This window comes from Pectinophora gossypiella, chromosome Z (genome assembly GCF_024362695.1).
Source record: "Pectinophora gossypiella chromosome Z, ilPecGoss1.1, whole genome shotgun sequence".
NCBI lineage: Eukaryota > Metazoa > Arthropoda > Insecta > Lepidoptera > Gelechiidae > Pectinophora > Pectinophora gossypiella.
Window position 1 is genome coordinate 27526376 of NC_065433.1, and position 215486 is coordinate 27741861.

General features: G+C 39.2%; 4 protein-coding genes across 16 annotated transcripts; 2 read left to right on the top strand and 2 right to left on the bottom strand.

The window, feature by feature from the left end:
- Positions 1-1833: 1833 nt before the first annotated feature.
- Positions 1834-57796, bottom strand: LOC126380297 (ubiquitin carboxyl-terminal hydrolase 8). Of its 7 annotated transcripts, none has more exons than XM_050029614.1 (22): positions 57518-57796; positions 57220-57450; positions 53568-53683; positions 52314-52476; positions 51615-51771; positions 50795-50936; positions 49982-50094; positions 48961-49080; positions 41292-41417; positions 40602-40716; positions 39836-40020; positions 36263-36361; positions 32327-32443; positions 31373-31396; positions 30121-30141; positions 15842-15972; positions 12897-12981; positions 11813-11938; positions 10554-10748; positions 7618-7767; positions 7060-7235; positions 1834-4795 (listed from the first exon to the last, which is right to left on the bottom strand). In XM_050029614.1, exons 1-22 carry the CDS (start codon positions 57616-57618, stop codon positions 4693-4695), a joined length of 2796 nt encoding a protein of 931 aa, XP_049885571.1. In that variant the 5' UTR covers positions 57619-57796; the 3' UTR covers positions 1834-4692. The 7 variants fall into 7 exon arrangements, with proteins under 7 accessions (XP_049885571.1, XP_049885570.1, XP_049885569.1 ...); XM_050029613.1 differs by having other exon boundaries at positions 12897-12996; XM_050029612.1 differs by having other exon boundaries at positions 12897-12999.
- Positions 57797-58823: 1027 nt separating this feature from the next.
- On the top strand, positions 58824-184132 carry LOC126380351 (synapse-associated protein of 47 kDa). Of its 6 annotated transcripts, none has more exons than XM_050029725.1 (10): positions 58824-59215; positions 67017-67220; positions 68681-68760; positions 70283-70342; positions 73192-73313; positions 173791-173931; positions 175259-175398; positions 177700-177812; positions 178502-178612; positions 179596-182329. In XM_050029725.1, the coding sequence occupies exons 1-10, from the start codon at positions 59085-59087 to the stop codon at positions 179598-179600; spliced, it is 1107 nt and encodes a 368-aa protein (XP_049885682.1). In that variant the 5' UTR covers positions 58824-59084; the 3' UTR covers positions 179601-182329. The 6 variants fall into 6 exon arrangements, with proteins under 6 accessions (XP_049885682.1, XP_049885683.1, XP_049885677.1 ...); XM_050029720.1 differs by lacking the exon at positions 179596-182329 and adding an exon at positions 182409-184132 and having other exon boundaries at positions 58825-59215; XM_050029721.1 differs by lacking the exon at positions 179596-182329 and adding an exon at positions 182409-184132 and having other exon boundaries at positions 58826-59215; positions 67017-67211.
- A 5707-nt stretch (positions 184133-189839) lies between these two features.
- On the top strand, positions 189840-196434 carry LOC126379769 (pancreatic lipase-related protein 2-like). Its single transcript, XM_050028587.1, has 9 exons — positions 189840-189882; positions 191039-191125; positions 192147-192198; positions 192609-192713; positions 193490-193631; positions 194254-194402; positions 194506-194720; positions 195240-195393; positions 196248-196434. Exons 1-9 carry the CDS (start codon positions 189840-189842, stop codon positions 196318-196320), a joined length of 1020 nt encoding a protein of 339 aa, XP_049884544.1. The 3' UTR covers positions 196321-196434.
- A 43-nt stretch (positions 196435-196477) lies between these two features.
- Positions 196478-208544, bottom strand: LOC126380335 (organic cation transporter protein-like). 2 transcript variants are annotated; one of them, XM_050029686.1, is made up of 6 exons: positions 208366-208544; positions 201148-201701; positions 199902-200078; positions 199210-199440; positions 198574-198814; positions 196478-197430 (listed from the first exon to the last, which is right to left on the bottom strand). In XM_050029686.1, exons 2-6 carry the CDS (start codon positions 201552-201554, stop codon positions 196975-196977), a joined length of 1512 nt encoding a protein of 503 aa, XP_049885643.1. In that variant the 5' UTR covers positions 201555-201701; positions 208366-208544; the 3' UTR covers positions 196478-196974. The 2 variants fall into 2 exon arrangements, with proteins under 2 accessions (XP_049885643.1, XP_049885644.1); XM_050029687.1 differs by lacking the exon at positions 208366-208544 and adding an exon at positions 202333-202393.
- Between the last annotated feature and the right edge of the window lie 6942 nt (positions 208545-215486).

Genomic DNA, 215486 nt, shown 5'->3' on the forward strand with positions numbered 1-215486 from the left:
GAAATCTAAAGACCCGGTCACATCTATCAGTCCGGTCCGATATGAATAACTCGCCCAAATGGGCTATATTTTTTCCGGTGGCGCGGATATTGACTCTACATTCAATCCGTGCCCTAGAATGGTAGATCTGAAGCGGTCAAAGAACTATTTGTATGGTAGCTTATGATATTCGTTATCTCTTAAGACTTTCACGGATTCGGGTGGAGTCCAGTGCGAAATCGCCCTTACACTTTATTGAAAGTACATACATAAACTGGGGGGCTAATAACGCCTCTTTTGATGAATCATAATCATGTTTAGCCCCCCTGATCCCCACGATCCCTTCTAAATCAATTCTTGGACCTAAATTTTATTCGTCATCTCATCAAAAGATTGCTAGGTTCGTCATAATCATTTAGTGTTATTGACACTATACTTTTTACAACTGTTATCGAGGTAGGCAGAGGTACGCATGACTTTAGAAGACTCGTCACACTTGGTATCGAAGTTCCGGGACCCGGATTGATGGTGTATTTTTTAAATTAAGTATTTATTTAAAAAAAAACTAAATAGAGTACAATAACTACAGTGTTTACAATAATTATTCCAATAATACTTATTGACTGAAGGCTTAGAGTAGCATGGTGAAAGCAGTAGTCATACGCATATCCCCTCTTGAAAGTGTTTGCACATTAGTTTGTGTTCTAGCAAACTGTTTCTATCCTACGACTCACCTTGTCACTGAGCGGTGCTGCCTACCGGTTCGTCCATACATACCACTTTCTTACAAAATGAAGACTAATGATAAACTAGATTTAAATTATCCACGTAGTCTACAGATTAATCAAACTAATTAACAAGCCACAATAATTCTATGCGAAATCTGCGACAGTAGAGCCGTGGTCGTGGAACTGTCGTGACATTTATTATTTATTAAAACACACACACGGACATGAATTATATTTTAAACCTAGTTTATGTTTAAGTCTTCTTTTGTAATGAGCCGGTTTGTTATCGAGAGAGAGAAAGGAGTCCACACATACAGCCATGTTTCTCGTACATATAACCATTGCATTTATAAATGATATAAATACGAAGTTTTGTATCAAGAAATAATCATACGGCTACTCCCCTCGTGTCCGGAGCTCGGTGTTGCTCCATGACTAAAGGGCTCTTCCTCCTGTCAAATTGGTGTTATGGGATAATTCCCAAACATCAATATTTCCAATTCCCATGCCACAAGCACCTAAATTCCGTTGTCCGTGACATATATAATGTTCAGGCCTCGCTGAACCTCGTGTCGTTTGCGCGGCAACCGCGCGGCACGAATTATATCGAGGGCTTCGACCAATAACCGTAAAACGTCTATCTACGTAGATAGCATTCGCTGCGTTCATTCGTTGAAGCTTTCGATATAATTGGCGCCGCGCGGCGCGGTTCTCGTGCAGACCCGGCAGCAGGCGACACAATTATAACTTGGAGAACTTTGGTAGACGATCGAGATTTGTCAAAAGTAAATTTATTTAGAAAACTTAATCAAAATTCGTTGAAAAATGAAATAGCCGATCCAAATCAGACCAGAAAGAAGTGTCAATAGGAACGCGTGACGACGCGTCACAAGTTAACAAAAGCTATATACAAATGTAGTTTAGCTAGTGGAACGAAGCATTCCCCACCACTGGCTAATTATGAATATTCTGTTTTAATCAGAGATATCAGCTGCATCTTAACGAGAGTAGATTGATGAAAAGAAAAAAAGCACAGTCAAATATGTCACAGTCACGCAAGACACAGTTAAGCATAGTCAAGTTATTGCAACAAAGTAATAAAGCATAAATAAAAAGACAAACAAAATAATAGTGACTCGTATTAACAAAGAATTTAATAAATTTTTATCTTACGATTAGATTTACACACAATATAAAATACAATGTGCTTACGATCTTATAGGTCATAACTACACGTTACAAGTTTCATAACCAACCTTGCGTCAAGGTATTTTTCTTGCTTGTGGGAGTATAAATAACTGCGTATTTATCAATTGAGTGGTGTAGCTGCCTCTGGTATCAAAGTATCATCCATGTCGTTGCAATCAAATGGCACTATCAAGGGGGAGGCCTTTGCCCAGCAATGGGACACTTTAGGCTAGAGAAAAAAGCGAATAAATAAAATAAAACTAGGATTTAGGTGGAGGCTTATGAAACTTATACATGTAGCGACTATCTTATATCACGCTGACCGCCACTGAGGGTCGCCCTAACGAACAAGTCTAGTAATTGCAGCAATTAATTATGTTAGTTATAACTGAGTGTTTTATGTTACCACGCGCGCGTATTCGGTGATTCAAAAGTGAGCCAATTGTCACCATTTTTAGCTAACAATATCCACTGCTGTCATTATCAAACGCTAACCACTAGGGACACAACATATCGATAATATAATACACCACTGTAGCATCAGTGTATGCATTACTGTATCGATCCATGAACCAGTAGTGTCTAGAGGTCGTAGGAATCGCCATCGTGCTCACCCACCAACGGCCGCCAGCGTGATACTCCCCAGTAAGCAGTATTACATCTGTTTTTCCGCCACTTTCAACATTAACTTCTAACACCGCTTCATAACTATTGCAAATCTTTTAATCGTACACGGTTAAACATAGAAATTCTCTACAACATACATTTACGAGGATACAAGTGAATAAGTATATAAAGTACATTCAAAGCTCTAAACAGCTAACATATGACATCGAATGCAGCGTGGCACGGGAGTATGGAGCGCCCGCCTCCAGTTGCGATACGTTTTGTACAAACGACGTGTGACTCGCAGAGTAGACACGAAACTAACGCGGTGTTAGAATTTAAAACTTAACAAAGTAAACCGACTACATAGTGACACAACTACACAGACAGTAAGTGGGTTGTACAACAGAGATTGGAACTGCACAAAGCAAATTCAAAGAGAACTATTTGAAACCCTTAATTAAGTTCTATTGATAGGTACTAAACTTTTTTAATATTTTGTAAATTAATTAATCACAACGAATAAACCTGCCACCGGGCACGTGGGGGCGCGAGCGGGCGGGCCACGCGGCGTGGCGTCCCTCGAGGCGGACATAATGCTACTGCACAATGTAGTGGGACGCCGGTGGACTTAGTCGTACGTCGCTGGGAGACGTACAAGTGGCTTTTATTATCATTTACGAGTGTAAACAAACGCATCTCAGTACTCAGTCCAGACGTGCGGCAGTACACCGCCGCGCTCGCGACCCCACGACCCCTGTTATGTACACAGCAATTCCTTCATCACGTGCTCTATGCGAGCAACCCCACACAGGGGAAGATTCCAACTAAACCAAATATATTTTCAACATGTATATATATAAATATATTTTATAAATTATTTCTATCCCAAAGACGCAAATATTCTTTACAAGTTGGATCTCTAATCTGTGTCGTGTGGTCCGTCAGGTAAAGCATATTGTCGTCCGCCCGCCGGTCCGCGCGACCCGAGACCTACGGGACTCTCGGCGTCCACCGTCCACGTACTACCCTCCCGTCGCGCAAGGCGCTACAGTCCTCCAAACATACACGACAACCCCTCTCGTAGGTCAACTGGACATCATAGGTAAATATATGTTTCGTCATATCAGGTATTTTCTATTCTAGGCAGTCGTCTCTGCACCACATTGCGTATAAAGTAAGAAACACAATTTCGTTGCACAAAATCACTCACGTTGTTGTAACGTCCAATTACGACCAAACCATCTGCGACATGCGAATAGAATCGGCGACATAGACCGCGACACATACCGCGCCAGTTCTGCCCTTAGTTCACTCCGAGATTATATTCTTATTTTACATAAATAATTCGAATCTAAGTTACAAATTTAGGAATGTTCCTTTATAAGTTACGATCTCGTAATTAACAAAGCAGTTTGTACATTTAATGAATTATGTGAATAACAATGAAGTTTTATTATCTCCAGATTATTTCTATTGTGCCATAAAAATATATATTATATTGAATATTGAGTACTATCCAAAGTAATATTTTCCAGAATAATTTACTTGATTTCTATTGTAACAGGGTCTACATTTATTTTAATACCATGTTGTTTCTAATAAAATTATCTTAAGTTTAATATTATATGTATCGTGATGTATACAATACTAGAATGGTCCGTGTGTATGATTTCTTACGGTAATCTCTAGCCTAGACGAAATTATGACGAATAATTTAAGCGTCCGTTACACTACATAGATATCATGTACGTACGGGTGAATTTATAAAAGTGCCTCGACATGTGATTTTGTTGGCGCACTATTTTGCAAATAAGAGTCTCATAAACAAATACGACTCGGCTAGTAAAAAAGTATTAAAATTCACTCCGATTGCATAGACAATCCGATTGGAAAAACTAATAGGGCAACACCGTGGCTGTCACTTTAGCGTTCTAAAACTTGCGCCACGGAAATGACGTGTACGGGCACGTTCATAAATCCATGCGTACGAGACCCGCACTGTCAAGAACTAACGTCGGATGCGGTAGATGAAGACCTTCAAGGCCTTGAGTATGTATTTTATGAGAGGGATGCGCGTGAAGCATTTGGGGGAGGGGGACTTGCGGGTGGCGCGCCGTCGGAACAAGTGTGGGGGCAAGTGGGCCTCAATGTGGGTGAGGCAGGGATGATACGGCGGCGGGTGCGGCGATCACGCCGTCCGGCACGTCGAGTAGAACAGGATGTAAGCGGCGCTGGACTTCACGTCGCCCGACGAGATCTCAGTCACCGCGTGGTCGTCGAAGTGGTACCACCTGCAATGGATACACACACACATTAGTACTGCAACCAGTAATAGGTAATAATAACAAAGTTTATTTAAAAGGTTTTGTTAATTTTCACGAGATTTCTTGAATGTTGAATGTACGCATGTATGGGAAAAATCTTCACAACATTTAAATACAACAAACATTTGTACTGCAACTAACGATGAATAATTTATGTATTTAATTTATTTATATCAGGTAACAAAGGCTCATAGACATAATAATTATAAAATTTTATTTGGACACAACTTCGCCACACTGTCACACTTAAATGCAAAACACACACACTTGCACTCCAAATAATAATAAATAATACGCCACATGTATATATTTTCACAAAATAAAAACTGAAATCGCTGATGTAAGACGTAATCTTCGCAGGCGCGCAGGTTACAATGTTATTATATTATACATACATACACACGCATGTAATTTGTAATGGGGTGGGCAGAGGGACCAGTAGTCAGAAGACATATTGCAGCCACTTTAGATCCGAACTCCTGACATTGATATGATGAACCGTAGCACGTTAAATAAAAAACAATTCTCGTCGGTGTTTAGATTAGCAGCTGAACACTTTAAGTCTGCTATATAAAGTGTCCTACACAACAGGACGGGGTGCCCCACCGGTGGCGCACGAGCTACTCGCTCATGCGGCGATGTGTATCACCAGTGGGGCACGGGCTACTCGCTCATGTGGCGGGGTGTATCACCAGTGGGGCACGGGTTACTCGCTCATGTGGCGGGGTGTATCACCAGTGGGGCACGGGTTACTCGCTCATGTGGCGGGGTGTATCACCAGTGGGGCACGGGTTACTCGCTCATATAACGGGGTGTACCACACTACATTTTTAATGTACTAACGAACTCGCACCGCCAGGAGTGCGCCACACTGTTGGTGTCACAGTTAAAGTAAAAAAAAGTACATTTTCAAAGTATCGTTCTAGAGCTAAATATAATTTTAACAAGTAAACGAATAAAAACCTTGTCACCAGGGTTGCTGAGGTGAGTAATCCACTCCACATCACAATCCACACCATAGAATGTATATTGAACTATTCGCACACGCAAGTTTCGCATCAGCGTTTCACTACAATGAGGATAAAAACTAGAAGCTCAAATGTAGTCGGCAGCACGGTTGAGTGTTCTTAAATTTTAACAGTTCTTCATACTCTCCAGTTAAAATACGAGATAAATTGCTATAAAATGTGGAGCAACATGGAGTGTATCCCGTCTGAAGGATGAGTTACGAAAAGAAAAGCAGCTAGTTGGAAAAAGGCAGTTTTGATTGAAAATAAGGTATTCTAAGTTTTATTTTATATTGCAGAATAATATAACAACTATGATTTTGCAGTTAAACACTGCGCAATTGTGTGATAATATAACCAAAACAATAAGTTTGTTTATTTATTTATTTATGTTTATTCGGGATAACAACAGCTCTAAATGTTTTACAATGTTACTAACTAAACCACTCAAATAGTAAGGGGAACTGTCAAAATTTAAGAACACTCAGCAATAGCGACACCAGTTTTTATCGTCATTATAAAAGTATCCTTCACTTGCTGCGCACAGGCGGTTATTTGAATAATATTTTATATCTCTACATTTAACTTTCAATAACATCTAACTTATTCGCATAGCAATTTTATATTTAATATAATAAAAAATGCGCATAAACTTAACGATACAATCTCAATTATTTCCATAACATATTCGCAACACATCAATTCAAATAAAAACAATCGCTTTAGGCCATAACAACGCTAGTGTTCGATCTTTCTTAGTATGTGTATTATACCGCTGTTGCAATATACATAACTAAAACATATTAAACAACTCATATCCGTCCCACAGGGCGCACGCAGCCTTGGAAGATATCACGTGGCGTGACCGCTTCATTCATGCTATGAGATCGCGAGCAGAGTCCATCCAAAATAAACCTTGGTAATACCAATGAATGAATGAGTATTTATTCGCATAAACAATGCAAAAATTTGAGTTCGCAACACTAAAATGACATAGATTAGTAAAAAGTAAGTTTAACAATGAAAATCGTCAAAGAATATCACAGTCACATTACCATCAAACGTCACTGATACACAAATATCAAATAACAATATCATAATATTCCGTCTACCACAGCCTCTATCTTCAATAAATAAATTGAATATGCTGGTAAGCAGCACTATACCTTTATTTATTATCAACACTATTTCGTGCGTCACATCCTCCCCACCAGTAATACTCACTTGCCATAGACGCTACTCTTGCAGTAGGCGGTGTAGTGTCCGCTCTGCATGGTGCCGTAGTGGTTGGAGACGGCGTACAGGTTGTAGGGTGCCGCCTGCGAGAACAGAGTGAACGGCCGCATGTCCAGGTCCGTCAGCGGGAAGTCGATGTATGTCTGCTTCTTCATCAGCGTCTCCTACACACACAGAGACAGGTTATTGTTTTTCTTTTTTTGTAAATGTGACTTATTCTAAGTTTGGCTGAGATGGCATTAACTACGACCGCTGATGTCTCTCACTAGGGACAAAAAAATAAGACAACGGGCCTGAGGGTGCCCAGTTAGGCGTGAACCTCGGATCAGGGCGTCGGCTGAGAGGGTTTGTATATAAAATAATTAATCGACTCTAGCGCTTATCGCTATCGGGACGATATTTCCGAGCTTCCTGTTAAACCAACGTGATAAATGGTGAGATATAACAGCGCAAGTCAAGTGACGGGCTTCAAACTGGGCCACGGTGACTACTAATTAATTAATAAGGTACAAATATAAATGGTAGATTTCGTTTAACGATCCAAACCTTGTCAAGGAAGAACCGCTTGAAGTGTATGACCAGCACGGGCGGCAAGCGCGATATATCCAGCTTCTTGACCGCGTCACGCTTCTCCTTGCAGGACGGGCAGTTCCAGCCCGGGATCGTCTCGCCGTTCAGGTACAGCTTCAGGCAGTCCTACGAAGGGCGGGGCAGGAAATAAAAAAACCATCTTGAGAATGTCGTTACCACCTAGATTGGACGACTGGGCTCATCAAAGCCCAAACTCGAGGATTTTACTAGTAGACACGATCAAAATATAATTAATACCCTGACTACTGAGACTTCGGTTGTGTGGTGCTCGGCGGCCAAGGATTTTATTCGCGTGTTGGGGAGGCGCTTGAAGGACCGCGGTAGTGACCCCCGCACCAGCTCGTTCCTGGTTCAACAGGTTTTCTTAGCAATAGTGCGCGGTAACGCGGCCAGTATAATGGGCACCTTTGAACCAGGTACGAGAGGGGGCGGTATTTTAGACTGACCTGCAGTGTTTGTGTAATAATTAAAAATGTATCGTAATTTTAATTCATAAGTGACAAATTGTATTTAAATGCTATAAATAAAAAAATAGTTCATAATTAATATCCTAGGCATAGAATAAAGAATAATACTGCATATTGAACGGTAACTCTCTGCCCAGCACCAATTTGTATCGCATATCGGGCGCCGAACTAGATTTACCTGATCCCCTTCGAGTCTACATCGTCGTAAGTCGCTAAAGAGTAAGGGAGAGAGCGTGAGTTCTTGATCTTTGAGAGTCATAAGAGTTTAATCGTTTCTCCCGAATATTGCTTTTCAATAAATCACCTTAATACGCGCGGACTGTCTGTCATGTTCGCACTTGCTCCGAGTTGTCCCCTAGGTTAAAATAAAGTTAATACCTAAAATCGTTTTCAAAATCAAAACATTTATATAACAGTGTACGTAATTTTGACTACCTAAGAGTATATTTTATCCCGATATCTACTCGAGACGTGATAGATGCAATTTTACATTATGTGCAATATCCTCTTATACCTAAGAGGAGTTCGTCTACAACATCATACAAACATAACTCCCGTCTCGGTAGTCTCCAATAACTTATATTATTAAAAATACTGATATTTACAAAGGTAGTATTGCTATTTTGTGCGACGCGGGTGTGCTGCCGTCAAAGGATTTTTCGAGATGCCAGTACCCCGCTAGTCACGAGTTGAATGTAACTAGGGATCGACGATGTTACGTTGGAAGTTGTATAATATGTGCGTCGCGCTGTAAAACTTCGCTAGCGCGTTCTAGGCTGTGTTGTATGATAAACGCCATCTGTGTTATATGGGCGGAATTAACTGGTCAACTAATTGGGTCCGCCACACTAAAATATAAATGGGTCTGTGTATACATTTGGTGGTTGTTATTATGACTCATATAATAAGCCTTAAACTTTTTGTTGACCTTCTAGTCAATTAGTATTGATAAAATGCACCTTTCTTATGGAGAAGAAATATTCAATTCCCTCGTTTTACAAAACATTGTAAACAAATTATCTCTGCAAGTATCCCGCTGGGACTGAACTACTCTGCCGCTGCGATTCTCGGATGAGTAAACAAGTATTGAAAGGACCTAAGTATAATTGCAATCTAGACTTCCGACGACAGATCTAGGGAATCTAGGGCAGATGTGTAATATTGTTTATTAGTTATCAGCGTGTCGATTCAATAACGAGGGATTTTCATGAGAATGGAACAAAGGATCCCAATAAGCGTACTACCTGCTGTAATTGGAAATTATTATACTACCTATTCACAATATATACTTTATTTATTTTTGCTATCACGTGTAACTTGCAATAATGTAACATAAGTTCATGACTATATCAGAATTCGGGTCTGACTACCCAATGTATGAACATGGCCAATTAAGATTAAAGCACGACCCAGAGGGGGTTGAGGTCGGCGCCCGATAACCATTGGTGCGGGCGGAGATTTACCGTTCCATAAGTGGTATTATTCTCTATTCTATCCTCTAACGACTTGTCCTAAGTTTATGTTTTTGTGCAATAAAGAATTATTCAAGTACACTATACCTCTAAAATTTTAAGCTCGTAAGTTTTGTAACTAACTTGATTAATAGTTACTTTTATAATAGTTCTTGAGACATCGTTTAACAACGAATAGGTTCCTAATCTGGTAGACACAAACTATTTTATCATGATATTTCTAAAACTACACCCAATTCACTCAATGTCGAGGCAGCGAGAGAAGTATGTCAGGTTCGACACAAATTGAATGCCATCAGGTGAGATTGTAGACAAACGCGTATCCATTTGTTTTAAAAGCAATGAATGTACAGTTCAGTACAATTAGTGATTACATTTCAATTAACCGGTCCGGGTTTCCCGATGGGGACATTGTCGAAATCTTTTGTTTGGTAAGGACATTGCAGTCTTGAATCACCTGATTGTCCGAAAAGTAAGATGATTCCGTGCTTCGGAAGGCACGCTAAGCCGTTGGACCCGGGCTACTAGCCCAAAATGCTTCACTAACCCGCAGTGGAGCAGCGTGGTGGAGTATACCCCCTCCGGTTGATTGAGGTGAGGCCCGTGCCCAGCAGTGGGACGTGTATAGGCTGTGTATGTATGTATGTTTTTTCAATAAAGTTGACATTTTACAATAGCCTCAATGCGCGGTAAAAATAAGATCTGTCAAAGTACTTCAGCTAGTGTTGTGACGTTCATTAGTGATGTAGCAGTGGAGATTGGGTCGATCGATTTTTCTGGCCACGTCTTTCCCTCAGCGTTACAGATTCCGATATGGTAGTAGTTTTACAGCTAGTTACATAATATGTAATTTAATTTTTGCCGTTCAAAAAACGCTAACTTTGTAAGCCAATTATGAAAAATAAATATTTTTGAATTTTGAATCGATTCTTTTTTATCTAATAGTACTTACGGTGAGCGAGCACCGCGACGCGTTGGCGGGCAGCTCGAGCGACAGGTTGGAGAAGGAGTCGTACGTGACGGAGGTCTTGGCGCAGACGGTGCAGCGCACGGTCGACTTGATCTGCCCGTAGAACAGCCGCGAGATGAGCGACTCCTGGCCCTTGGTGAACTCGTACCACGCCTTGTCCGACGCCGACCACGTATCCTGACAATACAATACAATTGGGTAGTTTCCTAGGTCAAAGACAAATTGTGAAATTCTGATTGCTGATAGGTTGTTTAAGTTTATAAACCTTTTGCCAGTTCTTTCTTCTTTATATTTTTTTTATAATTATAGCCAATGATTTTATACTTTATGCCTAGCTTTGTATCGTTAGTTTTGCTACTGTTCTCATCAAGTTCTACAATCCGTTTTATTCGTGGTATCCTGTGATTGGCGAACAAACATTGTACTTACTGTAATTATTCTTTGTTATTTAATAAGCTGTTGGATATCCTAAATAAATAAATAAATTACAAAATAAAGACAGATCTAAAGGTGACAAAACACGTTTTCTTTTTCTATTTAACTTATTTATCAATTTTAACAAAAAAGAATGCGAAGAACAATAATTGCGAGATCTTGTAATTTTTTCTAAGATGCCACAGGTTGCTTTTTCATACAAATTCCAAAGAAATGTCGTGTTTTGATGTTTAGTAAAAGTAACTGATTTGACAAGTTGGATTACAATACAATAAAATACAATTACGTTGTACACAATACAAGAACCTAACTTTGTCACGAAAGGTTAATTCCGTCTGAGGAAAAAGTCGTTTGTTTTTAATTTTTGATCATCTTCGGATTTATTCAATTTCTTTTTGTCGTTGAAGTATGGGTACTTAGTTCATCGAAGTATGTAACATTGACTACCCTAATTGGGATATAGACGTTCTTTGATCATCTTATCTCTCTCTCTTTATTTAAGAGCTGCGCTCTTGTCGGTGGAGTAATCGCCTTTTTTATTTTCATTACTCCATAGATAGGGCGAGTAGAACGATGGTTGTCTCAATCGGTGGTGTTTTAGCTAGAGCCCTACCAGCCCCCCATTGAGCCCTGCCATTATCTTATAGTAGCTTCTATTTCTACATTCAGCCATCTACCCTTTACGAAATAAGGTCATTATTTCTCCAAAGCACATTCTTCTAATTAAAATAAATTAAGGCGAGGGATGTTGCAACAACATTAATTGGAAATCATACATTTGTAGAAATAATTAAGTTTTTTTATACCTTTGGCGGTGGCTTGACGGTGATCTGCAGGTCGAGGTGGAGCCAGTCCATGAGGATGGTGAGGAACTCGTGCGAGTCCTGCTGCTCGAAGCCTCGGAAAGCACGTTGGTGCTTGCCCAGCTCCGCCTGTGTACATACAAGGTTAATCAGGGATATACAGTCTTTATACGTCCCACTGCTGGGCACAGGTCTCCCCTTAATCAACCGGACGGGATATGGAGCATACTTCACCACGCAGCTTCACTGCGGGTTGATGGAGGTATTTTATACGGCTAATAGCCGGGACTAACGGCTTAACATGCCGTCCGGAGCGCGGTACATCTTACTTTTTCGGACAATCAGATGATTCAAGTCTGCAATGTCCTTACAAACAAAGGACAGTCTAACAAAATGATTTCGACAGTGTCCCCATCGGGAACAGGGACCTCCAGGTCGATAAACAATCTACAATATTTATACACAAGACTGATTATTTTGTTCAAGTAACATTAGAAGAATATCGGGTAATCAAGTGTTGTGTGTTGGAGCAGATAGTGACGTCACATCGCATCCTCTCGTAACAATGAACCGGCGCGGCGTGGGCGGCGGCTGGCTACGGACGGAATATTACCTTGATACCATTATATGGATTTGATTTTATTAATAGATTGGGTAAAAACAAGTACGTTGATTTGGTACTTTTACCCGTAGTGAACATGTTCAGGTTCTTATCGCGAGCATGTCGTACAAACCGACAGAAGGATTCTGTTCTTTCTTATATGATAGACTGAAGCTTTGCATGTCAACTATTTAGTGTTAACAACTAGGGTAAGAGCGAGACATCCCCAACTTAAGCATTAACCTTGCTTCCTGGGGTTGCCTCATAACTTTATGCTGCTTAAAAACAAGAAATAAATATTTTTTTATTTATAGACTTTTATAGGTCCCTTGTCACTATAAGATTCATCATATCCATCTTAGGACTTCGTATCATCAGTGGCTGCAGGTTATCTTTGACTATTTATGGCTCTGCCCACCCAATTAGGGATAACGAGCGGGACTATGTATATAATATACGTAGATGTAATGTAGAAAGTATATTTACCCGGAAGTCCTTAGGTGAGATGTGGCGGTACTGGCCGGACCACAGCGCGCGCATGACGGCTGCAAACTCCTCCGCCACCATCCCCCTGGTGCAATTGTTCCTTCAATAATATATAATATAACGACAGACAGGAAGTTACATAAACCATATAGCAAAACAGGCCTTCGGCGGCCCGGAGGGAATCTGCGTCACTTGTATAGTTAAGAGCAATATCATGTACCTACTTTAGAACCCTGTCGCACTATCATATTCGACATTTAATGAGACTTACTTACGGTTTCATTTGTCAAAAAAGTTAATGTGACATGGTTTTAAAGTGTATACATATTAGTACGCGTGACCGTACCAGTCGACAGAAGCATTTATCGATAAATTCGAAAAATGAGTTTAAAATAATATGATAATAGTTTTATTTTTAAGCAAATGATATTAACTACTTAGCCGGACAAATGGGGAGCGCTGAGGGTTCTCACCCGGTACGAAAATTTAAGACAACAGGCCCAGTTGGGCGCGAACCTCTGCTCAAGGCGTCGACTGAGAGGATTGTATTTGAAAGAATTAATCAAACCTAATAGTGTCACTTTGTGATTGTATCATTTGTCGATAGAAGATTTTATCGAGAAATTCGAAAAACGGTCTAACAAAAGGAACTAATTATAACTTTAAAAATTATAATTTATGGAGTAAAAAAGATGGTTGGCGCAGCTCTTAAATAATGACAGAATTATACTTAAAAAAAATGGGTATCTTTTTTACATGATTATATGCACGAGAGCCATGGCTGTGATGTAGTAACCATTATCTTTGACATTTCCATCGTTAACTATCTACAAACACTATCGTTCGGTGACAAGAGAAGTCGCTAGGATATAAAATACATTTGGATTGCACAAAAATGTGCACCACTTTGGCAGAGGGGAACGCCTGCGCATAACTACTGCCTCAGGCCTGTTGTCTTAAACGTTGTACCGGGTGAGAGCTTTCAGCGCTCCCCATTTGTCCGGCCAAGTAGTTAATGCCATCTGCGGCAAATCTACAATAAGTCACGTCAAAAAAAAAACATGACTACTCCTGTCACCGTGTTGCTCTAAAACAGATGGCAGTTTTTACGTTACAGGAAACACATCTATATTTCTTAAAGAGACTACACAACAAAAAACACCCATCATCATCATCATGAGACATGCGCGGAATGTAGGTTTGCTGTACCGTGAACAGCAAAAAAATGATTAGCTGAAAGTAAGTAGTACTTCTTCTATCGTATGGGCGATATCTGGCACGATGGTTTTTTAAGGTGATTTACGAATTATGTAACTTTTTTTGGCGTGACTTATTGTAGGTTTGCTGCAAATGGCATTAACTATTTGGACGGATGGGGAGCGCTGAGAGCTCTCACCCGGCACAAAATTTAACACTACAGGCCTTATGGGTGCATTTATCTGTATTCTTCTTCTATCGTGTGGGTTGGAGGTGGAGTACCAACCTCAGCAACCCTGGTGTCAGGTTTACTATTGAGCCGCCGAAGGCCCCTGACTTGGCTCACGTAACAACTACGTACTTACATCAGTAAATAGTAACCAGGACCAACGGATTAATGTGTCTTCCGAAGACCGGATGATCTTACTTTCGGACAGTCGGGTGATTAGCCTGTAACGTCGTAACCAAACAACCGGGATTCGAACCCCGAACATCCGGATCGCGAATCCTCAACCACTGGGCCACGGAGGCCGTTACAGCAACAAGTTCTTAAAAGACTTATGTTCTTAAAAGATTTGTCATGAATACTATATTTCTTGTGTACTAGATCAGATTCAGACTACTAATATAAATCAGAGCAAAACTATTTGTATTTTGTTGATTTTTTGTATACTTACTTTACATATTTTTCAGGAAAACTGAGAGTAAGTAAAAGAAAATTGTATATTTTCTTTAAAATAATCAAGAAAGTAGATTCTACAAAGTTCGGTACCGAAGTAATCGACTCCGGAATCAGTACAACCTCTGCATTTATGGATGCACAAATTGGAATTAAAATAATTCAATCAAAAATTATGCATTTATACAATAAAATTATCATTAGAACGAACTTTTGATAAGTTTTTATTCATTTAATTAAATTTACGGCACCAAACGTTTTAGAATCAAGGTCCTAACACAGGAATGGATATTTTGTTTTATTTCTATCGTGAGCTGTATGTAACAAATGTGTATACTGGTGAAACGCAAATGTTAGGTAATAATTAAGGCCATACGTATCATCTTTAAACTGTATTAAAAAAATAAAAGGCTTTAAATGTAGGTCGACCAGTCCCGTCACCGCGCCATATTACAGACTCAGATTTAAAATAGGAATTCCAAATATTATTCCGCGGTTCTCCAAGGTTGAACTGGTCAAGGTGAAGTACCCCAGAGCGGTTAGCCAGTGTTGTTAAAATAGAAATAAAACATCCAACGCTTAGCTTATGTTTACAGCTTTAGGCCGGTTGCACTTTGGATGCGTTTTCCAATTTGAATTGGACTCTTGCGTAGGTATACGTACAAACACGTAGGCACAATTTCAACCTTCCAAGTACTATGGGACTGCGCAAACTGGACACGAGTTAATTGTGATCACCACTCTTACTACTCTTACGACTAGCCTCATTAAAATGATAATACTTTTTGGCTATGCCCTCGGGGTAACAGTAACGAGTTACTTGTGGCAAATGTGACTTATACCGAGTGAGGTCGAGTCCAAAATGACAATAATACTATTATGAACTTCTCTCTTTAGTTTTTATTTCATTTTGTCTTGTACCGTCGTACTATATGAACTTCTCTCTTTAGTTTTTAGTTCATTTTGTCGATGACCAACCTCAGCAACCCTTGGCCGGTGATTTTGTGTAATCATTTTTCGTGTTTGGATGTGTGTTTATTTTTGTCGTGTCGTCGTTTAATGGTGTTACCTGTTAACATGGTCGCGGTACTGTCCGTTGCAGAAGTACGCGACGAGGATGCTGGTGTTGTTGAGGCACTGCACGATGCTGTTCATGTAGCAGGTGTTGCCCAGGTTCTTCAAGCCGGTGCGTCCGCAACCCTGCCGCGGCACAAGGCAGTGTGAAGCCCATCATTTCCTCTTACGCATAATCTATATTTACCAAATTAAGACAAACCTATCTTTGATCTATGTGACTCCTAATATTTCTATTTCCCTATTTGCACGAGCCATAATAAGCATAAGAGGATATAATGGACTATGAATTAATAAATAAGTATTATCTGAGCGATTCGGTTGTTTGTTTTTACTTCCGAATTCATCCTTACAATTACAATAATACTCCATTATACTTTGTTTAAGGCCAGGGCGCCATCGATGCGGACATGTGCTAAGCGAAGACGATGTGTTTTAAATAACCAACAGAAACCCGGTGGTGTAATGGTTATCATGCTCGTCCCGGCTGAATTTTCTTTTTAATTTTCTCTATCTGAGTTTCCCTAAGCACGAGTGATTGCTATATAAACAAAATCCTTCACCCAACAGAACTTCGACACGTGAGGTACGCAACACACATCACGGTGTGAATAACGAAATTGTATTGGTTATTTAAGTACATAGCTTAGCACATTTCCGTCCTGGTGGAGTCCGGGCTTTACGCGTGCGTTTCCACTGAAGCGATGCGCAGTGCGGAATATATGGAAACTCATACTACAGCTTTGGTATTCGAAGCGAAATCGGAGCGCATGAGGCGTTAGAATTTAGCTTTGCATTGGCATAACTGCGTTCACTCGATCGGAAAATGCATGCCGTACGGGCCGTTCGACAGAATCCCGCGCAAGCTTTAAAGTATTTACCCTCACACATCTCCAGCTGAATTCCGTGTCGAAATATTTCCCAACATCGCAATAAACGGGTCTCGTTGACGTCATCCTAAGGCTTTGGACAAGTTGTATTTCATTTACAATATAATCTTCGACGTTAATGTATCCTAAAAATATGAATTTTCCATTCTGTGTAACCTATTTACATGTTAAGAATATGTTTGAAGTCACTACGCATTAGAATTAAATGACTGAACCTGTGGCGCCAAGACAAGTGGGGTGGTTACCCTCTTGTTGTAAATTGTCTATATACAAAATAGGTACCTGTGTTACTTGGGACTTGTCAATTTATTACAGAAGCAATCTGTAAGCTATCGCATTAACATACAGGACTTGCCTCTCAATATTTGTATTGTTACATTTATCTTTTCCGAATGTAGCCGACAATACGTTGAATTTATACATTTTATTAATACGTCTACAAGGTTATTGAAAACACGATTATACCTATTGAAAATTTTAAAATGTTTGTGTCAATAAATACATTTTATTATTAGTGAATTTTTAATGGTGCTCGGTTGTAAATACGATTTTTGCTTTGCGAATTTGCTTTTTGTATCGTCACAAAATAAAGAAAAATCCTTTCAGCTGTGAACAGCTTTTACACGGTGCATTGAAAAACCTAAAATAAAACAAATATATCGTTTCATAGGGAATATTTTTCGTTGCGTGGGTAGCGGACATCAAGTGAACAAAGACTTCTCTTCCCATTGTCCATTTACGAAGGCAAAATCATTTTTTTAAAAGATCAAAGCCCGGACTCTATTTCGTAGAATACACTATATTTTTAAATCGCATTGTCGGTCATTGACACTATAAATGTAGTAAAGTTCGAACATGTTTATTTTTTTATTATAAACATTTTTAAACGGATCGTGGCAATTTATTTTAGTTTGAACTCCTTAAAAAGCCAGAAAATCTTTATATCGAAAAAAAAAACGCGTAGGTATTAAAGCCCTCCCCTCCCCATCGATTCTCGATAGCATCTTCATCGTCGAGTGCACTTACCCGTCGGAAGAGCCAGACGATCTGATGCTGAGACAGCTTGAGTCGGACCTTGACCTTGAGGGCCATGTTGGCAGCCCCCAGCGGGATACATCGCTGCTCGTACAGCACAATCTTGCCGCCGGCACGTGCGCCCGCGCACCTACTTCCTTTCCCCTTACCGCCCTTCCCCACCGACTCCTTATTCCCCCTCCTACCCTTGCCACTCTGACTATTCCACTCACTCACTTTACACACCAGTTTCAGGCAGGCGCCTCCACAGTCCTCGATATTATTCATAAAAAAATCGTTTTAAGCCGGTTAAACGTTAAATATTTTTCACAGTATAATAGTCACTTTTTAGAGGTCAACTTTGTATTTAGAAAGAGGGAATACTAATATGACCATCACTATCAAGTAAAACACGAAGACAGTAGAGATCACCACGGCTAGGCGCAGCGGCATTTGTGGCGTGTACGACGAAACGCAGCTAGCTCGTTACGCGTTTGGGTATTATAAGGTGTATATATAAAGAAGTCGTGTGTGTCTGTTGGCGTGCTGGCGTGACCATCGTAGTGGCACAACTGAGCTGAGGTTCACGTGTTCAGAGCAGGGGTGGTTCCAGGGGCGGGGACGCTACTGACACCACGTCGCCACCCACACACTGGACGCGGCGGTACAGTTTTCTGAACATCCATTATTTACTGATGGTAAAAGCTTTGGCTATTTAAAGCCTGTTTCACAGATACGTGGCAAGAAGTGGCCAGGAAAAACATTCCATAGACAATATACGAAACAAATTAAAAAACTGGTGATGGTAGTAGCCAAGGAGAGAATGAAATGTGTGGGACGAATCTTCTTCTGAGAAAAATGTATAATATGGCAATAAAATTTCTATTCTTATTCTATCGTGTGGGTTGTGAGGTGGATGATCGAACTCATCAACCCTGGTGTCGGGTCTTCCGAAACAAGGCTTTTCTTACTTTCGGGGGATTGGCTTGCAATCTCCTACACACTAGGGATCACAAAGTAAATGAATATTTTTATTATTTTTTGTGATATACCCCACCTCGGGATTCGAATCCAGTGTGAGATGAGTGAAAAGTTCCTAACAACACTTCAAGTTGTAAAACGCACAAAACAGGTAAATGAGTTCTAACAAATGAACTATGTTAACCAGACGTAACGGGTGGGTGATAAACTGCGCAACTCTCCTGAACCGTGGTCACCCTACACTAAGTGGATTTCTGCCTTGAATCCGATTGCCGTGTCAAAACTAACGATACACTTTGATCTGTATTATAAACAATACCTTATGTTGTAGGCAATATAATAAACATTATCAATCATTTACAAATGGCAACAAGTGAAATATGAATATAGATACTGGGTGTTAGTGACATCGTAACGAATACTGAGGGGGTTGATTCAGACCATGATTCTGAGTTAAAATCAAGTGGAATTTTCCGTCGCAAAATTCATGATTTTTTTTTAGTTTTTTTAAATTATTTTCAATTCTATACTTTTGCGATGGAAAATTCCACTTGATATTAACTCAGAATCATGGCCTGAACCACCCCTCAAAGTTTTCGTTACGATGTCACTAACACCCTGTATAGTACGTGACAGACAAACATCGTAGTGTCATTGGGTTCTAAACCACTGAATTCGACTTTCTGGGTTTGAATTCGTATTTTCCCTCTGTTAATTACGATTAAAGAATAGCCGGCGAGGAGTGGGTGTACCTGTATACTATGCATCTCTGCCTACCCGTTCAGGGATACAGGTGATGTAGTCACAATCCGATAAACATGGCAAGCCATGTATCGTATTCAGCGTTGCCAGATTTTTTTTTTGCCAAGTCGGGATTTTGGAACTTTTTGAGTGAAAAATGCGGGATTTTTTTGTCGAAAGCGGGACATAGTAAAAAAACGTATATAATAAAAAAAAATTGAATATATTTATCTTTTAATTTGAGTTCCAATTTGAGTGACAATAGATAGCAAAAATATCCATAGAAAATGTATTTTAATAAAAATATTATATTTTTAATCAGATTTACCCTATCGTTAAATAGTTGAGTCTTTTTCGTCTTCTGAATAAAAAAAAAACAGAAATCAAAATCAAAATTTCCAGTCCACCCTTGTCTGTGCCATCCGCCCGCGCTTTCTCAGTACGTTGCACGCACGGTCGAGTTATTCCCGAAAAGCGGGACTGAGCCTGTCGCGCGCGGGACATTAAATTTTGATTTAAAATTCGGGGCGTCCCTCCAAAATCGGGACGTCTGGCAACGCTGATCGACTATGCAGGGTGTTAGTGACATCGTAAAGAATACTGATGTGGTGCTTTAGATCATGATTCTGAGTTAATATCAAGTGGAATTTTCCGTCCGTTCCGTTACGATGTCACGAATACCCTGTATTATACTGTATATCGATGCATCAGCAGGTATCATAATTTGCCGCCCGACATACTATTCGCACCTACTTTGACAGATATTTGTATGCTGATAAAATGCTACACGAAACTATCTGAGAGGCGTTTGTTATAAACATCTTTCTCAATTCTCAATAAGAGTTCTTTAAATATTCTAAATTTGAAATACTTTTATAAAATATTTTAATTAGCGCCGCGTTGTTTTCTTTGTAGACGCGTTTAAAAGGCAATTTTCAAGAAAATAAGATGAATTTACTTTTTCATAGTGATGCAAAAGGGCTGGAATGGAAAATGCACTGGACTACACAGGTAATTTAAAGTTAAACGCAAAGCTTGTCATATTACTGCGGAGGTTATCCTAAGACGCAGTTAATTTAAAAAAGAAGATCCAGGGTAGGAGGTAATTCCTTGGAAGACGTTTGAAATTCTGCTTGGTACGTTTAATAAGAAACCACTACTCTAATGATGTCAGCAATGCTTAGTTAAGATGGCAGGCGTTCGGCGATGTTTGGCGACAGTTGATCGCATTAGGGCACGGGCCACGGCGCGCCACGTGACAGCACGGATTTCGGCGCGCCACACACCGCGCCACGTGTTACTGATACAACCCTACGTCTGTTTCCAACGTCACTGAACTTAGACGGAATTATCTTCTACTTAAAAGGTTATTGCAAAACCTTTGTTTCATAAATCTGAATTCGTTTATTTTCAATTTACTCGTAGGATCGTCAGAAAACACTCTCTTGAAAGTCAAGACACTATTTAAGTTCTATCTACCATTCTATTATTTTATTAGCCTCACAAATCAGGTAAAGTGCATGTTAATTGTGGAGTGTGTTGAGAACCCAAAACAGGTGGGCTTAGTGTAGTCAAATTGAAACCAAATAACTTGCTCGTATGTATACTATATCGCTCCCTAGTGAAATACACTGCAGGATATTTTTTCTATTTAGTTTCATTTCGAACATATACGAACGCATACAGCGAGCTAAGCTCCACAGACTACCAAACGACCACAGTTGACTACATACTGTGGTCCTACAAACTATATGGAAAATTCCGTCAGCTTTGCGACCGACAGGAGCGCCGGTTCAAACCCAAGTTTAACTTAAGTACAGTTGGCTCGACCGTTATACCACCACCTATTACGTTGGTCTAACAGAAAGCTCGGTGAAGTGTAGGGGTTCTCTATTTTTACGCATAAATTTTTATGTAATAATTTACCATGGCATAACGTTACTTGTCCTATTATTAGTTACGCATAGTATTAATTTGTCATAACTTTTTAAGCATAATTTTGAAACTCATAATTACTATAAGCATAATAATTAATGACAATAATTATATATAAGCATAATTATTATAAGCATAATTATTATAAGCATAAAAACTATACTCCGAATAAGAAAAGTTTTGGCACAACTTTGAACATTTCCGAAACTTACTTTTTCCTTGGCTGCATTTGGTTCATGATTGTGACTTTTTATATTTTTTGACTCTATTTCATGCTATTGGTCATCATTCAGCATACTTTTCGTGTGTAAGATAAACTTGCTGGCGGCTTGCTGCCGCCGGACCCTAACCTACTGTTATGCCTTGTAAAAATTATGACAAAACACTATTGTTCTAAAAAAAGATTTATGGATACCTATTTATATGCGAATCAAATTTATACCAAGAAATATTAGTCCAAAAATAAGTTATACCTAACAAACCAGTATTCTTAGATGTTATTATGGGAAAGTACTATTTTGCTGAAAAACGTTATGCGAAAAGGATTATGATAATTAAAATTATGACAAAACCATTTATGCATTTTAAGAGAATCCCAAGTGTAGGTACTTAGTTCATCTTGCGATGGATAAGGTCATGAGCTTATGTACGTAAGCTAAACTTAGCTATTGGTATACAACCGGCATAATTGGCGTCCACCCGTCAGACATGATAAACATATCACGATGCACGGCCGATGCACACAGCCGCCAGTTACCCCTGATTCAATATTCGAGGGAAATACAAGCGCAGGGCGGGTTGCACGGCTCCGTTGTCGTCGTTGTATATGAGTTAGGAAGACATGAATCGATTTTCCTTTTTATGGAAGCACAGTGATAATGTGTTTGTATGAGAGGTTTGAAATGTATTAAATAAATGTCTATCTCTCACAGCGCTGCTGCGTGGGTTAGGCTGTCGCACATCGTGACAAATGGCGCGGTTTTCGACTTAGAGACAGCCAATGCTGTCCACGTAGATAAACGTTGTAGGTAGTTTGGAAAAAAAACATTATTTTTTTTACAATAGAGCACTGCTACTGTACTCAAGTAGTTCAGAGAATGAGCTTACACTAAACTTTTTCACAAAGCTCCTGACTTATTTATAAGCCAATTAGTAAACTTCAATGTTATTAGTCAGTCTTGTTGCAAAATAATATCTATTTTATAATGCCTGAACGGTACGGACAGAAAAAATATAATGAAATGTTTATATTAGAATAGTGTTATGGAAATTATTATAAAATGAATTATGAAAATTATTCAAGGTAAAATTTATTATCCGCAGCTCGTCTGTAATTCTAATTTCGAAAAATAAAACTTGTTTATTTAGGTACATCCCTTATTACTTAACTAGGTACACATCTAGCTTGCTTAGACTAATGTTACCTATAGCAATTCTTTTCCTGACGTTTGTGGTAGCTTGTAATTGACACTTAATTATGAATAAGATTTATTATTTTGTAAATAAGGCAATAAGCTCCCTATTAAAATAACAGAAAAATAGACTGAAAGCCTCGGTGAGGCGTGGGTACTAAGGCTAGACTAGCTTTTCCACCCGAGATGTGCTATGCTACGATGCTATGGATGCGTTTGATATCCACCAATTATATTCAAATTCAAATTCAAAAATATCTTTATTCAGTAGGTAACATAGTTACACTTTGAATCGTCAATTTTACATAACGAACGTCTCATCCGCCTAAAACTACTGCAGCTTCTCACAACCTGTATTCATTGGTGCACATAGCATAGCACTGGTGGAAACGGATCCAAGATATGGAAGGATGCATTTTATGGATGTGTGCTATGGATGCGTGCTATGAGCCATCGTGTATGTGCAGAGCACAGTACATACAGTATGCCCGCGTTTTTCTCTAAAAGGAGACATCGTGGAAGCAAAAATGCGCAACTTTCTCGCACAGCTACTTAGCGTACCTAGATTTCACATCTTCGCAGCATAGCTGCATAGCACACCTCTGGTGGAAAAGAACCATACATCTAACTACCCCAATTGAGAATACAGTCCTGGGCTTATGTTTGAGCGGTGTTCAAACAAACTGCGTGCTGCATAACTCGCATTGAGAGGAATCTTCATTCCTTTGTTATTTTCCATGAAAGTTTTCCAGCACAGACAAGAAGGTAGGAATTCAAGTATTTTTCAATTCAAAGTTGGATAAACATGTTGTGCAACTTTTTTTTGTTTTAGGTACTTACGTTAAGAAATGTAAGAACACAAGTGTATAGAAATTCTGACAACAAAAGAGTTCTTTCTTAATGTACGTCGTATTGACATATTGACACCTGATACATTACAATACAGCTCAGTATTGAAGGGGTCCTGACCCAAGACTATGTCTGGACGCGTCTGTGACTCTTCAGCCATAACATAATACATTTTAACAGGCAGATTTTGCGATTGTTGGTTAGATCAAATATAGAATCTTGATTGCCAATAAATGTTATCGCATAACTGTTGGAAACAAAACACGAGTTTAATTAAATCTGAATTTGGAACTTTAACATTTATCTGATAATGCTTACAAAACAACTTACGAGGTGTTACGATTTTTTAGATGAGAAATGTATTTGTTTTTTCATTTACTTGTTTTCTCCGAGTATGCGTACAACCTTTATTAATATGTATTGTAGTATGGGACATACCTAATAGTCTACCATTTATGGTCAGTCTCTCTAGCGCGAGCAAACGAACGCGTCTCAATGTTTGGATTCATTCCATTATTTGTGTGGGGTTTTATTATAATTACCAGCGCTCCCTACAGTATTGTTTAGTCTTTATCTAACCTGACATTATTTTTCGACGGTCCCATTTTTTTTTTATAATTTGATTTAGTTTTAACTTAATTTAATTTTACTATTTTGTTTTATTATTTTTGGAAATTTAATTGTATTTTAATAATGTAAATATGGGTTACAAGCCCGAAATAAATTGATTTTATTATTTTATTTATTTATTTATTTGAAAAAGGGTTTTTTATTAGTAAATGAATGAGATATAATGTTTACAATGTAGGTGAGGTTGGTAGGGCACGTTGTTGATTGGAAGGGATTAGTGCGTGCATTAGTGGGGATTCCGGGCCTTGAGGGCGCGCGCGTCACCGCGGCCGGCGCACTCGGTGACTCAACCACTCAACCAACGCATACGGAACTAATCATAGACCGCTCCGTGCAATATGCGCTCATTATGACTCTAGAAAATTCCATTTTGTCTAAGATATCCTGTTGCTTTACTTTTGGAATGAGGTATCGCTTTAAAGGCCCGGAGTTTGAATTCAATGTAATTCACACAATTTTCCCGAATTCCCGAGTCTCACTCAGGATGAGGGCCTATTAAAGGGAGTTAATTATCGATGTCCATGGCTTACGCAGTGACGATTTTTCATTAATTGGGATTTGGAATCTCTTGCAAACCGCCTCCGTGGTACAGTGTCATAGAATATGGAATAATACTACGTATAGAACTGCAACTCTCCCCACCAGCGGCTGAGCTAGATCTACCTCACCCCGCTCGAACATACTATGCGAAGGCTGCGCGCGGACCGTTCTTTTAAATTTTTATCAGTTTAGTTTACATGTTCGAATTTTGCAATTGGACGCCGACGTTCTTTCGTCTAATTGGAATATTTGATCTCACCGTGATTGCCCGCGCCGGCGCGCCTGCGTGGCGCCTATAAATATTAATTTTCTATGGTGATTGTTCATCAAAACAATAATCATTTGCAATAAAATTCAACCTAGGCTAAGTATTTAACGTAAAAATAATATGAATGCATTTAATTAGTTCAGTGAATTTTTAGGTCAAATGTAAAGCCTATTTATTTATATTGTGAACTGTGATTGAGAACCTTCATTGTTCAACATTTTTTTTCGTGAGTAGTATTACCTATTTAAGTAATGACGGTTAAATTAAATATAGTAACTAGTAGTCCTCAGACGTCACACACACAGAAGCGCGTGTACGATAACGTCAATGTGTAGTGTCTGTGTAAAACAAGGTTGTTTGTATGAAGTGTCCGGGGTGTGGTAGTGTTTAGAACGTGTATCGAATCGCCGTCGACGGTACTTTTCACGCAGCTAGTGCATCGTAATCAGATTTGTCCGCGCTCGCTACCCGTGAACACATCAACTGACCTGCGCTAACCATATCAATACTGTCAATGCATTAATACCATTATACTCCACTTACCTACCATTACACCACTGATTTCGTATTGGAATCGTATCTGAATCCATATTTGGATCATAATGCTGACTCGCCGGCTATTACATGGAGCTAAAACATACCTTGTTTTAGGTTTACGCGGTTATTATCATAATTAACATACATACATACATAAACTCACGCCTATTTCCCACCGGGGTAAGCAGAGACTATAGAATTCCATTTGCTTCGATCCTGACACACTTCTCTTGCCTCCTCCACACTCATCAATCGCTTCATACACGCACGCCGGTTCAGAGTAGATCGTATGGAACCTTTTCTAAGGACATCTCCAATTTGATCATCGTAAGTCCTTCTCGGTCTTCCTCTGCCAGCCTTACCATCAACTTTCGCTTTATATACCGCTTTTGCAATTCTATTATCCTTCATCCGCTCAACGTGTCCAAATTAAAACACATAATAACGGGTTCTTACCGCGTTTAAATCAGGGATATGAGACTCCCGATATTTCGACACTGTTGCAAGTGCCATGATCACGGGATGACTGATGAGATTGGAGTGCAGTAGGTAGATTTTAAATAGCCAGCATTTAAAAAGGTATTTGTTGGTGTATTATGCACCTGAATTATAGACCAATGTAACGTTTGTTTTGTGGGATAACAGATAATAGTAAGCGAAGGTTTTGTAGGTTTTTTTGACGTGACTTATTGTAGATTTGCCGCAAATGGCATTAACTACTTGGCCGGACAGGGGAGCGCTGAAGGCTCTCACCCGGTACAACGTTTAAGACAACAGGCCTGAGGGTGCCCAGTTGGGGGAGAACCTTGGCTCAGGGCTTCCTCTGAGAGGAAGAATATTTGATAAAAGATAATAGTAGGCACACCCCTGACACAACATACAAAAATTCATTCTTTTCGCGCTGCTACTAACCAACTAATTTAAAAAGTAAGTAAACAGAAAAGGCGGGAACGGAAGTGAGAATCACGCGGTGAACAAAATAACGCGGTGAATGAAGAACGGGATTTGACTTGTTCCCCGACTTCTCTATGATGTTGGTTGTAGAAAGAGTTACGATGAAAATGAATAAACAGTCGACTAAAGTAAGATACGTTGAGAATATTAAGACAATGGAGTTTCTCATAACGTGCCTTCCGAAGCACGGATCATTTTACTTTTTGGACAATCAGGTCACCCTGTAATGTCCTAACCAAACTAGGGATCACAAAGTGATTTTTGTGATATGCCCCCGCCGGGATTCGAACCCGGGACATCCGGATCGTGAACCCAACGCTCAACCACTGGACCACGGAAGCCATTTTCTCATATAAGATGAGGTTTTTTACCTACGTAAGTATTTACATAAATAGTCATCTACGATACCTACTCAATTATATTTATATGTCTTATTTACTACCGTGCTTAATATGAGGAAAACAATGAACCCACTTATATGTCAAAAAAAGTTTAAGTTTAGCAGTCGCAATTGATTGGCTCCTAAACTTAATTCTTAGAATAAATAAAACTTTGAATCTTAGAGTGTCTTAGACAGTGTAAAGAATTGTTTCGTAACCGTTATGGAGTCTCCTGAGTTTTTATTAATTCAAACATAGTTACTTGTTACGTGCATCTTCAAACGTACAGAATACACTACCTTTCCACCCACAACTTTGACCGCGTAGACTTCGGTTAGTGCGCGCGCCACGTTTTTTCCATTCCATTTTCATTTCCTTAGAGGGATATATCCGGGATAAAGTTATCCTACTTTTTCAAACTATCTCCATACCAAGTTTAATCTAAATCAATTCAGCGGTATAATGGAGCCTCTTGCCATTAACCGGGAAGAAATCTAGATAACCACGTGATATTAACTATTTATAATTTAAATATCCCGCTCCGGCTCGTTCCTGGTCCAAGGGCTGGCCATTGCCATTCAGCGCGGTAATGCGGCTAGTGTTGTGGGCACCTTTGCTCCGGGAACAGTGAGGGGCGGGTTATTTAATGACTATACATTGTTTTAAGTTTACGCGGTTATTATCATAATTAAAACACATAACAACGGGTTCTTACCGCGTTTAAATGGGGATATAAGACTCCCGCGTGATGAGGCGGTAAGAACCCGTTCTTATGTGTTTTAATTATTTAATGACTAGTTTCTATGTTACGTACTGTTTAATCATTATTAAATTTAAATATGAATTGAAATTCATAAATTCGAATTCAGTGGTTTAGAGTCCGAGCCGAGATTCGAACCGGTGACACGACGACGTAAGTCACGTGCTCTCCGAACAGGACTGTGACGGATTTTATTAAACAGTTAAAACTACTTGTCGCGCCCACCCTTTGATCGCTCTACGTCCCCAAGAAAGGCGGACTCCGCTGATCATAGAATCAATGCCCATAGGGTCGGCCCTCTCTTGCCCTGTGATCGGTGGTGACCAGAACCTTTGACATGATGTCGTTACTCATTACCGTTGAACTTGTCCAAAGCCATATGGAAGCGACATTTGAAACTCCCGTGAGGGGGTACGTTTGCTTAAGCTACTTAATAACGCCGATTTTTGTAGACATAAACTTAATTTAATCAAATTTAATTTTTATGTTATTTTAATTTAATTTACATTGTATTTTGAACTATGAAATTCATATATTTTATTTGGGTTTGTCAGTTCTTAAACTCGTTCTGTCCCTTAAAGGGACAGTACTATTTTACAGAGCTGTCAAACTTAAAGTTTTTGTCCAGTAGAATCGGCGCGTGTGTTCACAATAGGAAACGCAGTCGGCACCTAGTTACAAAGACAACATCGTATGCAGTTAAAATCATAATAATTGACAAAAGGACAATCCCAGATATTATGGTGTTTCGCCCCAGAAGAAAAGTGATGGTCATACTTCCTGAGTTGTAAAGATATCGTTGTTTATTATTACTTTAGGAGGAGAAAGAAGAGTTAGTGTTATCTCGACTAATTTGTAAATGACGAACTCAGGTAGCCCATAATTATCAATCTCACTTTTTTTCATCTATTACGTAAGAATTTATTTACAACAATAACTAGGTCTACTTTTTAGAGAATCAAATTCATAGTACAAGTGCTAATTACAATCAAGATTTTTTCACTTGCTAACAATTACAAATGGCAAGCAAAAGACGAGAAGGTTGCGTATAATGTAACGCGTGCACCAACAGGGGGGGGTATTGAATTTTTAATTTGGATGGTAATTTGTATGTGACGGACACATGGTAGTAAACGAATAAAAAATACTTATCAAGAGAATGTGGTTTTTAATCCTAAAAAAATTGCGAATGTTCATATTTTCAGTTTTATTTTAGTACAGTGTGTTACTTTATTACTCGACGTATAGAAGGCTTTTTATACGATTATGGTAACGGGTACCTACTCAATTGTCTATACCGATTATAAAGAATATTCGTCGCGAGCGATGTGTCAGCTAAATTTAATCTACGTTCGCTTATTATTTATTCGTAGTATGTTCAGGATCAGTTGACGTTACGCCGTAGCAACGTGCTCTGCGCGTAGCAGCGTAGCAACTATAACCGTTACAAACATAAATGCGTAATTTTGCAATTGGGATAACATTGGTGCTAATTCCTGTAAATACCATCTAATTTTATTTTAAGTTATATCTGTCCTTTTCTTATCCGCCGAAAAGGAAAGGGACGGGTAATCGACAAGCATAAAATTTATGGAACACACGTCAATTTTAAGCACAAATCTAAACCAACCGTCTAAAAATTTTACGTCAGTCAATAACCCGACACATTAATTTACTCATTCTTCCTAAAATTAAGAGCTGTGAATCATCCGTCCCTTTCCTTTTCGACGGATACGAAAATGACGGATATAACCTAAAATAAAATTAGGCGGTGTCTGCAGGAATCGGGGCCATTGGCCAGTTATATACGAGTAAAGTCTTCAGCAGGTGTGAATTTGCCACTTAAGTTATTTGACGTGATTTAAAATGTAGATTTGCTTCGGACAGCATTCACTATAAGCCGGACAAGTGAATCATAATTAAAAATACATGACATATCAAAGACCATAAAAACACTTGTTGATTGCAAGTATTGGTTTAAATGTGATGTCGTGTTCGCTTGACCACATTCTCACCTGATCTTCAGTAGAGATGTGGGTAAAGGTTGTTATTACTTGTGAAAACGAAATGTATTTGTAATTTTATTCATTGCCGAATTGTCACTAACATCAAATGCAAAAATAGGAGAGGGAAGTGCAACTAATTTACAAGTGCCAACATTGTAAAACCGGACTATTGTAGGGCCAATTTTTGCATTATTTTGAAATATAAACATAGCATGTTCTTTATTTTTATGTAAATAGATATGTAACAGTTAATATAAAAGTGCTTAATTCACCTTACAATAACCAGTTTAATATTTAAACCATATTGTGTATCTAGTGCGTATTAACATGGTGTCCGAAGATCAGTAAGCTACATCTATCGTTCAAGCGGTACGTACCTGCGCCCGCGGTTGGTAATCCTGCGCAAAAGCAACAACAAATAACATTGACATCAATCACACATTTAATTTATTTAAATATAACAATTTGTTTTTTTTTTTCTAATTAAATTGAATTGTTTTTTGTTGTTGTTGTAATTTCGGTATTCTTTTTTTTTTTAAGTTTCGTAGTAGTCGAGCCAAAGAAGCGTGTCACCCTTTATTTCGCAGGGACAAGTCAGATTTTGTTCTTGTTTTTTGGAAGTGCTCTTTATATAATATCAACAACTATAAAACAATTGTGGGGCACATGGGGTTAAACAATAATATTATCGTATATTTAAAAATAATTAAAAATCTATAAAAAAAAAACAAGTAAAATGCGAGTCCGACTCGTGCAGTGAGGGTTCCGAAGCTTTGATTTTACCGTTGAAAAAGTACTGTCACCCAATTAGGTCGCGATTACTTTACCAACGCCAAATAAATTAAAGGTATCCGATTTTTTTTCTTTACTAGTGCTGTAAGACCTTCCGTCTTGCCAAAGCCGTTCACGTAAAGAATCATAAAAATCTTTGGATACCGTATAATATTGAAAAAAAATAATAAGTATATTTTTTCCTTTTTAAGGAAATATTTATGTGGCCCATTCAAAATGTTTCGGATTTTAAAAATATAATAAATAATGTTGTTCCTGCGAAATAAGAAATTAGGCCGGTTTAGTGCTTCATTAGCTCGACTGCAGGCATATTTTATTTATATTATTTTACGAAGAAGTCCAAACAAAATCATCATTCAAATAAGAATGTAGGATATGTAAAATTAAACTGCTTAGTTTAGATGTTTAATGTAGCTTAACTTTAGATACTGGACGCTTTTAAAAATGCGATTACCGTAGTTACTTTATTTTGTAATACTCATTGAGAAATTCACTAATAATAAATGTAATTTTTATTATAATTATTAAAAACAATGTGAAATTTCAACGGCACTTTGTTGTTTGAGAATCTATTTACACCTGGGCGTTTTTATGAACAAAGAACTTCAAATATTTTATCTTAACAGCAACGTCGATTGGACTAATGATCGCTGGATACTCTGTATTGTTAGTGAATAAATAAATAGAAATATCTATGTAATAAATAACAAAATAAATGAAATAAAATAGGGTAATTACAGACTTTCGTACATTTAAGGGAAAAACAAAATCTGGCATTGTCTTTTGGATTAAAATTTTGCTTTAAATTATTATTAGAATAGAAAAAAAGGCACTTACGGGTCCGACTGCGTTCCTAGCATCCTGTAAATGATAACATGTAATACCCGTTTAATTTAGAAAAAGAATCACTATACACAATAATGGCCGTATCGTATTTTAAACAGATTATTGCAATGTTTTTTGTTTTTATAGCATTCATCAGTGCTCAAGGAAACTCACAAAGAGAAATTGAATCGAAAAAAATCTGACTCGGACAGCACTTGAACTCGCAGCTGCGGGTCAGATTTTTTTCGATTAAATTTTCTCTTTGTGAGATTATTGCAATTTTGAAATACGTCATTATATTTTCATCTCTCCAGTACAAAAAGGGTGCTTTTCGTTTACATTGAGAAAAAACGCATTTTATTCTGTTCAGAGACAAAAGAGGGCTTTTTTAATTTTGTACTCGAATTTTCCCGTGGGAGAAAGCAATGGAACATGGCCGTACAGCTTGACCTACAGTGTTAACTCGGCGCTTCACAAGCGACGACGGTTTTAACGAACCGTGAGGTCTAGCATTTTTTTTTTATATGACATTTGTTGAAAATTAATGTCATGAATTGCCTTTTTAGAAAGTAATATTTAAAGTAAACACTACTAAATATTAATTATAAACATTAAATACTTAAAAAAATATAATGTTTGGTATTCGTAAAAATATTACTCATAAAATAAAAACATAACTTTCCTCTCTTGTTGAACAAATAACTACTTTAATTGCATAAATAATATTCCATTTATCTGATATTTTTGTCTTTATTTTGTTTTAATTAGTGTAGGTAAGGTCTGACCAGGAATATAAACGTTGTGGTGAGATTTTAGTCTTTGTAACAGGTGTTGTATTCTTAAGTTAGTTAATATATATACAATTAACAAAATCAAAATGAAATCTAAAGGAACTACTGTTATTTTTTTTTATATATATATATATTTGATCGAGCTAAGCAGAGATAGATCTAAGATTGTACTTACCACGTCCTCCCAGAAAGGCTCGAAGTCCCTGGCACGCTGGTCGCTGGAGGGCGCCAGCTTTGTGGGCTTGGTGCTGCGGTCGAAGCTCGGGACCAGTACCTCTTCGTCCGAGCACGGCTGCAACACATATACACTCTCGCATTGCTTCTCACACATATATCTATAGATAGCTTGTTAGTATAGCCCAAATGGTGGTTAACTGGCAATACCTTCAGAAGTGCAATCAAACTAAAAAATAACTTTTAAAATGCGTGAAAGTTATAAATAAATAAAAAAATAGGAGTGTAAGACAGGTCTACGTGGTGATAAAAAGAGAAGCGGCGTACCCACGACCGCCGCCTGGTGATTATTCTAGGCGGTCAGGATGGAGGTCGGAACGTGAGTTTGACAGGTGTAGAGTAGCGAGTGATGAGCACTTTTACGGCGTTGGCGTAAAGGACTTTGAAGCGATGCCTCGGCCCGCCCCGCGGGTCGCTGGCGGGCCCCGCGGCCGGCACGCTCCTCAACTGCTCCTTCTTACGCTTCGACTTCTTCGATAACTTTCTCACCGGAGGACGATTAATTTTCTTCAAATCCAACGTAGTTGGCCTTTGCGGACTCTTTGCGTGCGATGTTACGCCCTCGTCCCATTTAGGAGCATGATAAAGCTTGATGTTTTTATGGGTCTCCAAACCCATGTCTGCCGTGCGAATAATCAAAACTTCGACATCCTTAACCGGTGTATTGGTAGAGGCTACGCGCCAGCGGCTCTTACGGCTGAACGACGACGAAGTGGATGCCTCGGGAGATAGCCAGACTGCGACTGTTTCTATAGGTTTCTCCCTTACGAGCACTACCTTTGATCCACCTTTCAACTTTGCGGGGTTGAACTTAGATATGTTTCTTAATGATCTCTCTCTCTTTATTTAAGAGCTGCGCTCTTGTCGGTGGAGTAATCGCCATTACTCCATAGATAGGGCGTGTAGAACGGTGGTTGCCCTAATCGCCTTCCGTTCGGCAGTACACCGACCAATTTCGCAACGGTGATGTTCGTCTTAATGATCATGGATCATTAAATATTGTAACAGATCGATCTGGAAGAATGTCTTCAGACTCCTTAATGAGTAAGATATGATTTCTTTTAGATTTTGCTGACGTTGAGACCTTGGATGTCCTTCGGAAGGCCCCTGTAGAATTAGATCGTTTCCTAACCGGAACGTATGTCGACATGGCGTCAAAAGTCAGTGAGGTCAAAGGTGAGCCGTGACCAATGTCAATGTGCATTTATAATGGGGGCTCTCGTTCTACGGCCGCGAATGCACTGAACTTGAGGCAGTAGGCGTGCGCCCTTGGCCGCTGACACCGAGGTGTAAGGGACCACGAAAGCACGTCCCACCTTCTGCATGGGCAGCCACCGTCATCTGTTGAATGCTCCGTCCGACCAATCATAACACGCCCAATACCGGCACTTACCTTTAATCCTTTCAATTAGATACCGTCACCTAATAATACCTTACAACGTCGCTTTAGCCCATCAAAGTTGACATATTAAAATCGGATTTATGCGATCTGGAATTTAGTAATAACAAGCCGGATATGATAGTTTGAATTGCACGATTCTAGTACAAAGGAACCCTTAATGGATTTTAATAGAGAATTATTGATTTTATACATTCGCCAGCAGCTGCTGTTTGTGCTACGTACTAAAGGACGATCTAAAATGTGAGTGAATATTTGTATTTATTTTGGTGACTGTCTTGGATAAAAGTATTGGTGTGATTGTAGGCCTGAAGTGGTGCAGTGAAGCTGACACCTTACATGGTAGGCGAGTGCTGGTCAAGTCACTTGCGCCGACGTCCAAATGTAGTTTAGTACTCAAGCTTTATTCATACTTAATTATGACATATCTCATCATCAAAAGCCAACAGAATACCAAGATCATGGCTCACACCGAGTCTTGTGCTAAGCGAAGTCTGTCTTTTCAGGAAGTCCTGGTGGACTTATGGCTAAAAATATCGACATATTTTTATTATGTTTTATGTGTTTTAATTCGACTTGTTTGTAACGTCTTTTACTAACCAAAATTATTTTTATCAAAATTAAAAAAACTGAAAAAAAAATGAATTGGCAAAATGAAGCTACTGTTGTTGCACTTAGAAGTTGCGCGGCCGCTTTCTTCGAAGTGTCACGATTTTTTGCAAAAATTTAAATTCATTTACTTGAAGTAATCAATTATTATAAACTCTTGTCGAAAGTCAATTTTATCTAATTTCAAAAGGGAGAAATATTTAATATATTTTTTGGAATTTTATGCCTTGGTTGCACGACCTTTAAGATAGAAGTTACGTGGTGATGTGTCGTTTTGTGGAAATGTTGTAAAAACTTAGTAAGGGCACTGTTCTTTCGTGTACTATGATCCTATCTGCATAAAGGCTAGGTACCTAATAAAGCTTTTTTAAATAACGCACAGTTTCCGGGAACGGCACACCACTGGTCGTGAAGCGTTGGTGAATTAGTGTTGGTCTAAAGATGAATAGTGTCATGGAATCATGCTTACTAATGAGGGCAATACTATACATAAAAAAAACCTAAAATCGTCGCGATTATGTATAATATCAATAATTTATAAAATCCATTATGGTTGCTTTCAAAGCGTTAATAATTAAATTATATGACAATGGATATTATTTTGATTTGTTTTTAATTAATATGTTTACGTAGAGTATTGTCTTTTACAAAAAAAAAATAGAGGCAGGCCAAGGATACATTGGCGGCAAGAAACGCAAGGTGTAATTAACAACCCTTAATGGCGGTAACTAAATATTTCATAGTAAGAATATAGAGGTTGTTCCGTAAATAATGGATCAAACGGACATGGAAGACAGCTCACCTAATTATTTAAAACTAAAATTATCTAAAATTGGTGAGTTCCTTATTTCAATAGTCCTTTCGTTACATCTAGTCTTTATCGTTACAAAGGTGTTTGTAAGTGTTATTTATTATACCATTTTAGAAACCCAGATATTTTTCCTAGATAGCTTGAAAAAGACAACGAACATAAAAAAAAATATACATTAGAGCTGGTGTTTAAACAAATTAAAACTTTAACATCAAAACATTTACTGTATTGAATACGCTCACTATTTCAGAAGAATTATCAAGAAACCGACCGATGCGAAAACGAACTAGAAAAAACATAAAAAATAAAAAAAATATATGTCAACTGTAAGGATTTTTTAAATTCAAATTAAATCAGTTACGTGAGATATCTTCCACTTCCGTTGATCCATTATTTACGGGATATTATCAGATTGTAACGCTTCAATAGAAAAAAAAAACTAGCAACATTAAAAAGCTAGTTTTTTTCAGATATTACATTCATTAGCCATTTGGGCAAAGGACTGTAACTGTTAAATGTGAAAGCGTATGAGTCACGTATGTAGGTATGTATTTATGTACTAATGCGATCCATGATAATTTCGTTCGCGCCATTTTATACGAAATAAATAAATATAATTAATTTATATTTGCCCACTGTGCAACGTGAAGCTTCGTGGCTAGTAAAATTTTCAGCGTCACGATTTTAGATAATAGTTTCAAAATTAAATGCTTTATCATTTGCGTTTGCACCTCAAAAATATCGCTGGTTATCGAATATATTTCTTTTAGAATTAAGCTGAACCGTTTGAGTGTCTTGTGTGTAATCTATAAGAGGGATTGCAGGTTTCCTCACGTTTTTTTCCTTCACCGTTGAGGACGTGATAATAATTTATTATCTAAACGATTCCAAGCTGCGACCTCACAGTGAGGCTCAAGCGTCCTTCCAAAGACTGTGAAAATAAGATCCATTGTCATATAACGCTCCAACTACATCTATGACCGAGCTATGTTCTATAGTTAGTAGGTGCTGATGGCTGGCAGGCGGTGGCTGCTGCAATGAATGTGTCTTTGTCTTACCAAGCCGCTGTTGGCGAGGTTGGGCGACGACTGCGACCGGTTGAGCCCCGACGTCGGGCTGTCAGCCGGCGAACACATGTAAGTGTCGCCATCCTCGTCCTGTGCAATGCCATAGCTTTAACCCTATACGCAGCGAGCGAAATAAACATAGAGGTCGTACTGAATTGTCTATAATAACACCCATTAAACTACGAACTACTGGGGACTACAGGGACTCCCCGCGCATCATTCAAACGTCGCATTTATAATTATAATGACAAGGTTGATTTCAGCATGTGGAGTGTACTCAAAAGGTCTAAATCCCATTGTTTAAAACTATTGTAAAGTATATTACGCAGTTGCATATAGATATATCATGTTCAGAGGGCCAGATGGGCGCGATGATTTATACTAAGGGCTTCCTCTATGTTTTTTTCGCTCGCTGCTATAGTTGAATAGTCCCTATGGGTGAATCCCTCGCCGCCTCCGCTCTCCCGCCGGGTCGCCGATGCATCGTCTTATCATCGCCCACCATGTTACTAACTACTAATAAACATCAAACTACCAAACATAATGACAGGAGGCCAACTAAATAAAATGATTATGTCGCACGGTCCCAAGGACGCAGTGGATGCGTTCTCGTACGAATTCGACTCGTGCGTATAAGTACTAATCTATGAAGCCAACACGCGCGCAGCGCTCTCCCACAGTACTGGGAAGATTGGGGTTGTTGCGTGTTCGTACGTGTACGCACTAATCTTCGTATGAAAACGCACCAGTCCTGGCCTAACAGACTCCACCTATAGTCTGCCCACCACTGGATTTTGTTGCCAATATATTGAGGGTATTGAGTTAATTTACTTCAGCATTCGGATATCTTAAAACTTAACTGCTTTCTTTTATTACACAATTGTATTTATTACTAGGAGATAAACATGTTATTGGTGCTAATTCCTGTAAATACCATCTAATTTTATTTTAAGTTATATCTGTCCTTTTCTTATCCGCCGAAAAGGAAAGGGACGGGTAATCGACAAGCATAAAATTTATGGAACACACGTCAATTTTAAGCACAAATCTAAACGAACCGTCTAAAAATTTTACGTCAGTCAATAACCCGACACATTAATTTACTCATTCTTCCTAAAATTAAGAGCTGTGAATCATCCGTCCCTTTCCTTTTCGACGGATACGAAAATGACGGATATAACCTAAAATAAAATTAGGCGGTGTCTGCAGGAATCGGGGCCATTGTATGATAAATGTGTTTTTGAAGACTAATTTACAACTGCTCTCAGAACAGACTTTCTAATATCTGAGAAACTGTCTTCTATGTATTTCAAATAGTTTTAGTTATCTATGTTTCATATCGAAAATCAAACAAATTTTGTCTGTCAATAAACCGAGACGGTTTCCAAATGTAATCGATTAGGCTATAAAACGTCATTATTTTGAACGGCCTCCGTGGTCAAGTGGTTGAGCGTTGGGCTCACGATCCTGCGGCCCCGGGTTCCAATCCCGGTGGGGTCATTTCACAAAAATCACTTTGTGACCCCAGGTTTGGTTAGAACATAGCAGGCTGATCACGCGATTGTCCGAAAGTAAGATGATCCGTGATTCGGGAGGCACGTTAAGCCGTTGGTTCCGGTTACCACTTATTGATTTAAGTACGTAGCCGTTACGTGAGATCATGTCAGGGGCCTTTGGCAGCTCAATAGTAACCCTGACACCAGAGTAGATGAGGTTGGTCATTCACCTCACAACCCACACGGCAGAAGAAGAACATCATTATTTCTGCAGGTATTCTTTATATATTTGTAAAATGACATCAGTCGACCCAAGGACTGCTTTTAATTCTGACATGCACCATATGGCAATTTAATGTTGCATTTTAAAATTATCATTTTACCTTTAAACTATTCGTAAAGTAGCTCCAACGCCGTGTAGCTTAAGGGATAAATAATAACCAAGAACGGTCCAGTTATATCGAATATGACTTTTGACAAGTGATAATTATATCTTCTCCACTCACACGGAATAATAATTATCTTCAGCTGACAATGTCACATCGATGAAACAATAGTTTGTATACTTGAGAACTCGCTAAGTGCTATTTGCCTTCTAAAGGTTGACAATGTCGTGTATTGTTTCTTGGAAATTGCGAAATACGTTATTCAAATTCAAAAATATCTTTATTCAGTAGGTAACATAGTTACACTTTGAATCGTAAATTTTTACATAACGAACGTCTCATCCGCCTAAAACTACTGCAGCTTCTCACAACTTGTAGTTATGTTGATAAACATCAAACAAAATATTTTATCGTGTGGGTTGTGAGGTAGATTACCAACCTCATTAACCCTGGTGTCAGGGTTCATAAAATAAAATGGATTCAAAAAACGACGGATTTTATTAAATCTGTGGATTTGTTCATTGCAAGGCATAGTAAATATAATGCGCAAATGACGTTCCGAAGCGGCGGTAGACCAGACTCTAGTAATTTGCCACCGCTTCAAGTTTCTAACATAAACATATTATTATACTACATTGCGTGTTGTTAGTTTACACTATACAACGTATTAATTATGCAAAAGAACCGCTTTATACAAATCGTTTTTGAATTTCGTCTTCTGTTCCCTCTAGATACGACTTTTCTTAATGTTATACTTCAAGGATGTTGTCGATATGAAGTTCCGGTTTCGGATACGGATATTAAAATATGTCGGATTATCCGTTACTTTCAGATAGTTTAAGGAATCATAAAAGTAAAATACACGTAGGTAAATAATTTGACTTATGACTCATCATCATCTCTCTAACGTTATCCCGTTCTTCACAGGGTCCGCTTACTTTATATAAGAGTCAAGTCATCCCACAACGACTGAGTAGTTACGAAGCAATAAAAACCTATCGTAACGTGTCTCATTTAGATTCCGCCTCTATGCGAAATTATCCGAAACTTTTATATCGGTTTCTGATAGGCGATAGTTTCGGTGACGGAGCTCCATAAAATCCCTGTTATACTTGATGGCAACAAATAAATAAATAGATAGCCTCCTTTTACACAAGAAAGACATCGCATCGTGAGGAACATGGCGCGAAATTCTTAAACATTGGCTGTGTAGCTTTGTATAGTAGGCGATGGAAAGGGAAGTACCTTGGTCAAAACGAAAATAAAAGAATATCCCATCTTAACATCCGTAATTGTTTTAAGACTATCTTGAATCATGGTAAAAGAAAACCAGGAGTTAATTTTGGACTAAAATAATATATCTAGTGTTTTGCTCCTTTGATAGTTTCATCATTTTATTAATCCAATATAATCTGATGCTTGATATTGCTGTCATACATACATCTCATCTTATCAGATCACTTATATTTCTCATTGGGATAGAAATCCCATTTGCTACGATCCTGTCACATAACTTTTCCACTTTCGCTTCCGGGATATCTAAAGGTACAATAAATCAAGTCAAAAAAGCATTCTTTTGGCCTGGCCTTTCCTTAAAACATCTTTTTAGTACGATATATTTACAGGTTGATACCTGTACGCCTGGTTTTCTCCTACCAACGCTGTAACAGAGTTATAATTACCTTATCAAGATCTGGCTTCTTCTTCTCGCGCGCCTCAGCGAGCTTGCGCTTACGCTCGGCTTCCAACAGCTCGCGTCGGCGGTCCAACTGGTCGCGCTGTTCCGTTACGGCGGCGATGCGCGCGCTCTTGGCAGCAAGCTCCCGCGCCGCTGCCGTTTGTTCAGCGAGGACGCGCTGGCGCTCACCTGTCGACGCAACGTACAATTAACGCAAAGGTCAATTTACGAAAAACCAGGCAAGTGCGAATGGGAATTGCGCACCACTACGTAAACAACAGTAGGTACACAAATTTCATATAGTAACCATTTTTTAGTTTTTTTTTTTTGGGATTTGTTGTTATAGCGGCAATAGAAATACATAACCTGTGAAAATGTCAACTATCTGAGTATCACGGTTCATGAGATACAGCCTGGTGACAGACGGACGGACGGACGGACAGCGGAGTCTTCGTAATAGGGTCCCGTTTTTACGGAACCCTAAAAGTGACATTATATAATGTAACATAACATAAGCAGATGTCCATATCCGAATTGGGGTAGACAAGGACATCGATCGCAAGGTGAACTAAGTGCCCACACCTGATTGAGCTTTCTGTTAAACCAACGTGGTAGGTGGTGAGCCGTATCGCCGTCTATAAAATAGGCGTTTTTAGACCAACGTCATATAATGTGGTGCTGGTGGGTAGTATCGTCGTTTAAATGGTCGAGCCAGCTGTTTTAATGGGCGAGTACGCAAATATATACATGTACAAGAAATGTGGTTTTACCGTCGTCGGGTCCCTTGTGCTCGCTGGCGAGGGTCTCTGCCAGCCGGCCGGCCTCCTCACGGTCTCTGCGCTGGTACTCCTCCAGCTGCCCGCGAAGCTGAAGGTTCTCTTGTTCCTGTACACAGAGAGCTTAATATGTAGCGGATCAGACCTAAACACGTGCCACGCAAAACTTTTCGATTAAATAACAATAAAACTGCCTATTTCTCAAGTCGCTACTGTTGATTGTTACATTCTGTTTATTTTTATCTCTTTATTGCATTAATCGATTAAATATATTTTTAGGTATACTTTAAGTACAACGAGGATATGTTTTCCCCTGACAGATAGGAAAAGACGAAACTTAGGAAACAGCTTTTTAATCAATATTGCCTTTTTACGACTGATTGCTGCTTGTGTTTTTCGTAGTTTATCATTGTATCTTAATCATATCGTTGGCAACATTGTCCGGCCCGCCACACCCATTTGTCTGCGCCGGTCCTAAGCAGTACAGTCATGAGCAATATAATGTATCCACTTTAGGACTCTGTCGCACTAACATATTTGACATTTAGTGAGACTTACAGTTCAATTTGTCAAAAAAGTTAATGTGACATGGTACCAAAGTGTATACATATTAATGCTCGTGGCCGTACGTGCCTCGCAGCTCATTCCACGTTGTTCGGAGATGTTGAATCAAATGAGTCTCACCATATCGAACTGCTTGTTCTCGAGCTGCATCAGCCGCGAAATGATCTCCTGCTCTCGAAGCTTGTACATGGCTCGCAGCTCGTCGCGTTCCTCCGTCTCCCGCTGGCCGCGGATCCGCTCCCAGTCCTGGGCACAAAAAGAACATATTACTCAATCACATAATATATATACTACCTGCTACTTCATTCGCGTGAAACCCTATATTATAATTATAGAAGTGTCATACAAACTTTTCCACCCCTTAGGGGTTGAATTTCGCAATCCGAACTTTTGCGACTCCCAGCACTTGTAGTCTCTAAGATTCCATTTGAGTTAAAATGCTAGCTATCTTCTTTACTCTTGGGCTAACTATCTTTATTAGAATTAATTTGTGAAATAATGTTATTTGGCTGTCATTATATAATTTTAACAAAAAATTGTTTGTTTTCAATTTAGGATCACCAGAAATACATCTTGAAGGTGAAGATTCTATTTCATTTGTATCCTAGAATAATAAAACCCAGCACAAGTTCAGGAAGTGTTATGGCCGAGGAGAACAAATGGCGCAAAAACTTCCTCAACAGAAGCTAGACTACAATGATCAAAAAACAATCTCATTTTCCTTTGTATTGTTACAAAGCTCACGACTATCCTAAGTGGCCCCGGTTCCTGCAGGCACCTCCTAATTTTATTTTAAGTTATACCCGTCATTTTATTATCCGCCAAAAATGAAAGGGACGGATGATTGACAGCTCTTAATTTTAGGAAGAATGAGTAACCCGGGCGAATCAAAAAGGTATCTCGCTGGTATGCAAACCGTTTGACATGTGCTGTCAACTTACTTCTGTCGGGTTATTAGTCAATGAAAAATTTTTAGACGGTTGTTTTAGATTTCTTCTTAAAATTGACCTGTGTTCCATAAATTTTATGCTTGTCGATTACCCGTCCCTTTCCTTTTCGGCGGATAAGAAAATGACAGGTTTAACTTAAAATAAAATTAGATGGTGTTTACAGGAATTAGCACCATTGTCCACATAAAAGTCCACACCTCACCAAGCTTTATATTAGACCAACGTGATAGGCGGTGAGTCGTATCGTCATATATAATGATCGAGCCAACTGTGTTAGTGAAAACTGCATTGCAAATAAAACAAAGTTGAACAGATATCTACTCTGGGTTGGACAGGATATACTTGTTCTGAGCTGCCGATACTGGACATACTCCACCAACAAGAGATGCACGTCTTCAAGTATTCCGCAAGTCTGACAATCCAAGAATTTACTTTTTCGAAAATCTACGATGTACGATGTCGTGGTACGATTCAAAGGCTACCTTTATTAAGCTGCCTTCGGGATGCTGACACTTTTCAATTTCGTAAAAGCAGTATTGTAACGTTATACTCGAAATCGAATTATAAATGTCACAGGCGAATTAACCTCTAATCTGCCGAGATAGCAGACATAATACAGGTGTTAGTGACAACGTAACGAAAACTTTGAGAGATGATTCTAAACATGATTCTGAGTTGATAGTAAGTATTGAATTGAAAATAATTTAAAAAAAAACACTCAACATTTTCATGAATTTTCCGATAGGAAATTCCACTTGATATCAACTCAGAATCATGATTACAATCTCACTAACACCCCACATTGTGTCTAGTCGAGATCCACGTTCCGGCATACAAGAAGTTTATGCTCTTACTCGCTTAGATATGTTGTGTTAATAAAACAAATAAGCTTATTGACAACTGAATCCAAACCAATAAACGCGGTTAAAAAGAAAAATGAGTTTGATTTCTGATTCTCTTAGACAGGCTTCTATTTCTAGATTGGCATTTTAAAATTTATTTTAGACCAAGTCAAATACAATTTATATTATATTTTTACAGATTATCTAAACATGTCTATGTTATTTGTATGAATGTGTACCGTCAGAAAATAGTCAAACACCGAACTTGTTGCTACATCGTAACACATATCGTAGCATATTCTCGGTAGCAACGCTACGGTGCGTATGACGTAGCAGCTACGGCAATGTTCACTCGTTACGGGAGTACTAAGAAGTGGCTACGATGTAGAAAATCACTATTACAGGCTACTATATACTTAGTACCACACCCCGGGTACTTCATACAAAACACCTCATTTTCCACAGACACTACACATTGACGTAGTGCAATTAACTAACGGCCTCAGCGCTCCATGGATGAGCGGTGGGGTCACGATCCGGAGGTTTAGAATCCCGGTGGGGACATACCACAAAAATGACATTTGTAATTCCTAGTTTTGTCAGGACATTGTGGGCTGATCACCTGATTGTCTGAATACAAAATTATTTGAGCGTCGGAGACCACGTTGAGCAGTCTGTCCCGGTTACTATTTACTTAAGTATGTAGTCGTTACGTGAGCCATGTAAGGAGCCTTAGACGGCCCAATAGTGACCCTGAGATCGGTCATTGACCTGACAACCAAGAAGAAGTGCAATTACTCCCGGGAAATGTATTAAAGGTGGATTGTCTTTGCGATCGAGCTCCAGGAACGGTTGTATTAATTGCAAAGTCACTCTTCCTGAAAGTACGCGGAAAAAAGACACTATTGTCACGTGAGATTCTTGGAATTGGATAATTGGAATCGTATACTTGAAATCCGGTATAGCTTTATTCGGAAAACGCATAACTTTTATCGCAGTGTCACGGGTTCGAACCCCGATGCGGATTCTAATCTTTAAGTTTGAATTCATGTTTGGATCATAGATAATTAATATCACGTGGTTTTTAGGATTTGTGCCCGGTTAATGGCAATAGGCTATTAGAATTACAATAGGCAATACCCTATTACATAACCTACCCTTTGGGGATATTTGAATGGAATTTGTATGAAAATACAAAAGCATTTCGTCGTCAACAAACATGGTCAAACAGGGAACTATTCGTTATGTATTTTTTTTTTGTTTTTATTGTATAATAAGTAAAATTAAATCGAAAAAATCCTGTCTCGGACGGGACTTGAACCCGCAGCTCTTGTCAAGCCGGGCGGACGATTGTTTTTTTTTAATGTAATTCGTAATAAAAAAATCGTGAATAAGTGAACTGTTTAAGTGTGTGTATGTGTGTGTGTCTGTTTAGTATTTAAGTGTTTTTTTTGTATTACTAACCATTGGGCCGAGTTGCCATGATAAACATATTAATTATTATTTGTATGTCGTTTCCATATCTCGGGCCTACGGAGTCCCAGACTTTTGGAAGGCGTGCGTGGGGCCGAAGCCATTAATTTATTATTATTATTTCAATATTAAAATGTTGTGGTTCATCTTTAGCGCACACATCTACTCAAAGATCGAAACACATGCCTGCCATAGGATCTGCAAGGTTTATTTATTTTATGAGTTTTTCGCATTAAAATTCCGGCGTACAAAAATTTATAACATAATTATTTAATATTCAAAAACCCACACCCATTTCCCGCTGGAGTCAGTAGAGACTGGATTTCCACTTATCTACTCGTAGCTTCTTTGAGTTCAGAGTCGATCGTATTATATATATATACCCTTTCTAAGGACATCTCCAATTTGATTCATCGTAATTACTTAAATACGTATCATAACATAGCATACCGGTACTGGGATTTGAACCGGCGCTCCCCGATTGAGAATCAAGTCGGTGTACCACAGGACTACTGCTATAAAAAATACGTATCACATATCGTAGGTTCGTAAAAGTGTCTTATTTCACTAATTTGCCAAGTAATTATTTATTATCTGAGTAGGGAGAGGAAAGTCGGCGTAACCCGGGTGCCACCTGTTGCTGGACGCCGGGCTAGACAAAACAACAAGGTAGACGGACATTACCCCCTCTTTACGTCGCGCAGTCAAGTCAAAAGCTTCCTTTTGTTTCTACATAAATAGCTTAAAAACAGCCTTCGAAAATATCAACAAGTTACGTACCTGGGTGTAACTCATTTTGAAGCACTTCACTTCAATTCAAATCCGTAAAGTTAGAGCATTTTTAACTATTCAAAACACTAAGATGAATTACGCCTTCGAAAGTTTTTTTGAATGGGCTGAATATTAATATGTTGATGTTCAGACTACGAGAGAACGCTGCAGGCTCTACGCGAGCTCCGCGTCGGGACGCCTTGTGATCACAGACTGAGCGGGGATGAATGCGATTCCCTCTTTTATAGACACCTGCACGCGCAGCCTTCAGGACCTATCCTACATCTATAGCAACACTATCCACCGGACGCACCAATTACCGACAATTTTGCAAACTCGAGAACTGTATCGATCTGTATTGGTCGACGGGAAGCTTCTCAGAAAAACCTTTATAACTAACCTTTAGCCACGCTACGAGTACGCAGCCCCGTCTCCACTACTAATTACCATTTTGCGATCTTGAATATGAAAACATTTTGCCTTTTGACGTTTTGCATTTTTAAATTAAGTTTCTACTGATGTTGTCAATAATTAAAAAGTGAAAATGCGGGAGGTATTGGATTTTTATACAGTTTTTCATTAAGCTTTAACTTTTTCTTCCCGCTTATTTGTATGACAGAAATGGCGTACTTTCTGCCTCGTAGGTGTAGTATAAAGTACGATTACAAATCGGTCCCTTTCTTGCCTTTGTGAACAATACACTATTATTTAGGATATCCGATTTCGATTCCAGTTAAGTACCTCCATAACATTCGTGGTTCTTATTTAAAGCGAACAAGATAGTCATGTTTCGTTCCCGACTGAAGATTGCTGAGAACCGGGAATTGACCGATTCTCCAGCGGTAACATGGTATGAGCTTTGGAAAGGGTTAGCACACACTCCTTAAGGGGCTCAAGCAAAACATTCAGAATTCATGACGTAAAGTGTAACTGAAGAAGGTTGCATACAGAAATTCATCATAGAACGATCGGGTCAAATATAAATTATGAACTGCTAATGTTGAAATAGACGCCAGTCTAAGATGATCACAAATCAATTTAATTTATTACCATACAAATTCACTATTTCGCCACTAGGTACATACAACTCGCGCGAAACGAGAGGCGACACCTCAAAAATTCAGTGGGTTTATTTTTTTAATATCCTTCATCTTTCATCGTATTTCCGAATACAAACTAATGCTAATTTATATGCACATCAATAATTAGATTTATCGTGTACCAGAATTTGAATTCAGTATTAAGTAATTTATTGCTGTTTTGTTTTGATGCCCACGTGAATAACGTAATGCAAATACAATCGTTAAAGTTGAAATACATAATACCTTATGGACCAAAGATCAAAATTTTAAAGCAACTAGCAATCGATTAATATGTTGTTGGACCTAAGTTTACAACGCCCGAGCTCGAGTGACCTTAAGAACGAACGAAACGCTTAATTATTACGGTCTATCTATAAGTAGGCAAAGCAAGTATGCACCCCCGCCTATCAACCGTTCGGGCCTCGATGGTCATAAGTAACTTAACCCTTCGTAACCTATATCTGGTGTCGGGGTGCCACGAAGTTCCGTGCTCGCTTCCGTGCTACTTACATTATCCCGTTGTTCACAGGGTCTGCTTACCTAACCTGAAGATTTGACAGGTTCGGTTTTTTTACAGAAGCGACTGCCTGTCTGACCTTCGAACCCGCGAAGGGAAAACCAGCCCAATACAGGTTAGGTCACATACTTTCGAAAATGCATTTCTCGGGTATGTGGGTTTCCTCACGATGTTTTCTGTCACTGCTGAGCACGTGATAATATGATCCAAACATGAATTCGAAAACAAACTCGACAATCAGTGATTTCGGCCTGTGCTGGATTCGAATCTGCAACCTCAAAGTGAGAGATAAGCGTCCTACCAACTGGGCTATCACGGGTCAAATTAGCGATGATTGCCGAGAACGCATTTGTACGTTAACAAAAAATCACATAAGGTATTAATTTATTAATCCGGACATACACGATACATATCACACGTCCATCGAAACGTCAGTATATACAAACCCTTTTACGTTGGAAGGTTCCAATATTTTAGCAATAACGACGTTAGGTCGTTCCAATATTAAAAGCCACGACGAGCTGGTGGAATCGCGGTTGGATCGTTGGCGCCGGACGAGAATAACCGACTTAACCCGTTGATCAATTCAATTTTAATACTTAAATAAGAGGACTAGCCAATGGGTTAAAATCAATCAATAGGTTAGTTTCCAACTAGTCAAATGAATGAAAAAGCACACTGTGACGTCATAGAAAAACGTGATAAAATGTCGGACTTATTATTGCGTTTTTCTTGATTAAAATTCATAAATAAGTTACTTAGAAAAAATAATGTTTTTCATTAGTTTTAAATCTGTCTTTATTTAGTAATCAGAATTGCATAATTTATCTTGAATTTAGTACACGACCCAATTCAAAAATAACTTTATTCAGTGGGTAACATTGTTAAACTTTGAATCGTCAATGTTTACATCTGTCTCGCTCGCGCTTACGCGTTAGGCACACGGTAAAAAAAGATTTTTATATGGAGTGTCCAGGCTGTGCCTACGTATGCGATCTTTAGACCAGGCACCCACATAAAGCGACACCTGACGTCAGGTAAAGACCCTCGTTAAGGCTTTTCAAGTGCAACAAAAATGCACATTGCATTCAACTGCACTCTATCGATGCACTGTCGGCAACAAGTAATCAGGAATGGTTGCAGTAGACCTAGACTAGTCTTAGTACGTCAACTTAACATCAGGTGGCGCTTGTTAGCTCTGTAACTCGCTGTATGGGTTCCGAAGATTGTTGTAAAGAAATAAAGAGACTCTGTCCAAAGCGCGCCCTAGATGGCGCTACTAGTTTACGAGTACACAAATGGCCACGATTGTCGCGGATATTTTTACATAACAGAATGGGACTTTTCAAAAAAACGCTCCCGTGGTATTCACTATAAGGCGATGATATCCCAATTGGGGTAGTCAGAGGTACATCCATTATAAGATGAACTAAGCAACCACGCCTCACTGAGCTTCCTGTTAGAGCTTTGTGTTGTGTTTGTGTTGGATATTTTTCTAGCCAAAAACAAACTTAAAAACGGCATGTTAACTCGTTTTTTTGTCAGTCTCTCTATTTTGTTCCGTGCTTCGGAGGGCACGTGAAGCAGTCAGTATAAGTACATATAGTCGTTGCATGAGTCATGTCAGGGGCATTTGGTGGCTTAATAGTAACCCTATCACCAGGGTCGATGTGGTCGGTTATTCACCTCACAACCCACAGGAGAGAAAAGTGTCTTTGTGGTTGCTTGCTGGTTATACATATCAATTTTATGATGACTTGTGTTTCCATCAACTTCGCAGTGAGAAAAAACGACGGGGTGTTATAAGTTTGACGTGTCTGTGTAAATGTGTATGTGTCTGCCTGTGGCATCGTAGCTCCCAAACGGATGATCCGATTTTAATGCGGCTTTTTTGTTTGAAAGGTATATCAGTCGAGAGTGTTCTTAGCTATGTTTGGTGGATATCTGTTCAGGTCTTCATGGTCATCAGGTCGTTTGTTAAGTGTGATAAGAATGTTACACGCTCAGTTTGCTTGCAAGCATATGTGGGATAAGTTATTTTTTGTTTTTTATAGGGTTTAGCATTTTTAACCTTTTGCCATAATAATTGAGTACTTATTGGTCGGGGGTTATTTAAATTTTTAATTTAATGTTATTTGCGAGTTGATGACTAACCTGTTCGGCTTCAATGCGCTGCATCTCGAGTGTGAGCGAGGTGTCGGCGATGCGCTCTTGCTTGTCCAGTATCTGCTGCATGCTGCGCGACCGCTCCTCGTATACCTGCACCGCTGCCGCCTGTAGGGAGTGACGACGGTCGTTACAAATGACATATTCCTTCCATGGAATAACTAACAATTGTACTATTGGGGGTTTCTCGCCATACATAGAGCGCCGGCGTGCATTCTTACTGTTAGGTTTGGGGTGTAAGATTCCTAATGGCTGTGAGGGCTGGTTATCTGAGGCTAAGGCTGAGATGAAAACGTCCAGAGAATTGCAAAACTTACTGAATTTAATTAAAATTCGTACAAAAAGTATGTTCACATTACAGTGGTTAAATGGAGAGCAAGAACGGAAGTGAAGAGACAAAAATGTTGTCTCAGTAAGGAAAATATAAATTTAATGTTGGGGTTACCAACACTTACTTTCAAAGTGTTCATAACACTTACTTTCAAAGTGTTCATAATGATACGACACACCGCCACTAGATGACACCAATCTCTATTCACTGTGTTAGTGGAGATGATTTAGCTCATGATTCTGAGACAATATCAAGTGGGATGTTTTTTTAATTATTTTCAATTCCATACTTATACGATGGAAAATTCCCTTGATATTAATTACGTACAGGTACCCGGGGAACGTATGAGTGTTAGTGACACCGTAACGAAAACTAAGAAGGATGATTTACACCTGATACTCAGTTAATACCAAGTGGAATTTTCCGTCAATCTTTCTGCTCTCTGTTTATCAAAGGCACCTCTGCGTCCAAGACGTTCAATCTATGACTGACCAAAAGAAAGGGAGAGAGATTTCTGCTTTGTAGCGGTTTGCCCCGTTATAATACCTCATTTTTAAATCCAATTCAATACAAATTTATTTTTATTTTATTTTCTTTGGGTTTAGCCTTATTTACAAAATGGATATATACACAAACAAATGCCAATGAAAAAGCTACCATACGTGAAAAAATCTGTACCTTGCTAGAACGATCGACGACAGGCTCTCCGGGCTTGGAAGCGCGTTGCGGCGGCGCGGCCTGCGCGGGCGCCGACGACGTCACGTCCGACCAGTTAGGGTAGTCTATGTCTCCTGTTGGTGAACCACGTAAAAACATTGTAATTATATATTTATGTTATAATATCTATGTTAATTCGGCAACACAAGTGTCCACAAATATCCTTTCCAAGATGATGAACGATGTTTGTATTGTATCCCACTACTAGCCAAACCACAGGAGAAATCTAGGGATGGATGCTTAGGCCAGAAAGGGATGGAAAACAGAGGCTTTTCCACCCCTCTCCTCCTATTTAAGTGACGTTGTAGCTAAGGTGTTACACGCTAAACTAGTAAATATCTATTCACTCAAAGTTTGAGGAAGAGAATAAGCAGGGAGAAAGCAGAGGGGTGAGGTACTATGAAGTCGGCCCAGCACTGATCGCCACACATGCAAATCATGGAAAGCCAGCCCAATACAGGTTAGGTCACATACGAAACGCATTTCTCGGGAATGTGTGTTTCTTCGCGATGTTTTCCTTCATCGCTGAGAACTAGATAATTATTTATGATCCAAACATGAATTCGAAAATCATTGGTTTAGGCCCGTGCTAGGCGAACCTTCGGCCACACAGTGAGAGTAAAGCGTTCTTCCAACTGGCCTAACACGGCTCTTGGCAAGATGTAATGTGCTTACTAAAATGTAGGAAAAGCATCACGATGCCTGAACTTGCCGTCTGTGCTGTAAGCGTTAAAAGGTGTCAGTCAGAGAGAGACAGGGATTATGTTGTATTACCAAGCATGTCTTCCATCATGTCAGCCTGGCTGGGTGGCACGACCTGCGGGTTGGTGGTGAACGAGGGGTATTTGAGCAGCCAGTCTTCATAGCCGCCCCATAAGGCCAGCGGCGGCCGTGAGTAGTGCACTTTCACGTCCCACTGTAAAACAGAAACAATGTCCCGTCTTTAGAAAATTTAGAAATAATCACACAGCAAAGCATCAAACTCGTATCCCCAAAGGGGTAGACAGAGGTGAATAGTATAGTATAGTGTTAGTCACATCGTACCGAAAACTTTGAAGGATGATTCAGACCATGATTCTGAGTTGATATCAAGCGGAATTTTCCGTCGCAAAAGTATAGAACTGAAAATAATTAAAAGATACACAAAATTTTCATGAATTCTCCGACGGGAAAATCCACTTAATATCAACTCAGAGTCATGGTCTGAATCATCCCCCTCAGTATTCGTTACGATGTCACTAACAACCTGTATACAAGAGATATACACTCAATCCTCGCCAGCTATGTGGAAACCACGTGATATTAATTATGTTTGTGGTTGTGGATATAAGTGGAATACAGAAGTTTACAGCCCGTGCTGGGATACCGAACTCCTAACACTGCGACGTAAATCACGCGTTTGCCGAACAGGCTTATTAAGGATTCTATAACCATAATGCTAATAAATGTCTAATATCACGAATGAAAATGTAGACAACTTTAAATATCTAGGCAGAATAATAACGAATGACTCAAGATGTACTGAGACTTTAAAACCTGAAAAGCAATGGCAAAGCAAGCGTTTAGGAATGAAAACATCATTGAGCTGTTTTACCTTCAACAGTATGGTCTTGAGCAGGTAGAGGGTCTTCCCGGGGATGACAGTGGTGCTGTTCCAGTCCAGCATCACGATCAGCTCCATGGCGGCGCGCTCGGCCCACACCGGCCGCGACGTCGGGGGTAGCGACTGTTCTAGAACGTGCGCTGATTGCCTGGGGGACGACGAGTGTTTTGTTATATATATTATTAAAATTAACAATAATACTACATGTACAGGGGACACACTCCGCCCCGCACCGATCCGAGCTACCCCACCCCACCCCCGATATTTAGTACCGCTTCAGTTACCAAATCATACGTAACAAATTCGTTTGGGATGCATATCAATTGGAAGGGAGTAGGTTCCCTCAGCAGTTATATATAGCGGGGTTTCGGGGTGTTCTTATGATCAGACGAGTGTAACAATAAGAATCAACTGTATTCGCTTCGCGATAAATGAACAAATCCTTTAGCTATATACACAGGGTGTTAGTGACACGGATAATTCAGACTGTGATTCTGAGTTAATATCAAATGTAATTTTCCGTAGCAAACTCTTGAAAATGTTAGTGTTTTTATTATATTATTTTCAGTTCCATGCTTTTGCGACGGAAAATTATACTTGATATTATCTTGGATTTAGTATTCGGTACGGTGTCACTAAAAGCCTGTATATGTAACTACAGAGGTAAACATAATGTTGTTACGTGCTCACCCAGGCGACATGGACTCCTCAGGCACGCTGATGCAGGCGGGGTAGTTGATGTGCGACTCCACGTAGTCTTTACCGGGCCGGCAGTCCAGGATCATCACCTTCAACTTGCCCGCTTTCAGCACGGGGTAGAGCTGCTCGCATTTTATTGTGACCTCGTCCAAGCCTGCAGACACATAGAGCAATCACAGTCAATTTCTACTAGTTTCTAGTGAGTTATGAGGTCGATAACCGACTGTACCAACTATAGTAGAATTACTATCGCGCCAAAGACCTCTGATATGGCTGTAAGGACTAAATAAATAAGAAACTAGAAACAGTATCACAAAGTATTTTTGTTTAACTTGTCCGAATTCTGCACCTCCAGGGGCCTGTTTAATAAAACTTACAATTGTAAATTACAACGACAATTTAATGTTCATTACGTAGCAAATATGAAACTGCAAAATATTCGTGATCACACACTCCGCAATGTACATCAAATTGTCATTGTAATTTACAATTGTAAGTTTTATAAAACAGGCCCCAGATCATGAGCCCAACGCTTAAACCACTAGACCACGGAAGCCGAAACCATCGAGCTCAATGCTCGTTTTATTATGCATGATCCTTTTCTAATCTCAAATCTAAATAAATGTTTGTCAAATCACTGCAACGATCACTGCGCTCAGATTGGCCGAACTCAAGGTCAAACGAATAGAGAATGCATTAGTCATAAAAAAACTGATAAGTTTCTGACTGGGCGGATTTACTCTATACGCAACCAATATTTAGTATTCTTTATGTGCTTACTATGATTATACTTACATAGATGAAACCCATGTTATATACCTATTTCATTCAATGTCAAACAGTTGTAAGAAAATTTAAGGGAGTTTGATTCTGGCAACAAATTATTTTACAGTTCACTCTGCGTTTTTGTAAAATCACTGTTTACAAGAAAATTAAAGTTGACTTTTATTTTTATTTTTAATATAAGTTGGTTACGGAACACATTTCAAAACCTTTTAGGCACAACACAATAGAAATTTAAACCAGAATCATACGAAAGAGAGAACAGTGGATCTTACCACCTTACGCACCAATACCCTGTGCGTGCAAAACACTTCAGTCTATTTAAGACGTTAAGGAGTAAAGGAGCGCGCGCGGATTGTGTCTCGTTTGCACGCATGGTGTAAGGCGACACATGGAGATTTTCTTATGATGGGAGGATTGTCCAGGAATAGGACATAGGCAATATAGACTGCATTTTTTTACCTGGGAGTAGCGCGGCGGTGGGCGAAGGTTCCACAACTGCCACGGGCTCCGGGGCCCTCTCTACTATCTTCTTCTCGTCACTCTTGTCAGTCCTCTTGGTTTGTATCGTGGCATACCTGTAGCGCGATGGAGACATCATTCATAATACATGACCAATAAATTAACATTTCGCACTGGGATACTGACGCCAGCGCAGGATCTGTTTGTAAATGTATTCATATATTTCATAATAAACATACGATCCATAACTCTTGACTCGGATAGCCTCGAAATAATAGGGATGCGATTAAATACATAAATCCACGACTATATTCCGATTGGGGTAGTCAGAAGTACATCCATTGCAAGATGAATAGAGTACCCACACCCCACTGAGCTTTCTGATGTAATATTTATTTGAATGAAAGCTATTTTCTACTTTGTACGAAACACTGATTGATTGAACTTATTTCTGGTAAACTAGAAATAGCTGCCAACATATATTATTCATTCATGCTTCAAATAGCTACAAAAAGAAGGGCTGGCATCAAATTAAAAATAAATGACAATGGGGGAAACCTATGCTACATACATAATAACATTTAAAAAGTGCTACAAAGTAGTTATCTATTGAATATTCCTTAAAAAATCCTTTTTATAGGTTGTAGTGACAAATAGGGTGCGCTGAGGGCTCTCAGCCATTAAAAAAATTAAGAAAATAACCCTGCTGGTGCCCAGTTGAGCGCGAACCTAGGGTCAGAGCGTAGACTGAGAGGATTATAAGCACTGAAACAGGAAAAAGTCGACCACACCGGCAGGGTCATCAGGATCGCATATTACGTCCTTTGACCTTTAGGGGCCTGTTCATATTTAATGAAAAATGCGTCGAGCGTATCATCCGTCGCACTAACGTATCATCGATTGAGTGGGAACGGTCGAGTGATTTTCTATACATTTATCTGCTTTCGCGTTATGCGACTGATGATACATCCGTCAGAAATGAACAAACCCTTAAAGGGAGCAACAGCAGAGGAACAATATCAAATCAAATACACTTCATTGGACAACACTTAACATTAACAATAATATCCGGAAGATATATCATTTTAATGGCCCCGATTCCTGCAGACATCTCTTAATTTTACTTTAAGTTATACCTGTCATTTTCTTATCCGCCGAAAAGGAAAGGGACGGATGATTGACAGCTCTTAATTTTAGGAAGAATGAGTAAATAAATGAATAACCCGGGCGAATCTTTAGACGGTTGTTTTAGATTTGTGCTTAAAATTGACGTGTGTTCCATAAATTTTATGCTTGTCGATTACCCGTCCCTTTCCTTTTCGGCGGATAAGAAAGTGACAGATATAACTTAAAATAAAATTAGATGGTGTTTACAGGAATTAGCACCAATGTCATTTTTATAGATGTTCCTGTAGAAATATAAAGTACCATAGAACATGTTCAGAAACTTATCAACTTTCGTCCGTCCATCCATCATCTGTTTTTCCAACTCGTTATAATCTGGGAGTCTTCAAGGCTAGATTGAATAGGCATTTGCTAGGTAAGCGTGATCCACCCTAGACCACATCGTCATTTACCATCAGGTGGGATTATGGTCAAATGTCGTCAAAATAGGCTATTTTAAATAAAAAAAATACCCTAAACGTTTTGTAACAGGCAACCAATCGATTATGTTTTCTTCTACCACCATCCTACCAATAATATGTGGAATGAATTGGCAACCCATCTTCTTCTATCTATCTTGGTTGTGATGTGAATTACCAACCTCATCAACCTTGGTGTCAGGGTTATTATTGAGCCGCCAAAAGCCCCTGACATGGCTCGAACTACTTACTTACATCAGCAAGTAGTAACCTGGACCAACGGCTTAACGTGCCTTCCGAAGCACGGATTACTTTTTGGACAATTAGGTGATCAGCCTGTAATGTCCTAACCAAACAAAGTATCACAAAGTGAGTTTTGTGATATGTGCCCACCGGGATTCGAACCCGGGACCTCCGGATCGTGAGCCCAATGCTTAACCACTGGACCACGGAACACGGAGCGGTCGCGTCACAATAAGATAAATATACTTTACTGAGCGCAACGGTCACAAGATAGAAATAAGGACAACAAATACAACCGGCGGCCTTATTGCATAAGCAACAACTTCTTCCAGGCAAATTTGGGTACAGGAAAATTTTGTAACAAACACAATTGTACCTATATTAATCTTGGAACCTCAAGTGTGACTACATCTACTAATTTCAAGCGATTCTGTCTGCCCTGACGAGGCATGGCTTATGACTGTATTTATACATAACCATTAAAAAATAAAAGTCGCAAATGCAATTATTATGTTTTCAATTCACGCATTGAAATTGCGAGGGAATTTTTATGGAAAAACCCCAGAATGATCCATCATATGCATGGCTATATTTCAGAATGGGTGAGGAGTTAGTATTACTCAGAAGGTGGCAACGTCTTAAATCAGCAGTGAGACACATGCTTAGAAAAAAATAATTAAAGCTGTCAGACTAAAATAAGATAAAATTTTGTCTGCCGGAATCAGTACCGATTACCTCTTCTTACATAGCATGATTAGAATGAGAGCAGGACAGATATTATAGAACTTCCCCTACCACAAAAGAGACGAGACATACTATGGTATGAAAGAGTCCTGTCATAAAGTGTCACTCTAATCACGGTATGTTAAAAGGACATAACTTTGATATACAGCATAAAAGTAGCATTTGCTTATGTGTGAATTAAAAGTAAGGAACACATTTGAAATTATGAATTGACAGTTGCAGGAATTTGGTATGTACAAGTTCAATATTTTACAACCTTATCAAAAATTATTGTGAATAATAATATATTTAAATAAAAAAGAAAATTGACATGAAATACGGAATGTGAAAATTGCTGAATCCATAATCTTCTTCTATACCAGTGTCATCAACCATGGTGTCAGGGTTATTATTGAGCTGCCAAAGGCCCCTGACATGGCTCATGAAACGATTACTCACTTACATCAGTAAGCAGTAACCGGGACGAACATCTTAACGTGAATCTCTAATCAACTGATTGAATAAACGACTTGGACCAATTGCAAGTAAACACAAAAATGTAGATTCTGTCATTTGTACAATTAAATTTCATCTCTCTTGAATTCTTATTAGGGTGGGCAAGCCACAAGTTATCATAACGTAAATAGCAATTCCTATACTAATATAATTAATTGTTAAATAAATAATTTCAGAAAGTAGTTAAAGGTGATTAATGATGATATTTAAGTACAATATTTAAAGTTTGTTAATGATTCATATCATTTCATTCGCAAACACACATACAAATAAATTCACTGTGGCAAAAATTTTATGTAGCAATGGATGAAAATTGTTTGGGTTAACTTGTGCCATTAGCAAAATGAGACTCACTCTTTTTTTGATGATTGAAATAAATAGGCACCATAAGAAAATAATACAAATAAAGTAAGAAAAACTAGGAAATCAACAATCTACCTATTTTCTAAATAAATAATGATTTATTCTCAATGTAAGAGAATAAGATAATACCAATTGATTATTATTGCACCAATTACATGTACTACACCCAGATCACAAGCATAGCCACTACATACTCTTCAAAACAAATCAAACCAGCACTGTACCTGTCGATGAGACTCTTCTTCAGCTTCTCAGCTGCATCTATTGCTTTGTTGGGGTTCTTCGGGCCGAGCATGCTGTTGAAATAGGCCTTGTCCTTCTGATAGTCCTTCTCCTTACTTAGAAAGGCCACCACTCGCAGGTACTTCATGTAGTATACGTAGGCATACTCCTCGTCACCCTTCTCGTAGAAATCCTCCGCCTTCTCGAACAGTTTCAACGCACACTTGCATAACCTGCCGTATAAATAACCGTTAAATATGCAGTAATCACTACAGTACCTCGATATTATAGTTTACTTACACTGTAGTCCTCTTCGTCTTCAGGTCGGGGACGTTGTACATCTTATCCAAGTCCTCTATGCACTTTCCCAGATGCAGATGCAATCGCCTGGCTTCCGTCATTTTTGGGTCTTCAATTTCCGTACTTAGCTGGTATTATAATACTACAACCACAAAACACTACATCTGATGCGAAGATCGCAGGGATGATGCAGGCTAACAAGTAAACGTCGTGAAAGAAAACAAAATTATTTATGAACAACTATCTACTCGAAAACGTCATTTTTCTTTCATTGAAAAGACGCCATAGATACACAAACAAGGAAAATACGTCTAAACTGTCAACTACAATAATTATGACAATGTAAACGTGTATGACAACGAAACGCAACCGCAAAAAAAAAAGAAGTAAGGTTTTTTTGATTTAACGTAGTTCAGTGTACGTACCTACCTCCTAAAAAAAATATAAAACGTAAAATAGCATGCAATTCGAGTTCACGTTACCTAAAAGTGCATTATATCTTTTATGCGTCGTTAACCCATACATCCCAACATTGTGCATGTCCTCATGCATTATCTTTTACTCTAAACAAATAACCAAACTTATCGACTCGAAAAAATACGTTTGACTCAGCATCAATCCCTCTCGGTATTAGGTGTTATTTAAACAGATGTATTAATATTCTGTTGTCCAGGGAATGATAATAATTGTTGCTATAAGTACGCCATAATGATGATGAAAATACTGCATCAATAATGCAATTCAAATTCAAATGGTTGAATTTAATACTGTAAAAATAAAATAAATAAATCATTGAACGAATCCTTTGACTTCATGTCTACCCACATCAAAGACCAAATATTTGTATCCACATTTTCACGCGACTTTGAAACAAAGTGACGAAAAATCAGACTGTAAACATTTTTGAAAGGTAACTTACAACATAAACATTACTTTACTTTTATGCAGTTACCCAGCTGTAACAAAATGTGCCCGTAGGGAAAATTCAATTTGGTAAATATAGGTAGCTCAAGATATCGAAAATGGAAGTCTTACCGTGAAAGAAGAGAGAAAGACGAAAGGCCTCAGCTTTGCAGTGTAAAAAATAAACACGATTCGTCTACCCGTAATAAATTATAAATCTCAATTATGACACACAAAAATAAGGCAGAATATAGTTGTTGTACGATACGAGTGGCATGACGTTTACTTGAAACAACGAAACGCTTATGAAGTAACGTAGTTCAATTGCTAATAGGATTATAGCTTATTACATCTCGTTCTGTCATACCAGAATATATCTTTACATCTCTTTTACTCTACCAAGCTGTTCCATCCTGTCTGACAACTATCGGTCGCAAATTAACAACAGCGCAAATAGAACGGCGCATGTTTTCATTCATGCGCAGTGAATTTTCCCAATTTTCGCTGGTCGATCGTGGTATTCCACTTACTTAGTTTTCAGCTGATCACGCATTCTAGCGCCGCGTGTCAGTCTCGCGCCTCGTGTCATGAGAGTAACACTTGCGGCGTAGTGTAATCTCGTCTGAAGTGTTTCCGTAGTTTGACTTAGCTAGTGCCAGACAAAATGTTTTCGGGACTTACTAATCAAGTTAGTTCGTGGATGGGGGCTGCTAAAGGCGAGCCGCAGGACGAGGAAGTGCCGACCCCGACGAAAGACGCGACCGGAGAGTCTGCCGCCGAGGGCGAGAAACAAAGGTATCCATGTCTTTGTTTACATATTTTATACTAATAATTTCTCTTTTTTATTTTTCAGGCCGAGGACGAGTAATTGAGAATTTTGTTTGTTAGTTCTTTATTTGAATTTGGAAGCTTTTGCGAAGTTTTTGTTAACTTTTCTGAGGTGGTAGAAGGTTTTACATGGATATGGTAGGATTGGAGGAGCGAGCTGGAGGCGGCAGGTATACCGCGAGGCTGTTCTGGGGCTGCTGTTGCATAAGCTAAAAGACCTAGGTGATATTGATCCATTGGTTGTGAAAAATTATGTAGGTCAAGCAGCAGTGAGTGCTCAATGCCATTCAGCTTTTATGAGCTTGTGGTGCCTTAAGTAACAATGCTGTTACTTCTATTTCTATGGTTGAATGAATTTTTAGCAAGGCAGAAGTATTTGTGTGATTTTGTATGGTGTCTGAGAGAATGTATGAAACAGTTCTTGATACCAAACTGAGTTCTTGACAAATTTTGAAGTGATTGCATCATCTAATTTAGTCAACTAAGCAAATTTTTCAATAATATGATTGTAAAAAATTGGCCATTCCAAAAAAGACAAAATGTAAAGATATCTTATATATTAAAAATAAATACTTTTTCCAAACTTTTTCTGAAATTCAGAAATCCTACTTGTAATGTTTGTCATTGTGTATATTGCCATGCGTGCGAATTGTTTTATTTTACAAACCATCATCGCATTGCGAATTTTTTATCAATAATTGTGGTGGTGTTGCATAACACCTTGTACTATCTGGCATGTTCTGTTTGTAGCTTGTGCAGTACAATTATTTTTATCATATTATCATCTGCGCTAGTATTGTTTCTCCCATTTTAATTTATTTTTAATAAAATCATCAATAAAAACATGTTACCATTAGTTTTCCTGGTCATTTATCACAAACACCATGCAGTCCGGTCCCTAAGCCTATCCTATTTCCGTTCTTATGTTGTGCAGGTAGTGAGAAGACCATACTCACCAACCCCAGTCCCAGGGGAATCCTTTTGAAATCCTGTATGCAGTCTTAACAGATTAGAGATCACATAATATGTATATCATAAATCAGATTGTATGTATCTTGTATCTATTAATAAAATATACTTATATACCGTGCCCGTAATGTCTATGGTAGTGTTACAACTATTCGTTTTTAGATATGATATATATATCACATGGTAACAGGTGATAATCCCATCAGTGATTTAAATGCTCCATCAGGTTGGAAAATATACAAAGATGTATATTAAAAGTATCAGAACTAGATAAGTCCCATAACTCACATATAAGTTCCTGTTCAAAATACATATTATGACATTCTGACATTTATATGACTGTTCTTAATATTAACCCAAAAATAATTGACAAACAGTTGTACCAGGTCAGTCCCGTAGTGTATGAGTAATTTTTCACAAAATTACCACTATTCGCAAAACGCCTCTTGCATTGTCGTAGTACATTGGCTTGACAATGCCGTAAGCGTGGCCAATTATTGGTCAGCAAAAATTTTGTTTCGATCGTCATCGAGTCGCAAAGAAGAAGATTGTCTTATTTACGCAATTGTCAGTTGCAAAAGCCCTAAACTCGATCACATTCGATACCTGTGTAACTTTTTACGTGTTAATTATAATTAACCCATCAGCAAAAAAAAAAAACAATTTGTGAATTTTAAACTAAAATTATTTTATTCCCTTTACCAGCTTCGTAAAATATCCTTTTAGTAAAATTTGTTAATTTTATAATTTCTCGCAAAATACGATCTCGAAAACGCAAACCGCCTCTATTGCAAATTTTCTTCTCGAAATATCACCAATTGTCTTTTTTGGCGACGATCTCTTCTTAAAAGTTTTAATGCCCAAAAACCGTTTTTGATCATTACTTTATTAACCAACACTGACAAAAAATCTGATCAGCGAATTAAAACAAAGTTAACTAACACTATTATCTTACTGGCTTAACTGTTCGCCAGCTCACTCGCGTAATATTTTCGCAAAATGACAACCGTTCGCATAACTTCATGTCTTTTTTTTGTAAAATGTCTTCTTCGTCCCATTTATTTTTCAAATGGACAATCCGTTTCGTAAAATATCCTTTTTTGTATATCACTTTCCCAAAATAAAAAAAAACAGATAAAATACTCTGATTTGCGATTAGGGGAGTCGACGAGGTCGAAGATAAATTATAAAATGCTAATCTAGAAATAGAAGCACATCTAAAAAGACGAAAAACAATCCAAATAACGTAAAAAAATCCATGACGTCGCAGTGAAGTACTTTTTCTTGCAAATTGTCGTCTTTCCACGCAAAGTCCTTTTCGTAAAATACTATAAATGGCGATTGGATTTCAAATTATTATTATTGATTCAAAAATCTCTCGAAAAAGAATCATATCGATGGAATATTATCATATCGTAACCTTTGGAAGTTGACTTGCCGGTCTTGGAGAGGGGTTCGTTAACCCGTGCAAAATGTTTTCGCAGGTTGCCCAAGGTGTGCTTGTCATACTTGATTAGCCTTTTTCCTGAAACCTTTTTGTGTAAAGAGAGATTTTAGACTTCGTAGTTCACGAAAGCAGTTCACTGAAAGTCCAATACGCTCAGTAGGTAATTGAATTTGAAAAATGTTGAGAAATGTTTTACAGCGAAAACATAAAAAATACAATCTTGATATTTTTTTGCACTGTACCTACCTGATCAAGATTATTTAATCAATTCTATTTGGTGATGATAATTATAATAATAATTATTTTATTTTAAATTAAATTATATAAAGTTAGTGATTATTTAGAAGATATGAATGCATGGGATTAACTGTCTGAGAACTGATACTAGGCAGCTAAATTACTCAATTGTATACCAATATTTTATGTTTTTTTTTTTTTTTAAAGAACGTCTAGGGCCCTGTGCCGAGGTTTTTCTTGCAGCTTCTTTTCCCCGGCTATACAGGTTGTGAGAAGCTGCAGTAGTTTTAGGCGGATGAGACGTTCGTTATGTAAAATTGACGATTCAAAGTGTAACTATGTTACCTATTGAATAAAGAAATTTTTGAATTTGAATTTGAATTAAAATTTGAGAATTTTAATTATCTAACATAATATTGTTCAGTTCTTTAATCCGTCGTCTAACGGATCGCAGATCTGAACCAAACAAAAGGTTCATCATCATAAACAGCCTATATCCGTCCCACTGCTGGGCACCCCTCAACCGGAGGGGGCGGAGACAAAAGATCAAATCTATTAAAAAATCAAAAATATCTTTGTTCAGTACCTTCATCATCATCATCATCACCCCATTAACGTCCCCACTGCTGGGGCACGGGTCTTCCCTATGAATGGATAGCGAGATCGGGCCTTAAACCATCACGCGGGCCCAGTGCGCATTGATGGTTATTAACGACTGCTAATGCAGCCGGGACCAACGGCTTAACGTGACTTCCGAAGGACGGACGAGCTCGAGATGAAAACTTTTTTTTTTGGTCACCCATCCTATGACCGGCCTTTGCGAAAGTTGCTTAACTTCAACAATCGCAGACCGAGCGCGTTTACCGCTGCGCCACCGAGCTCCTTAGTTCAGTATATAACGAACGCCTCATCCGACTAAAACTATTTCAGCTTCTCATAACCTGTGTAACCAGGGAGAAGAAGCTGCCTTATAACAGTTAATCCCATGCATTCATATCTTCTTAATAATCACTAACTTTATAATAACATTTTTACAAAGTTTGTTTTTAATTACTGTCTTAAAGGTAAATTCTGAACGTCAAAAGGAATCTTACTGCAAAAAGATATACCTTGCCCCTTAAAATATTTATTGATCTTATGCAGTCGACTGACATGTAAAGCAAGTTTATTCTTATTCCGGGTATTAACAATGTGCCGTGTCACTATAGTTTCTAGTTTCTCGAAGAGGTACTACTATATTAGAGTACTTAGTTCGATCTGTAGAGACGAAAAATTAAAAACTCAGAATATCTAAAAAATGCTGGGCTGTGTTTAGTCTTCAGAAATAAACAAGAATTAGGTGTTTTTTTATTAATGCTGTATAATTGGGTACAATTCACCGAAAAAATTTGCTCCGGTCGCTAGATAAGGATCTGCTTTTTCCGCAATTTCGCGGATATTATACTTCCGTTTTCTCTCGATCCCAGTTCCGTTTCCGCCTCCCTTGTAAATATTTCCAATTCCTGCATTTATACATACTTGTATATAAGATCTCTTCATATATTTTATAGTAGGCAGAGACTACGGAATTATAGTTTCTACGACCCTGACACATTATTTTAGCTTTTAAACTCATCAAAATATTAGCCGTTGGTCCCGGTTACTACTTACTGATGTAAGTACGTAGTCGTCACTTGAGTCACGTCACTCAATAATAACCTTGACATCAGGATTGATAAGGTTGGGCTTTAAACATTTTCTTCTAGTTCATAAATCCGCTTCATATATCTCCAATCCCTACATTTATATTGCATATTTTTAGTTGCGTTGATTGACTGATTGACCAGCGCGGAGATGCCGTAAGAAGCTGTGCGAGGTGCAATAACATAATTATTATACATCAATGGGTGCAAGTAAGATAGATTGAAATGCATCTGGCACGTCAAAATGTATCTAAAAGTTATTTAAATTAGTTTTATTAAAGAAAATCAGAATGGTTTATGCTTGCAGTTTGTATGATCTAATATGTAATATAATATGTAATAAGTGATCTAATTATTATTAAATATAAAAAAAAAACATTATTAAATTATATCAGAACAGAAAATAAAGACGTAATTCAAATGACGTCGTATTTATTAAATAAAAACACATCCTATCAGTCTTCTAATCCTATTATTCCCCGTTGTTATTAGTTTTTTGTGTGCGAAATTAGGTAAATATTTTTCATTTATTTTTTTTGGGATGTAAGGGTCGAGCCTCGAACAACAGATCTTCTGTCCTTGCAATCTTTTGCAGCCTCTGCAGCTTGCTCCCATGACTAAAATAAGAAATACCGTTGGTACATACATACATACATAAACTCACGCCTATTTCCCACCGGGGTAAGCAGTGACTATAGAATTCCATTTGCTTCGATCCTGACACACTTCTCTTGCTTCCTCCACCAATACCGTTGGTGGTATAAATTAATATCGAAAGATATTTGGCATGTTCTGGAAACTTTGTAGCACTATGTCGGGTTGTGCGCTCAAAGTAATGGCATAGTTTACCAGCTCTTGTAAGTTGTAAGCGAAGCGACGAACCTTCAGCGTGAACGATCGAGAGTTTCGCGTTAAATATACGGGAACTTTGCGATTTTCCATCGATGGTACTGCCTATTGATTACTTTAGCGATGAGATAGTTTATTCTGTGGTATCAACTGTGGGTACTACCTGCCCTTACTGTGCGTGGGAGTTCACTGTAAAGATAGACTACATAAGCCATCTTCGGGCGCATCAGCGTCGTGCCAACTAGGAGTCGAAGTGGTCGCCATGGCCGAAATCGGCCGGAGAGATCATCATCATCACTACCTATAGATTGTCTTAGTGATCAGACACTATACACCTCTGCCTACCCTTTCGGGGAGACCGACGTCGTTCTGCATCATATTATCCTATGTGATGAGTTAGTTTATCCTGGGGTTCATCATCATCATCACTAATTTGAGCGAAGCTTTTGTTGGTGTAGCATTCTCCATGCTACTTTCTTAGTGAAAAATAGGGCAATGGTTTCCCTCTTGCCTTCCGCCCCGCAGTACTCTGTCTGACGCAAGTGGAATGGCACCCAGACCAGAGTAGTCTATTTCTAAGCCGTACTAGGACTCCTGTCCTCCGCCTCTGAACAGTACTGACAGTTACTTCTGCCCTCTGTCAGGTTCTACGTTACAGTCCCTCCTGCTTTGCTGTACCGATGGCTCCCATCTCCGCCGCTGCAACCGTTGATGTCTTCACCCATATTCTTGGGCAAGGGTTCTACATTTTACCCCGTAGGTCTGGGTCCCTATCCGAACTCGGCCACCATTTCACTCCGGCCTACCGAAGTGAGAGGCGCCCACCCCCGCCGCACAGGAATTGCTCCAGTACGTAGTAGAGGTCAGAGAAGATCCCCCTGGGACCGGATTAATGGGCTTGTATTCATTCCAAAGACATTCTGGGGTTAGTTTTTGTATAACTTACTTCATTGCTTTAAATATTAATCAGACAACACCTTGCAACCAACATTTTGTATTGTATTGAAGTCCTAAGATGGGTATAATGGTTGGCTGTCACCAGAAGAAATTCTTCTTTTCTTCGGAAATTTCCAGAAACCACATAACATCAAAATTTATCTATGATCTACTAATTAATTCAAAACAGTCGAAGTATTTATTTACCTATAATAACACAATACAAAACATAAAGCAAAATAAAACATAAATTATTGGCAAAATGGGTTTTAAGCTCAGCATAAACTTGAATATCTATGTATGTACTTCAAAATCCGAGCTGGCATTTATAAGTCTCGCATTCTTCAAACAGGGATATGACGGATTTTAATAAAAAATAAAAAAAACTAATAAGTGTTATGTCGCTTATTTGCTAAAACAAATACCAATTAATAATAAAAAATAAAAAACTTTATTTAGGTAAAACCTACGACACATATATGCATTTACAAAATTAAAACATTAAAAAAACATAAAGGTATATATATGGGTGCCGCAGCTCACCAAAAAAGGCCAGGGTTCAGTGAAAATTTATCCAGAGGGCAACATTGATTTTTAACCCACGCCGATTAGCAAGTTATTTACTTGTGGCTCAACGTCCGGTTGCAAAAATTGACTAACAATGTGAACCAATGTGTTGAACAGTGTCCAACCCTGCATATCGTCATATACATATATACATTTCAATACATTTTTATAGTTTTTGAGATTATTACTTGTTCTATGGTATAGTTCGGAAGTTATCGAGCATGATGATTGTAAGAAGATTTCCCTAAAGCGATTTAGTGATCTGGCGAGGTTATGAGATCTTCCAAGTGATATCGTGCAGGTATTCAAAGTGGAATAGACCGTTCCTTCTTTGACTTTTAACAATTAAATACTTTTTGTAGTTATTCTGAACCGTTTCATTATTTAATACTACAGTATGTTTAACCACTTAATACACAATACTGTGGTATGGAGTAGGCGTTCCTAAAATTCAGATATTTCACAAGAACAATCAGCATCGTACTGAATTACCTAAGCGCCGTGTTACTGTGCGTGATGTAATGCATTGAGAATGTTTAATCACATGCGCCGGCGATGCTTTTCTATCTCAATTACAAACATTTATTGAGAATTGTCTCAAGTACTTATATCTAAATTTTCGCCCCATTGCCTACGGGTTCTAAAAGGCCAGACAAAGAAAATTCGACAAATAAGAAAGCTATAAAGAAAAAGCAATATTAAATTGAGCACGCGCGGTGGTAATCGATTTCGTGATAGGTGCGCCTGCGCTTACCAGTCACGTGTTCATTGTTTACATCGAACTGCGCCGAACGTCTATGAAAATCAGTATTCGCTTGGAGAAGTACAAGTGTAGACATAAACAAGCAAGCCAGACAGATACCGTGACCGATGCAGTTCCAGTCGACAGTGTATACTTATGAGTAATGTGTATTGTTATAGCACCTGTGCCTGCGCAACCACTTTTCCACTACAATATATCTCGCATAGATGACTAGATTTTGATAATTGTTATAAGTTCTGCGGGACTAAGGAGTATTTTTTTTTAACTTGAGCGAGGATTGTGATTCGCAGTCTTTAAAGCCGTCTTGTTTGCCCGCAGCCCGTCGAAGGGAGGCAGCAAACTGGACCTGATCACCAACGTCAAGTCGCAGATGACCGGCTGGCTGGGCTCGGGCATCCCCATTCCGGGGCTGAGGAAAAACGAGGCCCCCCCTGCCGAGGCCGAGGCCGCGCCCGCCGAGCCCGACGCCGCCGAGCCCAAAGCCGAGCCTAAGGACGATGATGATAACTCTAGGTATAATAGGTACGAGGGGTTGGCGGAAGCAATGAGTTTACGCAGTTTTTTTCCTATTTACTTTATCAATCTTTTTCGCTTACCAGTTGGTGTGTTGTCTCTGATGTTCTTGTACAGCAATGCTAATTGGAAACGACGCACCAATATTTTTATCGGCATCCAAGCGAAGCGGAAGAATATGATAATAATAAGTTTATCATTCTCACTACGCTTTTCAGGTGGCAAAAAGTATGGCACTAAGACGTTGTATGTACAGAGTGTAGTACGCTTAATGATATCACATTGTTTTCTTCAGCTTACAGCACAACACGCGTTATATCTTTCATCCATTCTTTGGCACTAAGTACTCTGGTTTATTCTAAGATAACACACTTTACGGTGCCCTTGTTTGGCATATTTATCTAAAATGTTCACTGTGTAAATTCCATTTAGCTTTAAATCACGTAATTAGAGAGGGGGTATTTCAGTATATTCAGTCGAAGTAGCGGTGGCGAGCGCGATTGATTGGAGGTGTAAATAGTTGGGGAGCATTCAGCGGCGTGACTTCATTCCACACACCACTGACCGCAACCTTTAGTTTCTAGTTTCACTGCGCACACGCCAGTTTTGTGAACTCATTTATTCTGCTCAAAACCCCATTTTTTATTTCTCATTTGAGCATTTTTTAGACTGTTTTTTCTCTTATCACTCTATATTTCAGTACTGTCACAATCTTTTGATATTGTTTGTATGTTTAACTGTCGGACAGTGGGAATTGGAAAGGCTTTGATAAAGGATCGTTAATGTCAACTTGTAGGTTTTTAAGCATTGTTTTAAATGTACAACATTGACAACTTTACAATTCCCACAAGTCGTTCGTAACACTGGCGTTGATGTATGTATCCTGTATATTTTCAGATTGGGCAGGACTGAAGTATTCGTTTTAGATAAGATTTTATAGCGCAGTTAATTAAGTTTTATTTCCACTGTTGGTGTAAGTTATCGATAACTATAATTGCCTCTAGACACGTTCATTCAGCTTGAATGATGACATTTTTAACTTTATTTAGAGTTGGCATCTTGTAACATGCCAACATGTATATTCATAAAGATTTTGATTAAGTAATTAAATATTTTTGTTATCATCTTTTCAAATAATAAGCTTAATTTGTAAAACTTTTTGATGGTCAAGAGAGTACATAAATATCTTGATCTTAAAAATATCTAGGCAAAACGTAATTTTGTACGAGTCAATGGTGCCTATTCGGGCGGACACAAACTTAACAGCTCTAAACTTGACAGCTCTTAAACTAGTGCTGTCCTTCATTTACAATAAGTGCAAGAAAGGGATAGAGCTAGTCTTAGTTCTGTCAAATTAAGTTAAAATTAAACTGATGGTGCCCGACTCGGCACCTATGTGTAAATTCCGTCGAAGCATCATTTCATCAATATTGTGTGTGATAACTAACCGGGTTGTGATGTTGACACAGCGCCACCGGCGGGGCTGACAGCAGACCAGCTTCCACTGGCGGCACCCCCACCGAGGAGCAGCCGGCAGGCGTCGGCAATGGTAAGTCACCAGCTTACGTAGAGCTTGAAAATAAGTTAGATAATTTTAGTCTATGGTAACAGAGAATTCATAAGAGATCAGGCAACGGTAAATGACTAGGTTATTAAGATCTTGCCTTCAATGAAAATAAGCTAGGGAGAGGAACCATAGATAAACTATTGATAGTTTGTAGTTGCACAGTGTCAAAGCTCATCTCGCTTAAAGCATAAACAGATTTGTACATAATAAGTAAATACAAATTGTTGTATGTCAAATTAGTGCACCTAGCACCTAGCGGATCTAATTGTGATTCAACAGTTCATCAAGCCATTCAGGGTCCCAAACATTTTCATCAAAAACAGTCGAGCAATTTTCAAGATGTTCGTGCCAATTGAGGCGGTCAAAAACTAATATTAGTTTGACAGCTCTTTAACTAGTGCCGTCCTATACTTAGAATACGTGCAAAAAAAATAGAGCTAGTTTTACATAAACAGCCTATATACGTCCCACTGCTGGGCACAGGCCTCCCCTCAATCAACCGGAGGGGGTATGGAGCATACTCCACCATGCTGCTCCGAGCGGGTTGGTGGAGGTGTTTTTACGACTAATAGCCGGGACCAACGGCTTAACGTGCCCTCCGAAGCACGGAATCATCTTACTTTTTCGGACAATCAGGTGATTCAAGTTTAAAAAGTCGTTACCAAACAAAGGTCAGTCTCACAAAGTGATTTCGACAATGTCCCTATCGGGAATCGAACCCGGACCTCCAGATCGTGAGCCTAACGCTCTAATCACTAGACCTCGGAGTCTGTTAGAGCTAGTTTTACTCCTGTCAAATTAAGTTCTTGGGGATTAAAATGGCCACATCGAAGCAATTCATCTAAGAAAGCAATATTGCTATTTGACATTCGTTAGCATTACGCACCTACTTTTGTATGAACAAATGTCAAATAGCAATATTGCTTTCTTAGATGAATTGCTTCGATGTGGCCATTTTAACCCCTCTTGTCTCCGGAATCGGCACCAGTGTCAAATTAATGGCCGCAGATGTTTATTATTATTAAAATATAAAAAATAAGCACGAAGCTGTCAATTCTCAAAAGTGTTTTCTCTGTAATCATAGACTAGAAGATTTTTATTGCATTGAATTTCTAGACATGATACATAGTTTCGCTAGTATCTAGAATAGTTAGCTCACCTAGATGTGCTAGGGGCGAGATTTTTGGGAAAGTATCAAGGATGTTTAACATAATATATAACTCTTAAACTTAAAAACCGTTAAATTCTTATCTGTTAGGCCGTAAACTATATTGATCTTAATTATTTAGACAAGCTTTTATGTTCTCGCGATTTAATAAGCTTTAAATTATTGTTTTACAATTTTCCAATAAACTATGCTTTGTTTATCGTATTCCCCTTGATCAGCCTAGTGTAATTTTTTTTTTACTTAACTTTTTGTTCTAGTACTTTATTTTATACAAATAGTTTTGTTATAATTTTGTAGGCTAGCAATTTTTATTTTGTTTTGTTTTCCAAATTCCAGGTGACCAGAACAAAAAATATTTCTCAGTTGACGTTATAGAAGTACCTGACATGCAAGAGCGTTAGTATTTGTTGCGTTTTTTTTTATTTTTGCTTGTTTCTTGTCGCTTTGTTTCTAATCTGTTTTTAAGCTGCGCGTCCACTGAGTGGTTGCGGAGCTGCTAATGAGTTGTCATAGCAACGTCCGTCGCGGATTTCTAAATCTATTCGACAGGATCAATGAAATCAAAAAACCCGGACATTCCGTTCGCTCCGATTCCGCTCAAGTGGACATACAGCTTTAGATATTGTATATCCCATTCTTTGTCTTTTGTACTTGTTAAAACATCGTTGTTGTAAATACATCGCGATAAAATACCTCTGTAAAATACGAGGGGGAGAGTATAACTGTAAACATTGCGAGATAACGATAAAGGTAACACATATACATACATACTGTACAATTAAGCTTTAAAATACGTGAATGGTTGAACCATAACCAAGTGTGAAAGCACAATTCAAAGTAATAATAGAGATATTCAACCCTTACCAACCACACAGGGTGTATTACGAAACCAAGTGTCTGGTGTTTGTATGTGTTCATATTCGACATTTCCATGTTATGAGTGAGAAACACGCCAGCGACGGCAAACGTTTACCGCCTTATGACAAAGCAAAGAATAAAGATATTACCAGGTCTAAAATATTGTCCGCGCCACGATAGAAGTTCCTTAAGTATTTTATGGTGGTGACTATCGACGCTAAAATGTCGACCGTTCTTAATCTGGAATACTGTTTATTATTCAAAATTAGAATTTTCTTTCTCTTGTGTCCGATTCTACGCTGGCTTTAGGGTGTCGTAAAAAACGGAATTATGTCTATTCTAATAACTTGAACTATTAATGGACGATGGCACAGGACTCTCCGTACAAAAATCTCATTCTTACCTTGTGCCTCCTAACGCGTAAGCGCAAGCGAGACACAGTCTGCGCGCGGTTCCCCTTACTCCTTACATTTAAACTAAAGTAAGACCCCGAGGGGGTGAGGTAAATATATCTCGGCGCTCGATACGAATTGTCGCGGGGCGGAGTTACTGTTCTGTACGCAGTATTATTCTTTATTATATGGTGATAGGCTGATCACCTGTCAACATTCGCTTCACGATACTCATCTTAGGATCTAAGTGACAGACTGTTTTCTGTTGCGCTGCCCACTCTATTAGGGATTACGGGCGTCAAGTTATGTACGTTTTTTTCTGAAATGGAAGAGATTTTGTCAAGAACAATTTATAATATCTTGTGCGAATTTTCTATGCGCGGTTACGACTAAACTATGTGTTACGAGCAACAAAATCGTGTCGAAACTTTCAATGCGGTGACGTAATAATGTAAAATAGGTAACGTAAATGTACGTGTGTTTCCAACTACACCACCGAGTTCTCATCACCAATCGATATAATTGATAGGAGTCATTTTTTTTTATTTATTGAGTACAACTACATCATATATATAAAACATTCACAAGTAATACAATTACTAAAATTAAGACTTATACGTATATATGACAATTACAGTGTACATAGCATCTACAAATTAGTAATAAAATTAACACAGCAGTCTCTACTTATTTAAATATGAATAAAATGTGAAAGTAAAGTAGAATAAAAAAATATGAACTTATGAATTTACTTATTACTTACTAGATAGTTTAGAATTTGGACTTAAGTATTTCAGGACATTTCTCACAAATCTTGAATGAGTGTCATGGAACACATCAAGGTTTTCAACGCGACCATTGGCGAAATTGAATTGGTTTAAAATTCTAGTCATCGGTGATTGCAAACCCAAGTTTGTTTTAGACGGAGGGATGTAAAAAATGTTTTTAATTTTATATCGAGGATATTTATAGGGAATTTTGAGTGAAACTCAGTTAAGTAGGTGATCGCAGTGAATATGTCCATTGATTAGCTTGTGTAGGAATTTCATGTCCAGTAGAAATCTTCTGTTAGCCAGAGTAAGCATGTCAAACTTATCGAGACGCTGTCCATAACTTATCGAGAGTCATGGGTTTGAATTCCGAACAGAGAGGTTCGAAATACAGCTCATTGTGAGATTCATTGAGATCATTGCCTTGTACTGAAAACCATATTCTGATGTTATATTCTCCAACAAAAGCTCTATTTTTTTCAATTAATTTCACTCCGGGCCAAAATTGAGACTACAAAATTTTTACCTGGATTAAAACTAGCTTGTCTATTGCGAGGTTTGTTAGCAATAATCACATCCGAAAAGGGTGAAGGTGACTAATAATAATAAAAGAATGAGATTGTAAGAAAATAGTTACGAATGCGAACATATTTAAATTGGTTGCGAAGTTTGAAGGTCGCACGATTTTGTGGCTCGTGCAGTATTTACGATGCGCGCCTTAACGTGTGTTCAAAGTTTACGAGGGCAACATTTGCACCTTACGAGAAGTAAAAAGGAGTTGATAATGAGGATATCCATAGAAAAGTTTTATGAAGGGCGTTAAATTGCTTTGTGACGCTTGCTAAAAGTTAAGGAAAGCTGAGAGACAAGTAGGATTGCTTTAGAAAAGGCCTATGTTTTTTATTCGCTCCTAGTCCAGGAGTCTAACCCCTTTGGTTTTTAAAACTAGCTTCCCGCATATGTTTATGTCCGCATGCACTTCGTTTTTCGCGGTGAGGACACTCAAGTCCGTGACAGGAGTGTACCCTATGTCCATCCGTGGGTTTCGATCCTTGTGATAATTTTCATCCAATCCGGCCGAGCGCTTTAGGCGTGAAAAGGTACCAGAAAGGCAGAGTTACTTTTGTACCATTTGCGATTATTGTCATAAACGTATGGATAAGGAAGTGTTTTTTTATAACACTATAACGGTAAGAAAGGTAGTGACGCTAACCCTCTTGTGCAGTGACCACCAAGGCGGTGGCAGGCGCCAAGTCGCTGGGCAACTTCCTGTACTCGGCGGTGAACAAGGCTGGCGCCAAGGTCAGCGAGGCTTCTGCCAAGATCAAGAAGACCGTCGAGGAAAACGTGAGTACCGTTTTGCTGTCCTGCTTTCTAGCGTTTATTTGCTTGACGGGCGGGCCCTGGCCTCACATGTTACGGGTAGTTGAACTCATCATCTCCCTAGCGATATCTCGTTTTGACAGAGTTCACTTACGGTGTAATCTAAATGTTTCGATTTATTAGGTATGTAGTTGTTTATTTGCAATTTAAATATTACAGTTTGTAATGAAGCATTCCTATCTTACGAACTGATAGATGAACTCACATTTTTTAGCTCATGATTATGATGTGATAGAATTCTATTAAAAAGTACCTAGTACAAGTTTTAACGGAAATAAGCATTTTTAAAAGATTTCTTTGTGCAGAGCACTAAGCTATCATTTGTTAGTGCACATATCACTTGGTATATGTGTCTCATCCGCTCCTGGTAAATTCATGGCGGACATCGTAAAATATTCGCGAGCTGGATTGTGTTTCGCCGAACAAATAGTGAGTTATTGTCAGGGCTCACCTGCTTCCGTCGTTCTGGAATGTTCCTTTGTTTGTCCACAGTGATGTTACAAGTCGAACGTTTCGCTCTAGGTGAACAGATCCGAAGAGATGAATTTGAAATTAAATTGAAAAATAACTGCTGTGCGTTTATTTTTCTATAACCAATTGACTCTAGGATTCGAGAGTTTTAATCCAAATAATACATTCATAAAAGACTAGTTTTGCATTGTATTTCTCGTTGTTCATGTATTATAAACGGCATCTACTCGATTATCTGTTCTACTTGAGTAATACTATCGACTTTTAATACACAAAACCATAGGCACAAAGGAGAGTCTGCGTCCTCACACCACCGTCTACGAGCAACAGCTGCACCAGATAAGTTTTTATTTTGTATATCTATGTGTTGTGAATTAATTTCAGGATTACCTGCGGGCGGAAATTTTACACTTGCAGGAGATTATGGTACATTTTAGTGTGACGTTCATGCGTTTTTTAAGCAGAAGCTTTTTAAGATATTTCATGACACTTCTTATGAAAAAAATCGTAACATCTCAATGTAGTACGAGTATTATGAACCTGACCACCCTGCGAGCCACCTAAGTAACAACCTGCCTCACTACACGTGTCGGCGACCCAGTCAATTACCCTGATATATTCTCACACTTTTTTACTTTCAAAATGTCTGGATACTTTAACCGTCCAAGTTAATGTGAGCGGGAAAGCGCTCATAAATATCAATTTAGCAGTGACGTCACACGGTAATGCCTTGGTCTAGTTAGAAACCAGGCCACACCTAGATCAACTGGTGTACCCTAGTTGGTCTGCATGGATTTATTAGTATTAAACGCGAAGATATGTTCGTGCGGACGTCATACACGGTTAAGCAAGTTATACAAAGCAGCTTAAACGCATGATAGTAGGCTTTATTGGATTGCCATACAGTTTGCAGGAGAGATCTATCATCGTTATTGTATCAAGAGCAAGTGCAGTAAACTCAAAGTGCAATTGGAGCGAGTAACGTTTTAAATTGAAAGTAAATCAATCGTTTGAACACCATTAAAGATAGGCGGGCGCGGGTGGCCTGCTCGTTAGACACCATTAAACACACACCATTTTCGTTACCTACATTTTAAAACTTGACAATGGTGTTATTAAATGATAGTAATGAAATTGACATTCAAAAAACACTTTGTAATAAAGGTATAAGGTTGGTGACTACTTAGAAGACAGGAATGCTTGGGAATCCATCTAGAAACCAGTATTAGGCAGCCAAATTATTGAAAATGTATTATAGCATTTTCTAAAAACTTCTAAAAAGTGTAACTATGCTAGCAACTGAATAAAGATATTTTGTGTTTGAGATTTGGCGAGGTCTGGTTATGACGATAAGACAATTAAGCACGTTCAATTAAGGTTTGTAGTAGCATAAATACCTAATAATGAGGGGAGTTATTTCTACCCTGTAGTTTGTACAGCTTAATATCACCCTGTTGGGCGGTAATGCCAGAAACCCATACGTTCATTAGCCAAAACACTTTCCCGGGTTGTGGCCGTTGGATTTTATTACAAGGCCTTAGGTTGCGGGTGGGTAAGTGCCACAAAATATTTGATGTGGTCGGAGGCTTGGCTGGTGCTCTCAAAGTATCAACGTAATCACCCTAGTTGTTGGACAAATTACAAGGGAACCAGTCGCGTGCTCTCTGAACAGGGAATGGCCGAAGTTAGGAGTATTATGTAACAGGATGCCTCGGTATCTGCTTTGCGGTATGCTGTTAGATAAATTAGACGTTATTGTAAAGATTGCCTAAGACTTTACGTATTATTATTTGTCTTCTATCTAATAATAAGAAATCAATTGTCTTTTGTCTTGTACCTTCTATCGTTCTTATATATATATATATATACCACACCCCCCATACATCATTTTCACCCCCCGACACTCCTTCTGGGAGAACAACTATGTCAGTCAGTCAATAGGTACATGGGTTTGCATATATATAATTATTGAATATATATATATATATCAATAATTTGTCTCGATAATACTTGAGAGGTTTAGAAATGTGTTGTCTGGACTATTCCAGGCAAGGTTTAAACGGTGAGAAAATATGACAAAGGGTGATACAAAGGTCACCGGGTCATCTAGTCTAAAATAAATTTCTTAACTACTAAATGGGTCAAGATAGTTGGCTATTATCTGCCACCATAACTTTATTCTGACTGATTTTATAAAGGTAATGGCCCCGATTCCTGCAAACACCGCCTAATTTTATTTTAAGTTATATCCGTCATTTTCATATCCGTCGAAAAGGAAAGGGACGGATGATTCACAGCTCTTAATTTTAGGAAGAATGAGTAAATGAATGTGTCGGGTTATTGACTGATGTAAAATTTTTAGACGGTTGGTTTAGATTTGTGCTTAAAATTGACGTGTGTTCCATAAATTTTATGCTTGTCAATTACCCGTCCCTTTCCTTTTCGGCGGATAAGAAAATGACAGATATAACTTAAAATAAAATTAGATGGTATTTACAGGAATTAGCACCAATGTCATATAAGAGGCCAAATTCAACTTTAAGACTAAAGTGATATAAAGTTGTGAACCAATCATGAAATGTGGTTCTAACGGGCTACGAATAAGCAATATTTCAAATATCCACTAACATAAAAACTTGCGCGTTATCGCGCACTCAAATAAGTAATCTCACCTTTATTACGTCGCAATAACGTTTTTAGTATCCATTAGAATATCACGCTGAGACGCTTCTGAGGACCGTTAGATAATAAAGCACTTAACCCTCTCAGATTCTAGCTTTGAGCTTACCAAATATCGATCAGCAATTAAGATTGCGTCCTTTGATTTCTTTGTTCAAAGTAATTATCAACCATTTTGGAACTTGTCTAAGGTGCCAGGTTCGAGAGTTTAATTTAATCAGCCTAAACTCGTGAAGTGTAGAAGCACAATTTTATTTCTAACTTTATTCTTGAAAATACGTATTTCATGTTTTCTTGAAAATATTTCTGTACTAGAAACTTTCCAACATTGATCCGAAATACATTCTAAAGTTTCATTCAACGTGTTACTGTGGCTTCCGGAATATGTCACGTGAGAACCAGTTACGTAACCCATATATATGGTTATTTCTCAGCTGGTGCATTGAAGAGTTGTTAGAATTTCTCGTCCTTGTACAACAGACGCGAGAAGTTTTCACTTTATAACCTGCCAGAGATGGTATGGCAGACGGAGTTTGGAATTTTATTGTAAGAATCTTTCCTACGATACCCAACTTGATAAAAAGTCGGTTTTTTTTAACTATTCACATAGTCCTGCATATTTCATGTTTTCTGAATTCACGAACACAATTATGTGAAAGTCCGGAATACTTTCCGACATCAAAATTCGCTGTTAGGGATAAGCAGTATACTTTGATTATGCCAGTTAAGAAACGCCCTGGCGGAGGGACAAACAATATCGCGATAAAACTGCTCGGCCGCTATCTGACGCCGCGGTCTTATCTCACTTTGGGGTAGTATTCCCTCGGTGATTCCTCGTATAAGTAATCTCAGTGATCGGATTAGCGAGGAGATGTTTGTATTGATTGTCTATTGACTTGTGTGATTTATTATTTGTGGAAAATAAAATCAGAAGACTTCCAGCATAGCTGCACCCACTCTTGATAGGAAGTCCTGAGATGGAAATCCCGTATGACGACAGATGATCACGTCATCCATAACCAATAAGTTTTAAATGTTGGGAAGTTGAGCAGCTGGACGCATTTTATTTTGGTAATTCGTTCTCGGTCCACCATAGAATAAAAAAATCTTTGACGCAAAAGATATTAAACTGTCATAATACACAGTACCTACTGGTTTGGAATATTCCGGAGTTTAGTAGTGGGACGGGACGGCCTGTGTCTCGTCCCGTCGTCCCGTCCTAGGATTTATGGGCAAAGTTGCTGTCTCCGATCTGATGTTTATTGCAGGATCTCGCGACTGGAAATGTAAATTGCTAATTTTGTTGTTTTATTGTGTCACTCCTCACGACTTTGTGAAATAGCTTTTAGGACCAGTGTACCTTTTGTACTGAAGGTTTGCCTTTGTCATAATTTAGTGGCCGCGCTAAAATACCTACGTTACTATGAAATGTCACTGTTGAAAGGACTTATTTTTGGTTAGTTGTGGTGTTAACCGTTGCTATACGAAACATCTACATATATAAAATTATTTGTATTCAGCTCGTCAGCTGGTACTTTTTCAAACGCAGATCACACTTCACATTTTCTGAACGAGATTCCTTCGAACTTTGCGAATTTGTTTGCCGAGTTTTGTATAGTAAGTCGTGATTTCCATTCACAACGTAAGAAACTTTGCGGCGCTATTTGAGTGCTAGTTCCCGAGGTTCAGTATTGTGTTGTGTCTGCCGGAGTTAGTCTGTGGCGACTAGTGATATTTATAGTCGACACCGCGGTGTCATCTATGGTACTTTAACTAAAAGCTGCCTCGAAGAAGCGCTACGAAAATGCTACGTTAAATTGGTGGCATAGTACCGCGCTACGTGTGCTACGTCTGAGAAAGTACAGACGCTACGGTCGCTGCGGTGCTCTCTTTGTTGGATGTCATCTGCGTAGAAACTTAACAATCCGTACGAATTAAATATACATCGCGTCAAGGGGGTTGCATAACAGAGATGTGTCCAGTTTGTTTGCAGGAGTTATACATGTAAGAAGACTTCACCTGGGCACTATTTTTATCCTACTTTTATTATCGATGTTATGTGTGATTTACAATTTATTTGTAAAGTACTCATACCTACCTGACCCTCTTATGCGAACAGTGGTCGTGCCTATAGTTAAGAACAGAACAGGAGACTTGAGTTCGTCGATTAACTATCGGCCTATCTCCCTAGGAACTGTCGTGGGCAAGGTGTTTGAGAGGCTGCTACGGCCCGAATTGCTACGAAACCTGGATATTGAGGATGCACAGTTTGGCTTCAGGCCTGGTGTGTCAACAGATTCGGCGATTGTCAGTTTAAAGTACGCAATGGACTATTACGTTAATCGTGATACGCCAGTTTATGCCTGCTTTCTGGACCTCAGCAGCGCGTTTGACCTGGTGAATTATGAAATTCTTTGGACCAAACTGCGCGGCTTTGGGGTACCTGAATCAATCGTTCGACTGTTGGCATACTGGTACGGAGGACAGACGAACTATGTGAGATGGGGCGACACGACTTCCAACGCATACAGGTTGGAATGCGGTGTGCGTCAAGGTGGGTTAACCTCTCCGGACTTATTCAACGCGTATGTGAACGGGCTGATCGGTGAACTGAGGAGCACTGGTGTCGGTTGCCATATTGACGGTGTTTGTTTTAATAACCTCAGTTACGCGGATGACATGGTGCTCCTCAGTCCATCGATTGGTGGACTCAGAAAACTTTTGTCTGTCTGTGAGAGTTATGCTAGCTCTCACGGATTAAAGTACAATGTGGCAAAAACGGAGATGCTCGTTTTCAGGAGTGGAAAAGTTCCGGAGAGTATACCCCAAGTGTTTTTGAACGGATCGGCAATTCGGCTTGTGCAGCAGTTCAAATATCTTGGTCACATCGTTACTGGAGACCGCAAGGATGATCTCGATATGGAGCGGGAAAGACGGGCATTGTCGGTTCGGTGTAACATGCTTGCGCGCCGATTCGCAAAATGTAGTAGTGAAGTGAAGGGCACACTCTTTAGGGCCTTTTGTCAGTGCTTCTACACCTGCCAATTATGGTATAGACACAAGAGGGCGTCCTTTAGCACCATAAGAGTGCAGTATAATGACGCATATCGCATTCTTATGAAGCTTCCTCGCTTTTGTAGCGCGTCCAGCATGTTTGCCGAGGCGAGAATGCCCGACTTTTTTGCTATTGTTAGGGCACGTATATCTTCATTTTGGGACAGATTGCGTTGCTCTGATAATAGCATGCTTAAAGTTGTTAGCCGAGACTTGACTAGCCCGATGATACGGTACTGGATCAAAGTACATCGGGAATCAAATAAAAAATGATCGCACCACATTTATTTTGTGTTAGTTTATTTTTTTGTGTTATAGACGGTAGGTACTATTGTACCTTTAAGTAATTCGTATTATACAATTATATTTATAATGTAATCATTGGGTTTTTACCTTTAATAAAAACATTTTTATTATTTTTTTATTATTATTATTATTATTAGAGAAATTGAGATCTTAAAAGTAAAAACCGCATCAAGCTGATCTTGAGAACCACTATCATCAGATCAGCTTGAAAGTACAAATGATGATCATCCACTAGTCGATGCTATGGTCTTCCACGGAGCGAACGTGTGGCGCGATGTCCGTGGTTATGTCACGCTGCGTTACGTCAGCGCTGCATTACGGCGCGCCCCAGTTCCGGCTGGCAGCGAGCCAGGTTACTTCTGCGCCGTCGGCCGCAGGGCTACACGCCGGACCACTGACTACGCCTGAAGACCTAGCCGAAACGATTTCTCTTTCGTTAACACTACGCTGAGACCCAGTCTCCCCCAAGGCGGAGACGTGCTGAACTGTGTATTAAGTAACCATTAGAATTCTATTGGTTATTTATAGACTGCTCATAATAGCTCAGCACAAGTGGGACTCGTTTTCTAAAAAGAAAAGGTCCGCAGAATACCAGCGTCGTGGCTCACGTTAAGACTTTTGCTGAGTAAGGTCCTTTTATTCAAGTCACCCTGCACCACGATATGTTTCAAGCATCCTCTTTTATCACAAATTAGGTGTACTGTAGTGTCTTATATTCTGCGCGGTGCCTTGCAGCAGTTGCAGCACCTGAACTGGGTCATCGCAGAACAATTCAATTTAGTTCCACATCACTCAACATGTCCCGAATATGAAGTGAACTAGAATTTTCATTTAACAATTGTTTTTGGCGTTTATTTCTTTATTGGCTGCGGGCATCTCGTGATTGGTTAGTTAGCTTTGACAAGAGTATTTTTTCGTTTTTATTTTCTTTCAACAGCAGAAGTTTTTATGCTCAGGCTTTTCTGCAAAATTTACCTTGAAAATCTTTTTCGTAAGTCTATTTTTAAACAATTTGGAACGAGATGTTGATATTAAACTATGTTTGGTTATACGAGATACTCGGACGCCCTAGAATTGAAATTTGGTCCTCGTAGGTGTCAAAATGAGGTTTAATCCCTCGTTACAGCCGCACGGTTCTCGAAGCTTCTAGCAATTTCCAGAATAATCGTGTTCAAACAACCGTCGGGCGAAATTTTCGATTCCCTATCGGCGCATTGGAGCGTTATTATTCCTCAAGTGGGTACGAATGGGCCTAATATTTCATCCCGGGTACTTGCGACCCACATTGGTGTCGCAGTGACCCAATTCGCCCTTCCCTGACCTTCGTACCGCTCTCATTTGAGTTATTGGAACTTGTTGGCTCGCAACAAACACTTGTTGTTTTTTTTTTACTGTTCCATGCTGCACGTACATACATGATATGCACGGAAGCATATTTGATTGACCCCCGCAGGCGTACGGCCATTAGCTGTCAAAGGAGAAGTCCTAAAATGGGTATGATGATGAAACATTTGGGTGATGGGTTACCATCCCTTCGACCATAGCTTGCTCGTCTTATTGATGAGGACACTAATGTCTCAGTCGATTTCGACAACATAATTGCGATGATGAATAGCTGAAAGCATTGTGTTCCTTTGCTCCTAGTCCAGGGGGCTTAAAAAGGCCGCATCAAAGCAATTCATCTAATAGCAATATTGCAATTTGACATTTGCGCAGTAACTGGGCAAATTGTATTTCTTTTTAGGTGAATTGCACAATGTAGACTTTTTAGACCCCTTGCAAAGTGAAGATACTGAAAAGTGTTGGATTCTTTATTTATGAACTGGTACCAGTTCTCATCCCCGCGTGACCTACAAATAGCCAACATTGTTTCGGCAATAAACTTGACTTTATAGTTCAGCGTGTTGTCGACTGATATGGTGATTATATAAGGTTATGTGATCCCCCTCTCTAGCGGTTCTTCTACGAATTTACTTGGTTATAATGAAGGAAGTGCCTAAGACCCGTGGTAGCCTAGTTGGTAGAACGCTTGCCTCTAACTTTGAGGTCGCAGGTTCGAATCCAGCACATGCCTAAACCAATGAATTTGTTTTCGAATTCACATTTGGATCATAAATGATTATCACGTGTTCATCGGTGAAGGAAAACATGGTAAGGAAACCCATATTCCCGAGAAATGCTTTTCCGGAGGTATGTGACCTAACCTGCATTGGGCTGGTTTTCCCTTCGCAGGTTTGAAGGTTAGACAGGCAGTCGTTTCTGTAAAAAACTGGACCTGGCTAATCTTCAGGTTAGGTAAGCGGACCCTGTGAAAAACGGTGCTTATAATTTCTTTTGCGATTCATTATTGTTGGTTATATATTCTAAAGGAAACAGAAAAAGAAAACGTTTTTTGTCACCTTTCGATCTGTCTTTATTTAGTAATCAGAATTTCATAATGTATCTTTGACCTAGGAAACTACCCGATTGTATGTGATGGTTAGGTTGATTTAGTAACTGTCGAGGGACTTAGGTACGTATGTTGTAAATGGCGGCGGTTGCGGCCGCCGCGGTTGCTGCGGTTGCTGCGCCCTAACTACAGCACCGTTTGATGACGTCACTCGCCACACACGTATCCCATTCAACTAATTACAATTCCTATTGTGCTAAACGAGTATTGTGTTGCCACTTTACAGCGAAACAGCATAATAGGCAAATTAGTTTATAAGCATTGTGTTTGGCGGGGTAATCGGATTGTACTGCGCGGTCAATTGCGGGCGACGTGTTATGCTAATAGTTTTGCTACACCTACAAAATTATGTCAATAGGTGATTGTTATGCTGGACAAAGGAATGTACGGACCAGACGCTTCATTGAATTCTCTGAAAATTGCCAACTGGAAAGTTGCACGAAGGACTCGGATGATTATGTGACACGTGGATTTCATAATCTTTCACACACATAATCCATCCACACATACTTGGGTCATCTCTATATCCATCCACATTCATACTCATCCCTTTCCTCGTAAATGCTTTTCAACCCTCCTCATTACATGCCTGTACCAAGCTAACTTGTCCATAACCAGACAATAGTTTTAATTAAAACATTTGATAGCCCACCATACACGAGACCTAAAGTAATTTCAGTATGTTAGACAAATTCTCTTTGATCTAGCTTAGTCGTTGACCTTGTCACGAGATTAGCAGCACAAAGCCGGGGCGAGTGCGAAGTCCCTTTGTGGTGTAGACGTGTCCGTCTGCTCAGCCCGATAAGCCGTGTGTGGCGTGGTGTCAGTTCCACGTTGGACGGACTGATTGGTTTCCTCTGTCACACCATTCCATTGTCTTAGAGTACCTGTTGCTATTGTTGTACTGTCTATTCTATTCTAATATATTAAGGACGGTTTCTGTGATAGTCAGTTTTAAAGATTGCTAAGGGCAAAACAATATGTCCCGGGAAATGAATAATAAGATCATTTTCATTATTTACCTTGTTCTAACACCTACTTATAACACGCCATAACCCATTGAAAGTCGAGTTAGTGTGCGGTTTTTGTGAGTTTATGTCCAATGAAAGAAAAGCTGTTTTCACTGACATGCACATATTCTTGTTAGTAATCTCTACAGCCGGGTCTGCATGACAACCGCGCCGTGCGCGGCGCGAATTATATTGAGCGCTTCGACCAATAGCCGTTTGACGTCCATCTACGTAGATAGCATTCTTATAATTGGCGCGGATGTCATGCAGACCCAGCAGGTGTAGCTAGAAGGAACCTTGTTGACTCATATCTAAGCAATGAACATATTGTCACGGGTTTGAATCCCGGGTTGGGCTCTGAAGTACTAAATTCGACTTCATGAGTTTGAACTAATGTTTGGATCAAAGAAAATCGCTATCACGTGGTTTCAGGAATTGCGTCCGTCAGGCGTCAGGCTTGGTGTTATGTTGACTTATTATGATAGAAGCAGTTAAACTGACAAGACGTTTTTAATGGATATTTTTGTAACATTTATCATTGCCGGGTTTAGTTTTGCTTTTTGTTTCGTAAAAATCTATTGTTTGTTTTTGCTATTTCTGAAGCTGTACTCGGTAGTAACCTACCTACCTATTTAAATATTCCTTGATAGTTTTTACGTTGATCTTTAATAGGTATTATCTTTCTTCATACCATCGTACACCTTCCACTTCGCCGCTGTTATCAGCATCATCAGCTCATTGTCATTCATTGTTTATAGTGTCTACTGTAACAAAATGTTTTAAAATACTGCTTCGATTTTCAAAAATATTTATAAAATTTATAACAAAACAGCTTCGTTGTGTCGATCTAATGGCATGTGAAGTCGACTTTTCGGCGCTGCTTTCTCAAGTAACTTTATCATTTTCTCCTCCGTTAATAAGGTAACGGTAACCTTTAACCTTAGCCTCCTCTCACGTTTTCTCCGTACGTGTGGCTATCTATAACGTCTTTTATTTGATACACGGACCGCTCCGCTCCCTCCTGTCGTTTGATGTAAGTTATACAGTGGTATTTAGCTACACTGGATAAAAGTAGAAACGCGGCGGGGATTAGGTGTCAACTCGGACAAAAAATGAAGTCAGTTATGCCTAATTAATCTATTTTTAGAAGATGGTGTCTTTACGGCTAACAAATAACTTATCCATAATCATGACGGGAGTTTATGTAAGTGTACAATTTATCTATTACCGAGTTTACACTTGTAGCTTTAGCAGTTTAGTATTTGATAACGTCGCTCTGCTCGCGTCCCCTGCCCCCTCCCGTAGAGCTCCCGGCCACGTAGTCGTGTTATGATCCACCTAGTCTCACGTGTGAATGCTCGATGAAATATTCAGCGGGGGCGCGGGCCAACAGACACATTAACTTCTATTGATTTAACACTACGCTTTATTACCTGTTGTGTTGGACCGGTTTCGCGGACAATCAGGTAGATTCACTAAATTACTGTACGTTTAAAACTAACAAAAGTCATTTTCTGTTTTCAATTTACTTTGTTTACCTAATTTTAATTACAAACGTAATGAGTACGGTATTTTACCACTACGTTCTGTGACGTTACGGAGTTTTCATACAAGTTTCATAGTAATTACTTGTTGCGACAGTTAGTAAAAAGTAAATGATTTGACTAAATGGACACTGCCCAATTAGTAGCGTCAATAATGCAAGTTGTATGGTTTTTGTTGGACTGGGAGCGAACAGAAAGCAGAACGCGATCAGCTGATTGCTTTCCCGAGCATGTCATCATGAACCGACAGAGGGGTTATGTATGTTATTTTCTAACGTGGCGATGGGTTGATCACCGGTCACCATACGGTTCATCAAATCCACCATAGAACTTCGTGTCAGAAGTGGCTGTAGCTTGTTATGGTTTTGCCCACTACTGGACATTACCGGCGATAGTTTATGTATGCATGCTGTTTATACTCTGGGAGGAGTAAGCCAGTTGAAACTAGAGGGAGTTGACCCTCTTGATACTTTGCACCGATCGGCGGGAATTGAGCGATGGAGTGTCGGTACTTGATGCTTCATCGCTCGTCACTCTTACGAGTCTCAGAGTCTTAAATCTTTTACGGAGTTTTGAAATAATATTAGTCTGGAATGGGGGAGATATAAGGATCTCTGACCAGCATCTGTATTCTTGTGTTTAGAGTGCTCGGGTTGCGATCTGCAGGTCCCTCCGATAAAACATCCCTGATCAAGAAACATAGTCTAAGTGAGAGTCCTTTTTTATTTGATACTATTGTCTATCTATTTCAACAGCTTTCGTTAACATCGAACGAAACATTACGTTAAATTTCGTCAATCATTGGTAGTATTTGGTAGCTTGGTAATTGCTGGCTGACCACAAATATGTGCGGCCCGTGTCGAGGCACGGGGTACGTTCGAAATTCAAACTCAAATTCAAAAATATATTTGTCACAGAGATATATTTTTGTCGCACGTCTCATCCGCCTACTACAGCAGCTTCTCACAACCTGTACAGCCGAGGAAAAGTAGCTGCAAGCAAAACCTCGGCACAGGGTCCTACATGTTCTTAAAAAATGCCTCTGCATGTAGTGTTGCCAGGTCTGATGTATAGAATAGAAATCATTTATTTTAGATATAAGTAGGTATTGGTACACAGTAGGAGTGAACATAGTAATTAAACCTTATTTCTAAAAAGGGACGTCAGCTCAGCAATATGTTGTGATACTCCGACATTGAGGGAGAGACACATTTTTTCAGCTGTGTAATTATTAAAGATTTTTTCGCTAACGGATTACTTTCGCTCCAGCGTGATAGACTGTTGAAGAGCAATGGGGTCAGTAATATCTATCTTTAAACGAACATCAAGAATGACTGGGGTTGTGTTGTGACTCTGCTCACGTCGATAGGGCTACAGTCGTCACTATATGTTTGTTGTAGTATGTAGAGCGTGTTAAGGCGCGAAATACGTTCGGTATGGCTCTATGGCTCTCTAGAATTGAATAGACCCGCGACCTTGCCCCCGATGCGCAGGTGGGTAGTGTTGGCACCTCCCATGTGGCAAAAAGCGGGACAGACGGGTAACGTGATAGGTGGACTGTATGTCGATTAATGTCGATTATAAACGATAATCGATATAATTACCGTACTGCAACACTACCGTCTTCAATGGTTAAGCCAATTGTATTAGTAAAAGTTGCACATTACACAAAACTTTGAATTACTTACTAATTTTTAAGATTAGACAATATGAAATCTCTCACCTCTGCCTACGGTACCTCTGTATGAATATGATACAGCAAATGTTGCCCACGTAGCCACGTTTTTTTTGACGTGACTTATTGTAGATTTGCCGCAGATGGCATTAACCACTTGGCCGAACAAATGGGGAGCGCTGAGGGTACCGGGTGAGAACCCGGTACGAAATTTAAGACAACAGGTCTGAAGGTGCCCAGTTGGGAACGTAGCCACGGCGCGGGACGAGTCAAATGAGAAGAAGTTGAAAAATACTGATTCCATTCCGGCTCTCATGTTCTCAAGACCGCTAAAAATATGTCCCGTTTAAACCGGGACACATATTTTTAGGGCTCAACACTAGGTGAGAATGGCATTAAGAGCAATCGTAGAGCAGCCCACAGATCAGAGGGGCGCTCATTCTGGGGCCGACTTCACTTGCCCCGACTTCTACTAGCAGTGCAAAGGTCCGTCGCATTTAATTTATTCTTGACGAAAGCTGCACACAGCACGGGTCCTTAAATATTAGCAAGCAATGACAAAGGCTTTGTCGCAGACGGTTCTATTTTCGAAAACCGCAATGTATTTATAGAACTGTCTGGGGCGCTGTTGCATTCAATCAATGGCACACAGGACTAGCTTTAATAGACAGGTATTACCCGGAATAGGCAGAATAGGGGAATGATTGCGGTTAAATCCGGTCCGCCGTCGGGGTATTGTACGCACTAATCCGATTATACCTATAGTATTTGGTTTCTGGATTGAATTTAGACGCGTAAATGTGGAAATGGCTTTTCATTGGATCGGATTTTGTTAATCAATACCTATATATTTTAAGAGTAAACGTAGGCCCCATAACGCTAATTGCAAATTCTTTTGCTAAAACAATACTAATTCTTTTGTAGGTAAGTCTTCAGAAAGTTTCCATGTTTAGACCAAATGTAGGAAGCTTAAAACTGCATAGATAAAATCAACCCCTGAAACAAGAGACAAATAGATCAGATTTAGGTAGCCTAATTTGCTGCTTATTGGAAATGGTACTGCAATCCAATTGCGGGGTTTGATTCACGGCGAGGCTTTTACGTCTGGTATAACGTGGTCAGGCCAAATGAACGACTTTCAATATTGAAACGTTTGTGTTTGGAACGTTCGTTTGTCATTCAATCTGCCTGCCAAAAAGGTGCATTCAAAAAAATTTTCACTTGCTGGTAAGGCGTTTCAATATGGACATACATACATAAACTCACACCTATTTTCCGCCGGGATAAGCAGAGACTATATAATTCCATTTGTTTCGATCCTGACACACTTGACTTTTCAATATGGACAATTTATGATTAAATGTCACAAACTGAATAGCGCAAAGATTGCTGAGTGTTACTTGTTTGATGTGACTTGTTGTAGATTTGCTGCATATAGCATTAACTACCTGGCTAGATAAAGGATTGGGCGCAGAGGGCTCTCACCCGGTTCAAAATTTAAGACAACAGGCCTGAGGGTGCCCAGTCTCGGCTCGCGGCGTCGGCTGAGATGATTATATTTGAATGAATTAATCGACTGTAGTGGGCCCATAGCGATAAGCGCTGAATGAGGAAAATTGTCGATTGGTGACAGTGACCGTGAGAAGGGGAAGCTAATTCGATGTTGGGACGAATAAACAGGAATTGCTTCGAGTGACTCGTTTAAGATTAATAAATCGTAGCAACTCTTGAAGAAGATCTCGTTACTACATTCAAGTATGGACGCCAACTTGAGTTGGCAACTTGTGTTGTAAACATACACAAGTAAGCTCACGACTATATCCTATATAGTTAGGGTAATCAGAGGTACAACCATCGCAAGACGAACTAAGTACCCACATCTCACCGAGATTTATGTTAGTCCGACGTGATAGGTAATAAAAAAATAAAAGTTTAAAAATAGGTAGTGCGCCGTATCGCCGTCTTTATGGTCAAGCCAGTATGTTAGTGAAAACTGCACTTAAGATAAATTCATAGTTCATTAGTGCAAGAACGACCTCCGTGGTCCAGTGGTTGAGCGTTGGACTCACGATCCGGAGGTCCTGGGTTCGATTCCGGGTGGGGACATATCACAAAAATCACTTTGTGGTCCCTAGTTGGTTAGGACATTACAGGCTGATCACCTGATTGTCCGAAAGTAAGACCATCCGTGCATCAGAAGGTACGTTAAGCCGTGGGTGGTCCCGGTTACTTCTCACTGAAGCAAGTACGTAGTCGTTACAATGAGTCATGTCAGGGGCCTTTGGCGGCTCAATACGTGGTGTGACGGCCCTGATACCAGGGTTGATGAGGTTGGTAATCCACCTCACAACCCACGCGATAGAAGAAGCCCGTCACTCGTATTAACCGGTTAGAAATTTTGTTGTTTGCACATAATTTTGAACCTAGTATTAGGCGCGTGCGGCGAGTGTGGTCAGTGGAACTTCAGACACTATTACATTACTCGCGCTCCCTCGTTAGCTAACATGCAAAATTTCCCTTTGTAGTCTCCACCGGGTTGAAACATTTGCATCATAATCCAAACTCGAATGTAGTGCGCATTACGTAAAGTTCAAAGTTACGATACAACTTTTTCGATTACATTGCTCTGTTAATGCAAGTGATGGCGCACGAGTGTGTGATATCTGCTAACTGGAATTGAAATAAATTAAAATGAAGCTTTGCGATGACAAGCTATCAGCGAATCGTCATTTAAGTAATGAGTTTGGGAATATTGACTCTCGTGTTCTTACTTAGAGTGTGTATTTAGGTTTCTGGGTTGCTTTTAGACCCGTTAACAAAGCGGTCAAACAAATTGAAGGCCGTTTATCAGTTGATTGTTACTCACATAGGTATGTCAAGATAAGCCTAAGTATCAATTTGTACGCGCTTTTATAATCTATAGATTCCAAGATAGTAAACAATGGAATTTTGATGTTAAAAGGAATTTGGGTCTAAAGACTATATAGCTCATATAAATAAGCAAAAAGGAAAAAAAAATTAAACGTTTTTTCATTAGTAGCTTAAAAGAAAATTAAAGGCTTGTAAAAGTATTAAAATACATCATCAGTTTGCGTTTCATTAGTCGAGGCCCTTGTTCCGCGGTTCCGGTAACCTCGAATTAATTACATAAAGTTTTTTCATTGCCATCCGATGGGGGGTTGGACTCCACCACGGCTGTGTTAAGTTTCTAACTAAATGTATTTTTCTTCTTCTTATCGTGTGGGTTGTGAGGTCGAATACCAACCTCATCAACCCTGGTGTCAGAGTTATTATTGACCCACCATAGGCCCCTGACATGGCTCATGTAACGACTACATACTTACATCAGTAAGTAGTAACCGGGACCAACGGCTTAACGTGCCTTCCGAAGCACGGATCATCTTACTTTCGAACAATGTATTTTTATAATATCAGACAGACTAAGACTAAAAAGCAATATTGCAATAAATACAAGTAAGTGCGCAATGCAAACAAATGTCAAATAGCAATATTGTTTTTTTTAGAAGAATTGCTTTGATGCGGCCTTTTTGATCCCCCAGGTTTCTTTCAATCTTTTATTGCTGAATAATCATTGCAAAAATTATAATCATGTATTCAACGTAATTATCATAAACTTGTTGAAGGTCAATTTAACATTTTTGAATCTACGTCATTGCGCACGGTGTTAAGGATGAGGAGAAGAAATGACAAGAAACTGCAACAGCAACACATCTTTTAAATCAATTTAGGTATACAAGTTATTTAATAACTAAAGGAACACATTTAATACCAGTCATTTTAATCATTTAGGTAATCATTAATCTCATAATAAGCTTTACATAAGCTTTAAATGTAAGTTCTGATAAATTCAAAATATTATCTGGTTTTTATTTTGTATAAAAGTATACATAACCTTAAAAAGACGAGTTTGATTTCATTTAATTTAACCAGTATTGTAACTGTAACTATAAAAATAGGCCAGGACCAGTAACGACCTACCTGTTAGGTTATCTTTAATTTCCACGCGGGCGCAGCTCACGGCTCATTAATTTCAATAATGCCATGTAATCCCTTCTTGTTTAACTAATGGAATGCTGGCTGGTACTACAGTACTACGCGGAAAGTGCTACGCCAAAAGTGTTACGCTGTAAGTGTTACGCTGTAAGTGCTACGCTGTAATTGCTACGCTCATAGTCAACCGACACATTTCCCAAGAGTTACTCGTATTGCACTAAATCATAGTTTGTCAGTTTCATTTTGTATTTGGAACATACTGTTATAGACAATGCTTTTGTAATTATAACAATGGAGTCATACTATTCTGAAATGCAGTTCCGTCTGTGTAGTTATGAATTGAGTATCGTTTTATCTAAGTAATGGTTGGTAGTCGGATAAGATGTAGTGAACTTCCAAATTTGTCGAGGTGTTGGTCCCTGCTCATCAGCTCATGACTATTCCCAATTGTGCTAGTTGGAGGCATATCCATTGCGAGATGCCTTCGCCGTTTCCAATATTCGAGCCATCTGTGTTAGTGAAAATTGCACTTAAGATGAATTAATACCTCATCGGTGTAAGTCCGGTCCTGGACCTGGAATCGAACTGGAGCTCCCTGTTTGAGAAGCTAACCGGTGATACACAGGACCGCAGAGAATGACATGACTACCTAAAACACGGCATTTTTTGACGTAACTTATTGTAGATTTGCCTCAGATGGCATTTAACTGCTTGGCCGGACAAATGGGGAGTAAGCCATCAAGATCTAACATTATTACGTATAGTCCCCACCAGCACCTTATCTGGTGATCTGAATCACTCAACATCGACCTCTGTGGTCCAGTGGTGGTTGAGTGGCTTACGATCCGGAAGTGCCGGGTTCGATTTCTGGTGGGGATGTATATACCACAAAAATTACTTTGTGATCCCCAGTTTGGTTAGGAAATTAGAGCTGAGCACCTGATTGTCCGAGAGTAAGATGATACGTGCTTTGGAAGGCACGTTAAGCAGTTTGGTTCCGGTTACTACTTACTGATGTAAATAAGTGGTCATTATAGGAGCCATGTCAGGGGCCTTTGGCAACTCAATAATAACCCTGACATAAGGGTTGATGAGGTTGGCAATCCACCTCACAACCCACACGATAGAAGAAAAAGAATCACTCAATTCGTTCGAATGTTGCAAAATAATACGTCTATTTCAATACAAATCTAAAACTTATTCTACGTATTTCGAAACGTACGAGTTCATCAGAATGAATTCCAGTCCAGTCAGTGACCTCAAACAATCAATAATTCATAAATAGTCGAACGTACTTATAAACATAGTTCAGTCAGTGTTATGGTTCCGCAAATAACATTGTAATTTAGAATATTACAGTTCCTGTTGAAATATTCGCGTAACAGTTGCCAATATATCTGTCATGGCATGTCTGCCTTTGAGGCTTTCATTTGATATTATCAATTTACACAATGCAATGTCCAGTTCAATATGAAAGCACAAAATATCAATATTGCATCCGAAATTAGTTTCAATTTCCATGAAATGCCTGAAGAAGAATGAAGTTGATTTTAATTAACATTTCAATTTTACCAGGGTTGCTGAGGTTGGTATATTTTTGGTGTTGGTACATTTCAATATTTTTCAATATGGCCAGCGGCAGAGTTTGTTTTTGATATACGTAAAAGAGTTACATGGAATTGCATATTTGTAAACTGAATTCAATTGTATCGATCGCACCAAATAACCATTTACAACTAAAAAGGTATACTGTTGTGCATTTTTAAAAGTTTTCTCTCGTAGTTGTATTACGGCTTTATCTGCCTTTGCCTTTGGAAGTAAACCCGTTACTTTGATTAATTACTTTTCTACTTCACGCAGGTGAAGTGAACATGAATTCTTGCAAAAAATAAAATTAAAGCCTTGACTACTGGTGTTTTTTTACTATAAAGATTTGAGTACTGGTGGATTTAACCATAAAGCCTTATCTACCGGTGCATTGGAGTCTCCATTTAAGCGACACAGCCTGTGTCTGAAGGCCCTGCTCTTCCATTATAACAAATAAATAAAAGTCAAGCAAATAATAAGATAAAAGTCGGTGCAAGCCTTAATAGACAATACGAGGTGTAAGACATGTCTTATTACGACCCGAGTGCTTGAAATATCGCTGAAGTATGGCGTGCATTCCTCCTAGCTACGGTTCGCTCTGCCTTACATCAGGAACTTTTCAGTTTCAAAGAAATTAAAGAAATAAAAAGCCCAAATGATAGACAGATATTTATTTATTTATTACTTATAATGTACCAGCATCTGTACATGCAAACAATTTAAATACAGGGTGTTAGTGACATCGTACCTAATACTGAGGGGGACGTTTCAGACCATGATTCTGAGTTAATATCAAGCGGGATTTTCCCTCGCAAAATTCAAAACATTTTTGTTCTTTTTTTAATAATTTTCAACTATTTGTTGCATATTATATACCTACATTAATTCCTCTCCTTTACTAAATTAACCATAAAATTACCAAGTAGACAAGGGATATAACATTGATATCCTTGAAGAAATCGTATCTGGAGAGTCACCCACTGTACTCCAGCGCGCTGTTTGCGGATCCTCGCTCCAAGTAATAGGATTTCCTCCCATGCTCTCGCAGCTTCGCCATTCCGGGTCACTTCACTATTTGTATTGCAATGCGTCTGATTCAATATAGCTGTCTTAACAGGCTATTCATGTCGGCTGTGAAAGCTTAGGAGCAAGGGGATTTGACAGGAATGAGTTCACTTTGTGAAGCTTAGACTACATGGAGTTTAGCTATTGTACGAGCCATGTCGGTTTTTGATAAAATTAAAAATGTCTTTATTCAGTAGGTAACACGAGGTGTGTACCAAATTCTCATTCAAATTTTCAATTTAGTGTTTAGAAATGTTTGCATTCCTTCCGTCTTCAAAAGTAATGTAGGTATAGCAATTTTTATAACAACTACTTTGCGTCCTTGAAGCGCGTTTTGTATCCTAACTCATCCGTGGTCAGCATTCTTATCAAGATGTATTAGGTTTGTTATTTCAAAATTTCATCAGGTATTGCATTACTGGGAAGACCGGAACAAGCGAGTCCCTCGGGGATATATCTCGCTTAAATTGAAACCGAGAATCTGACGTTTTGCGAAATATTACCTGTCTCTCTCATTCTCGCTGGAAATATGATCCTGTCTCTATTGCAGTATAATCATGCTTTCGTGGGATTGGATCGCTAAACATATTACGTTTATGGTCTCGCGACGTCGTTCCTGAATATATTGTTCTATTTTTGTCTGGGGTGGTCTGGGGAAAAAATGGAATGTTCGAGGCTATTTATCATCATAGGCAACTCATGTTTCAATGCTAGATTGAGAGCGAATTATTAACATTGAACGTCTTTAGCTAGATATCTTATTTATTATTTATTCATTATTATTAAGGCCTTAAATAACATTGGTATAAATGCAATGTCCTGCATAAGCATTTTGACTGCAGGATTAGTCTCACTAAGACATGGTTAAATTACTAAAACTAAGAAATAGGTACCTGCTAAATTAAATGTAATAAATATTTGTTTAACTTATTTTTAAACATTTTTTGTCTCATTTTTGATGTTATCGAGGGATGGTGTACTTTCTAATAATGATAGGAGTACAGCAATATACGGGTGGCGGACTGACCACTTGAGGTAAACAAGCTCGGCACCGATACGATTGGTGCGGAGCGAGGAGTGTCCGTTCTATACGTAGTAGTATTCTTTATCATATGCCTGATAGTCCGGCTGGCGACAGTAATAAACGACATTAGGCCCCGACCTCCGTCGTGCCGGTTGTCGTGCCCCGCCGGACGCGGGCGGGTGTCCGGGACTAACCGACGTAATTAACTTTGGCAACCCAATGGTTCACGAATGTTCTGTCTAAAAAGGTTGCTTAGATTCTTTAACTTAAGATTATTTAAAATAAACATTTGTTTCAAGTACCAATGACTAAAGGTTAGTAAGTAGGCTTACATACTGGGGTGTTAATATATTAAGCTACGGAAACGTTTTTTTTTTGTTGAATACCCTGCATCTGCCTTATCTGCCCTGGCTTGTAGTAAAAACGGACAGAAGGATTGTGTACTTTCTAACGCGATAGATCATTATAAATACGTACCACGTAACGTTAATACGTAGCTACAGTATATCTAGCATTGATTTATAATAATTATGTTACTTTAGTAATCTCTTTGATGTAGCCTGCCACATAATATGAAATCGATGACAAGACGTCTTGATGCTTTAGAAAATGTGGTTATGAAACTCGCAAGAGAGTACCAAGTTTGTTGGATAGAATTTACGTCATATATAATATAGTAAAGTAATGAATAACGTAACTTTATCGACATTTAAGTGATCTTCTCATTCTGGGTTGTGATGTGAATTACCAACCTCATCAACCCTGGTGTCAGGGTTACTATTGAACCGCCAAAGGCCCCTGACATGGCTCATATAACGTCTACTTAGTTACAGTAAGTAAGTAATCAGTAAGTAGTAACCAAGACCAACGTCTTAACGTGCCTTCCGAAGCACGGATCATCTTACTTTCGGACAATCAGGTGATCAGCCTGTAATGTCCTAACCTAACTAGGGAACACAAAGCAATTTTTGTGATATTTCCCCACCGGGATTCGAACCTGGGACCTCCGGATCGTGAACCTAACGCTCAACCACTGGACCACTCAGCAGCAGCCGTTTAAGTGATGCTCGCATAACGTGATTGAAAGGGCTCGTGAAGTTACATACTGTCACCTTTTCATTAGACTGTAGGATCACCATACAAAAATCTCGTTCTTTCCGCTAGGTGCCTTACCCCGTGTGTGTGAGCGAGACAGACTGTTCGCTCGCGCGTGGCTTAAATAGACTAGGAGTGACCGTCATCGGGGGTGAGGTAAAACTCGCTCCAAGCTTGCATTTGTGCGGGGCGGAGGATGTCCCTCTAAAGTGCCGAAGTCACAAATATTCTTTGCTCGTTATATTGTTTTCCTAGTTTATTCTTCGTTGTTTGCGCCTTAATCTTATGAGAACAGGATTCGCTACTTTTGTGCTGAGTGGTTGTCACAGGAAATAGGAAATATATGTGTTTATAAGCTGTTTGAACGGTAAATGGTGTATGCAGGGTGTTAGTGGCACCATAACTATAAAAATTTGAATTTCTTCTTGATGAAAACAATAGTAGGTGTTTTTCTTGCTTGGAAATGTTTAATACAATACAATACAAATACACTTTATTGCACCAAAGTAAGAAGAAATAATTACAAAAAGACTCTTAACTAAGTAAATGGCAAATGGCGGTCTTATCGCTTAAAGCGATTTCTTCCAGACAACCATAAGGTGAGGAAAAATGTAAAAGAAATTGAAAGATTGCGTTTAATTAAGATTTTGAATTTTTGCTGCGCCGAACTTTAATTTGTGTTTGAGTCGTTACCCACTGGACACCTCAAGGCGGGCATAGAAGTCGAGGCAGACCGTGTAAAAGATAGTGTGACGACCTCAATGGTTATCCTACGGGATTGGCCCGGAGATCGTACAATGTTGAGAGGAGTGGAAAAATCAAGGGGAGGCATTTGCTCAGATGTGGGATCAAATAGGTTAGATAAGATAAGAATTTGGGTTCTATGTAACTTAGAGCACAAAAAAAACTATTTATTCCACTTAATATCAACTCCGAATAATGGTCTGAATCATCCCCCAAAGTTGTTGTTACAGTGTCATTAACACCCTGTACGTATAATATCTCATTGTTTGAAAGCAAGCTTATCGCTGTCATTATAAGTTATACCTGTCGTTAAAGTTAACTTAAATAAAGAAACAATTTCCAATAATATCTGGTGAAATCGTGAACAGGTGATTGGAATCTAAACACAGCTTTCGGCTTTGTGTTTATTGCTCCTGTTAGTAAGCGTTTAGTTGTGGGCGTTTACTTGTAATGTAAAAAAATAAATCGTCTTTTAAAAACATAAACAACATAGACCACGCTAGTAGGTGCCCGCGAAAGGGCAGCCTGTATCCCTGCAGGTGGAAAGAGGTGGTGGTTTTGAGTTCCATGTAATGGGAGGTGAGCCTAATGCCATAACCGGGACAAATCCTATCAGTCCGTGTTTAAACTATATATAGTCGTAAGCCCCATTGTTTAACTATTGTGACTGGAAATCTCGGCCGCAAGTGGATATAGTAAATACTTTATTTCTCTTAAATACGAAGAAATCGTACAAAAATAATTTAACACGGTCAAAGGCAGCTTTATCACTAGTTATTTCTTCCAGATAGCCTTAAATTGATGACACAGATTACATAGTTCCGTCGTTTTTCCCGTCGATATCTCAGTTCCTATCTTGCCTTGCGCCGGTGACATCCTTAAATAACAATATATCGTATACGGATGCCCGTATTGTGTTGTCAATTCTTTTCTTGCTTATTTCCTGGCAAGCACCTCACTGCCAGAAAGGTCGGGATCGGCAGTAATGTATATCCTTCCCCACGTTGCACCTATTTGTCACAGTCGCCAGGTATATTTTTATGTCGCGTTCAGAACGGAAGTTTTGCCAGGTGAGGATGTGAATTGAGAATATTTGGTTTGGATGTAAACTATCGCTGGCATTTTGCAACTTATTAGTCTACACTGGCATTTATATGGTTCGTACAAATATCTAAGAGTAAGGCGCACCCCTGATGCCGGGCAGCTGCGGTATCAGTACTGGTCGGAGGCCGAGGAAATGGATTCTGGTAGGGCTCTAGCTAGAACATCACCGATTGATAAATTCAAAAAAAAATCGGTGTACTGCGGAACGGAAGGCGATTGGGGCAACCACCGTTCTACACGCCCTATCTATGGAGTAATGAAAATGGAGGCGATTACTCCACCGACAAGAGCGCAGCTCTTGAATAAAGAGAGAGAGAGAAGGCCCTTTATCCAATGCAATATTCGTGAAACGAGCCACATGTAATCAGAAGACAATAGGATAGTGTCTAAACGTCAAAACACGAAATTACTATGGAATTTGTATGAAAAAGCAACCTGTGACGTCATAGAAAAACGTGACAAAATGTCGCATTTAATATTTTCTTTATTAAAATTCATAAATAAGTTAAATAAAAAAAAGAGAACGTTTTTTGTCATCTTTGGAACTGTCTTTATTTAGTAATCAGAATTTTATAATTTACCGTTGACCTAGGAAACTACCCAATTGCAGCCAATATTACGTATGAGGGCAGGTGATCAGCCCATCGCCTATAATTGTAATGGTTCGTCATATTAGAAGGGATGAATCCTTTGTCTGGTTTTACGACTTGTCCAGAAAGATGAGAACGCGTTGTAAGTTTTTTATTCGGTCCTAGTTCAGAGTTTCGTCGTTGGTTTGCGTGCTGGTGAACGTTATTATAATGTGAAAATAATTTGCATAAAAAAACACTTGTCATTATCGGTTCGCAACGAGTGTTCGCTGTGAGGTCGTGGCTCGCTCCTCAGCGGTGTCACGGTGCTCAGCCCTTCCTTAAAGAGGTGGCTCCATTGGATTCCGAACCTAGCCAAGCCCGCTTAAATCTTTGGCGGCGGAAGTGTTCTCCCACCCCTTTTATCGCGCCATCGGAGGGTCTTCCGCCTGGAAGTAATCTAGCGTGGCCCACATGGAAGTCTTTAAATAGGCTCCGGACACAGGTTGGCCGCTGCAAGGATAATCTCTGCAGGTGGGGATACCTGGTTGATGGTTGCGATGATTGCGAGTGTGGAGTATCACCACAAACTATGGCTCACCTTTTGTGCTGTCCTAAGTGCCCTAACACCTGCACTATTGAAGACCTGTACGAAGCCACTGACAATGCCGTAAGCGTGGCCAATTATTGGTCAGCAAAAATTTAGCTTCGATCGCCATCGACTCGCAAAGAAGAAGAAGCCCTACACGTTCACACGTACTCTCGGCATTATTTATTCAAACCTACACTTGTTTATTCTTGCTAATGTCAGCTCTTACTTTATTTGATCTTGAGGGATCTAGAGACCCTGCGCAAAAATAACATAAGCACACGACTATACATAGTAGTATCCCAATTCTTCTTGTATCGTGTGGGTTGTGAGGTGGAGTACCAACCTCATCAACCCTGGTCTCAGAGTTACTATTGAGCCGCCAAAGGCCCCTGACATGGCTCATGTAACGACTACTTACTTACATCAGTAAGTAGTAACCGGGACCAACGGCTTAACGTGCCTTCTGAAGCACGGATCATCTTACTTTCGGACAATCTGATGATCAGCCAGTATTGTCCTAACCAAACTAGGGACCTCAAAGTATTTTTTGTGATATGTCCTCACCGGAAATTGAACCTGGGACCTCCGGATCGTGATCCCAACGCTCAACCACTGGACCACGGAGGTTAGTACCCACTTGGAATAGTCAGACGTACATCCATCGCAAGATGAACTAAGTACCTACACTTCACCGAGCTTGTGTTAGACCAACGTGATAAGTGGTGAGCCGTATTGCGTGTTAATGAAAACTGAACTTGAGATAAATTAATAACTCATTGGTGCTAGTCCGGTGCCGGGGTTCGAATCTAATTATGACGTCACCATCAAAAGGCCTAACCTCCGTCAGTTACCCAAGGATCCGTCATTCTTACCCTGACTATTCTAATTGAAACTCATTGAGAACGATTGACAAACTTTTAAAGCGAAATGACTTTTTAATTGAGTTGCTAATGAATGAAGTTATAATTAAATGATTTATTTTTGTCCCATTCGCTTATTTTTTCATAGCGTGAAAATTACCGACCCTGTGCCTTGTTTGTTTGATCAGACTGGTTTTCCTTTCGGGAAGGTCAGGCGACAGTCACTTTTGTAAAAAACGGATCTGTCAATATTATTGTTCGCTTTGATAATCTGAAACTGACTTTTTGTACATTTGTATACGTCCGTAAATTCAGTAATAATAGTCCGGACAAACCCAAGACAGCACATTGTATACTTAGAGTAATCGTATCCATAGGTCGCCGACGCCGGAGGCCAACTTTGGCTAAACGAATCAAACTTGAACGAAGTTAGTGAAAAACTTGGAGGCAACATTAAAGGCTTCGTCTACCCACGTTGCTGTTAACATAGTTTGTAGCGGAAGACAGACCGTACAGATGTCGGCGACTAAGTACCGACATTCTTACTATTTTACTAAATTTATATAGGGCTCTTAAGGTAAATAAAGTTTTTTGCAATTCATACTAGAAGCAGAAGTCTCTTTCCTCAAGATTATTAAAAAGAGGCCTCTGTTATTGTTTTAATGAAAAATAAAACCCTTATAAACTTAGTAAACATAGAACACGTTCAGCTGCTTCTCTTCCCGGGCATGTCGTAAAAACCGACAGAGGGATTGTGTCCTCTAACATGATGGACTAATGTTTTGGGCGATAGGCTGATCCCTTATCACCATAAGGTTCATCATATCCATCTTTGGACTTCGTATCAACAGTGGCTGCAAGTTGTCTTTGATTGCTTGTGGCTCTGCCCACCCCATTAGGGATTACGGGCGTGAGTTTATGTATGTGTGTATGTATGTTATAAACTTAGTTTATTTTCAATGAGTGCGTGAGTTTTGTGCGTGTACGAAACGATTGATGAATGTGGAGGAAGCAAGAGAAGTGTGTCATGATCGAAGCAAATGGAATTCCATAGTCTCTGCTTACCTCGCTGGGAAATAGGCGTGAGTTTATGTATGTATGTATGTGTTTATTTTCAATGTAGTTTTATAAAAATAATTCCTCCAAAATTTTACAATTACAAATAAATTGTAGACCTTCCAGTAAGCAATACGACGCACTCGTATTGGGAGTGGCAATGTAAGATCAAAGAATACTTATCGAAACTCCATCCTAGCATACTATAATTCTATCAATTTACAGAAGTAAGTCCATAGTCTATAGACGGCTTATGCATTTAGTTCCGCTGTGTTCATAGCAAACATCTTTGAAAGACAAATGTTCCGTCCGACCAGAGTAATGACGTCATATCCGACAGTCCGCCGGAACCGATGGTTATTGCAACGTCATCAGAGCGGGAGATCGACGTGTCATGTTCCTTGGAGATTCATTTGAGTAGGCTGTATATTAGCGCTCTAACGTGATGCTTATGTCAGCAGGATTGATAAGTATAGTACAGTCTAGTCTTCTATTGTGTGAGTTATGAGGTCAATGACTGAATTCATCAACCCTTGTGTCAGGGTTACTACTGAGTCGCCAAAGGCCGCTGACATGGCGCATATAACGCCTAAATACTTCATATACATAACATACATACATAAACTGCCTATATACGTCCCACTGCTGGGCACAGGCCTCCCCTCAATCAACCGGAGGTGGTATGGAGCGTACTCCACCACGCTTCTCCACTACGGGTTGGTGGAGGTGTTTTTACGGCTAATAGCCGGGACCGACGGCTTAACGTGCCCTCCGAAGCACGGAATTATCTTACTTTTTCGGACAATCAGGTGATTCAAGCCTGAAAAGTCCTTACCAAACAAAGGACACTCTCACAAAGTGATTTCGACAATGTCCCCATCGGGAATCGAACCCGGACCTCCAGAGCGTGAGCCTAACGCTCAAACCACCATACCACGGGGGCTGTTCACTATGATATACTTCATATAAAAAGTCTCAATATCACTTCTCGAAATCGTTTGCAACTTGGTTGAGGCCCCTGGACTCTTGAATTTATTGGAGATAGAGATTGTGGTAGACTAATTACGTGGGTTGATCATTGCCTTGCAATAACTTGTTTTCTATTCCAATCACGTTTGATGGTAATGTGACCTAACATTTTCAACGTAGCCTGGAAACTCCTCATTCTTGTAATTGTTGTGATTTAATACTCACTCATTCATTCATTCTTTTAAATCAGAACTTTAAAATAACTAGTATTCCGACACGCGTCATTTCCTACGCTCCATGTTGTACCGCAAAAGTTATACACCAATTAATCCGTAGATTGAAATGAATAAACGAATATTCTTTCGACACATTTCCGTGTGTAACCAAGCAATTACGTACCAGTTAATTACTTGACACGTCACTTATACAAATTTGTGGAATTATACTCGTATTGCATGTTTCGGGTATTTTTTAAGTGAGTGTTAAAAGCTCGCGGAGATTCGTTTTATAATATTACCATTCAAGTCTTGGTTTGTCTTTTAGTATTCCTCATCAATTTAAGAGCTACGCTCTTGTCGGTGTCGCATTTTCCATGCTACTTTAAGTATTGGCTTTCATAAATGGAATATTTATTTAAATTTCCAATTCTAAATCTGACTGCTGCTAGGTGCAGCGTTAATCCGTTGGTCTCGGCTATTACCTCCAGCAACTCGCAGTGGAGCAACGTGGTGTAGTATGCTCCATACCCCCTCCGGTTGATTGAGCCTGTGCCCAGTAGTGGGACGTACATAGGCTGTTTATGTTATGTGTTATGTTTAATCCGACAGAGTGATTGTATTTCTAACGTGATGGATAATAATTGTTATAGACGATAGGCCACCTCCAAAAGGATCATCATATCCATCTTAAGACATCGTATCAACAGCGGCTGAAAGTTGTCTTTGATTACGCGTGGGTCTGCCCACCCCATTGGGAATTACCGGCGTGTGTGTTTTATGTGTCTTATTCAAAATCTTCATTTCGGACGGTAGCTTCCTAATCATTAGTAATCTTTTTATTGAGACATATTCAATGTCAATCTTTCGAGACTTTCCAGGCGTTATTCAAAAACAGTATAGATGGCGCTGTACAGATTTTTTTTTTTTGATAACAGACATATGCATCGTTTATCTTTGTTTTTCGGGTACAAAAGATGACCTTTTTTATTACACCCAGGCATAATTACATCTTCCACTCAACATTATTATGATCACAATAAAGAGAAGCGATATAGGTGATATAACATAAATCTATACATAAAGTGATCCAAATAACAAGCAACCATTATTTTTATATATGCTTCTGCCATTATTTTGTAATTTGCATTAATTATGTACCCGAGTGATGAGAAAATAGGTAATTATGACGTTAAAGCTGCACAACGCCATCTATATTGTTTTTGATGAACATAGCCTGGAATGTTCCTCATTATATTTCCAGCACGATAAGTCAGTTTGTCGTCAGTCAACAATTAATTTTACATCAGAAATCAAAATTGTGTACTTAATTTTATTGTGAGTAATTTCCCACAGTGTGTTGATGAGTCGCTCGATGTTCGTTCGCTGTAAAGGTCAGTCGAAATTACAATAATTGTATTGCTTGTCGACAATAAAAATAATTTTGTTTGCCGGTAATGAAAATAGGAGAAAAATTCGAGGACAAATATATTTAAAGACTTTACATTATATTTGATTGTGAATCTCGATTTTTGTTTCTGTTTTAGGTAGGTAATTTAAAAGTTACTGTGCTTAATGAACACAGCCCGGGTACTGGAGCATACTCCACCTCACTGCTCCACTGCGGGTTGGTGGAAGAATTACGAGTATAATACTTAAAATATGACATCTTTGTTAGTTGTTACAGTGACTTCGTTCGCGCGAAACTCTTATTATTAAAATTATAAGAGTGTTACATAAATTTTGTCACCACTTCCTTAGGGGTTAAATTTCATAAAATCCGTAAGAGTCTTAGTGAGCACCTACGTCCTAAAAGATAGCCCCATGCAAAGACTCCCAGGAATTTATGTTTCAGAGATTTCGTAATGATTGAGTGAATCAGTGAACTTTCGCTTTTGTATTTATAGATTCTACATAATGTCTTCATTTTAGAACGTTTGTATTTTGAGAATATCAAATACCATACATGTTAAACGATAACATCAAGTGTTAGACAGATACAAAACAAATACAAACACGATATGAAACAAGGAAAACAGTAACATAACCACATTAATTTAGACAATATGGGAGCATAGAATTCTGAATTAATTTCAAGTTTGTAACACATTCAAGTTTGTAATATTTTTTTAATTTATGATCAGGATTATCTGGAGACACTATTGATCATGTGAAAATTCTGTAACGTCTCTGGATCTAGATAGAGAACTTACATAAACAGCCTATATACGTCCCACTGCTGGGCACAGGCCTCCCCTCAATCAACCGGAGGGGATATGGAGCATACTCCACCACGCTGCTCCAATGCGGGTTGGTGGAGGTGTTTTTACGGCTAATAGCCGGGACCAACGGCTTAACGTGCCCTCCGAAGCACGGAATCATCTTACTTTTTCGCACAATCAGGTGATTCAAGCCTGAAAAGTCCTTACCAAACAAAGGACAGTCTCACAAAGTGATTTCGACGATGTCCCCATCGGGAATCGAACCCGGACCTCCAGATCGTGAGCCTAACGCTCTAACCACTAGACCACAGAGGCTGTTAGATAGAGAACTTAGATATGTGAATTTAAAACAGCTTCCGTGGTCTAGTGGTTAGAGCGATGGGCTTACGATCTGGAAGTTCGATTCCAGATGAGGACGTCGTCAAAATCACATTGCGAGACTGTCCTTCGTTTGGCTAGGACATTGATTCTATGCTTCGGATGGCAAGTTTAGCGCTACTAGCGGGTGTGTGAGTGGTGAAGTATGCTCCATACCTCCTCCGCTTGATTGAGGGAGAGGTCTGTGCCCAACGTAGCAGTGTAATGCAGTCTTCTTCTTCTTCCTTGCGCTATCCCACTTTAGGTGGGGTCGGCTCTCGTAATTTTGCGGCGCCATGACATTCTGTCTAGGGTTGTCGGGTCGGGTAAATTTTAATTTTTCAGTAATCGGGACATGCTGGCATATGTAGCAGTGTAATGCAGTATTTATGTAAATAATCTATATAATATATGTCCCACAGTGTTCATATATTCATAAGTTATATAAAGTTTAAAAACTAATAATGTCGTTAAATAAAAAGTACGCCTATTTCTACTTTCCTCATTATGTAAGTACCTAGATTACGCAATCGACCAATCACATACAACGCTTCCATTGACTCGTGATGTAAAAGCCTTGCGATTGGTTGAAATATTCAGGTCTATAAGTCAACGAGTTGATTGAATATGTATTTTGAGCGTTCCATATGCGTAAATGTCTCTTCTGTCTCTCTCTAAGAATATATTACTTTGTATATAAGATCACGCCTACTTCCAATTGGGGTGGGCAGAGACCACAACAATAACAATATAGGTATTATGTGTTTTGAAAACTATACAGGGTGGTAGTGACATCACAAAATTTTTGTTTTTTTTTGTGATATTTCAGTTCAGTCACCAATCAGTTCAGTTTGTTTTGTCATCGTTGTCCTTGTCTTGGAATAACCCGTAAATCCCAATACTCATTGCAATAACTCTTCCGTACTTGGACCTGGCTTGTTTCGACTCGCTGACTCCCTTGGCTCGCTCTGGCTCGCTACCGACTGCCGTGGTTCGGTCCGTTTGTCAATTTAAATCAGAGCCAAATTGAACTTCTACATTCTGATACTAACGGAGTATATTCTTGGTTGGCTGAACTCACTCAATGCAACTGCAATTCGTCCTAGCAACTCTAAATGTGTTTACAAGTTCTATCTATCTGTTTAGCTCACATGTACAGAACAATTTCATGCACGGCAGAACTCTGCCGCATTAACATCTTAAAATATTCATATTTATTGAGACTTACATTTCAATTTGTCAAAAAAGTTTATGTGATACGGTACAAAAATGTATTATTAATGCTTGTAACCGTATGCACGCACTACTACTGCTAAGTATAAGTCACAGTTTGGAAAACGTACTAATACAATAAACCTTTAGTGCACGAAATACAAGGAAAATATACTCGCATTAATAAAATACAAATTTACAGTTATTTTTTTCCAACTATATTTTACCCGCTCCCGGCAAAAAAGTATAACGATTCTGGCCCGTATTCTAACTAGCAACCAAATTGTACTTTATGACTTAAAAGGCTTAATGTTACATGTTTTCCTGCCGCGTTCCGCGATTACGTTGATAATAAATAACAATGAAACTTCTCAAGTTACGTTATATTAAAGCTCGTTTAAATGTACCTAGTTGCTAGTAATTTCATATTAGCCACTGAAAAGGGTGTCTATTTGAATATTCCCGAGTCAAAATCGTCTGAGGGCCCGAGTGTGGTACAGATGACTCAATTAAACGCCTCTAATGCCTGGAGCAGGCAGCGATCGCCCGGCCGCGGCGTCGCGGGAACGGTGACGATAAATTACTTGTATTGACTTGGCAAATGCGGATTGATATCTGTCTTTTAGCATTGTGCAGCAATTTTAGTGAGATGCGTAATATTTATACCTTTCTCATCAAAAAAATCGAAACCACTCGATTGGATTTCCCTTACTGGCGTTTTGAGTACCTATAAATTAAATTATGTTCGTACTTTATACAGTTTTGTATCACAAGTCGGGAAATATAATAAATAATAACATTTATTCTACCCAAAGTTATATATATGTACCTATGGTAAGTAGTGTCATGAATATGCGAAACCCAGCTTTTCTTTTATGTGTGTCCAGAGGTCGAGATAGGCATAAGTGCGTTGCCCCCATTTTGGGGTACGTCCTAATTTCAGACTTTTGACCTCTCATAACCTTTTGGCTTTTAGACAATTGAATTTTTATTCGATTCTCGGAGTTGGTATCATTGGAGATTTATACAAACATTTATTGTAAAGGTATATATTTTCAAGTATCATTACGTGTGATTCGGCAATCAAGGAAAGTCCTGTTGATAGGGGGCGTATAACCACATGGTTCACAAGTTACTGATGATGATTTATAGTTTAAGCCTGTCCATCACAATATTTTCTGTCTCTGGCTATTAGTAGGAGTTTTGACGAATGTAGTTATGTTAATAATCAGTAGTCTTAACATGCATATACCCCTGGAATAGAAGAAAGGTTGGAAAGCCCCTAACGCGCATTTTCTATGAGAACCAGAGCTGCAGAGCTGCTGTCTGCTGCTGCTGGGCTGGCAGAGGAAGACCGAGAAGGACTTACGATGACCAAATTGGAGATGTCCTTAGAAAAGGTTCAATACGATCTACTCTGAACCGGCGTGCGTGTATGAAGCGATTGATTAATGTGGAGGAAGCAAGAGAAGTGTGTCTCTGCTTACCCTGGTGGGGAATAGGCGTGAGTTTATGTATGTTCTATGAGAACCGCTGTCGCCGGTTCAACTCCACTCTCTTTTACTTACTACTCGTGCAAACAGATAACTACGATAGCTCTACAGCTTTTCAAATTCCATAGCTACGTTACCGGCAATGTATATTTTATGTGATAGGCTGCAATTTTATCAATACTGCATACAAAAGTATTTTTTGATTAAAAGTCGGTCATTCTAAGGTTTTTAGCTTTCCTGTGATAAGGAGAGATCTCCATGCATGATAGTCGATATTTGACTTATTGCCCCGTAGGTTATAATTTGTAATGCACAAGACGACCTTTTAGTTTCGCTGAGGTTCTTGTGTCTTTTGTTTGCCCTCGTGTTGTTGCTCGTGTGATTATTTTGTTTATTATTGTTTATTTATGTATTTTTCAGCGACTTCTTTTTACGAAGCAAGTTGATTTCTGTTGTGAGGTCGATAACCGACACCATCAACCCTGTTGGCAAGGTTGTTATGGAACCGCCAAAACTCTTATACGCAGCATACCCATATAGGTACGTAGTCGTTTCAATAAAACGAATACGTTTTTACTTAACCCTTCGGTGCGCGGTCGTTGCATCAAAATGTCTTCCACATAACCAACGAAACAATGTTCGCTTTACAATACTTTTGATAAACGTGTAAAGTCGTCCACGTTCGTATACGTTCACAACAGTGAGAGAGTTAAGTAAATTAAGCCCTCCACACATTCATGAGGTAACTTTCTTGTTTTGTTATGTTATATTATTTTGTTTCTTTTTCCTTGTGTTCACGTTTATGTATGTATTGTGGTTTCTAACATATTAATGAATCATTTTTCTCTCTTTAAATAGTAGCCGAGATAAACGTGTTTTCTTACTTATACATATTTTATTTATCTCGGGGGAACGCGGGAGGTACTATGAAGGCCAAGTTTAGAATTCACGAGCTTCGACGCGGTAGCTGGTGGGTACTTGATACTGTATGCAACTTTGTAGCATACTATCAACTACTTAGCAAAAGTTATACTATTTCAAACTTCGCGTTTGGTTATCTTAGAATACCACATCAAGCAATATTTTCGGGTTTTATAAAGGTTGAGAAGTTGGTTCGCCGTTTGTTCAGCATAGCAAGTGACACGGAGAGTACTGAAGTAGATTCTCAGGGCGACTTATTGTTATGGGCGTTTTCGCACTGCATCCGATTTTTTTTATCCGATCCGAATCCGAGAATCGGATAGTTGAAAATTTCTTAGATATATCGGTAGTTTTACGGCCACTTGGATTCCGTCATTTGACGGATATGAATCGGAATAGTGCGCCCTTAACCATCAGTATTCTCTGATGATGCACAAAAACGCGATTGTCGGTTTCTTATTGTTGATAAAATGTAATTTATATGCGTAGTATGTTCCCACAATCTGGTATTCATCTAGTAGTACACCGCAGAAACGTGTAAAGTCGCGACTTTTCATATAATACATGACTCAGCCGACATTGTTCCATTCTTATTGTGCGTCGACAATAGGTCGCGGCAGTTGGAACAGTATTCATGTGTGCCGTCTTTGTCATAATCGTTTGCAACTTCGCTGAGACCCAGTTTGTTACCCAGTGATCGAACCTTGTCGAGCACCCTGGTAAAGATGATCGACCGCACTAATCCAGCTAGCAGAGTTATTATTAAGTCAGTGATAATGTCTTCACGGAGATAGAGCCAGCCTAACAGTAGATATTGAATTCAGGACCTTTAGATAAAAAGCGGCTCTGACCGCTAGTAATGAAGCTCGCCGTAGTGACCTTGCCTCGTCAAAGCGCGTGCTACATATTCATGAGGGCGGCCCCGCGTCCGCGCACCGCCGCCGCTCGAGCGCGCCAGGTCAGCGCAGGTAAACACTCACACACAATATCCCCGATATTGCGCCACTGACCTTTGAGCTAATGCAAGCGAAAGCCCAATTTCCCCGATAAAGGACGCATCAGCCTTTCATTTACGCTGACCTCGTTAACTTTAATTGCATTTTCGCGTTCACGTGCGAACTTGCGGCAATATCGGCTCTATTAGTGAATTTAAAAGGCACTCTGTCACGTGAATTTCAAACGCGACGTAATTGAATGAACGACAGCACAATATGCTTGCATATTCAAACATAATTAGTCTTTAGTCTCTAGGTATTTAATTATTATTATGATAAACAAAACTTACTATTGGGTGACCTAGAAAGTTTGTAATAAATGCCGCCACAAATCTGTTAACAAAGGCTTCAGCTACGCTTATTAATTATTCATAATATTCATGAAAGAAAACTTGCTGAGTTGAAGGCCTACGTCATAAAAAAACGCAACGAGGGCGGCGCGGCGTAACAGCGTAGTCGCTGAAAGTGGCCGTAGCGTCTACGAGACTGGTGTAGAAGCTTGGTTCGTAATATACTCCTTGAATCAGGGTTTTCTGAAATGAAGTCACGTTTGGAGACCTCTTGCCAAAGTAGAGCCAACTAGTGGTATGAATTTGCGTGATACCCTTCTTGTTATTTTGACGTTACTACTAATTAATAATTATGTAGATCGGACTCCTACGAAGCGACATCTAGTGTCAGAAAAAATCTCAAACACCTTCATCGTTTTGTTTGTATAACGACGGAAGTTATGAATTCATAGTTGTTTTCCTTTGTGGTATACCGGCTAATAAAGCACACACAAGCACATTTTTCATAACTCTGATTGCTCCACCGTCGTTCGTTTCAATGCCAACCTGGCCCACTTAGCGCGGCTTACTTGGAATTCCGCCTTAAGTACCGAGATGGAAATGTGGCAGGAGCGCGGCTTACCAACCACTCACTGCACCGCCTTTATACCTAGACTTCTTTATTCCCGCAAAAGTTGGAAAGTAATTTCTCCTCAAAGATTTCTCATCACAGCAGCGCTGGAATTCATTTGTTTTTGCTAAAAGCAATCTAAAGTCCAGATTGGACATTTCAAAATATCTCCCGCTTGGTCACGGTCACGAGTGGCGCCGGTATCGCGTTTCTTCGAAACATTATTATAGCGGTTATCCCCTTTTTATTCCCGTGTTCGCTTACCTAACTCGAAGGTATCTCCTATTACGAAGCTACCAGAGGCGACTGTCAATCTGGCCAATCGTATCCAGAAGAAACACCCAATAAGAGGTTAGATTGTTGATCGTGCCTTACGAAACTCAGAGTAATCTTAATTTCCGGACAAGCAGGTGATCATGTCCGTATACACAACAGGACCCTTCGTCTGATTCGATCGACAACCAGAGTTTCACTTTCGTAATATTTAGTACCTTCCGAGTAGTGTAAGAAAAATAATAGTACCTTTACAGTTAAACAAAAAACTTGAATTAATTTCCAGCAGGACCCTCCGTGGTTTGAAGGTCTTCAGACCATTGGTGTATATCCCTGTATAGCGGTGCATTAGTACCTTCAGATTATCTTCGTTTTCTTTTAAAACAAATATTAGTTTATAAGAAATAAATCTACAAAATTTTTATACTGCCAGCAGGACCCTTTTTTGTTTTGGTGCTTTCAGTCCAGACATTCATATTTCCTAGCAGCAGTATATTAGTACTTTTCAAAAAAATATCGCTTAATTAAAAAAAAATGTATTAAAAAGTAATAAGACTGATTCTTTATCAGAGAAAATATTCTAACACTTTTATTTATGTGATGCAACCAATGAAATAAAAAACAGTTTTCATGTTATATTAGGTAGGTACGTAGTTTGATATCGTCAAAAAGGAAAACACAATGAAAATTATAACAAAAAATAAATTATATTTACAAAAATTTACATTAGGAATTATCAATCAAAATTACAATTACCAATCAAAATTACAATTACCAATAGAAATCAAACGTTGTTCAGCGTGGGTTAATAAAGATCATAGTAGATCATTGGTTGCATCACATAAATAAAAGTGTTAGAATATTTTCTCTGATAAAGAATCAGTCTTATTACTTTTTAATACATTTTTTTTTTAATTAAGCGATATTTTTTTGAAAAGTACTAATATACTGCTGCTAGGAAATATGAATGTCTGGACTGAAAGCACCAAAACAAAAAAGGGTCCTGCTGGCAGTATAAAAATTTTGTAGATTTATTTCTTATAAACTAATATTTGTTTTAAAAGAAAACGAAGATAATCTGAAGGTACTAATGCACCGCTATACAGGGATATACACCAATGGTCCGAAGACCTTCAAACCACGGAGGGTCCTGCTGGAAATTAATTCAAGTTTTTTGTTTAACTGTAAAGGTACTATTATTTTTCTTACACTACTCGGAAGGTACTAAATATTACGAAAGTGAAACTCTGGTTGTCGATCGAATCAGACGAAGGGTCCTGTTGTGTATACGGACATCAGGTGATCCAGCCCGCAATGTCGACACTGAACAACGGATTCTCACAATGCGACTTTGACAATGTTCGTACCAAGATTCGGACCCGGACAAAACGCTCTAACCCCTAACTATGGTTGAATTTCATCGAAACATGTTTTCACTTGTTGATGAAAATTGTATTATGTTACTAATTAATTGCTTCCCAAGAATCCGTTGGTGTCAATAACAGTTTATTATCTGTTTGACCTTTGTTTCACAGCTATGTAGCTTCTATACAGGATGTTAGTGACATCGTAACGGAAACATTGAGGGATGATTCAGGCCATGATTCTGAGTTGATATCAAGTGGAATTTTTCGCCGCAAAAGTATGGAACGGAAAATAATTTTTCGGAAAAAAAAACACGAACATCCACTTGATATCAACTCAGAATCATGGTCTGAATCATCCCCCTCAGTATTTATTACGATGTCACTTACACCCTGTATACTAACTAAGACAGATAACCCTCATTTGCTCATCTGTTTATATGGTGACTCATAAATAAAGTAGTTTACTTATCTGTATTTTTCTATTATAAAATTCTTTAAAAATGTAATATTATTCACAATATGAAATTACTTAATATCCGTATCCGAAACCGGTTAAAAATATTCATATATCCGTTCACGATCCCAAAACTTTATATCCGCATCATTTCTAATATAAACTCATCGGGAGTAAATAGGAATTGTCAGAGAATACTTACAAGCAGTTTTAGTGCATATAGATTTAATAAACTGTGTTGTGACCAACAAGATGTGAGAATACAGTATAATAGAATAATTGTTTATTTCAAAAACAAAGGTAATACATGCATTCAAACGTAATTACAAGTTAGACAAGCTTGTGATTCCGACACGACTCGACGTAGAATTTCTTTGATGTAGGTGCGTAATTGAACAGAAAGTAGAAAGGAACGCTTCGTACGCGATCTTCTAATTAACAGATTCCCTATTTATGCAAATAGCTTAATCCGTCTAACTAGAAGGAGGAAGCGATTTAATTACGTCACTGTGGCGAGAGCTACCAGCCAATCAGGCAAACTAGCCTTAATGCGCATTACGTTTGCATCATTTAGTACTTGTTGTGAAGAGAAGTATGCAATGACTTTCTAAGTTGTATCACACCCCGCCCTATCCATACAAAAATTTCCTTCTCACCGTGTGCCGCTGAACGCGTAAGTTCGAGGCACTCGGTAGGCTCTCCCCTTTCCTCCACAGAGGCTTACGGCTATTTAAGATAATTCCGCGTGTCACTAAAACCGCCCCAAGTCGAATAATATACTTTTTTTTATAAAGTGTCATATAATACAAATGAGTTCTAAACCTTCGAGAATTTACATGGGTGGAGTTTGTAGACACCTCGTTCGAAAGTTTGGACTAAGCGTAATATTATATCATCTAAGTATCATTGATGTAGGAAACTTCGATATTTTTCAATACACTATCTTGATAGTGTCTAAAGTTTGCCTTGGCAATAGGATAGTTTCCAACTAGTCAAATCAGTTACTTTTTACTAAACGTCAAAACACGAAATTACTATGGAATTTGTATGAAAAAAGCACACTGTGACGTCATAGAAAAACGTGGCAAAATGACGGACTTATTATTACATTTTTCTTTGTTAAAATTCATTAGAAAAACATCGAATAAAAATTAGAAAATGTTTTTCATTACTTTTAGATCTGTCTTTATTTAGTGATGAGAATTTCATAATATATCTCATCATCATCATCATCATCATCCTCATCCAAGCCGTGTCCGGCGACGGCGACTCCTAAATGTCTATCCCAGGTCGATGTTATGATAGGCTCTAATATGACTAGCAAAACCGAACTTCGATTTGAAGATTCGGCCACATGGCGCACAGAATAACTGGCCAGCAGAATTAAATGTATAGTTGTAGGAGGGCTTGTGTCGAGTCTTCCGTATTTGACGTTTTACGTCAAGATCTAATATATCTTGGACGTAGTACACGTGCCAATTCCCGAGGTGATGGTTTCTTCAGTAGTTGCAGTGAACTCACGGGGTGTGCATAGAAGCCGTATTAACCCTGCAACGGTCAGTAAGTACTATTTTTACACGCGAGTGACATTCATGCACGTGTTACGTATTTGATAAAATGTTGGAACAATATCTTTTCTGAATTTCGCAATCTTATAGTAGAAAACGTAATGTATAAAATTATACGTTATTTTTTCGAAACCTTAATACCTACATATATACATAGATTTACGCCTTTTCTCATCGAGATAATCAGAGACTATGGAATTCCATTGCCTTTGATCCGATGTTATGCATAATTTATAATTAAATTTTAAGCTTTATCTGTTATTTTATTATCCGCCTAAAAGAACAAGGACGGGTAATCGACACGCATAAAATTTAAGGAACAGGAAATTAAAAATTTTAGGCAGAAATTTTGACAACCCTCTCAACATTTTTCGCGTGCCTACAACCCGATAGAATTAAGTTAACAGTACACGGGTTGCATACCGTTATATACTATTTGATTCGACCGGGTTACTCATTCATTCATTTAATAATTTTAAAATAACAATGCAAGTGCAGGCTACAGGAACCAGCATCATTAGCTTCACAAGTTTTTTATATTTAGATTATTTTAGATACTCTTATTATTTAGTGCATAATTACAGATCGATAAACTAATTTACTTACGCCCGTAATCACAAGTAATCAGAAGACGGGGTAAAATCCTACCCAAACGAAGCCGAGTGGAGTTGTTAATTAACTATACAATTACATTGAAAATATCCCCAACACAATTTGCTTCATGGTTCCCCGAAAGCCTTCACATACACCTTTGAATTTAATTAAACATATATTAAGATTTAATAATTAATTGTGGCAACTCGTGAATAATTGGTAACGAGGTCGGGGTTGTGTTGTGTTATTTATTCATTGCGTCTGTTGAGGAAGAATCGTTGGACGCAGTAGAGCACAGCTTGGCCGGCCTAGCGGTGAAAGCCGTCTGAGGTAAATATCTGAAAAGTGTGTTCCTTTTCCTGGTACTGCCACCACCACGGATAGAACAGCATGTCGAGGGGTTCTGATATTTGGCAACAAACGACAAATTATAGTATTTTTTTTTTGGTGAAATCAGATCTTCGTTGATGCTGGGGAAAGCCTGTTACTGCCACTAAAAATGCTTATAACATTTCAATTTCTGATATGGCGATTTTCGACAAATTTTCGTCATTTTTTCTGCGTAGTCAGCATCCAGATCCGTGATGGTGGCAGTGCCAGGACAAGGGGCACCTAAAAGTCACCTCAAAAATATGGTTATTAAACATACATACATACATAAACTCACGCCTATTTCCCACCGGGGTAAGCAGAGACTATAGAATTCCATTTGCTTCGATTCTGATACACTTCTCTTGCTTCCTCCACATTCATCAATCGCTTCATACACGCACGCCGGTTTAAAGTAGATCGTACTAAATCTTTCCTAGGGACATCCCCAATTTGGTCGATGTAAGTCTTTCTAAGTCTTCCTCTGCCAGCCCTGCCATCAACTTTCGCTTTATATACCGCTTTCGCAATTCTATTATCCTTCATCCGCTCTACGTGTCCAAACCAACCTAACATTCCCTTCTCAATCAATCCCTTCAAAATCATCAAAAAGTCATCAAAATATTAAAAAGGCAAGCAAGTCCTATCCTCGACCACGCCGTCATTTACCATCAGGTGAGATTGTAATCAAATGCTTGTAGGTGTTCGATAGATTTAAAAAAATGCCGAAGATATTGCTGTTATTTATATTCTAGGATACTTGAGTGGATTTAATAGTTCCTCCTCATCTATATCTGGCGACGTAAATAACATCGTTTACATCACAACTTGACCTTTTCGCAATCTAATTTTCGTAGCAACTTCCTCAATGTTCCTGCAATATTGATCCGAGTTTAGTTTACTTATTATAACCGTAATCTCGTGTCTTGAAATAGCTAGCTTGGTACTCGTAACTCTAGATACAAATATATTTATTATAAAAGAACGTAACAATACAAAAACTAATCTAATATTTTAATAAAGGAAAATTCACTTTATTAAGTATAATCTTTACTACATTTCTACTCCCTTAATCAAGTATATCTTAAAAAAAAGATATATTTCATGATTTAATAAAAAAGTCTTTTCATTAGATTAGGTCCTCTGTCGTACCAAGGAGTATTTTCAGCGAAGGAAGGAGGAAGGTACAACTTTGATGAAAGGATTTCTTGTGCTAAAAAACATTTTAATTTGAAAAAGTACTATTTTAATATCGAAGGTAATATTTCAGCTTAAAGGGAAAGAGATTTCTTTTAAAACGAAATCAGTATTTTTCTATTTATTGACATGAACTGTATTGCTGCTTATCCTCGGCTATAACCCAGCACGTGGCAAGTGATACGTCATCATCATCATCAGCCCATTAACGTCCCCACTGCTTGCCTTCCCTATGGATTGGTATGGGTAGGGAGATCGGGCCTTAAACCATCACGCGGGCCCAGTGCGGATTGATGGTTATTAACGACTGCTAATGCAGCCGGGGCCAACGGCTTAACGTGCCTTCCGAAACACGGAGGAGCTCGAGATGAAAACTTTTTTTTTTGTGGTCACCCATCCAATGACCGGCCTTTGCGAAAGTTGCTTTACTTCAACAATCGCAGACCGAGCGCGTTAACGGCTGCGCCACCGAGCTCCTCAAAAGTGATACGTAGTTTTTCTGAAATGTACCATAACATATTTGCTTTTACATTTTTATTAAAGTACACACACCTACGTAAATAGAAATCACGCTTACTCAGATGAGTGAGAGACACCATTAATGGAATTTCATTTATTGCCATCCTGAACACTCCACTCTCTCATCGTCCAATCTCATCAAAATCTTCATACGCGCTCTCCGGTTTGGAGTATACTTGACTTGATCTATTATTAAATCATCCCGAATTTGCTTTCGGTAACTTGGAATAAAATGAATGTATCTCTGAAAATGAAACTACAACTGCAGGTGGGTGTACCAGGTAGTTTTCCGCGTTGGAATTCCGGTGTGCGGAGTCCATATAATAATTACGGAGAAGTTTGCTCTTTGTCGAAACTGTTGTTCACGCGCGTTGCAGCGTGGATGCGGCGGTAATGCGACGGACATACGGTGCAGGCGATAACTTAGATAATATATACGCGATGTGGCATTTATAATCGGCATTGGGATGGGCAGAGCAAAGTTGTTAGAAGGTAAATTGTAGCCACTATTTCCGTTTAGGATAGTAATAACGAATAGTGACAAGGTATCGGCATTTATAAGGCATCGATGACGTTAGATAGAAGGTAATCCTTTAGTGGTCATCGTCTACTGTCCGCAGGAAGATTAGCAACATGGATAAATCGATATTGTGCCATCTGGCCATTCGAGGAACGAGTTCTTTATAATTTTCACATTGAGAGCTCTTCTTCTCGTGTAGAAATGTTGTATAAGTTTTGTCGCATTAAAATAGAATACATACGTAATTAATTGTAACGAACCAATGATTTTCGAAATCATGTTTGCATCATAATTTACAGCGGTAAAGCAAAATAACTTGAGGAGACCCAAAATTTCCTGATATGCGTTTCGGAGATATGTATGCGATCCTAAACCAACTAAACTTGTACTAGGTTGGTAAATCGGATCTGTCAAGTCTTCAGTTTGGGTAACCCTGTGAAAACGGGATTACGCTAGGACGATGATGATGAGTTAATTGTGCTGAATGTAGTTAATATTATTTATGTAACACACATACAGCCGTACAAAGACATATCTATTAGTAACTAAATTGCCTCTCGCGCACGCGACTGCATTAGTAGCATTTTCTCGTAACGCTACGGCGTAGAAGTGCTACGTTGTGGTACGCTAGCGTAGCAAATGTTGTTAACGCCTGCCTTTCGCTACGGGATATCATAATACGATATCTCGTTCGTTAGGTACAGTATGCAATATTCTGTTACGAATCTTGTCTCATTTTATAAAACCTTTTAAAGAGGATAAAAATATTTAGAAGTCGTTATTTAATATTTTTGGGTTTTATAATGCTTTAAAATGATCTCTTATATTTCTTTATGAAAATCGTGCGCACATATTAATTATTTGTAGTGTTCGTTATATCATATAGATATATGATAAAATACATTTCTCTAACACAATTTTCTCGCGTTTGCCGTTGAGATGTATAGAAATATTATTTAAATTCCTGTAAGACCTCACAGCACCTCCCGGCCCTCTCGGCATTTCTGCTCTTAATACATTTGTATACTGTTTATTTGTACCACTCCACCGGATTACAAGAGAATTTATCTGCTTGGGGAGTAAAGAAGAAGTAATTTGATAATTGCTCGCCAGAAGTGTGTTGTCCTTTTTATCATCACCTTTCTACTGTTATTCCATTTTCACAGGGTTACCTAACTTGAAAATTTGACAAGTCCGTTTTTTTACAGAAGTGTCTGCCTTTCTGACCTTCCAACCCGCGAAGATAAAACCAGCCCAATACAGGTTAGGTTACATACTTCAGGAACGTGTTACTAAACATTGAAACCAAGGTTGATCAGGTCGGTTCTTGACTTCACACCCACAACAGGGAAAAATAAGGGAAAGCTATCTAATTGTGGCTGAATGTGTATGTATATTATAGAACAAATAGTATTTTGATAGAATAATCAAACTTATCGTACTCAGACCATCAAATCGATTCTCCTTAATGAACTTTGATTTCTTTTTTGCACACTAAGTTTGTTTTTTAGACTAAATATTGTTATAGAATATTTATTTTTCCTAACATTTGTGTCTTGACAATTGGCATTTATTTACTTATAAGATTTATTAATTTGTAAATATGGCCGAAAGAAACCCTGTTAAAAAAAAAGGATTGAAAATTTTTACGGAGGTAGCGTTCTGCAAAACTCACAATAAAACTGCTAACATCTCGCAGCTTATGCATTGTGCAATGTGTATTTGTGTCTACAGTTAACGATCTCAGTTACTACAGACGGTTTAGATATACCTCTGTTCTATTTTAAAACGATTTAAACTGTTGTCTGAGGTCAGTTTGCAGTATTGTCGTCAAAGGCTTATAAAAGACTCGTTGTAATTTGTTCGTCTATTTCAAAGGGATTTATAAAGTTAGACCTACCTTTGTATTCTCGTGAATTGTCGACGAAAGCTTACCGCAATGCTATTTTAAAAATACCCATTTTAAAAGCATTCAAGTTGTCTGTGGTTAGTTTTGTAGTGGCCGTGAGCTTACTTGTAAGAATATCTATTTCTGTTCTACTTCGTAACCTTTCTTTTGTATTGTTGTCAAAAGCTTCTGTGGCCCAGTGGTTGAGCGTTGGTCTCACGGTCCGGAAGCCCCGGTGGGGAGTGATCTGTCTGCAATGTCTTCACCAAAATAGGGATCACAAAAGTCAAATCCATTACTCCCAACTAAGCCCTACGCTTATTATACGCCGGGCTGATCACCTGACATAATACGATTCAACATATTCCGTAGAAGCGGCTGCAATTTGTCTTTTGATGACTTGGTTTCCTACCACGATAGGAATCGGTAGCGAGGTTGTATCTGTTTACTTACAAACTGTCGTCAGTTAGCTGTTAGAGTCGTTATCGTACAACTCACGCAATCTGTGTTCAGGACAAGTAAGCTCCGTTGAACAGAAACAATAGATCCATGGACGATTAATAGATTTTCCATCATATAACATACCTACTACGTGAACTCACGCGTCCATAAGCTCCAATGGAGTAGCCAGACCTTGCAGAACTTGCAGACAATTTTAAATACGAAGTCGCATGATTGATTCAAATTCAAAAATATCTTTATTCAGTAGGTAACATATACATAACTCGAATTTGATAATTTGTATGATAGATCATCACTTTATCTCTCGGGACTGGCCATGCACGTGTATAAAAAGTACCGTAAAACCAAACTGAGGATGCGGCGAGAACGGGGTGCGCGCGGGGGACGCCGCGATGACGTCACTTGCCTCTTGTAGTATACGCCGGGGCCGCATGTCTGTGCCGTCACTGATACTGGCCCCCTTAACTTATTCACCCGCTCATCTCTTAGTTTCATTTATTATTTTTTCAACCAAACAATTGGCATTTCGACGTATGACTCCGACTCTCTGACGTAATATTACAGAACTCTCCTCGCCTTTTTAGCTACCAAAGCTTATTTACGAAACAACGTCATTTGACACATTGTTTATTATTTTAATTTAACGCACAGCATTAATTACTCCAAGGTCACCTTCATTCAAAATTAAGGACAACAACCTATAAAATAATATTCCATTGTTAAACGGCGACGTTACGTTAAGGCCATGAGTGGCGCAATTTCCGCCGTCAAAAGCGGTAACAAAAGGCACGTGATACAAAAAAAGCTATAAACGTATCGTCTTGACACGTACTGAGCTGACAAATCAGGAGCGTGGCGGTTCCAAACGGCTATCAAATTAAAATTAAATCCTGGCCTGTGATTGGTGGAGCGTGCGGGCATCGCGCGGGCGCGGGGCGCTGCGATCAATACGCGACGCGTTACGTAACGCGGCGCCTTAAGGGCAGTGCTGTGCCGCTGTGTTACCACGGTGACTCACTTATTTGTCGGCACATAAAAGTTGTTTTCTTAGTACCACCCGCAGACGATGTCTCGCCGCATCGCCGGCTACCCCTATCCTATTTTATTTACACTTAACTCTTCAGATTGGATCTGTCTTCGACTGACGACAGTTCCCGTTTAACAGCACCTGAGACGTGGAATGAACCTGGTATTTGTAGGATTTTATAAAATAGTTTTGGTTCGAGATTTTACTTAGAGATGTAATTAAATCTAATGATAAATAACCTGCCATTATTATAATAAGGTTTGTGGAGACTCAGACACTTAAGTATCGTCGTCCTGTTTATCCTTTACTGTGTTCATTTACACCAATAAAAATGAGAGACACTCGTATCTAAAGTAGCAATGATTTAATTAAATATTTATCCTTATAAAAATAAAACGAGCTTATAAAAGCAAAGCCAGTTTTATTTCGTGGATAATGTGAGTCGTCGGCGGTTATTTCGTCGACATCAATTTCATCCATTAGGCGACATTATTTCATTTGACGTTATTCTCAGACGTCATTACGTCGTTTTACGTACGTCTTTGTTATATGTCAGCTTTCGTTTCGCTTAAAGAATAAGAAAAAGATGTAGAAAAGGTAGCAGGTTATCGTGGTAGGACCCTTGCGTGGTTGCAAGCATTTCACATTGATCATGAAAAACTATACCACTAGTTTTTTCGTTAGGTACCTAGCTACATGACTGGACAAAATTACTGTTTGATTGCATGAGGTCATCAGATATTGATGATGATGGATGATGTGGAGAAATAAATCAATTTTCATAGAGTTATTTTTTTGTTCAAATTAAGAATCTATTTATATACACACTTTAGGACCCTGTCGCATTAATATATGTATTTGATATTTAGTAGACTTTTATTACACTACGCGATCCGTCGGAGCCGATGCGTCGGAATCAGTGATTTTTCGTTCACGGGAATGTTGCTTATCTTTTTCAAATTGTTCTTTCTTGTAATCTGGTCTTATATGCCTAAAGGTTAGATAACAAAGCTGTTTTAACATAAGTTTTTCGCCTTTTTGTAATGCCGGAAGGGTTCCCAAAGTGGGAATATTCCCGAAAATCACATCACTGGTCGGGATAGGATAGTGGAGGAAGTCCGTCGCCTCGACGGTAACCAGTCATCTGTCATTCTGGTCTAAGTCGATGTGCTGGTCTAGCTCATCGACAGCAATCATGTACCTGGTATAAAAGTCATGGAAAGTATTAATACATAGGAAGAGCGAGGCCACGATTTAACCATACATTGTATACCTACACCCCAACATCAAACATAATGCCCTACGATTCGCGTACTAATGTAATAAGGCATTTACAGTTCAAGTAAGCAATAAATGTCACGACATAACTAACTGACATGGTCCTAAGTATAATCTAATCTAGCCTATAAGATCCTACTGCTGGGCAAAGGCCTCCCCTTTCTTTTTCCATTCTTCGCGGTCCTGTGCGTACTCCGGCCAGTCCCTCGGGCAAGCGTCCAAGTCGTCACGCCATCTCTTTCGAGGTCTACCACGACGCCTGTACCCGTCATGAGGCACCCAATGCGTGACGATCCGTGCCCACCGCTCAGGGTGCATGCGACAAACATGTCCGGCCCAAATCCAAAAAAAAAGTATAACCATACCTAATATTTATATACCACTTATCACGTTGGTCTAACAGAAAGCTCGGTCTAGGTACTTAGTTCACCTTCTGATGGATGCACCAATGGGGATATCGTCATGACCTGATATTATGTTGTTTTATCTAATATTAATGCGCAGTATCGTAAAGATCAGACGCAATGATGTGGTTAATCAACATTTTGGGTTTATGACCCAAAGCTTGGATAAGAACTTCCCCCTGGTTAACTTGACATATACGACTCAAGACGACCCTTACCGACGCCGCAATGCCAGGCCCGAATTCAGTCAAGATAATATTTTCAAATCACGCTGCATCTAGAGTAGTACCTAGGGTTACTTTTCTCTCGCATTTACCACACTTTTTTTTTATTAAGTTTTCATAATTGAAAATCCTGCAATTTTATTTCTAAGGTTTCAGTAGAGATTATTAGCTACTGAAAAAAGAAAGAATGTATAAGAACAAAAAGAAAAAGAAGAAGAAATAAGTTAAAGGATGCTTTAGTTTACAGTATAAAAATACTAGCTTCCCGCCCGCGATTCCGTCCGCGTGGATTTCGATCATCCCACGCGGCATGTTTATTCCCTCCCTTTTCTTTTCCAAGATCTAATCTATTTCTGTATTGAATTTCATCAAAGTCTATTTAATAGTTTTGGTGTGGAAGCGTAAAAGAGAGACAGACAGATGGTCAGATGGCAGTACTTTCGCATTTATGATATTAGGAGGGATGAAGCTCTGAATAAGAGACTAGAGAGAGTTGGCTCATGTTTTACGTGCATCTGGAAAATTCTCAATTATACATGTATTTTATTGCCTAATCGTGCTTATGTATTTCTAGAGTACCGATATTGTTCTTTTATTGCAAGCCTTTTTTCTACTCACTGGTATAAAACAGATGGTACATTATTTCAGCTACATAATATACACATATTGAATAGGCATTTGCTAGGTAAGCGTGATCCACCATAGACCGCATCGTCACTTACCATCAGGTGAGGTTGTGGTCGAACACGAGCCTATATTATTAAAAAAAAATACAATAACGTTTAATGATATGTGTCATGTAATTTCGCATCGTCGTCACCTCTATTATCTGATAAATATAACAGAATTTTATAAGCTGTTCTAATGATATGCTAATTTTGAACAATGTGCTTTTTAAATTATCTCCGGTAATGTTTATACATGAGTGGCTCATTTTCACCGACCTTGACCTTTGATATTTTAAAACAATTTTCTTGGAGACATTCATTATCTCTGTTTAACAAAAGAGATCCACGTTCATAAGGTGTCCTTACAAAATTATAAACTAAACGCGCTGAGACTACTATAATGAGTCAAGAGACAAAACCAAAGAGCCGCTCAGTTGCAAGAACGCTTGACGCTTTTGAACGCTTTCGAATTTATGCTTGATCATAAATATCGTGAGGAAATCCGTATTCTCGAGAAATGCGTTACGGACGTATGTGACCTAACCTTAATTGGGCTGGTCTACCCTTCGCAACGACAGGCAGTCGCTTCCGTAAAAAACCGGACCTGTCAAATCTTTAGGTTAGGTAAGCGGATCTCGTTAAAACTTGGTAACGCAAGGGAGATGGAGACTACTGTAATACATGTCAGGATCGAAGCAAATTGAATTCAATAGTCTCGGCTTACCCCGGTGGGAAATAGGCGTGAGTTTATGTATGTAGTACTGTAATGAGGAGTCGTGTACAAGAGACATTGTCAAGTGTGACTGCAAGTTGTCTTCTGGTGAATTGTCGATCTGCCCACCCCGTTACAGATATCAAAATCAAATTCAAAAATATCTTTATTCAGTAGGTAACATTGTTACACTTTGAATTGTCAATTTTTATATAACAACGTCTCATCCGCCTAAAACTACTGCAGCTTCAGCTTCTTTTCCCGGGCTATAACCTGTATAGCCCGGGAAAAGAAGCTGCAAGAAAAACCTCGGCACAGGGCCCTAGACGTTCTTTAAAAAGATAAACATAAAATATTGTTATACAATGGAGTAATTTAGTTTCTTAATATCAGTTCTCAGACAGTTAATCCCATGCATTCATATCTTCTAAATAATCACTAACTTTATAATAACCTGTTTTGATTATGATCATGGGCTGTGTCGGATCGTAATTGTCTATAGTATTTCTATTACAAGGGTTGAATAAGTGGTAAACGTGTCATTAAACTTTGTTTAAGTCCCTAAGGTCCTGGGTGGACACTTTATGGGTTCCTCACATTGCGTTGCAAAGGTCAGAATGACGCAGATAAAACATGGTCTTATCTTTACCTAACAATGTTAGCGACACTTCCTTTGCCTCAAGCTACAAATGTACAGACCAGAATGTATGCACAATGTGTCCGGCAAAAAATACAATTGAGAAATCGCAAATTTAAAATAAATATTACTTCAAATAAGGTTTGTTTTTTCATAAACAAAATGACAAGTTTACCGAGTAAGTAACTAGTAAGGACAGATAATTATAGCCTTGAAGAAATAATTATACGCTTAGAAAACTATATATACACTCCACCTAGATAATGGACTTTCAAATTGACAAAACGCCTTTTTAAAAGAAATATTTTAACCCCTCCGGTTGATTGAGGGGAGGCCTGTGCCCAGCAGTGGGACGTATATAGGCTGGTTATGTTGCGTGAAATGAATACCAATTCTGATCGAAAAAAAAAACGTTTTCCTGTGCACTTAAAGGGAATCTTCGTCCGTAATTTTAGATGTCTAGATCCAAAGGCATAAGACTAGTACGCGAACTAACGCTAGCAATGAACAGTGCACTTAAAACACACACAAAAAGATATTTACTGAAGAAGTTTTGCAAGACTGTTGAAAGCAGAAAATACAAATATACTTATGGCATACACACGGGAAACAATTTGAAACGTACACAAGAATGTTATACGTAATATGAGTAATTACTATTATATTTTGTTGGCCAGCCTGCCCTTGCATCTGAGGGAAGATCTCCTCATACCAATTAACCGATGCAGTTAATTATTTTTCTTCTTTTTGCATGTACCTGTCTGCCTTTTCAATTTTCCACGCGCTTTGTAAGCCTGAAGGGCAGAGGTGTATATAGTATGCATATACACCCACTCGTCGCCAGCTATGTTTAAGTCGGTTTACAATTTCCCGTTTTAACTTCTTTTATTTATTTATTGTTCGAAAAACAGTACAAAAAACGGCATACACGCAATGGTAAACCCGCAAATGTTTGTCTCCTAATTATTATTTATAAACTGAATTTTAAAAGCAAAATCCTTTTCATTTCACAAAATTCTGTAACTCAGATTGGTTCATGCTAGGTTCAAGAGTGCTCTTTCGAATTTTCCCGTCTTCGGGTCGTTGACCCTGTTTGGCAGCTATGCGATTGCGTCATTTTAGTAACATCGATTTCGTTTCAGGGTGCGTAGCAAGTTGTCTCTTTAATCTTCGCTATACTGACATTATTATTCATCAATGGTAGTAACAGGAATGTTATAACAAGACTAAAGACTTTTATGCCACTTTCTTGTGTTCATTTAACTACAGTTACCGCTTTTGATATGACACGTCGGTCATATCCAAAAATCTAATTTATAATGTTCTTTTTTACGAGTGTGTGGATATGACCAATGATGTGACTACGTACAGTTTGAGTGGAGTCATGAAAAAAAAAAACATTATAAAATAGATTTTTGAGTTTGTGAAAATAATAGTAAATTATTTGTATGAGTTTTTGAACACGAAACTTTTTTGTGTTGATACACAAAAAACACAGTTGTATCTCGCAGTGGGGGCGCGCTGGAGACTTTAATTCATTTATACAGCTTCGTTCCCGAGCTTTATAATGCAGCCTTATGGACTATTATTATTATTACCACTGCATTCGACTTTATGGCTTTGAATTCATGTCTGGGTCTTAGATAATTGATACCACATGGTTTCCAGGATGTGTACTCGGTTAAGGGCGATACGCTCGCACCCTGTTATATGGGATTTAAAAAAAAACATGTGAGATACATGCGCAATGCCATGTTATGTTTGTTACTATTTTCCTTTGTAAAGTAATAATATTTTCCTCTTGCTAGTAAAATCGAATTCCTTTTTTTATATTTCCTTTTTTCGCTTGCGTGGCTTGCTTCTCAATCGGGGAGCGCCGGTTCGATTCCCGGTACCGGACTTACACCAATGAGTTATTCATTTATCTTAAGTGCAGTTTATACGAACACTGTTGCCTCTAAAATGCTGCTGCTGAATGCTGTTGCTGGACTGAAATGGTGTCAAATGAAAAAGTGCTGGAAAGAGTTGAAGAAAAGAGAACCATATTGAAGACTATAGAGAACCGGAGAGGAAATATGATTGGCCACCTGATACGACACGATTCATTTATAACAAACATTTATGAAACAAATAAAAGAGAAGGTGCAGGTCGTGTCGTATCGGGAGGTGAAGGTTTTGGCGGGAAGAAGAGAGGAATGGCGGTTACTCCACCGACAAGAGCGCAGCTCTTAAATAGAGAGAGAGAGTTGCCTCTACTATTATAGTTGGTGATACAGCTCACTTATCACATTAGTTTAACAGAAAGCTCGGTGAAGTGTGGGTATAAGTACGTCCTTTTACAAACGGTATTGTTTCCGGGTATATTCAGTTATTTTTTTATTATCAAAAAGCAAATTTCAATTTGTACGTCTTCCGTCTATTGATGGTCCTTTTGTTTTCGTTTTGCCACGGCGGTTGGCAGGATTCCTGGGAAACGTTTACTTTACGCGGCTATTATTAACTTTTTTCCCAGCTAGATAGATAGATAGATGTATGTCCTTAGTGTATTCAGCCTGCTTGCAGGCGTGCAAATATTAATTTACAATAAAAACTATAATACAAAAGCTTGAAACAATTGGCATGCACTCAAAACATAAAAGTCGTGAAGTTAAAGTACATAATTTGTAAACTTCACGACTTACGTCTAAATTGCATTAGATTAAGTAACCGTCTTGAAGTAGATATATTTTTACATCACGTAACGTAAGTAATTGGCGGCGAGCAGCTTTTAACCGGGCACAAATGCTGGAAACCACGTGATATCAATTCTCTATGATCCAAGCATGAGTTCATTCATTAAGTCAAATTCAGTGGTTTATAGCCCAAGCCAGGGTTCGAAACCGTGACACTACGATGTAAGTTACGCGTTCTCGGAACAGGCTTATCACGGATGAATAAGGAATAGGAAACAATAATCAAATCAAATCAAATATACTTAATAATGTGCCGCAAAGGTAGGTAACGAGTTTGTCCTCAAAAACTGTTATATTTCCTATTTCGAAACAAACTTTACAATACAATATAAATACATTAATATATACACATAAACAGCTTATATACGTACCACTGCTGGGTACAGGCCTCCCCTCAATCAACCGGAGGGGGTATGGAGCATACTCCACCGCGCTGCTCCAATGCGGATTGGTGGAGGTGTTTTTACGGCTGATAGCTGGGACAAACGGCTTAACGTGCCTTCCGATGCACGGGATCATCTTACTTTTTCGTACAATCAGGCGATTCAAGCCTGAAAAGTCCTTGCCGAACAAAGGACAGTCTCAGTGATTTCGACTATGTCCCCATCGGGAATCGAACCCGGACCTCCAGATCGTGAGCCTAACGCTCTAACCACTAGACCACGGACGCTGTTATTATATACAATACAATATACATACATTATTATATACATTACTTATTGTATCTCTGTAGGTATATAACGTGGGAAAGTCATTTGAATGTAAAGAGGTAGATATCGAGCGTGAAACACCGGTCTCTCTTTCAGCTTAATGGACGCGTGGTATCTCGAACAAAGCTGGAACTGTCCGTTTCGGGTCCGGGGCAAGACTCGGGTCCCGCCGTACGACAGAGATTATATTGTTCACTTCCCGTGCGCGATATTATCAATATATCAAACCTAAAGGGTTTTTATAAGGATCTCAATATCTGTTGACTGAATGCCGGTCAACGAGGTTAACCAATTTCAGATATGGCGAGCGCATGGATGGGTTACCGTTCTGTTTGCTTCGGAAGTCCTAAGATGGATCTGTGGTGATAGTTACTTGGCTGTATCGATAGGGTTACTACTAAGCCGCGAAAGATCCCAAACATCGCACAGTGATTATCGTGTGGGTTGTGAGATGGAATACCAGCCTCAGAAACCCTGGTGTCAGGGTTATGATTGAGCCGTCAAAGGCCCCTGACTTGGCTTATGTAACGATTACTCAATACATCAGTAAATAGTAACCGAGAACGGCTTAACGTGCCTTCCGAACCACGGATCGTCTTACTTTCGGACTATCAGGTGATCAGCCTGTAATGTCCTAACCAAACTATGGATCACAAAGTGATTTTTGTGATATGTCCACATCGGGATTCGAACCGGGCCTCCGGATCGTAATTCCAACTCTCAACCACTAGACCACTGAGTCCGTTATATTTAAATAATAAATTATACCTATTTAACGGTAGTCACTCGAGTTAATCGTTTGTTAATGTTTGCGGCTCACAGTTGTGGCATTTTAATGCTCCCCAATATCGACAACGGTGTCGACAACACGTGTCATTGCGAAATATTCCTGACTCCGTTTATAATGATAAATGATAAAATCTGTTCGACCCGTGAACGTCACACGATCCCAAAATTTTTAAACTCCAAAGGCAATATTCTGTTTAAACTGGCAATGAGCGATGGAAACCTATTTTCCTCCTCCATTTCCTGTTACGAATTTTGTTTTTACGAACAATTTAACCTGTCAAATCCTCTTAAGTGGCGTAACGTAAGTCACTAGAAGATGATAATTTGTAGGCGCACGAGGTATTATTAGCCTTAAGATAGACAACTTCTCTAGTTTGGGTTGCGACATCAATAACAGACCTCATCCACCCTGGTGTCAGGGTTAGTATTGAGCCGCCAACGGCCAATGTAACGACTACATATTTAGTTAAGTATACAGTAGCCGACACAGATTCCGTAACGTGCTCGAAGCACGGAATCATGTTATTTTTCGGACAATCAGATGAATCAGATCTCATCGCTTGTATAGATATTTATGTTCATTAACTTAAAAAGATATTAAATCCGCTCCTAGAGTCGCGACTTTGACCTCTGTGATAAGCAGATGAACGTACTCTGTGCCTCAGCGACACTTTTTTCTTATTCATTCAAATTGCATAACGTCTGCATTGATGATTTTAAATCTTATCCTTTCTATTTACAGGTAAGTATTTCACCGTTCCGAGTCAGGCCGAACAAGACGTCTCAGGTAAGTGAATCCTGCAATGTGCAGCATCGAATGGTCCAAACGAGTGTTGCCAGGACCCTCGGCTCTATAGGGAATCGGCTTGACAACAGCTGCAGGTTCGAAACCCTCCCGAATCACAACTTTTCGATCGATTTTTCCTTTGTAAGTATTTACAAATTCAATAACAGGTTGATTAATTAAAACACATAATAACGGGTTCTTACCCTGTTTACAATAGGGATATGAGCCTCCCGATATTTCGACACTGTTGCAAGTGCCATGATCATTATGTGTTTTAATTAAAATAATTATCGCGTAAACTTAAAACAATGTTTAAACAGTTTGATTTTTTAATCTCCAGTGTACAGTCGTCAAATTTCATATTTGTAGGTTATCTCTTACAGCCACGGAATAGGAGAAAGAGGTTGGAAAGGCCCTAACGCGCACTTTATAAAAGAACCAGTCGCCGGTTCAACTCCACTCTCTTTTACTACTACTCCTCCAAAAAGATAACTATAATAGCTCTACTATTCTCAAATTCCAGAGCCACTTTACCGGCAATGCATATTTAATTTGATTGGCTGCAGATCATTACTTTTCGTAAGATACTGAATATAAAAGTATCATAAAGTATTTCCGATAAATAGCTGATCATACTAAGGTTTTTAGCTTTCTTATTGCATGATAATCGATATTTAACTTTTTGCCTTGTTCATAATGCATGCACAAGACGACCATTTAATGTATTATCGCGTTGCTCCGCGCGTCGTAAAGTTTGCGGACGAGTGGAGTGCAAAGTCAAAGTACGAACTGTTTGCTCATTCTTGTATGGCGCGCCTTTTTCGTTGTCTTGGTTCTTCCACCCTCTTTCTTCTATTCCGTGATTACAGCATTTTTAACTACATGCGTACCCATAAAAACATTGTAGTCGACACATTGGTATTATTTCTACAAACAGGGGAGTTAAAAGGGTCACATCAAAGCAATTCATCTACAAAAGCAATATTGCTATTTGTTTGCATTGCGCACTTACTTTTAAATGCGCAAATGTCAAATTGCAACATTGCTTTCTTAGATGAATTGCTTCGATATGGTCGTTTTAACCCCCCAGTTCGGTTTTATGAATCACAGCAAAAATCACAAAAAAATCGAGACATTGGGCGTAATGTACCCCGGAAAGTATAGGGCTATCCTGTATTAGGATTCCTGAAAATCGGTTCGACGGGACACCAGGCAACACTAGTCGTAACTAACGTACCATTGCTTGTCAAAACATGATTTATAGAGATGAAGGTCACCATCTCTGTGGACAAGGATAAATAGGTTTGACGCTGCTACAGAGCCGGCACTACCTGTCAGGTCTAACAGGCTAATGGACGGGCATCTCTGGTAATTATCAAGGCGGTTTTATCAGACGAGACACCGTAGGATGATGTCAATTTTCATTATCAAATAGTAAATTCGATTAGCAATTTACGTATAGATACATTAAAATATAAATAATTTCGTAATTTTAGTGCTGTTTGATGTGCTTACTGTAGGGATACTATCATCACTAATTTAAGAACCACGCTCTTGTCGCTGTAGTATTGCCCATTCTTGTCTATCAATAGCCAATTCCTTCACTTCCTTATAAGACACGACGATCGCCTTTTTTTTAATCTGTTCCATGTAAGCTCTTCTTGGTCTTCCCCTTCTTCTCTTTCCTTGTAGCTTCCCTTCTATGATGTTTTTAATTGTCGTGTCTTATAAAGTGTGCAGTCATCTTGTCTTTTTTGTCCTCAATAACTCTCTTGCCTCTTTTCCCTTACTCTTACTAGCACTTCCTCATTAGTAACTCTATTAGCATTAGTAGTAGTAGGGATACGATTATGTAAGGCAAATACAAACGTTTTACCTAAGGCGTAAAAGTTAAAATCGTTCACGGCCCGTTGGGTGTCTACGGCACAATTCTGAAGGTGACTACTACGCTTGACTAACAGCTGTTTCCACTCAAATTATTCACCGCATTTGTGAATGGGTCTGCCTAACGGAGCGATTCATATCTCTTGTCCTTGACTGTTCTGAAGTTATATCAGCGGCTCTTTGACGATGTGAGGACAACGGACATTAGTAGTCATTGGGAGTGTTAAGCGCGCTGTTCCTTTATCTATTGAGCACATTACGTTTGAACAGTGTCGCGTAATCGCGTTAAAGCGGTTCTTTTAGGTACTATTTTGTGCATTAAGTTTAAATGGGGTATCATTTTGGCCGCGAGCTGGTGGTCTGGGCGGCGGCAGCGACTAGGTACAACATTATGACGTCATGGCGCGCGCATTCGTTTCTTCGCTGTAATCCAGTCGGCTTGCTGTGCATTAAGTAACTAACATATTTACATTATTGACACGCACGCGAAATTGTCTCGAGTTGTTGATCTCGAGTCCAGAGCCCGCGACAGCCTCACCGCTCGCCGCACTTCATTTAATTCCTATGACCTTAAGTATTCTCTTCACTAAATCAGAATTTAACGTTCAATAAGAAAATTAAATATACCGCAGACGGCGTCCGATTGGAACTGGTGTAGAAAAAAAATTTTTCATTACTTATTTACCGGCAGTTTGAATCCTCCCAGCTTTCGCGGCACGGGCACCACGACACAAACGACGGGAATTCATCGAGGGCTTTGGTTTTGTCCAATAGATAGCATTCGCTGTGTCTATCGGTTGCCGTGCAGAGCCCGCAGAAAATAGTTTGGATACTTAGGTCCGCTGCCACCTTTTCTCGTTTACTAAGTTTAAGTATCTAGAGAACTTCAATTTTATGTATTTTTCATTTATGAAACAAAAGTAGGTGCGGGTACCAACCTATAATGAATAATTTATTTAAAAAAACCTGTTGGTAAGTAGGCATACATTTTGAAGCTGCCCGTAATGTCGATTCCCACAGACAAAGCGAGGAGTCGGTTTTGTGGGGTTTTTATTGTAACGAATTTTGTGTCATTGTGAAAAATAAACATTTACTTACAATCCTTTAAATTTTTATTGGTAGGTTATAATGAAAACATAGACTCGTGACTGTAATGGCTACGCGGCTGCCTTCGATGTGTATCAGTCATCATCAGCCCATTAACGTCCCCACTGCTGGGACACGGGTCTTCGCTATGGATCACGCAGGCCCAGTGCGGATTGGTGGTTATTAACGACTGCTAATGCAGCCGGGACCCGTTGGTCCCGAACGTGTCTTCCGAAGCACGGAGGAACTTGAGATGAAAACTTTTTTTGTGGTCACCCATCATATGACCGGCCTTTGCGAAAGTTGCTTAAATTCAACAATCGCAGACCGAGCGCGTTTACAGCTGCGCCACCGAGCTCCTCATGTGTATATCGGGTGCAAATTAGCCGACAAGCTTCCGAGGATTGCATTATCCGCCCAATGCATTATTCAGCCGAGATCTGCATGTCGCGCCGAACGTCAACACACCTTGTTAGTATTGCAGTAGGCTTGACTTTTCCTGCTACCAGTTATTCCACCTTATCAATGTATTAGATTGATTTTCACCCTCCACTTACATTTTGTCAAACATATTTGAACTTTTTCTCTTTTTCTTTACATCAAAATACGTGTTCGCGGTGGTGAGCAATCTCTTTGTGGACATTCTTTATCTCCCGCGTTCCTCCGATTCTTTGTAAGTTCCTCTATTACGTAGTTCTTGTATAAAAATAAAAAATCGCTCAACCGTTTCTTATTTCTTCCGACTTACACACACAGTAACAATTACCTACGTAAAAATAAATATCTTCGCGTTCGTCCTTTAATATTCATTTAAGAAGCACTGTCTCAAATATGTACCGAGCTAATAAAGCCCCTGGCGGCAGGTAATATTCCCGGTAAAATTAGCCTGCCTAGTCCTTCCAAAGTGTATTTGCAGACTCCTTTAAGAATTTCTCCTTGTCGACCTAGTAAGCTTTCAATGTGAGGGGAGTTCTCCCCAGTACCTACCAGTTGTATAGCTAATTCTAAGCAATATCGTATGAACAAAGTAAGTCAACGTATTCCTGCAAGTCCCACAGGCGCGGTTCGTTTTCCGCGTATTCCATTCGCAGCAAACTCTTTGACGGGTTTCCAATAGCGCCAGTGTTTTGTACACGTATTTCTATTTCATAGGAATTTCAGTTTTCTTTTCATCACAGCTTTTCCATGAAAATTCTGTAGAATTCTGTAAAGTTTGCACCCTCTATTAATATATCCGTTTAAAGAACTGTTTTATTAATTTTACCAAGATTTCTGTTTGGAACGAAATCCAATTACCTTAACGGAAACTTGGTGTAATAAGTTTCTCCAACAGTTCTATTACAGTGTTGCCAGTTGCATCGCTAACTACACAGTGGGATCTAATTTAACTATATGAATCCTCTGAGTTATAATTATTTTCTTTAATGGAGCTGCGTTTTGCTTAAGAGCGCCATGTTGGAAGAGGGAAAACGGTTTGGTGAATGTTTTATTTTACCTACTTTTTTAAAAACTCGTACACAGCGAACGTTCAAAGAGACGGTGAACGTGTGGGGTAAATTATGGCCACAAAGAGGCGTGATAGTCACCACCGCACGTATTTCGTTGCTCCTATATAGACTCCATTTTTAAATGTAGGTACATGGACGTATGTTTCGTGGAACCAAGATGACCTGGAATATTGAAATCGAATTTGTCGCGCTCTAATAGATGCTGGTTGCTGGGGCTCGAATTGATTGGTCTGATTCCTGGCCGGTCGCCGGGAACCAATAATTCTGTAATGAGACGAGGTTTATAGGTTAGCGACGGGAAGCTGTCCACCGGCCACCATACCTGGATTAAATCCACTCCGTTGCGCACCCGCCGCAAGTCAATCTTAATAAAATCCAGATACGAAGCCGGAAAGTGTACTTGTCTATACGATTCCTAACGTATTTAATTTTATTATCACTGGGGTTAAAAGCCCACACTGAAGCAATAATTAAACTTTGATATTTGTCGATGCAATATTGCTTTTTAGATGAAAACAATGGCCCTTCTAGATCCCCTGATCTACTTCGTGGAAATCTCTCGAATTCAAAATGACTTCATTAAGAATCAATTTATCGGGTTAAAATCCTATATGTTCTCGATGTCTGACCTAAAAGGTGTTTTTATTATTAAGTTGGTAGTAGACGTGGCCATTGATTCGTAGGGGTCTGTCGTTTCAATCACGTGAGCACACCAGCACTATCAAAGCTTTGACGGGATTGCGATGCAATCACAGCACGGAGCAGACGCTGCAGGGGCACATTCTATTTTTAAATTGAAATGAAAAATTCCAAAAGCGAATAAAGAGGTGCGCAAGGTGGTGGGATTTTTTCTAGTTTCCAAACGACTGGAGCAATAACAAGAAAAACTATTCGGCACAATTTTCAACGCTTGAAAGCAATATATAGTGTCGAACTTCTTCGAAACGTATTTCAAAATATCTAACAGTAACCGTTTGTTATGTTATGTTAGTGGGCTCTGTTTTCCGCATTTAGACTCTAAGATGGCCCATTATGCGTGTAATCGTTGACTACGTAAGCCAACCTATCTCCTTCCAGAAGCTCAGAAGCCTCCTGGGGTTTTCACAGGCTTCGCGGAGGGACCCCATTCCTTTGTTATTTAACACGATTTTTAACAGTAACCGTTATTGAACGAGTATTTTGTCTTGCATCGCATTGTATGTCGTACAATACAAATATGGTGCTTACATTTCGTAGTTAAATAGAGACTTTCAAATCAATATAGATGGCGCTGTAAAGATTTTTCTTCCTTTAACCTTCTAATTTCATAGATAACAGACCTAATGCATTTCATCTTTGTTTTTGGTTATAAATGATGACCCTTTTTACACTCAGGCACAATTACATTTTAAAACACATAATAACGGGTTCTTACCGCGTTTGAAATAGGGAGTCTCATATCCCTATATCACATAATTATTCCAAAATACAATGTAGAAGCATATTATAAAAATGATTGTCGCTTAATATTTGGACCATATTATGTATAGAATTACGTTCCTACCTATATTGCTTCTCTTTAATTTGACCAGAATAATAATGGGTGGAAAATGTAAATCTTTTAAGTTTACACGGTTATTATCATAATTAAAACACATAATAACGGGTTCTTACCGCGTTTGAAATAGGGATAAGACTCCCTATTTCTAGCCGACAAGCGCGAGAGGCGATACAGAAATGAGAGGGCCGAATTACCACCTGTACCATCTAGTAACCTTCAACTACAATGCCAGTCGTGCGGCCGCTACTGTCGCTCTCGCTTCGGACTTTACAGCCATTTTAAACACTGCCACATAAACGGTGTTTGAATCATCTGATAAAGATGTAAAGCCCTGAGATGATGATGAAACATAGGTGGCGAGGTGTATATAATATATACCTCTGCCTACCCCTTTGGAAATACAGGCGTGACGTTATGTTCTCAAACAAAGACTGTTATAAGTGAACTGCACTATATCTCAGCTTACCAGTATCGCCTGTCCGGTCCAATGTGTACTTACCTAATAACTAAATCCCCAAAAGATAATACCGTACTAATGGATGCGCATTTATAGAGTAGTCAAAGTCAGATTATGTTTAAAAGGAACTTTGATAGAGCCGTCCCTCTGAAGAGGATTCGCTTTGCTGCTTTTAAGTGAAGGGTTTTTGTTTTTGTTACGAATATCGTGTCTACTGAAAACGAGCCCCCGACGCTCGTTTACGTTATAAAAAATAAACTTATATAAAAAAAACATGCAAGTGCCTTAGCTAATACCACTAGCACCTACCTTTTTTCTTATTAATATTAGTTTTCAATTAAACATTCATTTTATGGTTGCTATGGTCGCCCTCATCATCGTCAACATCATCAGCCTATTAACGTACCCATTGCTGGGGCACGGGCCTTCCCTATGGATGGATAGCGAGATCAGGGCCTTAAACCATCACGCGGGCCCAGTCCGGATTGATGGTTATTAACGACTGCTAATACAGCCGGGACCAACGGCTTAACGTGCCTTCCGAAGCACGGAGGAGCTCGAGATAAAAACTTTATTTTTGTGGTCACCCATCCTATGACCGGCCTTTGCGAAAGTTGCTTAACTTCAACAATCGCAGACCGAGCGCGGTTACCGCTGCGCCACCGAGCTCCTCGATTATAAATTATAAATTAGGTAAACGTATCTCAACGATAACCCGGCTAATTACAGACGCGGCGCAACGCAATAAAAAAGTCTCTGTTTTTAAAAACGGCTAGCCGTTATGTAATAGGGCGGATTGTATAATCCTACTGCGACGTACAGACTAGTAGGAACTCACTTAACCTTAACCCGAGAGTTCTGCTCTTTGTTCATACTTTAATTAACTTTTGACAAGCTGTTTTACCTGGAAATAAACAAAGGGAATACCCAGGTAAATTGCAAAGCGTTTATCCCATTTTCTTTTTATGACGCATTAAAGCCGATTTTATAGTAACAGGAGTGCATTGTGAAACAGACATTCTAACAATTTCCAGCCAGGCGGGAATAAATTGTGTAAAGGCATGGTGAAGAATTAATTAGTGCAAAGACGCAAAGAGGTCTGAGCCCGGGGCCGTGAGACGGCTAGTTCGTTACGACTCGATGGTAGAGTGCTCCTGTTATACTATGTTTACATGTAGCCGGTAGCTGCCCGCGTCAAGACAATTACACTTACGAACGTACGTATTTTTTAAACATAATTGCTGTTTTATAGAATGCCCCATCCGATACCACAGCTTCTTTACTTAGTAACACAAAGTTACGTAGTCGCTCTGTTTTTTAAACTAAAACCAAAGTTTTGCAAATTATTTTTTTTAAGTATAACGCATCAGAGGAATACGTAATTTCCCGTGTATCTAAGTACACCAGCTGGGCAAATTTGCATGGGTTAATTACAACATAGATTGATGCCAAATTGGTCGATGATGAACTGTTTTCTCGACGATTTTATCGTATTAGTAGACAGTGCCTTGCTAGAGGTGAAATGGCTATCGCAGTTTACTCTACTCACGCGTTGTTTTGGGAACAGAGGTTTTCTTAAATTATTATCGGGCAGCGAGATCTGCGGTAGAAGGTGACAGGTAAATACCCAAGATGGCGGCGGAATCTAAGACCTCGCGGCTCCAAAATATTGAATTAATTTATCGCGTTGACGAGGAGGTTGGAGCTTCTAGTTAGATTATTGCCCCAATATCCCAAAAGCAGTGTTACCCGAGGCAAATTTTAAATATTTAGAAAAAACAACATCATAAGAAAAGTAAGGCCTCTTGTGGAACATATCGTCGCTTTATAGGGAAAACCTGAAAAGTTCCTTTTTGAAAAAAGACATTCTGATATGATTTTCTTCAACAAAACATTGATTTCTTTTAATTAATTCTTCATTCCGAGTAAAAATTGAGACTACTTAAATATTTTTACCTGGATTTAAATTAGCTGCGAGGTTTTGTTAATTGATATCACATCGGAATGTGATTTTACAAAAAGGCGCTTTGGTGGTTTTTCGCATTAAAGCGAGACGTACGCAGACTGTTCATGTAGCATTGTCTCTTGGTTCACGGCTCCATTCGTTACTTGGAGTACAGCCAATTTCTCATCAGCAATTATGTAACTTACCAACCGAATTAAAACTTATACAACACGTATGTTTATTTGCTTCACTTTAATAGACAGCCAACCCTCGTTAAAATCAGAGAGCATCGATTTTCTATATAATTTCGCAACATGATTTCGACTCGTACATTGAGCGTGCTATAACAGTCAAATCGAAATGAACGCATTACCAAAAACACATCGGCTTTCCATATAATTTCAAAATATCATTTCCACTAATCGAATGTTTGGTATTATTACATTTGTAATCAACAAACGATGATTAATTTATTAGAACAATGATTGAATTTTGACAGTATTTCCTACATTTCCACTCTACTTTGGCGCATACGGTTTAAGACTAGTAAACCCATTAGTGCTGGAAATTGCAGGTGGCAGAAATTAATTATTTTCAATGTTACGTAAAATTATATTCGCATGAAGCAATTTGGCTCCGAAATGAGGCCCGGGCGACCTACGGCGCGGCGTAGATTGTCCAGCTATGCTATGTCCACTTGCCTGGTAACATGGTCGAATTGGATTTCAAGTTGGATATATGGAGCTGTCACGTGTACATAAACATCGTATTTCCGCGCGCGACTTTGGTGGCAAAGTATAAGCGTGAGCTTTCCGCCCGCGATTTTACAATATGCATTTTCATAGAATAAAAAATAATTTGTAGATAATATTTAATTCACTTTTTATAAGTAACATTCCCGGCGGGATTAGAAGCCGCTTAACTAGCTAGGTTGGAGTCAAGGCCACTTTGAAAAGAATTACAGCACTCCTACGCAGTTACAACCTGCAGTTTTCCGCAGCATTCTAGTCAACTATTCACAAAGTGTAATTGAAAATAAATTACGTGTCCCTTTGAAGATACTTTGTAAGCGTAGGTACATTTTTACTCAAGGATTAACTCACAACCATTAACTTTACCTTTGTGCATCGAAATGGTGCACTTAACTTTGAGTCGATTGCATGCGGCATATTTATAGTAATTTTCATTATGATTTTGAATTTCTTGGCGACAGTCTCTAAAAACACTATCACAAGATGTTCTCGGGTGGCAGAACATGATTCGTACACCCTTTCAGCAACAAACAAAGTCTAGTTCCGGAGATATTTCGATTATTGAAATGTTTTCACGTTTCAGTAAGTATATTCGTTCAATACTCAGAAAAGGCCTCTTTTGAATCGGCCTTTCATCCGAAATAGATACAGTTATTTTCGGAATTTTATTCACACAGCTTCACGCTAGCGGGTCAGATGGAATAAATGAAAAGAATGTGCGAGTAACATTGGATTTTAATCACATGTCGATGCATGGTTAATCCGTCCACGGCCTCGGCCGACTAATCCGGCTTCGAACATTCATAAATCGAATCATCCGGTGAATGAAGCTGGAGATACCTGGGGGTTAGACAAGTTGCTAACGATTTCGAAAAGCGGCATTGACAGTGATAAACATGTATGGGACGGCCGTGGTGACATAAGGTGACTCGTCAATACCGTATATGGTTATCAGTGTCGCTTTTCGTAAACGATTCGTATTCTGAACAGTTTTAAAACAGTAAAAAAACTTTGTAAAAAAGGTATAAGAATAGTGGTTATCTATAAGATATGAATGCATGGGATTAACTGTCTGGGAACTGATATTAGGCAGCCAAGGTACTAAATTGTATAACCATGTTTTATGTTTATTTTTAAAACAAGGTCCAGGGGCCTGTGCCGAGGATTTTCTTGCGTGAGTGCGGTTTGTCGTAGTGAGTTTGGTGCGAGTTCAGATGGTTCCGAACATTCCGATATCAAAAACATAAACAAGCGGCAAAGAAAGAGGGTAGACAGATATGTCTGCCCGTAGAAAATTATGGATCTACCTACTCCACTCCAATCTCATCAGTCATCCCCTGATCATGGCACTTGCAACAGTGTCGAAATATCGGGAGTCTCATATATATTCCCATTTAAACGCGGTAAGAACCCGTTATTATGTGTTTTAATTAATATATATTTGAATTTGCAACTCGGCTAAGACACAGATTTGATAAATGTTACTAAGTACGTAGTTAAGGTTAACAGCTACACCAGGGGCAACGACCTTCTAGTCCTTTCGCTGGTTTTTATAAAAGCGAATTGTACAGTTTGTACATTTAAAATCCCCGCGATGCTAATTAACGCAGGCGTCCGTAAAACAAGTGTTTACAAAAGTGACTCTGTATTTAAAAGGTTTAGAGTTCTCTTTATAAATGAATGTCGTAAAAAAAAGTATACATTGCTTTTGCCGTAGTTACGGGTGTCAAGCCCCACTGTGGTTAGCTAACATTTTATATTCAAACTTGTTTTTATTACTAGTTTCCAACTTTGATACTTCTCAGTTCTTAAGAAAGTTTTAGATAAGTATTTATACTGATCTTGACCTCGTATTTTTTTGCTCTACTTATAACCAACTATTTTTTGCTATACTTTTGCGTCAAAAATACTAATAACATAACATAGCATCATGCCTGCACGCGAGGCGGTAGGTAGAGGTGTATAGTATATAAACCGACTCCAAAAAAAGAAACACTAACCCTCATATCGTAAAAATATGAATACATTAAAAATAACATATCGAGATAAATACATACATACATAAACAGCCTATATACGTCCCACTGCTGGGCACAGGCCTCAGGAGGGTGTATGGAGCATACTCCACCACGCTCCTCCAATGCGGGTTGGTGGAGATAAATAGGTAGGCGGGTAGGTATAAATAGGCGGGTAGGTCGAGATAAATATTAATAAAAAAATATACATTTGAAATGTCTCTGTCTCAGATAACAACAGCCCATCATACGGGTATTTATTACGTCGAGTGTGAAGCGGCAATTATTTATTGAAACTTTGGATGCGTATTGAATGACTGAAAATAAACATTAAGGTGCTTTCCGATTTCTGACAATTCGTGAACTTGATTTATGAAGCTGCAGTATTTGTATCCTTTTTATGAAGCGCAGTAGATATTAATTTAAAAATTACTCAAGATTTTTTTACTGACTTTAAAAAAGGAGGAGGTTCTCAATTCGACCGTATATTTTTTTGATATTTTTTTCACCTAAGTATGTATCGGCATGGACACGTCTGTATACCGCTGTACATTTAATCGGAAAGTTGTCGACGTTCCGCGGAACTTATAACAGTTTCTCGCGCAATAATTACTTTTAGTTCTTTTTGTGACTCGTTGCGCGCTCGTGATCGATTCGCCTTTGTTCTGGGGAGCGACAGTTGTAAGGCTACGTTCACACGGTGACTACTCGATACGATTTTGACATGTACATAAGCGCAACTGCATCTCACCATCGCTAAATTCGTTTCGAGTTGCGGCGTCCCCGGTGACAACTTCAGACGGGAAAAAAGACGGTATTTTCCCCTTATAGACTCCGTATGAACAATAATAAGTTATATATTAACATGGTGTGGCGTGGTGGACTATGCTCTGTACCCCCTCCGGTTGATTGAGGGGAGGCCTGTGTCCAGCAGTGGGACGTATATGCTGTTTATGTTGTTTTTATTTTATTAATATACATACTACATAAGCTCTCGACTATATGCCAATGGGGTAGACAGAGGTACTTCCATCGCAAGATGATTACGTACTACACCTCATCGAGCTTTCTGTTAGACCAGCGTTTGTTTTTATATTGCCATTGTCGCCTGCCGATATAATAAATAAATAAATTGGATCATCATCAGCCGTGCGACGCCCACTGTTGGGCATAGGCCTCCCCCAAGGTTCTCTACGACGATCGGTCCTGCGCTGCTTGCATCCAGCGGCTTCCCGCGACCTTCACGTCCAGGTCGGTCCACCTTGTAGCGGGCCTACCCACTGAGCGTCGTCCGACACGTGGTCGCCATTCTAGAACCAAAATAAAAAAAAATTGATAAAATTTCTTATATTTCATAATATGATGTGTCCAACTGTCCAAATTAATTCAGTAGGCTCTGCACTGTAACCGCGCCGCGCGCGGCACGTATTGTTTTTATCGGCACGTTTGACGTCCATCTACGTAGATAGCATTCGTATCGTGCGGTTGTCATGCAGACCCGGCTTCATATACGACATGCAGTGGCTCTGTAACTGACTGTTGGTAAGTATAATACCGTGTGGACGTACCCTAATAGTTCCCTAGCGTACTCTGTCATTTTATTATTGTCTCGCGGATGCCGCGTCGACGACTTGTGATTTTGTAATAAGGTTCTGTTACTGTACCGTTATACACTTTTACAACTATCCAGTAGAATTACTGAAAGCTCGGTGATGTCTTGCGATGGATGTACCTCCGACTATACCATTGGAATACACTCGTGAGCTAATGTTACTACATGTTTTATATGAGTAGAATTATTGTTTTTTGCGTTGTCTGCAATTCGGCAAAGATTACTTGCAGGCGCTTTGTATTTAGTATTAGGTTATTAGCGTCTTGCTATGCACCATATAGTATTGGTATGAATACAAATTTTCTGGAGGAGCTCGGTGGCGCAGCGGTAAACGCGCTCGGTCTGCGATTGTTGAAGTTAAGCAACTTTCGCAAAGGCCGGTCATAGGATGGGTGACCACAAAAAAAGTTTTCATCTCGAGCTCCTCCGTGCTTCGGAAGGCACGTTAAGCCGTTGGTCCCGGCTGCATTAGCAGTCGTTAATAACCATCAATCCGCACTGGGCCCGCGTGATGGTTTAAGGCCCGATCTCCCTATCCATCCATAGGGAAGGCCCGTGCCCCAGCAGTGGGGACGTTAATAGGCTAACGATGATGAGACTCATTTTCTAGAATTAGTAGACAGGAGAAATCTTAGTTTAATTCCTAAACGCCCGGGGTAAGGAATCAAAACATTTCCCGCTCATCTCTGATGATGCTAGAAGCGACTGCGGAAACATCGTGAAACTAATTATAAGTTTCCTTTCAATATCTCTAGGCAGTGGGACGTAAATAGATTATAAAATATTTAATATTGAACGCAACTTCAGTTTTCTGCAGCCTTATTAGACCCCACGGCGACTGTTCAAAGGCAGACTTGGAAACTCGTGTATTTAAACTTGCTCTAAGTTAATGAGTCGGATATACGGGCAGCTAGCATCGAGTAATAAGTTGACCGACTTCTCAGCTATATTAGTCGCGGTGCACTTAATGCAAGGCTCAGCTGGTAAATGGACTCAGCCTGTTTCAATTACCCAGATGAGATGCAGTCTCTCTCTCACATACACGCACACACACACGCGCGCGCGCACACACACACACACACACACACACACATATTCACATATACACACACACATTTACACTCACAACTACTCAAAAAGACTTACCTACTATACTCGTATTAATTTTTCCAATGTCATAGAAGAGCGAGGTCTCCTGGCACAGGCATACTTTGCTTAAAAGGAGACCCCTGCAATTTAGTTTTAAGATTTACTCTGTAAAAGGAATAATATACATATATATATATAATTATTTAAGCTGCTATTATCTCCATATTGACCATCCCGTCTTAAGGGCGTGCACGCTTTAAAGTTATAACTAGAGTTTCACTTAGGTACATACTACACAGGTTATAGAAGCGTACATATTTCGCGCAAGCTACGCATACCTATTAAATTTTTAAAGAAAATTTTAATTAATTACTTCTGTTTGTCGTTGTATAATCAAGTAATTTAAAAAATTTTTTTCAAAAATTTGTTTACGAATGCTAAACATCCAAGGTCACATAACATTAAAACTTAAACTTGGTAAGAGCTTTTTCACCTCTCCGGCATGAAAAGGGCGCTTTTCACGCGTAAAAAGCAGTGTGGTAATTAGCGTTTTATCCACTTAAGAGACAAAGTAGTTTTTTAATTGTATACTCTCCCGAGGGAGAAAGCATTGAAATATAGTCATACAGCCAGACCTGCAGTGTGAATTTTCTCGATTTTGTATATGGTTTCATATTTCTTAGAAATTATTATTATTGCGTATGGCAGACAAAAGTGAAATATCCTGCTTGGATCATATATCCAGCTGAAACTCCCCTAACCAAGTCTCTGCCGCATCCGTCACACAATGCAGCTCGGCTACACCACCTGGGAATCAGTGCAGAGGGCACACGCTCATTGTGTGAGATATGGTTTGACCCGGGTGACCACACGCGCTGCCGGGTTATTAGAAATCAGAATCATTTATGGAACGTAATTATCATGGATAAACTTGTTGAACGTCATCGTAACATTTTTGAATTTAAGTCATTTCGCAAGGTGTTATGGCTGAGGAGAAAAGACAAGAAACTGCAACAGCAACACATCTTTTAAATCCATGAGGGCACATTACAAGTTATTTAATAACCAGAGGAACACATTTCATACCAGACATTTTTATCATTTTGGTAATCATTAATATTAATCTTATAAAGCTTTTTTACATAAAGTAAGCTTAACATGAGATTTGAATTTGTTTTCAAAACATGATATTTTATTGTAAAATATTTACTTTTTATACACTTTTTTAAAGTAGTAGTTAAAACAATAGAAAATGTTAATTTAATATACTTATAATATAATGTTTTTTACTTATACATTAAAATGTTACGCATTAAGTACCTAAAGTATTTTTTTTATATTTGCATTTTTTGAACTATATTTATAATATATGGCGAAAAATTAGTCTAACTGTCTTGCTCCAAAAAAGTGGAGTAAATAAGGTTGGCTGAATTTACTCTCTTCTGACAGAACTTCTCGCTGATAGAGGTGTAAAGTTGTATGTTTCACACGAGAAGAAATTTGTTTTATGTCTCATGCGTTTAATTTAAATATTCACTGCGCTCAATAGTCTACGTGTATATTAGGTTACTTCGCAAGTTCGTAATTTAAACTCGGCACTCTTGTATAAAACATAACTTTCCTTGTACATAACAAATAACTATTATGTCTGCCTGTCGTTTACGCGTCTTCTTCTTATCGTGTGGGTTGTGAGGTCGAATACCAACCTTATCAACCATGGTGTCATGGTTATTACTGACTCGAAAAAGCCCTTGACATGGCTCATGTAACGATTAGGTACATACTTACATCAGTAAGTAGTAACCGGGACCAACGGCTTAACGTGCCTTCCAAAGCACGGATCATCTTACTTTCGGACAATCAGGTAATGGCCTAACCAAACTAGGGATCACAAAGTGTTTTTTGTGATATGTTTCCACCGGGATTCGAACCCGGGGCGTCCGGATCGTGAGTCCAACGCCCAACCACTCGACCACAGAGGTAGGTTAAGGCGTGATCAAAGTTCAATTGACTTGACTTGTTAACTTTTTGTCTATTTCTATATTATCAGAAAGTGCTATGAATGAATATCCAACCGCAGAGAATACCATGACCATTGTTATGTTGCGTTGGACGTAAATTGAATAAGCCACGTGTCAGGTGAAAAACGCAACAACCGGTACCGAATGTGATTCTAACAAATAAACTATATGCAAAGCTAGCTTCTTGGAATTGCAATCCTGTTTACTTTTGATACTCGTATGATTGCCTGAATTTTTGAATTTCGTCTTATTAAGCAATTACAAAGACACGCGTCTCTCTCTTTTGATAGAGGAAGCACCATAATGCATTGGTTGTGACTACAGCTTATTACAGGATTAATATAACGAAAAGTATAGTGAAGTAGATCGTTCTTCTGCCATAACGGCCTACTGACAACATAAAGTTATTAACCGTTTTTTTTCTGCTTAGCGAATATTTTATTCAGTCATACGTATATATTCCTAGATAATTTAATCTGTGTGTCTAGACAACACGTCAGCAGCCTCTGTGACTCTAGCCGTTGAAAGCCTCCGACCTACATTTAATTTGAAATCCTAGTAATAAAACCCAGTAACTGACTTCTGGATATTGTGCTGTCAAACATATACGTATTGTAGAGTTCAGTTACGGAACCTTGTGTAACAAAATTGTATCTCTATATAGCTTTTCCAGCAGTGGGCGTCGTACGGCTGATGATGATGATAGCTTTTCCATTCAGAATCATTTATTCAACGTAATTATCATGGATAAACTTGTTGAAGGTCAATATAACATTTTTGAATTTACGTCATTTCGCAAGGTGTTATGGCTGAGGAGGAGAAATGACAAGAAACTACAACAGCAACACATCTTTTAAATCAATGACATACATTACAAGTTATTTAATAACTAGAGGAACACATTCAATACCAGTCATTTTTATCATTTAGGTAATCATTAATCTTATAATAAGTTTTTATACATAAAGTTAGCTTCACATGAGCTTTGAATTAATTTTCTGACAAATTTAAAATATTATCTGGTATTTTATTGTAAAAACGTATACATAACCCCAAAAAAGATGAATTTAATTTACTTAATCTAGAATTTTGAACTACAATTTTATTTTTATTCCTTGTATTGTAAGTATGCCTTTCACAGGTTCTCGGAAGGAGAGAGAGAGATTTAACATAACATCACGCCTGTAGCCCCGAAGGCGTAGGCAGAGGTTTATTGTATATACATTGTTTTAATAAGTTTACGCGGTTATTATCATAATTAAAACACATAATAACGGGTTCTTACCGCGTTTAAATGGGGATACGAGACTCCCGATATTTCGACACTGTTGCAAGTGCCATGATCTCGGGATGACTGATGAGATTGGAGTGGAGTAGGTAGATCCATGATGATCCATACTACTCCACTCCAATCTCATCAGTCATCCCGTGATCATGGCACTTGCAACAGTGTCGAAATAATTATGGTTTATTGTATGTCCACCCACTCCTCGCCAGCTATGTTTAAATCCCATGTAATAGACGGCGACATTATTGCATTAAGCGGGCGTAAATCCTGGAAACTACGTGATATCAATTATCTATGATCCAAACAAGAATTGTATAAAAATCTGTGGTTTAGAGCCCGTGCAGGAGTTCAAACCCGTGACACTACGATGTAAGTCAGGCGTGTCTCCGAACTGGTCTATCACGGGATTACCATTAGCTCTTATTTGGTATGTAACAATATTAGATTATGGCGATGATTGTGTTGAATAGCAGTGTTCTGAGTAGGTTTATAATTATATTTATTGTATATACGTATATTGGTGCTAATTCCTGCAGGCGCCATCTAATTTTATTTTAAGTTATACCTGTCATTTTCTTATCCGTTGATAAAGAAAGGGACGGGTAATCGACAGGCATAAAATTTATGGAGTACGGACACGGACACGTCAATTTCAAGCAGAAATCTAAAACAACCGTCTAATAATTTCCAGAGTTCAGTAGATTTCGTATATTATAACGTCGACCTGATTTCTACTATAGCTTGATTTTTCACATGAAAACTTAGATTCACACGCGGTCATGTTCCTTTTCTTTTATATTTGAGGCATGTGACCTAACCAGTATGGGCTGGTTTTCTCTTCGCGGGTTGGAAGGAGACAGGTAGTTGCTTCTGTAAAAAACCGGACCTGTCAAATCTTCAAATTAGGTAAACGGACCCTGTGAAACACGGAATAATGCTAGGGAGATGATGATGGTAAATATACTCACGCCGACATTCGCTAATAGGGTAGACAGACCGGTCACAAATCTGAGGAAATTTTGCAGACACTTGATACGAAATCTTAAGATGGATTTGAGGATCGCCCATATAATAGTGGTCTGTCATGTTAGAAAGGACACAATCCCTCTGGTGGTTTAAAAGGACATGCCCGGGGAGACACGTTCTGGTATTTATGCGCTGCCAGTCCTGCATATAAACAATATAATTTTTATCCACCTATATAACATACCTAATTTATCATAAGTTGAATACGTAGTAACACATTTCCAGATATTCATGTTGATAAAATTTTCTTACGCCTAATATACAGGTAAGATTCACCTACCTAGTTTAGGCATCACAAAATCAACTAGCTTATATTTTTTACTGAAAAAAAAAATTATTATTATATACAGAGTGCTCAAAATGCGCCAACAAATCCGCGGCCGTCATTTCTGCAGTTCCATTTCAAAAGTGCTAAAAGCTTTGTAATATAATATTTCAATAACCAATTGAGTGGCATGCAATATCCCTGTAAATATACGTTTGGACAGCCGACAATTTTATTCCATTAATCGACATGCAGCACTTTGCCGTTTTCGATATTTTTTTAATGGATTGTGATTGGAAAGAGTACCTATTTGGAAATCCAGACGTCTATAACCCTTTTATCTAATAGAGTGTTGAGTCTGTTTTGTTATTCACTCCGCGGAAATACAAACCTTCTAGGGGGCTAAAATTACCACATCGAAGCAATTCATCTAAGAAAGCAATGTTGCAATTTGACAGTTGCGCATATAAAAGTAAGTGCGCAATGTAAACACATGTTAAATAACAATATTTCTTTCTTAGATGAATTGCTTAGATGAATTTTAACCCTCCTAGAGTTAATAATTTCAGGCGGGATTTTTATTCAGTCAAATTAAAAAAGATTTGACATCCATAATGGAAGCATGGCAATGCATATGGTATGCTGTGCACGTATCAATTATCTGGCCGGTGTCGAGACTCCTATTATTATCTTATTGACCGGTTCCGTACGAACCGCTTCTCGAACACTCGGCACACGTTCGAGATTCTCGAGAAATTCCGACATTGGAAGTGGTTCCTTATTTATTTAATCCAAGCCTCATTCCTTCCAATAGCACCACTGCTTCATTGGCTTGAGCTATACATTTCTCGAAGCTATAGCTGGAGCTCAGACATTTTCTTAATAATTTATACTAGGATAGCTTTACAACCCTTTCGCTTAACATATTTATCAAGATTTTGTTTAAATTTTGAGATTTTGTTCACCTATCACGTTGGTCTAACAGAAAGCTCGGTGAGGTGTGGGTACTAAGTTCATCTTGCGATGGATGTATCTTTGACTACCCCAATTGGGATATAGTCGTGAGCTTAGGTTATGTGTTGTTTAAACATTTTTGTCAATTAAATTAATGTAACGTGGTTTTAAATTATGTATTCACGTATTTGAGATATAAGCATACTTACCATCTCTATTTGCCACTCCCAACCCATGTCGGGACATGCTCCGATTGGTAAGCATCTAAACGGCTTCTATTTCTTCCAAGTCCGGCTGGTAGTGAAGTTTAATAATTTTAGACGTTTAATTTTAGACTCTATTATGTGAGAACTTCTCGTTTCATACACATGACACCAATGTGAGGGCTAACAATTCTAACTCATTCATTGTTCAGTAACGGCAATGCCCTAGTCTGCCGGTCTGTTCACCACAGAACGTGATGCGGTCACCAACTCTGTGACTATCGTTGGGAATTCTATCTTGAAATATAATTATCATTACTGCTATTTCATCCAGTCAACTTTACTTTTGCTTGGCAGTAAACCAAGAAGCCGATATCGGTTATAAATAGATATAGATGGAAAATTCCCCATAAACAAGAGCGTAGCTCTTAAGTTAATGAGGATACTTACGTTATTACAGCTGACAAATGATCGTATTTGTTCCCCATATTGTGGTTTCCGCCGCAGTGTTTCTTCACCAATGGACTTTTTGTGAGTAATCCCCTCAATTTTGATAGGCGAAGCGATCCCAATGCACTCAAATACGAGCTACGGCTAGGCCCACACAACCGATTGAAATTGTCGTAAGTCCCCATTCGGCTGGCTATTCCTGTATCAATTCCATTAACTGATTCCACGGATCGGAAGGTAGGGACCTAATTGGATGCGTCACCAGGAAAGCATCGAGAATACGAGATACTGCGAATTTAATGAGCTAACTAAAGCTAGCGATACATTTGTTTATTTTGAAGAAGAATGATAAACACATTATTACATACTGAAAACGGGTTTTATAAAAAAATACAGAAACAACATTTAGTAGAAATAAAAGGAGCAAAGAAAAGTTTTATACAAGCTTAATTTAAGTCTGCATTTAAGAATTAATTAAATTCCTGATTGACAAATATAATTGTTACGAAACCAAAAAAAACAAAAATCTCTTTTGACCCGTCAGTCATAATATAGTTCATGTCCTTAGATGTTTTTATAAGCTCGTAGAATTCCGGCACAATATAAATTTTACAAGAATTTTTTTATTTCAAATGGAATCCTAAAGTCTGGGAAACAGGCGTGAGTTTATGTATCTATGTCGAATGGCCAAACTTGCTTATATTTAATATTCAAATGGAGGAAATATTTTCTTGTTTCGAGTGCGGTTTTTCCGTAGTCAGGTTCTAGATTTTAAACTTATTTAAAAATAAAAGTACAAAATAATTTATTTGTAGAAAACCAATACACTATTATAGGTGATTGGAGCCTCCTTTTAAGCGTAGCGCCTGTATCAGGAGACACCGCTCTTCCCGAGAAAACACATTGTAGGTACAACAAATAAGTATAACAAACAACCAAAAGTAACATACATACTATAGGTAACAAATGCGTGAAAAAAATATAGGTGATTGTGTGTGTGTGTTTGAAATAATCCTACCCTTTTATCCTTTTTCTATATTCAATTAAAATTCAAAAATATTTTATTCGTTTGTTACGATAGTAAAAAAAATTGAACAACGTGTGTTGCAGATTTCAAATGCCAGTGCGATGTGTTACCTAGTTGAGTCTATTAGTATTGTTGATCGAAATCGTCAGCTTCAAGCTAAATAGTGAACATGCCGCGGTACATAGCAGCCGTGTTTGTGGGTAGGCGAGCACGCCTCACTAAATTTTCGGCAGCGCATGCGGTTCGGACCGCGGTGCGAATCGACTAATACTCTTTTTGAATGGGTCGTTTCGCACCGCTGTGATTGGAGTGCTAATATCCCGAATACCTTTTGGGATTGGCGGTTTCCGACCACACGGTAAAATGATATTCAAATAAATATTATATTCACTATATTCAATTCCACAAAAGTTTTGTTGGCGGTTCACACCGCGATGTAAAACGACCCGTTCATAAAGAGCTCTTAGATGATTTGCGGTCCGAACCGGGTCCGAAACGACTAAAAACATAAATATTTTAGATCCGAGTGAATCATGTAAACCTAGGGACTCCATTAAAGTAATGCTCGACACTACAGCTGCCCAGTGCTTGTGACCTGCACATTTACGTGTGTGTGTGTGTATGTGTCTAGCGTCATAAAGTTGGTAAGCACGCGCTGAAGAGGTTAATAAATAAAAATAATAATAAATAAAATAAAATAAAATATACTTTATTTCGGACAAATTTACATCCATATGTACTAACCTAAAATACAAGAAAGAAAATACTTAAAAGCTATATAACACCATAATGGCACACGCTTAAATGCTGATGGGTCCAGTGCTTTATAAAGCTGCTGTCCCACCTATCAGCTATTACAGCCAGGATGCTGTTGGTGCTGGCACGCACTCTGCAGTGCGTCGCAGCGCACCGTTTGCGGAGTATGGCGTGAAAGCCATCTACCTGCGCGTCCGCAAACATACCCGAGGCACTGCAGAAACGCGGCAGCCCCAACAACACCCTGAATGCATTATTGAACTGAATGCGTAAGGCGTCCAATGATCGTTGCGAGTGACGAGTCCACAAGCTACAAGTGTACAGCGAGGTACAATAAGCCTGGAAAAGAGTTATCTTAACCTGAGCTGTACATCTGCTAAACCTGTGGGCTATCATGTTCGCTCTGACCGCCAGAGCCCTACGCTCTCGCTCCATATCGAGATCGTCACGCATATCCTCAGTCATCATATGGCCAAGGTATTTAAAAGAACCAACTCTTTTTATAGATGATCCGTTTAACATAAGAGGGGGAACATCAGAAGGACATTTGTTACCCGCCTTGAAAATCATAAGTTCACTCTTACTAGTGTTATACTTTAACCCATGCTTTTCAGCATAACTCTCGCACACCAGTAAGAGCTTCCTCAAGCCGCCGATCGACGGACTCAGCAACACCATGTCATCTGCATAGCTGATGTTATTAATGCATACGTTATCCAGGTGACATCCGACATGCATGCTGCTGAGCTCGACGATCAGGGCATCCATATAAAGGTTAAAGAGTTTGGGCGAGGTTAACCCCCCCTGCCTCACACCACACTCCAACCCATACTCATCAGACAATGTCCCTCCCCACCTAACTGCATTTAATTGCGTCAAGTACCATGTCCGAAGAATTCCTACAATCTCCCTAGGTACTTTAGCTTCTCTTAGCTTTGTCCAAAGCAGGTCGTAATTTACGAGATCAAATGCTTTGGACAAATCCAAGAAACATGCGTAGATAGGAGTATTTCTTTTAGTATAATACTCGACAGTGTTCTTAAGGCTTAAAATTGCGCTCTCCGTTGACAGTCCCGGGCGGAAGCCAAATTGAGCATCATGTAAATGTATGTACCGCTCTAATTGTGAATTAAGTAAACTGTCGAGTATCTTAGCTACGATTGTTGCCAAAGAAATAGGCCTATAGTTGGATCTAGACGATATGTCACCAGTCTTGTTTTTTATTATAGGAACCACCACAGTCCTCGCTAAATCCGCCGGTAGATAAGAGTGTCCCATACAAAGGGTGAAAAGCATAGCTAAAACCCTAGGTAGGTGCGGCCCTGCATGTTGTAGGTGCTCGATGCTGAGACCGTCGTGGCCCGGGGATTTTCCTCTCTTCATACCGTTAATAACCTTCGCTATCTGTTTTGCACTAAACCTAACTTCAAAATCCCCTCCACCATCCGTGTCAGCATCGATCACTGGCCTCGTCGAATTTAACGGTGACTTCACAGAGAAATGTTCCTTAAAAATATTAGCAATATCCTTAGGCTCGGTTTCCCCGTCAACACTAACGGACAGTCCAGGCTTGTTATTTAGCTTTTTGGTACTCTTCCAAAAACTACGGAAGTCGTTTTTAACATGGTGAGATGCTAGTACGTCCATCCTAATCTGATCTTGGTGTAGTTGACACCACTTAAGTCTAGATTTGAAAATTTTACGACTAGTGTACATCGCATCATATACCCAGCCTACCGGCGGCTTCCCATATTGTAACCAGGTCTGAAAATCAAGCCTGGCCTGAACGTGAGCATCTCGAACGTGCTTATTCCAACCCATTACTTGTTTTTTCTTACTACTAAAATTATTAAAATTACAACTAATTATTGAAGCCTCTGTTAAAGCAGATACGATATCACAGTACATTTTTTGTATCACTTGACTATGGGACGGATTATTACAAAACTTATCACTACAATTACTTAATTCAATAGGGAAGTCTATTTTTCTCAATAACTCATTACAACTAACAGTATATTTCTCAATTTGAAATGGCTTTCTTTCCCCCCACACTATTTTATTCCTATTTAACTCATTACAAAAAGTCTTTGGCTTAATTAAATCAAGATTACATTTAATAACTAAAGGGTAATGGTCTGACCAGTAAACACCGTATTGCACAAAAATATCGCCAATCGAGGCCCAAGCCGACTGTGTGGTAACACAATGGTCTAACCAGCGCTCACTGCCATGCGCTTCACTCACAAACGTATACGTTTTTGAGTCTATTCCTAATTTTTCAAAGTCCGCGCAGATCCACTGTTGCTCCGCACAGAAATTTAGCAACTCATAGTAGAACAGCTCATGGGGGTGTGCATTAAAATCGCCTAACATATACACACATTCAATATCACTATCCACTATTATAGCGTTCAAAGTACTCACGCATTCAGCAAAATCCATTAAATGTTCCGCCTTATCCGTGGGCATATACACACTAAATACTAATAACGGTTTATCACAAGACTGCACTTTTATTGCACAAATTCGGGGATTATGACACGCTATCACTGACACGGATGGAAATACACTTTTACGCCATAGTAACGCAGTCCCACCATGGGGACGACCACGCAGCATGCCTGCTGCCGTGTCCACGGCCGAGGTTCCCGTCCACGCAAAGTCATCACTAATAGTACTCAGGAAAGCCAGGTCGTCCGGCATCAGCCACGTCTCCTGCAGTGCAATGATGTCAGCGAAGTCACACAGATCCTTAATCTGGTCTACGGAACGCTTTACGTTTTTACAATTAAAACTTACGAATATACAATTATGTGGTGTATTATCCATTAAGATTGTTTATTTGTATCGTTATCAGAACTAGGTCTGTCTACATTTTCGTTTTGCTTAAAATGCACAAAACGGCGAAAGATTATACCCATAGGCCACATATTTTCATCAAGAAACATAGGCAATCGGTTCTTTGTTACGTACATTTTGTAGGCTTTGTGTTCTTTATTCTTGTCTTTCATATTAATTTCTTGCAACGTAACATTTTCCTTAGTCTTTTGTAATATGTACTGTTTAATATCATTTGCATTTGTGTCCTTGTGTACATTAGTAATAAAGATAGGAATCTTCGACTCTGCTGCTTTAAAACTGCCAATTGAATCAGTACTACCTTTACCAATATTACCAGCAAAACGGTTTCTAGACTTAGTTTTATTCCTCTGCACTAAAGTCCATTTTTCATCAAATGCCGTAGTCGGCAAAGTCGATTTTCTTACTGGAGAATCGATTTTGACATCACTCTCTTTCATTAGGTCGCGCTGTACGGTAGAGAGAGATGGCACGCTTTCCATTACAGCGGTCGTGTTTCGCTCGCTTAGTTCGACGTCATAGGCCAATAACGGTGTTGTTGTTGTGCTGCAGCACTCGTTAGACGTGCTGGGATTGGTCGAATGTTGATAATGCGACAAACCTGTTGGGCTACTATGAAGTTTGTTTGCATACGTTTCTGTTTGACTGTTAACATTTAAATTTAAATTTTTCTCAGTAAACAATGGTGACGATTGAGATTCTTTGGGTTTTTCAATTATATCCAGTCTTCTCTTGAGATCTTCTAGCTGTTCCAATGTAGCATAACGTTCTTTTACAAGATTCAGCTCTGTTTTTAATATGATATTATCTTTAAGCAGCCTGGTCGGGTCGACGTGATCAAATGAAAAAGGTGGAAGTTTGTGAAGATCGCGTGCCACAAACACTGGTATCAACTCGGGATCCGTCTCCTTAAAAAGGCCGATAATATCCTCCATATCTTTTTGTTGTTTACGGTCTTTTCTTCTCGTAATTCTCCGTTTAATCCCTTTAGTGCTGTGTTTATGGCTCTAACGCGTCTCCGCTGTTTAATGAAACCCAACCAGTTTATACTGTCTTTTTATTTTTATTCAGCTTCCTTTCTTACCACCAGAGTGCTTGCTTCCTTCAATTTACCCCACCTATTAAGTGTTAAAATAATTATTGAGGTTTTAAATGTTTTATATATCGCCGCCATTATATAAGTATACCAACGTCTCAATAATTGGCATTAAATTCAGTCTAATGAAATGAAATAGACATGTACGTATTTGATTTTATTACGTATTATAACAATCAAAGTAACTTCACAGTAGTTAGAGTTGCCGAATTAGCGACAATGGGTATTTACACTAAACGTTAGAGAAGTTAGCTCAATTTACGGTAAACTACTTGTGAGAAGTAGTTGAGACGAATAATTTCATAACTCATCCGCTAAGACGGCGTAGCATGTAGCTGTAGCTGTGTACTACGCCGTAGCGTTACGCATTGTTGTTTGTCTGACTCGTAATACGCTTTGTATCCCAGTGACGCAGTGAAATCAATACAAGCTAAAAAACTCTTACAAAAGACCTCATTTATCATAAAAGAATACTCAAACCTTGTTTAATAAGTATCGTTTACAAGCGTTTTTGTCTGTAGACCTGCAAAGTTTTTTAGGCAAAAATATATTTTTTCATGGGTGTTTTCACCGGAGCGGGATATCTTCCCGCGGCTGGGCTCGTATGTAAATCCAGTGGTTTATGTGGCACAGTGCGGTCGCCGGACGCTTTGATGTGAGATTATGTTGCGGAAATTTGAAAAACGACTTTGTAGCTATACCTTTATATTTCATTTCGTGTCTCGCTTGTTTGATGAGGCCGCGTCCCCGCTGTGTGGGCAGATCCTAATGACTTTTACTAACGTAGATTTGACTTCAATACGTTAAGTAGGTTACGTGTCTAGCCGGTTTAGTGCATCATGCTCTAAATACCAAATTACATCTCCCGAGTTTTGCTACCATTTTCTCCCGGTTGAAGTCGGCTGTTTGCAAATACTATGAAAATAAAAAGTCCCAGTTTCTATTCTCCGCATGCGAGCGTCTGTCACAATTTGGACTCGACACAATAGTATTTATAACTACACCAAAAACATTCGTTACAACTCCTATCAGAGTAGAACTCCGGAAATAGTTTTGCATTCCCAGCGCGGTCGGTGGAATAACTTTATTAATGTTCAGTGTATTTCCGTCCAGTTCAAGAAACTGTTGATTTTAGTTAGTGACACGACCCTGGGTGTGAATTGTGAATGTTGTGTTGAGTGCGTGTGTCCATGCGTCATTGTAAAGCTGGCACTGCGTCTTCATTAGCGAGGGTGGCCATTGTTTCGTAGATACCTAAATTATTTGGTTAATTTGCGTGGGACGTTACCGCGCGCGCCAATTTGTTGCGCATTGTGTTGCGGCGTGTTTAGAATGTTGATGTTGATATTTATTTGTTTCACATCGTATTCATACGAGTCAATTAAAGTCATAGTGATTTAATATTGGACGCTGAGCTGCTGGGACTGCGCTGGGCATGCTTCTAGAGCTCAAATTGATTATACTTTTATGTATTTGATTCCTGACTATTTTTTATGTCCCTTACTAAATACTCTGTCAAAGGCGAAAAATCCTTTTCTTTTTTCACAAAATAAAAGAGCATCTATAAGTACTGTTTAAAAATAAAACATCAAACAAAAACAAACTTTATTACAAAAATAACACTTTTAAAATGACGTAACAACCACAACTCGTGAAACCAATAAAAATATCTAACACTCGTCGTCTCGGATAAGAATAGGAAGGAAGTGGTATAAAACAAGCGCCGACGACACTCGTCGAGCCATACTTTCTGGGGCACAACAGCATGTACTGCAAACACGTATAACATATCGCATGACACGTATTTAGAACAGAAACATTAGCTATAATTGTAATATCTACAATTTAAGTTGTAACATTTTTAAGTTGTATATCATCCAAATGTCACCTGCACGCGAGAGGGGCTGATGAGTGCCACCGAGGATGCTGTTCGAGTGGCGGAATACTGGACTGAAGAAATCTAATGCCATTGAAACGACAAGAAGAAGAAGATCCAAATGTCAAGTCGGAAACAAATTCGGAGACAATGTCAATAACAGGGTTCGAACTTATGACCTTAGAATGTAATGCGCGCTTTCTCTCTTGGCCATCACAGTTAAACATCATCATCTCCCTAGCGATTCCTCGTTTCCTCTCTTACCTAAGGTGAAGATCTGTCATGTCCGACTTTTTGTAGAAGCGATTGCTAATCTAACCTTCCAACCTGAACGGCAACTCAGCTCAATCACAGTCAACACCTATTTACCATAAAAAAATAGGTAGCTAAGAATTGAACTGAGCTTAAATTACATACAAGTTCTGGGATCGACTAAGGCAGTCGATTACGCATTTACATGTTTTTTTTTCTAAATTAGAAGGACGTATGATATTGTCACATTTTGTGACATGGGAAAATTACCTCTGCATGTCAAGGTTGTTTATTTTTTCCACAAAGTATGGGAAATATTGCTACTTCCGACACACCTGGCCATTACATCAACTCCACACTGATGTTTCACCGAATGTCCTCGCTCAATCATATATATCTATACCACCTATTATTACAGTATTCTATTCAGAAGAAAGAAGAATGGGAAAAATAAGTTATTCAATCTGCACTCGGTCACACCCCGGACACTTCACACTAAACACCTACACATACACAGACACTACACATTGTTACGCTATCGTACCCGCACACCTGAGTGTGTGACATCTGACGCCATACGATCGAAGACTAAAGTAAGTACGAAGGAGGTGAGGTAATCCTAGCTCAGCCGCTGGTGGGGAGCGGAGAGTTGCCGTTCTATACGTAGTATTATTCCTTATTCTATGACTCGGTATAAGTTCAGGAGACTTCTCTACTATACGTATATACATATAGGTAGTCAACTTTACTTATGCATACATAAACACACTCTTATTTCTCGCCGAATAACACCGCAAGATTATTAATAATTCGCCGATGCGCTTCGCAATCGTGTCGCTAATCTTTGATTTCTAAAATCAAAATGGAATACATCCTAAGTTTTCAACTTGATTATGTCTAACGAGAGGTTGGCCAGAGGGCTATGGAACATGGCATATTGGACCTTAAACTGATACGATCCCAGACTGGGATAGCTGATGTGGACCACACAACGTCTTAAATGGAGGGTCATATAGGCCGTATGAACCAAGAGCTGTGGGCCAGTATTGTCAATCAGTGAGTACTTCGAGATGGATTAGAAACGTGGAAGATGGCTTGACGATCTTGATGACTACCGGACAGATGGGTGGCAGTTCGTCGCAATCCCTGAAGTGTGAGAAGCCTTCGCGTAGACATTGGGACAATCTAGGTTAAACTAGAACTAGCGAGGTAGTAAGTCCTATTTTGGTGACGAGGTTGGAGTGAGGACAACGCCGTGTAGGCCGTGTAGCGAAGCTGTGGTAGACGAAGACACACATCAGTTCAGTACAGCGTGGCCAATTATTGGTGAGCAAAAATATCTCGTAAAGAAGAAGTTCAGTACAATTACACTCACAAGATCGAGAGCACGTTAATCATTGCGCACTTATGGATGATTTTTCATTAAACGAAATAGCAAAATTTGGTACAAAAAATTCAGGTTAGGAACACTTTGTTTAACGAATAAACACTCTCTGGAAGCTCTCTGACTATTGAGAAATGGGCCATTAGAGAATCACGTAGTTGGGTGTTAATAAACTGCATTGAAGATCAATATGGCTCGAAGTGCACAAGATTGAATCCCAGGCTAGCTAACGTCGGCCATATTGCTTCGTATACCAAATTTCCAATATCTATAAACACGTTTACATTCGCGTGTTGACAGAGCGGCTGCCGACTGACTGTGTGTGTAATATTGACGGATTAACTAGTCACGTTGAAAGCAATATGATCGTAGAGAGTTATCTGTAGTTGTCGATGCATAAGTACAATGTTAATTGCCGTAGAGTCAGACGAAGTCTGAAGACGCGACAACTTTTGAGTTTAAAGATAATTACGATGAACAAATGTTGCCTTTAGTTTAAAAAATAAAACAAAAGTATAGATCTTCTTCTTATAGTGTGTCAGGTCTGGTGTCAGGGTTATTATTGAGCTTCCAAAGGCCCCTGACATGGCTCATGTAACGACTACGTACTTACATCAGTAAGTAGTAACCGAGACCACCGGCTTAACGTCTTAACCAAACTAGGGATCACAAAGTGATTTTTTGTGATATGTCCCCACTGGGATTCGAACCCGGTGCCTCCAGATCGTGAGCCCAACGCTCAACCACTGGACCACGGAGGCCGTTAAGTTGAGGCCGCGTATCGTTAGACTATTGTTTATGACTATTGCAAGGACTATAAATTAGAATTCAATCTGGTTGTTATACAAATAAAATAGAGTTTTCTAAGTGACGTTGGGCGTTTATTAATGTATTCATAGTCGTGGATTGCACGCCGTAAATACGGGCATTATACTTATTAACAAAGGTTGCACTACTCTGCCTTTATTTTAAAAAATGCGAAAGACTTAAAAGATTGAAGCTTTTCTTACTCGCACAACTGCAACAATTGGATTCTCGGAGATTTTTTCAAGAATAAATACTTTGCATAGGTCCTCCACGACAATATGCATATCGCGGTATTATCTTCTTTATTATTGGTAATGCGGCTTATTTTTTCTTTTATATGGTTTATTGAAATGTGACTGGTAAACGTTACGAAATTCAAAACTTTAGCTGTTAGTCACAATAGGCTAGCACCCTATTGCAATATAGCTGGCGATAAGAGTGTGTCTGGTTGAGATCTGCGTTCCGGCATTCGAATATAATATATATATATATATGTCCCACTGCTTGGCACAGGCCTCCCCTCAAGCAAGCGGAGGGGGTTTAAAAAACAATAATTAATTACCATGAATTTTCCGACAGGAAAATCAGTTTAAAGAACTTTATTCTCATAAAAAAACTATACATAGTCACTTAACATGAGAACTAAATGTTTTTACAAATGATAGATAAAGTGCCGTTGAGCAGGCAGAGAGGGTATGCAAATCCACTTGTTTTCAACCCAGAATTACTTTAAAAGCGTTTGTAATACTGAACTATAAAGATAATATCAGTGTTGCCACCCTATGATGCCACGTGTAGCTTTATGAGGTGTGTGTAACGCCTGGTTTACTACCTCATTGCCTGTTGGCGATTAAATGTGTGTCCCGCCCCCCGCCCCGACTGCGCGGGAGCTGAACTTCCGATCGTAACACTACATTTTAATCCAAATATGGCGGCTACAATGTTCAACGTTTGTGTCCGGCGCCTGTATCGGAGCGTTTCGGCGTATTATGTTCATGTCGCATGCAGTCCGGTCGTCTAATTTTCAATAGGTATAGCAGTGTAGCTGAAGTTATCCTTTAGGCAATAAGAGTAGTATAAGGCCTTTGACATGGCTCTTGTAACGACTACGTACTTACATCGGTAAGTCGTAACTGAGACCAGCGGCAAAACGTTTCTTCCGAAGCACGGAACATGTTACTTTCGGATATCAGGGTTATCAGCCTGTATTGGGTAGTTTCCTAGGTTAAAGATAAATTATGAAATTCTAAAGGTGACAAAAACTTATTTATGAATTTTAACAAAGAAAAATGTAAGAATAAGTGAGATATTTTTCTGTGATATCACAGGTTGCTTTTTCATATAAATTCCATTGTAATTTCGTGTTTTGAAGTTTAGTCAAAATTAACTGATTTGACTAGGAAACCACCCTATTGTCCTAACCAAATCAGGGTACACAAAGTTGATTTGTCCCGACCGGACTCCAACCCGGGACCTCCGGGTCGTGAGCACAACGCTCAACCACTGGACCACAGATGCCGTATTATTTTTGTGGTTGTTAATTGTCGTGGTTATTTATGAATTGTTCGTAGCTTACGACGCTTCTCCTCTCTACACTCAAGAAGACATCTTTCTAATTTATCTATTGACTCGTACATAACATCACAAACATGTTTATCCATTATTTCCTACCGACCAACTTTGCAAAGTGATTGCAAAAAGATATTTATCGTTGGCACCTACATAAACTCACCTATCGCAAACTCACTCGCCTTTCCTCGTTCATCTATCGGGCTTAATTGCAATAAAATATTCACATCCATCGATGAATGTCGAATTGCTGTGAATAAGTTGCGCAATGATTACTGATTCGCTCGTGATGGATGAACTTCTGAATCGGGAACTTCGTTTGCAGCGGGATCCCAAATAATCCGATCGTGGCGTTGCCGTGAATATAGGATTATGTTAATACCCAACCTGTTTAAGTAGCAGCGACAACAAATTACGTGTAACTCAGTTATCTTGATGACAACCCGGCTAAACTTATTTGCCAACGTCCGTTTTCGTTGCTGTTCCCTTGTTCGTTTCCTCTAAAGGCTGAGACTCATATTAAATCGTGACTTTCATTCCACTCCATTGGCTGCGAGTTGGTTGTAGCATGCTTATTTTGTTGAAACATTTCCATTTCCTTCGCACGATGCGAGCATCCTTGGTCTCGACGAGGCGCTATAAAAAGCTACATTGAGCACCCTCGACTCAATGCCCTTCGTCGTTTCAACGGAAACGGCAAGCGTTTTACGTTTTCCATAGCAAACACAAATAGTTGGAAGGAGCGCCCACTCCACAGCGAGAGCGGGGCCTCAATATGCCGCAAACTACAGCAACACACTTCTGACGCAATTTCAATCCTTGGAGATTGTTTGAATAACGAACGTCCTGCAGCATTTGAATTACTTATTTCGCCAATATTGCTATGACTGCCGAGTAAATATTATCTGTCGACTGTTACCGACAACCAGTTGGGAGTGACCTCGATACCACACTTCACATTAATGGAAGTCTAAACTCCCAACTCCCATTCGGAAAATTTAATTTTAGTTTTGTCAAAGTTGTATTGCCAGCGGCAGTATCAACACGCAACTCTCAACTTGTACGTCGACACGAGAGCCCTATCTCATTTCAAATAGAAAATTAATAACACTGAAATATCAACATTTGCTAAGGCATTTTGCTCATAATCCGTGGTTTATGAGACTTCTTTGAGAAATATTGTGTGAGTAGAGCTGGAGAGAAGTAGCTTCATTGTTTGAAGTATTTTAATGCTATCCAACCTCATAACTGGAATTTCTTACCGGAAGGAGAGAGGTATCTAGTAAGTATTTTCGTTCATGTTGTGCTAGGAACGCTCCCACTAGCAGTACAACCTACCTCTAAGATAACTTTATAAGATTTAATTTGAACAAACTGGTATTTGCAATAGAACGTGTTGTATGAAGAGTTGTTTTATGAGGATTTGAGTTATTTAATATTGTGATATCGTGCCAGCCCACCATATTCTGCGACTATTACAATTTTACGATAATTTTATAAAATACATAAACTATATTATGTATCACAGGTAAAACAAAATACGAGTATAATATGCTCGTTATTTGTTTCATGTTCCTTGATTTAATCGTAGTGTCACAGATTCAAATCCCGGCTCAGGCCCTAAACCATTTTTTTACGTGACTTAGGATTAACTACTTGGCCGGACAAATGGGGAGCGCTGAGGGCTCTCACCCAGTACAAAATTTTAGATCTGAGGGGCACGAACCTCGGCTCAGGGCGTCGTCTGAGCGGAAGAATATTTGCTGGTCTAAACCACTGAAACTTTTTGAGTTTAAATTAATGTTTGTATGGATCATAAATAATTAATACCACATGGTTTTCAGGATCTGCGCAATGTAGCCGACGAGGAGTAAGCATATACAGGGTGTTAGTGACATCGTAACGAATATTAAGGGGGATGTTTCAGATTAAAAAGAAAAGTAAAAAAGAAACATGAATTTTGCGACGGAAAATTCCACTTGTATCTCAGAATCATGGTAACACTAACTAACACCCTGTATACTATATACCTCTGCCTCCCCTTTCGGAAATACAGGCGTGATTGTATGTTATGATAAATTTTCATGTTTCACATTGCAACGCTTCACTTCACCCAATAAGCAATATCTGTATGTACATACACTGGCGCGCCGCCTCTGGCATATGGCTGTTACCATTTGAGAGATGAACGACAAAGGCAATAATATTACTCTGTGCTAAAAGTCGAATACGTATTTCCGTATAAATCGTTACAGAATGCGAAAATTACACAGATGATTGCAATCAGCATTCTCTATTAAACCAATAGGAATAAGTACATAAAAATAAAAGCAAATTTCCAATGGAGCTCTGCTTTTACGCACAGTTTAATAGACTGTCATTTGAGCGTTTGATAACAAAGAAGCGGCTTTCGAACACCCCAGTTGCCATTCATTCACGACGCGAAAGATGCCTGTAATCGTAGTTCAAGCCTTTGATGCATTCCCGTTGTTTTGTGCGGAAATTTTTCGCCTGGCAACCGACAAACAAATTTGGTGAAATGTTTAACTTCGCACACCCAAAGACGGTAAACAGGAAACCTTCGCGCTGATTGCGAGTCCACACTGCTTGCAAAAGTAAACTACATTTACATGTCATAAATGCACTGAAAAGTTTATTTTTCTGTTGATTTTGGTTCTGTTTTCCTTTGTCTATAAATGTATTTAGTGCCGAAACAGCGTTTAATAGGAAAAGTTTGGGATTACGCTAGGTCGCGGATATTACTTAGTATTTGAACAATGTTTTTGCATAGCGCTATGCACGTATCAGAGTTAGTATACCATCGCCGTATGAGTCCATTATCATAATCGCGAAGTGGATATTGTGTAACAGCACCGCAATTTGCAGTGAAGTTTAATGTTGTGATTTCTCCTCAATGCTGATTATGTTCATTCAAATGATTAACATTATTATCCATCTTGTAAACAGCTCCATAGGCAGTCCAGTTTCTCGATTGGAGGCTGGAACATGGTTTAAAATGTAGCTGCCAATCAACATGTCGCGTTGGTCCCGGGAGTATACTTGTTGGTGGCGGAGTGGCGGGTATGATCGATGAGTGGGGGCGTCGCCGGGTCTAATGTTGTCTGTAATCTGTCATCGCAGGGATTAGCGCGCGACTGTACCGTTTCTAATGGGACGCGCGCTCGTCTGCTGCCGAACCTACCACTGGGAAATACCCTACCCTTCACGTACCCATTAATTAGCACGTCATACATTGCGACAGATGCGAAAAGTACAACCCTGTGTGTTCATTTACTTACGATTGTATTTCATTATACTTTGGAAAGATTAATTCCAAAAACACAATAAGTCGCGACGTTCGATTGAATCTTTTGAATTAATAAAGTATGGTATCTGCAGATAACGAAGCTTTTCAATTTCTCATCATTCTCGTTGAATCCAGTATATAATTATATTTGTACCAGGTTGTCTATTATGACAATTCTCAGTACTAAATTCAAATAAATTTAGGTACCTATTGTATTTAAAGTTAGACAGAATCGCAATTGGTATTGTGTTAGTTTATCGCTAGAAATGTCGGATTGGGGAACAACTATCTACCAAATTAGCGGTTCAAATTCCGTTGGTTTCTCGTTAATGTGAGGATTTGCAGTTTGAAATTGGTATGAAATGTCGGGGTGACGGAACCGCGCGGAGCCGAGTGGCGTTTGACCGCCAGCGCTAAGACCACTAATTAGTACGCTCCACGGACCCACTCCGCGATGAAGCAGTGAAATAAGTCAATAGCTCTGAATTTGAGAACACATTTCAACATTTTCCAGCGAAGCTACGTCGTCGAGCGCTAATTGGGAATTAGTTTCGCTCTTTGGGCAAAACAATACCTTTGACACTCGTATTTTGAATCAGGAACGGTACGTTCAAAGAGCAATTTAAGTATGCAATTATATAGGCAGCGATACGAAAACGCTTGTAAAGGAATCAAGAATAGGGTGGAAAGTTCAAAGCAGTAAGTATTTTAGTTCGAAAACATGTGAAATTGTTTGAAGAGTAAAGTAATATTTGTATGTGGAGTTTGATACGAGTATTCGTGTGATCGTGGAATTACGTTTAGTCTGCCTGTGTAGTCATGAATATCATGTACCAACTTTAGAACCCGGTCGCACTATCATATTTGACATTTAATGAGACTTACGGTTTGATTTGTCAAAAAAGTTAATGTGACATGGTATCAAAGTGTATACATATCGTGACCGTACGTACAGTGATGTGAAAGAGAGCAGTATATATGTCGTGGCCAGATCATAGAATTGACCATTTCATGAAATGATCGACCATTTCATGAAATGGTCGTATTTCATGAAATGGCCAACTTCAACTGACCATATCGTTTAAACGTCAGCGTTTAATGATATTTCCATCCACGTTTGGCCATATCATTAATGTAGGGTGTCCATGATAAGTGGTGTAATAAAAACGCTAAATAAGGTAGGAAATAATGTATTACTCTAGTACAAAGTACAAAAATGTTTAAAAGTCAAATAAAAATTAAAAAGTCATTTTCGATTAACGGAGTGTTGATGTAGTTGACATATACGCCGTAACTGCATCTCGCTTTGAAGTCGTCGTCATATTTTTTGACACTATTTCATGCCATTGGTCATCATTCAGTATACTTTTCGTGTGTAAGATAACATACTGGCGGCTTAGGGGTGGCCCAAGGGCCACCCCCGCCGCACCCTAACCTACCGTTATGCCTTGTAAAAATTATAAAAAAAGGATTATGATAATTTAAATTATGACAAAAACATTTATGCGTTTTAATAGAATCCCGTTTCAAGTAGTTAATGCCATCTGCGGCAAATCTACAATAAGTCACGTCAAAAAAAGAAACTTTACGGACAGTAGGGTCGTCTATATTTTTCTTTTTTTAAATTAATATCTCTTCATTCGCAGTTTTAATTATATCATATTTTGAAATCCAATAATAGTCCATTGATTTACGTAGCGTGGTCACTCGACCTTCATTATTTGCTATATAACCTAAAAATAAAAATAAAGTTGCTGTCTACTGTTAAAACGAGTTTTTCTTTTCACCTTAGTGTCAAAACATTGCTTCACTGCACTTTTATCTTGTATTTGCTCATTATTATTCGTATTATTCGCGTTCACACAAGAATAATTATTGTCCGCCGCCATTATGCAAAACAAAAACAAAGCGACACCAGCGCCACTACCGGTGGATAATGTTACTATTTTACGATATGATCGCTAACGTTTGGCCATATCATGAAGTAATCATGCAATTAGTTGGTCATATCGTTAAACGTTTTGTGTTCATTGATCTGGCCAAACCACATCATGATGTGGCCAACGAATGTTGTTCTATTTTTCGATCGACCATTTCATGAAATGGTCGATCATTTCATGAAATGATCAATTCTATGATATGGCCACGATATATATACAAGCTCCGCGCAGATGCACGAGGGTCTAGCAAGGTTACAAACGTTGCGATTCCGCTACACTAATGTATATTCCTCTAACGTGTGGGTTGTGTGGTAGATGACCAACCTCAGCAACCCTGGGTTGTTATTGAGCACAGTAACTGTTTCCACCAGGATTCGACCCGGGACCTCCGGATCGTAAGCCCAACGCTCTTCACTAAAAGAAATCCTGACAAATAAATGCTACTATAGTATTAATGAATATTTTAATGATTCGGATTTAAACATTTAAAAGCCTCCTTCTCTCTTGTTTTTTCTTTTGTTGTGCCCGAAAGGGTCTGTGATGTGACCAACTTGTACACCATCATAGTATGCAAATAAAGAATATTAAATATTTCGGTAGAAATTAACATAACGTAGTATCACTCCTGTATTCCCGAAGGGGTAGGCAGATGTGTACATACACTCACTCCTCGTCGGTGGAGATTTTTTAGGAAAACTTTCAAAAAAAAAAAAAACCATCTTACGACTTCATATCAACAGAGGCTGTAAGTTGTCTTGAGCTCTGCCAACCCCATTACGGATTACAGGCATGAGTTTATGCATGTTGCTGTAAGGGTTAGTGCGGTCCGAACATTTTTGCGGAGTCAGAACTTTTACGTTTATTGAGTTTTCCCTAAGCACGGCTAAGTGCAATAAAAACGAAAGAAATAAGTTTTTACTTGACTATTTATAGAAAAACACAGAATAGTATATATGCTTTCGAGGTGCTACCAATAGCAGAGCGCAAGTAGTAAGAGCCCAAGGAAATGGATTTTCTACTGTGCTTTTAAATATAAATTTACAGGTGCTTACAGTGATTGATCGTGGTGTCGTACACTATGCTCTTTACACACATTATATCATACATAACGTAGCTCCGTAACACTGAGAAATATTTAGTACTATTCATGATAATTACACGTAGGTATTTCAATTTACCAATTAAATCTGAATTTTGACGAATTGACACTTCAAAACTTATTGCATTTTATGTACATTTTATATTGGTTATAATGTAGACCCTTTGATTCTGTTAGAGGTCCGCGCAGAACGTGGGAGGTTCGTAATAACTTGTGAAACTTGATAATTTCGCGAGAGTCACGCCTTTGATCTCTGAAGGTTTAATAAATAAGTCAATTTATGTAAATGTTATGTTTTGATGGAACTGACACTGAAGGTCGCAGATGTACGCGACGAGGTCGAATTCGCAAAAATGCTATTCAAAACAATATTTTATTTGCATTCATTATCTATACATAAATACACAGGGTCACGCGTATTTATTATTTCTAGACATTACTGTGTATATAGTCAGTCTCGAAGTAGGTACCTAATGAAAGAAAGAAAGAAAAAAAAATAAGCTTAACACAACAATGGCCCCGATTCCTGCAGTAATTTTATTTTAAGTTATACCTGTCATTTTCTTATCCGCCTAAAAGAAAAGGCACGGATGATTGACAACTGTTAATTTTAACAAACCGGGTAAATAAAATAGGCATCTCGCTCCTTTAACGTGTGCTGTCAACTTAATTCTGTCGGGTTATTTGAGTTTTTTAAATTTCTGCTTAAAATTGACGTGTGTTCCACAAATTTTATGCATGTCGATTACCGGTCCCTTTCCTTTTCGGCGGATAAGAAAATGGCAGGTAAAACTTAAAATAAAGTTAGATGGTGTGTACAGGAATCAGCACCAATATAAATGTAAACATAACTAAAAAACTTAAAGCAAAGTAGTGAAAACAAAACTACATAAACACTTAAAATCCACGTGTGGAGGAGGTCCAAAAAAAAAATCTTCGGCGCGGATTCCGGTGCTGGTTTTATGGGAGACCAAACAAATGTAATTCCGTCGTGATAAATCCTAATCTTTTTGCTCAATACACATCCCTATGAAATATGTACATCTTTTTTAAATCTTATCTTTGTAGCTTTGAAAACCTTCAGAGCCCAGAAAATATTTTTAGAGTTCCGTACCCGAAGGGCAAAAAAACAGGACCCTATTCTTTTCCGTCTGTCACCAGCCTGCATATCAAGAACCGCGGTAGCTAGACAGTTGAAATTTTCACAAATTATGTATTTCCGTTGTCGCTATAACAACAAATTCTAAAAACAAAATAAAATAAATATTTGAGGAGGCTTCCATACAATAAACGCGTATATTTGGCCCTTTTTTGCTTGATATCAATAACGGTAACAGGTAGGCAATATATTTGTGTACCTGCTGTTGTTTACCTAATCAATGGTACGGAACCGTCCGTGCGTGAGTCCGACTCGCACTTAGCCGGTTTTTATTATTAAACGTCCCGTTTAACCTGCATATAATGCGAAAGAATTTTTGTAACAAAAGCCAGACTTAAGTTGGATTGCGGAAAAATAATACTTTGTGACAGTTTATTTAAATCAAGTGAATTTTAAGGAAAACTTTTCATGTCACGTTAGTTTTTTTCTTACCGAGATTTAAGAAAATGCAATGGTAAAAGTTAAAAGAAAATATCCGTACAAGGGCTAAAATGACTTTTTTTTAGGCACGGAATTTGTGTACATTGAGCCTTTAAAATTTGCCAATCACGTGTGTCCAGTGCGTGTCCACTGTGCTGGCTCGCCGCTCACTCCGCCCCGCCCCTGTATCTGTGTGGGGCCTGTTTCATAAAACACAACAATTGTAAATTACAAAGACAATTTGATGTACATTGCGAAGTGTGTGATCACAAATATTTTGCAGTTTCAAATTAGCTACGTAATGAACACCAAATTGTCGTTGTAATTAACAATTGTAAGTTTTACGAAACAGGCCCCTGAACTCTCAAACAACAGTGGCACGCCGCGTCTAAACTACGCCACACAACGCTTTCAACAGCCTCATTATTTTACAGCTTTATTAAAGGTGTCACCTTCAGGTGTCACTCTCGTTTAAATAACGGAAAATTTCTTCCGTGTCTTATTTTCCTCAGCGTACGCGTATAGGGCGGAAGGCAAGAGGGAAACCTCTGCCCTATTTTTCCCTAAAAAAGTAGCATGGAGAATGCTACACCGACAAGAGCGTGGCTTTTAAATTAGTGATGATGACGCGTATTGTTTATTCTATGATTCAGCTATAAATAACTTGTCCTAAAGCATTAATAGGACTTGGCATAGAACTGTAATATAAGTGTTCCCCAGTGATCTTAGGTCAAAAAGTCTGTTTTAGATTATAGGGAACGCAGATCTTGTTCACACGCAATGTGTCTGGTGCCTACAGACGCAAGGTTAACAAGTCTACCAGCAGCTATCTCTTGGAACACTGCAGGATCAGTAAAGACGCCATTCTTAAAGTGTAAACATAATTTAGCTTTAACACAAAGTAACGACCACTTTGCTGAACGTATCATATAAAACTTGCCACGTTATTATTATATGTGTTGAATGGATTTTTTGATAGCAGTTGATGATGTGTTCTCAAGTAGCGATTGCTTTTACGATCGTGTATTGCTCCGTGGTAGCGGGATGAATATTCACGGTATATCCCGAACGAAGTAGGCACAAGATAATAACTTGTTTCTATGATCTGTGGTCAGGATCAGCAGGAGCAGCAGAAAGTGACGTAGCTTTATGTATTATGAAACGATATTTTTAAAGAAACATTATTTGTTGCAAGTGCCGCTATGTCGATTTATTACTAAGCAGTCAAAAGAAAATGAATATCACCAAAGCCCTTTTCCACGCGACCCACTTTCACAGTCATTTAATTTGCTAACGAAAAAGCGTTTGATTGGCTGCACCGTAATCAAAGCATTCAGGTTAAAGGTCATGAAGAGTACTTGGCCAAATTAAAAGTTCACTCAATAAACATCTATGGCGTATCTATACTTGTTACCGCGTAAAACGGTAGAAAACAAAATCGGCGTATCAGTAAATAAAGCGAGCGACTTATGTACTCCATTTACCGCCTAGAAAATACAGTACAATGAAAATTATCAAGGAATTTATTTTATTTATTTATTTAGGTACACATAAAAAAAATTTTAAACACACACTGGCATATAAATCTAACTACTACACTTTTAAAAATATAATAACTTTTTAAATACACACACAATACACTCGTAATATTACTGATGGTGCTGATTAGAGTACACACCGTCTAATTTTATTTTAAGTTATACCTCTCGTTTCTTATCCTCTGAAAAAGAAACGGACAGGTAATCCAGGCATAAAATTTATGGAACACATCAATTTTATGCAGAAATTTAAAAAAAAAACCTGCCTAAATTGTATATTGGCCAATAACTTGACATGATTTACTAATAAGGTCGGTGAAGCGTAGGTACTTACTTCTTACTCCATTCTGACTAGCTTAATAAGGAATAAAGTGGCTTATATTTATGTCAATAGGATAGTGTTGTAAGTCAAAGGCAAATTATGTAATCATCATCATAATCATCAGCCGGAAGACAATGTTACGAAATGCTAATTATACGAGTGCTAAAAACAAAGACAGGTCTAAAAACAAATCATCTTCTCTTTTAAAGAAGCAAAAATATTATCTCATTGATACTTGGAATTAAAATACGTAGAAATAAAGGCAGCTGACGTTTTCCTCGTTGTAAATGTTGTATTGTAAATTCCGAGAAATGACGTAAATTAAATACGTACTGAGTAATGGATACTTGAAACATTTCTACATTTAGTAGTATTAAGAAATCTGCATCTATTTTCTGTCTATCGGGACGCTATTTTTAAGCTTTACTTAGTCGTTGTTCAACGAACAACGCAATAACTTCACACCCAGCACTCGTTGTACTACTATTGTCAATTTTCTCCACTCGAACACTCCTCAATAGTAGTTCGTTATAGACAGCTGTTTCCGAACGGCCGCGCCGGTTCACGCGAATACGACGCCCATTACCGTTGTAAACTTGAATGGACTTTTATTATGTTGGTATTATTTTCATTATCATGTTGCGCGGGGCATAGAATGGTAACTCTGCGCCCCGTACCAATTCGTAGCTGGATTTACCTGACCCCCGTTGAATGTTGATCAAGAGAGAGTGCGGTCTCGCTCGTACTAACGCGTTAGGTGGCACACGGTAAGAATTTTTGTATGGATTGTGCTGTTTACCGTACGATTCGTTAGACGACGCCCTGAGCCAAAGTTCGCGCACAACTGGGCACTATCAAGCCTATCTTGAATTTTGTACCGGGCGAGATCCCTCAGCGATCGCCATATGTCAGGCCAAGTAGTTAATGCTATAATTAAACGCACTATTCGCATGATCTTGTCCCGTAGGCACGCGGGACGCTATTGTGACGTCATTAGCATTCCCCTCGCGGTGTACATGTCGCAGCGGTATTCTATAATCCGTCGTATTACATTAACAGTTAGGTCAACAATTAGTCGGATTGTGATTGTAACACGTTCCCGAGTTCTCAAATAATTCAAAATACGAAAAATCTGATAAATCGACCACAAACTAACTCACGGCCACTATAATTAAAACACATAATAACAGGTTCTTACCACAGTACTATTCAAAAAGGATAACCCAGGATCATGAAATGCATAGTAAATATTTGAATGACGTGGTGAATGCGTCGCTACATCGACATTGAGCTTTATTAGCATTTGCGTGGATTAGCTTGTTGTTGTGTCGCTTTATAACATCAAGGAGCTTCGAGTGCTTGTAGAGCCTACTGAGGGATTCCGCGTATTATCGTAGAAGCGGCATTTATTTATTGACGCGACACCGGTTGCCGTTGCTAGCGTCGCATGCGCCACTCGCGTCTGCCGCGTCCACCGCATCGCGGCAACGGCTATTGTCACGTTCGACCTATATCTGCTAATTGAATAACTTCTGATTGCTGTCCTTTGTGCTCTTCTGTTGGGGATTAAGCTAGTTTTGAGGCTAATCCCCGCGTACTTTATAAACTCATTCGGTTATTTATTTTCTAAACGGTTAATGTTTCTTCCACACAATGATAATGATGTGATATATAAATCTTAAGTAAAACGAACCCCGCGGCACAGTATACGTTAAAAAGAATTTACATTTCATCTACTTAAAAGAAAATATGAATACGTTTTAGAATCTAATAATAGGGTAAAGGAAGCGTTGAAATATGTGCCTCTTTTCTTGAAAATTTATTGGAGAGGCGTGATGAAAAACAAATTAAGGCCTGAGGTACTCGGCGAAGACACTCAAAGGGAAAGAAAAATAAACAACATTGCTATGAGGGTAGTTAATGGGCCCACAATTAGTATGCGGCGGCGGAGTGCTGGCCGCACCGCACTCTACGTACGTACAAAAGTCGAAAAGAAAATAAAATACCAATAACACGGTAACTCGTTTGTAAAAATACACAAATTACGTACATACTTAAGTAATTTTTCTGTCTATTACCTTTTCATTTCATTTAACCTGTGATAGCCCAGTTCGAAGAACGCGGGACTTACCTACATCATAGCTCGTGGCTCTAAACCACTGAATTCGACTTATGAGTTTGAATTCCTGTTTCGAGCACAGATAATTGATATCACGTGGTTTCCAGGATTTGTGACCTGTTAATGGTAACAGGATCGCCCTCTATTGCATGGGACTTAAACATAGCTGGCGAGGAGTGCGTGGGTATATAATAGATAATATACTATACACCTCTGCCTACCCCTTCGAAGATACAGGCGTGATGCTATGTAATGTTATATTACAGTTTCGCGTCTAAACCATAGCATAATACTCGCACACACACATACACACACACACACACACTTAAAAAGCCGAACCAGGAATAAAAAATGCTTAAAAATTGGAGACGAACTTAGGGTAGGTACTTATTTTCCAGGGACGGATATCGTATCGCGTTCGCGCGGGGAACTGGAAGCTCGTAAAAGGATTATTAGGCGAATATTTTTCGGCGCAAGGTATCAGCGGCGGCGGTTGTTAGCGGCTCGTGCAAAGCCCAATTTGAAAAATGCAACATCCTGTAGAAACAACCGAAAGAAAGCGTCAAATTGACGCGCGCGCTTTTGTCCGTTGTCCTCCTTTCATTAGCAAATAGCTCGGCTTTTGTGTCATAATTTATTCTGTTCAAAGTTGACCTAGTTCGCGAGTGATCTCGCTTCCTCGCTCGCCACCATACATGGCAGCTTTTAATTACTCGCAACGACCATATATTGGAACAGGCACACTGGTACCAAGTGCTGAGATCAGAGAATGTTATCAACACCCTCCATTAATTCCGTGTTAATAGTAATTGCCTCTCATTTCTGTTCTCCTAATCTTCTTAACGTTATAAACCGCGAGGCTTCTTTGGGAAAATTTAACTTACGAAATCACACTGCAAAAGACTGTACTGCCAGGAATTACTTACCTACTTAGGTACCTGTCCGCGTCAGTCGGCATTGGTCCTTAGTACTGTTATCATATCACCATGAACAAAAGTGTGTGGAATCGCACTGCTTACAAGTATATTAGCAACACATTTTGGTATTCTTTCACTTCCAAATAATAGTTACTTACCTCAATAAATAATAGTTATTATATCTAATAGTACTAATCAAAGTTAAATAATAGTTACCTACACAAGTAAATTGTAGCTTTCTTATAACAAGCATTAACGTCTAAAGTCTTAGAAGTTTACATTTTAGCTACAGTATTCCGTAATTTTATATTCATAATTAGCACTTGCGCATTATGACCAAGCCTATAAAGTCGAACTTGTCTTAAGAATGTACGCGGAGTACTATAGCGAACCCGAACATGCGGGAACAAATTCGACCTTATAATTATCCTTAAAAGTTTCTCTAGACTGTTCTTCATCCGCGCAATTCTTTAGTCGTCATAGTTTGTACAAATGTTGCAACACTAAATAAAATAGTTTTTTTATTTGTGCACAGAGCATCCTGGGCGAGTTCAACCGCGAGCAGGACGCGTTCATCAAGGGGCAGGAAAAGGGCGGAGGCGCCGCCGCCGTCGCGCCCTGGATCGGAGCACCCAACGAGGCGGCTCTCAAGGAGGAGTGCCTCTCGCTCTCCACTGTGAGTACTTCACCAACCCCACTGTCTACCCTACAGCTATCAAGAGAAGGGCGGTGGCGTCGCCGCCATCGCGCCCTGGATTGGAGTGCCCAACGAGGCGCGCTCAAAAAGGAATATTTCTCGCTCTCCACAAAACATCTGAGGATCTAAAAACAATTGAGTTGTCCCGAAATTCTTAATTGAAGTCGAATACCGTTGTGTGTAATCTTCTATCAGAGGTGTATTGAGCAATGGTTGTGATGGTAATATTATCTATCACTATTGACCCGCCTAATTCTGTAGTAATCAGGTTTTTTAAACAGAGCAAATCCTCGACATCATCGTTCTACACTTCCCCAACAATCATCCATTAGATCGACATAAACGTATAATGAATAACATCAAGACTTACTAAATACGCATCCTTTCCGAGAGTCCTCTTAGCTCAGCTCGTGTAGAACTCCTCTTCATTTCCAGCTCCTTTCAAGCTTTAGTGATTAAATCTTCGAGAAGCTATTGACGAACTAGTTCAAGTTGGATCTCGTAAACACCACTTAGATTCTCCGCTAGTCTCGCATGAGCCATCGATACGCGAGTTTGATTCAATTTGATGCTCCAAGCGCCAACAACTAGAACGGGAAATTGTCTCTTCAGCTAGCTTGTTACAAAGTTATTCAAGGATTGGTTACCACCAGTTACTGAAAAGCCACGTATTTGGATACGAACTATTGTTCTAATCAAGTTAAATATAGTTAACATAATCATGTATTTAATTTACTCCTAGCTTCATGTCGTGTCTTATCAAGAGTAACTCAAACTAGGAGGAGTAAAATATAATTAGGAATACCTATAAAACTGCTTTTCCATCTAGTTAATTCCTGACGATTTTCTATTCGCCGTACCTTCACACTGACTTAGCGGGAATCCTGTATAGCAGACATTTTAAACCAGCTTAATTTGTTTCGTAACTCGCTAAGTGTGGCCGTAGTCCTGTCATGTGGCCGCTTGTGGCAGTTGCCGAGTTATGTGGCCGTTTATGGCACTTCCTGTGTGACGGGCACAATACCGGCCACGGTTAGACAGTTCTGAAGGGTGGTTACACTGGACTCTGATACTGTTAGAGGAGCTTTAGAATCTGCATTCATAATCAGTTTACTGTTCATTGAACAACTCAAGTTTATCGTTTTTGCTTTGTTTGTGTTGACTGTTTCTTTCGTTTCGTCTGTGTCAGTCATTGTATTTATTTTTTTAGTCTATGTTGTGTTTCATATAGTCACTTTGGCGTTCTCACATAATACACATAATCTTTCTTATGGTAGGCTTATTTTGAATGTGCAATATATTCCAGGATCGGCGAAACTTCGTGCGCGCCCCGCCGGCCGGGGTCGAGTTCGACTTCGACTACGACAAGATGTACCCGGTGGCTGTCGCCATCATGGGCGAGGACCCTAACCTCGAGAAGATGCGCTTCGAGCTCGTGCCGAAGGTGTAAGTACTCCTATATATTTGCTTTAACATATTGGGAAGAGAGAAAAAGGGATTCGCGCGTAAACGTTGAAGTGGACTGAACAAATACTAATCGGAAGACAACCTGAGTCCTAAGATAGATGTGATGAACTTTATGGCGACAGGGGATCGGTCCCTCATGTATGTCACTCTGACAAGTACCTGAACAGATTCTCAAATGTACTGTATCTCGAGTAGACAAACTGCACTACACTGTTGAGATACTCGAACCCGGTGCATATTAATATAATACGTACACGATTACGTTATAATCATCATCATTCTCCTGTCCTTATCCCGCTCTAGGTGTGGTCGACACAACATGTATTCCTCTTCCATTCGTTTCTGTCAGTCGTCACATTAACAAGAAATTACAACGCTATATTCGTTCCAAATGAACAATCACACAGATAAATACATTTTTTAATTTAACTTTGTACAACTCGCGATCGATTGTCGCATTACCTCCATATTCGGAGAAAAAGCTTACATTATTATATTTGTTACTCTTTACAATCTAATATAATTTTTATTACAATAAGTAATTATTTATTTCGCTTAACGAATTCTCAAGTCGTTTTATCTGAAGTTGCAGTTCCTTATTCTATTATCCACATTTTCCTACTACTATTATCTCCGTATTTAATAAACAGTGTGCAATCGCTTCATTTCTAAATGATTTATTGAGTTATTCCAAAAAATGTACTCGGTAAAAGTAATCAGTAAAATTCTTTAACTCCTTAAAATACCTTTACTAATTTTAAGGTGATTATTAAGCGGGTCTCTCCACCCTTCAGTCTACAGTACACGGGTACATGCATTAAGTGAAATATTATATTAATGTTACATGCGCCTCGCGTGTGTTCATTCGCACTTGCGCCGTATAGTTATCAAATTACTAACGGGTGTAATTTGTTCGGCCAATTCGTGCTCGAGGGTTTTATTTTCACTCGTTTACACCATAGCTACTTAATGTTTACATTTAGGAAATTGCTTTTTAATTTAAACATTACTTTCCTGTTGTTTTGTAGAACCTATAAGGTAGATAAGAACAAGATATTTTTAATGTTCAGTTCATTTGTAAATATCTTTTTCTTCTTTATAGCAAGATACGTTTTGCTTAGGGTTACAATTATAAGATCCCGACCTCAGCAAGTAACAAATACATCCACACCTAGGAAGCTCACGGCTCGCCCCCTTTCGAAGAGATCAATTCGGATCAGCCGTGTTTCGCATTATTGTATTTGCGAGTTTTTCGCTATGAAGTATGTGCTTTGTTTTCATGCGATTGAATTTCACTGATTGGATTTTGTTTGTGTCATCACAAAGCAGTACCATTAGTACCATGCTATAAGTACCATTCCGTTTATTTGCTTATCGAGATTTTTTATCATCGGAAAAACATGATTCTATCTCTCTAGCCTAATGTGTCCCACTGTTTGGCAATGGCTCCCTTCCTGCTTTTCATCCTTTTTTGCCCTGAGCAATCTCTCTCCACTTAGCGTTATTATTCATATTAAATAAGGTTTTGGTTTTCATAGTTACCCATGCTTATGCGAACATTGACATGGCCATTGCGAATAACTTGCTTAATTATTTTAGATCTAAACTTTGCACAGTCATCCTAACAAATGATAACATTCCATCGACAAACACAAAACAATTAGGAGCATGAAGTATTTTGTTAAAGGCTCCCCAACAGAACATCAAAGCTTTTGAAAAATGTGTAACAAATCTACTTTCTTTTGCTTTTATCCCGAATTAAGGTCGTATTTTTTTTCCCTATCAGCCGTCACTTTCACTTTTACCCCAATCTGTTCACCATTTTAGACCTTCGATTTCCCCTTCATATTGCTACCAATAATTTTACTCCTTTCATAATCTGTTCACATGTGACCATCATGGACTAATATCAGGTTATTTTATTTTTTATTTATTGATGACTTTTATTTTCTACGTCTTATATATCCAAAGCCATTTTTAATTCTTTTAAAACTCAAATTCAGCTGGGCGTAACTTGTGACTATAAGTATGTTCACATATACTAGATTATTTAACTGATCTTCGCGTGATATTAATCTAACAACATAAAAAAACAAATATTACAAATGTTGATGTTTGTCTGTCTGTTTGTCATAATTAAAACACATAATAACGGGTTCTTACCGCGTTTAAATGGGGATATGAGACTCCCGATATTAAACGCGGTAAGAACCCGTTATTATGTGTTTTAATTATGACAAACAGACACGTAAACTTAAAACAATGTCTGTTTGTCCTTAGAATCACGGAGGAGAACTTCTGGCGGAACTACTTCTACCGCCTGTCGCTGATCTGCCAGGCCAACGAGGCCGACGCCGCCGCCAGCCGCCAGACCAGCGCCGACGACTCCCAGGGTTAGTAGCATACTCCTATACTTATCATCATCACCCTCATCATCAAATGAATCACTATCAAAACCCTAGTCATTGTCAGCAGCTGGTAGGATTACTGTAGGCTGGCAGGGTTTGTAGATTTACTTTGTTCCCGTGACCCGCTTCTCGGGAATTAAAAACACGTAATCCACAAATGACTGGCTCAGACATGTTGAAACCAATGTCCTTGAAGTACTCAATTAAGTATGAAGGATTCAATAAGCACAAACGTCATCAAAGTCAAAGGAACGGTAGTTTCAGATATGCACTTGAATATTTCTGGTGTGGAGGTGGCGTCACGATGTTTTCTTTCACTTCACACTACTAATTGAAAGATCAGTGACTCAATATTTCTCGACGAGCCTGATCTCAAAATCTCAATTTAAATTTTGGCGCTTACCTTCAGTGATTTGACACCGAAAGTTTTCGTTTTCATTTGTTTCAAATTTTATAAAATACTGAATTGTTATTGAAACTTGCAAAGAAAAGTTATATCTACCCCAATATACAGAAGTTTTTGGAACTATACATCAGCACATTGACGAGCTCGATCATAAAGTATGAACCCGTGATGTAAATATCCCTGTAAATACTGTTGCTGTTATTTCACCGCTACCTGTTTTGTATTTTGATTTTATTTTGTTATTTTATGTTCCCGTTCCCGTATTCAGACGATAAGTCCTCCAGTGAGAGTGTCGTAGAGAAGGCGAATACTCAGGAGTCGATCGACGACGTCAAGCAAAGAATAAAATCTTTGAAAGTCGATAGGGAGAATGACGACGGTAAGAACGCAGGCTTTCTCTCTCACACCTTAACACTAACTAATTTAACAAAGGGAGACACATAACCATATGTCACTTGTAGTCCACAAACTGGATACTTCTGGACACGAACGACTAACATTCCACAGCTTCTAGGATATAGGATAGGAATATACTACACGTTTTAATTTTAAAAGTATTACTAGAAACGTTACACTTAAACCCGATGAGAATAGTTCTCCAATTGTTACACTTCTAAACTAACCTAACTAAACCAGGGATCACAAAGTATTTTTTCTGGTATGTCCCTACCGAGAAGAGAGAACCTGGGACTTCCAGATCGTGAGCTCAACACTCAACCACTTTCCACGAAGCACGGTGTTGTTACACAGAAGTTGCAAAAATATTAGGACCTATATTATGCAGTCAGATGACCATTATGCCTGTAAGAGATATCGCCGGAGTCAAGAAATGAATCAAACGTAATGTTTATTAAATTATATTGCAAAGGTTGCTATTTCAACTGGTTTACTCTCAACTGAAACAGTTTCATAAGTCAGACAACAAGGGATGCGGCGTCTTTACTGTACCTAGTCATTAGTTTGTTTCATTTTGTTCAGTTGCCATACTTTCATTGCACACGTAGCCATATTATTTAGTTCAGTTAGTTCTGGTTTCGTTTCATTTCCCAACAAATTCAAGACATTTTCTAGAACTAACGTTTACGACACCGAATAACCAACTTTGAGGAATAATGTAGCGCAAGTTTTGCATGCTGGTTTTTCATAATTTATTTTATATTTATTGTATCGCAAATGCAAGATTACAAGTACTTTTATGCCCACAGTCATGTGATATTTATTTAAGACCTGATGTCCAAGAACGCACTTACAAGACACCACAGACCCTTACAGACGTCGTATAGATTGTTACTAGTCTAGACTGTATGTTCTTGCTTGACTATATGAATGCTAAACGCCATGTTTTTTCTCCCCGGGATGCAGCTTAAGCGCCGCACGGACAACAGAGAGGCATCGCAATCACAAAGCGTCTCAACACCTATTGTCCGGTTCTATATGGTATCCACGTAGTTTTACTTACGATTTTACATGTAATCATGCTTTTAATATAGACTCATTTCGATGGCACATTTTATATATTAACAGTATATTAATGAGTGTTTCTTTGATTGTGGAAGTCATTGTAGCAGGTTTGGACGACAGCAAGTAGCCGGGCGAGTGAGTAGCACAGGAGCGTGGATAGCTTATAGAACTGTCGGTACTCGGTCGTACGAGGCTTGCGATAACAATGTATCATGCGTTGTACCAGCTCTCATTCTGAATTGTTTCCATCTTGACAAAGTAATGCCACGTCCGTCCGCGTGCTCCGGCCCGGCGCCGCCCGCAGCCGCCTGGCTCGCCGCCGCCTCCAAACCTGCCCCGGTCGTGGCATTACCTTGTCAGCTCTCTCACCTGTATCACTGTTAATCCTCTCACATTTCTTATATTTTCAAACGTTACTATAATATATGTAAGATCTACTATGTTTGCCATTTGTTTTTAACTTTAAAAGTTTATAGTCTATATCACTATTGCGTCATATCTACATCGTTGTTGTTAACTCGTGTTTCATATACGATTAATGAATGTTAAATGACAATATAGCTTCTTTGTCCCCAATCGAAGGATATATATGATATGAAATTGTATATATTTATAATTTATATAACTGTTGTCTATCTCTATCTCTCAGGTCTGTATTTCAATAGCTCCGTCTCTGTCGTTACGTTGCGCGTGTGGTCTACAATGATCGTTCCCGAGGCTTTCAGTTACGGCTATTGAAGTAAAGTCCACGATTGACCTGTACACTCTACATCTCAATGGATATATTTTAATGTCTACTGAATGTTACATATATGTCTAAGTATCGATAAGGTTACATAACTATAAAGTCACACAGTTCATTATGGTTCGGCTCAGTAGCGTTAATAATAAGTACTTCCTATCTTATTGTTCAGGTTTTGACATTGCTACTGGTTCTTGTATTGTAAACCCCACCCCCCCCCCGCTTCCGTCTGAGTGCCGCCGCTACTGTCTGCATCCTGTTTGTTTCACTTCGCTTTTATTTCTCAAAGTTGGTCTTCATTATGTTTGTTACGATTATTTGATCTACTTTGTATTTCGTGCATCGCGTAGCAATGTTAAAACTTACCTTTTTGTACATACCCTGTGTTGTCAGAGCGAACGCCTTCACAGGCACCAGTGTGTGGCGCGCCGAGCCGCGGCCGGCGGCGCCGGCGCGGGGGCGCAGGCCCGGGCCGTCAGCGGCTCGGCGCGCCACCAGCCGCGACATATCACTCATGGGTGACAGTCAATTAACTCCCACTCGAACTGCCGTTTTAACACCTGCATTTGGAACCCTGTCGCTGACAACACATCTCTCCCCGTTTGTTTTGTAATTATTTACAACTAGATTAGGACGTCAATATTATATTCGAGGACAAGTATTCCAGTGTTATAAAAGTTGTGTAGACTTATAGTTGGTAATGAAGTAACTCATCTATATATTGAGCAAGTACCGTAAGGTGATACTACTGGCCTAGCAGTCGCCGCGAGCTGGTCGCTTCGTACTGTACTCGCTTGCGTGCGCGCGTGCGCACCGCGACTTGTGTCCCCCCCGCCCCCTCTAAGGGGAGACTCTCTCGATCTAAATAATGTGGCTATCGTGTGTCCGTCACGTGTCAGGCCGGCTGCACTATATCTCGCAGACTCCAACACACAATATGTTTCCACGCCGACACAGTAATGATATCTGCATCTCTACAGTATTCAATATCTAAATGTTTTAATGGCATAATGAAGTGACGTAGTTCCTCGTTATTTAGTTTATAATAATCTGATGTATTAGCGGCAGAGTAGACGTGACACTTTTTATTGTCAACTTGAACATTGTTTAGAAAATTACAACGTATTAATAGTTAATAATGAAAATTGGCATTTATAGTTAGTTATTATGAATTGAAATAATTATATTATTCTAAAATAATATTGGTGTTGTTATTTGACACTTTAGTAGAATAGTTTAGTGATTTGTTGTTCCCTTTTTTGTTTATTTTAAATATTGTACAACTTGAGTACACACCGGCTGAAACGCTAGGAAACACGTTTTATTAACAAAACTATAAAGGGAAAGTTTCCACTTGAACTAATTGACATGAGATAAGTAATTCATTATTTATAAGAAAACATAATTTATGTTTGTTACCAGCACTCATTATCACCGGATGGTTTGATCACGGGGTGTGTTGTGTGTTATTCGTAGGTTGTGTACTTGATAAACAACCGTGACGTACGCAAATACGGGTGTTTATGGTGTGGCAATATTACGGTTGATAAGTAAATCGAAAAAAAAAAATGCCAATCTCTGAAAAAAGTTGAAGGTTTTGTCATATAAAATCGAAAGAGTTAGCAAGTTAATTTAAATGAAATCACCCAATATGACATAAATTTTCGTTTAATTACGATTAATTAACACAATTATTTATTTATTAACACAGTAATTACCTATATAGGTAACATATTTAATAAACATCGGCGAATATTACGTCCTATCGGGTGATTTCATTTACATTAGCAGTGATAATCCAAAACTTGCAGTCTTTCGATTTTCTTGATAAGAAGTATCTTTTAATTAGTTATGCAATAATCACAAGATTATTCTATTTTTTTTTTACGGAAAAGTGTGAGGGCATGATATTGTCACACCACAAGCCCGCCACACGGTGTCAATTCTGACCTCAACGGGCTTGGTGTTTCAGAGCAATGGGAGAAGGAGTTGGAAGCAGAGTTGAAGGAATACGAGGTTGTGGCCGAGAAGACGGACGACAAGTGGGAGAAGGAGTGTGACGACCTGCTGGGAGACGACGTGGACCTCAAGTAAACTGACCTGGGACGACCTGCAGTCTGAACACACCTTTTTATGTACTGTGTTACTATTGAATTTTTGAGCTCGCGTTCCGTTCGTTGTTGAACATGGTTCTCCTGTGTGACGGTTTTGTTTTTGGTACGTGTTTATAGAGACCTTTATTTTTTGCGGCAGTGATACATGTGTGCTGTAAGTGTATACCTCGCCTCGGCTAAAAAAATGGCAGAAAACTTATAGTGTAAAGCTTGCCCAAAAGCAACACCCATCTATAAAATTTCTTTAAATGGTTAAGTGGACTATCACCACAAACTATGGCTCACCTTTTGTGCTGTTCTAAGTGCCCTAACCCCTGCACTATTAAACACCTTTACGAAGTCACTGACAATGCCGTAAGCGTGGCCAATGTTCAGCAAAAATTTAGTATCGACTCGCAAAAAAGAAGAATGGTGTCTAGTAGCTGTGCTACTGAGGATAACTTCAGAGCCCTAAAGGTTTAGTTCCCACCACAACCAAAATCTTTACGATATGTCCTGGCATGATAGGCTGTCGATAGTTACATATCAGCTAGAGAGGTGAAACAGTTTTGAACTAACGAGTTATTTTTAAAGAAAACTTTTTTTTAATAGAAGATTATTTATTCTAAAGAAGATTTTATTAGTAAAATCCTATTGTCAATTGAAAAGTACTAAGTATAAAACATTAATTCTTGCCAAAGATGACAAATTCGGAAAACTCTTTGAAGCGTAGTACTTAGTTCATCTTGCGGATGTACCTCTGACTACCCCATTAGGGTACATAGTCGTCAGCTTGTGTTTTATGTATGATGATAAATTCCTTATTGACGATCGGGCATCTGTTATTTGAGGATTGAGTTCCATTTAGTAATCGAAAAAGGTGTGTTCCGGCGACCCTGCTGGGATGGTAACGCGATGGCTATGGGAAAGCTCAATTTTTTCTTATGAATGTAAGTACATAAGTGTAATGAAGAAATACGCATTTAATTATATACCTACAGTAGAAGCTTTGTTGATAAAATTGCAAATCATCGAATAATATTCGGTGTGTTTCGGTCTTTGTATAAAAAATCGCATTTGGAATTTTCTCTATTTTCTAGGTTAACATAATATTACCTATATGCGCAATTTCAATCTTAGGGTATAGCTTTTGTACACAACAATAACATTGAATGAAATATTTTAGACGGACTAGGTCGAAATAATAATTTTGCATACTAATTTATTTTATTGTACATTTGTTATTTATAATTTTATCATAACCCCGTTTCTTTGTAAATAGTTTTTTAATCCCTCGGAGTAGAGAATTAATAAATATTAAATGTTTTTTTAAAGAAGTAAATTGTAATTTAGTTAAGATCTCCTTTGACATTTTATTTATTTTATGATCGCAAGTGTGGAGATATTCAGTTTGTTTTCGTATTATGTAGATTATTTTCATTTTATGTAAAATGTTATTTGAGAGGCCTACCTGAGAGAGTTCTATAGAGTTAGTTTGAGTTGTAAGGCCCGCGGTAGACTGTAGCTGGTAGTATTGTTGTAAGCAAACATTCCTGTACCGTGGATATAAATAAATAAATAAATAAACGTATTCTCATCACAATGGCCTGGTGTTTTAATTATTTTTTCGCAAAATAAACCAAAAAGACGATACAGTTACTAAGATTGAGAAGGGAATGTTAAGTTGGTTTGGACACAGAGCGGATGAAGGATAATGAAAGCAGTATATAAAGCGACGGTTGGTGGTAGGCCTGGCCGAGGAAGACCTAGAAGGACGTACATTGATCAAATTTTAGATATTTTTAGAAAAGGTTCAGTACGATCTACTCTGCTTACCCGGGTAGGAAATTAGCGTGAGTTTATGTATGTAGGTATGTGTAATAAATCATAAATAAACTTTCAATTCTGTCTAAGTACGATAAAATCCCTAAACTATGGGTAATTTACTTCTCCGTAGTACAACCAGTTGGACATCGCAGTTGTACTACGGGTCGGGAGGGTAAATAAGTTATTTCGTTATGGTCCTGGACAAGTGGTAACACTTGGTATTTTGAAACTTTATCATCACACCAGTGTTCATCATTGGAAGAATAGAAAGAATAGAAATAGTTTATTATGAAAGGACGCCACACACAAAAAGAAAGACAACAATATCATATCTTATTTCCACTAAAACAATTACAAAAAAGCAAGAAGGATGTTAGTCGAAATGATCATAAGGTGGTGGTGGACGTCCTGAGATAAAAGGGCCTCACTCAGCACAAGTCGCGGCGCGAACCACGACGCTGATATTAAACTTCGGAAGCTTCGGGAGGAGCCTCGGAACTTTGTATCAGCTGGTCTGGAGCGGAACGTCATCGCATCATTGGCCATTCTAAGTATTACTGGCTAGGAAAACAATATCCCAACAAAATTTTTTTCATGGTAAGTAATAAGTATAATGTTGCCAAGACGAGATTATATCGGTCTCAATGTGAATAAGTTACCAGATCTCATAGAGCCAAGCTTCTAACTCTGCACGCCCTAACTATACAAACCCTAAGTTTAGAAACTACAAAATATGGGGCTTGCCCGCTCAAAAAAGCAATATTGCTATTTGACATTCGTTTGCATTGCGAGCTTACTTTTATCTGCACAAATGTTAAAGTGCAAGATTGATTTTTTAGATGTGTCTACACTCAGCGGGATCCCCTGTCTGGGAGAAATAAGAGTGATGCAGAGAATTAGATCTGGATTTGTTCTACTGAATTATGCTGAAAACAGAAATTGTCCCGTTAAAAAAACGGAAATACAAAGTTTTCTAACCGACCTCCAGCCAGCGGGATATTTCCCAAAGTTAAGTCTGATGAAGTATAAATTGGTATTAACTTTTAGATCTGTATTTATTCTGTTCAACAAAACAAAAAAACTACTTCTGACGTCCTTACTTCAGCTACAATCAAGCTGCAATGAAACCTCCAGTCAGCGGACTTTTTCTGACCCCGCCGGCGTGGTCGACGATTTCCCTCATTCAGCGCTTATCGCTATCGACCCACTAGGGTTGATTAATTCTTTCAAATGTTTTTCCTCTCAGACGACGCCCTGAGCCGAGGTTCGCGCCCAACTGGGCACCCTCAGGCCTGTTGTCTTAAACGTTGTACCGGGTGAGAGCCTTCAGCGCTCCCCATTTGTCCGGCCAAGTAGTTAATGCCATCTGCGGCAAATCTACAATAAGTCACGTCAAAAAAAAAAAACTGCTGCTATCCGATGTCCACATGTATCACAATCTCCATGATGTATCTGGACCAAATCCAATACTAATTAACTTGAGTGTTAAGTACGAAAATCAAGATCAACCGCTGCGCTAGTTTGACGTGTAAATATTATTTGTCCATTTTGCGTCGGACAAATGTTTGAAGCTTGTCGCGTTATTTGCTCGCTGCTCAACTATTGTAGCCATCCAAGGCTTTGTTTTGTGGGTGTTAGAGGTCCATTATACCCTTTATTCTCTCATAAGGACAGTTTCTCAAAAAGACAGATGTGGTACAGTTGTACACAAAAAATCAATAAATTAATCGAGTATTTCCATTTAGCTAACGTCTTTCTCGTCGCTTATTTTAAAAGATAAATACCTACATGATCACGCCCGTAATCCGTAATGGGATGGCAGAGTTACAAGTACCTAACCAGAAGGCAACTTGCGGTTAATTTTGATACGAAGTCCTATATCAAAAAATAGCGGCGGACGAGATACCGATATCTAAACAGTTTCCGAGCTAGCAACAAACACCGCATTGCGGAATTTTCCATATTACAGTATCATTTATTGGATATACAATGCAGTACCAATAATAACAGGCTGATTAATATTTTAGGAGTTTACTTTTAAAGAATAACGCAATAAAAACTTAGCACCGAGGAATCTAGCGATGGTGACGTCTGTCATTGACCTTGAGGCTCGATTAAGAATAAAATAATGTTATTACCAGTAACAGTTTTCATTTTCCTTTGACAACCAATACATTACTTAGGTGCACGATTTCTCGGCATGATTTCAATGTACTTACAGGTGTAATAAGACCCTTATCTCATGCGGGCAAGATCTCTATCTCGCCATACTCTAGTAAGATTCCTTAATACATAATTTGTAGATAACTACCAACAAGAAATAAACTTCATGTCATTCGTTAACTGGACACAACCATTTTGGATTCTCGTATCAAAACCGGCTGGCTTCCGATTGCTTTTGTTTAATCGATTTTACCCACCTTATCAGCTTTTTCGTCGACATGACTTATTATACGCAGATTTGCCGCATATGGCATTCACTATTTGGCCCGATTTATATTATGTATGAGTCTAAAAAAGCCTATATTCTCAGTCGCCACCGTATGGATTGCCCCCAGGTGGCAATCGGGAATACTCTTGTTGGTCACTTCATACAAGGCGTCGGAATGCAAGTTCCCACGGATTAAATAAACCCAGCGCGCGGTATTTTGTCAACGGCCCTGGTGTAAAGTTATAAAATACTTTATAATAATAATCGCTAGTACTTAGATACCTAATCACCACACCGCCATACCATTATATTATTACCACCATCACCATTGAGTATTACTTAATGAGACTTGCACAGGATCGAAATGGCGCGAAAGAGAAGAGGTCTATACATGGGATTTTAATATATAAAAAACATTTGTACCTTTCTAGTTAAAACAAGAAAATAAAGGAAGCAAGCGTTACATAACACGGCGTGGGTATGTACGTAATGTAGTCGTGGCCGCTCCTTGGCCTGCGACCGGTCACGGTCGAGGCCTACCCACACTGTCAGAGCAGGCAAGGGTAACTGCTAATGTTATGCAGATGTTGGGCCATCTAGTTTATGTAAATAGGTAAGTATGATAATGCAAATAAAATACTTAAAGAAACGTTTCCAGTTCTTAGGTAGCGACTGTTCTCGTGAACTTCGTTCGCGGCTGGACAATGTGCTGAAGGCTCCTTTCTCAAGGTGTCGATACTACAGAGATTCTTTTACTGTGAAGTCCACGCACTTGTGGAATGATTTGCCTTCTGATATCAGGCATTCAAAGTCATTGGCTAATCTAAATTGCACTATTACTTATTGGCTAAATCATCGTCTTGCAACTAATATTCTATTTTTACTTATATGTATTATTGTATGTATATATTTATTTTATTAAATTATATATATGTATGTATGTATTAGGTTTATGTGTGCAATAAAGTGTTTTTTATTTGATTTATTTATTTATTATATAGACGCGTATGGAGCATACTCCACCACGCTGCTCATCTGCGGACTGGGTGGACGTGTTGGTACCTTCCGAAGTACGGAATACTTTTATTTTTTTGGACAATCGGGCGATTTAGCCTGCGATGCCTTAGCTAAACAAAGGACAGTCTCACCAAGTGACATTGTCCTAAGTGCCCTAACACCTGCACTATTAAAGACCTTTACGAAGCCACTGACAATGCCGTAAGAGTGGCCAATTATTAGTCAGCAAAAATTTAGTTTCGATCGCCATCGACTCGCAAAGAAGAATGATCTATAATATGTTACTGTAACTGTTTGTAAAAATCTCCTCCGTTAGAGTGAAGTAAAAAAAGTTGCATGTCGTGTCGCTGGCGTGTTGTTATTTCTGGAAGTAGAATAGGGCCTAGGGGATGTTACGATTATACTCCTCCCACATCGGGTCTTTAGTCGTTTCGTTAAGAGCTCTTTTTGAATGGATCGTTTCGCACTTGTGTAATGGGTCGATTCCACGTCGGTTCGGACCGCAATGAGTTTGGATAGTGAAGATAGTATTTACTTAAATTTCATTTTACCCAGTGGGTGGAATCGAAAATACTGAGGCTATTTGCAGACTGATCATATGATTGTCTGAAAGTAAGATGATGCTCCGGGGTTTGCTGTCGGTCCCGGCTACTATTTACTTAATTGATTATCTTAGTAGCTGTGTAACCTTGACTCCAGGGTGATGAGGTTGGTCATTGACCTCACAAACACGAGAGACGAAGAACTTCTATTAGGTTAGGTTAGTAGCTTCTCTGATGACTCTTACTAAATCCAGTTACACTGATTAAGTAAATAAATCGTAAGCATAATAGTATTTAGTAATAAAAGGTTTATGTCTCCACTTTCACCACCAAAAATTTCTTAGTAAGCTAACATGGTGAGACAATGGCCTCGATTCCTGCGGACACCTCCTAATTTTACTTTAAGTTATACCTGTCATTTTCTTATCCGCCGAAAAGGAAAGGGACGAATGATTGACAGCTCTTAAGGATTGACAGCTCTTCTTAGGAAGAATGAGTAAATTAATGAATAACCCGGGTGAACCAAAAAGGTATCTCGCTGGTAGGTATGCAAACCGTTTGACGTGTGCTGTCAACATAATTCTGTCGGGTTATTGGCCAATGTAAAATTTTTAGACGGTTGTTTTAGATTTGTGCTTAAAATTGACGTCATCATCATCACCAGCCCATTAACGTCCCCACTGCTGGGGCACGGGCCTTCCCTATGGATGGATAGGGAGATCGGGCCTTAAACCACCACGCGGGCCCAGACTAATTGACGTGTGTTCCATAAATTGTATGCTTGTCGATTACCCGTCCCTTTCCTTTTCGGCGGATAAGAAAATGACAGATATAACTTAAAATAAAATTAGATGGTGTTTACAGGGATTAGCACCATTACAAGTGTATTTTAAGGAAGCTGGTGTTTGTAAAAGGATTTCCCTTGTACTACATACAGGTCACCAGAGAGAGTATCCTTTGTTTAGCTAAGGCATTGCAAGCTGACTCACCAGATTATCCGAAAAAGTAAGATGATTCCGTGCTTCGGAAGGCACGTTACATCTGCTCAGGCAACTCCGCTATACAACTTTCAAGAGAAATTACGGTTAACACCTGCTGCAATTGTGTCTACTTAGATAAGATATAAGTATTTTCCATAAAAAATATACATATTATTTACCTTTTTTTACCAGTAACATCATAAATTTATGTCATAGTTGACCTACGCAAAAAGTATCAAAACGTCTGTCCAAACTACAAACGCGGAAGAAGAATATAAACTTGTTCACACGGCTAAGGTTAATACTTGTTGTAATTTAATTTGTGCGACCTTGCGTCGAACCCGCGACCCTCAGTCCGCCGGCGAACTTCCAACCACTCGATCGTCGGGACAGAACATGTATCACGGGCAGTCGTTACAACAACATCAATCTTTTTTTGTTCTTTAAATAAGTACGTATTTTAATTCATTTATTTATTAATAAGTTTAATAACTAAATAAATGAATTTAAAATATGAATCGCTCTTTGTCGGTTGTAGTATTTCTAATCGCCATCGGTAAGTATTTTTTTATAAATTTTTTAGAATTAATTACTTACAATAAAGCTTTTATTTAGGTATAAAAGGCTGTTCTTTTGAAAATTTTAAAATATTAATATTATTTGTTTTTAAACTCATATCGCTGTGTGTCACCTGCTTGTTTTGTTAACGGGGAGCGCCGGTTCAAACCCCGGTGGGCACCGGAATTTACATGTCGGCGATACAGCTCTCCACCTATGATGTTGGTCTAAAAGAAAGCTTAGTGAAGAACAACGTGTACAGTCATGAGCAATATCATGTACATACTTTAGAACCCTGTCGCACTATCATATTATTATATGACTTAACGAGACATGGTTTAATTTGTCAAAACAGTTAATGTGACATGGTTTTAAATTTTATACATACTTATTAGTACTCGTGACCGTACTCAGTTCATCTTGCGATTGATGTACCTACCTGTGACTAGCCCAAAACGGAATACATCTGAGATGGTGTAAACTTTACTCTGGTACTAGGTACTTACTAATTAATTAATAAGTAGACTGATTATGAGTTCGTACGAAGTGATTGCGTGAGGAGGTAAAACAGATTAGCTAATTATCTAGAAAGGCACATGCCTAAGTATCATACCTGCCTTATAATTACAGTCATAAGGCCCAAAGTCTTTAAAATCCAAACTGCATTTTTTAACTTATAGGTATTAGCTTTTACCCGTTTGCACGGGGTTCGGCTTACCTAACCTGAAAATTTAGCCCAGTTAGTCGGATATCAATCATAAATGTTTATTTATAAAACTCTGTTAATAATAGAGCAGGCAGCCATTTCGTAAGTCGAGGTCAAGGAAGATTTTGATTCTTACTCTAGGCATAGAATACAGAATAATAGGTACTACGTGTAGAACGGGAATTATCCGCTCCCCACCAGCGGCTGAGCTAAGTTTACCTCACCTCCCCTCGAACACAGTTTAGACATAAATCGTATGGCGTCAGACGTCACACACACAGACGCGTCTGTACGATAACGTCAATGTGTGGTGTCTGTGTAATACGAGGTTGTTTGTATGAAGTGTCCGGGGTGTGCTCTAGGTTCTGATCAGTATTCGTGGCGTAAGAACATCGAAAAATGCGAAGGCACCTAATACATAACTAGTGAAGTAACTCGTGTGTTACAGCGACACTAACCTGCGAGGGCCAGAGGAGTCCAGCTCTCCCCCTCTCCAAGAACAGTTTCCGGCAGATACTGCGAACCAAACACGCTGGTACGGTATTTATAAACTGACGGCAGCTACTTGCTCGCGTTGATAGTTTCATCCCCGTTATTTGTTAGCCATAGTCTGCGGAGATATTTTGGCATCTTGAAGGGAGAACGTACCTACGTAACCTAGGTATCTATGGGTTGCGTAGAAACTTACAAAGTTTCAACAACCTGGTTGGAGAAACACCCAACGGATGCCTAGTGGCTCGTTTCATATTGCAAGATAAAAATGTTTTATATGGTGCATTCAGGAGCTCGGTGGCGCAGCGGTAAACGCGCTCGGTCTGCGATTGTTGAATTTAAGCAACTTTCGCAAAGGCCGGTCATAGGATGGGTGACCACAAAATAAAAGTTTTTCATCTCGAGCTCCTCCGTGCTTCGGAAGGCACGTTAAGCCGTTGGCCCCGGCTGCATTAGCAGTCGTTAATAACCATCAATCCGCACTGGGCCCGCGTGATGGTTTAAGGCCCGATCCCTATCCATCCATAGGGAAGGCCCGTGCCCCAGCAGTGTGGACTTTAATGGGCTGATAATGATGATGGTGCCCATATTTTTCTAAATATGAATAACAAGATAGAGAGAGTCTTGGGATGAGTGGCTTTACTCGGCAGTGGGATCACGCAGAGGACTGGCCAAGACAACAAGAACAACAAAATACTTACAAGAATTGTTTCTAGGTGAAGGAGCGTGAAGTATATAGCTAATACCTATCAACTTATTAATTCGAACATAAATTCAGGTACCCAGTTTCAAGCGAAATGAGCTATTGAATGAGTGACTATAATAGCTTACCTATATTTCGAGTACCTTCGTGCTCCGAAGGGCACGGAAAGCTATCAGTTAAGATTGGCACATGTCAAATGCCGTCTAGATAAGTTTAAACGCCCTTAAGGCCTACAAATTGTACGATAGTTAGGTGTTTTAAATATGAATAATAGATAATTCACGCTAAAACATTACTTTATAATTGTTAAATGCTTTACAAAGATGCAGATGGATAATGTAGCTTTGTTTTCGCATTGCAGTGCCTCCAGGCAGAGTCCCGCGGTTGTCAGACATTATAATCAGACATTATAGGTAAGGTCTCCGTTGTTGTGGACAATCTTCACTATACACCACCAATGGTCCCGGATTCGAATCCCGGGGGGACATACCACAAAAATTACTTTATGATCCCTAATATGTTTAGGACATTACAGGCTGATCACCTGAAGTATAATGGTCCGTCCTTCGGAAGGTGCTTTCAGCCGTTGGTCCCGGTTACTACTTACTGATGTAAGTAAGTAGTCGTTAGGTGAAGTTGGTAATCCACCTTTCAATCCAACGATAGAAGAAGCCCATACACCAGGGGCCTTAGCCAAATTGCAAACGATTGCGAAAAAGACAGTGACAGTGAGCAGTCGCTTGTCGAAATCGTTTGCAACTTGGCTAACCCCTTTAGGTAAGTTTTTTGTCGTGACAGCAGACATATTTTTATTATTTTCTAGCAAAAACTCAACAACTCCAAAAAGCTATAGGATCAGGTCTATCAGTAGAATCCTGGATGATCCAGACTTTGACCTTCGGAAGCCGACGGTCCTCTACGGTCACGGGTAAGCGTTTGTAGAATATTATCTTACTGGTTTTAGCCGTCTACATCAACCTGATCACGCGTTATACCCAAAGATTATTTTGCCGTAAGCACTCTAAGTACATTTTTGGAAACTACCCCAAGTCCGCCTCTGGTATCGATCCATCAGTGTCAATTCTCATCCAAATCAGCCCAACAGTTTTTTTTTAGGCGTGACAGGGTAACAGATATAGAGAGAGTTCCTTCGCATTCTAATAACTCTGTAATTAGTCTGTCAGCGTCTCGGGAGGGTGTAATTATTAACTTTTTCTTTTTTTGTCATTTATATCTTCTCTAACAGCTTTTAGCAAACAATTTTCACATTTCATAACGAACTCTTAAAAATCTTTAAAACGCTAAGTCCAATTTTCAGCGTCTGGCGAAATCATAGAAGATATGTCGTCAATTTTGGTCCAAATAATACATATGTATCATCTTTTGAGGAGCTCGGTGGCGCAGCGGTAAACGCGCTCAGTCTGCGATTGTTGAAGTTAAGCAACTTTCGCAAAGGCCGGTCATAGGATGGGTGACCAAAAAAAGTTTATATCTCGAGCTCCTCCGTGCTTCGGAAGGGACGTTAAGCCGTTGGTCCCGGCTGCATTGGCAGTCGTTAATAACCATCAATCCGCACTGGGCCCGCGTGATGGTTTAAGGCTCGATCTCCCTATCCATCCATAGGGAAGGCCCGTGCCCCAGCAGTGGGGACGTTAATGGCCTGATGATGATCATCTTTAAACCATAAACCTTTTAATGTGACAGGTACGTGGAGTTGATAACAGACAAGAACATGGTGAAGATCGTGAAGGCATACCTCCAGCGGGATGAGCAGAACCTTCTCATATTGGACTGGTCAAACATGGCGTTCGGCAGCTACATAGCAGTGGTGCTCGGCTTAAAAGCTGTAAGCTTTTTATCTTACAGTTATGTATTGCTATTGAAATTTACAGAGCTAAAGGTTATCTTACTTGCCACCGTGTTTGACGTAGGTAATCTATCGAATTTTACAACATGCCCGAGAAGGTAAGCGGCGGAACGTATAATTTATTTACGCAAATCAAAAATATCTTTATTCATTAGGTAACTTAGTTACACCTTGAGTCGTAATTTTTTTTTCTGCTAACATGCATGAGTCGTGAGTCGTCAATTAAGTCGTCGAATGTCTTATCCGCTTATCACAACCAGAGTCGAGGAAAAGTAGCAGTACGAAAAACCTTGACACAGGATCCTAGGCGTTCATAAAAAACAAAACAAGGTATATCAACACCCAGTCCATCATAGAAGCACAATTTATAAACACACTTCAGAGATGCATTTTTTTAGGAATCAAATAATCACTTGCATCCATGTATCAATTATGGGAACGTGCACATCGCGCATACTTACTGTCGCCGATGGCCAGTGTTCGTAGGTACATAATTAGGTACCCTTAATATTCCACTAAATATCAACTCAGAATCATGGTCTGAAGCATCCCTCTCAGCATTCGTTACGATGTCACTAACACCCTGTATTTGCCTTTCCAGATAGCGGCGGAGGTGAGTAAGGGTGTACATGCGCTGTTGTTGCGAGGGCTATCCTTGGAGGGTCTGCACCTGGTCGGCCACTCTCTAGGCGCACACCTTATGGCTTACACCGCCAGAAATCTTGCTGCTAAAGGCTTTCAAGTGCCCAGGTAACATGTAATACTCAAAATTAGGAACCTCTTTCTAAAGCAGTGAGTCTTTAAATAATACTTTTGTTAACTGACTTTGATTTCTATTTGCCTTCAATCCCAGGTTAACCGGCCTAGATCCAGCTTACCCGGGTTTCTACCCGGCCCTCCTGTCCGACCCGATGTCATCTTCTGACGCGGGGTTCGTAGATGCTGTCCACACGGACGGGGGCGGGTTCGGAGCCCCGGACCGCACCGCTCACGCCGACTTCTGGCCCAACGAGGGCCGCGCCAAGCAGCCCGGCTGCCTGTCTGCTACTGTGCCGCTTACTACTGAAGGTAATTACGTTTAATTAAGTTACGAATACGTCTTGGGGCAGAGAGTGCGCCCGCTCTATAAGTAGGAAGTATTATCCTTTATTCTGTGCCCTAAAAGTTTATGCACTTAGCACTAACTATACAACTTCTCGTAGCTGGCGCGGAGTTACCGATCTAGTGAACGGAGTTTCACCGGAATTAATACAAAGCAAATGACCCTTTTTGCTTCTGTAAAAAACCTGACGCTCCGTCCAAAAGGATTCCGCTCAAATGGACATAGTTTTAATAAACTTTCGGATCCCAATCGCTCAACAAATGACCAGAAACAGGATGTAGAGTGCGTGAGAGACTATTCGCTATTTATTTTTACTAACACAGTTAGCTCGACCTTCGTAGGCGGCGATACCATTCACCCCTATCACGTCTAACAGAAAGCTCAATGAGGTGTAGGTACTTAGTTCATCTTGCGATTGATGTAGGTACCTCTAACTAACTCAATTGAAATATAATCGTAAACTTATGTTATGTTGTTACTTTCAGACTTCTGCAGTCATTGGCGGTCGGTGTCGTTCTGGGCGGAATCTGTGCGCGGCGGCGAGTTCCTGGCGCGGCGATGCTATGACTACGACGCGTTCCTGCGCGGGCGCTGCACAGACGAGCCTGTCGTCTATATGGGCGCGCGAGCGACACATGAGTGAGTGAGACCTTATTTCTCGAATTTAAGTTTAGTTTTCCCTATACTATTTCGAATGTACGGTAACATCAAGTTAAATTCGGTCAAACTGGACGACAGCGGGGGATGCATGTAGGTAAGTAATTTCTGAAGTTTGCATTGACCGACTAGACCCTTACACTTTCGAGGAGGACGATTTTTTAAATCGTTAGGTATGGGCTAACCATGTGAGCCAAACCAAAGGTCTTCGGACAGCGTTAAAAGTTCTGGCGAATAAGTTAGCTACTAGCCCAAATTCCAACGCCAACCCTATGGACCATTCCTAACCAATTCTTTTTCTTTCATGTGGGTTATGAGGTGATTACCAACCTGTGTTATATCTGATTATTGAGATTTAGTTTTGTGCAATAACGTATATTTGATTTGATTTAGATTACCAACCTGGTGTCAGAGTTAGCCTACTATTGAGCCGACGTACTTACATAAGTAAGTAGTAACCGGGACTAACGGCTCAACGTGCCTTCCGAAGCACGGATCCTGGCGCTTAACCTAACCTTGGATTGGCTCTATAAGTAATAGTGATCCTTATAGCTTGACTTGAGGACGCTAGTTACTGAATGCGAATTGAACTTTAAACAAATATTTGATAACATAGCGCTATACGCCTGTTTCCTTGAAGGGGGTAGGCAGAGATATTTAATTTTAATGATGAAAGCATTTTTAACCACTACGATGCCAAACTTTTAGCGTTGTCATGACCAGTCATACAAGAAAAGTTTCGTAAAAAGTTTGGTGCTGTTTAGTGCCTCTATTTTTGTTTCAAAACTCGATTTTTAGTAAACTTACGATTCAATTAATTTTTATTTAATTTTCAGTCTCCGAGGAAACTTTTACCTTCGTACCGCGGCCTCGGAGCCATTTGCCCTGGGCGAGCGCGGTGCAGCGTGAGGCGCCATCTGACGGAATTATGTGAAACTACGTCGGTTCTAAGCAGTGCGCTTTTTGTTGTACGAGGTATTTTAAGGAAAGTTTTGTATTTGCTCAATAGATGTCGCTGTATAATATGTCGGCTGGTTTTGGAGAAAAATCATTTTCGTTGTTGTAATTTAGTTATTAAAATAGCATACATAATATTTATTAAAATATGTGTTTTAATTATATTGCCCACTGTGAATATTGTTTCAAAACTTTACTTAAAATCAATTTCCATTAGATATTTTGTCACTTTTACGGAGTTACATTCCTACTAACCAATAGTATATTTAATTATGAATATATTAAAAACAAGGTCGACTGAGTAGGTAACGTTTTGTTTGACCAGTGAAAAAATAGATTATGTTTGTACCTACCGACTTGAAACTTAATCACTAAAAACACAGTAACCCTTATTATCATCATAATTACCTATTTCCCTCTCCTGTTTTAGTGTTCATCTATCCACCGCTAATTGATTCTTCTCACAAATACTTACCTTAATTTATAGAGTAACATTGCATAATATGGTGCCTAGCATATTAATATCTCAGTACTTAATGATATTACTCATTAAATAGTAATTTTAACTAAAATATTAAATCAATTAATACCTTTCGAGTACCTATCCTACTTCATGACTTGTTTCATATCTTTTTCTTCTCTAACTTCTTCAATACTGTCCGGCAGCTTTCGACCTTTAGTCTCAGGCAGTAGCACCACGACTAGTCCAGCTAGAATTGGAGTCACCCCAAATATGGCAGTAGGTAGCCAGTACGCCGTGCTGCTTAAACTGGCGACGAACGGGGCTATCATGGAGCCTACCCTCATCGCAGTGGAGGAGACGCCTACGCCCATGTTCCTGACGACGGTAGGGAAGAGTTCTGAGGAGTAGATGTAGATGCAGGTGGCTGCAACGGAGGCAAAGCCGTTGCCGATGGCAGCGAGGGTCTGCGTGAGCCAGGCCAGCTGGGGCACAACGCCCAGTGCTACGATGCTCGCACCGCAGATCAGCAGGCTGGACATAGCGGTGATCTTCCGCCCCAGCTGCCTCACCATCCATATTGCCAGGAAGTTTGCTGGCACCTGCAATTACGGTAACGAGGTGGTATTAATTTGTTGAAGCAGCCAGAATGACGATTGCGAACTTTTCAGATTTATTGTGGCCAAAAATCCGCCTCCAGACCAATTTCCTTGATAAGATTCAAAGCCTGTTTGTGAGCTCTCGAAGTTCTTTTAAAAAATAAAATAAAAAATTAATTTATTATCACAAAAAATGATTAAAGTACAGAATAAAAATAAAGTTCTTGAGACAGCTTCACATAGCTGAGGTGGCCAGCCTATTGGTTCTGATTGTGCGAAGTGAAAAACCTACAGCATCGTAGGGTAACTATGGTGACTCTACCTACCCATACCCGTTAGGGGTCGCGGGCGCATTTTTGTTTGAGTTTTTTCTGCGCTGGCAGTAGGACGAAATATTATGTAATTTATATTTATGTAGACATAGGTACGTCGTTACACAGCAGCCCAGCTGTCGGATGCGGGATTAATACCACGGATGGCTCTACCCATGACAAATCGTCAGTGTCTGTTTACCCACCTATAGTTATATATAAGTGGTGTGTATATGTTTGATTTTTAAGATAAGTACTTAATTATATTTAAGGTCATTCGCATAAGTACAAAGCCCTCGCACAGCATAAATAATATTTAAAAAAGATAAAATATGACATATATTTTTTTAATACTTTAAAAATAAGTATCGCTCAGAAATAATAATAAACAGCCTATATACGTCCCACTGCTGGGCACAGGCCTCCCCTCAATCAACCGGAGGGGGTATGGAGGATACTCCACCACGCTGCTCCAATGCAGGTTGGTGGAGGTGTTTTAACGGCTAATAGCCGGGACCAACGGCTTAACGTGCCCTCCGATGCACGGAATCATCTTACTTTTTCGGACAATCAGGTGATTCAAGCCTGAAAAGTCCTTACCAAACAAAGGACAGTCTCACAAAGTGATTTCGACAATGTCCCCATCGGGAATCAAACCCGGACCTCCAGATCGTGAGCCTAACGCTCATACCACGTTACGTTGCAATACCCTCGTTCGTTTGCTGCTAGAGTACTTCAAAATATAATTCACTAGCTTAGCTTATGGACAATACAGTTGTTACCTGCAGTACAGCCGGCCGGGTAATAAATGGGATAAAACTTGGCGTGATTATACCTGGACGAGAGCGGTGACAGCGACGCTGAGGAAGGGATCCGGGCTGGTCTGACCGATGTACTGGTTGAAGCCGAAGTAGGTGTGTCCGGTGACCAGCCAGAGGACCACGGAGCAGGCGGTGCGCACGCGCAGCTCGGGCCGCAGTAGCGCCCAGTAGTTCAGCCGCGGCTGGTCGACTGTTCTCGAGTCTAGAGCTAGTTTTGATAAGGTCTCGTGGATGTTCACTGTAGGTAGCTTGTTCCTGGAATAGAAATAGATAGGTTATTCTTAAGGACCCAAAAACTAAATGATGATTTTTGCTTTCATTAACGCCTTAGAAGGGAAGGAATATGTACCTACCTATGGGATTGACATGAACTAGGAAAACGTTATATTCGCTTATGGGAATTCGACGTAGCGTTTGCGCCAGCGAACGGGCAAAGAATACGCATTTTACTAGACTTATCAGTGAGTGCTCTAACGTAAGTACCTATCATACCTGGTCTGCACTTATAGTTAAAGGTACAGGTTTGGTCTGAGTACAGAAATAGTAGGGCACTAAAAGGCAAGTGGATGCTTATAAGCTTTTAGTGTACTGATTATACGATGATCAGATAGGTCCACTGGTCGAAACCGCCGAAGAAATGTTGTACTTACATGTTTGCAGCAGTAGTAACGATGTTGGCGGCTTCTTCAACGCGGTGGACGCTGAGTAGCCACCGCGGAGACTCGACCAGCACGAAGAAGTAGCCGAGGAAGAGCACGTTGGAGACGCCAAGCACCAGCAGGAAGCTATCCCACGAGCGCCAGTAGAACGCCACTAGTGGGACCAGCAGGTGGCCCATTATAAATGGCAGGTGGAAAAAACATCCGAATAATTCGCGGTATCTGGAACGTGGAAATAGGAAGATAGCGTACATGGTGAACGTTTCATGGGAGGTGGTCACTGACAATCTGGCCTTCCAATCCGAAGAGCCAATCACAGGTCATGTAGTGAAGGATGAAGCTTAACATGGCAATAGACGTTTATTTGCACTACTTTGGGGAGAGTAAATTTTCCGTTCAGATGATATTGTGCCCAGAAAATGATAATGTCGAATTCATGTTTAGATCTCAAATGATTATCACGTATTCAGCTCATGTGACACGTGACCTGACTTGAATTGGGCTGGTTTCTCCTTCGCGGGTTGGACGGCAGATAGGTAATCGTTTCTGTAACAAACCGGACCTGATCAAAACACGATAACGAGACATGGTGAGAGTCGCGTTTGATCAAGGTTTCACCAGTTGGTGAGTAACGATGTGGCCTAAGACTAACTAAACTAAGGAAACTAATCCAAAACATATACCTGGGTCCTATAGCCTCCATGACGATGACGAAGGAGACAACCATGGTGCCGGCGGTGGCGACTCCGAGGAAGAACCGCAGCACGGTGAAGGTCACGTAGTCTGGGGAGAACGGCACGCCCAGACCGAGGCAGATGAGGGACACCACAGCCAGGAGGAACGTGTGCTTGCGACCATATCTGGAAACAGAGGTGGAGGCGGCGTGGTGAGTTCCCTGTTTGTGTCTATCGCTATCGACTCATTTCGCTTCATAGGTACATAACTTTCGTAGATGACGCCTTGAGCCGAAGTGTGCGCTTTTGAGTTTTCTTTTTAGGGCTACAGTAATCACCTAACCAAGATCGAAATGTTCTTCAAAGTTTAATTTAAATACGAAGGTAATGACGTAATATCATGAATTTTTATGCAATTAATAAAACATTAATATTTTTATTATAGACTCATGCCAGTGTACCCCTTAGACTAGGCACGACACACTCAGTTTTTACGTTTCTGTCAATTTTGTTACTAAACCAATTTAATAGAAAGGACAGAATCAAGTTTTTTTCTAGATCTCAAGTGGACGTATTAAAACCTTCTGGTAGGTTTTATTAGTGCTAAACAAGTTTTATTTTTTGCATGTTTTGCCTTGAACCTGAGAAAATGTTACAGGAAATTATTTGTCATTCGACATGCTGTTGGGAAGAGAATGGAAATGGAAGTAAATAGTTATGTATTTGTGCGAATACCCTAAACAACTAGGTGAATAGGTAGGTAAATACTTATTTTGAATACTAAATGTAAGTTTTTGGATAGACAGCATATTCTATTTGGCCACGCAAGAACCGTAAACTAACCAGGAGATGGTCTAGTCAACCACCAAACCACATTTCACTCTATTATCTTGTTTACCTATTTATTCATTTATCATTTATAAAATCATTTATTCATCGCAACTATCATAGATAAGTTTATTGAAGGTCAATTTTGTTTGAATCTACATGTCTTAAGGTGTTATAAACAATGACAAGAAACCATAGAACAACCGGGGCAATATATCCCTGTGGTGCAACCAGGTTGTAAAACGGGCACGGGTCAACATGGGCATGCAGCGCAAGAAACTCAACAAACTTATTTATATCGTCCTTACCAGAACCGCTTTATCATGAGCAAAACGTCTTGACGATTCCAATCGGACTTACTCGTGTAACAGGTTTTTTTGAAATTAAAGTAAAAAAGTCATCTTATCTTTAATAATAACACGCTTACCTGTCAGCTAGGAATCCGAATATGACACTGCCGACCAGCACTCCAAGCTGCAGGATGGTCTGCGTGAAGCTGGCGAGCCAGGCCCTGTCGCAGATCAGCCCCCACTCGGACACGACGGTACTTTCCATGGGAGACGTGTCATAGTCATACCGCAGGCAGTCGTCGTAACACGTGGAATTTGCACCGATTGCCGAAGAGTTAGCAAACTGCACACACCAGAACACAGGTCTTGGAGTCAGGAAGACGATCGCCATCTGCACCCATCCTGTGGGCAGCTTGATCAGGAACACTGTACAGAATACTAGCAGCTGCCATCGGCCGAAATCTCCTATCAATTTGGAGAAAACGTCCTCTTTCTGTGGTTGTTGCTGGCTGTGGGTCATCTTTGGCAGTACTTTCTGCACCATCTTGATTCCTTTATTTACTTATTGTTCTACTTCTTATTTATTTATTATCCATTTGTATCGAAATAGTGTCAATTGTGTTTGTTCTCTCTTAATCTTGAGTACTAAATACATCTGAGTAGACGCTCCTTATATAAAACATTTTATCACCTGAAATAAATAATGATATGAATGAGAAACTTTATTACAAAATTGCATTAAAAGGATAAATGTGAATATTTATCTATTACAGAGCTATAAAAGATAAAACGCATATAAAAGAAAAGAAAGGAAGGGAGAATAATAATAAAAAAATTCAAGGATAGTTGCCCTTATCCCTTATCTGTCATCATCATCATCATAATCTATCAACAATGACTCTTCAAGCCCCTGTTAGGTCACATACATCCGAAACTCATTTCTCGTGTAAGCATGTGGGGTGCAATGTTTTCGTATTCAAACATGAATCCGAAAACAATTTCGAAAATCATTAGTTTAGGCGCGTGGATACGAACCTGCGACCTCAAAATAAGAGTTAAGCGTCTTCCAAATAAACTACCACTGTTCTCTCTATTACCTAAGTAAGTATAATGAAATGGAGGACTTTGGAACATTTCGTTGTAAGTATATCGTCTTCTAGTGATTTGTAGTTGTGTTCACCACCAGGCCAGGCCTAGTGTCTGTCTGTGACATCAATTTATGCAGATAAATTGACAAACACTTTATTTAGCACAAAGGACACAATACAAGTGTTAAGTATATTGTCTCGACGAAATGCAATAAAAGATTAAGGATTGAGTACGTTTAAGATAAGAAGTGTCACGATTACGGCGCACGCACTCCATATCGCCCGCCTCCGCCGACCTCGGCGTCTGCGCAGGTATTGCCAATATTCTCCACAATTGCGAAATTTTATTTATTCACGTGTGAATTTTATTATTGCCCACCATATATTTTAACATATTGGACAATTTTTCCATACAATAAAGGCAAGTAATTGCTCGTGAGTCTGCGTGCGTCATTTTATACTGAACAGCGGGTGACTTTCAACTGGAAAAGGTTAAATTTTGCTAATGATCATTTATAAAGCACAATTTACACGGTAGATACCATTATCCAGTCTATTATTCTAAAATAAATGAGGTCACGGTCATCAAGTTGATCAAGTTATAAAGTTTAAAATCAGTTTGGTCATGATCTTTTAATTATTATAATGTAATAATAGTAAAGTTTGGGGTCCAATCATTCTCCAGCAGAGGTCAAAGCCGTGCTAGAGGTCGTTACATTCCCATAAGACCTTTTTATTCTCGAGTTCACTATATGGCTGGACACCCATAAGGCCACTCACTTAGCGAGGCGAATAGTTCGAACGGGCTTAGCACGTTAGTTACGCCGTGCGGGGTTCGAGATCAATCCCAAAGCCAAATATGACGAGATCCCGTTCGAGATGGTCGGGTTTGGGCGAATTATGCTGATTTCCAAAGAAAACTTAATTATTTAGTTAGTAATATCGAATAATAAAGGGCTTTGTTCTCTTTCAAAAAATATTATGCTTTAACTAACCTCACTATCACAAACAAGCGGTTTTCACCGTTTTCAGCCATCCTAACTTTACTTTTTTTTATGAACTTGACGAGATCTCGACAATTTCGGGATCTCGCGGGATTGACATTTCCAATCCCGTGGGATCTGGAATTTGCGATCTCGAGTTGGGATTGCATTCCCTAGCCGTAGGTCATAGTCTAAAACAATGCTCTTTAAAAGTGGTCTGCTGGAATCCAGCTTACACCAAATTTAATTTTAAGTTATAAATTCAATTTGAGCTGAGTTCGAAGTTTTCCTTTAATTCCCTTTGACTGAGGGCGGACTCCAGGAATGTTCGAGTTCAGGAGTTGTTCGATCTTAGAATACGGGTGTTGATGCTCTACAGCGTCAGGAATCATTCACAAGTGACTGGCCATGTATTGACGGAGCATCAGCTAAGTTCCAGGTGAAACATTTTTGTTGGTATTTGAAGCGGTAGAAAATTGATGGTGACCTTGGAAACATCAGTTTTTTCTTATGATATTCAAGTCAATTCTTATCTTATCTAGGTCCCACTGCTGGACAAATGCCTCCTTCCATTTCTTCCAGGACTCTCTCCAGTGCTTCCTCCAGCATTCAAGTTAATTAGGCAAGTAAATACTTACTTATCTAAGTAATTGCCTTAAATATTAACCAGCACTATAGCTTTGTTTCTGCATAGTGAATAGTTGAATACCATTCCTCAGAGTTAAGTATGAGTTTGTGTAATAAATTACTTATATTTTTCGTAGGTATATGAACGCACAACTGCGTAAATAGATGAATACAATGCAAGTCAACTCCAGTGTAATGATTCATTATTTTATTTTATTTATTTAAAAAAGTACAACCACATCACACATATTGAGCTTATTCCATAACTTAAGTAGGTATTCTGACTGATATGTGTAACAATAACGGTGTACATAGCACTCACAATGCATAAACAAATTTACAAATTTAACAGTAGCAGAAAGGTAATTAAACTTAATTAAACTAAACTAAATCAAAACATACAAATAAACTTTGGTGGTAGAGTTAAAATATTAACTCAAAAATTGTCGAATAATTTTAGACCTGAAACTGTGAAACTTGTCATGAAATATGTCCACATCAATTCCAGCATTAATATTATTATACTCCTTAAGCATCCTCACAGTAATACATTATGTAAATGATACGAACTGAGATAGATTTTGTGTACCTAATGAATGATCAATGGACATTGTAGAGATAAATGGCGCCGCCCTATGGTCATCGACTCAGTTTCTTAGTCGGTTGGCTCGCTGCTATATGGGTAGTTGCTTCATATAAATATTTCTTTCTATTTATTTATACATTATGCGTCGATTTAGATAACCATGCAGTATCTCTAATGTTGCTAAAGGTTTCGTGGCTATCTTTAAGCAGTTCCGGTCATTATACACACATTATAAAGGAACCTTTAAAGTCGTTGTAGACGTTAAAAATAATATTTTAATATATTTGACCCAGCCTTGTCACATTAATAGTGATTAATGTAAGTATAGGCAGTTTTACTTATTATGTTTTTCTTAATTGTCTAGTTTAGAAGCTCCTATGAAGTTTCCTTGGGAAATGGATTGTGTTAAAGATTTTGTATGATAGTTTCAATATTTTCAGTAGGTACAGGAACCAACCGGGACCAACGGCTTAACGTCATCATCATCATCTTACTTTCGGACAATCATGTGATCAGCCTGTAACGTCCTAACCAAACATGATCACAAAGTCATTTTTGTGATGAGCACAACGCTCAACCACTGGACCACGGAGGTCGTTGTGTATAGTTTATTTGCGGCTTGTATGTTGGTTATGGTTGACCAAAGCAGCAAACCCTGGACACTTCCAACAAAAATTACATTCTTGCCGCCTAACGCGTATGTGAGAGCGAGACAAAGTCTGCGCACTCTCCCTCTTACTCTAGAGTAAGACCCAGAGGGGGTGAGGTCGGTAGGTAGAAGGGAGATACTTTAAAAAATATAGAACCATGAAAGAAGAAAGAAAAGAAGTAAGATGATTCCGTGCTACGGAAGGCACGTTAAGCCGTTGGTCCCGGCTATTAGCCATAAAAACACCTCCACCAACCCGCATTGGAGCAGCGTGGTGGAGTATGCTCCATTCCCCCTCCGGTTGATTGAGGGGAGGCCTGTGCCCAGCAGTGGGACGTATATAGGTAGGCTGTTTATGTTATGTTTGTTATGTAGAACCATGAATACGACAGACATGAATGGGACAGCAAGCCGCTTATCAGCGGACGTTAGCACATTTTTATAACTATAAAAACATTAATATAGACTAATATTAAGTCTCACCGAGATATAAAGATAAACTCTCTACGTTTATTTATATATTTAGTAATGTCAAATTGTTGAGAATACCGTGTCAGTGACAAAGTTGATACTTCTGTGCTCTTTAGATTAGATTATCTACAAGGTAAGTAAATAGTTAAATTACTTATTTCGATTGTTTAGCTGATGTACTTGTAACGACCTTGCAATTATTTGACAGTTCTGTAAACAAAAGAATGTCGCGAACCTTTTGTGGCGCGTGCGCTCTGTAAAGGATCGTGTGCTACAGACAGAAGTGAACGTTTTGCGTTCACGTAAGTGCCATTCTTCTATCGTGTGGGTTGTGAGGTGGATTACCAATCCCATCAACCCCGGTGTCAGGGTTATTATTGAGCTGCCATAGGCCCCTGACATGACTCATGTAACGACTGCGTACTTACATCAGTAAGTAGTAACAGCGACCAACGACAATCTGGTGATCAGCCTGCAATGCCCTAACCAAACTCCCTAGTTTGTGTAGTAATCACAAAGTGATTTTTGTGTGTTGTCCACAGGGATTTGAAGCTGGGACCTCCGGATCGTAAGCACAACGCTCAACCACTAGACTACTGGATACTTGAACTCTTGAAGTAGAATACTTACTCTTTGGAGTAATTAAATTACGTTAATTACATAACATCGGTCTTGAAGACTAATTGCTGATATGGACAATATATCGTTTACTGTTATATGGTTAACATTATAGTAATGTATTTAAAAAGTATATTGAAATCGTTATAAGTAAATGAGAGGTCGTTAAATAAATATATAGAATAATTTATGAGTGTTTACGATTTTATGGTTTTCACGATTATGCCGATGTAGGTATACGCGCTGTGTCTTTTATTCGCCCGCACTTCTGCATCAGATATAGGTAGGTATTTTCGGTCAATTTTGTTTACGTTGCACTCATCCGAGTTTAAGGCGTTTACTATCAAAGAAGCTAGGGACACAAGCTGCTGCTGGTAATGTCAGTGCAAGTCAGACAATTAAAATTTAAGTATTTTTTTATCTACCTGTTATTTGAGAATTGTGAGGGATGAACTGATACAGCCCGCGAGATCACTGCGACCTTGTCAGATCTATTGTGACCTAAATACCTACAATTTAAAAATCCTCCTCTATCTATCTAAGTACTAGTTTTCCTCTATCTATCTAGATTTTTAACGTTGGGAAATGCGTTACGCATACCACGCCGCCCGGGGGGACGACGTCGCCACCCGGTATACCCATTAAAACCCAACAGTGTTCCTCCTTGCCGCCATGTGGCGGGGATACGGGAACGCAATTGCACACAACCGCGTATCTATCTAAGTACCTAGTCAAAGAGAAATACAAATCACACCGAGGAAGCGTGTTAACACGCTCCTCCCAGCTTGACTAGAGTCGCGGGTTCAAGTCGCGTCAGAGTCAAAACTTTTAGATATAATTTTCTCTTTGTGTGTTTCTCTGAGCACAAACGGGTGCTATAAAAACTGTAGTCCTACGCTTCTGTGCTCGATGTATTAAATCGAGAGTTTCGCGTCATCTAATAGAGTACGTAATGACAGTAATCTCAGCTATATTTACAACGCATATTGCACTCATGTACGTAGTTATTGTACATACACGTGACTTGTCACTGCTCTTTGTACACGAACACAATGATAACCATCCCTAAAGTTCGTTCCCTAAATTGCCTTGACCGGGAACCGAAGCCTGAACCTCAGATTTCGTATCATGGAGCCTTAGCCATAGAATAAGGAATAATACGTATAGAACGGTAACTCTCCGCTCCCCACCCGCGTCTGAGCTAGGTTTACCTCACCTTCCCTCGAACATAGTTTAAACTTGAATCGTATGGTATTCGATTTTCCTTTGGTCTTGGTTCCATAAAGACCATTAACCCGGCCGCAGAGGGGACAGAGTCATCTTGTCTGCCCTCCACTGGGGCAATTCCTGTTCGACGCGTCCTTGCCGCGGGGGTGGGCGCCTCGTACTTCAGAAGGCCGGAGTGAGATGGTGGCTGAGTTCAAATAGGGACCCAGACCTACGGGGTATAACGTAGAACCCTTGCCCAGGGATATGGGTAAAGACCTCAACGGTTGCAGAGGCTAAGATACACAGGGACTAGATAACCTGGAACCTGACAGAGGGCAGCAGTAACTGTGAGTACTATTCAGAGGCGGAGGAAAGGAGTCCGAGTATGGCTTTGTAATATAGACTACTCTGGGCGCCATCCCACTTGCGTCAGACAGAGTACTGCGGAGCGGAAGGCAAGAGGGAAATCACTGCCTTATTTTTCCCTAAAAAAGTAGCATGGAAAATGCTGCACCGACAAGAGCGTGGCTCTTAAATTGATGATGATGGTATTAGACGTTACACACAGATGCGCGTGTACGATAATGTCAATGTGTAGTGTCTGTGCAAAACGAGGTTGTTTGTATGAAGTGTCCGGGGTTTTCCTTAGCCAAACTAGTTTTTTTTTGACGTGGCTTGTTATAGTTTGGGTCAGATGGCATCAGTCTTGATCGGACAAATGGAGAGCGCTGAGGGCTCTCAAAGAATAAAATGTGTGCGATAGTCATATCGCCGTATGTCATTGTCATTTTACACGCTTTTCGTAATCGTTTGCAACTTGGCTACTGTTAGCTAGCCTTCACATGTTTCACAAAAGTCCTACAATGAATTTGAAAATATAATTACTACATTTACACAACTAAACTGTATTGTGTTCTGCCTAAGGCAGCACAGGAAGGTTTACAATAACCAGCGTTAAAATGTTAAAATCACTCAATATAAGTACCCTATGTTCAATAATAAAAATATAAGTAAATAAAGTTAATTCCATTTTATAATATTCAACAATTATATTTACGTACCTATCTGATTAAAAAGAATATAAAGATGCTAAAATAGTTTTTTGATATACAAGAAATACTTACCTTAGACAGGAAACAATAGGTAGGTACTCGTACCTACTCACTGTGTTAAAGTAATACACTGGCTTTATCTTCACAACACAGAATATTATTTAAATTTCGTTTATTGTTTTAATTTTATATATTTATGTAAAAAATATATATTCAAAAATAAGAATATAAAATGTAGCGCGTGAGTTGCCGTCTCGCCACGCACTGCGAGTTTGGAGGAAAACATTGTGCGCGGGCGCAAGGCTCTGATTAGACATTGATCATGTCGGAATTTTAATTGTATTCGTTTTGTCAGGCGAAATGCATCGCCGAAGATAATCTTGTTTTCCTCTAGATTATTTAATGAAGGCAACATAAGCACTTAAATTAATGTATTTACTAGCGATTACTAGCGACTTCATTCGCGTGAAATCCTACTATTAAAACTACAGAAGTTCCATACAAACTTAGCCACCCCTTTAACGGTCCTAGGCAATATCCTGTCTTTATGAGCACCGGTCTACGTCCTAAAAGGAAACCCACTTGCAGTTTCTGATATTTCGTGATGATTCAGGGAGTGGGTCAGTGACCTTTCCCTTTTGTAATATCAGATAGATATATTTAGGTAGATATCTTGGATATCTTGGACAAGAATGGAGAATGCTACACCGACAAGAGCGTGGCTCTTAAATTAGTGATGATCTTGGATTAGTGTACCTCCATGTTGCAAACCAGCCGCGAGTGGTTTGTTGTGAGCTGTGTTGTGGTGTCAATGACTCGATCAATGAAACTGAAGCGGAAGTACCTATTCGTTATACAGGGTGTTTTTTTATTATCATACGGAATTAACATACGTACGCGGTCTCCACTCCAGAACACGGTTGCGAAGAGGCTTTGTGGGTCATGGACAAAAATATATGGCGCAACTTCCTGAACGCTGCCCAGCCCAACTGGGTCTTTCTATCGACTTTCTTCTCGAAGTTGCCTTTACCCAACTACAGTAGCTGCCCGATGTAATTCTTCAAGAACGTGGGCTTCTTCAAGAAGCATGCCAATGGTGACAGGCCTCGGAGCTACGAGATCATTAAACATGACCTTCCTCTTGTCAAGGTTCATCCGTAGACCGACTCGTTGGGAAGCACCATTTAGACTGCACATCATTCCCTGTAGCTCTTGCAGCTTTTCTTTTGAGGTGACTTATTGTAGATTTGCCGCGGATGGCATTAACTACTTGGCCGGACAAATGGGGAGCGCTGAGGGCTCTCACCCGGTAACTCTTGCAGCGATTCTGCTACAACCACGATGTTATCGGCAAATCGGAAGTAAGAGATGCACTCGCCATTTATCTCGATGCCCTGCCTCTTCCAGCTTAGTGTTTTAATATTATCATACGGTTCATCATATTTGGAGCTGTGGTACTCCAGTTGGTAGAACGCTCGCCTCTCTCACTTTGAGGTCGCAGGTTCGAAACCAGCACAGGCCTAAACCAAAGATAGCCGAATTTGTTTTCGAATTCATGTTTGGATCATAAATGATAATCACGTGCTCAGCGAAACCCTCATTCTCGAAAAATGCATTTTCGGAGGTATGTGACCTAACCTGTATTGGGTTTGTTTTCCTTTCGCGGGTTGGAAGGTCAGACAGGCAGTCGCTTCTGTAAAAACCGGAGCTGTCAAATCTTCAGGTTAGGTAAGCGGACCCTGTAAGAAACGGGATAATGCTAGGGGGATGATGATACGATTCATCATTATTTACCAACCTTAGGTCTGCCAGTTATCTCGTTGAGCTGAAAGATTATTTTTAATAGTAGGTATGCACTCTTAGTACACCATGTACCTGCTAGAGTGTGCTCGGAATTCATTTGCTCTGATTAAAGAACTGCCTACAGGTAGTAAGTAGTTAGTGACAATTGCGAGATAAGGTAAACATGCTGAGGTCACGGGTTTGGCGGTCACTGCTAGCTATGTACCTACCTCCGGTAAATGAACTGAGTGGCTACATTGTTTTACTTACAACTGCCTGTCTACCCGGGCATGTCATAAAACCTTGTGTTCTATCTAACATGACGGCCGAGGAGCTGAATTTTTCATTAAGGCAATCTCAGATGGTAAGTGAAAATATGGCTTACTAGCGGCGGCCCGCGAATTTGTCCGTGTGGATTTCGGTTTCCGCGGTAAGAATTTCCGTTTTTTTAATTGTTAAAGCTTGCATGTTATTCTGATGTCTAAGCTACATTATTGTAAAGTTTCATTAAAATCCATTCAGTAGTTTTTGCGTTTCCCGCATACTTTCACATTTATAATATTACTTACTTAGTAAGATGTAGTAAATTCCTATTCACTCTAGTTTTGTTTGAAAAAGAGTAACTAGACAGAGAGGTGATTGGCCACCTGATACGACACGATTCATTTATAACAAACATTATGGTCGTAACGCCGACAGTCCCTTCAAAATCCAAACTCCATTGTTTAACTTTTGTGTCTGGTAACCTCGGCTTTTCGAGGTTGAAGAAGGAAAAATTGAAGGGAAGCGAGGAAGGGGTAGACCTAGGATAACATTTATGAAACAAATAAAAGAGAAGGTGCAGGTCGTGTCGTATCGGGAGGTGAAGGTTTTGGCGGGAAGAAGAGAGGAATGGCGGTTACTCCACCGACAAGAGCGCAGCTCTTAAATAGAGAGAGAGAGACAGAGAAAACGCAGTGGGGCGAGATACTACGGTAGTGACATCATACCCTTCTAAGGACGTCGTATCTAACGTGGCTGTAAGTTGCCTTATCGTTATTTGGGGCTCTGCCAACCCCATTAGGAGAAGGTGGTTTAATGCAGCGACCTCTGTGTGCCACTTGACGAAGTTTCGTGTCGTAACATCGCTAGCCACCGCAACACTGGCTGACTGAATACTAAGCGTTGTAGTTCCCATGAAAACATACAGATGGCAGCATTGGTAGCAGTTTCATGCTGTATTCTGGATAACGAATAATGTGGTGACGAAAGCTGTTAGTATGGGGTTTTCTGTGAAGCATTGTGTGCTTGCAGGAATGCCAGTGAACAAAAACATGGGATGCTTGCTTATCAGCCAGAGTCTACCTTAGTCCTCAGGCTTAAAAACCATTTAACTTGTTATTGGTCAAAAGTCTATAGTGTTGGACAGAATACAGTCTTTGGCGATAAGCAGCTGAGCACATACGTTCATGATGATTGAACATAACAACATTATGCCTGTAGGCAGAGGTGTACAGTCATAAGCAATATCATGTACCCACTTTAGAACCCTGTCGCACCCAGCACCTCTAGCAGACCCTTCCTCGGACTCCGTAAGAAAGCTCTGTGATCTAGTTTTCAGTCTAAACATAACATAAACTGCCTATATACGTCCCACTGCTGGGCACAGGCCTCCCCTCAAAATAGTCTAAATAAGTTAAATTGTTCTGTTTAAATATGTTATAATAGATTGTAGTACTTGTTAAGGATCGATGGAGCTGGCATGTTTTTCTAAAAATAAAGAAAAAAAAACCCTGTCGCACTATCTATATATATATATATATTCGACATTTAATGAGACTTACGGTTTAATTTGTCAAAAACGTTAATGTGATATGTATGGTTTCAAAGTGTTATTAGTACTCGTGACAGTATACACCGGCTCCACACCCACAGTCCCATTTAACAGGGGGTGAGGTTATTGTCATTAAACGGGCAAAACCACATGACATCAATTACTAGCTTTTGCCCGCGACTTCGTCCGCGTGGCGTGTTATAGAAGAAAGATATTTGTGTGTGTGGGAGTGCATATCAAATTTCAAGCATCTAACTTATGCAGTTTAGATTTTTTCATACAATTTTTTTTCCCCGCTTACTCCCAGTTTTCAAAATACAGCCATAAAAACTTTATATAACTAAGGTATGCATGCATGCTAGATTGAAAACATCTATCTTACGCGGTTTCGATTTTTTCATACAAATGTTTTTTCCCGCTAACTCCCGTTTCCGTGGGAATTTTGCAATATCCTGTTGTAATTAAGCTTTAAGTTAGCTAAGGTACCTGCATGCCAAATTTCAAGCGTCTAACTTAAGCGGTTTAGATTTTTCATACAAAAGGATTTTCCCGCTAATTCCCGTTCCCGTGGGAATTCCGGGAATTCCTTTCTTAGTGCACCTCTACCGTACCTAAGCTACGTCCCTTCCAAATTTCAAGTGCCTACGTTTTGCCGTTTAGGCTGTGCGTTGATATGTCAGTCAGTCAGTTTCTCCTTTTAATATTTAGATTTATAATCCAAAAATGAATTCAAATCCATAAAAGGCGTGTGTTTTAGAGCCAGAGCCAGCACGAGACGGCCATAAGACCTGTCGTGCTGAATGGTTCCGAGTGTTAGGCGACAAAGGAGATGGGTGAAAGAAGAGTATATGTGGCAGAGAGGCGAAAGTTTATATGGATGTGTAGTGTGACCAGATTGGACATAGGAATCTTCTTCTTATCGTGTGGGTTGTGAGATGGAATACCAGCCTCATCAACCCTGGTGTCAAGGTTATTATTGAGCCGAAGGCCACTGATATGGCTCATGTAACGACTACTCACCTACATCAGAAAGTAGTAACCGGGACCAACGGCTTAATGACATAGTAATGTCTGAAATGATCATTCTAGTAGACAGAACCAACCACAAAGGTAGACTTCTAAAAATATATGAAAAGTATCACTGGACATTCCAAGAGTTTCATGACACTGACCATGACAAAGCGTCGTGATCTCCTGCCTACGTTACCACATGATCAGCACATGTAGCACTAATCCTCTTTCGCAAGTTACCGATAACCCCTGCTCTGCCGGTTGCGACACAGAAGCGTGATCGTCGTGTCATCTGTCACCTCTTATGTCCAAGGTCGATGTCAAGCTGCTTACATGAGACACGACACGTCAGATTGTCTGATGCAAGAGTAAATGATCGGAAGTCTGATTTTAAGATCAGTTTCGGTAATGTTTAGGCTCACCACATATCTTGTTGGTCCAACAGAAACCTCCGTAATAAGTAGTTACTTATTTCACCTTAACTAACCCAACTGGGATATAGTTGAGTCAATTTTTTTTTTTTTTTTTGTCTTTATTTTACTTAAGGGCTTTTAACAAAATTTGTTATGCCAGCCCCATCGATCAAGACTGACTAAAACTGTTAAAAAATCATATTTAATTCATGCCTCCACCCACAACAGCCTAAGATGTGATGCTGTTGTGAATGAAAGCATAAATCAAATATGATTCTCTGCTCGTAGGTTCTGATAAAAAGGCCTCCAAGACACCTATATCACTATTCTGACTCCTAATTTTAAGATGTTTAAATAAAAACTGCCTTTGTGAGGCATTCCGAGTACATTCATATAAGATATGGTACGTATCTTCTCTCTTCCCACAAACTTCGCAGTTTGGGGAAGAGGTTTTTTTCATTAAGTAAGCAAAGCTCTTTAAAGGAATGTGCCCAGATCTTAACCTAAAAGCAATTTTGAGAAGTTTCCTCCCGAACTTAACATCGACGAACCATGGTATTCGAGGAGGCTGACACGCAATAGTCTTGTACCAGACACCCTTCTCCTTGGATCTTACGTCGAAATACTCTTTCCAGGAGGAGCGCCATGACTTTATATATGAATGTAAAATATCAGAATATTCAGGGATTATAAATACCTCACTGCCATCAGTACAGGCGCACTTTGCCAAATTGTCAGCCTCCTCGTTACCGCTCAAGCCTACATGAGAAGGAACCCATTGCAACCTCAGAGTCACCCCAACAGGCAAACCATACACCATATCTAATATTTTATAAGAAAGCGCTGTACCTCTGTAGCCCATAGCGGAACGAGCCACATGTTGCAAAGCACTTTTACTGTCCGTGAAAATAACAATTCTTTTAGATGATAAGGTATATGAATAGGAGATGGCCTCTGAAATAGCAAATAGCTCCGCAGACATAATACACATATTGCTAGTAATTTTGTAGCGAGTTCTAAAATTTGTATTCTGATCAAAAAAGGCAGCTCCCATACCATCCTTTGATTTAGAAGCATCTGTAAAAATCCTATGAAATCCTCTATATTTAAAATTAACTTCTTGAATTATATTGAATTTAAGGGAATTCAGTTCATACAAATTTTTAGAACGCTGTACACTGTCTAAATTAGTAAAAATAACATCAATAATATTTGCCTTCGACATCCAAAAACTTAGAGTAAACATTAACAACGGATTAGAGGAAAATATCCTTTCATGCTTAACTTGATTATAAACAAATGGCAGCAGCGGCTTCTTTTTATTGTGCCAATACCTATTCTCAGAAGCAGTTCCAAGTTCACAAAGTAATTTGACCGTAGGGTTATATGACCACGAACGACATTTTAGACCATATTTTAATGCTAGATACTGCCTTCTCAAAGATAACGGCGGGATACAAAGTTCAGCTTCCATTACGTGTATAGGGGTTGTTTTTATAAACCCTCCAATGACCCTCAGAGCCTGATTCTGTATCCTATCTAATTTCGAGACATGGTTTTGTGCACTGTGGTGATATAGGAAACAACCATAATCCATACGACTCCTTACCAAAGCAATGTACAACCTTCGCAGGTGCTTTGGGTGTACCCCCCATGAAGGGCCTACTAAAATTTTAAGAATGTTCAGGAATTTGGATGTCTTTTCACATATTTCATTAATGTGCTTACCGAAACGCAGACTTTTATCCAACCATAAACCTAAGTATTTGAAGTTATCTACCAACTGTAGCGGAATATTTTTAGCATTTATAGTAACATTAAAATGTCTCCTGCCTCTAGAAAATAAACAAACTTTAGATTTTTGTGCTGAAATATCCAAACCAACCTTTTCTAATAATTGAATCATCACATTGAGCGAATTTTGAATTTTCACCACACTGTAATCAATAGATTTATTCTTAATATACAGGACAAAATCATCGGCATATTGTGCTACTATAACCTCATTTAGAGTTTTACAGATTTCATGGGTGACTATATTAAAAATAAGGGGAGACATGGGGTCACCTTGAGCTAAGCCCCTATTAGTATATCTTACAAGATCCTGAATACCATTTTCACACTTAATTTTGAGTTTCCGCTCAATTAAAAAAGACCATAAGTATTTACAAATA

Excerpts from the sequence above, each read along its gene's own strand:
- LOC126380297 (XM_050029612.1), bottom strand. The coding sequence starts at position 57,618 with ATGACGGAAGCCAGGCGATTGCATCTGCATCTGGGAAAGTGCATAGAG. Across the intron at positions 40,717-41,291 it reads AGAACAAGCAGTTCGATATG|GAACAAGAGAACCTTCAGCT; the intron begins GTGAGACTCATT and ends CTCTGTGTACAG. Across the intron at positions 31,397-32,326 it reads AGCCTTTCTGGGAGGACGTG|GATGCTAGGAACGCAGTCGG; the intron begins GTAAGTACAATC and ends TATCATTTACAG.
- LOC126380351 (XM_050029720.1), top strand. The coding sequence starts at position 59,085 with ATGTTTTCGGGACTTACTAATCAAGTTAGTTCGTGGATGGGGGCTGCT. Across the intron at positions 68,761-70,282 it reads GCCGGCAGGCGTCGGCAATG|GTGACCAGAACAAAAAATAT; the intron begins GTAAGTCACCAG and ends TCCAAATTCCAG. Across the intron at positions 177,813-178,501 it reads CAGCGCCGACGACTCCCAGG|ACGATAAGTCCTCCAGTGAG; the intron begins GTTAGTAGCATA and ends TCCCGTATTCAG.
- LOC126380335 (XM_050029686.1), bottom strand. The coding sequence starts at position 201,554 with ATGGTGCAGAAAGTACTGCCAAAGATGACCCACAGCCAGCAACAACCA. Across the intron at positions 200,079-201,147 it reads TTCGGATTCCTAGCTGACAG|ATATGGTCGCAAGCACACGT; the intron begins GTAAGCGTGTTA and ends CTCTGTTTCCAG. Across the intron at positions 198,815-199,209 it reads GTTACTACTGCTGCAAACAT|GAACAAGCTACCTACAGTGA; the intron begins GTAAGTACAACA and ends TTTCTATTCCAG.
- LOC126379769 (XM_050028587.1), top strand. The coding sequence starts at position 189,840 with ATGAATCGCTCTTTGTCGGTTGTAGTATTTCTAATCGCCATCG. Across the intron at positions 194,403-194,505 it reads AAAGGCTTTCAAGTGCCCAG|GTTAACCGGCCTAGATCCAG; the intron begins GTAACATGTAAT and ends CTTCAATCCCAG. Across the intron at positions 195,394-196,247 it reads GGCGCGCGAGCGACACATGA|TCTCCGAGGAAACTTTTACC; the intron begins GTGAGTGAGACC and ends TTTAATTTTCAG.